Genomic DNA, 288358 nt, shown 5'->3' on the forward strand with positions numbered 1-288358 from the left:
GCAAACGTAGGCTAGTTCGAAATCCATGGACGTTCCGAGGTCAGAGCAGTACAATGAATAGATCAAACAAAGTTCAAACACCAAGGAGGCAGGAGACAGGCAATATCCAGGGACAGTCCGAAATCCGATACACAGGAAGGCAGTTGCAAGATGGGCTGGGAAAGGGAGGGAAGGTACACAAGATTCAATGATACAAAGTAACGCCACTGGAAACCAGGAAGTTCAGAAGCACTGAGTGATTCCCGGCGGCGCTATTTGAACAATCACGTGAGCGCATAGTGATCTCGTGAACATGCTAGCAGCACGCCGGAGGCGGGGCAATGAAGAAATGACAGGACGCCAGCGTTGCCAAGCCAACTTCCATGCGCCTGGTAATCCTCGTATTAAAGGGCCAGAACCTGTCGGAGCACGGCTTCTCTTGCGAACAACAAAGGGGGCCACAAATCTTCTTGAGCCTGAAGCTTTAATCATGACAGATTCCTCCCTCAAAGGGGCCCTCACCCTACGAGAAGCCCAGAACTGCGAAACCAGGGCCGGGGCATGGACGTTCACAGCGGGTTCCCAAGTGCGGTCTTCCGGACCGTATCCCTTCCAGTCTATGAGATAGAACCGCCTACCACCACGGACCTTGGTGTCCAACACTTTACTAACCACATACTCATCCGTGCCCCGAACCCGAACGGGTAATGGCCGAGAGGGCAGCCGGGCATCCGGATGACAAGGTTTCAGCAACGAAACGTGGAACACAGGATGTATTTTCCAAGCGGCCGGAAGGGTCAAGCGGACGGCCGCAGCATTAATAATCCGTTGCACTACATATGGCCCCACAAACCGCGGCAACAAGGGCTTCCGTCCAGGAAGACGCAGATTCCGGGTCGATAGCCACACCCGCATACCAGGACGGTAAACCGGAGCAGGCGTGCGCTTAGCATCAGCAAAGGCCTTGGTGCGCAGGCGCGCCTCTTGTAGATGTTTCAGCACCTGTGCTCGGATCTCTGACAGGTCTCTAATGCAGGCCTCTGCGGCCGGATTACGCACTGGTACCTCTGGAGATAGTGGCAAAGAACGGGGATGCTGGCCATACAATGCATAGAACGGAGACACTTGGGTAGTGGAATGTAATGAATTGTTGTAGGCGAATTCAGCAAAAGCCAACATAGAGACCCAGGTATCCTGGGAGAGGCAGGTCAGACAACGGAGGTATTGCTCCATGGCGGCATTTAGTCGCTCGGTCTGCCCATCCGTCTGAGGGTGGTAGGCACTGGAATACCTCGCGTCAATCCCGAGCGAAGAAGTCAAAGCCCTCCAAAAATGAGATGTAAATTGTGGGCCACGATCAGTGACCACAACAGAAGGTAAGCCGAATAACCTGAACACGTGTTTTAAAAACAGGTCGGCTAACGCAGGAGCACTAGGAATGCCACAACATGGTAGAAACAGAGCATATTTAGTGAAGTAGTCTATGACCACCCAAATAGTGTCAAAACCATCCACCAGCGGTAACTCTACAACAAAGTCCATCGAGATAGCTGCCCAAGGATGATCAGGGATGGGCATTGGTTGTAATAGGCCGATGGGCTTACCCGAAGTCTGTTTACACTGAGCACACACCGCACATGTTGCCAAATACGAGGCCACATCCTTATCTAGAGAAGGCCACCAGCACCACCTCTTTAAGAGATCCAGAGTCTTTCTAACACCCGGGTGGGCAGCCAAAGACGAATCGTGGCACCATTGCATAGCGGTATTCCGGGTGGATGAATCAGGTAAGTAGATCTTTCCGAGTTTATAGGGTATTGAATGCCCTATTTCGAATCCCAGCGTGTTTATTTCAGAAGGCGAATCCTTAACCCAGTTCTTCAGAGTTTCCCTCAAAGATGGCTGCAAGGTACATCCACACACCACCTGAGTGGGCAAAATCGGGACCCCATCAAGACTACCGGGACCAGAGGGACCGTGCAGGTGGGAAAGGGCATCCGCCTTAGAATTCTGGGAACCAGGTCGGTAAGTGATGGTAAAGTTAAATGCTGAAAAGAACTCATGCCATCGAGCATGACGTGCGGTCATGCATTTCACTGACTGGAGAGCCAGGAGGTTTCTATGATCCGTAAAAACCTGGACCGGCTCTGAAGTGCCTAATAGATGGTGCCGCCAAACCAAAAAAGCATCTCTGACCGCCAACAGCTCTCTCTCTGTTATAGTGTAATTACGCTCATAAGAGGTGAGCTTCCTGGAATGATAAGCCACAGGATGTAGACCACTAGAGTCTGAACAATACTGGGATAATACAGCCCCAATCGCCACCTCAGAAGCATCAGCTTCAACCACAAATGGTGAGGTCGGATCCGGATGTTGGAGTACAGGGGCGGTCGTGAAAGCAGTCTTCAAAGCCTCAAAGGCATTCTGTGCCTCCTCATTCCAAAGAAATGAGCGCTTCGAACTGGTGAGAGCAGTAAGAGGGCTGACAATTGCAGAGAAGTCCTGGACGAAGCGCCAATAACAATTGGCAAATCCAAGGAACGATTGCAAGGTCTTTAAGTTAACAGGTGTTGGCCAATCGAGCACCGCGGCTACTTTAGCTCGGCTCATTTCCACGCCCTTATTGGTGATGTTGTAGCCTAGGAACTCCACCTCGTTTACGTGGAAAACACACTTCTCCAACTTAGCATAAAGGTGGTTTTCCCGAAGCCGTTGCAGTACAGCCGAAACATGGTCAACATGCGTAGAATAAGACGGTGAATAGATCAGGATATCATCAAGATACACAATCAAGTATCGATCCATCATATTGTGGAATATTTCATTAACAAAGTACTGAAATGTGGATGGGGCATTGCAAAGGCCAAAGGGCATGACCCTATATTCAAAGAGACCATACTTGAAGGCGGTTTTCCACTCATCCCCCTCACATATTCTCACCAAATTATAGGCCCCTCTTAGATCAAGTTTGGTGAAAATCCTAGCTGAACCTAGTTGATCCATCATAACAGAAATCAGCGGAATGGGGTACTGATTCCTAATAGTGATGGAATTCAAAGCGCGATAATCGATACACGGGCGGAGATCTCCCTCCCGCTTGGGTACAAAGAACAAGGCGGAGGCCGCCGGGGATCGTGAGGGGCATGTGAAACCAGATGCTAGAGATCTGTCAATGTAGGACTTCAAAACCTGATCTTCCTTTGGAGTCAATGAATATATGCGCCCAGAGGGGATTTTAGCCCCCGGAATTAACTCAATAGGACAGTCATATGGTCTGTGTGGTGGCAAAACATCAGCACCCCCTTCATCAAAGACAACCTGGTAGTCCACATATTTGTCAGGAAGCTGTGTTTTACCTACCGCACCTACAACAGAAGCCGTGTCCAAAAGCGCATGACTTATTGTTACGGACTCCTGATTTATCACTTGGCAGTTCTTAGCACAGAATTCTGAAGGAAAGCACACCACCCCGGACTGCCAATCCACCACTGGGTTATGAAACTGTAACCAGGGAAGGCCAAGGATAAACCCGAACTGGGGGGCGGCTATCAGGTAGAATGTGATAGTTTTGGTATGCCCGTCTTCCGTCTTCATAATCAAGATGGCAGTGCTTTCCGTTACCATGCCAGACAATAGGGATGAACCATCGACCGCCTTCACGATCTCCGGACATGATTTCAGGACAACTGGTAACCCCAGTCTTCTAGCCAGCGCATCATCCACACCTGTCGCCCCGGAATCCAGAACCACCCTAACTAACCATTCCTCACCGTCCTCAGCGGAAAGAGCCACCGACACACCGTAGTGAACCTGACCGTTGGAGTCTCGAGAAACACCACCCGACAACTGGACTCCAATTATTGTCAGGCTTTCACGTTTCCCTGTTTCTTGTTGGGTTTCTTGGGGCATGAGCGGAGCAAGTGATCAGAAGCCCCACAGTAGAAACGGAGTCCATTCTTTCTCCGGTGTTCCCTTGTCTCAGGTGATATTGGCCCCCGAACGGCTCCAATCTGCATAGGTTCTACCATACTGGGAGCAGAGACATGAACAGAGAAGAGGTGGGTTGGACTAGTCTCTTCTCCCCTCTCCTTTCTGCCTGTAGGGAGTCAACCTGTAAGACAAGGTCCAATAACTCGGGAAAGGCCGTAGGTATCACTGGGACAGTAGCTAGCGTGTCCTTTAGGGGATCGGAAAGTTCCTTATAAAACAGAGAGGGTTTCTTGTCCTCTGGCCAACCAGTTTCTGCCATAAACTGGTTAAACCTAGCTACATAAGTCAGGAGGGGTGTATTCCCTTGTTGTAATCCAAGCAATTCCAAATCGGTAGCCTGTGTGGCATACCGCGTGTCAAATACACGACTCATTGCCTCTATTAATGCGTCACAATTGTATAACAAATGACTCCCTTCCTCAAGCAAGGGATTAGCCCAAGCTGCTGCAGTACCACCCAAGTGTGACAACAAAAAGGCCACTTTTGTTGTGGAGTCCGGAAATGAAGCAGGCCTGCAAAGAAAATGCAACCTACACTGGTTTAGGAAAGTCCTATAAGATTTAGGATCCCCCATAAACCGCTCCGGTGGAGCCAATAGAAATTGGGCCGTCATATATATCGGGCCCGCCTCCTGCTGCGGCGGCTGAGACAAACCAGAACCAGAGGGCACTGCAGGAGGGGGTATCAAAGCACCACCGGGTTGTAAACCAGCTTGAAGCTGATCAATACGCCTTTCAGTGGCGGATTGGGCAGCAGCCATATCAGTACGTATGTTACACCTTTCCAACGCTGGTCTGTGGTCTATAGGAGAAAGATGCTTCATTCTACAAGACAGAGGGCTGCAGAACCCGGCAGAATAAGCCTTAGCGCTCTAGTTGATTCACGCTGTCAGCGCACGCCGGCAGAGAGTCACGTGACCCTATTAAAGGATTGTCTATACTCGCCTCCAAGCGTCGCTACTGTTGCCAGAGACGCTCCGTAAGTTCGAATCTAGGGTTAAACTGATCCTGACCAACTTTCTGTCTTTCGTTGCTCACTCTCTCTCTTGTTTCCCTCTTCCCAGAGACTTTGTTCCAGGTTTTCTCACTATCAATTCTCCAACACGCCAGATTCTTCCGGCATCACCCGCGCTCCCCTATCCGTTACGCTCGTTCAAGTGTACGATGTTCAGTAGGACCCAGAGCCCCTCTCATACAGTGAGTGTCTCTTTCTTGGGTTTCGGGTTTCTCCTCACATTCCCATACTTACTCGTTGCGTCTTTTCAGGATCCCCCCCCCGGCGCTACGAGAACCAGGCTCACAAGCAGATCCTTACTCCACGCTCACCCTCTCCATCACTAACGACCGTTCAGGTCAGACTCCCGTAAGGATTCTCCTTTCCTCTCCTTCCATAGTTTTCTCACTCTCCATCATCCATCACTTACCTGTCCTATTTTCTCCCGTAGGGCTTGTGCCTCAACCCATTGAAGATGCACATGTGAAGGGATTCCATCCATCCGAGAAGCCTCCATCCGCTACATAAGGGTTTTTCCCCAGAGGGTTTCCCTGGGGTTCGTGCCTCCCCTCCGTGGGTATTCGAGCTGCGGTGGGGGTGCAGGCTCCTCCGGGAGATTCTTGCTTTCTGCAGTTGCTGCTCCCGTGTTGGCCGTCTGACCAGGTTAGTGTGATTGTGAGTTACTTAATACTAACAGTTAGCAACGCCAGTAAAAAAATCCTGGTTACGATCGCGAACATGGAACAGCAAATGCGACAGCTCATGGCAGCGATGCAAGCTTTGACTTTAGAAATGCAGACTCTCAAACATAATAATGCTCAGTTAAAACTACAAGTTGCCCGTGCGTTTTCTGAAACCCCCCCTAGTCGCCCTGCCTACTGGCAAATTCGACGGAGACCCACACAAACTGAAAGAATTTTTGGACAGCTATACAGTCCAATTTACATTTAAGTCCCGCTTTTTTCCAACTGATAAGAACAAAGAGGGGTTTCTGATTTCTCATCTTACAGGTCCGGCCCTTGCTTGGGCTACCCCTTTGGTTACTTCAGGAAATGCCATCTTAGACTCATACCAGGCTTTCTCTAATAGTCTCAGATCAATGTTTAGCTGTCAAGAGATCTCGGTATCCACACAGGAAAGACTCCTGGACCTTAAACAGGGAAATAAGGATCTCATTACATACATTACTCATTTCAAACAATTGTCCTCCGAAGTAGGCTGGCCTGATGACGGTTTACTGACTCTCTTTCGACGGGGGCTTAATGAGGAATTAAAAGATGAGGTGTCGAAGGTTCCACGACCAACTAACTTGGCCGAGATGATAACCCTAACTATGCAAATCGATTATCGTTTGCAAGAGCGCTCTCAAGAGAGGAGAAAGGGTAAAGGACATCGCTCGCATTTGGATCCGGTTTCAATCCCTAGTAAACCTTGCTCAGCTGAAGAACCTATGCAGATAGGCTCTGTCAGAGGACCATTATCTGCTACAGAAAGAGAGAGAAGAAGGTCCTTAGGGCTGTGTATGTACTGTGGGTCTTCCTCCCACGTGTTACAAGATTGTCCCATAGTTCCTCCCCGTAAGTCCAGACCTCCTCGGTCGGGAAACGACAAATCCCTGCCGTAAAGGGACCCATGGCAGGAGATCAACATCAAGGTTCCCCTATCAGAATCGAATCATCTCTTGAACCATCTTCTAGCCAACACCCCATGATTGTACTTTCCTTGACTCTTGTCTTGCATGATCAAACTATTCAAGGGGTTCCTGCTTTGCTTGATAGTGGAGCAGCAGGTAACTTCATCAATGATCAATGGGCAGCAAAAAATGGGTTGGCTAGAATCACTAAGACAGTTACCACCCCCATTCAAGGAGTTGATGGTTCTCCTTTGAGTTCAGGACCTCTTCGGGAACAAATCCAACCAGTTACTTGTGTGATTTCCTCCCACCAAGAAACATTAGTCTTTGATTTGATCACAGTGGCCAATTTTCCGGTCATCTTGGGCCTTCCATGGTTGCGCCTCCATAATCCTTGTATAAATTGGAAGGCTGGAACCCTTTTTTTGGGCTCTGAATATAGTGTTTCCCATTGCATGTCCCAACACACTGTAGGTCTTTATCTTCCCTCTGTGATTACAGATACTCCTGCTGTACCCTACATAGGTCAGTTAGGGAAGGTTCCAGAATGTCACCAATCATTTCATAGAGTCTTCTCAACACCACAGTATCCGACTCTTCCTCCCCATCGTAGAGACGACTGTCACATAGACCTTCTGCCTGACTAACCTATTCCGTTTGGACGCATGTACGTTCTTTCTCAACGAGAAAAGAGTGCGCTCAAGGAATATCTTCAAGCCAACCTCCAGAATGATCTCATCACTGAGTCCAAATCCCCGGCTGGAGCCTCTTTATTCTTTATCCCGAAGAAGGACACAGAGGAACTAAGACCATGCATAGACTACAGAGGACTCAATAAGATCACCATACCAGACAAATATCCTATGCTTTTAATAAAGGACATTCTAGAAGCTGTGTGGGGAGCTACGTTCTATACTAAATTGGATCTCAGAGGGGCGTATCACCTCATCAGAATTGCTCCCAAAGACGAATAGAAAACTGCCTTTCGCACCCCGTTTGGTCATTTCCAATACCGCGTAATGCCATTCGGTCTGGTTAATGCGCCTGCTGTGTTCCAGCGATTTATGGACCATCTATTTTCTGATCTCCTTCTTCATTTTGTCATTGTGTACTTAGATGATATTCTGATTTTCTCCACAACTTTAAAGGAACACATCGAGCATTTCAACCTTGTGTTAAGGCATCTGCAAGACAATCAGTTATACTGTAAGGCAGAAAAATGTGAATTCCATCAAACACAAATCACGTATCTAGGATTTGTCCTTTCCAAGAAGGGAATTTCCATGGACCCCCGAAAGGTGTCTGCACTCTTAGAGTGGCCATCCCCAACTACAATCAAAGAGGTACCAAGATTCCTTGGGTTTGCAAATTTATATTGTAAATTTATCCTGAGAAATTATACTCCCCATTACCCGTTTACTTAAAAAAGGAACAGTCTTTTCTTGGGCTCCACTAGCGCAACAAGCCTTTGAAACCTTAAAAGAGTTGTTTACCTCAGCCTCTATCCTGCTCAATCCAGACCAATCCAAACCCTTTATCTTAGAAACGGATGCCTCTCAACATGCATTGGGAGCCGTTCTTCTGCAAAGAACGGAACAAGGAGTAGAACGACCTGTGGCCTACCTATCGAAAACTTTCTCTTCCGCTGAAGAACACTATTCAGTTTTAGAGAAAGAACTGTTGGCTATTAAAAGGGCCCTTGAGGAATGGCAGCATCTGTTGCTTGGGTCCCTCTTCGCAATAGAAGTTCGCACGGATCATCAAAATCTTAAGGCCTTGCAACATGCACAAACTACTAATAGCAGGCAAGCAAGATGGGCCCATTTCTTTCTACCTTACCGGATTGAATTTACCTTCCTGCCAGGGAATCAAAATTTGAGGGCGGATGCTTTGTCTCGGAAGACACCTCACTCTTCCCGGTTTTGTTCTGAGAAGATGTTTCCCACAGCAACTTTTATCGCAGTCATTTCCGATTTCCTACAACTTCTCAAACAAGAAACAACCAGAAATCAATGCCTATGCGAGGATCTTGCTCTTACTCATCACCTTAGTAAAAATCAAGAATTATACTTTCACGCTGATCAAGTTCTGGTGCCTTCAACATTCCTTCAAACAGAAGTGCTTTGAATGTGCCATGACTCTAAGGCTGCCGGACATCGGGGTGTCCAGTCCACTCTAGAACTCGTGAAAAGACATTTTTGGTAGCCTACAGTTCAATCGGATGTTCAAGACTATGTTAAAGCATGCACTACTTGTATCCAGTCCAAAACCCCACGATCCTCTCCTTACGGGCTGCTCGCCCGAATGCCTATCCCAGAGAGACCTTGGCAAATGATTTCTACTGACTTCATAGTCGATCTTCTGCCTTCCTCTCAGTACACGGCCATTATGGTCACCATTGACTACTTGACAAAACTCGCGCACTTCACTCCTTTAGTTAAGATTCCCGCAGCGGTTCAGATGGCTTCAATATTTCTATCAGAAGTGTTTTCTCGTCACGGTTTACCCGAGGTCATAGTATCAGACAGAGGACCTCAATATACCTCCCGGTTTTGGAAGAGGGTATGTCACGTTCTCGGCATTAAGAGAGCCCTTACTTCAGGATACCATCCCCAGACCAACGGGTAGACTGAACGCCTCACTCAGACCTTGGAAGGCTACTTACGCTGTTTTGTGTCTGCAGCTCAAGATGATTGGAAGGAACTGTTACAGTTCGCTGAGTTTGCCTACAATAACGCTAAGCACTCTTCCCTCAAGACTAGTCCCTTCTTCTGCTCATATGGCTACCACCCATCCTTTGTGCCTACTGTCTCTTCAGCCTCATCTAGTTTCCCCAGTGTAGATGGTCTCGTAGCCGATATTCAGAAAGGACATAGTCTCGCCCGTCTAGCTCTCCAAAATGCCCAAGATCGGGCCAAACGGTATGCGGACAAACATCGCCGTGATATGCCAGAATTGAACGTAGGGAACTATGTCTGGTTGTCCTCTCGATTCCTCCCAAGACATTTGGTTCCTTCCAAATTATCTCCTCAGTTTTTCGGGCCCTTCAAAATATTAACCATGGTAGGATCTACTGCGGTTCGGTTGGCCCTACCACCCTCGTGGTCTAAGATTCATCCAGTTTTTCATTTTTCTCAAGTAAAACTAGCCATTAGGGACCGGTTTTTACGGTCCTCCAAACCATTTCCTCCCCCAGTGGTTACTAATACTGGGACTGAATACGAAGTGGCCAACATTTGCGACTCACGTTATTATAGAGGTCGCCTCCAATTCCTCATCGACTGGAAGGGTTATTCTCCAGCGGAAAGGACTTGGGAACCGGCCTCTGGGGTTCATGCTCCCCTCCTGGTGCGGCGGTTTTTTTGGTTGCATCCATGGAAGCCGGGTTCTCCACCCAGGAGGAGGGGGCATACTGTTACACCTTTCCAACGCTGGTCCGTGGTCTATAGGAGAAAGATGCTTCATTCTACAAGACGGAGGGCTGCAGAACCCGGCAGAATGAGCCTTAGCGCTCTAGTTGATTCATGCTGTCAGCGCACGCCGGCAGAGAGTCACGTGACCCTATTAAAGGATCGTCTATACTCGCCTCTAAGCGTCGCTACTGTTGCCAGAGACGCTCCTTAAGTTCGAATCTAGGGTTAAACCGTTCCTGTCTTTCGTTGCTCACTCTCTCTCTTGTTTCCCTCTTCCCAGAGACTTTGTTCCAGGTTTTCTCACTATCAATTCTCCAACACGCCAGACTCTTCCGGCATCACCCGCGCTCCCCTATCCGTTACGCTCGTTCAAGTGTACGATGTTCAGTAGGACCCAGAGCCCCTCTCATACAGTGAGTGTCTCTTTCTTGGGTTTCGGGTTTCTCCTCACATTCCCATACTTACTCGTTCTGTCTTTTCAGGATCCCCCCCCGGCGCTTCGAGAACCAGGCTCTCGAGCAGATCCATACTCCACGCTCACCCTCTCCATCACTAACAACCGTTCAGGTCAGACTCCGGTAAGGATTCTCCTTTCCTCTCCTTTCATAGTTTTCTCACTCTCCGTCATCCATCACTTACCTGACCTATTTTCTCCCGTAGGGCTTGTGCCTCAACCCATTGAAGATGCACATGTGAAGGGATTCCATCCATCCGAGAAGCCTCCATCCGCTTCATCAGGGTTTTTTCCCCCAGAGGGTTTCCCTGGGGTTCATGCCTCCCCTCCGTGGGTATTCGAGCTGCAGTGGGGGTGCAGGCTCCTCCGGGAGATTCTTGCTTTCTGCAGTTGCTGCTCCTGTGTTGGCCGTCTGACCAGGTTAGTGTGATTGTTAGTTACTTAATACTAACAACGTAATTCAGCCACAAGCTGGAGAATAGCTGTCAAGGAATCGTTGGCATCCATTATTAATGGCTTCTGAATCTGTCAGGGGAATATTGCCCTTATAGTGTAGCCGAAGAATTCTTCTGACTATTATACCCCGCTGGTTGAAAGTGAACAAATAGTGCGTTCTAGTAGCCAAAAGATAGGATGCCAAACGAAGACCAGGATGGCTGCAGTACTCAGGATAAGGTGCACCGACACAGGAGTATAGGTAGACTGGAAGCGACTGTAAGGAAAGTGACGTAAGTTATCCACAATCCGTAACAGTAATACAGTGTGAACAAAGAATAACGGAACACTGACCTTTGTGTTAAACACTGTCAAACCCAAAGAAATGAACCAGCCAATCTACCAGTTTACCCCTGTGGATATGAAAATGAAACAATAAATGCTAGCTACTGGAATTGACAGGCTAATGATTCCAAAAAGGGAAACTCAAAAGACACCCTTACCGTGAAGGAAGCTGTACTGGACCAGTTGAGGCAATGATGATTCGAGGGTTCGTAGAGGAATGCAGAGAATCCAAACAGAAACTACCCCGACGGAACGAGGATGCCTAAGCAGGACTCACTGGCAGTCTTAAGTTCAAAGTATACACAAAGTTTCAAATCCATAAGGAAGATCCAGAACCAAAATCCAAAGTATCCGTAAACCAAGGCAGTTCAAAGACAGTACGTAGCAATCCAGAAGGCAAACAAACGTAGGCTAGTTCGAAATCCGTGGACGTTCCGAGGTCAGAGCAGTACAATGAATAGATCAAACAAAGTTCAAGCACCAAGGAGGCAGGAGACAGGCAATATCCAGGGACAGTCCGAAATCCGATACACAGGAAGGCAGTTCCAAGATGGGCGGGGAAAGGGAGGGAAGGTACACAAGATTCAATGATACAAAGTAACGCCACTGGAAACCAGGAAGTTCAGAAGCACCGAGTGATTCCCGTCGGTGCTATTTAAACAATCACGTGAGCGCATAGTGATCACGTGAACACGCTAGCAGCACGCCGGAGGCGGGGCAATGAAGAAATGACAGTACGCCAGCGTTGCCAAGCCAACTTCCATGCGCCTGATAATCCTCGTCTTAAAGGGCCAGAACCTGTCGGAGCACAGCTTCTCTTGCGAACAACAAATGGGGCCACAAATCTTCTTAAGCCTGAAGCTTTATTCATGACAGTCATCCCCAAATGTCCTTAATGTCCCACCTCTAATAGTTTTGTCCACCCCAACTTGGAGGCACCACCGTACCTCCTACACATAAGTATCCATTTTCCACACTCAATTTCCCTTTGACTTTGTAGAATTGTCCTAATGGCCCCCCAGCTACTGCCAACCTACTTCAACATGTCTTACTACATCTTAACAGACCATCGCCCCCTCCATGGCCCTCTCCCAGTCCTCCCGCACAGATTAAAGACTTGTTCATTGTCTTCTTGGCACTCTTCTTCTTCTCCTTCACCGGTACATGTTCTATAGGGAAAATCATGACTCTGCAAAGAACGGACCCACAGCATAATCCTATATGAGATTCCTTCCAACTCCTTGGTCTTCACCCAGCAAGGGTTTGTGATCTGAGTATATATGAAACCTTCTTCCCCACAAAAATTTTCAGAACTTATTCAGCCCCTACATGACACTTAGGGCTTCCTTTTCTATTACTGAGTGCCTAACTTCCTCCCTCATCACAGTTTGTAATGCAAAATTCACCATTCTGTCTACACCATTTTGCTTCTAAAGCAGTACAGCTCCCAGATCCCTCTTGCTGGTATCTGTCATAATCCATGTCTCACACTGAGTGTCAAACTTGGTGAGGGTAGAAGCAGTCGGGGGTTGCCTTATTGATGTCTTTAAATTCTCACTGGAAATCCACTCTTTTCTTACAAAGATTACTGATATCTTTGCAGCTGCCCACAAAGTGTATGACAAATTTGGCATAGTACTTGACCAATCCCAAAAATAACATTACCTCTTGTCTGTCCATTCGCCTGCTCGATTGGGAAATGGCTGAGAACAATTCTCCTTTTGGTACCACCCCTTTCTTACTCAAGTAACCAATGGATGACATCCGGAACCTGCAATTCTCCCTCTGCTAGGTAAGTCCTGCCTAACAAATGTTCTTTAAAACTCTCCCCAATCTCAGGTCGTGTTCCTTTTTCAACTCGCCGGTAACCAAAATATCATCTTGATAACAAGCTACTCCTTCTACAACCTTGAACAATGCATGCATAACCCTTTGGAAAACGCTGCTCCTACAATCAGACTACAATCAGACTGAATGGCATTGTCCTGAAACGATATGTCTACGCCAGTGTTATGAACATGTTATACTCAAGTGAGCTAAGATGCAGCTTGACCTGATGATAGGCTGAGGTCACGTCCAATGTAATGCATACCCTCGCACCCCAACCAAGCACTCCACCTTCCTTATATTGTGCAGAGGAAATCTGTCTACCACCACATTCCAATTGACCCACCTCAAATCCACACATTGGGCCTCATCACGAGTAGCCCAGTAAAAACAGGTTCATTACCGGCATGCCGGTAAGAGCGGGTCCGTGCTCGTATGAACCCGCTAATAGCGGGTGATTATGAGTGCGCGAGCACGCACGAAACCCCATGCCGTAATGGAAATACTGGCATGCCGCTAAAGGCCCTCCAACCCCCCCGATAGCGGCATCGCGGGACCCGCCGATACCAGCACCACCTAGGAGCAACCCCTAAATACAGGCCCGGTAATACCACCATGCTAATACCGGGTCCGCAAAACCAGACCCGGAAATAACGTCATCGTGCAGGAATGGGAAATGGGCTGGCGGCCATCTTTAAAAACACAATCCATTGCAATCCTCCCGAACCACCAGTCGATATTTTGAGAGCACAGTGGAAATCCATAGAGAATGTCAAAGGCCACCCCCCGGCTGCGGAAACAGCATTACTCAGACGCAGAGCTGACCATGTTAGCAGACACTCTAGCTGCACATGCAGACATAATCCAATCCCACGACAAGAAGCGGGAGGTGCAGCAACAAAAGAGGCAAATCTGGCAAGAGGTAGTCTGCAAGGTATCAGCCGTAGGTACCACCCAGCGCAGTTTGAGGGACTGCAGGAAGCGGTGGGATGACCTCCAGTTGAGGGTACGCAATATCATGGCCAGCAATCGGAGGGAGGCCATGTCCACAGGCGGGGGTGCCCACCTCCATGCCAAATTGATGCCCTGGGAGGAGACGGCTAGCAGATTCATCAGTCCTGAGTCCATCGAGGGATTATGCGAGATGGAGACGGGTGCAGCATCAACCGCGGAAGGATGTGAGTAACCCTGCAGATCCCTGTAGGGGAGACCATGACGTAGCACAAGTGAAGTGGTAGAGAGTCTAGGCAAGGCAATGCATGTCCCAACACCCACATGACCATATCCAAGTCCAGATGGCGGGCCAAACGCTGCCACACTGAAATGCATGCTGAGTGCCAATCCCATAACCTACACACAGCCAACACACCTGGACCTTGCCCATGTGATACATCACAAAAACCCCAAATCAACAGAATGCCACCTGCCATGCAGTGAATGCTAACATGCCCCCACTGAATACTCTGCGTGACACACCTGTAAGACATGAATGCATGATCAAATGAATAATGAACAGCACCATTTTATGCCTCTGCCATGTCACACAATCACTGATGCCCTGCATCTCTTCTATCCCCCCAGGCACCGATGAGGAAGAAGCAACCCAGGAGACCACCGTGAGGGCATTCACCTCACACCCTAAGAAGAGGGCAACCACCACCACCACCTCCGCTGGAGGCAAGCAGGCCACAGCCACTGCCAGTGTGCCTGTGCGAGCTGGGACACAGCCAGCAACACCTGCTGCCAGTGTGCCTGACACACTACTGACCCAGCAGGCCACACCCACACCTGTCCAAGGGGAGTCCCTGGAAGCACCCGCCTCCACTGGGGAAGAACTTGATGCCAGTGTAGAGCCTGGGGGAGACACTGAGGTGACATGCCCACCCATCCCGAGCCCCGTGCCCACCCCCTCGCCCCAACACCTGCAGTCACCCACCTGCAGTTAAGCTGATCCCTGCCTCCGTGACTGTGACCTACCCACCTCTGAGGAGTACAGTCCCGAAAATGCTGTCCACGTGACTGCACAACCCACCACTCCAGCCCCCTCAAAAACCCTTGAGACACGATTGTCAATGGTGGAGGCCCAACAGGAGGACATGTTAGACCTACTCCGCCAGTACATAGCGGACGGGGAGGAAACCAGGCGGGGTATTGCCACAGCAATTGCGGGTACCACAGCGGCCATCGAAGCCAACACAGCCGCTGTTAATGCATCGGCTCAGCTAATAAGGGACTGCCTGGGGGCGGTGACACAGGTGCTGACTTCAATGCTGCTCCATATGCAGCGGCCACGGCTTGCAGGAGGTGTGGAACCTGCCAGCGACTCACCTACTACCTCCACACCAGCTTCATCTGTCCCCACCAGCCCAGTACGCCAGACACGCAGGAGTGCAAGGCACACTGAAATGCTGCCTCCGGACAGGAAGAAGTCCCAGAAGTAGTGTGGGCGGACAATGGGAGTGGGGCACAAGGTTGGGGGTAAAGGGGTGCATCTTGTGGAGTCTATTGGGGGTATTGGTGTTGGTTGGGGGGGTTTGGAGTTTGTTGGTGGGGTCTAGGAGTTTGTTGGGGGGTCTAGGAGTTTGTTGGGGGGGGGTCTGGGAGTTTGTTGTGGGGATTAGGGAGTGGGGAGTGGGCACATTATTGCTGTTGTAAATAATACACACATTGTGATAAGAAAAATCCATGGCTGGACATTGTTATTTTCGTGTGCATCCATTTAATGTGTTACGGTGTTCAGTGCCCAACTCCCAACATTCCCTGTGTGCATGTCCACATTGGCCCATTGTCTGACTGACACATGTCTTTCATAGTCCCTGTGGGTCAGGAGTATTCGTGAATCTGTGCGTGGCGTACTGCATGGCCATCCCATGCATCATGTACTAGCAGGGGGGCTACTTCACCTCCGCCTCCATCGTCATCATCTTCACCCAGGCCATGCATGTCAATGTCAGGTGTCAGTGGTACATTTCTATGGACGCACATGTTGTGCAGCATGACACAGGGCATGGTGATCTTTGCCACCTTCTCAGGCCTATATAGGAGTGCCCCACCAGACATGCTTAGGCAGCGGAACCGCGCCTTCAACAGGCCAAAGGTCTGCTCAATCACAACACGGGTACGGGTGTGCACATGATTGTACTCCTCTTCATGGCTGTTCTGCGGGTTCCGCACAGGGGTAAGTAGCCACGGCCTCAAGGGATATCCTCCGTCACCTGCAAGCAGATACAAATAGGTGTGTGTCACTCTGAAATGCCAATTTCAGGGAGCACAGTCATGGCGGTAGCTATTTGGTGTGGGCATGCACATGTCCCTGTACGCATGCAAAAATGTCACCTAGATGCAATCTATACTGTCATGAGGTGTGGTAGTCTGGATGGTGTTCAATAGATGATGCAGTGTGTAATCATGCATGCTGAGGCAGATGTGCTGTGGTAGTGCAACAATGTTTAGCCTACAATTCATGCCGTTCATTCCTCACTATGCATGGTCACACTGACCACATTGCCACAGTTGCCATCCTATTCATTCATGCATTGCTTGCCATCACCATGGTGGCCTGGTTGTCCTCTTACTTGTTGTCATCGATATGCATTATTTGTGATATGTGGCCCAGTGATGTGTTATGTTCTGTTTGGCCGGTTCAGGTCAAGAGTGTTTAGCTCTGCATGCAGTACCATGGCATCATGTGTTGATCCGGGAAATCGGGCGCAGCAATGTGTGATAATCTTGCTGGAGTCACATACCATTTGCACATTGATGGAGTGGTATTGCTTGCGATTGCGGTACACCGCCTCTATGGCATGGGGGACTACCAATTCCACATGGGTGCAGTCGAGGGCACCAACACAATTGGGCATGCCTGCCAGTGCGCTGGAAGCCTACTTTGGTGTCGGCTATCTCCTGGGCAGACCAAGGTAGGGATATGTGGCTGCTTGCGTGCTTCAGGAGGGTATGCAGCACTTAGTTCAACATGCGTGAAAATAGTGGCTGTGAAATGCCATGCAGCTGGCCCACTGTGTGTTGGTAGGTGCCTGTGGCCAGGAAGTGTAGCACAGACACCACCTTTAGTAGCGGGGGGATGGCAGTGCGTATTTCTATGAGGCTGGCAATGTCGTTCTGTATCATGTCCACTATGGTGGTGATGGTGTCATGGTCCAACCGGTACAGGGTGTGGATCTGCTCAGGGGTTAGGTTAAAAGGGCTAGGTCTGGTGCGAGGGATTGGTGGTTGCCTACGAGGCACTGCTGGCTGCGCTGGTGGTAATTGCTGGGCCTGTCTCACCCTCCTTCTTCTCCTGCCTCTCCTCTGTGCTGCCAGTTGTTGCTGCTGTAGTTGTTGTTGCTGCTGTAGTTGTTGTTGTTGCTGTAGTAGTAGCTGAATGGGCATGTCCTCCAGCACCATGATTGCAACAGCTAGTGGTAGCATTTTGGTGTTGGAAGGGGTGTGTTGTGTGGGTGTGCTCATTTTATACTGGGCCAGCCTCCATTGACTCCACCTGTGGGGATTGTGTGCACCTGTGGCAGTTGCCTTATATCCTGATTGCTGTTTGCGGGTGGTCCGCGATACCAGTATGGCCGGCTTCGTGCAGCCCGTGATTACCGGCTTCGTGATGCCGGTATTTGCATGTCCGCGTGGGTTGGGATGTCCCCCTATTACCGGCATACCGGTATTAGCTCCCCGAAGGGGCCCATGTACGCGCCCATGCCGCTATTAGCAGCACCGTTATTTAGGGTGGTGCTAATACCGGGTTGCCGGGTCAGAATACACCGGAGCGGTAAACGATGCCAGTATTACCATACCAGCATCGATTTTGCCTTACCGTCAACCTTGTAATGAGGCCCATCTGCTTATTTTCCTTCCTCACTACCACAAATGGCAATATCCACTCTGACATCTCCCATGGTTCTATAATACCTTGCTCTTCTAACCTCTTGAGCTGTGCTGCCACATCTTCCTAAAGCCATATAGGGACATGTATAACCCACAAAACCATTGGAACTGGCTTGGTCTAAGTCAAATTCAGTGTTGGTATACCTTGAGACACCCCACTTCCACCATGAACACTTTACCAAACCTATCCTTATTCCTTCCTGAACCCTGCTTTTCTACAAGTGTCACAGGACCCGGTTCCTTGAGATCCAATATGATCCCATTTCATTCTGTTCATACCATCCCAGGAAACATTCACCATTCTTGGATACATACACCTTAGCTGAACGTCGCTTACACTCCAAAGCTGCTTAGAATTCCCCCACAATCTCTTTTTGCACACCGCTGTGAGATTTAGCTACGACATGGGACCAACAGAGTTTTTTTTCCATAACATTAAATCAAGATTCCCACTTTTCCCAATACACAATGATGTTCGGATAGCGAATCTTTTAGCAGATATGCATCAATCCCGATGATACAGACTTCAGAATGGGGTATCCCTCCTATCATCGATCTACTTCCAACTTTACTCACTGAGAAACTCAGTCCTTCATCATCATCTTCCATGCTTCCACCACCTCCCACATCACTTACCATGATCTCTGTAACTGCTTCTTTGCAGAAATGTTCACAGCAGAGGGAAAAGAGAGAGCCCCCTTTTTAACATTTCCTGCAATCAGTATTTAAACCTGGGCAGTTTCTGGAGTTGGCAAAGTGGAAAGTGCTCCCACACCTAAATCTCCTTTTCACTTGCATTCCCCATTCTCTTTCGGATCTCTTCCTACCCTCATTCTTATTCTTTGTCTCTTGTGTCTTCTAGTTGAGCCTTTCTCGCCTTACGCCTTCTCCTTGCTTCTCTTCTCCCCTCACCACGGCACAATAACTTGTCTCCAATTTTATCACAAAGCACATCATGTTCTCCATCCTCTTGGCAATATACCTCATCCAGAGTAGGATCTCTTTTACTCCAAATGTATTCCCTTATCCTATGCTCCCTAACTCCGAATATGAATTGATCCCTCACATGTTCATTATATGAGTCCCCAAACTCCCCCTAGTTGGCAAGTTCCTTTATTCTGGTAACAAAATCCTTGATCGACTCTCCTTTGGCCTGCTCTCACATTGCAAAATAGTACCTCTCCAAAATCAGGCTAGATTTCTTCTCAAAGTGAAGATCTAATTTCCTTAGAATGGTCTCATATGGATTAAGGAACTCCCCATTACCTGGTTCCTGGCGTTCATGAAACCCCCTTTGCTGGGTTCAGGATGATTCTTGAGAATTCTGCATCCTTCAAGTCCCACGCAGTGCATCAGAAGCACCCTTTTTCTTTCATTACTGTAGGATGGCTCATGAATGGCCAAAATATACTCTTAGACCACCCTTTACTGTCACCACCGTACCCTTGGAACGATCTGCTTCCGAACCCACTCGTCTCGTGCCCTGCCAGTTGTAATGCTTCTTCCTCACACGTCCAACTCACGTCCAACTCACAATCACCACTGGCTCGGGGGCTGGTTCTGGAGCCCGGTCCTCAATTGTTCTTCTGCCCGGTCCCTGCTTCTCCTCTAGGTAGACCCCCTTCACCTTACCTAGACAAACAGAAAGGCATCTGGCACATGCAGAACTGTCTGCATCTCTGGAGATGGAGAAGGGACAAAATGCCCACCCCACTTGCTCTGACTCATCGCCGGTATATGAACCTGGTCCACAGCAGATGGCCTGTGTTTTCAGTTCCTCTATTTGAAGATAAACATGAGCAAATGGCCCCCAGGAGCGCTTTCCCTCAAGCTCACTCCAGTCTTAACCTATCTCCTCATAACTCACTAGCCTTGTAGAAGCTGATACTCCTGGGCATTCTTTGACTGCCCTTACAAAGAATGCCATGACCCACTTTCATGAATAAAAACAGCATTTTATAACATAATATAACAAAGGTCTAGCTCAACCCATCTGTCTCACCACATTTGCCATGTTTTCACTGTATATTTCATGGGGGTCGGGGTCAGGGTACAGTTTGAATCTATTTTCATTTAGTGGTTGTATTGTATGCTGTTTTGTATTGTATGCTAGATTTATAAAGCACGGCTGGACCCGAAGGCATCAAGGCTCTAGGCAGCAAGCTGCTAGAGAGGGAGGCAGGGAAAGCAAGCTAAAACGAGAGTCTTTTCAACTGCCTGCGAAAGGCAGATAGAGTCTGAATACTCCTAACATACGGTGGGAGCGCATCCAACAGTGTGGGAGCCAGCACTGAAAAGGATCTGCCACCCAACGGGGAGCGCCAAAAGCAGGGGACAGTCAGCAAGTGCTGGTCAGTCAACCGAAGATTTCTCTGGGGTTGATAAAGGGCCAGCCTTGACTGAAGAAACGAAGGCCCTGTGGAATTGATGGCCCGATAGACCATGCACAAAATGTTGAACTCTACCCGAAACTTAACTGGGAGGCAATGAAGGTGACACAGAAGGTCTTGAGAGTGTGCAAGTCCGGGGGCGTTCAGACCCAGCCTTGCTGCCGCGTTTTGTAAGATTTAGAGTCGCTGGAGTAACGCCAGTGGTTGCCCCAAATAGATGTCATTACAGTAGTCAATGGCACCCATAATTGCGGCAGTAACAATTGTTGGGACTGGAACGGGTGGCAGGGAGTAAAGTAAAAATGGACGGGTTGCCCACCCTCCCCTATTTAAAATGCTACAAAACATGCAGTTTAACAGTCAGAGCTGTGCGTTCTACTAGATCCCTGATATCGGAAATCCACCCTTTGAAAGTTGGTAGTAAACACACAGGAATCTGTTTTAAAATACAACGGTTTACCCTTCCCCTTACAGACTTCTAGGACCAGGAATCTGTTCTTTCTCTGGACACGGGGTATTGAAGATAATCTCTTTTATAATCTCTGTTTACGTGCTCTTCTAAACGTTATGTTATTGGGATGAATACCACGCACAGCTGACATTTGTATGGTCTCTAGACGCTCTGAAAATCAAAAAAAAAAACCCAGGGGTTAGCGTGTAAGTGGGAGGAGAGGGAAAGTGCATAGATGCTTTTGCTGTGATATTGGTTGTTCCTGTTAACCAAAAAGTCAGAGTAACTTTAACGAGACAAAACAACCGAGGTAAAAAAAATGGTATGATGGTCGGCTTACTTGTGTGCAAATCTAGTTCTCTTGTGTCAATGTCCTGTGCGTCGCAGAGTGTCTGTCAGGCTATTTGCACAACAGGGACTGGACTTAGGGCAGATACATGCTTGGCCTTGTCACTGTGTTAAGGGCCAGCGCACCACTGGAGTGGATGTCTTCATTCTCTCCCTACAGGCATGACTCCCCAAAGAACTCTCCTTGCTGCCTGGTTCCTCACCGACCAGCATGCCACTAGTGAGCTTCCACTGCGATCTGAGATGCCCACATACCGGTCCTGGTCACTAGCTAGTGCACAGGTTTCACTGGCAAGGACTAAAACAAGTATACGAACAACAATGAGCTGAGGGAATCTCCATATTGGCAAAGATTGACTCTCTAGAAGAAGAGCAGAACCTCGGGGGAATCCTGGTCCAGCAGAAGGTGCCATAACTGTTAACGGTCCCTTTTCTGCTCAAAATGGCCACATTTATCCCCTGTGTGAGGATGCTTGTCCTAATGTTAGAGGATGGAAAGATTGATCTACTTATAATAAAAGGCCAGATGTATGTTTGGCTGATGCGCAGTATAGGCTTCCTGAACGCACAGAATGATCCACTAGAGGGAGCTGCTGCCTTAGGCTATACAGTGTTTCAATTCTCATAGATATGCCTGTTACAGTAGTCCAATTTGTATAGCTTCACCTGTTGTCAATGCTAGAGGGAGCTGTAGGTTTAGGATATATAGTTGTCCTACTGTGTCAATGAAAACCTTTTTTTTGCCCGTGTATACGGGCCTGTACACTAGTTGAATTATAAAAGAACAGCCCATTTTCTGGAAGACCGCTAATAGCATTGCTTTCTATTTAATTTTTTCTTATATGTGTCATAACCAAAATTATGACTTTACATTAAACATGCCATTGTGTGCTATTTGCCTAACGTTATTTTGCTTCTCCCACATTCTGTAATACTTTCTCAAGCCAGGGAATTGTAGCTAGATGGGAATCAGAACTCTTACGCAATGTGTGGAAAAGAATGTATTGATTTTATTGTATTTATTGGGTATTTATAATGTGCCTATAAGGCAAAGGGTGTTTCAAGGTGCAACAAGACGGGGGTGAGGCTGGGATGAAATAACAAAAACGATCCTACTAGGTATTGTGTCATTCGGAGCGTGCAAGTGTGGTAACAAGAAGTGCAGTGGAGTGGGCAGGAGGGGGGGCAAGTGCCGTCAGTGCAGAATGCGCTGATGCCCGGGGGGGGGAGGAAGTGCAAGTCGGGGTGGAGAGCGCGCAAGTGCTGTGGGGAGGTAGACAGGGGGATGGCCCCTGGGCTAGGTGAGTGATAAGGGGAGGCCAGGTGGACAAGTGCCAGGGGAACGCAGAGAGTGCAGGGGAAAGAAGGTCCACATGCTAAGTGTGAGGATGGCACTGGATGGGCTCAAAGGGTGCACGCTGAGCTAGACTAGTGCAGGGGGAGGGAGCCCAGAAGGGCAAGTGCAGGCTGGGGGAGTCAGGGGAGACCAAAGTGCAGGGAGAGACTGGGCAGGGGAATGTAGACCCTGTAAGCATCAGAGGGAACAGGGAGCCAGTCAATGCAGCAGAGGGGGACATTAGCAAGGGAGGCGGAGAGGGAAAGAAGAAGAGAAAAAGAGGGTCTTGAGACACTGCAGGACTTTAAGGAGATCTGGCTCTAGTCTGAGAGGGCCAGAGAAGCCATTCCAGAGGGAGGCGCCTGTGGAACAGAGTGATCTACCACCACTCTCTGCTTGGAGAAACATCTGATCTGCAGAGAGTTGGAGATAGAGGATGGAAGGGCTCTAGCAGGGAGGTATTTAGGGAGAGAGAGTTGGATGTAGCAGGGTCCCGGGCACCAGAAATCCTTGTGGATTATGTAGAGGGTCTTGAACTTTATCTTCGCATCAACCAGAGCCAATGGAGAGATTTTAGGGCTGGAGAGATGTGGTAACTGGGCTTGAGGCCAAGGATAAATCTTGCAGTCCTATTCTGGATTAGTTGAAGGGGTTAAAGGGAGGATTTAGGTAACTGGTGATGAGGTTGTTGCAGTAGTCCAGCCTAGAGAAGACCAGAGCTCTGGAGACATTGAGTTTCTGTGGGAATGTGAGGAAAGGGAGAATGCCTCTGAGGAGGTGCAGTTGAAAGTGGGCCTTCTTGGCAGGGCCTGTGGTGTGATGAGAGAAGGAGAGAGAGGAGTGGAAGATGACACCAAGGTTTGTTGCCTTACAAGAGGGTGAGGGGAGGGGGGCCATGGTGGGTGGCCAGAGAGTAGGAGGGAAGGAGGGGGTGGGGTCCCATTGAGAAGGATCTCAGTCTTACTGGCATTAAGGCAGAGTTTGTTAGCAGCACACCATGCCTGAATGGCAGTCAGACAGTCAAGAATGAGGGATTGAGAGAGAACGAAGAGGAGGCAGTGGAAGGAAGCTTAAAGGAGAGCTGCGTGTTGTCCGCCTAACACTGAAAGTGAGGAGAGAAGGCAAATGGGCTGGCGGGGCAAGGTAGATCTTGAAGAGCCACAGCAAGAGGGCAGAGCCCTAAGGGACGCCGCAGGTGGAGAGTGAGATGGAGGAGAGAAAAGGGACTAGTTGAACCTGTAATAGTCGGTCAGAGGGAAAAGAGGTCAAACAGTCCATTGCCCGGTCTGTGATGCGAAAGGTGTCACAGAGCCGATTTATTACGGGTGACATGATAGACCGTATCAAAGGCAGAGGGAAGGTCAAGAAGGATGAGAACCGAAGTGGAGTTGGAATTGAGATTAGAGGGTAAGTCTTAACGGGTGTTCAGGAGAGCAGTTTCCACGCCTCTGGCATCTCTGAAGCCAGACTGGTGGTTGTGGAGACAACCAACAGATTCAGTGTGGTGGATCAGCTGGGAGATGTTCAGCTTCTCCAAGAGTTTTCCCAGGAAGGGGGTAATGGAGATAGGATGGGAGTTAGTCAGGCAGGAGCGGTCGGCATCAGGTGATATGGGTGAGAAAGAGGAGAGTTATGAAGTGAGAGGCAAGACGAGTGCAGAGGGTTAGGGATGGCAGTGGAGAAGTAAAGACTGCAGTAGGGTTGGCAAGTACCTTGCAGATTTTGAACAGCCCAGCCGTGCTGTTCATGCTCCCAGAGAGCCAGGCTTGGATATAGGCCTTCTTCTTTGAGCGTATGGAGAGTCTGTATTGCCTTTGGAGCAGGCGGCAGGTCAGTCTGTCAGAGGATTTTATCGAAGCCTGCCACTTCCGCTCAGCAGCTCTTCACTGTGTTTCAGAGAGGCTAGGTCGGAATCTTACCAGGTGTTGTGCTTGGAGGCAGGCTTCACGAGGATCCTCATAATAGGGGCAAGGATGTCCAGAGTGTTGGAGATGGAGATGTAGAAGTGAAGGTTAGCAAGTGTGACAGTCAGCGGCCAGAGTGGGAGGGGGAATGAAAGTGGTAGCAAAAGCAACAACTGCCACTCGCTTCATCAGTCGAATGACAGAGAAGGAGGCTGGCAGTGCGGGCAGAGGCTTAGCCAGGGGAACCAAGAGATCCAGGTGAGAGGGGCAGAAGAGCATGATCAGATTAACATGCATTTAAAGAATCACATTTTGACAAATACATCATAGTTTTGGTAACCACTTCCCATAAACACAGCTATGATTTAGGGTTCCCTAGATTAAGGGGCTTCCAGAAATCCTTTTAAATGAGAAAAATAATCTGACTCGGATCACTCATTGTGTTTGAATAAATCACATGAAATTAGAAGTCAAATATCACCGGAATGGCACTGATTATCATGGGTGAAGGGACTTGGAAGCACTGAAGCGCCACAACAAATGATCCAAAACGGCAAGTTTTATGAGGGAGGTTAGCGCCATATGGAAGATTGCAGTCACTGTCGCATGGAAGCAAAATCTCGGGGAAAAATCAAGCTCGACTTCAAAATGGGTAATTTATCAACATTTTAATTTTGATAAACCTGGGTTGTGTTTTTTGCAAATCAAACTTCATTTGTTGGCTTTAAAGGCGTAAACTATGTCAGATACTTCGATGTCAAAAGGTATGCACAAATTAAACCATGAAGAATTGTACAAGTCAAGACTAACAAATTGCCCATAAAGTTTCCAAACCATGTCTTCCCATCCTCTTGGCTCTCTTGGGACTGGCTAGTTCTCTGACCTCAATTGACATTTTTAATTTGGGCTATTAGGTGGCGCTAAAAGTGCTACCTTTAAGCCAAAACTATTGTCATTAAAATAAGAGCTATTACATAAGAGCTTCAAATATGGGCTTTGAATGAGGGTCTGCAATGCTTTTCAATGTGGATGACATTTGAGGAGGGATACACAGTGTATTTGGTGTTGTTAGGTTATTTAATCCCTCCCATTCCCTGTCTCTATCCCTATGGCTAATCCCACCCATTACTGCCCATCTCGGAACTCTTTGAGCTCTGAGTTCTTGCATGGAGGCAGCCATCTTGGATGACTGTCTCTAAGGAAGTTCTTTGTAAACAAGCCAAAACTAGCAGCCATCTTTGAATGGGAAAGATACCATGCATCTTTCAAAAAAATGACTCATTAAATCATGTGAGTATAATCTTTTTTATTTAAAAAACCCCAAAAGCATACTGACTCTCAGTATATATATGTTTACTCTAAGCCCTTCGGAAAGTTCACCAGCTCGAGTCAATGCTATAATCTCTGCGGCCTGCGCGGAGTTATGCGTGATTCTTTTGGTTTCCACAACCGTGCTCAATGTGGTGATTGCATAAGCAGCCATGGATGCACCATCCGGAGGTTTGAAACAGGAGCCATCACAAAACAGCTCCCCTTGTGGTTTGTTCAAAGGAGTATCTTTCAGGTCGATTCTGCCTTTAGTCTCTTGCTCTGTGGTGTAAAGGCAGTCACGTGACGCTTCGTCACTGCAAGCAGTACCTTGCGGGAAAGGTAAAAGTTCAGCCGGATTCAAGACGCAAAACCTCTGAATTTTAATGTGTGGAGCAAACAAGATCAATTCGTATCTCGTTAATCGTGCGGAGGTGCGGTGTTGCGTTTGTGTTCTGTTTAATAGAACATCTACAGAGTGAGGTACCATCAGGGTTAATGCATGGCCTAGGACCATACTCTCGCTCTGTTTTACAGACACAGCAGCAGCGATAGCTCTCAAACATCTTGGCAAAGCGCATGCAACAGGATCAAGGGCGGAAGAAAGGTAGCCGCACGGCCTATTCTTCCCTCCATGTTCCTGTGTTAATACAGCTAAAGAACATCCATCACGTTCATGCACATACAACACGAAAGCCTTTTCATAATTTGGTGTGCCCAAAACTGGTGCTGACCACTGTGCAGTCTGGAGCAGATCAAACGCTTGCTGGTGTTCCAAGTTCCACGGCAATGGCGAAGAAATGCCCTTCTTCATCAAAGCCAACATTGGTTTAATCGTTAACGAGAAGTTCGGGATCCACTGCCTACAGTAAGAAGCCATTCCTATCAAGGCTCTGACTTCCTTCTGTGTATTGGGGACAGACATGCTAGAAATTATTTTTATCCGCTCAGGCGTCAATCTTCTTCCCTCCTTTGACAGGAGATAGCCTAAATAGGTGAGCTCCTGTCGACAATACTGAAACTTTTTGAGTGAAGCTTTGTGTCCATGTTTTGCTAGGTGTATAAGCAACAACACAGTGCCCTACTTACACGCACTCTCTGAGTCAGCAGCTAAAAGTAGATCATCTACATATTGGAGCAGTGTACAAGTGATAGACAACTCTAGTGTATCGAGCTGCTCTTTCAAAGCCCTACTATAGATGCTAGGACTCTCCGTGTAACCTTGCGGCGCACAGGTGAAGGTAAACGAGCGTCCCCCTAGGGTAGGGGTGTACAACTGATTTTGACAGAAGGCCGACAGTACCTTAGGTGAAGTCTATAGTGGGCCGAAAGGTAAATGTGGGTGGGGTGGTAGGAGCGGCGGGTCGTGGCGTGGCAGGCGGCTTTTTCAACCCCCCTTTTCATTAAGCACATGGAAAAAGAATACGTTTTTGAGGTGTAACTATTTGTATTTCAAACTTACATTTTATTCAGTAAAACAACTTTGTTAACGGGACGTTATGGTTAAGTTGCGTAAATAAAAACCTATGAAATTCAGTGAAAAAACGTTGTTAAAGGGACAATATGGTTCCAAGTTATGGTTACTTGGAACCATAACGCCCCTTTAACAAAGTTTTTTCACTGAATTTCATAGGTTTTTAGTTGCGCAACTTAACCATAACGTCCCGTTAACAAAGTTTTTTTACTGAATTACATAGGTTTGTGTTAAAAAGTACCTTCTGTAGTCTTCTTTAGGTTTCTTCAGCACTGACGGCACACAGCGCTTCTCCAAACATTGCCCACAAGCAGGAGACTGTACATGTGCACCACACAAATACTCTGCTGGCATCTCAACCTCCAGCAGAAATTCCCTTTTTTTTTTTTTACTTCCACGGGCAGCCTTAAATCCGCCCGATAACAGGTACTTCCACTTTCCAAAACCCCTCATTAGGCCATGGATGGCTGCCTCATTCAGCGTTGGGCACTTCACTTCTCCTGACCTTTGGGCAGCCTCTAATGACCCGGACTGAGCTCCAGCTAGTCACTCTTCCTTCTCCCCTGGAGTCCCCTGGGATAGGCTGCCGCTTCCAGCCCTGGGTGGTGGGCACTACACAATCCATGGGGGGCAGTGGGCTCCCCCTCTTTTAACCGTCACTTTTGTCCTCTTGCCTGCACCCCCCGCAGCAGTCTCTTTTCATCCCTCTCACACAGGTACCTGCTTCTCTTTGCTTTGCTTCTTTGCTCTCTGAAGGGACCATCCCATCCTCGTCGCCAGTGTTAAAAAGTACCTTCTGTAGTCTTCTTTAGGTTTCTCCAGACATCTTTATTATAGGTTACATCAAGACTTCATGAACTGAACCACTGGGTCCCATCACACGCAATTTCTCAGGGATGGCTTTACACAGAATGTTGCAAAGTAAGAATTTATGCTCGTTCACAGTGAAGGTCAGCTGCTTCCATTTTTGGCTCGCGGGCCGGAGTAGCCCACGACTCGCACTATTAGGTTCTATTGTTTTTTTACCTTGACAGACAGGGATTGTGCCAAAAGACTTCTTTTGAAGGAGGGCTGCAAAAACATAAAAGACGATAAGGATGAAATTTCTGAAACTAAACCGCTTTTATATATTATATCACTATGAGAAAGATTGTTGGCACAGACGGAGTCGTATTTAGGGACTGCATTACGCGTAGACAATGGAAAATGCCAATATAATGTAAGTAACCCTTTAGATTATTTTATACCGGAATATAATAACAATAGCGTGGCGTTAAAGCCCGGTTAAGTTGTACTTGTTCGTTCAATGTGGCATATTGTTTTGTACCGCGCACTATCACAGCCGAAGTGGTCCCCTGGCGCTCAGACGGCTCTGAAAAAGGGAGAGGAGAGAGGATGGGTTAGTGGGAATAAGTTAACATACTCCGTTGCACTATCCTCACTAGCAAATAGTTTCACGCCCTAATAAATAAAATGAATATTTTTAATGAAGATCAGCTCGTGAGACTAATTTGTTTTTAAAACAGGTACATCCTTCCCTACTGTCAATGCCACGATTTTCAGACCCCGGCCGACGGATTTTTTAACTGCCAGGTGCAGCTGTTTCTAAACAACTTCATGACCCTCACCATTTTATGGGACAATCGCCAAAGACCAATATGCCCTTATGCGGTACTAGCGGCTAGAAGCAACATACCAACCATTATGGTGCTCTAATGCCTCGTTGTTGGAACAGCCTTCCGATTATCAGTGCGACCATAGTGCTTCTTTTATCATAAACCAACACCCTGTGTACCGCAAAGGAACAGCGCGTGACTCAAGATGAACTTTTGCGGATCGACAGCCAAGACAAATGCAAATCGCTGAATATTCTCTAAACATTTGATGTCAAATAAAAGTACTTTATGAAATGTACAATCTTGCTGTTTGCTTTTAAAATCACAGTTTCATATTCCGAATTGTGACGCGCTGTGTTGTGAGATGATCTGTGTTGTTTTCCGGGTTCTGTGTAAAGTCGCGTAGGACTGGAGACGACTGGGCCTTACACGGTACTAGCGGCTAGAAGCAACATACAAACCATTATGGTGGTCTAATGCCTCGTTGGTGGAACAGACTTCCGATTATCAGTGCGACCATAGTGCTTCTTTTATCATAAACCAACACCCTGTGTACCGCAAAGGAACAGCAAGATGAACTTTTGCGGATCGACAGCAAAGACAAATGCAAATCGCTGAATATTCTCTAAACATTTGATGTCAAATAAAAGTACTTTATGAAATGTACAATCTTGCTGTTTGCTTTTAAAATCACAGTTTCATATTCCGAATTGTGACGCGCTGTGTTGTGAGATGATCTGTGTTGTTTTCCGGGTTCTGTGTAAAGTCGCGTAGGACTGGAGACGACTGGGCGCGTTTGGCTACGCACCCTGTAACATCACGGAGAGAGACGGGGAATATGAATGCTTTGATAATGTCAGGCTTAGGGGCGGGAGATATGATTCAGTGTCGCAAAAGCAGGTCAGCCAGGTCGATGGGGCAAGTGATAGGATTATCACATAATGTCGGCGCACAGCAGCCTGATTTATCGTTTGTTTAGTGGACAAAAAGTCAGGTAAGGCCCATAGGAAATTGTAATGTCAACGGACATAAGGAGGGTTCTTAGAACACTTTCAACCTGACAATGAACAATACAAACAGCATTCTCAGAACACCCCTATTTTGTTTAATTGCAAACATTACCTCCACGTCCACTCTTCCTCGTCCCAGTACTTACTTCATGGGGCCCCTGCCTCCGACACAGAACCTTCTTCTATTTCTTTAAATTCCTATAACTCCTCCCCCAAATCCACATCACTCAGTTTCATATTACCAAGCCGGAGCATGGGACATTCCCCGCAGGGAGGGTGAGGAGGGTCGTCAGTACTGCGATTACCGTTAAGTAATCAGAGCATTTCAGGACACCGCAAGTGTTTTTAGAACACATTCAACTTGCCAGAGTACAATAGGGACAGCGTCCTCAGGACACCCCCATTTTGTTTATGTATGAACATTTAAGGACACCGCAAGTGTTCTTAGCTCAATTTTAGCTTGCTTGCCAACAAAACGGACACATACTCCGTCCTCAGAACACCCCACCATTTAGTTTATATAGAAAATTTCAGAACAGCCGTGTTGTCCGCAGACAAATTGAACACAACAAAAGTGTCTAGCACATAAAAAACAGAACATTGAACCTATCTCATACTCCCCCACCCTCCCCAAACACTCTTACACACCAACACACTCCACTAAATACAATTTTTAATCCAAGTTTCACCTCGTCTGCGAATGCAAGATGGTGGGCGCCACAGAAAATCTGACGCGCTTCACGCACCATGCCGTCCAATCAGCGAACACGTTGCATGTCCGCAGACATCACGCAAGCCGCTCGGCCAATCAGGGCACTGTCCGCGGAGCGAACCGGGAAGTCCGTCCGCGGAGCGAACGGAGATATCACTATTTTTTTTGCCTTACATTTTGCTCATTTTAAAAAATAACTACTGGACGGATTTACACCAAATTTGCAAAAGCACGCTTTCTGGACCAAGCCCCCGCTCCTGCCGCAAATTTGGTGTAAATACGTCCAGCGGTTTGGGCTATAGGCGTGCGCAAAGTTTTTTTCCCATTATGTCTATGGGAAAAAACAAATGTTTTGGGACCCCCCATATAACTTTGCCCCCCTGGACCAAACCTCTCCAAACTTTGCGAAAGAATTCAGAGTGGGCCATATACTTTTTTTTGCAAAGTTTGGTGAGGATTCGTCCAGAGGGAGCGAAGTTATAAGCCACCCAAAAAATGCTCTTTCTATGGAAACACCAACTTAACCATATCTACATGGACGCTAACGCGTCCATGTAATACTACACATTTTCTATTGTTGTTTATTTCTATTTAGTTATAGCATATCGTCTTTAATTAAAGTATATATATTTTATTGACCCTTGATTGGACATTCCGTTATTTTGGACTGCTATACTTTGCTGTTTGGGTTGGCAAAGAGGAGTTTGGCCTTCGTTGAGTCAGGTTTCCACAAAAAGCAAAGGATGTTCATCTCCTAATTGTGCCTGTTTTAGCTTTATTATTGGGTTCACTCTTGGAGTGTGACACTATGCTCCATTGCCTCCAACCAAACATTATGCCCCATGGCCACCACCCCTCAACCAAACACTATGCCCCATGGGCCCACCCAAACACTAAGCCCCATGTCCCTACCCCCAACCAAACACTGTGCCCCATGTCCCCCCACCAAACACTATGCCCCATGGCTCCCACCCCCCAACCAAACCCTGTGCCCCATTGCCCCCACTCCCCAACCAAACACTATGCCCTATGGCCCCCACTCCTCAACCAAACACTGTGCCCCATGGACCCCACCCCCCACCCAAACACTATGCCCCATGGCCCCCACCTCTCAAACAAACCCTATGCCCCATGGCCCCCAACCAAACACTATGCCCCATGGCCCCCAGTCCCCAGCCAAACACTATGCTGCATGGCCCCCAGTCCCCCACAAAACACCATGCCCCCCACTCCCCAACCAAACACAATGCCCCCACCCCCAACCAAACACTATGCCCTGTGGCCCCCACTTCCCAACCAAACCTATACAGACTACCAAGCATACACCATGCATAAATACTCATACAGACCAAAACCCCTACCATACAAACTACCAAGCAAACACCATGCATACATACCCATACAGACCCGAACCGCTGGTTGTGACGGGGTTTGGATGCATTGGGCACCTCTGCACGTGGGTAGCACTGTATGCAATGCCTGCTGCCAATGCGCAGGATCTTACTGAGCTAGGGCATGACGTGTGACCAACTGCGCGCACCTCTGCCAGCCTCGGCCACAGCACTGGTTGTGATGGGGGTTGGACGCATCAGAAAGGCTGGCACCCGCAGAAGCTGGATTCAAATCGCAATTCTTGCAATGATTGTTTTTTTAATGGCCTTGTTTTTATCAAATGTATTGCTTTTGTTTACCCGTTAAGAAGGGTAAAAACGTACACACTGCATATAACATGGGGGCAAAGCTCAAATAGGCTTGGGGCAGAGATGTAGCCCACTGCACAATGGGCAATAATTACTGATCATTTGAGACAAGCCCTCCATGGACCAAAGTGCCAAGCACGCGGACGCCTGGCACCCAATAGTTCATGCGGCACAAACAGTTCTACTTTTGAATTACTACGTAGTAAACAAATACGCTTCTTACTCACTTCTGTTTTAAAACAGGTGCTATTGCTTTGCGCTGTGTCCTATTTATTTTTTGGGTTGCTGTGGGGTCACGGCAACCCCCTTACAGCGCGCCTAGCAGTGCCCCTTGGCATGTGATTGTGAAGGGATGCCCCAAGGCGTGTTCTCGACCCCCCACCCCCTCCCAGCCCTCTGTCTTTTAGTTCCCGTTCGCTTCTGAAGATTCTAATGTTGCCTCTCTATTGAGAACTCAGCGAACTGGACTGCATAGGTTAAATGCCCTACATTGGCGCACAATAAATAATACACAAGGGAGATTGCTGTCTCCCCGTCTTTTGATAATTAGCGACTATTAACCATATCTTTATCTCCATTATCATGTATGCACCCCCTGCCCCTTGTAAAGGAGATAAAGATCATGTTAATACCCGCTTTGGGTAGAGGTGCAGACAGTCCCTCTCATCAGTTTACTTATGTAATGAAATGCGGCCAACTGCTTGAAGTGGTCCGTATCTCATTACAAAAGTAAACACTGTTGGCGGGCCGCATTTCGCGGGATGGAGGGCCGCATTTGGCCCGCGGGCCGTATGTTGTGCACCCCAGCCCTAGGGTGAACGTGAACAGGTATCTACTATGTTTGTGTATAGGAATGCTAAAGAAAGCCTTCTTAAGATCTACAACACTAAAGAAAGTAACAGAAGCCGGAATCATGGTTAATATTTTCTTCACATCAGGCACAATAGGAAATTGTGGAGCAACAATCTTATTGATGGCACGTAAATCAATAATGAAACGAAAAGGAATTGCATTATCGCCTTTTTTGTACACGGGCAAAATCGGACTATTGCACAAACTACCTGCAATTTCCTCAATTACCCCACGATGCACAAAATCGGAGACTATGCATTTCAAAGCCTGCTCACCATCGACCGAAATCTTATACTGGGGAATACGTGGCAACTGTACTCCATGTTTCAAAATGATCTTAACAGGCTCAGAGACCGATTCATGGAATAATTAGCGCGGCGCAAGTGGGCAAAAACGTGGAATGGCAGTGGAATTGCGAAAATCGCAGTGCAAGTGCGAAAATCGCACGAAAAGCAGCGCACATCGATTCATAGAAGGGCGTGCGCGAAAAAACCATCTGATGTGCGCTAAAAAAGTGCGCGGCGCACGTTGGCGCACAGGCCATCTAACGGCGTGGGCCAGGTCACTGCTTGAAGTGGTCCGTATCTCATTACAAAAGTAAACACTGTTGGCGGGCCGCATTTCGCGGGATGGAGGGCCGCATTTGGCCCGCGGGCCGTATGTTGTGCACCCCAGCCCTAGGGTGAACGTGAACAGGTATCTACTATGTTTGTGTATAGGAATGCTAAAGAAAGCCTTCTTAAGATCTACAACACTAAAGAAAGTAACAGAAGCCGGAATCATGGTTAATATTTTCTTCACATCAGGCACAATAGGAAATTGTGGAGCAACAATCTTATTGATGGCACGTAAATCAATAATGAAACGAAAAGGAATTGCATTATCGCCTTTTTTGTACACGGGCAAAATCGGACTATTGCACAAACTACCTGCAATTTCCTCAATTACCCCACGATGCACAAAATCGGAGACTATGCATTTCAAAGCCTGCTCACCATCGACCGAAATCTTATACTGGGGAATACGTGGCAACTGTACTCCATGTTTCAAAATGATCTTAACAGGCTCAGAGACCGATTCATGGAATAATTAGCGCGGCGCAAGTGGGCAAAAACGTGGAATGGCAGTGGAATTGCGAAAATCGCAGTGCAAGTGCGAAAATCGCACGAAAAGCAGCGCACATCGATTCATAGAAGGGCGTGCGCGAAAAAACCATCTGATGTGCGCTAAAAAAGTGCGCGGCGCACGTTGGCGCACAGGCCATCTAACGGCGTGGGCCAGGTCACAGCGAAAATCGCACAGACCACAGCGAAAATCGCACATAGCGCGGCGCACACAACAAAAGTAGGCGGAACACGGGGCGTAACACTCAGAATGGGGAACAACTTGCCAAAATGTGGGCGTCACAGGGGAAGTACAGGGTGCAAGTGCGCGGAACGCCCACACGCTCGCCTACAACACGTATTCATGGAATGGAATAGGGCAAAACAGCGCACGGTCAAACCAGCGCACAGGCACAAACACGACCGCCACAATAAAGCAGGCGGTAGCGTCCCTGCGCCTGTAAAAAATGTGCGCCAAAAGGTGCGCCAACAAATAGCACCTATATACAGCTATGATGAATGTCCTATACTATGGCCCTCCAGGACAAATGACGTGCAAAGGGGTACCCACAAACACGGACACTCGCTGACTGAAAAATAACGTGTGCGTGTATTTCGGGGTGTGCGGGAAATTTCACACGCGAATTGGCTGGTACGTGGATTCCAGGGGTGTGCGGGAAGTTTCACACGCGATTTGGCTGGGTACGTGGATTTCAGGGGTGCGCGGGAAGTTCCACACGTGATTTGGCCGGGTATGTGGATTTCAGGGGTGCGCGGGAAGTTCAACACGCGATTTGGCTGGGTACATGGATTTCAGTGGTGCGCGGGAAGTTCCACACGCGATTTGGCCGGGTACGTGGATTTCAGGGGTGCACGGGAAGTTCAACACGCGATTTGGCTGGTTACGTGGATTCCAGGGGTGCGCGGGAAGTTTCACACGTGATTTGGCTGGGTACGTGTATTTCGGTGGTGCGGGGGAATGCTACACGTGATTTGGCCATGTGGGTCCCCCCAGGTGTTCCCTCTACACCCTCCACGGCCCCTGCAGGCAGCCCACACCACAGGGTACTACCCTGCACCCCTGCTCATGTCCCACAGGCAACCCATCCACCATGGCCATGCCCACCAGCCAACCCACATGTCACCTTGCACCACTGATCGCCAACACATGTCTCCCACCACCCCCACCCCCCAGCAGTGCAGGGGCAGCCTCCACCAGGCCCCCACTCATGTCACCCACCCCCCCACGCCCCAGCAGTGCAGGGGCAGCCTCCACCAGGCCCCCACTCATGTCTAACCCAGCCACCAGGGGCAGCCTCCACCAGGCCCCCACTCATGTCCCCTATTACCCCCACCCCCCCGCAGTGCAGGGGCAGCCTCCACCAGGCCCCCACTCATGTCTCCCACCACCCGCACCCCCCAGCCACCAGGGGCACCCTCCACCAGGCCCCCACCCATGTCTCCCACCACCCCCTACCCCCCAGCAGTCAGAGGCAGCCTCCACCAGGTCCCCACTCATGTCTCCCACCACCCCCACCCCCCAGCCACCAGGGGCACCCTCCACCAGGCCCCCACCCATGTCTCCCACCACCCCCTACCCCCCAGCAGTCAGGGGCAGCCTCCACCAGGCCCCCACTCATGTCTCCCACCACCCCCACCTCCCAGCAGTGTAGGGGCAGCGTCCACCAGGCCCCCACTCATGTCACCCACCACCCCCACTCCCCAGCCACCAGGGGCAGCCTCCACCAGGCCCCCACTCATGTCTCCCACCACCCTCAGCCACCAGGGGCAGCCTCCACCAGGCCCCCACCCATGTCTCCCACCACCCCCGACCCCCCAGCAGTCAGGGGCAGCCTCAACCAGGCCCCCACTCATGTCTCCCACCACCCCCACCCCCCAGCCACCAGGGGCAGCCTCCACCAGGCCCCCACTCATGTCCCCTACTACCCCCAACCCCCGCAGTGCAGGGGCAGCCTCCACCAGGCCCCCACTCATGTTTCCCACCACCCCCACCCCCCAGCAGTGCAGGGGCAGCCTCCACCAGGCCCCCACTCATGTCACCCACCACCCCCACCCCCCAGCCACCAGGGCAGCCTCCACCAGGCCCCCACTCATGTCTCCCACCACCCCCACCCCCCAGCCACCAGGGGCACCCTCCACCAGGCCCCCACCCATGTCTCCCACCACCCCCACCCCCCAGCTACCAGGGGCACCCTCCACCAGGCCCCCACCCATGTCTCCCACCACCCCCTACCCCCCAGCAGTCAGGGGCAGCCTCCACCAGGCCCCCACTCATGTCTCCCACCATCCCCACCCCCCAGCCACCAGGGGCAGCCTCCACCAGGCCCCCACTCATGTCTCCCACCACCCCCACCCCCCAGCCACCAGGGGCTGCCTCCACCAGGCCCCCACTCATGTCTCCCACCACCCCCACCCCCCAGCCACCAGGGGCAGCCTACACCAGGCCCCCACTCATGTCCCCTATTACCCCCACCCCCCCGCAGTGCAGGGGCAGCCTCCACCAGGCCCCCACTCATTTCTCCCACCACCCCCACCCCCCAGCCACCAGGGGCACCCTTCACCAGGCCCCCACCCATGTCTCCCACCACCCCCTACCCCCCAGCAGTCAGGGGCAGCCTCCACCAGACCCCCACTCAGGTCTCCCACCACCCCCACCTCCCAGCAGTGCAGGGGCAGTCTCCACCAGGCCCCCACTCATGTCACCCACCACCCCCACCCCCCAGCCACCAGGGGCAGCCTCCACCAAGCCCCCACTCATGTCTCCCACCACCCCCACCCCCCAGCCACCAGGGGCTGCCTCCACCAGGCCCCCACTCATGTCCCCTATTACCCCCACCCCCCTGCAGTGCAGGGACAGCCTCCACCAGGCCCCCACTCATGTCTCCCACCACCCCCACCCCCCACCCCCCAGGGGCACCCTCCACCCGGCCCCCACCCATGTCTCCCACCACCCCCTACCCCCCAGCAGTCAGGGGCAGCCTCAACCAGGCCCCGACTCATGTCTCCCACCACCCCCACCCCCCAGCCACCAGGGGCAGCCTCCACCAGGCCCCCACTCATGTCTCCCACCACCCCCACCCCCCAGCCACCAGGGGCAGCCTCCACCAGGCCCCCACTCATGTCTCCCACCACCCCCACCCCCCAGCCACCAGGGGCAGCCTCCACCAGGCCCCCACTCATGTCCCCTATTACCCCCACCCCCCCGCAGTGCAGGGGCAGCCTCCACCAGGCCCCCATTCATGTCTCCCACCACCTCCACCCCCCAACCACCAGGGGCACCCTCCACCAGGCCCCCACCCATGTCTCCCACCACCCCCTACCCCCCAGCAGTCAGGGGCAGCCTCCACCAGGCCCCCACTCATGTCTCCCACCACCCCCACCCCCCAGCAGTGCAGGGGCAGCCTCCACCAGGCCCCCACTCATGTCACCCACCACCCCCACCCCCCAGCCACCAGGGGCAGCCTCCACCAGGCCTCCACTCATGTCCCCCACCACCCCCACCCCCCAGCCACCAGGGGCACCCTCCACCAGGCCCCCACCCATGTCTCCCACCACCCCCACCCCCCAGCCACCAGGGGCACCCTCCGCCAGGCCCCCACCCATGTCTCGCACCACCCCCTACCCCCCAGCAGTCAGGGGCAGCCTCCACCAGGCCCCCACTCATGTCTCCCACCACCCCCACCCCCCCTGCAGTGCAGGGGCAGCCTCCACCAGGTCCCCACTCATGTCACCCACCACCCCACCCACCAGCTACCAGGGGCAGCCTCCACCAGGCCCCCACTCATGTCTCCCACCACCCCCATCCCCCAGCCACCAGGGGCAGCCTCCATCAGGCACCCACTCATGTCTCCCACCGCCCCCACCCCCCAGCCACCAGGGGCAGCCTCCACCAGGCCCCCACTCATGTCCCCTATTACCCCCACCCCCCGCAGTGCAGGGGCAGCCTCCACCAGGCCCCCACTCATGTCTCCCACCACCCCCACCCCCCAGCCACCAGGGGCACCCTCCACCAGGCCCCCACCCATGTCTCCCACCACCCCCTACCCCCCAGCAGTCAGGGGCAGCCTCCACCAGGCCCCCACTCATGTCTCCCACCACCCCCACCCCCCAGCAGTGCAGGGGCAGCCTCCACCAGGCCCCCACTCATGTCACCTACCACCCCCACCCCCCAGCCACCAGGGGCAGCCTCCACCAGGCCCCACTCATGTCTCCCACCACCCCCACCCCCCAGCCACCAGGGGCAACCTCCACCAGGCCCCCACTCATGTCCCCTATTACCCCCACCCCCCCCGTAGTGCAGGGGCAGCCTCCACCAGGTCCCCACTCATGTCTCCCACCACCCCCACCCCCCAGCCACCAGGGGCACCCTCCACCAGGCCCCCACCCATGTCTCCCATCACCCCCTACCCCCCAGCAGTCAGAGGCAGCCTCCACCAGGCCCCCACTCATGTCTCCCACCACCCCCACCCCCCAGCCACCAGGGGCACCCTCCACCAGGCCCCCACACATGTCTCCCACCACCCCCTACCCCCCAGCATTCAGGGGCAGCTTCAACCAGGCCCCCACTCATGTCTACCACCACCCCCACCCCCCAGCCACCAGGGGCAGCCTCCACCAGGCCCCCACTCATGTCCCCTATTACCCCCCCCCCCGCAGTGCAGGGGCAGCCTCCACCAGGCCCCCACCCATGTCTCCCACCGCCCCCACCCCCCAGCAGTGCAGTGGCAGCCTCCACCAGGCCCCCACTCATGTCACCCACCACCCCCACCCCCCAGCCACCAGGGGCAGCCTCCACCAGGCCCCCACTCATGTCTCCCACCACCCCCACCCCCCAGCCACCAGGGGCACCCTCCACCAGGCCCCCACCCATGTATCCCACCACCCCCACCCCCCAGCCCCCAGCCACCAGGGGCAGTCTCCACCAGGCCCCCACCCATGTCTCCCACCACCCCCTACCCCCCAGCAGTCAGGGGCAGCCTCCACCAGGCCCCCACTCATGTCTCCCACCACCCCCACCCCCCAGCAGTGCAGGGGCAGCCTCCACCAGGCCCCCACTCATGTCACCCACCACTCCCACCCCCCAGCCACCAGGGGCAGCCTCCACCAGGCCCCCACTCATGTCTCCCACCACCCCCACCCCCCAGCCACCAGGGGCACCCTCCACCAGGCCCCCACCCATGTCTCCCACCACCCGCACCCCCCAGCCACCAGGGGCACCCTCCACCAGGCCACCACCCATGTCTCCCACCACCCCCTACCCCCCCAGAAGTCAGGGGCAGCCTCCACCAGGCCCCCACTCATGTCTCCCACCACCCCCACCCCCCAGCCACCAGGGGCAGCCTCCACCAGGCCCCCACGCATGTCTCCCACCACCCCCAGCCACCAGGGGCACCCTCCACCAGGCCCCCACCCATGTCTCCAACCACCCCCACCCCCCAGCCACCAGGGGCAGCCTCCACCAGGCCCCCACTCATGTCCCCTATTACCCCCACCCCCCCGCAGTGCTGGGGCAGCCTCCACCAGGCCCCCACTCATGTCTCCCACCACCCCCAACCCCCAGCCGTGCAATTTGCCTGGGTACGTGTACTTCGGGGTGCGCGTGAACTTCCACACGCGATTTGCCTGGGTACGTGTACTACGGGGTGTGCGTGAAGTTCCACACGCGATTGTACGTGTACTTCGGGGTGCGCGTGAACTTCCACACGCGATTTGCCTGGGTACGTGTACTACGGGGTGCGCGTGAAGTTCCACACGCGATTGTACGTGTACTTCGGGGTCGCGTGAACTTCCACACGCGATTTGCCTGGGTACGTGTACTTCGGGGTGCGCGTGAAGTTCCACACGCGATTGTACGTGTACTTCGGGGTGCACGTGAACTTCCACACGCGATTTGCCTGGGTACGTGTACTTCGGGGTGCGCGTGAACTTCCACACGCGATTGGGCCTGTGAGAGTGGGTCACATGTATTCCAGGGGTGGGCGGGAAAATTTACCCGCGACTGTGCCTGTGAGAGCGTGCTACGTGTATTCCTGGGGTGGGCGGGAAGATTCACACGTTCGCCTGCGACGTGCCGAAAAAGGGTCCAATCCTGACACACGTACGCCAGCATGAAGCAGGCGTACGTCGACCCGCACAGCATAAAAGTGCGCGCAAACAACAAACAAGCTCATACGCCAGGATGAATATACCATTCCTAGCAGCAGTGGCCGTGGGTTACCAAAGGAGGAGGAGGAGGAGGATAGTGAGGGCCCGAATTTTCACTCCCAGAACCAGCCTTTTTGGGATGCCTGATGACCAGGTGTATGGCAGGTACAGGTTTCCCCCACACATAATACTGGACCTGGTCAGTGAGTGGGAGGATGACCTCATATCACCCACCCTGTGCTCCCAAGCACTCAGCCCCCTGGAGAAGGTCCTCAATGTACTGCACTTCTTGGCCACAGGATCATTTCAGCGGACAAGTGCCATAGTGGGTGGGGTGTCACAGGCCACGCAGTCACGCTGCCTACACCAGGTCTTGAACATCATCACTGCACGCCCATCAGTCCGTAGGCACATATACCTGCCCAGGACACCTGCAGAAAGGCAGGCTGCCACCCTCGATTTCTACTGTGTGGCACAATTTCCAAAAGTGCTAGGTGCCATTGACTGCACCTATGTGGCACTACGTCCCCCCAGGGCATCTGAGCACATCTATAGGAACCACAAGCACTGGCATTCCATCAACATGCAGGTAGTATGTAATGCTAAGGGAATCATCACCTCAGTATATGCCAACTATACAGGGTCCACCCACGACAGCTTCATTTACCGAATGCCTACCCTAAGCCGGGACCCAGAAGCTGGCCGGCATGGTGATACATGGCTGCTTGGTGAGTATGAATGCCACTGCACATGCATGCATGTCAGATGCAGAGTTATGTCACTACCCCACTAATGATACCCATCACCTCCTCACCTGGGGACAGTGCCTACCCTCTGAGCACCCACATGATGACGCCAATTCGGAACCCCATCACGCCTCCAGAGGTAAGATACAACACAGCCCATATTGCAACCCGGGGCATAGTGGAGGGCACATTCGGAGTGCTCAAGTCACGCTTTCGCTCCCTTGACCGGTCTGGCGGGCAGCTGTTATATGCGCCCCCAGTAGTGTGCAGGATCATAGTGGCAGCATGTGTCCTGCACAATGTTGCAACATGCCGGGGCCTGGCCGTGGACATGGTGGTGCCCTCACATCCCCAACCACATGCACGCCCGCTGCGCATGGGAGGGGAGAGGGCACGGGGTGAGGCAGCCCGTACGCAGCTGGTGGCTAATTACTTCACATAGAAATCACACCCCAGTGGAGTGCACACAGGCCTGGCACATACCATCCGATAAGCAATGATGACTCGACCTGACAATTAAGACGAACAAAGGGACTGTCAACTGTCAGAACCATAGCAGCCTGAGATTGTTCATGTGGAAGTGTCACAATGTGTGCATCCCTACCTACACAAACACCACCAATGCAGTGTCATGAAAAGACACTTCCATGCTGCAGAGATGAATACCCACTTGCAAAATACTACATGAAAACAGTGCCATGTCACCCACCCCCTCCACGGCACGGCCACACAACACACCATGGCATGTCATGCAATTTGAGAGGAAAGAAATAAATCCCCACAACATGCCCCAAGTGTCAAAAGCTACAGTGTCCCTAATGGAAACCTGTCCACACATGAAATGCTCACAGTAATGCAGTACCTACAGCCCACATTACCAAATACTTACCAAGAATACCAATCACCTACACAACCTCCAACCTACCTTAAACATGACATTACAGACTTAAAAATTAGCTAGCCTCACCACCTGTTGATGACAGCCCTCCGAACACTTGCAAGTATACAGTGTTAGCGCCACGCAAGAATGTAGGTGCACTGCTTACAACATGTACTCCAGTTCCAAGGTGGACTGCATTGTGAAGACATGAGGAATGGACCTGCAAATATGGAGGATGAGATGGATGCAGAGGCACATATCAATACACCACGCAGTGTACAATACAACAACAATATGCACTATGAATGTATACACAGTATTGACTACAGACTGCCCACTCAGCTCATGGGAGTCCAATGTCACCATGTACGTCAATGTCAATTGGGCACACCCTTTGCAAGCCCATGGAAACGGGAAGCAGGAGGGGTGTGTGTGACAAAAACCCAAGCATCTGAACCAAATCCATGACAAGCCTGCATGTGCCCAGCCACAATGCAGCGTATGCCCACGGGAGCCACACAAGGCAACACACTGTCCCAAAAAAAAAAACAAAAAAAAAAAACAAAAAAAAAAAATCAAAAATGGCCATTAATGGGCCCGGGGGGTTGGGGAAGCCACCCAGGAGGTCCGAGGACAGGGTGCACACCAAAACCCACCTATGTGGATCTTGCGGAAAAAAAAACACCTCCATGGGCTCATGGCCTACACGGCTACCCTATTGTGGGAGTAGCACTGCTGTCGCTATTCTCACCCTGTGCAGCTGCATCCGGAGGTGGTGGCACTATGGGAGGCAGCTCACGCAAAGCCCTAGTCTGTTCCTCCATGGCTGCAAGCATGCGGGTGCGGTAGGTCTCGTTCTGGAGGATGAGTGTGCGGAACTCCCCATGCAACAACTCACGGGATGCCCGGACCTCCGCCCTAGTTGCCTGCATCTCAGCTGAGAGCGTACGGGTGAGACGCTCCAGCTGCTGTTCTGTCCTTGTCAGACTTCGGCTCCACCTCCCCCTTCTCCTCACCTGAATCTTCTGATACTGAGTCCTTTACCGTAGTCCGGATTCGGGGACGTTCCTTCTTCTTGGTAGAGATAAGATCCTTAGGTGTTCTAACCTTCTTATCGTGCAAGTAAGGTCTGGCCCCTCCGGAGGCCACCTTGGCGGTAGTGGAAACCTGCCGTAGGGGGCTCCCAGTGGGCCAGCCTCGGTGCCCAAGGGAAAAAGCCGGAACGGCAGAAAAAACCCTTGAATGAAGATCTGCAGGCAAGGTAAGGAGTGGTTCCTAGGGCAAGGTATAAGGCAGGTACTCCCAGGCTGAAATGATGAAGATTCAGGAATGATGGATCGAAACGCAAATGCTTTCTCCAAAGTCAGGACACTGTAGAATGTCAGGAGTGCCAGATGCCTCAGACACAGAAACTGATAGGAGCCGCAAGCGGTATGAGGCACAGGAAGGTATCAACGAGAAGTAGAGTGCGAAAGGTTTCGCTGGCAGAGAACCGGTTAACTGGAAGGCTAAGAGAGGAGCGGAACGCGAAAGGGATCGCGAGCAAAGAAAGATTTCAGGAAGGCAGAGCGAGGAGCAGAGTGCGAAGGGTTTCGCAAGCGGAGAAAAAGTAAACAGAGAGGTAAGCAAGGAGCGGAGCGCGAAAGGGATCGCGAGCAAAGAAAGGTTTCAGGAAGGCAGAGCGAGGAGCAGAGTGCGAAGGGTTTCGCAAGCGGAGAAAAAGTAAACAAAGAGGTAAGCAAGGAGCGGAGCCCGAAAAGGATCGCGAGCAGAGAAAGGCAGAACTCAGATAGTCGGTTACGAAAACCACATAGACAAAAACACAGAGCGGACAGAAGGGGAAAACACAAGCTCATGCCGAAAACGAGAGCGAGAAGGAAAACTCGGAAAGAAAGTTACGAGCACCTCTGAGCGCTGGTAGAAGTGTAAGCAATACACAGATACAACGCACCGAGCTGGAGGCGGGGCCTAGATTTATAGTGGAGGCAGCCATGATGGGTGAGGACTAGAGCGTCCATCGATCCCACAGCTTCCACCCTCGATTCCTGACAGTCCTTCGGTTTGTTGAAGCCTCAAGCTCAACAAGAGTCGTCCTGAGGTGAAGGAGTTCCAGCCTCAGGGCTTCCCTGTGGCCGTGGGACTCTATGGAGATGGCTTCCTGCAGAGTCGCCAGTGCCGCCCGCCTGTCCCTGTCGGACGCCAACATGTCCTCCCTGTGTGACTGGCAGATGGAGTCGGTTGCCTGCTGTAGTCGCTCCATCAGCCTTTCGGGGGGGACAATGGAAGTGGCCACCCTATCCATGGCCTCAGCCATCATCTCTGATGATGCTGCCTGTTGGGCTGCCATACCGTAAATGGATTGCTCCCATGCGGTATTGCCAGGTGGCGTACGGCCACCACGTCGGCGGGCACCACACCTGTCTGGGGCAAGGCGAACTGCGCCTTGCTGTGCCGGCACTGCCTGAGGCTGCAGGACTGCATTCCCCCTCTGATCTGCTGGCCCAGGAACAGGATCAGATGTCACGGAGTGTGACCCTGTATCCGTAACCACTAAAGGCGTACCTGCCAACACTGACATCCCCATTGAGGGTTCTAACCCTGGTGCAGGTGGGTCAGACAGAACAGAATCCCTCCCAGGAACACTCACCTGCGACGGCACGTAAGTCTCATCATCTGAATCAACACCTGAGTACAGCTCGGGGGAGGTGCAGCCAGAGACACCCCTTGAGAGCACGACCTGCAGCAGTTGTGGGTTCTCACCCACCACCACACCACGTCCCTCACTGGTGGTCGGTCGGCCCTCAGACCCCTCCTGGGTCTGCACCATCTCCACAACCCCAGCAGTATCAGGTGCGTCTTCCCCTGCAAAGACATAAAAGAAAACAAATGGAAACAGGCATTAGCACTATGGCACACAATGAGGGCTGAGAGGCTACAGAAACAGTACTTGATTGACACATGTCCCACATGACTAAAACACTCCCATGCATGCACCGTCACTGCGTGTGATGGGGAGGCAGATGCCACACATTGATGACACCAAGATGGAAGATGAACACATTTGCTGCATGCTGCCTAGCAGTGCTATCACACATTGGTCAGTGATTGGCAGGTCAAATACACATGCCATCACACAGATGGCATGTACCCTAGCCATGAAGTGAAAAGGGAGAGGTCGTCACCAATTGTTCATTCAGACCAGTTTGTTCATATGATTGATTATTTTCATTGTAATGGTTCTAATGTTTGACATGCAGCTGCCAGTCAAAAATGGTCCTATTGCACAGGGACATGTCCAAACTAATCATGTCCACGAAACTGAGCCAGTCCACTGTACCATAGCCATGTCAAACATGTGACAATAGGACTGAGAAATCCCGAGTAAAAGTGGTGGTATGCAAACAATCTGCCTGAATAAACAGAGGTAAATAAGCAACAGTCTAGTGGCAAGATGACACTCCAAGGGCAACTGGCGTGGTGTTGGGCTGGATGTCTAATGTTGGCCGAAGGGATGCTGCTATACCCAAATGCTGGTGCCAAGAATGTTTAGGAAGAGGCACATGGGTGAGCCGAACCACTCAGGCACACACACCCTCCCCTGGCACACAAACAGAAGCCCTCCCACACACAACATGCAAATGGATGACACACATGCATGTGCACTCACCGGACAATGCCTCGTAATCTGCCACTACTCCCACGCCTAGGATCTGTTCCTCCGTGACGTAGGTCCCAGCAACCTGCTCATGTGGAGTGAGTTCTATGTCGTCTGCTGGAGACCCACCTCAAGTCACTAGAGTTGCGGCATGACTTGAGGCCAGCTTATTCTTTGCCCTGCGCTTCAGGTCATTCCAGCGGTTGTAGCAATCATTAGCTGTGCGCCTCACGATTCCAAGGGCACTTATGATGTCCGCAATGGTCTGCCAGTGTGCCTGACGTTGTGCAGGTGTGGTCTTGGATCCTGCAACAATCACCATTTCGCGGTCATGTGCGGACACATACTCTACAAGTGCATTCAGTTCGGCCTCATTGAAGCTGGGCTTCCTTGACGGGCCAGACTGTGTAGCTGTGTCTGGGGCATCAGCCTCTACTGGACGAGCACTCTTCCTCTTCCGCTTGGAAGGTGGTGGGGATCCGGAGTGTCCTGCGCCGCTCTGGACACTAGGAGCAGGAGCGTGGGATTGCACACTCAGCATGGGAGTTGGTGCAGGCATTATCTCAAGTGTGATGGTGTCAGGGGGAATGTCAGCATGATGGACTTGGACCGACACTGTCCTGGCTGGGTGTGTGAGAGGTGGGGTGGATGGAGCCGCAGCTGCCCCTGCAGCCTCCCCAGCCTGCCTACGCGGGACAGCAGATGACCTAGCTGCCCCTGATCCACGTGGCCTGATGACACCAACGTTCACCGGCACACGTGGCCTAGACCTGCTGACCTGGAAGTCAGCCATGGAGTCACCCTGTGCCAGGTCTGGTTCCACAGTGGGCTGGTCCAACAAGGGCTGAGCATGGATGGTGTCAGCCACGGTAACCTCAACCGGGGGGGGGGGCATGGGTGTCCCTGACTGCTCCTCCACACATGGGGGGCTAGGGGCACCCTGCAAGTCACGGCCACGTCCCCTACCGGATCCACCACGGCCACCACTTGGGGCTCGGCCACCTTTGCCACCCTTACGGCTTGTTCGCCTCCCAGCCATGGCACTGATGTTATTGTGCGTATGGGAGTTGATGTGAACTATTGTCCTGGGCAATTGGGGGTCAAAGGGCTTGGGTACCAGATGGTAATCGTACCCTAGTGCTCTAGCAAGGCTGTATGTCACCCCTGGGGAAAGATGACGGGTCACGCAACGCACAGGCACCCCAAAAAAGGGAAGTAAGGTGCACGCAACCCCTCCTAGACCACGTGCGTGGAAAAATAAACCTGCACTACGCTGTGGCACCCAGGAACACAAGAATGAACGTATGTGTGTCACACGCAGCCTAGAATGACCTCTGAAGGGGTGCGACACACGGGGCAAGCACAGATGTTAGATACGTGCGCGACTCACCGTCTGCCAGGAACAAAAGCGTGAAAAATATGCGCGTGTGCGCGTTGGCAACACCCCCGCCAAAAGAAGAATTGTACGCTGTCTGAGGAGACATGACAACAGTAGTAGGGAAGCTGTTTGAGGAAACAGGCTCAGGAAAAAGAGGAAAAGAGAAAAAACTGTCAGAGGTAACAGGGAGTACGAACTGGAAATACTGTGAAGTAAATCACGTGTGAACTGACAAGAAGTACAGATTTCACCCACTCGCTCTCCACGAAAAGCATGTACAAGGAAATGGCGTTCTACACGTACCTTTTATACACACGTCACAGACGCGCATATGCAATGAGGCCATTTCCACTAATTACGCGCTTTGACACTCGGACGTGTATCTCTTCATTTTTACACGCGCCATTCTCTACGGCCATGCGCGTGACTTCACAGCTGCGCATGGTGGCCTTTGGGCCAATGAAATCGCAAATGCGAGCACATGTGGTAAAACTGCACGTCCGAGTGTCATCGCGTGTAATCGGAGGGAAGTGAGCGTACACGCGATTGGCCTGGGTACATGTATTACTGGGGGTGCGCAGGAAGTTCCACACGCGATTGGTGGAAATCCACGTGTGCTCTGTCATCACGTGTAATGAGGGAAACACCCGCGCGCCTCACGTCACAGACGCGCTCACGCGCTAAGGGCCTTTGGTCCAATGAAATCACATATGCGTGCTGACGTGCATACGCGCTTAGGGCCTTTCCTCGATTTACACGCAGACGTGCAGGATTTTCACGTGCCAAATCACTCCATATCAAGCTGGCCACGCGTAAGCACACGGAAGACCACGCTCCTGCCCAGAAGGCCGAACTACTGCCCCCCAGAGCCCCGAGCACGCTCCCACCTGCCATCTGCTGCTGCCTGACTGCCTGCTGCCCACGTGCCCTGCCATTTGCTGCCTGCACATCAGCCAGGGGTGCTGTTGCTGTGACCACCCCTGCTGGAACCGAAGACTCCCGACTGGGATTCCATCGCTCCACAGCCCAGCCCCAGGACCCAGTTGCCCACCCACTCCTGCCTCTGGGGTTGTCATGTCGGGGCAAACACCATCTGAGACCACTGACAACCCCCTGCCAGAGAGGCAGAGGGGCACCAGCTTCAGTGCCACCGAAGTTGGTGTCCTGGTGGAACAAGTCCTGGGGCAGTATGATGCCCTCTTTGGAAGTTCCCGCGCCGACAAGGAAGGACAGACTCGGATCTGGACTGACATCGTGACTGCCATCAAAGCGGAGGGGGTGGCAGTCCGCGACTTCCAACATGTCAAGAAGCGCTGGGAGGACTTCAGGTCCAGGACCCTGAACAAGGCCCGGCGCCTCTTGAAGGCAGCGGATGCCAAGGGGCGCCGGGGCCACTTGTCGGAAGAACAGATGAGGGTCCTGGAACGCATATCCCCAGCGCTCCACGTCCAGGTCCTTGAGAGGCTGACCCGTCTGGAGTCGAGCGGTAAGTGTACATGCATCCTGATTGTGAGCTGTGCGTGTGGTGATTTTTCAGTAGTGTGCAGGTTGCACATCTGTTTGTATGGGGTCGAGTATGGGTGGGGGTGTACAGGGCCGTGGGGCTAACACATGTGAGGGCTGGAATGTGTGAGACATGGGTGGTGCTTGTGTGTGTAGGCTTGCATGCCAAATGCAGTTGTGTGGGCACACATGTTTGGATGAATGTGTATGTAAGTAGACATGTCCGTGATGTCACGCATGTATGTTGTTTTCAGCTGCATGTATCAGCACTGTGTACATGTGCGTGTATTTGACAAGGGTGCAAGAATGATGCAACATGGATGCATGTGACAGCGGTATGTGGAAGCCTGATGGGCAGATGTGACATGGATGCCCATCTGAACACTGCGACACTTGGCAGATGTGTACACATGCATGCAAGTGTGGTGGTGTGTGTACATGTGTGGTGCACTTCCTGTGTTGCATGTGATGTCTGGCTCACCTTTGCCTGCTCATGCTGTTGTATGTGTATGGATGGTGCTGGCAGTTGCGATATGGCTGTGGTATGGCTCATGTGTGCGAGTTGAAATGACATGTGTGTTGGGGATTGTGATGGCATGTCTGAGGTTTGACAATGCTACTCATGTACAACTGTCATGTGTGTATGTGTCCATTGTGCAGTGCCCTGATGCCTGTGTTTTATTTCTCCCTGTCTGCAGCGTCAACTGATGAAGAGGGCGGAGAAGGTGCTGTGGAGCACAGCGGCGGGGATCCCACCGCTAGCCGGAGACGCAAGGCCCGGCTCCCCTCCCATGTTGTCATCTCGTCGGGGAGTGAGGAGTCTGGTGCCGCGTCCCAGGCCGCAGCTGCCGGGGGCAGGTCCAAGAGGCGGAGGTTGGAGTTGGACTCCTCGGCAGCAGAAGGGGCGGCTGGGACCCCACAGGGCCCAACGGGGGAAGATGGCACGGAGTCATCCAGGTTGGTGGGGGGTTTGGTGGAGGAGGAGGCCGTGCAAGCAACAGAGACGGGGTCTGGAGGTGGGGATCCCACTGGTGCTAGTGGTGCAGTGCAGGACCAGGGACAGGAGGCAGCACAGGCCGCCGCAGAGGTGCCTGTGTGCAATCCTGTCCCTGATCCTGTCCCTGCATCATCTTGCACCAGCAGGGATGCCTTCGTTCAGACCCGTTTTCAGGCAGGGGATGAGCTCACGACAACTGGCCTTCCTCTGCCTGCGGACGTGGCTATCCGGGTCCGGGTTGAGCCTGTTCTGAGTGGTGTGGCGTTGCGTCAACGGGCCATGCAAGGTGACCTGCAGTCTTTTCATGAGGAGACTGCACGTCATCTCGAATGGCTCGTTGGCCACGTCAGCCTGCTGGGACAGGTCACCCAGGCCGGATTCCTCCGTATGATGGGGCTTGCTACGACCCCCCTCCTCAACTGAACCCCCTACGCGCCAGTCGTCCTCCGTGCCATCTTCCCACCCATCAGTCACCTGGGTGCCCTGTGGAGCTGCCTCTGACGGTGCGGCCAGGCTGGTGGAGGAGACATCCCTGCCACAGTCGGGAGTCGGACGTCCAGCAGGGGTGGCCACGTCAACGACTGCACCCCCGCCGGTGGAGGATGTGCAGGCAGCAGGTGGCAGTGCACGGGCAGAGGCACAGCAGCAGCAGCAACCTGGTGGGAGTCATGAAGGCTCGGGGCCTTCAACATCGGAGGGGCAGGCATCGGCCGGAGGGCAGGAGGACCCAGGACAGAGAGTGTCTTCCGTGTGGAAGCGGTTGGGCCACGCCATAGATGCGGAGCGGCAGCGGGCGGAAGAGGCACGGCTCACAATGGTCAGGGCGGAGAACTCCATGCGGAGGGCCCTGAGGCGGGCCGAGTGCCTCGAGGCAATCCGCAGGGGTTTGGAGGTGGACACGTTGACGGCCCTGCGGACCCTCGGGGCCATGGAGGAGGACCGCCTCCGAGACATTGATCAGGAGTTCGATGATGCCCTGGCCCGGGACATCCACAAGTGAGCCGTCAAACTAGCCCGCTGCCCTTGTACATAGTTATGTAGGTAGTGTTAGGTTTCATTTTTTTTTGGATTTATTTTGGACCTTTCGGACATTGGCCACATTTTTGTATATAGTTTATTTTATTAGTCAGTGTAGTTAGATAGGTTTCCTTTCTTTTGTTGGGATTATGGACCCTGGCTTGTTCGTATGTACATAGTTCACTGTTGGATTGTATTTTTCTTTCGCATTTTCACCATGGAGCAATGGCTTTCTATTTTATTTCCCATTGGATTTTGTTTTCTGGACAGTGACTTTGGACACCATTACTTTGGATTTTTATTTTTGGTTTTGCTTTTTTTCACGGACATGCTTCTTTTCATTTTTGTACATTCCCATTTCTGTTTCTTTATTTTTGATTCTATTTATGTTTCCTTCAATACATATTTTTTTATCACACTTCAATGTGTAGTATCATCTAATTGGTTTAATGCATATCATGATATGGCTTTTGAGACTCACTGACACCCATTGGGTGTATGTGAGGGAAATGTGTTTGTTTCGGAACTTGCAATTGGTGTTCTGTCATGTAATTGCCAATTATGAGTGGGTGGATGCAATACTCGGGTGGGTGTTTTGCATTTGGAGGCTGACCATAGGGACCAGGGATCTAGATTGTGATGACATGTTGGCTGGGGAACATGAGTTGGACATGGGTGGGGGCCTGCTGGCAGGTGCCCCACAGTGCTGGGGGGTGGGTGTGCAGGGGTACATGAGTTGGACATGAGTGGGGGCCTGCTGGCAGGTGCCCCACAGTGCTGGGGGGTGGGGGTAATAGGGGACATGAGTGGGGGCCTGGTGGAGGCTGCCCCTGGTGGCTGGGGGGTGGTGGTAATAGGGGACATGAGTGGGGGCTTGGTGGAGGCTGCCCCTGACTGCTGTGGGGTAGGGGGTGGTGGGAGACATGGGTGGGGGCCTGGTGGAGGGTGCCCCTGGTGGCTGGGGTGTGGGGGTAATAGGGGACATGAGTGGGGGCCTGCTGGCAGGTGCCCCACAGTGCTGGGGGGTGGGGGTGCAGGGGCACATGAGTTGGACATGAGTGGGGGCCTGCTGGCAGGTGCCCCACAGTGCTGGGGGGTGGGGGTACATGAGTTGGACATGGTGGGGGCCTGCTGGCAGGTGCCCCACAGTGCTGGGGGGTGGGGGTGCATGGGTACATGAGTTGGACATGAGTGGGGGCCTGCTGGCAGGTGCCCCACAGTGCTGGGGGGTGGGGGTGCAGGGGTACATGAGTTGGACATGGTGGGGGCCTGCTGGCAGGTGCCCCACAGTGCTGGGGGGTGGGGGTGCAGGGGTACATGAGTTGGACATGAGTGGGGGCCTGCTGGCAGGTGCCCCACAGTGCTGGGGGGTGGGGGAGACATGAGTGGGGGCCTGGTGGAGGCTGCCCCTGACTGCTGTGGGGTAGGGGGTGGTGGGAGACATGGGTGGGGGCCTGGTGGAGAGTGCCCCTGGTGGCTGGGGGGTGGGGGTAATAGGGGACATGAGTGGGGGCCTGGTGGCGGCTGCCCCTGGTGGCTGGGGGGTGGGGGTAATAGGGGACATGAGTGGGGGCTTGGTGGAGGCTGCCCCTGGTGGCTGGGGGGTGGGGGTGGTGGGAGACATGAGTGGGGGCCTGGTGGAGGGTGCCCCTGGTGGCTGTGGGATGGGGGTGGTGGGAGACATGAGTGGGGCCTGCTGGCAGGTGCCCCACAGTGCTGGGGGGTGGGGGTGCAGGGGTACATGAGTTGGACATGAGTGGGGGCCTGCTGGCAGGTGCCCCACAGTGCTGGGGGGTGGGGGTGCAGGGGTACATGAGTTGGACATGAGTGGGGGCCTGCTGGCAGGTGCCCCACAGTGGTGGGGGTGGAGGGGTACATGAGTTAGACATGGTGGGGGCCTGCTGGCAGGTGTCCCACAGTGCTGGGGGGTGGGGGTGCAGGGGTACATGAGTTGGACATGGTGGGGGCCTGCTGGCAGGTGCCCCACAGTGCTGGGGGGTGGGGGTGCAGGGATACATGAGTTGGACATGAGTGGGGGCCTGCTGGCAGGTGCCCCACAGTGCTGGGGGGTAGGGGTGGTGGGAGACATGAGTGGGGGCCTGGTGGAGGCTGCCCCTGACTGCTGTGGGGTAGGGGGTGGTGGGAGACATGGGTGGGGGCCTGGTGGAGGGTGCCCCTGGTGGCTGGGGGTAATAGGGGACATGAGTGGGGGCCTGGTGGAGGCTGCCCCTGGTGGCTGGGGGGTGGGGGTAATAGGGGACATGAGTGGGGCTTGGTGGAGGCTGCCCCTGGTGGCTGTGGGCGGTGGGAGACATGAGTGGGGGCCTGGTGGAGGCTGCCCCTGACTGCTGGGGGGTAGGGAGTGGTGGGAGACATGAGTTGGACATGGTGGGGGCCTGCTGGCAGGTGCCCCACAGTGCTGGGGGGTGGGGGTGCAGGGGTACATGAGTTGGACATGAGTGGGGGCCTGCTGGCAGGTGCCCCACAGTGCTGGGGGGTGGGGGTGGTGGGAGACATGAGTGGGGGCCTGGTGGAGGCTGCCCCTGACTGCTGTGGGGTAGGGGGTGGTGGGAGACATGAGTGGGGGCCTGGTGGAGGGTGCCCCTGGGGGCTGTGGGATGGGGTGGTGGGAGACATGAGTGGGGGCCTGCTGGCAGGTGCCCCACAGTGGTGGGGTTGCAGGGGTACATGAGTTGGACATGGTGGGGGCCTGCTGGCAGGTGCCCCACAGTGCTGGGGGGTGGGGGGGTGGGAGACATGAGTGGGGGCCTGGTGGAGGCTGCCCCTGACTGCTGTGGGGTAGGGGGTGGTGGGAGACATGGGTGGGGGTCTGGTGGAGGGTACCCCTGGTGGCTGAGGGGTGGGGGTAATAGGGGAAATGAGTGGGGCCTGGTGGAGGCTGCCCCTGCACAGCGGGGGGGGGGTAATAGGGGACATGAGTGGGGGCTTGGTGGAGGCTGCCCCTGGTGGCTGGGGGTAATAGGGGACATGAGTGGGGGCATGGTGGAGGCTGCCCCTGACTGCTGGGGGGTGGGGGTGGTGGGAGACATGGGTGGGGGCCTGGTGGAGGGTGCCCCTGACTGCTGGGGGCTAGGGGGTGGTGGGAGACATGAGTGGGGGCCTGGTGGAGGCTGCCCCTGGTGGCTGGGGGGGTGGGGGTGCAGGGGGACATGGGTGGGGGCCTGGTGGAGGGTGCCCCTGCACTGCTGGGGGGTGGGGGTGCAGTGGGACATGAGTGGGGGCCTGGTGGAGGCTGCCCCTGACTGCTGGGGGGTGGGGGTGGTGGGAGACATGAGTGGGGGCCTGGTGGAGGCTGCCCCTGCACTGCGGGGGGGTGGGGGTAATAGGGGACATGAGTGGGGGCTTGGTGGAGGCTGCCCCTGGTGGCTGGGGGTGGTGGGAGACATGAGTGGGGGCCTGGTGGAGGCTGCCCCTGATTGCTGGGGGGTAGGGGGTGGTGGGAGACATGGGTGGGGGCCTGGTGGAGGGTGCCCCTGGTGGCTGGGGGGTGGGGTTGGTGGGAGACATGAGTGGGGGCCTGGTGAAGGCTGCCCCTGCACTGTGGGTGGTGGGGGTAATAGGGGACATGAGTGGGGGCTTGGTGGAGGCTGCCCCTGGTGGCTGGGGGTGGTTGGAGACATGAGTGGGGGCCTGGTGGAGGCTGCCCCTGCACTGCTGGGGGTGGGGGTGGTGGAGACATGCATTGTTGATCAGTGGTGTAAGGTGACATGTGGGTTGGCTGGGGGGCATGCCCATGGTGGATGGGCTTCCTGCGGGACATGGCAGGGGTGCAGGGTAGCCCCCCGTGGTGTGGGCTGCCTGCAGGGGCCGTGGAGGTTGTAAAGCGAACACCTGGGAGGACCCACACGGCCAATTCACATGTAGTACTCCCCAGAACCCCTGAAATACACGTACCCTGCTGAAATCGCGTGTGGAACTTCCCGCGCACCCCTGCAATACACGTACCTTGCTGAATCGCATGTGGAACTTCCCGCGCACCCCTGCAATACACGTACCCTGCTGAAATTGCGTGTGGAACTTCCCGCGCACCCCTGGAATACACTACCCTGCTCGCACGGGGCCAATCGCGTGTGGAACTTCCCGCGTACCCCTGAAATACACGTACCCTGATGGAATCGCGTGTGGAACTTCCTGCGCAACTCTGGAATACACGTACCCTGCTCGCACGGGGCCAATCACGTGTGGAACTTCCCGCGCACCCCTGAAATACACGTACCCAGCTGAATTTGCGTGTGATACTTCCCGCGCACCCCTGATGCACACTTACCAGGACAATCGCGTGTGGAACTTCCCGCGAACCACTGAAATACACGGTCCCCGCTTGGCGTTTGCGGTTTGCCAGCCCTGTGAACTGGTCCAGGGTTAGCGCAGCCCTTTGCGATTATTTGGGGATTTTGAGGGCTTTTCCTTGCGCGAGGGCGTTCTTGGGGGCGTAACTGGCGCTGCTGCAGGGTCGCTGCGCCACGCTGCGCCACGGCTGGTTTTGGATGCGAAAATCCATGAATACGTTGTGCGCGGAAATCGATTTTAGCGCACGCAGCTGGCGCAGACATTCGCACGGGCATGCTGTGCGCCAGTCGCGTGCGCCACTTTTGTGCGATTTTCTATGAATTACCCAGTCAATTTGTACAACATCGACATCATTATCATTGATTGCCCACAAACACTCCGGAACATCACTAAATTCCGGTGGCAAAGTTCTGGTCAAGAACTGAGAGACAGAAAGTCGCTGTGGTGAAATCGTCAAACGCACTCCATCCGAAGAACAATGAATTACTGCATTTAATTCCTTCAACAGATTCAACCCGAACAAATTCTCTCCACAGTTCGTAGTCAAAAGAAATGGACAGTGGTCTGTGAATGGACCCAATGTAATCGGTACCAGCGAAGAAACCGGACAGAGTACTGGTTTACCAGAAAACCCTACAGAAACATTAGTTTGCCCTGACAGTGGAATGTTTGGAACCCGTGAATGGTAAATGGAACACTTCTGTGCCCCTGTATTTATCAAGAATCGATGTTTCCTATTGACCACTATCATCTCAACGTAGGGGCCTTTCTGATTAACGGGAATAGGCATTGGTTCCAAACCCTGCTTCGGGCAATCCTAGCAAAACAGAATGTCGTGAAAAGTTCTTCAGAGAGATATGCGGCAGAAGGATGATCAAAAATGTTTCTGTTATCCACACTCAGTGCCTGATTATCCTGTGAAAAAGGTTGCGAATCTTGAGAAAACTGACTTCTACCAGGACCCCCCGCCCCAGGGCGGCCTCTGGATTGTCTACCCATGTTTCCAAATGCGTTATTCGACCTCTGTTGGAGGATCGGGCATTGTGCACGCCAATGACCCTCTTGTCTGCAATAAGCACATTTGTTCACGTTTACCGGACCCAACGTCACGTTTCCCTGTGGAGCATATTGTCCCCTATATTGTGAAGTACCCCCTCTAGGGCCTCTAACAATTTGCTGTAATAGTACTTTAGTTTTCAAGTCTCCCTTTCTTTTTTCGATTCTCTCTTTTTCGTTATTGACTGGGTTTTCATAGTACTGAGCCATATGCAACACTTCAGACTGAGACTTAGCTCGCCAAGCACTCTCCGAAGACATAATTTGCGACTGGATGTCAGGCAACAATCCACGCACAAACTTGTCTATGAATAGTCGTTTCCCAGACTCTGTGCTCAAAGCTTATACACTGAAATCTGAAAACACTTGTTCGAACCGATTGAAGAATTTGGTAGCACCCTCAGATTTCCCTTGGACACAAGCAGTAAGTTTGTCCCAAATAATCCTTCTTTCAGGAATTATAGTTTTTAGTTTCGTGACTATTCTATCAGGCAAAGTCAGTATTACCTTTGGCGGTCTCTCGCCAGCTGGCCTTTCTCTATATAATCTAACTTTATTAACCCATGTGTCTCCTAAACCTGCTGCATCATCTACAGACCTAATCTGTTTCCATAAATCAATAGGTAGGATCACAGGAAATAACAAATCAATATCACTCAGAGTAAATACTGACGACTGCAAAACAGATCTCTTTATAGAACCCTGTCGGATTCTTCCTTATATCGGGAATGGATTGTTTAATGGTGTTCACTTCCTGTGTTGAGAACGGGACGTGAACAAACTGCGACACATAATGTGCAGGAATATCATAGGCAGCTGTACCTGTTCTGGCATCAGCTGGAACCTCGACTTTTTCGACAAATGTCGGAGGAACTTCTCTCATAGGCAACTGAGAGATAGGAAACTCTGAACGCTTACTGAGCAACAGAGCCAAATCGAGCGCCAAAGCAGCTGAAGGAGTGTCAGACGAAAAAGCTCTCTTGTAGATATTCAATAATTCTGCGGGATAACAAATCTTTCTTTATATACATTCATCATGCAGGTATTCTACCATTACCTGTATCACTTTCCTCTGCATCTCTGGCGTATACTGACTATACGTGTATATACTTCTATGGGAGATATCGACATATCTGAAACCCACCTAATCGCATCCTTTGTGAAAATTCGTGTTTTCTCACTTATCGACTTACAACAAGGAAGAAACCGTTTCTGTACAAACATAGCGTCCAAACTATCACCATCAATTTCTTCATTCCGTAACCTTTCTCTCTTCTATACTCTTCTATACTCAAAAACCCTCTCGATGTGCTCATGTACTTTCTCCGCAGTATCTCTTGAATATGCTAAAACATTCAGATCTCTCAACCCTTCTGGGAGATCTATATCATCTAATCTGTTCCACATTATACGTAAATGAATTCCCAACGCTTCAATAAAAACGTTTTTCTCAGGAAAATTGTCTAAATTAGAGAGTGTGGCAAAAACATCAGCTTGTTCACCTCTAGCCCATGCAGTCAATTTGCGCTTTCTCTCTTGAGACACAGTATTACGAGTTACAATCTTTGATCCCGCTCCCTTATCAACTACAAGTGGTACAGAACCACTTGGAAGAGAAAGAGTAAACAAATCTTGTACATTCGGTAACAAAGGTGCTATTTCTGGTGTAGTAGGCAAGTCTACCAAACCTGTAACAGCAGGCAAAGGCGGAGGAGCAAGTAGAGGAGCAACGATAAGAGGAGGAACAACAGCCGGAGCAAGAGGAACATTAGGAGGAACAACAGCAGGAGGAGGTAAAGCAGCAGGAATAGGAACATACGGAGGTGGCGCAGTGGCACCAGGCCTTCGTTCATTAAGAGGTTTATCAATTAGTTCTTCAGATACATGAAAGTCTTTAGACGGATACATTTTCTGAATACCAAGTGAAAAAGCCCTGTCCATTTTCCTAATTGACTCGGACTGTTTATTTTGATCGTATAACAATGCTTTTTTGGCGTTGGTCATATGAGGGCGCGCATGTTTTTCCCTACTTTTAAGTTGCTGCATAGCTTCTTTCTTCCAATTCTGTAATACATCAAATGCTGCAGGTCTAGCCTTTTTCTTTAATAATATAGACTCTAAATATTCTATATGAGGGATTTCAAAACTACCATTGATTGGCCACTGAAGTTGGAAGCATGTCTAGTTTGTCTGTGCCAAATATCATTAAACACTATACTACCAATGCCATGCTTACAGTACATAGTACACGCCGGCGACCCCTCCATTGGTGCCGGTCGGCCAAATTCCAAAGATTGTTTGTCACTGCGGAAAAACGCCCTGAAGCAGGCAGACAATTTCACAGGCATTTCAGATTACTGGTGTTACCTGGTCAATAATTGTACTTGCAAGTGCAATGCGCCAAAACAAATTATCAGGATACTTAAGAATCGGGTCACGGCTCACCTGATCAAAGTACTAAAGGAGGTCCGATCGGATTTCTAAGGACACAAAGGACCCACGTGGTTGGTGATTCCGGCAAAACTGCCCGCCTTGATATATGGACCCTCGTCAAGATGCCGTCTCGGACCGCGGGCTCACCGTCCAGTACTGTTGAGGTATCGCTTCTCATCCAAGAAAGGGGCCCCCTTTTTCACCGTCCGATCCCGGTCCGATAGCCACGTCAACCTTCAACGAGGTGGCATCAATCTTGAGGGTCCCTATTCGGGTGCCATCTGTAAAAGCAAGGAAATATTGAGGCTGAGTACCACAAAAGGATATACACCAAACACAGGCTTATAAAGATTCACAGATATTTATTTTATTACTGTGGAGTTACAAAGAAACAAAACAGATAGCCATTTCACCCTCAGTACATCACAGCGAATATCAGCCCTTCAGTGGGAGAAGTGAGAGGTACTGGACATCTAGACATTCGTGCATTTTATACATTTTCGGTAATAATGTCCAGCCCCTCTGTAGGTTAATAATCCATGGTCTAGAGTTCATGCTGAATTCACTTATGGCTCATACACTAATATGCACACGGATAATCTTCAGTTTACGTACAAACAAGTTACAATGGCAACAGTGTATTCTTGGATTTAACAGTAAGCCTTAGCACATGTCCCTCACAATGCAGTTCAGCCAGTGTCCACGTTCGACATTTGTTCCACATTGTTTCAATGTATGTTCGCGGATCAGACTTATTGGTGCAGACAATCCTTAGAACACAAGTCAGGCATGAGACAAGGTCTCTTTACTAAACATTCGGCCAACGGACAGTCTAACCATTAACTACAGTGCAAGGTTCAGGACAGCTAGGTTACACGTTGGAAACACAGTCCACCATTTTAGAACACAGAGTTACATTTAAACAGAAATCAAAATGGCGGATGAACCTAAAATGGCGGCGAAGTCGATCCAAAATCAGAACATTTGAAACGCGTTTTTCTTCGCAGAGCGACTGGGCTTAGGCCAATATATACAAGAAAGGAGGCACAATATGATTTCCCGTTTAACAGCTTGGATGAGGAGACCTGGCGGGCTGCTGAGGCCAAAGCTTGTGTGCGGCGGGATCGTCGGTGGCTCTAGGAGGAGGAGGAGGCGTGATGGATGTCAGTGGCCAAGGATCCTGGCGGATTTCCAGCAAGGAGGACTCAGTTGTGTGCGGGATGGTCCTCGTCGCCAATGTTGTCGGTTACTCGGCAAAGGAAACGCACATACGCACGGAGGGATTGCTGAGGAACTTCTTTATTCAATCTTCCAACGGTTACTGATGTGTATCGCGCCTTTTCCCAGAACCCCAACGTGCCCATCATCGAATCCCGCACCTTTGTGGACGGGGCAACTTGTTAACACTGCGGTGGCCGGTAACATGAGCCTTCAGCAATCGAAAGGCTGCAGGGATGCAAAGCGTGCTCAGAGCCGCTGCCAACACCGTGCCAGCCAACCCACCGCCAGCAGACCCCGACAGATTGCTCGGCTTGTAGAATATGGTATTTTGTTGCATCTTGTGTCACAGCCTTCTGGTGGCAGTTGGTTATGGTAAGATTAATTAGCACCCACTGTTTTGTCTTTTTCCTATTTTAGGTAAGAGTTGTGTACTCCCCGTTTTGAGCTGTTGTAAGATCAAGGATTTAAGGATTTTTGGGGGGGGAGCAAAAAGTGGTACTTATTCCTAGCTGGCATATTTTCAACAAGTAAAGATATGTTTTAATGTGAAAACCCACACTATTGGCATTGTCAATGCATACATGCCAACACTGCCGATTTAGGTGGGAAGGTCCGGATTTTTCATTTGAAAATATTGCAACATTTTCCTTTCTCCCTCCTAAAATAATGGTAACCCCAATGCAATCCAATTGGAGAATTAGGTTCTCCCGATTTCGGTGAGACAATCTCCCTCCAAAGCATTGTAGAATGTTGGCATGTATGTTACTGCTTGTTTGCCATAGCAGTTGTGTCCCTTGCACAATTCCATACATGCCAACCATCCCGATTAAGGCGTGAAACTCGCTATTTTTTAAACAAAAATTGTGCAATTTTTGCCTTTCTCCCTCCTGAAAGAACTCCTATACTAATGCAATCCAATGGGGTAAATCTCCCGCTTACAATTAGAAAAGCTCACTCCTAGAAGATGCAACATGTTGGCATGTATGCAGCTCGAATGATGCACCATCTTTTGAATTAGGGTTTCTGTCGTCTCCATTTCTGTTTTCTGTTGTTGCCTTCGGCGGGTTCAGAACTCCAGCGCTCATTCCCCTGCATGTTAACGCCGCCGCCACGTTGAAGTTGAGCCGACCCGTCTCACGTGACAATAACAGCCGGCACTTCTGTCTGGTGTCATGTGTGGTTGCCTATGCAACAGCCTGGCGTCCAACGTCGCCTGGTAACGGGAGGGGAGACGGGGAAGCAAACGGGAGTCTGCGGTCAGCGGGAGCGACTGGCCGAGAAGTACCGGGATTAAGGGAGAGAGGAGAGGTAAGAAAAAAGTCAATATGGACTGAGAGGAGGAACCGAGCAGGAGGGCGAGGCGACGAACTGGCGGGAAGCGAGCAGGGAGGGGAGCAGATAAAGCAACAAAGGAGGGAGGAGGCAGTGAGAAGTCGTAAGTGGCCAGGCACAGAACAACAGGGGGCGCGGAGGGGGCAAGCGGAAGGGAGAAGGCGTGAACAGAGCAGAAATGGCCAGATCAAAGGGGAAAGGTCAGAGTAACAAAGACAACGAGAGGGCGGCTACTCGGGTAATAGTGTGGGAGTCGGACTGAGACATGGGAGGGAAGGCCCTGGCATGGACTAAGAGGCGGGAGGGTTTAGAATGATGAAGAGCGAAAGGGAGAACATAGACGAATTCCTAGTAGAAGTTGATAAAGAACCAGCAAAGAATGAAGGGACGAAATGAATGGTTCAATGCAGAGGGGATATCAGAGAGTTTGGTGGAAGAGGGGTGTAGAAAGGGCAGAAATTAGTGGCGAAAAGAGTTACGGGGAGAAGAGTAAAGGAGGGAAAGGGCAAAAAAGTGTGCAGGAATGAAAGGGAACAGAGGCCGTGGCAGCGGTGTCGCCAGGAATCAAATTTAGGAGGGGCACAGAGGGGGCCAAAGATAGAAGTAGGGGGTGGGCCACCTATGAAAGGTATTGTGTGACGTCACAAGCACTCCTGCAGAGAGGCGTTTGTGCTCACCAACTACCCACACCCCACTGCACCCCATCAGAATGCAGGCACGAAGTTTAGTGAATAATGTCCCATCATTAGCACTTTTGTGCGCTACATTCTAATGGGAGGGGCTGCAAGCTGCTCTGCACACTATGGAGGTCGTTGTGCAGAAGCCAGGCAGGAACACCAGAGAAGTGGCTCGTGCTCATGTTCATATCGATGCCAGAATGCATACCAAGATCACTGCTAGCTTTGAGACAAAGGGAGAGTATTTTTCCGTGTGAAATGCAAACATTTGCCTTAGTGAGTGTCACAAATAGCACCACGAACAGAGAACACAGTCACTGCTCACCTTAGGGAGGGAGCGAGGCGGGAACCAGGATTTCAGAGGGGGGCCTGGGTCCCCCCAGAACTCCCTAGCGACGCCACTGGGCATAGGTAGGACTCGGAAGAGGATGATGGGTGATGAGGAGTGCATGGTGATGGGCAGTGCTGCTGGAAACAAACTACTTGGCAATTCCACCTGGGTTATGGAGCAATGGAGGCCAGTATAGGAGTGCAGTCGTGACAAATAAATGATAAGACCACAAAGAGTAAAAAAGATAGGACTCTGTTTAATAAATGCAACTTTAAAATGTGAACACATCACATAATAAACCAACCTGACAATTGTCATAGTAAAGTGTTGAGCAAAAGGAGTTTCATTGTAGGTTTATTTTCCACTTCTGAATGGGGGTCTGGTTTTACCAGCATTAAAAAAAAGTAATTTGAGCCTAAAAAAACTTGGATTTTCCAACTGTAGTACCAAGACTGAAAGAAAGAGTATCATATGTTCGGTCGGGTTGTGGCCATTGTTCTCCCGCACCCAACCGCATTATGCAACTTTATGCACTCCTTTCTAATCATCTATCATTTCATCCTCTTAGGGGACCTGCCACAGCTCTTAGTCACCCCAACTATCCACTCGCTGTTGTGCATGCCACAATATAATATTAATCATCATTAAGTGCCAAAACTAACAAAACCCTCTGAGCTAAAACGTGAAGACTTTGTACACTGGGGACAACTAATCATATAGCCTGGGACATGGATTCTGGTTTTCTCACTTTCAGGAAACAGTTTTTCCTGGTTTCTGAATTCAGGGAAATCTAACTCCATTCCAGCACTGGGGCAGAGTCACACTTGGTCAAAAATAGTCCCAGGAACCAAACAAGTTAGCTAATCGTACAGTGTTTAATGTTTCACTTCAAATTGTTTGGCGGGTATTTTCTAACAAAATGTGGGAAATGGAGCGTTTAAACCACATTGGTCTGTTAACATAGTTTAAAACTAACAGCTGCACAATGCAGCAGCTCTTTTTATAGTGGCTCACAATGTCCTAGAAAGCTGGACCAGTTCAAGCCTGCATTAAAGGGCAATGAAGGGATTAGTAGAGAAAGAGAGGCAGGACGAGGACAGAGCAGTAAATGGTTTTGGGAAGGAGGCGAAGGAAGGATATGAAGACCAATGAAGGACAAGGACAAGAAAGTGGGCGAGCAAGTAACAATGGGAGGGAATCGCTGATGCAAATCCAGGGTTTCAACTGTGCAGTTAGGAATGCTAAATTGTGAGGAATTTACAGGAATAGAGCTTCAACAGGAGCAAAGTTGCAGATCCCCCCCAGCAATTCAAAACTGTGTGCCCTTACCGTATGTAACCTGTGTCCCGTACCTCTAATCCCTTGCATCCCCTCTCTCCATGTCCTCAGCATCCCCTCTCTCCACGTCCCCTGTATGCCCTGCCTCACAATCTCTGTATCCCATTTCTCTATGTGCTTCTGAGTGCACCCTTAATAGTCTACCCTTGTAATCGGATACATACTATTGTTGTATAGCGCTCAATTGCTTCACATCTAGACTGAGCACTATACAAACCCAACACATTGAGATAGGGGAGGCAACACTAGCTGTGTCGCATCAATGATACTTCCTTTCTAAATGGGCATGAACAGCAGGGATTCTAACAGGTTTCTAACAAGGTATCTGATCATTTAAAAAACTGCTCTTTAAAATGCATAATAGTACACCATCTGCTACATTGCATATCAAGACAGGATATAGGGCTATTCCTTTGGAAATGCAACATAGGCCAATATTACATTGGCTGCGTTTGGAGGAAACGTGTACATTCTCAGAATATTCAGAGGAACAGCGTTCTCACGTCTAATTGCTAACCTCTGGAACACCATGCCCAAATAAAGTAGCACCACAGAAGACCATATCACCTTCAGGAAACTACTCAAAACCTGGTTATTCAACAGACAATGACAACCGCAAAGGGACATCAGCAGCAATAACATTGCGACCCAAGAAAGAAATACACTAAGGGACATGGTCACAGATAACAGCAGCAATATCTTAGAGGACCAGAACACTGCACAACCTTCCGCCCGCACCCAACCATGCCCAACAACTATAGTGATCAACGGAGAGAAGGCCACCAAACCGACGGACAGATTTCAGGACAACACCATGTGCTATTACGCACCAAGGAAACGCAGACAGGTAAACCACTAAAACTCAAGCATTACCCCAACCTGATCACCCACAACTAGGGCCTCCCTCACCTGCCGACCCATAACTATGACACCCGGCTGAGCACCTCCTCCCTATCTTTATAACTCCTGCACACCGTTTTGGCAACTGTCCAGACATCAGGTCCACGCCCAACGACCATGACTAACCTGGACGCGTGACCAGGAACACACTAAGGTACAACCATTCAACCGCGACAATAACACGCAGGGAAATCGGCACCCTGACCTAGAGAGGGGGTGAAATGGGCCAATGAACCGCAGCCAAGAACGTTGGTAGATACCATTAAGTAGCAACAGAAGACTCATACCAGAGGCTTCACCTAACCGACCGACTTACCAACCCATTTCTGCTTCCTGCTCCTCCAACATAACCAACGCCACTACACTTGACTAGGGGCTAGCAGTACTACACATAAACACACCGAGAATCAATATAATGCTTGCACCCTGCCAGCTCTCTGAGATTCTGGAAGAAAACCTAGGAGGAACTCCCCGACACACAGTCCATAAATACATCAACTATAGACATACACCAAAGCCATCCGTGACTCTGGACCCCTTATGATATAACTAACCAGTGCGCACAACCAAAATCCACCCTAACATCACACGACACAAACACTAGCACACATCCGAGGCACTGATTCCTACCCACACGGTTACAACACACAGAGCCTCTCGAACCAACTCCCACATGCAAAACAATGCTCACAGTTGCCAGTTCCTCCTGGTTCTGAACTTATCCTATCATCCTATTGTCACGGTTTTGTTACATGGCACACTCCAACCATAGACTCCTTCCCCGACAATGAATGTGGTGCACAATAAAGTGCTTTTTATTTTTAATATACCAAAGGTTCTTTTTTTTAGTAGGCCTTCAACCCGTCTCGTACCCAACCTCCACAAACACCCTGTGTCACAATGTACTAGGAACCAGGCTGTTGTGTATCAATAAGTTATTTATTATTTAATGAGAAAAGAAAATAATCAATAAACATCAGCTACGAAAATGGTGGCAACATAAATACAATATCCTATCTAAAGCGACCAAGTGGAATTGGGCTGCTACACTCACTTTTGTTATAATGACAAAAAGGAAAATGCAATCAGGTTGAAATGGACCGTAACACTCTGTAGAAATCAGGACAGTAGCCGATGTGGAGTTTTGTAGACCTTTATTACACACTGGTTAAATGTAATGTCTTAACCACGGTAGTTGGACTCCAGGTTGACCCCACAGTTACTTCACTGTGAGTAAACGGCACCAGGAGTTCCTCTTCTCTTGAAGTGTCTCCTACTCTCACGGACCCGGATAGGTCCACCAGTTGCTCTCACTCTCCTCTCCTTCTCCCTGCAAAAAGCAACCAAAATGCCATTAGGCCAGTCCCTTTTATACCTGGTGCTTGGAGGGAAAAAGGGCCAATCAGGGACAACTGCCCTCCGCCCCTTTCCGATTGGTGGGGACTCTAGGCACCCACCCTCTATGAATAGAGGTGCCTCCTCCCCTCCTCCTCCTTTGTTCTGGCTGCCTGGTTCCGGCTCGCCCTCCCTGTTGTCAGCCACGCCCTCTCCATCGGCCCCGCCCCCCCAACATGGCGTCTCCCCTGAGGCATGCCTCCCGGAGGCCCGTCCTGCTCGAGGCCCCATGCTGCTGCTAGGGGTCTGCCCTGCTTGAGGTAAGGAGGGGGCTCTGCTCTGTTCCCCCTGTCGGGCTCCTGCCCAGCTGTCTGGCGCACCTCCGATGCCGAGCGGTCGGCACGAGCCGGGCTCTCCAATTCCCGAGCCTCGCCGCCGCTCGCCGCCGAGGCATGCTGTGGTCGCGGGTCTCCCAGCCGCAGCGCCAGTGGACCGGGTCCTCGTGGGCACACGCGGCGCCGCGGCTGCAACGCCGGCACTGTCGCGGGACGCCGACAAGGCTCTCCCTTTAACAGGGACGCCTCCCCGGCGGCCGCCCCCAGCGTCGCACACGCCCGCGGCACAGCAGGCTCCTCTGGCCGTGCGGCCCGCTCTCCGTCCACCCTCACATCCTCACATACCCCCACCACGGATCCAGGCCGGTCGGGCCAGATCGAACTCCTGGACAAGTAATCCGCCACCAGCTGAAAGCTGGCAGGTCTATGTAGGGTAGCGAAGTCGAAGGGCTGGAGGGACAGGAACCATCGCAGAACTCTTTGGTTGGAGTCCTTGTGTCTCGCCAACCACTGCAGTGGTGCATGGTCAGTATATAACGTAAACTTCCTCCCCAGTAGGTAGTATCGCAAAGAGTCCACCGCCCATTTAATGGCGAGACATTCCTTTTCGATAGTGGAATACGCTAACTCATGCGGAAGGAGCTTCCGACTCACAAAACAGATCGGACGAAGGAACCCGTCTACCTCCTGCGTCAGGACCGCCCCCAACCCCATGCCAGAGGCATCCGTCTGCAGGAAGAAATGCTTCCGGAAGTCCGGGCATACCAACACCGGGTGGGATGATATACTGCGCTTCAGCCCCTCGACGGCCAGTATGGCTGCGTGATTGGTTGACAGGTCCGGGGAACCCCCGATTTTCAACGCCTCGGTCAGTGGCGCAGCCAGGGAAGAAAAACCGGGAATAAAGCGCCTATAGTACCCTATAAACCCCAAGAAGGCCCTAATTTGTTTTCTATTAGTTGGTACTGGGATCCCCTGAATAGCCTCGATTTTGGACACCTGTGGCCGAATCACTCCGCCACCGACTATATGTCCGAGGTACTTGGTTTCCTGGGTCCCTAGTACCGATTTCGCTGGGTTGATGTGGAGTCCGGCCTGGGTCAGGGTGCCGACCACCTCGCATAGATGGGTTAGGTGGTCATTCCATGATGCGCTGTATATCACAATGTCGTCCAGGTAGGCTGCAGCGTACTGGTCGTGGGGCTGTAGGAGGACGTCCATCAGCCTCTGAAAGGTGGCCGGAGCCCCATGCAACCCGAATGGTAGTACTTTATACTGAAAGAGCCCCTGGGGTGTAGCAAATGCGTTTTTTTCTTTGTCAGATTCCCGTAGGGGGATCTGCCAGTATCCCTTGGTGAGGTCCAAGGTACTGAGGCAACGGGCAGCACCCAGCCTTTCCATTAGTTCATCCATCCTGGCCATGGGATAGGCTTCGTAGTGGGATATCATGTTGAGTTGCCTGAAGTCCATACAAAATCGTACAGCCCCATCTGGCTTGGGTACGAGTACGATCGGAGAACACCACGCACTGGTTGTTGGTTCAATAATATCCAACCTAATCATTTCTTCGATCTCCTTCTTAATGATCAACCTTCGGGCCTCTGGGATCCTGTAGGGTCTCAGCCGGACTGTCTGTCCGTTTAGGGTTTCGATACGATGCTCCATTAGGCCGGTCCTTCCAGGTAAATGGGAGAAGGTGTTGCGGTGTGGTTTGAGCGTCTCCAGGATCTCGTTCTTCATGTGTTCCGTGAGTGTTTCACCCCACTGCACCGCATCCAATTGGCCGGTTGCGTGGAACACCCCCGTATCCTGGGTGGCTAGGATATCGACCGGGGCAGGCTCGGTCCATTTCTTCAGCAGGTTTATATGGTAGACCTTATGTGATGGGCTTCGGTCAGGTTGGTATATCCGGTAATTCACTGGCCCCACCACGTCCTTCACCACATAAGGACCTCCCCACCGAGCCAACATTTTGTTCGTACTGGTGGGAAGTAACACCAGTACCTTATCCCCTGGTTCTAGCTTTCTTAGGCGACAGCCCTTGTTGTATGTCTTCTCCTGCCGGTCTTGGGCTATACTTAGATGGGATTCTGCTAGTCCCCTCAAAGTAGACAGATGATTCTTAAGGTCCTCAGCGTACTCGGTGAGGGACGTTTCCTTAGTGTTTTCCCAGTCCTCCTTAACCAGATCTAGGATTGTTCTGGGCTGTCTTCCAAACAGCAGCTCGAATGGGGAGAATCCTGTCGAGGACTGGGGGTGTCCCTTAATACCATTAGGATCAGGGGTATGACTCTGTCCCAGTCCTTCCCCTCCGGGCCTGTTACCCTCTTCATCATTTTCTTTATCGTTTGGTTGTACCTCTCCACCAACCCATCCATTTGGGGGTGGTAGACTGAGGTACGCAGCCGTCTGATCTGTAGTCTTTCACAGACTTGTCGCATGACAGCCGACATGAAGTTTATACCCTGATCGGTGAGGATTTCGGTGGGTAGGCCTACCCGTGCGAAGTAGGGGATGAGTTGGTCACATATTTGGTTAGCCGACGTCCCCTTTAGGGGAAAGGCCTCGGGGTACCGGTTGGCATAATCCACAATGACCAGCAGGTATCGATATCCACGATTGACTGGCTCGAGCGGGCCTACCAGATCTATACCTATCCTTTGAAAGGGTATGGTGATCAAGGGCATCCGCTGAAGAGGCGCCTTGGCTGGCTTTTCCCCACTCGTCAACTGGCAGATTTTGCATTCCTTACAGAATTTCGCCACCTCCCCATAGACCCCTGGCCAGTAGAAACGTTTTAGGATCTTTTGCTGTGTCTTTAGGGAGGCCATGTGGCCGCCACACGGGTGATTATGTGCCAACTGGAGGACAATGCCCCTGTGTGTTTTGGGCAGGAGTAGTTGTTCCCTCCGTGCTCCTCCCTCCTCTTGGTAAACCCGATAGAGCAGGCCCTGTCTAGATGTAAAACCGGCTCCCTTGGTCAGGTCTGGGTCCCCATTTGTGATGGCCCTTTCGCGGGCCAATGTTAAGGTAGGGTCCGTCAAGGTTTCTCCCCGGATGGAATCCTCGTGGTCCTCCGGGTTCCAGGCTATCCGTTGGGTGGCATACATGGATGCGCATTGAGCAAGGCGAGCTTCCCTTATTTTCCTAGCGGGTTTCTCTCGTCCCTGGGTGTTCGGGGGGATGGGCTCCCTGGCAAAGGGTGCTTCTTCCCACCATCGCTGGTCTAGGGCTTTGATAGTCTGGTGGAAGTGGGGCAGATCGGTCCCAATCACCACTGGGGCGGGTAAGGAGGGGAGGACGGCAGCTCTCATCTCTGCAATGTTAGGGCCCACCTCTACTGTTATGGATTTCATGGAGTAGGTCCTCGCATCCCCATGTATACATCGAATTGGGATACTAACATTGGTGAGGTAAGGGGAATCACTTACGGTTGGTAGTACCGCCGTCCGCCTACTTCCACTGTCGAGTAGGGCCCTGGCTTGGTTCCCGTCTACCCGGACGTCCATCTCGTAGAGTCCTTGGCATCGTGGTCCTTGCTCGGTCCTCATAAATCCGATCTCCATCGGCTCGGTGCCTCTCTTCCGGGGACAAAACCGGGCTATATGGCCCCACTCGCCACAGTCATAACATTGCGGTTGCCGGTATCCCGTGGACAACGGGGTGGACCGCGGGTCGGGGCCGCTCCTCTTCTCCTCGGATCCAGAAGGGCGTCCTTCCATTGCTCTCCATTTGGGAGGCCCTACTCGCAGGCTCTTGGTTGTGAGGGGTTCCAACGGTGGCATCGGGTTGCGAATGGGAGATCCGACTCCAAAGGGTTTACCCGCTCCCCCTGCCTTTTGGTAGGCCGAAGCGATGTCCACAGCCTCAGATAAGGTGGGCCTGTGATGTTGTCGGACCCATCTTTGCATCGGAGGCGGTAGGGCCTCAATGAACTGCTCGAGGGTGACCTTATCTAAGACATATGGGAGGCCTGTTCCCGGTACTTGTAACCACTTCTCGGTGAGATCTTTAACCCGGTAGAAGAGTTGTCGGGGGTTCTCCCCTGGTTTGAGTTTAGTGTCGCGCAGCCTCATTCTGTAGGCCTCTTCGTCAAGTCCCAACCGGTCCAATACGGCCTTTTTGATTTCAGCGTAAGGCGTGGTTCCGTTTGGGTTAACGGCCTCGTAGGCACCTTGCATGATGCCAGACAAAAGGGGAGCAACATACTGGCCCCAGCGGTCCACCAGCCACTGAGCGTTTCGGGCGATCCTCTCGAATGTGGTAAAAAAGAAAGCCGGGTCTTCGCCTTCCTTGAATTTCTGCAACACTGCGGAAGGGACCATGGGCTGGTTTCGGGTGCTGGTGACAGCATCCGTCAGGTGTTTTATCGTCTCTTGATGTTGGTCCTGAGAGGTGGACTGCAGGGTACCCTGCAATTGTATTGCCTGCTGAAAGGCTTGGCGATCAGCGGCCGCCTGCTGGGCCTGAAGTTGGAAGAGCTGTTGTAACTGTTGTTGCCCCTCTGACAGTGTCTGTATTATTTTCTCCATCGCGTTCTCTTAATCCTGCCGACTACGCCACTTGTAGAAATCAGGACAGTAGCCGATGTGGAGTTTTGTAGACCTTTATTACACACTGGTTAAATGTAATGTCTTAACCACGGTAGTTGGACTCCAGGTTGACCCCACAGTTACTTCACTGTGAGTAAACGGCACCAGGAGTTCCTCTTCTCTTGAAGTGTCTCCTACTCTCACGGACCCGGATAGGCCCACCAGTTGCTCTCACTCTCCTCTCCTTCTCCCTGCAAAAAGCAACCAAAATGCCATTAGGCCAGTCCCTTTTATACCTGGTGCTTGGAGGGAAAAAGGGCCAATCAGGGACAACTGCCCTCCCCCCCTTTCCGATTGGTGGGGACTCTAGGCACCCACCCTCTATGAATAGAGGTGCCTCCTCTCCTCCTCCTCCTTTGTTCTGGCTGCCTGGTTCCGGCTCCCCCTCCCTGTTGTCAGCCACGCCCTCTCCATCGGCCCGCCCCCCCAACATGGCGTCTCCCCTGAGGCATGCCTCCCGGAGGCCCGTCCTGCTCGAGGCCCCATGCTGCTGCTAGGGTTCTGCCCTGCTTGAGGTAAGGAGGGGGCTCTGCTCTGTTCCCCCTGTCGGGCTCCTGCTCAGCTGTCTGGCGCACCTCCGACGCCGAGCGGTCGGCACGAGCCGGGCTCTCCAATTCCCGAGCCTCGCCGCCGCTCCCTGTGGTCGCGGGTCTCCCAGCCGCAGCGCCAGTGGACCGGGTCCTCGTGGGCACACGCGGCGCTGCGGCTGTGGGCACCCGCGGCGCCGCGGCTGCAACGCCGGCACTGTCGCGGGACGCCGACAAGGCTCTCCCTTTAACAGGGACGCCTCCCCGGCGGCCGCCCCCAGCGTCGCACACGCTCGCGGCACAGCGGGCTCCTCTGGCCGTGCGGCCCGCTCTCCGTCCACCCTCACATCCTCACACACTCACTTTTGTTTTAATGACAAAACAGGAAAATACCATCAGTTTGAAAATGATAGCGCCACGGATTTAGCACTCCCCCTGCAACACTCACCCGAAAACATCAAATAAACTTGATTCCTTTTAATGGAAGGAAGTGGCAAGGAGTAGGAATAGAGAGAGAAAATCGGATTTGGAGTAAAGCCCACCACCCCTAGATGGGAAGCTAGCAAAGAAAGTGAAAACGCGTTTTTGGAGCAAAATGGCAGAATGGGATTTTGATTATTACTCACAAGACTTGCTGCATTTTTTATTCTGCCTGGGTTATATTAGGATCCAGAGAGCAACGATAATTCCAGTTCTTAGGGAGACCAAGATCTGTCATCATAAAGCGGCTTTCTAATTTCTTCACAGTGCAGACTCTGTTCTGGGTGCATGGGCACTGCTGCTCTCCTTCCTGAAGAGAGCAATGTATTTTAGAAAGGGGATATTGAGGGCACAGGGTGAGGGATGATGAAATTTACCCGGCAGACCTGTAATGTGAAAAGGCACATCGTTTTTAGACGTGTTTTAAACTTTGTCGCTACATTGCTGGTATTGTATTGTATTACATATGTTATTTTATTATTGGACTGTTGTTTGAAGTTGTATAATGGGGTTTCGGTGTATACTTTCAAGTGAATGGACTTTATTTCTTGTAATAGTTTGGTCTTATTTTTTGTAATTGTTTGGTCTTATTTGTTTTATGGATTTTGAATCCGAAATAAACCTTTTTTGACTATTACTCACAACTGCTAGGGGACAGAATGAAGGAAATTCTTATTGCTTACACTTTAGGATTTAGGGAAAGTTTAGAGAATACTAATCAACACACCAGGGCAAAAATAGAAATGAACTTGGAAAATCGGTTTTGGGAGAGAAAGCAAATGCCAAAGGGAAAAATGCAGTGGCAAATGAAAATTCGTTTACACTGGATTTACTATGACAGGCAGCTCAGTGAAGGGGTTTAACTTAAATAGGGACATCGGTTTTCAATGACAAGGACAAAGGCACATAACAGGTAGACTTCTAGGTAAAGGGATTGCTCTCAATGGAACAATGGTTTGGGTTTTAAAAGGACAGATGCAAATGAGAATGCGAGTAATGCACACAATACACTGACAAAATCGGTTTTCAGTTACAAGGAGATTCATTCTATTGAGGAAACACTTTTAATGACTATGATGATTAAATAAAAACACGTGGGACAAGGGGGTTGATTTCGAATGTCAACACTCTTGAACAGTGAATTTAAAATAGGGGCATTCATTCATTTACTTAATGAAAAAATACTAAGGATTTACACAGACAACTGAGAGGTTTGCCAAAGGAGATATGCTAACATACACAGGCTACTAATAGAATCTTCTATGGGAAGGTGACTGAATTACACTGACAATTTGGGGTTTTCAATGGGGGAAATATTGGATGCAATGCTACAAAAAGGAAGGGCTTATGCAATTTAGGGCTGGGGTTATTTGTTACTTACAAAGTAAGCTTTGGTTTGGGATTTCTCGAAAGCCAACTGGATCTCAGGACACTCTGGACAGCTAGGGCAAGGGGTCTGGTCACTGCACTCTTCAAGATGGTAAAGTTCCGTCCTCAAACTCCTGTCTCCCGTTTTTTGTCTGTCTGTTCTCTGACCTAGTACAATCCCCCTTAAATAGCATAAATGACACCACTACTTTACAATCTCGGGGGAGTACCCTGTAATTATTTCTACCGCTCGAATAGGACAGTTTACCATTTCTCTCTCTGCCCTCTGGCATGTTTGTTTCAAGGGATGAGAACACCATCTGTCTATTTGCATTTATTGCAATTCTTTGTTCTCTGTTACCACTTTTTGACAAATACTAGTTATGTCTCCTAACTTCGTAATTCTACCAGCCCCTTCCACATGAACTGGATATGTGGTGTTAGTTGGTCATAGTGAATTGGGTAAGCCAATAGCCAACTCTGTAAGATGTAGCATGGCCCAGTGGCACATTTTTGTCCTTTTCATAAAATGTATAACATTTATAACTCTGCAAATGATCAAGCATGTTCCTAATTTCATTTTCAATCTTTCCACCAACTGTCATATTTTTATGATTTTTAGATCAGCCAGAAACTAGTCTTAACTGGCCATTTCAGTCCCCGAAGTCCTAGGAAAATGCCATTAATACCTTTAAAACCGCCTGGAAACGACATGAAAAAATATCAAAAAACAAAATGAATTCTTACTCTGAGTGCTGCGAAAAATGCCTAAAATGAAATCCGTCTTTTAATGTCAATTGAGAGGATTTTGTTCCACCTGTGGGAAGGGCACTTCATCCACCACAGCCATCTGTTGCCCTGGGTCAACTTGTGACCTAAGGTTTTTATTAGTCCCTTTGAACTTTGCAGTTTGCTCTTTGAGGTGGGTGCAGGAAGGCCTCACACCACCCGGTTAAGCTTTAGCCACACTTTGCCTCCTTTGAAATGTCTGGGCTCCTGCCTTCATGTCTGGCAGAGCAGGGAATTATGACGCCCTCAGCAGCATCACATCTTATTGCGGGATGTTTCACTGGTAGGTGCTACTTTCAGTTAGAAGCAGGGCTTTTAATTGTGAAGTTTATGCCGTCAGCCAGAAACTGTTTTTTCCGGTAGTACGTGTCTCTTCAAGGTGACTGGAGTCTTGTGGGGGAAACATAATATACATTGCTTTGGTCCACAGCCTCAGATAAGGTGGGCCTGTGATGTTGTCGGACCCATCTTTGCATCGGAGGCGGTAGGGCCTCAATGAACTGCTCGAGGGTGACCTTATCTAAGACATATGGGAGGCCTGTTCCCGGTACTTGTAACCACTTCTCGGTGAGATCTTTAACCCGGTAGAAGAGTTGTCGGGGGTTCTCCCCTGGTTTGAGTTTAGTGTCGCGCAGCCTCATTCTGTAGGCCTCTTCGTCAAGTCCCAACCGGTCCAATACGGCCTTTTTGATTTCAGCGTAAGGCGTGGTTCCGTTTGGGTTAACGGCCTCGTAGGCACCTTGCATGATGCCAGACAAAAGGGGAGCAACATACTGGCCCCAGCGGTCCACCAGCCACTGAGCGTTTCAGGCGATCCTCTCGAATGTGGTAAAAAAGAAAGCCGGGTCTTCGCCTTCCTTGAATTTCTGCAACACTGCGGAAGGGACCATGGGCTGGTTTCGGGTGCTGGTGACAGCATCCGTCAGGTGTTTTATCGTCTCTTGATGTTGGTCCTGAGAGGTGGACTGCAGGGTACCCTGCAATTGTATTGCCTGCTGAAAGGCTTGGCGAGCAGCGGCCGCCTGCTGGGCCTGAAGTTGGAAGAGCTGTTGTAACTGTTGTTGCCCCTCTGACAGTGTCTGTATTATTTTCTCCATCGCGTTCTCTTAATCCTGCCGACTACGCCACTTGTAGAAATCAGGACAGTAGCCGATGTGGAGTTTTGTAGACCTTTATTACACACTGGTTAAATGTAATGTCTTAACCACGGTAGTTGGACTCCAGGTTGACCCCACAGTTACTTCACTGTGAGTAAACGGCACCAGGAGTTCCTCTTCTCTTGAAGTGTCTCCTACTCTCACGGACCCGGATAGGCCCACCAGTTGCTCTCACTCTCCTCTCCTTCTCCCTGCAAAAAGCAACCAAAATGCCATTAGGCCAGTCCCTTTTATACCTGGTGCTTGGAGGGAAAAAGGGCCAATCAGGGACAACTGCCCTCCCCCCCTTTCCGATTGGTGGGGACTCTAGGCACCCACCCTCTATGAATAGAGGTGCCTCCTCCCCTCCTCCTCCTTTGTTCTGGCTGCCTGGTTCCGGCTCCCCCTCCCTGTTGTCAGCCACGCCCTCTCCATCGGCCCGCCCCCCCAACATGGCGTCTCCCCTGAGGCATGCCTCCCGGAGGCCCGTCCTGCTCGAGGCCCCATGCTGCTGCTAGGGTTCTGCCCTGCTTGAGGTAAGGAGGGGGCTCTGCTCTGTTCCCCCTGTCGGGCTCCTGCTCAGCTGTCTGGCGCACCTCCGACGCCGAGCGGTCGGCACGAGCCGGGCTCTCCAATTCCCGAGCCTCGCCGCCGCTCCCTGTGGTCGCGGGTCTCCCAGCCGCAGCGCCAGTGGACCGGGTCCTCGTGGGCACACGCGGCGCTGCGGCTGTGGGCACCCGCGGCGCCGCGGCTGCAACGCCGGCACTGTCGCGGGACGCCGACAAGGCTCTCCCTTTAACAGGGACGCCTCCCCGGCGGCCGCCCCCAGCGTCGCACACGCTCGCGGCACAGCGGGCTCCTCTGGCCGTGCGGCCCGCTCTCCGTCCACCCTCACATCCTCACACACTCACTTTTGTTTTAATGACAAAACAGGAAAATACCATCAGTTTGAAAATGATAGCGCCACGGATTTAGCACTCCCCCTGCAACACTCACCCGAAAACATCAAATAAACTTGATTCCTTTTAATGGAAGGAAGTGGCAAGGAGTAGGAATAGAGAGAGAAAATCGGATTTGGAGTAAAGCCCACCACCCCTAGATGGGAAGCTAGCAAAGAAAGTGAAAACGCGTTTTTGGAGCAAAATGGCAGAATGGGATTTTGATTATTACTCACAAGACTTGCTGCATTTTTTATTCTGCCTGGGTTATATTAGGATCCAGAGAGCAACGATAATTCCAGTTCTTAGGGAGACCAAGATCTGTCATCATAAAGCGGCTTTCTAATTTCTTCACAGTGCAGACTCTGTTCTGGGTGCATGGGCACTGCTGCTCTCCTTCCTGAAGAGAGCAATGTATTTTAGAAAGGGGATATTGAGGGCACAGGGTGAGGGATGATGAAATTTACCCGGCAGACCTGTAATGTGAAAAGGCACATCGTTTTTAGACGTGTTTTAAACTTTGTCGCTACATTGCTGGTATTGTATTGTATTACATATGTTATTTTATTATTGGACTGTTGTTTGAAGTTGTATAATGGGGTTTCGGTGTATACTTTCAAGTGAATGGACTTTATTTCTTGTAATAGTTTGGTCTTATTTTTTGTAATTGTTTGGTCTTATTTGTTTTATGGATTTTGAATCCGAAATAAACCTTTTTTGACTATTACTCACAACTGCTAGGGGACAGAATGAAGGAAATTCTTATTGCTTACACTTTAGGATTTAGGGAAAGTTTAGAGAATACTAATCAACACACCAGGGCAAAAATAGAAATGAACTTGGAAAATCGGTTTTGGGAGAGAAAGCAAATGCCAAAGGGAAAAATGCAGTGGCAAATGAAAATTCGTTTACACTGGATTTACTATGACAGGCAGCTCAGTGAAGGGGTTTAACTTAAATAGGGACATCGGTTTTCAATGACAAGGACAAAGGCACATAACAGGTAGACTTCTAGGTAAAGGGATTGCTCTCAATGGAACAATGGTTTGGGTTTTAAAAGGACAGATGCAAATGAGAATGCGAGTAATGCACACAATACACTGACAAAATCGGTTTTCAGTTACAAGGAGATTCATTCTATTGAGGAAACACTTTTAATGACTATGATGATTAAATAAAAACACGTGGGACAAGGGGGTTGATTTCGAATGTCAACACTCTTGAACAGTGAATTTAAAATAGGGGCATTCATTCATTTACTTAAGGAAAAAATACTAAGGATTTACACAGACAACTGAGAGGTTTGCCAAAGGAGATATGCTAACATACACAGGCTACTAATAGAATCTTCTATGGGAAGGTGACTGAATTACACTGACAATTTGGGGTTTTCAATGGGGGAAATATTGGATGCAATGCTACAAAAAGGAAGGGCTTATGCAATTTAGGGCTGGGGTTATTTGTTACTTACAAAGTAAGCTTTGGTTTGGGATTTCTCGAAAGCCAACTGGATCTCAGGACACTCTGGACAGCTAGGGCAAGGGGTCTGGTCACTGCACTCTTCAAGATGGTAAAGTTCCGTCCTCAAACTCCTGTCTCCCGTTTTTTGTCTGTCTGTTCTCTGACCTAGTACAGTCCCCCTTAAATAGCATAAATGACACCACTACTTTACAATCTCGGGGGAGTACCCTGTAATTATTTCTACCGCTCGAATAGGACAGTTTACCATTTCTCTCTCTGCCCTCTGGCATGTTTGTTTCAAGGGATGAGAACACCATCTGTCTATTTGCATTTATTGCAATTCTTTGTTCTCTGTTACCACTTTTTGACAAATACTAGTTATGTCTCCTAACTTCGTAATTCTACCAGCCCCTTCCACATGAACTGGATATGTGGTGTTAGTTGGTCATAGTGAATTGGGTAAGCCAATAGCCAACTCTGTAAGATGTAGCATGGCCCAGTGGCACATTTTTGTCCTTTTCATAAAATGTATAACATTTATAACTCTGCAAATGATCAAGCATGTTCCTAATTTCATTTTCAATCTTTCCACCAACTGTCATATTTTTATGATTTTTAGATCAGCCAGAAACTAGTCTTAACTGGCCATTTCAGTCCCCGAAGTCCTAGGAAAATGCCATTAATACCTTTAAAACCGCCTGGAAACGACATGAAAAAATATCAAAAAACAAAATGAATTCTTACTCTGAGTGCTGCGAAAAATGCCTAAAATGAAATCCGTCTTTTAATGTCAATTGAGAGGATTTTGTTCCACCTGTGGGAAGGGCACTTCATCCACCACAGCCATCTGTTGCCCTGGGTCAACTTGTGACCTAAGGTTTTTATTAGTCCCTTTGAACTTTGCAGTTTGCTCTTTGAGGTGGGTGCAGGAAGGCCTCACACCACCCGGTTAAGCTTTAGCCACACTTTGCCTCCTTTGAAATGTCTGGGCTCCTGCCTTCATGTCTGGCAGAGCAGGGAATTATGACGCCCTCAGCAGCATCACATCTTATTGCGGGATGTTTCACTGGTAGGTGCTACTTTCAGTTAGAAGCAGGGCTTTTAATTGTGAAGTTTCTGCCGTCAGCCAGAAACTGTTTTTTCCGGTAGTACGTGTCTCTTCAAGGTGACTGGAGTCTTGTGGGGGAAACATAATATACATTGCTTTGGTCAACCCCCCCAAAGCATATTTTCCCTGACATTTTCTGTGAGACCAGTGCTATCATTTCACTGTGGCTTTTTAAAGCCGTTTTTGTTTTCACACATGTGCAAGCCATTTTTGCGTCTAATTTTTAAAATTCTGTCTTGCAGGTCAAAGGATTCTTTGGTTTCTGCTTTTTGAGCAAGTTTGCATTTGCTGTTGGTCCATTGATAATGAGGGATAGGCCCCCTTCCACATGGTTCTTTAATTTGACGTGAAAAAAAATAAAAAAAGCCAAACCGTTTTCCATTTGCAGTGTTAAAAGGGCTGCTGTTCAAGTGAAAGGGAAAGCAAAAGCTGTTTCTGATTCTAGTGTTGAAATTCTTGCCCCTCATGTGAATTAAAAGTAAATCAGGACCGTTTCTGGATGCAGTGTATAACTTCTTGTCATTCAGGTGAAATAAAACAAAGCAGGGCCGTTGTTGGGTTGCAGTGTTCAAAGTGTTTACATGCAGCGTTTCAGGTGAAAGGGATTTCTGTTTAGGGCCTTTAAATGCACCCCACACTATCCCCACTAACACACCCAGCCCTCCTCTCTTGCAGAGCCACGTGAGCGCCTAGAGACTGCCCTTGAGTGGTAGCAGTGTGCAGTATAAATCAACATAACATAAATGAGGAATGGAAACAGTTTAGGACCACTCTCTGGGACATAATAAGAACTGGCGAAGCCAAATCTTGGATGTGATTTAGCTATTTGATTTACACCTTAGAAACGCTAGGTTTTGCCCACCTGCTTCAAACATCCCTTCAGACCAGGATATTACGGAGGTCAAAGATGCCCATGATGCCTGATGGACAGAAGCTGTAATTCTATTGGGTCGATAGAATATATAGAACAGGATATTACAGAGGTCAAAGATGCCCATGATGCCTGATGGACAGAAGCTGTAATTCTATCGGGTTGATAGAATACATAGACCAGGATATTACTGCGGTCAAAGATGCCCATGATGCCTGATGGGCAGAAGCTGTAATTCTATCTGGTCGATAGAATATCTGGCACTAAAAGATTCTTTTAACCCAGAAGTTTATTTGAGCCTACTTTTACGTGACCTTTACCAAATGTAGGTTAAATACACTCCCTTTGGTGGAGATTATTTCAGGCTGGAAGTTGTCAAATACCTCAAAACTCTGTTCATATTGCTCACTCGAAATGTTATTTGAAATTCATTTTTTCTTTAAGTGTCCACTGTATTAGGCGCAAAGAAGAAAGTGGTTGTTTCCGATGAAATGTTAGAAACATGGGTCAATCACTTCAAGTATGTCAGAGAGCAACACTACCGTCTGATATTTACGCAGTTTTTAATGTTTTTAGTAGTGCATGGAAACTCAGATCCAGGTTCTTAACTAATTGAACTGGTGCCATTTTGCACTTTTATGAAATTGCGTCTGTTTTAAAGGATGTAAATACATTATGAACTGTTTCCTACTGACTTGTAACTTTCTAATAGTGTGATTTTATCCAACTTCTTTTAATCACCTTTTAGGGTTACATTCTTCACTCAGTTTTTCAGTCATGAATTTCTTTCTTCTAGAGAATGTACTTTGTATTATGGTTTTGTAGTGACTTTTACAATATTAAATCTGCATTGTCTTTTTGAATGTTTTTATATGGAGCTTTAATGGCCTAGAGCCGAAATAAAGCTTCAGCCGACTTCCTCTCTCCTTGATCTCCCTCTATCTGAAGTTAGAGCAGGGGTTTGCAAACTGTGGCTCTCCAGAAGTTTTGGACCAAGACTCCCATATCCCCCTGCAATGTATTATTTGGTCTACAGTTGTTGGTATTTTTCATCCAAAATATTTGGAAAGCCAAACGTTGTAGAGCCCTGAGTTTTACAGTGTACAAATTAGGGATGTGCATGAAGCGAGAAATGCATGAAAAACCCAGCAGTCGTAGTACAACTTGCCGTCTGATGTAACACCATGTTCTGTTTCTTGCTGTGACAGGTCGAACGTCTAGCAGGTGCTGTGCTGGTCTCTGCTTTTAGCACTCACGTGATGAATTGACTCTTGTCTGCTACTGGAATCCCACCTGTGAAGCCTGATGAGCGTGGCACAGTGCTGTTGGCGTGTGGCATCCTCATGGCCTCTGCCCACCTTTCCCTTTCCTTGGAGAGCAGATTGGACTTCCTCTCTCGGCCAAAAATCGATTTCTTGAAGTTTAGAGACAGGTGAGTTTGTGCTTTGTCTTAGGACTTCTGAAGGTGCGAGTGTGATTATATTATATACCAGGGAGCACATACGCTCCTCGTTGCCTTAATGTTTTTGAAGCAAGCTTGGATATTTTCATGAATATTGTTTATTTCAAACGTAAGTGTTTTTATACAAGCCAGTTGCTATTTATTTTGTGTGTATTATTAACCTTGAAACAATTGTATGCGCAAAGGCAGAAAACAAGCATTTGACAAAGCCAACCGTTTTAACTTTTGTGTTTAGTGAAAATCTTTCTTTGTTGCTATTGTAGGCATTGAGAGCACATGCCAATGTACCCTTATGATTTGCCTAGTGTTACAACTGCATCTCCAAGTTACCATCCTTTGCAATGTTTTGTCAGGGTATGCTCATATACTCACAACATATTATATTGCCATCAAACAGTAAGGTGCTTGCATCATTCCCAGGCACTCCAACAAGTTGCTAGCATTTGCCAGCAGACAACAGCAAGTCACACAATGTATTGGGTATTTAAATATATTTGCCTAATACCAGCATCATATAATAATAATTTGGTTCTTTTTTAGAGCTTTGTCTGTAATGATCAGTGTTATTACCCACTGATGGTACTTGATTCATCGCCCGCAGAAGGATGAAGGATCAAGTTGGCCCAACCATGGTTTTAAACTTGTTGATTGGTATTGTCCTATTCCTGAAAGGAGCATTTTGCACATGATCTATCCGTCTGGCGTGCAACTATTTGCCAAAAGTTGTCATTGTATGTCAAGGTTCTCATACCATTAGGCAGCTATTGCCATCACATGCCAAGGTAGCCATGCCATTTTCTAGATATTGTATCCTATACTCAGGCACTCTCACTATATTTCATGCATTTCTTTTGTGTGAATTAGTTTAAGGAAAATCTTACACAAATAACTTCCTTGTAAGGTAGCTTTTGGCATTAAATGCTAATGCACTCAGACCATTAGGCAGGTATTGTTCTAATAGGTGCTGTGAACTGACATTATATGGTGTGAGAGGTTAGAAATGAGGAGACAGACACCAAGTTGTTCCGTTTTCAACATCAGACACCTTTATTAAAATAAAAGGGTTGAATAAAGGCCTTTTCGGTCCCTATCCTAAAGAGAGCTTCCCTGCCTAGGAAACTAAAACTAAAGATCAGTCTGTGTCTCGTCGTTAAAATTATACTAATCGTCCTAGATTCCAAAAGGTATCTGACCCTCACACTATAAAAGGTGTGTTGTAAGTGTAAGTGTTTCTGTTTTGATTAAATAAAAATGTGGAAAAATCGAATAGTAAAATCCAACAAATAGTCTCTGAATCCAGGGTCTGGTTCCCCTTCCCCAAGATTATTTCAGGTTGAATAGCAAGAGTGTTTCTCTCGTACCATGTGCCTTTGAGAGTAGATGAAATGTCTCTTTCGTACAATATTTTTTTCAGGATGGCAATACATGTCTTTTCTCGTTTCATAAAGTTTTAGATCTCCTGCTGTACTCTCTAGCCTGGTATCACTTCCATAAAGTATTTTCCTTTCATATGATATGTTGGATTTGCCTGGTGTACTCCTCTGCCAAGAATCCCCCTTCTGGGTCTTGCAGATTTCCTGGTGTACTCTCCTGTCAGGTATCTTTTCCAAAAAATGACAAAACTGCCTGATGTTTTCCCAAAAGGACTTCTTACAATGTTCTCTGTACTGTCTGGGTCTTGCAGATCCCCTGGTATACTCTCTAGCCAGGGATCTTTCTCGCCAAAAATTACTGCCTGATGGTTTCTTTCACCAGAACCTTACCCAATGTTCTTTTTCCTTATTAGTATATTGGAATTGATATTAATATTTCATAAGCAGAGGCTCTCTGTGTTGTGAGGGCAGCATCGGAAGTTGGTACGAACGTGCAACACGCCCCCCCAATTTTTTTGCAAACACCACCGTCCATCGCTGTGATAAGATCTAAGACATATCTGTTTTGCATCGTCATCAGGCGCAATGCTCGGAGCTCTATTTTTATGATGTTGAATCCTTCTTCAGTTTCGTTGGCCAGCTGGATAAGCTCCCAGCGTGTTCTCTGCAGCCATTTTGCGTTTGCCGTTGCTTGAACGCCTGGTGCTAGAAATGATGCGAAGAATGTTTCTGCAGATGAGAAAAGCTTATACTGTTGTGCGATTTTAGCAAGGAGTTCTGACGATTTGGACGAAATATAATTGGATCTTTTGCTGCGTGACAACATGGTTTTCAAGGTTTCTTCTGACAATAGTTTGTATGCTGGGGGCTCCGTGATTGTCTCATCGGGCGCTGTCGATGGTTCAGCCGATTGCCCTACTGCCGATGTGTCAGTCGATTGGCCTGCTGTCGATGTGTCAGCCGAAGGCCTTGCTGTAAACTGGACGTGGCTCTCTGGTATCACCATTAGTGCTGAGTGAAGTGTGGCTAGGGCACAAGTGCCCCTCCAGGATGCTGGGAGATGCAGGTAAGCTTGTTTGCCACAGATCCAGTATATGTCCATTAATGCAGCAGTGCCTTTTTTCATAACTGGCATGATTACAGTCTTATTGCACTGCCGCACGGTTCCCATGTTCACCTTCCCTTCTCCATGGAAGCAAAGTTTGTGCGGTATTTCCTTTTGAATCTTTATGGGCCTCTCCACGGGTGTGACCCATGTCAGCTTGGTGATATGCTGTGACCAGATGGGGATGCACGTTTCTTTTGCCCATTCGTATGTTTCATCTGGCAGTCCTCGAAGCCCCTCAGCTTTGCATTCAATCGTTTCATCATGCCACTTGTCATCTGCATATCTTGTCCCTTTTATAATGAAAAATGGCTCCTGGAGGCAGATTACTCCTTGTCGTCTGCTGGTGCAAGTTTGTTCGTTCTCCAATTTTTCCATAGTGACTGTGTGTGATTGGAATGTCTTTTTTATTCTACACAGCATCAGATGAATCAAACATTGGGCCTCAGACAAGGGTACTTCCTGTGGGATTAACATTTTTGGGGTTCCAGTTGCGTGAGGAATAAGTGAGCACACGTAACAACTTTTATTACTTGCTTGCTTTGCTGCGGCGCTCATGTCTGAATACCATTTGTTTGATTGGTCAGGGTGTCGGGGGTCCTCTATTTCATCTAACCCCAGGTTATGATAAATATCGTATCTGTTTTTTCCCACCCCCCTTTTTCTCCTTCTGTTTTTTAATTGGGTACCAACTCGTGGATATTGCAGCGGGAATATTCTAGACCATGCTTCATCTATGTTGTTCATGGTGACGTGTGTATTCAGTAGTGGTTTCTGGTGCAGTGTGTGTACGCATGCTTGTATTTCTGAAGTTAGTCAACCAATAGTAATCATCATTTATATTCCATCCAAGCTCTATTTCCTTGGCCACAGTATTATTCAACAATGGAATAGCAGTTTTGTTTACGTGCAATTGTTCAAGGGGCAACGTTATATTTTTATTATTCAATTCAATGTTATAAGTGTCCTTCAAAATAGCCGTTGCTTCAATCCATATTAGTTTAGACCCTGGTTTTGTCATACCAGTTCCGCTCCCCCCTTTGTTCATTTCATTTGTCACATATAAAACAACATTATACCAAATAAGATAAAACATCATTATTGCAAATAGTATGGCAGCATATTTTATAACACATTCCAAATTATTTAATCTACTGGCCCTAGTGGCACCCCTATTTCTATCTAACATTTCAGCTTGCTCAGCCATTTCGTCGCATTGCCTCATGTTGACCCTATGTGGGCGAGACAAATTCGTTAAGTCATATGAAAAGAAACATAATTGCAATTGTTCATTCTTTTTCATTTCTTTACTCAGTTAGGCATTTAACAATTCCTTTTCATTTCATCATGGAAATAATGAGGAAAAATAGAAAAAACAACACGATTTATATGAAAAGAAAAGAAAGAGAGAGAGAGACAAAATATGTAAAAACCTTTGCTTTTCCCCTATACTTTCCCTGTCTAAGTTGCAATTTTCATCATGTCAACCTGTGCCAGTGATGGCATCCACACAGTCGGTTTCATTTTGGGGAGGTGCAACACTGTGTGCCCTTTTCACGTCTGAGAGGTGCACCCAGTACTTTAACCCCTTAACTTTAACTGCAGTTGGGGTGCCGTACACCACTGTGTACGGACCTTGGAATCTTGGTGAATTCCACCTTCTTACAAAATTTCTGACAAGAATCTGCTCCCCTGGCATTAAAGCCCCCTCCGGGCTGTCTGCTGTCGGCATGGAGGTGTCTGTTGCTACATCTTCAGTAAATGGTGAAACAATTTGTTTTGCTATGCTGCGTACTGTGCGCGTTAACTGTGTTAGGTATTCCTTAAACTCTTCTCCCAGCACTGTGGCAGCACTGTGGCAGCCCTGTGCGCATCAGACGCCCTCCTAACAGGGGAGAGCGGTGTGTGCATTCTCCTTCCGGTCACGATTTCGTGCGGGCTTAAATGATGATCCTTGCATGGTTGATTTCTGAGTTGGAACAGTGCTAGGGGCAGACAATATACCCAATTTCTTTTCAACGTGCTGCATCATTTCGATAAATTGCTTTTGAGCAGCCCGTTGATCCTCTCCAAAACTCCATTGGCCATTGGATGATAAATCGAACATAGTTTGTGTTTCACCACCAGAAGGGAGGTCACTTCCTTGAAGAGGTCATTCGCAAAGTACTTGCTGTTGTCTGAACGGATCACGTCACAGATTCCCCACGCGAGAATACTTCTCGCACAAGGAACTTGGCAGCACATTTTGCATCAGGATGGGGACAGGGGCCCGCTTCTACCCACTGTGAAAAAGGGCATACCACCACAATCAAGTATCTTGCTCCATTACATCTTTCTCCCATATCGGCGTAATCGATATGTAGTTCTCTAAATGGACCTGTAGGGCGTGGCAAAGCGCCATGCAGAGTTCGTAATGTCATTCCTGAATTGTAAGTTTGGCATGTAGTACATTCAATCACAAATTTAGACAAGTGTTCGTGTAGATTAGGAACAAACCAATCCTCTTGAATATCTGAGGCAATGTGTTGTTTTGCAACGTGAGCTGGGAAATGCAGTTGTTGGAATGCTACTTCTAATAATTCTACGGGCATCACTACCTTGCCTGTCGTTTCCTGTCTCCAAATGAGATCTGTGGCTGATTGCTTACACCCTCGTTTGCCCCACAACTCCTGCTCTTCCGGTGGGGCCCTTCTCTGGAGTTCTATCAACTGTGTTATGGGCGTGTTATTGTATGCTTCTGCTGGTTGTTCTGCTATGGTTGTTTTTACAATGTACTCTGATGTTGGTGTCTTATTGAAATACGAGGCCTCCTTCGCTGCCGCGTCGGCTGCCGCGTTCCCCAATGAGACGGCGTCTGTGTTATTGGTATGGGCTTGGCATTTAACCACCGCTACTACCGATGGTTCTGCTAAAGCTTCTATTAGTTCATTAAGCAATGTGGCATGTTGTACATGGGACCCGTCTGCTCTTCTGAACCCTCTTCTTCGCCAACGTGCTAGCCCTGAGTGAACTGTGGTGGTGACATAAGATGAGTCTGAATATATTGTCACGACACAATCTTTGGCTGTGTGTAACACGCTGATTAGTGCAGTCAGTTCGGCTGCTTGTGCAGAGTAGTGTGAGGGGAGGCGTTTTTGAACAATCACTTCGTATGTGTCTTCTTCCATGCGCAATACCGCCATCCCCACATGTTTCTCTCCTGTCTCTGAGTTTATGGATGCTGACCCGTCTATAAAATTAATTTCTCATTCTGTAAGGGCGTTTTCGCTTGCTTTGGGAATGTCCTCGCCCACTCCCTCATATGTGCTACAGTCGTGTTCCTGTAAATCCTCAGTTGTGCATGGCTCTGTAAAGAATGTGGCTGGGTTCACTGTCTTGCATCTGACCACATGTACATTTGGACTTGATATTATTATTTCATAAGCAGAGGCTCTCTGTGTTGTGAGGGTAGATGTTGATCTTTCCAAGATAGCAAATAACGAGTGTTCCGCATACAGCGCCACTGAACATCCCATTACGATTGTGGCACTTTTCTCAATCGTGAAGGCCGCTGCCATGAGGGCCTGTTCGCAAGCGAAATGTCCCTGCATTACTGGGTCTATTAGCGATGTCTTTTGTGTCAATACTGCTGTCATTAATGTTCCATTGCTGTGTGAAAACAGGAAAAATTCCCTTTCATAATCTGGATTTGCAAGGACTGGGGCGTCTGAAATAAGGTATTTTAATCGAGAGAATTGGGCAATTGTCTCCTGTGTCCATTTTATTGGGGCTCTGTTCTTTTGTGCTTCTTTCAGTGCTTGTAGCATTGGCCGTGTGTATGCTTCGTAATCGAGGATCCACGCTCGGCAATAGTTACATATGCCAAGAAATTTCTGCATGTCCTTCACCGTTTTTGGTAAAATAATGTGTCGAATGGCCGCTGCTCTGTCTGGTAGTATTCTTTTTCCATCTTTAGATATTTGCTGGCCAAGATACACAACGTCAGCAAGGCAGTATTGTAACTTTCCTTTGTCCACGTTGTATCCCTTGGCAGCCAATACGTTAAGCAGTGTTATCGAGTCTTCTCTACAATCTTCTTCTGTTTTGCTGCAGACGGGTAAATCGTCTATGTACTGAATAATGGTGCTCCCTACATCTATGTTGCCAATGTCTTCTCGTAGTACTCTGTTAAAAATGCTTGGGCTCTCGCAATACCCCTGTGGGAGTCTGCAATGTTCATATCTGCTGTGTCTTAATGTAAAAGCTGTAAGGTACTGCGACTCTGGTGCGAGTGGCACAGAGAAAAAGGCATTTTTCAGATCAATGACAGTGAAGCAAGTTGCCTCTTTTGGTATACTACACAATATTGATGATGGGTTAGGCACTAAAGGGAACTCTTTTTGAATGACGTCATTGAGTGGGCGGAGGTCCTGGACCATTCTCCACGCCCCTACTTTCGCTTTTTTAATCGGAAAAATCGCTGTTACATGGAGAAGTTGATGGCACTAAGATACCTTGGCTTAGGAGTGCATTCACTGTTTCTCTAATACCTTCCTCTGCTTCTTTAGGTATTGGGTATTGTTTCACTCTGGGTGGGAGAGCACCTGGTTTCAGTTTTATCTTCATGGGAGTCACCTCATGCAACAATCCAACATCGTGTGGCCCTGTAGTCCAAATTTCAGGTGCTACCCTGCCATGTCTTCCTCAAATATTGTCAGTGGGGCCTTTATGTTAGCCATGAGTGGGTTGTGTATTTCGCTGTATTGGATCATAATGTCACATGGTATGCTTATCTCCATTATTATTTCTCCATCCCCCTCGTAATCAGTAAACAATTCTTCATCAGTTATATCTTTTAGCATTATGTTTGGCTCTATGCATAGCACACTTCTCCACTCGCGTCCCTGCGCGTCCAGGCCTATGACCACAATGAGTTTTTAGAAACTTGAACTGCCTCAATGTCTATAGATATAATTGTGCCTTGCACTACATCTGTTGGTGTGATTGGGCTGAATATGAAGTCTGATGGTATTCTCCACTCTTTTTGTGTTATTTCAGGCACTACTCGGGCTAATACCTGTATTCCATAGACGAACATGTCCATGTCAATGGGGATCCCTCTTACTGCAACTTCCTTTGTAACCGTGCTTATTATCAAGAGTGCTTGTACGGGGCATACCCCTGGCGTCGAGCACACTATCCCTCTTTCAGTAAAGGCTATGGTCATGTTTAACTTACTGAGCAAGTCTCGTCCCATCAAATTGATTGGCGCGTCTTCGTAATACAATAAGGGTGCGCGCACTGTTTTCCCCCCCTACTGTTACATCAAGATCTTTTGTATAAGGAACTTTTAAAATAGCCCCAGAAAACCCCTGCGTCTCCAAATTTCTTCCCGAGAGCTGAAACCGCCCTTCTGTGAGACATGATTTTTCTGCTCCAGAGTCTACCATAAAGATAAACTGCTTGTTTCCTATCTCTGCCGCCACTAGTGGTTCCTCATTTGCACTATGTGTGGTGGCAAGGACTGGACACGCAAGTGCTCCCTGCGGGCTGTCCTAGTCTTAGTTTCTTTGCTGACCTGGCACTGAAAAAACATTGTCACCTACGACCGTTACGCCACGGAATGGGGCAGGAGCACCGTTTGCGGCCACTGCAAAAGGGTTATTGTTTATGTTCCCTACTGGGTTTTGTCTCGCCATGGGCTGTAGTGCGTTTTGCTGTTGTGGCTGCTGCTGCTGTTGCTGCTGTTGTGGGGCTGGCTGTCTTTGTTGCATTTGGGGGTCATAGCAGTACTGATCTTGTTGTCCTGTTGTCGTCCCCCACCCCATTGGAGCTCCACAAGGACTACCTGGGTGTGGGCAGCCCCACCCGTGTTCATTGTTCATGGGCTGCTGCTGTTGTTGCTGAAAATACCCTAATGGTCGCATTCTACAATAATCTCGTGAATAATGTCCCCCATCTTCCACAATTCCAACACGACCCCTGTTGTCCTCCCCCTGGTCCTTGCCCACCATACCCTCTGTTTCCTATTCCTCCGTATCCTCCCCTCTGCCCGCGGTACCCACCTCTTCCTTGGGCCGGCCTGTTCTGCCACTGATCCTGGGCATGGCTGTTCTTCTCCGTTCCACTGTCCTTGGTCCTCTCCAACCCACTGTGCTGCAATCCCAACAGGCCTTCCTCCCGCGTTTTCCTCTCCTTCTTTTCCTCTGTCTGCGGTTACATTGGCAGCCATGGCAGCGACCTTCACTAATTTCGTCTGTACTAATTTTGCTTCGTCGGCCAGCCTCTTTTGCGTGACCTCCTTTTCCTTCTCTTTGATCCTCCTCCAGTGGCGTACAATTATGCTCTGAATTTCAGGCCACCCTTTGGAAACAGGCTTCGATCCCAGCTATTTTGTCCAAGGCGTTCTGCACCTCTTTCGGCAACCCCTTTTTAATGATAAAATAAAATAAAGCTGTTGATTGATTCCATGCCGTACCAGTTTCGCTTCTCCATAAGTCTTGCACTCGCAAAATGAATTGCGCAGGATCCTCGTTCTGCTCCATCGTGCACTGCATCACTGCATGTAAATCCAGAACGTCCGGAAATGCACGCCTCAGTGCATCCCACACTTGTGCTCGAACATTGTTGAATGGTGATCCGTTGTGGCGATCACAGCTCATTGTTACTCCCGGGAACCCTGCTCTTTCCCAGTTTGTATCTGCTTGGTCCCCGATTGCTGATACTAATAAACATTTTACATCACCTATAGCTAACGGCACGCCTGCCGTGTTCTTCTCAAATACATGTTTCCACTTACCTGCTCCTCCCGTCACCAGGGGGAGGAGTTTTAACAGGTTGGTTTTGTCCATTTGGGCCCACGGAATATAGTTTGGCCTACCTGCTCCTTTATGTATCAGTGGCATTTGTAGTTTCTGTTTCTTTCCTGTTTTGCTCGTTCTCCCTTTTTTCGGTTTACTTACCAGTATGTTTCCTGTCCTCCCTGTTCGTTGTCTTAATCTACCTTGCCATAATGGTGGCGATGGTGCGTCTGGGTAACAACAATTTGGCAGTGGGGAACCTTCTGCGGCAGCTGCCTCTTCGTATTCATCTAAATTATCCCATACTTCTTCTATCTCTGACTCAAGCTCGTTATTATCCTCCCAGTTTTCCTTGGGTTCACTTCCTCGTCTTTCACCCTGATCTCCACTTTGTTGACTCTCCGGTGTATCTGGGTGTATAATTCTCACTGGTTTGTTACTCAATTGGAACAGGAACTGTCCTGACTGCCACTCTTGTTCTTGTCTTTGCTGCGATGACGTCCCTTGCAATGCTATAGATTGCCCTGATACCGAGGCTGCTGGGGTTGCATTGTTTGCTGCCCCTATCGGGGGCGTGAGATCTGCCAGTGACAGCGGGGGTACCTCCCCTCCCCCTGGCAGCATTTGCCCTTTGTCACATAGAGCTCTTAACCGCGTTATTTCCATTTGTGCGTGTGCTAACTGGCGGTTCAAATCACCTGTTAGATGGGCTATGTCCACAGGAGGCGCACTCGTGAGCCCATACAGGCCTCCTTTGTCATATGGTGGAGGTTCAGAGGCTGTTGCCCCGCCCTGAGCAGTGGCGGTGGGTGGTATATACATGGGTTCACTAAACCCTACCGCTGGCCTAGTCATTAAGGGATAGATTTTTGTTACTTCGTTTTTGGTTGTCGTTGCCCCTTTGGTGTTCCGCCTACTTCTTCAGGTTTTTTCTGCTTTTCTATCATTCGGCTTGTACCTACCTCTGCCGTGGGGGTAACTTCTTCAAACATTCGCCATAAATCTAATACTTCTCTCCCGTTCCCTTTGTAACCGTTTCCCTTTGTATCGTGCTAGTAAATGTGTTGATACTAGTTCCAACACTCTTTTGTCAAATGACCCTCCTTCTGGCCAAATTGGTGCAACCCAGTCTCCTTTTATCTCAGTGATCCATTGATCGTGATACTTCTGTATCCTGTCGCTATATAGTGGAAGGTGCTGGCAAATATGTGCCAGTGGTGTTACTCCCCCAATGGCAATGTTTCTTTTCCTTTCTTGTGTGTTCTGGTACCCTTGAGTCCCTTCCCACCTCTCACTTGGTATGTCAGTTACAATATGTGAAAATACGTTCTTTATCAAAGCTTGCAATTATGGTATGTCACATTAGCTGTTCTTTCTGAGAGGGTCACCTGGTCACCTCTCACAATTTATTTCTTTGCCTATTATTCATTAATCACAAGTTACTTGTACTGAAATACTTTGGCGTGTTCAACAAGACATATACACAAAGCAGACCGGCAAACATATAATCATGCAACATACACATGCACTATCTGCGCGTGTTTGTTCTTTCCCTATTCCCGTTACTGTCCCTGGTTTTTCTTCTTTCCTATCCTATCTACTATTTCACATTCACTCCCCACCCCTTTCACCTTTATTATATCTCAAGATTTCTTACCTTCACGGAAAAAGAATATTCTAAAAAACTACTCGAGATCCCTACTATTTTTCTCTTTATCTTTATTCTGCACTTGGTCGGACAAATGCTATGCGGCGCCGCCTTCTACCCCGTAGGGGCTAGGATACCACTTCTCTTCTTCTCACTTCTTACAACACCTAATGGCCATATAAAGGATAGATCAGAAAAGCCTCACCGTCACTCACGCAGACCCTATTCTTAACTACCTTCTCTTTGTTGCTCGTTCCCTTCTTCCTGTATTTCCCCTTACCTTTCTTTGGGGTCTTTGCAACCGGGACTCCACTGTTCAGTCAGGTACTCCGAGGGTCGCCGCTCACGGCCGGACCTCGCTCAGGTCCGTCCCCCAACCAAGCCGTGGCGTGCCTTGTCGAGCAGCTTTTTTGATCGGGTATTTGTCAACCGGGAACCCTTGACCCTTTCTTCCTGGTTTGCAGAGTCTGGTCAACCGCCGAGGCGATGGTTTTGCTGGGGGCGCCCTGGATCTCGCTGCTGGGCGATGCAGGCCTCGAGGCAACTCTCTAAATCACGTCGCGGGGGTCACCAAAAATGTAGGTGCCTTTCCCTGTCTTACTAGGTGTGAGAGAAAATAAAATAACCGACACTACCCCTTGTCGGGGAAGGAGGCACTGAGACCCGGCTGCAAGAGTTCAAAGGATGGTTTATTTCTCCAGCTAGGAAATAACCCAAAAAAAAACCCGTACCTCTTCATTTACATCACACTTTTTTATATATCAATTAAAGTAGCTCTAACAAAAAATGCTAAATGGACCCGATTGGACAGGCGGTGTGGTGCTGTAGGTGTGGGTGGCATCTCTTCCTTCTGGTTGGCTGAGTGGCTGATGAGATGATGGACGTCAAATATCTTGTGCTCCACGCAGGTCAGGGTCCGGTCACTGTGGTCACTACCTAAGCTAATATGTTACACACTAAATAACAAATTATCTAAAGCATTTTGTGCTACTTTTCACATTTCTACATAAATCACACACAATGATTGTTGTCAGTACAATTGGGTCATTCGTGGCTTTAATTGGAGGCCTTGACCTTATTGTGCATGTAAAAGAATCAAGCTATGTTTCACATCTCTCCTAAGTTTCAAACCTATTATTAAAAACATATATTGTAATAAAAATGCTTAAGGTTAGTAGTGAGTGTGTTGGGTGGGTTTTGCACCACAGGCAGGGGTCTGGTACTTGAAAGAAATACCTTACTGGGAGCGCAGGGTCAGGATGGCAATACGTTGTTCTAATGGGCGTGGGTGGCTTGCACGTTTATGAGGACGGATCGAACAGAAGTGCTTAGCTCATCCTGGTTCACATGCCTGTTCTCAGGCGAGCAGTGATCTCAGAGGAAGAAAACTGTATCATCTTGGTTGCTGCAACTTTCTCTGGTTTCTGCATGAGAATGGAAGCGCAGAGCTTTCCTTCGCAGGGGGAGTGCAAGGGTGGGGGCCAGCCAGCTGCCTGCGCGCCTTGTGTGTGTCTCTGTCCTTGGCTGCTGCGGTGGAAGGGGAGCTGAGCATTGATGTACTATCGCAGTGAGGCCCGTTTATCCAAGATGGAGTCGAAAGGGGGCACAAAAGATGGATGCCCCGTGTCCTGCTCAGTAGTCCCATCTATGTAGCAGTCAACCGTGGTTAACTTTACATAAGGGCAAGGGGTAATTCCACTACCGGAGGCACGTGGTCCAAGCCTTGTACTGAGGAGCATACGACGCGAGGGGGCCTGAGGACCCCTCGCTCCCATACAGGGGTAACAGGAGAGACACACGGGGCATGAGCAGGGGGTGGGGGGCAAAAGCAGGGAGACACGGGGCATGACCGGTGGGTGTGGGGTAACAGGAGATAGATACAGGGCATGAGAGGGTGGTGGGGGCAACAGCTTGGAGACACGGGGCATGAGCGGGAGTGGGGGGAACACGAGGGGGACATGGGGCATGAGAGGGTGGTGGGGGGCAACAGCAGGGAGACACGGGGCATGAGCGGGGGTGGGGGGAGCACGAGGGAGACACAGGGCATGACCGGCGGGTGGGGGGTAACAGGAGAGAGACATGGGGCATGAGTGGGGGTGAGGGGCAACAGCAGGGAGACACAGGGCATGAGAGGGTGGTGGGGGGTAAGGGTAACAGGAGATAGATACTGGGCATGAGAGGGAGGTGGGGGGCAACAGCAGGGAGACACGGGGCATGAGCGGGGGTGGGGGGAACACGAGGGAGACACGGGGCATGAGAGGGGGTGGGGGGTAACAGGTGAGAGACACGGGGCATGAGCAGGGGGTCGGGGGCAACAGCAGGGAGACACGGGGCATGAGCGGGGGGTGGGGGCAACAGCAGGGAGACACGGGGCATGACCGGGGTGTGGGGGGGCAACAGCAGGGAGACACGGGGCATGAGCGGGGGGGTGGGGGGTACACGAGGGAGACAAGGGGAATGAATGGGGGGTGGGGGTAACAGGAGAGAGACACGGGGCATGAGCGGGGGGTGAGGGGCAACAGCAGGGAGACACGGGACATGAGCGGGGGGCAACAGGAGAAAGACGGGGCATGAGCGCGGGGGTGGGAGGTAACAGGAGAGACACGAGGCATGAGCAGGGAGTGGGGGGCAACAGCAGGGAGAAACGGGGCATGACCGGGGGGTGGGGGCAACAGGAGAGAGACACGGAGCATGAGCGGGGGGGCAACAGCATGGAGACACGGGGCAAGAGCGGGGGGTGGGGGGCAACAGCAGGGAGATACGGGGCATGACCAGGGGGTGGGGGTAACAGGAGAGAGACACGGGTCATGAGCGGAGGGTGGGGGTCAACAGGAGGGAGACACAGGGCATGAGAGGGGGTGGGGGGTAACAGGAGAGAGACACAGGGCATGAGCGGGGTGTGGGGGGCAACAGCAGGGAGACACATGGCATGAGCGGGGGTTGTAGGGGAACAGGGGAGACACACAGGGGGTGGGGGGCAAGAGGAGAGAGACACGGGCCATGAGAGGGGGTGGGGGTAACAGGAGAGAGACACGGGGCATGAACGGGGGGTGGGGGGCAACAGCAGGGAGACTCTGGGCCTGACTGGGGGGGTAACAGGAGAGAGACATGGAGCATGAGCGGGGTGGGGGGCAACAGCAGGGAGACACGGGGCATGACCGGGGGATGGGGGGCAACAGGAGAGAGACAGGGGGCATGAGAGGGGGTGGGGGTAACAGGAGAGAGACACGGGGCAATAGAGGGGGGTGGGGGCAACAGCAGGGAGACACGGGGCATGAGCGGGGGGTGGGGGGAACAGAAGGGAGGCAGGGGGCATGAGAGGGGGGTGGGGATAACAGGAGAGATACATGGGGCATGAGCAGGGGGTCGGGGGCAACAGCAGGGAGACACGGGGCATGAGCAGGGGGTGGGGGGTAACAGGGGAGAGACACGGGGCATGAGCAGCGGGTGGGGTGCAACAGCAGGGAGACAGGGGGCATGACTGGGGGGTGGGGGGGCAACAGCAGGGAGACACGGGGCATGACCGGGGAGTGGGGGGCAACATGAGAGAGACAAGGGGCATGAGCGGGGGTTGGGGGGCAACAGCAGGGAGACAGGGGGCATGACCGGGGGGTGGGGGGGTAACAGGAGAGAGACACAGGGCATGAGCGGGGGGTGGGGGGCAACAGCAGGGAGACACAGGGCATGAGCAGGGGGTGGGGGCAACAGGAGAGAGACACTGGGCATGAGCGGGGGGTGGGGGGAACAGGAGAGAGACACGGGGAATGAATGGGGGGTGGGGGTAACAGGAGAGAGACACGGGGCATGAGCGGGGGGTGAGGGGCAACAGCAGGGAGACACGGGACATGAGCGGGGGGCAACAGGAGAAAGACGGGGCATGAGCGCGGGGGTGGGAGGTAACAGGAGAGACACGAGGCATGAGCAGGGAGTGGGGGGCAACAGCAGGGAGAAACGGGGCATGACCGGGGGGTGGGGGCAACAGGAGAGAGACACGGAGCATGAGCGGGGGGGCAACAGCATGGAGACACGGGGCAAGAGCGGGGGGTGGGGGGCAACAGCAGGGAGATACGGGGCATGACCAGGGGGTGGGGGTAACAGGAGAGAGACACGGGTCATGAGCGGAGGGTGGGGGTCAACAGGAGGGAGACACAGGGCATGAGAGGGGGTGGGGGGTAACAGGAGAGAGACACAGGGCATCAGCGGGGTGTGGGGGGCAACAGCAGGGAGACACATGGCATGAGCGGGGGTTGTAGGGGAACAGGGGAGACACACAGGGGGTGGGGGGCAAGAGGAGAGAGACACGGGGCATGAGAGGGGGTGGGGGTAACAGGAGAGAGACACGGGGCATGAACGGGGGGTGGGGGGCAACAGCAGGGAGACTCTGGGCCTGACTGGGGGGGTAACAGGAGAGAGACATGGAGCATGAGCGGGGTGGGGGGCAACAGCAGGGAGACACGGGGCATGACCGGGGGATGGGGGGCAACAGGAGAGAGACAGGGGGCATGAGAGGGGGGTGGGGGTAACAGGAGAGAGACACGGGGCAATAGAGGGGGGTGGGGGCAACAGCAGGGAGACACGGGGCATGAGCGGGGGGTGGGGGGAACAGAAGGGAGGCAGGGGGCATGAGAGGGGGGTGGGGATAACAGGAGAGATACATGGGGCATGAGCAGGGGGTCGGGGGCAACAGCAGGGAGACACGGGGCATGACCGGGGGGTGGGGGCAACAGCAGGGAGACACGGGGCATGACCGGGGGGTGGGGGCAAAAGCAGGGAGACACGGGGCATGAGCAGGGGGTGGGGGGTAACAGGGGAGAGACACGGGGCATGAGCAGCGGGTGGGGTGCAACAGCAGGGAGACAGGGGGCATGACTGGGGGGTGGGGGGGCAACAGCAGGGAGACACGGGGCATGACCGGGGAGTGGGGGGCAACATGAGAGAGACAAGGGGCATGAGCGGGGGTTGGGGGGCAACAGCAGGGAGACAGGGGGCATGACCGGGGGGTGGGGGGGTAACAGGAGAGAGACACAGGGCATGAGCGGGGGGTGGGGGGCAACAGCAGGGAGACACAGGGCATGAGCAGGGGGTGGGGGCAACAGGAGAGAGACACTGGGCATGAGCGGGGGGTGGGGGGAACAGGAGAGAGACACGGGACATGAATGTGGGGTGGGGGGCAACAGCAGGGTGACACGGGGCATGACCGTGCGTGGGGGGTAACAGGAGAGACACACGGGGCAAGAGCGGGGGGTGGGGGAGCAACAGGAGAGAGACACGGGGGATGAGAGGGGGGTTGGGGGTAACAGGAGAGAGACACAGGGCATGAGCGGGGGGTGGGGGGCAACAGCAGGGAGACATGGGGCATGACTGGGGGTGGGGGGTAACAGGAGAGAGACACGGGGCATGAGCGGGTGTGAGGGGGCAACAGCAGGGAGACACGGGGCACGAACGGGGGGTGGGGGGAAACAGGAGAGAGACATGGGGCATGAGAGGGGGGTGGGGGGGTAACAGGAGAGAGACACGGGGCATGAGAGGGGGTTGGGGGGCAACAGCAGGGAGACACGGAGCATGAGCGGGGGGTGGGGGGAACACAAGGGAGACACGGGGCATGAGAGGGTGGTGGGGGATAACAGGAGAGAGACACGGGCATGAGCGGGGGTGGGGGGCAACAGCAGGGAGACACGGGGCATGAGAGGGAGGTGGGGGGTAACAGGAGAGAGACAGAGGGCATGAGAGGGGGGTGGGTGGGTAACAGGAGAGAGACACGGGGCATGAGACAGGGTTTGGGGGCAACAGCAGGGAGACACGGGGCATGAGCGGGGGGTGGGGGGAACAGGGGAGACACGAGGCATGAGCGGGGGTGGGGGGAACAGGAGAGAGACACGGGGCATGAGCGGGAGGTGGGGGGGTAACAGCAGGGAGAAACGGGGCATGACTGGGGGCAGGGGGCAACAGGAGAGAGACACAGGGCATGAGAGGGGGTGGGGGTAACAGGAGAGAGACACGGGGCATGAGCGGGGGTGTGGGGGGCAACAGCAGGGAGACACGGGGCATGACCGGGGGGTGGGGTGTAACAGGAGAGAGAGAAACAGGGCATAAGCGGGGGGTGGGGGGCAACAGGAGAGAGACACGGGGCATGAGCGGGGGGTGGGGGGAACAGGAGAGAGACACGGGGCATGAGCGGGGGGTGGGGGGCAACAGCAGGGAGACACGGGGCATGAGCGGGGGGCAACAGCAGGAAGACACGGGCATGAGCAGGGGGTGGGGGGTAACAGGGGTGAGACACAGGGAATGAGCGGGGGTGGGGGGCAACAGCATGGAGACACGGGCATGACCGGGGGGTGGGGGGCAACAGGAGAGAGACTGTCAGGGTCCGGCTTGACTGAATTCCACAGGAGCTGATGCTGGCCCCACAGACCCTCACCAGGAGTTCACCTCTCAACCCTTAAGTATAATCTGAGCTGAAAACCCCAAGAAAGGGAAAGGGGAATTTGGAGAAAATAACAACGGAGACACTGCAGCCCTGCAACCTTCTGGTAGGCTCTGGTATCTGTAGTAAACAAATACACCTGGTTACTTATATGATAATATAAACTTCTTTTCTAAAATTATTCTAAACAAACTCTAAACTCTTTACCTCTTAAACCTCAGTAAAAGACTTAGAGGCTAATTATCTGTGTGGAATATCTTGTAAATAATATCTTGCTTAGTGCATATAGTTCAAGCCACTCAAGTCTCTTTAGAATCCTAAAGTGATGACCCTTGCAAACACCTTACAGACTTAGATATTCTTCTTGCTTTAAAGTTCCTTTCACTCTATGTAGTTTTTAATGCTTTTATAAAATGCAGTCTTTCTCTGAAGTATTGAATTCCATTTGCATAAGTTACATTAAATAGATACTCTTTAACTTTCTGGAATGCTGCTTTCCTTCTGCTTGTGAATTGTTTCCTTATTTACACATAAAAACGTATAGTTTCTTTCTTGATAAGCGTATGCGTTAAACACGTGAAATCAGAAGACGTGAAGAATTGTCCTCGCGTTTAAAATACACACGCGCATCTTAACAAAACACGCACGTGTGAAAAAATACGTAAACGGGATAAAAATAACACGCTAGTTAAAATGGACTCGCGCTCTATCGCTACCAAACACACGCAGAGAAACGAAACGTTATTCATGTAAAATAGTTCACGTGTTAAAAACAACTCGCGCTTAATTAAAATGGACTTGCGCTCTATCGCAACCCAACACGCGCTTTCTTATGAAACGTCTCTCACGTTAAAAATGTACACGCGCTAAAATTCACTCGCGCAATTCATCTGGGCACGTGCTCTATCGCTCTGAATACTCGCACGCTTCCAAAAACACGTAAACGACGACACGCGAGCTTGCGCACACATTAAACAGTCTTGAAGTACATTACACGCAGTTAATAAACTTTTGTCAGGGTCCGGCTTGACTGAATTCCACAGGAGCTGATGCTGGCCCCACAGACCCTCACCAGGAGTTCACCTCTCAACCCTTAAATATAAGCTGAGCTGAAAACCCCAAGAAAGGGAAAGGGGAATTTGGAGAAAATAACAACAGAGACACTGCAGCCCTGCAACCGTCTGGTAGGCTCTGGTATCTGTGGTAAACAAATAGACCTGGTTACTTATATGATAAGATAAACTTCTTTTCTAAAATTATTCTAAATAAACTCTGAACTCTTTACCTCTTAAACCTCAGTAAAAGACTTAGAGGCTAGTAAACTGTGTGGAATATCTTGTAAATAATTTCTTGTGTAGTGCATATAGTTCAAGCCACTCAAGTCTCTTTAGAATCCTAAAGTGGTGGCCCTTGCAAACACCTTTCAGAACTATATATTCTTCTTGCTTCAAATTTCTTTTAACTCTATGTAGTTTATAATGCTTTTATAAAATGCAGTCTTTCTCTGAAGTATTGAATTCCATTTGCATAAATTACATTAAATAAATATTCTTTAACTTTCTGGAATGCTGTTTTTCCTTCTGCGTGTGACTTGTTTCCTTATTTACACAAAGAACGTATAGTTTCTTCCTTGATAAGCGTGTGCGTTAAACACGTGAAATCAGAAGACGTGAAGAATTGTCCTCGCGTTTAAAATACACACGCGATTCTTTTCCAAAACCGCGTGTGTGAAAAAATACGTAAACGCGATAAAAATAACATGCGCTAGTTAAAATGGACTCGCGCTCTATCGCTACCGCACTCACGCGGAGAAACGAAACGCAATTCACGTAAAATTGTTCACGCGTTAAAAACAACTCGTGCTTAATCAAAATGGACTTGCGCTCTATCGCAAACCAACACGCGCTTTCTCATGAAACGTCTTTCACGTTAAAAATGTACACGCGCCAAAATTCACTCGCGCATTTCATTTTGGCACGCGCTCTACCGCAAACCAACACGCGCTTTCTCATGAAACGTCTTTCACGTTAAAAATGTACATGCGCTAAAATTCACTCACGCATTTCATTTGGGCACGCGATCTATCGCAAACCAACATGCGCTTTCTCATGAAACGTCTTTCACGTTAAAAATGTACACGCGCACTCGCGCAATTCATTTGGGCACGCGCTCTATCGCAAACCAACACGCGCTTTAAAAAAAAACACGTAAACGACGACTTGCGAGCTTGCGCACACATTAAACAGTCTTGAAGAACATTACACGCAGTTAATTAACTTTAAACTTCTACGCACAATCTTCAAGCTTGTTTTCCTTATAACTTTAACTGTAAATGTCTCTTTTCTCAAATAATTTTGAAACTTGTTAACTCTTTAAGTTTTCTTATAAAGGAAAATGAAAGTTCACTGTGACAATCTTAAAATCTTTAAAAGAACGATCCCACCTGATGTCTTCTTGTTCAAACTGGATCAGCTAACGATATTCTTACTTCTTTGGTAGATTTTCTGAGCTCTGAAAAGGCCTTACTTAAGGAGCTTAACTAATGTACAACCAGCCACTGAATTTCTATGGATGAAAGGCAGTTTAGAATCTTGCTCACCTCCCAAGAATCAAACCCATTGTCCTTTCCACCAATCAGGCAAACCAAACATATCATTGTTCCTTTAACCAATCCGATTAAGTTTCTTTCTCTCCATCTTGACTTGGGCAAGCACAATGTTAATTCTATGTACAAACTCTTCCTGTTACTAACCCTGTTACTAACCCAGCCAGTCCTGACAGAGACACGGGGCATGAGAGGGGGGTGGTGGGTAACAGGAGAGAGACACGGGGCATGAGAGGAGGTTTGGGGGTAACAGGAGAGAGACACGGGGCATGAGCAGGGGGTGGGGGGCAACAGCAGGGAGACACAGGGCATGAGTGGGGGTGGGGGGCAACAGCAGGGAGACACTGGGCATGAGCGGGAGGTGGGGGGGAACGCGAGGGAGACACAGGGCTTGAGCGGGGGGTGAGGGCGTGGGGGGTAACAGGCGAGAGACACGGGGCATGAGTGGGGGGTGGGGAGGGCAACAGGAGGGAGACACAGGGCAAGAGCGGGGGGTGGACGGGACACAAGTGTGACACGGGGCATGAGAGGGGGCTGGTGGGGGAACAGGAGAGAGACACGGGGCATGAGCGGGGGGTGGGGGGCAACAGCAGGGAGACACGGGCATGACCGGGGGATGGAGGGCAACAGCAGGGAGACACGGGGCATGACCGGGGGGTGGGGGGCAACAGGAGAGAGACACAAGGCATGAGCGGGGGGTGGGGGGCAACAGCAGGGAGACACGAGGCATGAGCGGGGGTGGGGGAACAGGAGAGACACGGGGCATGAGCGGGGGGTGGGGGGCAAAAGCAGGGAGACACGGTGCATGACCGGGGGGTGTGGGGCAACAGCAGGGAGACACAGGGCATGAGCGGGGTGTGTGGGGCAACAGCAGGGAGATGGGGGGCATGAGCGGGGGTGTGGGGCAACAGCAGGGAGACACGGGGCATGAGCGGGGGTTGTGGGGCAACAGGAGAGAGACACAGGGCATGAGAGGGGGTGGGGGTAACAGGAGAGAGGCACGGGGCATGAGCGGGCGGTGGGGGGCAACAGCAGGGAGACACGGGGCATGAGCGGGCGTGGGGGGAACAAGAGGGAGACACGGGGGGTGAGGGGCAACAGCAGGGAGACATAGGGCATGAGCGGGGGGGTGGGGGCAACAGCAGGGAGACACGGGGCATGAGCGGGGGGGGTGGGGGTAACAAGAGGGAGACACGGGGCATGAGCGGGGGTGGGGGGAACAAGAGGGAGACACGGAGCATGAGCAGGGGGTGGGGGGAACACGAGGGAGACACAGGGCATGAGCAGGGGATGGGGGCAACAAGAGGGAGACACGGGGCATGAGCGGGGGGTGGGGGTAACAGGAGAGAGACATGGGGCATGAGCGGGGGTGGGGGGCAACAGGAGGGAGACACGGGGCATGAGCGGGGGTGGGGGGAACATGAGGGAGACACGGGGCATGACGGGGGGTGGGGGGCAACAGCAGGGAGACACAGGGCATGAGCCGGGGTGGGGGGAACACGAGGGAGATACGGGGCATGAGTGGGGGTGGGGGGCAACAGGAGGGAGACACGGGGCATGAGCGGGGGGGTGGGGGGAACACGAGGGAGACACAGGGCATGAGCAGGGGGTGTGGGGTAACAGCAGGGAGACACGGGGCATGAGCGGGAGTGGGGGGAACACGAGGGAGACACGGGGCATGAGAGTGGGTGGGGGGTAACAGGAGAGAGGCACGGGGCATGAGCAGGGGGTGGGGGCCACAGCAGGGAGACACGGGGCATGAGCGGGGGTGGGGGGAACATGAGGGAGACACGGGGCATGACGGGGGGTGGGGGCAACAGCAGGGAGACACAGGGCATGAGCCGGGGTGGGGGGAACACGAGGGAGATACGGGGCATGAGTGGGGGTGGGGGGGCAACAGGAGGGAGACACGGGGCATGAGCGGGGGGGGTGGGGTAACAGCAGGGAGACACGGGGCATGAGCGGGAGTGGGGGGAACACGAGGGAGACACGGGGCATGAGAGTGGGTGGGGGGTAACAGGAGAGAGGCACGGGGCATGAGCAGGGGGTGGGGGGCAACAGCAGGGAGACACGGGGCATGAGCGGGGGTTGGGAGAACACGAGGGAGACACCGGGCATGAAGGGCAACAAGAGGGATACACGGGGCATGAGCGGGGGGTGGGGGTAACAGGAGAGGGACACAGGGCATGAGCGGGGAGTGGGGGCAACAGGAGGGAGACGCCGGGCATGAGCGGGGGGTGGGGGGGGTACAGGAGGGAGACTCGGGTAATGCGCGGTGGTTGGGGGATACAGGAGGGAGACACAGGGCATGAGAGGGGGTGGGGGTAACAGGAGAGAGGCACGGGGCATGAGCGGGCGGTGGGGGGCAACAGCAGGGAGACACGGGGCATGATCAGACGTGGGGGGAACAAGAGGGAGACACGGGGCATGAGCGGGGGGTGAGGGGCAACAGCAGGGAGACATAGGGCATGAGCGGGGGTTGGGGGGCAACAGCAGGGAGACACGGGGCATGAGCGGGGGGTGGGGGGAACAAGAGGGAGACACGGGGCATGAGCGGGGGGTGGGGGAACGAGAGGGAGACACGGGGCATGAGCAGGGGGTGGGGGGAACATGAGGGAGACACGGGGCATGAGCGGGGGATGGGGGCAACAAGAGGGAGGCACGGGGCATGAGCGGGGGGTGGGGGTAACAGGAGAGAGACACGGGGCATGAGCGGGGGGCAACAGGAGGGAGACACGGGGCATGAGCGGGGGTGGGGGGAACATGAGGGAGACACGGGGCATGAGCGGGGGGTGGGGGGCAACAGCAGGGAGACACACGACATGAGCCGGGGTGGGGGGAACACGAGGGAGATACTGGGCATGAGCGGGGGTGGGGGGCAACAGGAGGGAGACACGGGGCATGAGCGGGGGGGTGGGGGGAACACGAGGGAGACACGGGGCATGAGCAGGGGGTGGGGGGTAACAGCAGGGAGACACGGGGCATGAGCGGGGGTGGGGGGAACACGAGGGAGACACGGGGCATGAGAGTGGGTGGGGGTAACAGGAGAGAGGCACGGGGCATGAGCAGGGGTGTGGGGGGCAACAGCAGGCAGACACGGGACATGAGCGGGGGGTTGGGGGAACACGAGGGAGACACGGGGCATGAGCGGGGGGTAGGGGGAACACGAGGGAGACACCGGGCATGAAGGGCAACAAGAGGGAGACACGGGGCATGAGCGGGGGGTGGGGGTAACAGGAGAGAGACACGGGGCATGAGCGGGGAGTGGGGGCAACAGGAGGGAGACACTGGGCATGAGCAGGGGGTGGTGGGGTATAGGAGGGAGACTCGGGTAATGCGCGGGGGTTGGGGGATACAGGAGGGAGACACGGGTAATGAGCGGGGGTGGGGGGAACGGGATATCTGCTCCTCGGTCCTCCGCAGGCCACCATGTACCGATGGCGATGGCGTGTCTCCTGCAAGTCTGCAGCAGCCTGGGACGTTCAGGAAGTGTAATCCACATGAGCCTCACACAGCCCCATTGGGGGCCCCGCTGTCCTCTGATCTTATCGCATCAGAATTTTCGCTTGTTACGTTGTGATCATCACTTGTGAAGTCTGAAGTCACCGCAGAGCTTGCCACAGATGCCAATATACGAACAATAAACTAAGATGGCGGGCGTCTCTGAAAATAAGACGCACTGCACGCTTTACTACAGCCAATGGGAGAACACGTCAGATGTCCACGGACTTCATGCAAGTCGCTTGCCCAATCCCTGTCCTGTCCGCGGAGCGAACAGGGAAATGTGTCCGTGAAGCGGACACAGATATCACTAATTTTTTTCACTTACATTTTTGTCTTTTTTTTTTTTTAAACTACTGGACGGATTTACACCAAATAAAATTAAGCACGCTTTCGGGACCAAGCCGCCGCTCCTGCTGCAAATTTGGTGTAAATCCGTCCAGCGGTTTGGGCTGTAGGCGTGAGCAAAGTTTTTTCCCATTATGTCTATGGGAAAAAAAAAAAACGTTTTGGGACCCCCCTATAACTTTCCCACCCCTGGACCAAACCTCACCAAACTATGCAAAGAAATTCAGAGTGGGCCATATACTTTTTCTGCAAAGTTTGGTGAGGATTCGTCCAGGTGGGGGCGAAGTTATACGCCGCCCCAAAAGTGCTCTTCCTATGGAAACAGCAACTTAACCATAACTACATGGCCACTACCGTGGCCATGTAATATATACGATTTGTGAATGGTATCCTTGCTAGATTGATTGAGCAGAAGGGCTTTCAAGGTTTTACAACTGGAGGGATCTGTATAATGACACCATGCCATTGGTAACTCTGGAATTATAGGGTCTTTTTCACCTGAGAGGGAAGTCACTCCATATCCCCAACATCCATCTCCTCCCATGTGATCCTCCCCCTGAATATCACCCCCTGATCCCCTGTAAGTGATTTCAACCCGGCACTCCACCTAAGTCAATACCTAGCGTGTGATGCACAGCTGGAACTCTTAATTATTTATTTATGTCTATTCTATAAGTTCTTTTATTTCTGAATGATGTACCCTTATATCACGCCCCTCTCTTTGAAGCCCCCCGGTCACACTGAACCAGGAAGTAGGCTGTTTGCAAAGTTAAAATATTTATTTATAGATTTCACAATATATATATATATCACACTATTTTTAATGGTTATACAATGATCACCAAGGGGATGATGTCACACTAACAATCTCTTTAATCAGACGGAGGAATAATGATGGAAAAATAATGCAGCACAGAATAATACTTTGGTGTGGGTTCAATCAAAATGCAATGTGATTACTCTTTCCCCCTTCACACTACTAAAACCCCCCAATATGCACTATAAAGAGATGGAAGGAGAGAAAACAGGTTTCAGGAATACAGAATTCAACAAAATAGTATCAATCCCAATTTCCCCCAGCAAACATAGAGAAAAACAGGAATGATTGCAAACTTGTCAAAATGGTTTTAAAGTTGGCTTTGCATGAATGGTAAAAACACTTAAAATTGATTTATTTCACTAAAATGGTTTCTATACTAGTGGGAGCCACTTTGTATAGTTTCAGACAAACCCTAGCAATGATTATCGAGTAACTAGCAGGTTGAGTACTTAATTCTGAGGTCAGATGCAATGAACAGCTATTTCACACGTGATAGATTTGAGCTAAACGAAAAATTTGCGGAAAACTTTTCTGTGTGCGTTAAGCACAAATGCGGAATAACTATAAGGAATTGGGATGCTGTTTTAGGTTTGTTGGAAAGGTGAGGATGTTGGCTTCACGTAGACACTTACATTTTGTTTCTAGCATACACAGTGACGAAGTTATGAAGGCTTTTGTGGAGGTCGTTTTTTCAGAAAGAGTCAAAATGTTCAAAATAAGGATGCGCTTTTTAAAATTACAAACAAGATTTCTTTACACTAGGGGTAGACTATGAAGCCGCAAACTACACGACCGCGCAGCCACCAGCCCAGGATATCACTGGTTGATTTGGCCTGCCGAGACGCTCCGCTTTCTTCAGAAAATATATTAGCGATGATTTTTAACACTACTATTACAAAGGGACTATAGGGGAAGAGAAAGAGTTCAGGTAAGACAAAGAGATTTTCTACATTGCAGTTCTAGATATAATAGAATGGGTTTGGGTAGGGCTGACTTATGGGCAATACATATGCCAGTGACAATCCTATACTATGGATACTCACTACCAATGTTGGAATGGACCCGTCAGGGATCTGGTCAAAGATTTCTGGACAGGAATTCTGCTAGCACACCGGACTGGACTCAAGGTGCTCTGGTTCTGCAATCAGCAAGACACTCTGGACACTGCACGGCAGGACTGGACTGGATCTAACGGGTTATGACAATAATTTGGAGCAAGAAAGCAGCACAGCACAGCCAGGCTGTTCTTTCTGTTCCCATTAGAGGTCTGGGGTAAAATCTGGTTTCAGGATTTTAAAGGCCAAGCTGGGAAGGGTTCAGCTTTGGAAATGTGCCTTTCTACTTTCAAAGTTCTGGAGTCTCGAGTCTGGAATATGGATTTTTCTTGCAAAGTGCTCCGCCACCAATCGGATGGTGGGTGAATGTGTTTGTCTAGGTCCTAAGCTATCTCTATTTATGTATTTTCTAAAGGGGTGGGTATGCTGAATTCTACTAGGCACACCCCTGGTATTCTATATTTGAGAAGGAAACAGGGTGTCATCATGACGCTGTGTTTTGTGGTCCAGGGAAAACCTCCCCTTTGTTTCTGCACAGGAAATCTATTTTTCATACAAGACATATTTACAATTTAGTAAACTTGATACCAATAGCATATTTATATCAGATATTTGTTGGAGCAAGTATTCATCCAAGCCCCGTCACGGTGAGAGCTTGGGTCTAGATTTGGAAATTTTTCACAATTTTGGTCTGGTACCCAATGTTGGATTTGTCCCCAATTTTACACATATGTGTGCATGATATCTGGACATAATCATATGAAATTTCATGTTTCTGACATCACTGCAATTGCTACAAAACCACAAATTCTGTAGTCACGTCCCTGAACATAGCACAGAGTTCTGAGTACTTTTAAAACGTGATCAGAAATTTCACATTAACAATACTGTAATTTTACAATTTTTACAATTTCACACAGTTCTGTATCAGTCCTTTTCAAAAATATACTTTTCTGTGCTTTAAGAATAAACAAAACTGTCTGCCCCTCCCCCCCAAAGTTTTGGTGGCTCAAGAGCAATCCCCGCCTCTTTCCTCTGGCAGGGGTTTCTGTTGACACTTGCATCTGCATATTCTTTTCAGCCAAGGAGTCTTTTGTCTCTTCCAGGAGCAGCAGAGCAAAATCCCCTCTCCTCTTCATTAACACCTGAATGGGAGTTACTGGGCCAGATGAGAAGCAGAAGAGATGCCTTTTGTTGGGGCAAGCTGTGGAATTCGCTTTGTAGTTTTGGCTGGCATCAGATTTACTTTAAAGTCAATTGTTACATTTTTCTTAGTTGAAAAATAAACTTACATTTTCACAACAGGCAAACAAATCTCTAATTCCAGTCTTTTAAAACATAGAGATTAAATAGTTGCAACCTATATTGCTTTTGAGGGCAAGTCACTTAACTCCAACCATTTGATTTTAACTGCACAAGTTTAAGCTTCCAGTGTAATTAAATGACAGCTTTCATACAGGCGGCCGACGGTACTGCGCCCACGTTTTACAGATTTTCACAGACAAGCACACTTTTTAATGTGGATGTTCTTATGATGGATTCTGCTTCTCCTGACATTGAGTGCTTATGTGGATTCCTTAAATAAGGTGATGGGTAACACCCAGCAAGGATGTTGGATATTTCCTGATGTTTTGAACCATTATTTTGCAATTTCAGCAGCCAAGGAAAAAGGATTTCAGAGCACTTTTGGGTTTCCTTGCCATGAAGCACTGCCTTTCATGAAGTTTCCATTTGCACTCTGTGGGCAGGCCAATGGCAGGTTTCAGCAGTGTGGGCTCCTGTTCCATCACTGACACAGGCAAAGTAGATTGGCAGCCAACTTTCTGGTTTCACAGCACAATTTCCATAGGTTTAGCGCGCATAGGGCTTTTTGCGGCTATTTTGCTGGTTCTGGTGCCACCAGCACACAGTGATGTCGCAGGGCAGAGCCTAGTGGGTCAGTACATCCCACACCCCAGGTCAGGATCAGGTAGCGGCTGCCTCCCCCTCGCCAGATGGCAGGAGACTTTAGGCAGGGGATCAGTAATGGCTCCACAGGATTCTTCACAAAGGCAACATGACTGCTTCACCTCATAGCCTACCTACTTCTCTTGTCTTCCCCAATAGTTCCCTGAAGCAGCATCAAGGCACTTTCCGTCACATATTACTTAATATAGCTGGGAACTGCCCCTTTTCCCCACTGCCTTTATCTTTCATTCATCCCTTGGGCATTATATATGACTTCTGTGCACTGTGTTCACCAACTGAAGGGAGATATTGGCTCTTGATGCACTTTTATTTGAGAGAAACAGTGTTGGAATAGTTATGCAGCACCTCGAGTGCCCTTCATTTAGATGATCACTAGGAATTCACGGAGAGACAAGTGCTATGGTATGCCTACTGTGAAGGTGGTGACCTTTGAAACCGGAACTAATATACACCCTGTACATGAGAACTGGATTATATAGTTGCAAGCCGCTGGACGTAGCACAAGGAGACTAGTTTGGCCAGGAAATGAGCAGTGACCCTGCAGCATCTTAAACATCAGGTGCAAAGTGGAATTTGTAACCACATTAACGGTGTAACAGGTCTTATTAACCAAATCAATAACAAACCATCAACCTGGAAGGCCAAAAGGCAGGATCAGTCCTGCCTGTGCTGAACACGCAAACTGCATGCTCAACACAGATGCTCAGAGGCAAGGCTCACCACGCTGAGCTATCCTGCTAGTTCTACCAGTGTGTTATCATGTGTCCCTGTTACCTAAAGAAGCAGGGTACCTGAAATCGGTATAAATGGTAATACTGGTAGTTGTTTATTAACACTGTGAGGCTCAACGGTGTGGCCGAAGCAGGCACATTCAATGATTGACCCGTGAAAATGAAAGGCGTTATGTTTGAGGCACAAGCATTTAGCCCAAACAATGTACTCATTGACTAGTAATTGCCACCTATAGGCATCAGTATAATGGGAGAGACCTAACCCCACCCACAAGAAACTGTTTGCAGCAGCACAGTATGGGTGCGAAGAGAAAAAATAGTGCCCTGCCTGTTTGGCTGTGGGCAAATATATCTAGATAATACAACCCTAAATGAGATTGTGCTGTCATAATACTTTGAAGCCACCCATCATAATTCTACTTTCTATTATTAATGACATTAAAGAAAAGTGAAAGCCGCAAATGAAAATACGATGTTACACATTTCAGTAATGTTGCCTAAAGGGAAAGCTTAACTAAATAGAACTATTTCTTCTACCTGTCCCGAGGCTTAAATTCATCAAAGCTCTTTCTTTGGTACCATCATGGTTCCCTGTTGTTGAGCTGTACAGAAGGCCTCCTTCTCTGTTTGCAGTATTCTGATGGAGGGGAGTGCCTCTCGTGGTACAGACTTGTGCCTGTGCATTAATAAGACACCATTACCAGGTCTAGACCCAGAGACTTGAATGGCTGGTGCCAGGTTGTTGCTAGCATCAGCACAAGAGCCCAAGAAGGACAATCAGCTGTTGTGGATGCTACAGACCCTACCCCATTACAATGCTATTGCCGGCCTGGGGGTCTTTCTTACTCATTCCAAACATCTTATATGTTGGCGCTTCTGCAGTTTTACAGTTCTTTACGTGGAATTTGAAATTGGAGGGAAACACTAACAAAGGGATGTAGCCAAAAGAGGGGCTGCATGTCCCCAAACACAACATCGCGAGACCCTGAAAATATGTATGTTAGGTGACTCATCATGGTCTCATGTGATCTTATATTCATCTATCTATTCTATATATATAAAATACTTAGGCATGTTTCCGTACTCAGCTGATGCAATTTCTCAATGTTAGGTTGCCCTCTGCTGTCCAAATGGGAAAGTGCACCCACTTCAACAATAGCAACCATTTCAACAAACGGAATGAGCACAGGTCTACGCGGCCACCTTCACCTTCCACTATCGCAAATATTCGGAAGTTACATCTTTGCACTTCCACTTCTCTTCACATAGGGCACAGTGGTTTCAGTGTCAATGAACAGTTAATCGCCGGCTCAAAGATTCAGTCTCTAAAGAGCAAAACACTGTTAATTCCGATATTTAAGAAGGGGGACAGAAGTGACCTTATGAATTACCGACTGATATTGACATTTAAGATATGTTAGAACGGCATATGTTACGCCGTGAACAGCTAGTATTATAAATAATTCTCTCTCTGGCCCAGTTGTAAATAAATGGCAAATCACTCTCTCACTCAATATATAAATAATTCAGTCAGTCTGTAAATCGCTCTCATTCTGTAAATAAATCACTTATGAAAAAGGGAAGGGGACAAATAGCAGCATTGTGGGTTCTTGGATCATTTGCATCAAGTTAAAGAGCCTCTGAGGAACAAAAGACGTTTTTCTATTTGACAAATATCTCTGTGATAGTGATTCACACATGCAACTCTTCTGAGCCCGTATTGCATTTGGGCTTTTTCCTTGTTTCATTTATCATAGTAAAATGTCTCTGACAGCAAACCATACATTCACCGTTGGCCAGACTCAACTTTCAGGTATGAAGCTCCAGCTCTCCTGCTTAAGTTAAGGAGGACTTTTCATTTCCCTAAACACATTCCTTTCACAGGTTGTAAATTGATTGCTCGGTACTGACAATTCTTAACTAATGCCTTCAGACTCCTGACGCATGCACAGGAGAAATCGCATCGGGTGCTTATTAGTGGGGGACAAAGGGAATCCAGCTTAGGTGCAGTTTTTGAACATGGCCGGCATCCCTCCCCGTCCCTTTTAAGACCTTGCATGTGAATGTAAGCGTCCCCCATAAACGCACCCCCTTAGTGAGAGGCAATAAAGGACACAGCCCTGGAGGGGAATGAGACCAGGACCAAGTGCGGGTGAGATCAAAAGGTTTTTATCTAAATCAATATAGGGCATGCAAAGGACTCTGCAAACTCCGAGAGCGCTCTGTCTGACAATAGCAAAGACAGTCCTATTTATTACAAAATTTCATCATAGAAAACTACACACTATAGGGGGCACATGATCTGGGGATCGGGTGGCGTCGACTAACTATAGGTGCAGTTGTGACGAGCCGCTCCGTGGTTGGTGGACATCAGCGTGGTGCCAACGTTTGGTGGATAGATCAGCTGGGCTCATCGGGATGTGGCTGCCAGGCGCGGTCAGTGTCGTTGATGGGCGGGTGCCCTGACTTTCTGCCCTTGTGGCCACACACACACACCATTCATTCATTTAGATAATTCCGGTTGTCCTGTAAATCCTACAATAGGTTACTCTAAGGGTTAATAAGACACAGGAGGAATGCATATAATGCAAAGCTCTACCAATACATCAAGACACTGTTACGTCTGACCTGTTGACGTAAACCTGGGGGTCTGGTCTGTGGGCATGGGGTGAGCTGCACTGTCATTCTGGTCTCGTTAGATGTAGTGAAGAATTACTTTATGATGTGTTAGTACAGGGTTGAATATCTGTTTTCCAAGGCCCATTAACTTAGGGTGAACCGGAGTACCACAGGATCAATGAAGGTGTACCTCTGGCCCCTTGTGGCAGTGGGGTTTTAGGACCGGGTTGTAAATAATTCATTTGGCCGACCATGGCGGTCTGGGACATGGGGAAAGTGACTACTTGAAGCGGGTCCAGCAGAATGGGTGGAGGTGAGGCTGTGCTGCTCGCACACCAGCTTGTCCTGGCGTGCCGTGGTGGGAGGGGAGGGGAGGGGAGATGGCCTTGGGTGTGTATGTGTGTGTGTGAGCAAGTCTCTGTGCTTAGGCTATACACTGTAAAACAAGGAGATGATTAATAAAGTTGGTAATATAAAAAGCAATCACACCTTTCTACCGTCTATACATTCGTATATTATTTTATATCGGTCTACGATGATTTGGCAGTGTTACATACATCTTTAAACATTGGACTATTATATTTTAGTAATGTCACACAGTAGTAGCTGAATAACACATGAGGTAGCATTGGGTTTGTTGGTGTACTCAGAAGCATGGAACCAATACATTCAGAGACGATAACACATTTTCATTCTGGCTTATACATTTAAACGTGTCCCTCTATGCACATACACACACACACACACATGCTTGCAGTAATGCTCCATTTGCCTTCCTTTGTACTTAGCAGCATTCGTTAGTTAACCCTAGGCGGTCAGTATCACTTTCTTTCCATTACACATGGTACCGTATATGAGCTAAGACCATGCTTGTTTTACCAAAACGTATGAATTAGTTCTTTCTTAACCATAAGTGTTTACATTTGATATAGCAACCTTTGTAAACCGTCAGGTATTTGGAGTGTGTTTAAACATCCACAAGGGTTCATACAAAGCGGGTATTGACATCATATATTTTCACGTGTTATGGGTTAGATGCAGGGTCGATGCCTGTTCTGTTAGGATGGTTTTCTGTTATTTTCCAGACTTGATCCGCGAGTCAGGTAACTTCGGGGACAGTGATGTACTGCGGAAGGTAAATGATAGTGTTTGTTCTGATACTTGTTCGTGTCTGGTTGCTCGTGAGAACGGGCCTTCAGCGGATCTGCCATGGAGCGGAGGTGCCAGGGGAAGGGCACGGTTGTCTGAGTGGGGGCCAAGCTGCAGCATGCGCAGGCAGGCTGTCTCACTGGGTTTCAGGTGGTCAGTATCTAAAATGGAGTCCTGATGCTTTTCAAAATGGTGTCCATGGTACAGCATGATCAGTCCTGTGTGTCGATCAGTAGTCATCACGTCACCTGGGCCCTGGTAACAGGGGGGCCCCTGACGAGCCACGAACCTCACAAGGTGGGGTCATGCAGGGGAGGGGGGTCTCCTGGACCTATCCTCCCATACATTTCCCCCTTTTCGTTACTTAAGTAACGAATACTGTAACTCACCCAACCTTTAGCGCTCATTTTCATCCGCAACAGCCTCATCCCATGCTGGTGTACCTTTTATTGGCATCCAGGCTCTACATATTCCTCTCAGGCTTCCCCCTCTCCTAGCATACTCGTTGGGTGTGCAAGTCATATATATATACATCCCCCCACCCCCCTCCAGGTTTACCCATATCTCTGTGTACCATTCTAGTTCCAAGGGCTCTTTAATTGTAGTATGATATAACCTATCCACTATATCCCTATCATAGTATATGGGCACCATTCTAAACTTTGGCTCAGAGTTCTCACTAGTCTGCACGGGTACCTCCTGTTGCATTCGTGCCACTCCTCTGGCGTTGGCCACTGTCACCATCATCATTGGTCCATTGGGGACTACGTTTGCGCAGCAGTGAAGACCCAGCTGGCACACATAAAAAATTAAGAGAAAAAACACGATGAGGGGCATCAGTATTTTGACGGTGAGTCCCATCCAGGAAGGCACCCATGAAAAAATGTTGTCGAACCATGTGCTTGATTCCGCACCGCCTTCCTTCTTCATGCGTTCCGCCAGGTTGTGCACTGCAGTGATGACGTGTGATAGTGTCCCATTCTCTGCGTCTTCAGAAGACACGAATGTGCAACACGCGCTACCGATTTTTCGGCAAACACCTCCATCCATCGCCATCAACAGGACTAGGACATACCTGTTCTGCATTGTCATCAGCCTTAGAGACCTGAGCTCCACCTTGATTACGTTGAACCCTTCTTCAGTGTTGTTGGCCAGTTGGATCAGCTCCCAGCGTGTTATTTGCAACCATTTCATGTTCGCTCGTGCCTGGATGCTCGGGACAAGGGGAGCCAAAGAAATTCTCGGCTGAGCTGAACAACCTGTATTGGTCTGGGATTTGCACCAGTAGTTCTGAAGAGGCCTTGGATATATAGTTTGATGATCTTCATTTCCTGGATATGACCCCTTGAATGTTGTCCTTCGACAGGGCATATAGCGGTGGCTCCTCAGTGGGTGGTGCATTCTCTGTGTTTCGAGCTGCTGGTATCCGTCCTTCTTCAATGTGGCTCTCCGGGATTACCATTAGAGCAGAGTGCAGCGTCGCCAGAGAACATGTGCCCCTCCAAGATGGCGGAAGGTGCAGGTATGCCCGTTTGCCACACACCCAGTAAGTGTCCATGAGGGCTGCCGTCCCTTTTCTCATGTCAGGAATCGTGAGTGTTTTGTTACAGTTCTTGTTTTTCCCCATGTCCGTCTTTCCTTCCCCTTGGAAGCATAGTTCAGAATCTATTTCTTTTTGTAGTTTGAATGGCTTTTCGATGGCGCTCACCCATGTTAGCTTGGAGATATGTTCTGCCCAGACCGGGGTGCAGTTTTTCTCGATCCACTGCAATTTCTCTGCTAGCAACCCTCGCAGTGCCTCTGCTTTGCATGTTATCACATCATCCTTCCATTTGTTTTTGGAGAACAAAGTTCCTTTTATGATGTAAAAAGGTTCTTTCAAGCACACCACTCCTTTGGCTCTCGAGTAACATGTTTTCTCATTCTGCATCATTTCGAAGGATACTGTGTGTACCTGGAAGGTGTTCTTAATTCTGCACAGGGTAAGATGAAGGAGACATTGGGCATCTGCAAGAGGCAGTTCTTGTGGCAGCAAGACCTTAGGTGTGCCTGAGGCATGGGGAATTAACGAGCACACATAGCAACTTTCGTTAGTTGTTTGTTTTGCTGTGGAGCTCATGTCTGCATACCATTTATTCGATTGGTGTGGGTGTCTGGCGTCTTCTATTGTGTCTAGGCCCAGACCATAGTACTCATCATATTTCCTCCTCCCCATCTCCCTCTTCCTCCTATTGCTTCTAAGGTAGCCCCTTGCTTCTCGGGCTATGTGTGATATTGGCCCCCCTTCCCCTGCACCCCTCTTTTCCCACTCATCATATGGGGACAGAAATTTCTCTGACATGTCTTCATTCTCTTCCTTTCCTCCTATAGGTACTGTAATGTCTGTTGTGGGAGCGGCTTCTAATGAGGGCGGTGTGGCAGTAGTATCATATAGCCATGACATGAGAGAGGGGTTGCGGTCATTTAGACTATACACATTATATTCTGAGACATTTGGGAGTGAGGTAGTGTTTATATTATTTGAGGGCTGCGCTTTGGGTGGGATTGTACCATAGCCCCATACAAGCTGAAATCCATCCCATATTAAGTAATCACCCTCTTTGACCACTTTGGTCACATTGTTCATGTTGGTTTCGTCCCCCCCCCTCATTCATCTCAATAGAGATGAATGAAATGAACCAGTACGTAATGAGACCAAACATCATTGTAAAGAATAAAACAGCACACGCAGACAGGCCGCATTCATACGAATATCTATACCACTTAAATACATTATTTACATTTCTAACTGCTCTTATACTATTTGTTGCGGGCTGCCCGTTCGTAGCCATGGTCACTCCTATATGTTAAAACATAAAAACGCATTAAGCATACTTAAACTGTTGACATTTTAATTCTGAGAGAGAGAGAGAGAGATTTGCTTTATATTTACAATCCAACATTATTTTCATTTACATTTTTGGCTTTTACTTATCACCACAAAACATTTTTGCATTTTTAATTTATTCCATATTTTCAACCTTTTACTCGGTATACATATTCTATGTGCATTATTTTGCTTTTCTCTTTATTTTTCATTATCTGCTGTTGTCTGTGCTTCCTCTTCTCGTTCCTCTTGGACGCTATCATATGCTCTACGTACATCTGTTAAATGTATCCAATATCTCAGGCCCTTCACTTTTACTGCTGTGGGCGTGCAATACACCACCTCGTATGGGCCATGAAGTCTTGGAGCATTCCACCGACGTACAAAACTCCTGACATAAACCATGTCTCCTGGCTCTAGCTGACCTCTTGGGTGTTCCTTTTCTGTATCTGATGTTTCCGCCTCTCCCTCGTCTGTGAATGGTGGTGCGAGCTGTCTTGCTATCATGCGGGCTGATTTAGTAAGTTTTGTCAGATACTCATTGAATTCTTCTCCTAGTACCGATGCACTCCTGTGGGCATCAGAGTGTCTGCGGAGGGATGAGTTTGCTGTGTGCATTCGTCTTCCTGACACAGTCTCATGTGGTGACAGATGGTGGTCCTTGCTGGGCTGATTTCTCAGCTCGAACAAGGCCAAGGGGAGACGGTGCACCCAGTTTATTTTGAGAGTGAAGCAAAGTTTTGAGAGTCTCCCCTTCAGCAGGCTGTTTATTTTTTCCACCATGCCGTTTGCGGGTGTTAAATCGAACACAATTTGGGTTTTATGCCCAACATTGATGTTACTTCCTTAAAGAGATCATTAACAAAGTGCGTGCAATTGTCTGAGCGAATTACGTCACAAATTCCCCAGCGGGGGAATACCTCCCTCACCAAGAACTTTGCAGCGCATTTTGCATCTGGACGTGCACATGGTCCCGCCTTGACCCACCTGGAAAAGGGGCAAACTACCACTATCAAGTAGCTTGCTCCGTTGCACCTTTCCCCCCATATCTGTATAGTCTATATGTAACTCCCTGAATGGGCCTATTGATTTGGGTATCGTTCCTCTCAATGTTCTTAGTCACGCCTGAATTGTATATCTGGCACGTTGTACATTCCATCGCCAATTTTGAAAGTTGTTCCTGCAACCCAGGGATGAACCAGTGTTCTTGTATTTCTGCAGCAATGTGTGCTCGGAAATGCAACTGCTGGAATGCTATTCTAATAATTCAGTTGGCATGACCACCTTTTCTGTGTTGTTTTGTCGCCACAACAAATCCGTTGCTGACTGGCTGCATCCCCTCTTCTCCCACAGTTCCTTTTCCTCTGAGGTTGCCCCTTCTTGCAGCTCTAATATTTGTGACACAGGCATAGTGTTGTAACCATCAGGGAGGTCCTCCTCTGTTTGCTTCCTCACCAAGTACCCACCTGTTCTTTCTTTTACCAAATAGGAGGCTTCTTTTGCGGCAGCGTCCGCTGCCGCGTTTCCCAAAGAGATGAAATCTGTATTAGTGGTATGGGCCTAGCATTTCACTATTGCTACTACAGTGGGATTTTCCAATGCTTCGATGAGTTCTTTCAAGAGTTCTGCATGTGGCACGGGTGACCCGTCAGCTCTGTTGAATCCCCTTCTTCCCCACCTGGCAAGTCCTCCATGTACTGTTGTGGTCATGTATGCTGAATCTGTATAAATAGTGACTGCGCACCCCTTTGCAGCACGCAGGGCTTCAATCAGTGCTATAAGTTCTGCCGCTTGTGCTGAAAAGTGGGCGGGCAGGCGCTGTTGTATTGGCACTTCGTACTCACCTTCTTCTAACTGCACAACAGCTACCCCACATGCTTTTCTCCTGTTTCTGAATTTATGGAGGCTGACCCATCTATGAAAAATATTTCACCTTCAGCTAGTGCGTTCTCACTCAGTCACTGCCCCACTCTCTTCTCCTTGATATGTTGCACAATCATGTGCTTGCATATCTTCCATAGTGCAAGGCTCTGAAATAAATCTAGCAGGGTTGACCACCTTACATCTCACTACGTGTATGTTGGTGCTGGATAATATTACATCATACGCTATGGCTCTTTGTGTAGTCAGTGTGCTTTTTGATCTTTCTAATATGGCGAACAAGGAATGCTCCATGTATAGTGTTACTGAACAGGTAGAACCCGTGTTCATAGTCTGGGTTTGCGAGTACTGGTGTGCTTGAAATGAGCTCTTTGAGTGAGGTGAATGCATCACATAAGTCCCACTGTATCTCTGTATTTTCCTTCTGCGCTTCTTTGAGCGCCTGAAGCAATGGGCGTGTGTATGCAGCATAGTCTAATATCCATGCACGGCAGTAGGTGCACATGCCTAGGAATTTTTGCATATCCTTCACTGTTTTTGGTCTTCCTGCAGCTGAAATGGCTGCCACTCTGTCTGGTATTATTTTCTTGCCGTCTTTTGAAATCAATTGCCCTAGGTAGAGCACTTTACGTTGACAGTATTGCAACTTTTCCCTGTCAACCTTGTACCTTTTTTGGGCTAACAATGTCAAGAGGGCAATGGAGTCTTTTCTACATTCTGCTTCGTTTTTACTGCAGATCAGGAGATCATCCATGTACTGAATTATCGTGCTGTCTGACGTCATGCAAGGGTCTTTTAAGGGCCTAACCATAGAAAACGGAAATTATGACATGTGACTCCCTATTGTGGAACAGGGCAATGATGTACACAATATTCAAATTTATGCATAGCAGCTCACTTCTGCTGTTCTAACAAGTGTACAATGTCCTCCACAACCATTGTGTAGAAGTCATCAACTTCAAATACATGCATAGTGACAACTGCATGCCTGCATTATGTTGTGGCGGCTGTGATGAAGGCTAGGCTGTTGGGTGCATGGCTTACGGCCTACGGCCTTTGGCCATACATCCAACAATCTAGGCCTTGCCCACACCCACCACAACATAACATCCCCATTCAGGCGAACATGTAGGCATGTGCCAGAATTCAGGAAGGCAACATAGGCACCAGCACTTCTACCCAACCGCTGCACCATAAAGTAGGGATGCAAGCACACTTATTCCACTTACCATAATGCACCAACATACCGCAGTGTTTGGCACCGCTACCCACTTCCATTCACAAAGCATTGTAATAATGCCAATCAAACAAAACAATCTTCACAACATTGGTCCTGCTCCCAACACTCTAGTACGTGCATAGAAGCAATACTGCATAGTGCACTGCAACACTTACTAACCTGCATAATGCAGACTACCCAAGCACATATAAGTACCAGTTCAACCGTAACCTCTTCTATATGTACACTATTCCAATAGTACACCCAGTGGATATGCTGCACGACTGCTCACTGCGTGTATCACCACCCATACACCGACAACTGTAGGATGTACTAACAATCACCACACCCATGCAACCAACAATGAGTGCAATGCAGCCTAACCACACACACAAAGCAACAATGTGGCACCTACTTGCAACCAGTGGACATACTTTTTCAACCAGTGGACATATTTTTCCATGCAAGGGCTGCAGTCATGCATCGAAGGGGCTACGGACTTACCACACACCATACACCATAGTACACACTATGTTTAAATGGTCATGTCATGTGGAATGTACTCCACTTCTGCAATTCAGCCTGCCACCACTCATCACAGAAAGAGATTGCCGCTGGAGCTGTCATGCTATAACAAAGGCTGCCTGCAGTCGCCACACAAGGGTGTTGCCTGACGAGGTAATCGCAAATTGGCATAGTATGCACGGATACCGCTGGCACACTACTGTCTCCTTCTAATGAGATATATCACATGAAGCACTTCTCACTCCCCCCACCCTTTCCATCCCTTCTTCCTACCAAAGGTGCTGTAAACTATGTTTTCCAGGACCTTTCGCTGCTGCATTTTCCTCGGATACAACATGCCGGCGTTATCGAAAACTATTGACGCACATCACGTCACTGCACACTGCAGTGCAATCAAAATTTTGACCGCGCAACGGACAGGGAAATGGGATGCCGGAGTGGAGCCAGAAATTACTAATTTTAGTGGCCACACTGTTACTTTCAAAAGGCCCAGCCATGCACACAATGCCTTAGGGGCTTGGCACACACACCACAACACTATCCTCCGATACACCGTGGCAGCATTCCCCAAAAACGTACAGCACAGCACGCTTCCCTCCAGCCTACCACCGACCGCATCCGATGTTCGCCGACATCACGGCCGACATCACGGCTTACTGCAAGCCAGTGAGATTTCTGTCGGCACAGCGAACAGAGAATGGGTCAGCAGAGCGGATCCAGATATCGCACATTTTTTGAGACGTACATTTCAGTTCTTTGCAACAAAAGTATTGGTCGGATTTCCACCAAACACACATAAGCACGCTTTCTGACCCAATCCCCCACTCATGCCGCAAATTTGTTGAAAATCCATCCAGCTGTTCGCCCTGTAACCGTGTGCAAAATATTTCCCCATTCAGTATATGGAAAAAAAAATATGTTGGGGACCCCCCCCCTATATCTTTTCTCCCCCTGCACGAAACCTCACCACACTTGCCGAAAGGATTCAGAGCAGGCCATATACTTTTTTTGCAAAGTTTATGAGGATTCCTCAAGGGGGAGCAAAGTTATAAGCTGCCGAAAAGGTGGTCTTCCTATGAGTTTAGCAACTTAACCATAACTATACTCCTGCTACCGCGGGCCGTGTAATGGAAAGCTGATGAATTTCTTTCTTTTTATGCTACTAAACGTCCTAAGCAGTCTAGTAGTTTACTGCTTGTAGCAATAAGCCCTGGGTGAAAATGGCTGGGGACAAAATAACAAACACAGTTGCCTTTTGGTTCTACATTTGAACAAGCACTTGACAACTTGAAAATCTTGCATTCATTCCCTGATTTGACTTCAGAAAATGTGCTTAAATGCTCCTCCTCTAGTTTGCCCAGACTTCTTATTTGTAGTAACATTATAGGTTCTCCTGAGTGGGTAATTCTTCCTGAAATGGGATATCTCTTCCTAAAATGTACGCGCATCCTGCCTTGACTTTAACCTATTGTGATAAAGTCCCCTGCCTTTGATATGATATGACAGGTTATTTATTACACGCCTAATACCCAGAGGTTTCTAAGCACGGACCCGGGGATCAAACCTGTGTTTTCTGACTCGTGACCTGATACAGTGACCGGAGGCAGTATGGGGTGGGGGACCATGGAACCACACACCTATACCCCATTCGTCCTGGGAGGATAGCTCAGCTGCAACATTCTCGCCTTGGAAGCAAGATGACACGAAGCAACACAGGTTCGATCCCCGGGTCCGCGCTTAGAAACCTCTGGGTATTTAAGTGTGTTATAAATACGCAACTAAGACAAACAAAAAAAAAACAATTCCTGTAACAGCGCCTCGATGGCCGCAGGCTGCCTGAGTGCTTTAAAAATGCAAAATAATAATAATAATCTCTGTGGCAGATGACTGTCGCTTGAGACGTGCGAAAGATAAGCTGCCCTCGTACACTTTGCAGAGCTGATCCAATGCTTGCTATGTAATCTGTTTATAAGCCTTGGGGCAAAGGAACAGTGAGAGACCCATTTGTGCTAAGGATTTGGTTTCTTCCCTGAGCAGTGCAGAGCAGACACCAGAGCAGTCCCACGGCTCAGCGTTGCAAAGGGCCGGCAGCACTTAAACCCCACATATCCAATTCAAGATGGTGACAAGTGTTATAAGAGCTTGGTTTGCATTCCCCTCTGAGGCCCAGGCCTAAATTGCCACCAAGTGTTCACAACCAAGAAATGATATTTGATATGTTAAGGCCGAGCAATGATGCATGTGATACAAAGCTAGTGTGGTTCAAATGATCAATTTTATTTGTAGTAACATTTTCTTCATGGAAGCAATTGTAAAAAATGCCTATTGGACGTAAGGAAATGTCTACAAACAATAAGGATGTTTCTAAAGCAACCAGTGTAGTCCGTGCAAAGGTGGGGTTTATCCAGGTTTCTGAACACTTTCGTAGACTAATGTCAAAAATAATAAAGTTCTCAACCTATCCTTACAGGTCATTTTGTCTCCCCTTGGAACACTCTAATGTGCAAAATAGTTTCCAAACAGTGTAGCCAAGATGAAAGTTCCAAACCCATATCTCAATAAGCATTTTAGCCCTGTTGCTACCCTAAGCTTTTAACACAAATGTTCAAATGTTTAAACAACAAAAGAATTCAGATCTTTGTCAAATGTCTACCCCTAAGCAAAACAGATTAGTAATCCTGGGAAGGTTTTTCCAGGGTTTACTCGCAGTCTGGACCCCTCTACAGCCTTCCTGCTTTTACAGTGTCTTTGAAGTTTTTTTTGGTTCCTTTTATTAGAATCCTTCTCTTTTTCTCAGGCCTCTGGTTTCAACAATATGCACTTTGTTTCCCACAATATCCCTTGTGGACCTTGGATTTTCATCGGCTTTCACATTAGGTCTTGCTCAGACTGGTTTCTCAGAATTCACTGAGATCTCTCTCGTGACCTTGGGATTCACCTTGTTCACTTGAGGTGTCTCTTCAGCCCTTGTGTTTCTCGGCATGCACTTAAGGTCTCTTCTGGTCCTTGGGTTTCTCAGAATTCACATTTGGTCCCTCCCAGACCTTTGGTTTCTCAACACTCACCTTCTATCTTGCCCGGCCCTTGGGGATTTTAACATTCACTTTAGATCTCCTACACATGAGGCCTCATTATAAGTATTCTGGTCCAGAAACAATGGTGCCAGTAAGGTTACCAACACTGTTGTCTGGACCGGCACACAACAACTCAGCCGGGCGGGTGCGGGCCAAAATCCGCCTGCAGAGTTTTCACGGGAGTACCAGCGCCACTATCAACAGTGCCGGTTCTCCTGTGTCCCCATTCCCATAGAGTCCTGCTGGACTGTATGGGAGTGGGGACTAACGAAATTGCCAGCACCTGACTTCCCGGCCGCCAGACCTTGAATAACCTGGTGGTACTGGGAAGTCAGGTGCCAGTAATTTTTTACGAGTCCAGTGGCAATCCGCCGGTAGCACCAGCAGGGTTACACCGTAATGAGGCCCATTGTGTTTTGAAGCATTCAATTTGGGTCTCTCCCAGAGCTTAGGTTTTTCACTATTCACATTAGGTCTCTCCCAGATCTTGTGTTCACCCCCCTTCTGAAGCAGACAGTATTGGGCCACCCTCTTGCCACAGGTTCCTGTTAGGAAGTGATTCCCCTTCAGGCCTTCTCCTGCTTGGATCTTGACCACTCTCTAGGTATGCCTCATTACCAATAGTTTGCACTCCTGTGCGTTGGTGCTCTGGGTCAGCTAATTCCAGAGCAACCGCTTCAGACTGGCCATGACTTGGGTCACCTCCTTTCCTGTACCCGGTTCTCGGTGTATACAGTTTCGGTGTTCACATGAATTCTAGTGGGAATCCTCTTGTAATTTGCCACTGTATTTGCTTTGCTTAGTCTAAGATAAATGTTTTGTGTATTTCCTTTGCTTAGTCTAATCTAAATATTGTGTTTATTTGCTTTTACTTAGGCTATTCTAATTGCCTTTATTTGTATTGGCTTAGTCTAAACTTAACTAAATGTTCCATGTATTTGTGTTGCTTGTTCTAATCTAAATAGCATTTCTGTTCTGTGTATTTTCTTTGCTTCATCTAAATTCAATGTCATGCGTATTTGCTTAGTCTTAATTAAATATTCATTGTATTTGCTTTGCTTAGTCTAAACCCAATGTTCTGTGTGTTTCTTTTACTTAGTCTAAACTGCCTTTGCTGTCATATTAACATTGGGGCTCACCTTGTTCACTTGAGGTCTCTCTCCAGACCGTGGGGTTTACAGGCCCCACTTGAGGTAGCTCTCCAGACCCTGGTTTTCTCAGCATTCACCTGAGGTCTCTTCTCGTCCTTGAGTTTCTTCTGAGGCAGAAACTATTATGTAACCCTCTTGCCACAGGTCTCCTTTAGGAAGCAATTTCCCCTTCAGGCCTTCTCCTGCTTGACTCTTGACCACTCTCTAGGAATGCCTCTTTACCAGTGGTCTGCCCTCCTGTGTGTCCGTGCTTTGGGTTAGCCAATTCCAGAGCAACTGCTCCAGGCTGGCCAAGCCTTGGGTCACTTCTTTTTTTGTACCAGGTTCTCGGTGTATTCAGATTCAGTGTTGACATGAATTCCAGTGGGAATCCCCTTGTAATTTGCCACGGTCTGCTCTATGTATTTGCTTCGCTTAGTCTAAATTAACTGTTTTGTGCATTTGCTTGGCTTAGTCTGAACTAAATGGCGTTTCTGTTCTGTGCATTTGCTTTGCTTAGTATAAGCTCAATGGCATTATTAATTGTATTTACTTTGCTTAGTGTAAACAAAATTTCTGTGTATTTGCGTGGCTTGGTCTGAACTAAATGGCATTACTCTTCTGAGACGTCAGAGCATTCTTAGGGTTAATCGGTTATTACTGTAGGTGTATCCCTGATTTCTCGGAAAGAACAGCTAGGTTGACAGACAAATTAAAGAAAGCTGAACCCCAGAAAATTCACTGGACTGACAAGGACAATGTATGTTACAACAGCTTAAAACAAACCCTGTGCCAGAACCCGATCCTAAAGGTAGTAGATTTCTTGAAGTTTACAAACGAATGCCTCCCTTACAGGGTTAGGAGCAGTTTTGTCACAAGTTTGGGATGGACACCCTATCCTATTTACTAGTCGAAAACTCTTCCCATGTGAAAAAAACGACTCTGTGTTAGAATTAATTAATCTCCTCACAGATCATTATCCATTAGTGCGGATCAGCCAGCGAAAGGACTCTAACTCTCAAGTCATGTGATGGTTCCTAGACCTGCAACCCTACTGTTTCACTGTGGAGCATGGGGGAGGGACATGTGAGAAACCAGAATTTGTCTCACCCACTAGTCCCTGGGGATCTGTCATCCAGGTGACCAGGAAACGCCCATCGCTTTTGGATGCAGTTCCTGGGGGTTGACCAGTATGGGAGGATCACCTAGGTTGAGGGGTCTTGTGGGAGTGGGACACTGGATGGAGAGACCCGGTATCCCCTTCCCTGTAACACCTTGACCCTATCCTACCAAGTAGGATATTTAGAAAATCTACTCCCCCCCCCCCTTCCCCCTTTACAACACAAACACTTTCACATGGCCATCCCGCGATGGAAAACAGACCAACACCCGAGCCGTATACCTGACGTGTCCCAATACAATGGTCAGGCGAGGTCAGGCAATTACTGACCATCACACACACACCTGACTTCAGTTAAACTTCCCCACACGGATAAAAGACGGAGCACGTGAGCACACTTTGAACAAGGCAAGGCACACAAGGAAACATCAGTTCCAAGATGGCAGTTTAACGAGAGAAGAAAGATGGCAAAACAGAAGAGGAATGCAAGGAGGGCTGTTCACTTGACCTTTTCGATAAGAAACCGGTACTTTCATGAAACGTTGAGAATAGAAAGTGTAAGACCAGGAAACCAGGCTGAAGAATCCTGCATTGTGTGTCGGAGGTATCGGTGGCCCTCCCGCATCAATAATGAAGGCGGGGAGAAGTGCCAGCCGCCTTGGTACTGCTCTTGGCTCCAACAACAAAGCAACATCAGTGAAATCAACCCAGCTGGTGAGTTGGGGAGACCGATACAAGACCGGCCTGTTTTGAAGATAATGTTGCGAGCAGCAACATTGTATAGCGAGCGCTGGAACGAACATTGTTAAAACGCGTGTGATTAAAGAACGCAAGTAAAGTTGAACTGCTGATGAATGATTGAACTTTTAAAGCAAGATACAATACCCCTGACAGAGTGGTCCGGCACCGCGTGGGTGCTCAGTCGATTGTCTCTGTAAGGTACCCAGCTGAGAATTGGCAAAGTGAAAGTGAAAAAAGAGAGCATATCAAGAAGAGAGCGAGTAATTGTAAATCGAAGTGGTCCTGCGACAGGTTGAGCAAAATCCCATGCACCGTCAAAGGTTTTCGATTTCTGAAGTAAAGAAAGCTTGCAACAGTAGAGAAAGTTGGTCTGAGACCGGCGCAGGGAGGTCAATTGAAAACTTAGCATTAAAGCGTGTCTGAGCCCGGCAGAGGGGCACACGGGGTAAACATTATATCATAGAGAAGATTTCGTGTTAAAGTGGGTCTGAGCCTGGCTGAGGGGACCCAGGGTGAAGAAAGTGGGTGTGAGCCCGGCGGAAAGGGACCCGGGCTAAACAGTAAATCACCCAAGAAGTTGTACATGAGAATCCTGAGGAGAAAGGAACTTTTGAATGTTTGTCGCATCACACCCTCTGAAGTAAGAGAATTTAAATGGTAAAAAGACTTGGGCACAGAAGGCCCTGATACTGAGATTTTAACTGCATCCTTGTGCCAGAGAAGCCAGATACTGTGCTAAGCTCGAGTGTGCCGCCTGTCCCGTGCTAAAAATGTTGGGAAGAGAAGCCAATGGCTTGAATATCCTGACATATCATTTCTTGAACACTTTTCTTTTGCATAACATTGTCTCCCACACTATTTGTATTTAGAAGTAAGGATTGGCAATAGGTTTATTAGTATAGGCCCTTTTATTTTGGCAGACTCGACTAGGACTCTGCATTATTATTATTTGGTGGTCGTAGCTTGCTCACATCTTTAGATTTAATATTAGATAGGCGTTTTTCAAACCCAATTGAAGTTCAATAAACACCCTTGAACTGTGATCACTTGTGTCTGTCTTACTGTTTGATATGCCTTCCTTACGTTAGTCTGAGCTAAATGTTCTGTGCATTTGATTTGCCCGGCCTATTCCAAATGACATTATTCGTTTTTGCTTTGGCTATGCTTAGTTGAAACTCAATGTTCTGTGTATTTGCTTTGCTTAGTCAAATGTAAATGCTCAATGTAGTTGCTTTGCTTAGACTATTCTAAATGTCATTATTTGTATTTGATTTGCTTAGTCTAAACTAAATGTTCCATGTATTTCTGTGGCTTGAGCTAAACTAAATAGCATTTCTGTTCTGTGTAGTTGCTTTGCTTTTTCTAAATAAAATGTCATACGTATTTGCATTTGTTTTGTTAAACTAAATGTTCTGTATGTTTGCATTGCATTGTCTAAACTAAATGTTCTGTGTATTTTCTTTGCTTAGTCTAAACTAAATTAAATTATTATTTGTGTTTGCATAGTCTAAGCTAAATGTTCTGTGTACTTGCTTTGATTAGTCTATTCTAAATGCCATTATTTGTATTTGGTTGCTTAGTGTACACTAAATGTTAACCTTGTATCACTCGTAGCCTTTGGGGTTTTCAGCATTCACTTTAGCTCTGTCCCGTTCTCTGGGTTTCACAGTATTCACTTTAGGTCTCTCCCACAGCTAAGGTTTTGATGTATTCACATGTCGTTTCTCCCAGGCATTGGGCATCTCAGCATTTGCTTTAAGTCTCTCTCAAACCTTTTTGTTACACCCTCCAACCCCCCTGCATACTGAGGCAGACAAATGAGTTCACCCTCTTGCTTTAGGAAGCAATTCCCATTCAGGCCTCCTTCTGCTTGGCTCTTGACCCTCTCGAGGTATGCCTCTCTTCCAATATTGTGCCTTCCTGTGGGTCAGTCCATTCCAGAGCATTTGCTGCAGGCTGACTATGGCTTGGCAACCACTTTTCTCTGCCACGTTCCCAGTGTATTCCAATTCGCTTTGGACATGAATTGCAGCGGGAATCCCTTTGTAATTGGCCATGGTCTTTTCTCTGTTCTGTGTATTAGCTTGGTATTGCATTGATTTGAAGAAAAACATTTTTTCGAAGTAATTTCTGGCGCCAGAAAACCTCACCAAAATATATAGCGCTTTAATGGGTTAAAAGGAGTGGGCAGGGGGGTTGGTGAAGTGATATAGCATAGGGAAAGGGGCGGTTTGGGGGGAGCCCCCCAATTTAAAAAAATAGATTTGTTTTTTCGAAGTAATTTCGGTATCGGAAATTACTTCAAAAAATGTTTGTTGGCAAATGGACATGGAGCCTTTTGCTTTGCTTAGTCTAAACTAAATGGTATTCCTTGTCTGTGTATTTGCTTTGCTTAGTCTAATCTAAATATTCTGTGTATTTACTTTGCGTAGTTGAAACTGCATGGCACTTCTGTTCTGTGTATTTGTTTTCCTTGGTCTATTCTAAATGACATTATTTGTATTTGCTTTGCTTAGTCTGAACTAAATGATTTATGTACTTTCTTTGCTTAGTCTAAACTAAATATTTTGTATATTTTCTTTTCCTTGTCTTAACTAACTGGCATTTCTTTGTGTGTTGTTTTGCTTAGTCTAAACCAAATGTCGTGTGTATTTGCTTTGCTTAGTCTAAACTAAATTGCATTTCTTGCCTGTGTATTCGCTTTGCTTAGTCTAAAATACCTTTGAATAGTGTATTTGAAATGCCATTATTTGTATTTGCTTTGCTTACTCTAAACTAAATGTTCTCTGTATTTGCTTTGCTAATGGCATTTCGTGTCTCTGTATTTGCTTTGCTTAGTCTAAACTATATTTTCGGTGTATTTGCTTTGCTTATTCTAAACTAAATGGCGTTGTTTGCATTTGCTTTGCTTTGTCTATTTCTAAATTATCTGTGATTTTGCTTAGCTTAGTCCAAACTAAATCTTTGTGTATTTGATTAAACTAAATGCCACTTCTGCTCTGTGTATTTGCTTTACTTAAACTAAACTAAACATTCTGTGTATTCCCTTTGCTTAGTCTAATATAAATATTCTGGGTATTTGCTTAGTCTAAACTCAATGTTCTGTGTATTTGCTTTGCTTAATCTAAACCGAATGCTATGTGTATTTTCTTTGCTTAGTTCAAGCTAAATTTGATTATTATTTCTATTTACTTTTCCTTTGCCTAGTCTAAACTAGATGGTATGTGTTTGCTTTGCTTAGTCTTAACTAAATGTTCTCTGTATTTGCTCTGCTTAGTCTGAAGTAAATATCAAGTGTTTCTGCTTTGCTTTGCCTAGTCTAATCTAAATGTTCTGTGTATTTGCTTTGCCTAGTCTAAACTCAATGTTATGTGTATTTGCTTTGCTTAGTCTAAACTGAATGCTATGTGTATTTTCCTTTCCTTAGTTTAAACTAAAATGCATTTCTGCTCTGTGTATTTGCTTTGCTTACTCTAAACTAAATAGTGTATTTACTTTGCTTGCTCTAAATGTAATATTTTCTGTATTTACTTTTCTTACATTAATCTAAATGTTCTAGGTATTTTATTTGCATTATGTAATCGAAATGTTCTTTGGGTTTGTGTTGCTTGGTTTAAAGTAAATGTTTATTGGCTTTGCTTAGTCTAAACTAAATGTTATGTGTATTTGCTTTGCTTAGTGTAAACTAAATGGAATTCAATTTAAATACGCAGGACATGATGTGTTTTGTAGTTAGTTTCATGGGTTATTTGTTTCCCCCCGAAACCCTTAGTTATTGTAAAACATGTTACTCACAGCTAGCTTTTTTAGACACACATTCAATGTCACTTCTAAATCTCACTTATTCATTGGCTATTTGTGATTTTTGCAAATTCAGTTATTTTCAAAACATGTTGTTTATAGCAAACCTTTTAAAACAATTATTTCAGAAAACTCATATATTTTCTCCAGATCATGCATACACCTCTCCTTGTTTTGCTGAACAAATAAAAAGTACAATTCTTTTTATGGGGTGTATTTCAGCCTTATATATACCAAATAGTTTTCCCTGCCACACGTCTTGTCTATGCCAGCTCTTTCCTTCAAAGTCCCATACTAACAGCAGGTATCATCCAAACAGCAGCACTGACGATTTCTCTCTATCGCTCTAGTAGTGGTCTAGTGTTCTCTCAAAAATAAAATATCCTGATCTATTCATCGTGGCTATATTTATAAGAAAACCCTAGAATTGTGTTGCAAGATTCAGACCTCAGCGGTATCTTACATAGATTACCAGGTAACATTTTACTCTATACCTGTGGTTTATAAATAGGTCCACATGTGAATCAAGGTCTGACATAACCAAGTGGCCCACTGCCTAATCATTTAGAATTCAAACTTAGCTAACATAGATAGTTAGAAAAAAGTTGTAAAATGGGAATCTGAGGGATTCCCCTTCTTAAATGCATCTTCCATAGCAACTTGCTTTTCTCTGTGACCATTATTCCTATATGATGACTTCTGTTTTTTTCTGATCATGCATTCTATGCAAGCGTGGCTTCAATTTTACTTGGCTTCTTTGCAAAAACGATTGTCCCCTTTATATGATTTTCTAAGATAAACGTAACCGCTTTGCACAGCTCAATTTAAGCAGACAATGCTTTTGATCACAGTTACAAATTGGCATAGTGTTCTCCGTGACTGTTATGCTGAACATTCGATGCAGCATGTTTATGTTCAGGACATTCTCTACGGTTCATGTGCAAATCTTTGAATAGCATTCAGCTACTTCTGGGCACTACTCTGAGGATGAATGCTGCGTTATGCTGATCGCATAAGATAATTGTGGGGATCAGTGTTCCTATTGTTGCTCAGTGATATGAAATTAAGATTAGTGTGAAAGCATAGCAGCTGCCTCCCAGGCTTTTCACCAAGAATAGCAACCTCTTTCATGCCGATTCCTCCCCTTTTTGCAGTTCCATTTGGGTTTTAGTATTTGGTTCATCCTTCAGGATATTGTGGGTTTGTTTCAGGGATTGAGATTGGTTTGTAGGAGTGCGTCACCCCGTGGATATTGAAATCCCTCTTTCTGGACCACCACCTGTTTGTTTTGTGTCAATAAGTATGGCTCATAGTGTAGCCACCATCTTGGAATGAACTTGGTGGGCTTTCAGGCGTGTGTGGAGTTCCACATTCTCAATCTGATACTCCGCAATGTCTCTGCCTACCTTCTCAATCATGAGAACCGCCGTCGTCTAAACCTTTTATTCAGTAAGTTAGGGAACTGCTTTGTGTATCTTGTGCGTACTTCGCGCTTTGTCTCTCAAATGCTGTGCCGGTCGAATCTGACCACACTTTCTCCTTGCCAGTAAGACTTCTTATATATGGCCAAGTACTACATTCTGCATTTATTTCGTATACTAGTAAAATATCTTGTAACATTTCTTGAGAGTCTGGTCTCAGGGTTTGATTAGTATTATGTACAATCATTTTCCCTCCATACCCCTGGAACGCTACACAAAGCATGAACAGACCCCAAGCTTGTTGCAAAGCAGCATTCAGATATAACTTTACAACAAGCACTAGGATTGCCATGTCTCCAAATGGCATCTTCTCCACGTGCCCACCCAACCACCAGTTCTTTTCTCTGTGTCCGATAGGACAGACCGTTGCACCTGCAGCTCTACCTTTCTGCTCCCATCCCACGACCGGTGTAGCCTTTCCATGGAACCGTGACATGTGCAGCACTTGTGCTGTTCATGTAGTTAATTTTAAGGTTTTTCATTTCTTTGCAGATGTGGCAGGGGAAGCCTTCGGGGAGCCTCACCACAGGTCATTGAAGACTTTCTTGCATCGAGTGTCAAGTCAAAGGTGCGTCGACCATTGTTCACAAGAGTACCTTGTGCATGGTGGACTTCCTCACCAGTCCCCCCCTTCAACACACGAGGGGTCACATGGACCCTAACTCACCTGCTCAAGTAGTGCTCAACAGACCCAACTGGGAGGTCCATCAGGGGACTTGCACCGCACCAGTGCAGCGATCGCTCACTGAGCCAGGAGGGAGTTTACTTCTCTCTGTGAAAGTAATTCACCTGTACCCCGTGCCCATTCCAAAAAACACCAGCACGGGAGGGAGTTCTCTCCTCCATGTGGATGTTCCTCACCAGAAACCGTGCACGTACTACTGAACACTGGGCCAGAAGGCCGGCCATTCCTCACAACAGAAGCATTCTCCCATACCACAAATCCATGCTCGCCTTGCAGTGAAGCATTTTCTGTACCCAGCTCCTATACAGCTCAGTTCCTTCAGTCCATGAGGAGTAGCAGTCCTGAACCGCATAAAAATAAAGAGAAACACAAGAAGCATAGCTATACCCTATGCTGACATGGAAGAGGTACCACTGAGGCTGTAGCCCGCACCACTATCTCCAGCCATCGTACAGGTTTGCACACATATTCATCAGCCTTCTTCCTTTGGCCAAGCAGCCGCAGTGATACCCAACAGGCATAGATTTACATGAACAAATGGTGTGCATGGGGGAACCATGCCACTCGGGACAGGATCCTGAGGCGGGCAGGAAAATGGTCATCCACCCCCTCCTCAGAGCTAGAAACAAAGGTTATGGCTAACACTGACTGCAGTACCGGCTCCAGTCCAGGCACCACTCACACCCTCCTTTGTGCCCCACGCGCGACGGGCTGATCCACTCTGAGTGCCCTTTCTGAGCTAGCCCTTCTGGCCACCCACTCAGGCCCATTTCCTTTCAGCAGGCCAGAGGTGTGAGTCAGATAACTCTAGCAGGTCAAGGGGATGAGTCATTGATGAACACATTCAGGTTCATCAAGGACTCATCCCTCATATCGGGCCTAACTAGGCCCGATATGAGGACCTTCTTTAAGGATCTCCTGCTGGAGATCTTCTCCACATAGTTTGCTACACATGCATCCACATATGCTGAGGGCCTGCCCACACATGAGTATACAGTCACAAGCCCACTCACTTCAGAAGCATACAGGCCCTGGCCCTTCCTCAGGTCCAATTGCACAGCATCCAGGACCTGCAGTGCAAGATCTGCTACAGATTATCAGATTCTTTAGGAGCAGAGGGGCTCCTAGGAGGGGCAATACAAGGTGGGCGGTGGTTGGGCATGTGAAAAGGTGTTTTGCACTCTTGAGATATTCGTAGCGTGAACAGCCTAAGGTAATTAGGTTTGAGGGGGATTTTGTTAGTATTAGTGGTGAGTATGCTGTACGCTTACTAATTTTCCCTAATGAGTCTGCATTTCAGGTGGACGCCTCTGTCCCATGCCAAGATGGAGGGAACATCAGAGATCCCGATTAGTTAGTACCCTTTAGCTTGCTGAGGTTTCTATTGCTGCCTTTCATTAGAAGCCCTCAAGGGAATAGCTCAATTTTCAGATGAACTCATACCTGGGATTTTCTGAAGGTCTTCTTGATCAGAAAACTGGTCTGGCTGTTCTGAGAATATCTATGGACCCGGTCATGAGACCTGGTGGAAAAAGAATAACTGATGTGGAACTGCATTTCCCATTACAGAGACAGTTTAGTTATTGAATCTACTGGAAATGCTTAGTCTGAACTAAAACCTCTTCTTGAATTGTCAATTTTTTATTTATGATCCCTGCTTAAAATCAAAAAAACACAGTGATTAGTAGCTGTTAAGGAAACTCCTGAATAGGTTACAACTGTGGATGACAAACAGCTTTCTTCTGGTCCAATCATGCATACAACTCACCAGCTCGGGTTAAGGATTGCTGGGGGCATTGGGAGGCGATAGTGTTTGAGCTAATTGATTTGCCCGAGTTGCAAATCATTTTGTGAATGCCCTAACTAACTCTACACAATCCTCTGATTGACTGGGCTAAGAGAACAGTAGAATTTAGATCAGAATTCTGTTTGGAACAGTGTAGGGAGGAAGATTTGAGGGTGGAAAAGTTGAGAGGGAAGGATGTCAGGGGGTGTGCTTTGCTGATGGAGTGGTGGAGAAGCAGGGGGTGGGAGCGATTGTGGGAGTCTTTCCTGAGTGTTATCGTGGCTTTGAAGATTTCTTCAGTGAGCAGAAAGCTAGTGAGTTACGACTGCATCACCACATGACTGCAAGTTAGACCTGGAAGAAGGGGCACCAATTCCCTGCAGAAGAATGCATGCATAACAGAAAAGGAGAATGAGCATCTGAAGGATTAGTTGCAAGAAGACTTAGCCAAGGGCTCTATTCGTCATTCGCAGTCTCCAGCTGCATCGCATTTATTTTTCGTGCCGAAGGAGGACACGAACTTGAACACATGCATCAACTATATAACGTTAAACAAGATGACAGTGAAGAATTTGTATCCTCTTCTGCTGATTTCGGTGATGCTGGACAGAATACAAGGCGCAAAGGTTTTCACAAAATGGGATCTCGGCTGGACTTATCGTGTTTAGATTTCGAGAGGGAGATGAATGGAAGACTGTGTTTAGAACTTACTTCGGACTTTTTGAAGATCTGTTGATGCCATTCGGCCTATGCAATGCGCCAGTTTTTTATTAACTAAGTGCTCTGGGAATTTTAAGACTTCTTCGTGGTAGGTTACATTGACGGCATCTTAATTTTCTCAAAGGATGTGTATCTAAACGAAGAGCATGTACGGAAGGTCTTGATGAAACTGCAAGAGATTCATTTATTTGCAAAGCTGGAGAAGAGCCAGTTTCACACGTTGAGAGTGGAGTTTTCTTGGGTTTTGTCATTTCTCCAGCTGGCTTGGAGATGGATTGCAGTAAAATTAAGGTGGTTCAGGAGTGACCAACACCAACTAATGTAAAAGTCATTAAAAATTGAATTCGATTTGCACATTTTTATTGCAGGTTTCTCCGTAATTATTCTCAGGTGGTATCACCAATTACTAGACTGTTAAAGGGAATAAAGTTTGTGTGCAGTGGTGAAACTAAGGACGCTTTTCATTTTTTGAGGAGTAGTTCACCACAGGACCTGTTTTGCTGCATCCGGATGTAGAGCAACCGTTCTTTATGAAGGCTGATGCTTCTGATGTTGCCTTGGGAGCAGAGTTGTCCCAGAGACATCCGGTTACAGGTCAACTTCATTGGGTACCTTTGTACTCCAAGAAACGTTCTGCTGTGGAAAAGAACTGTACAATTTCTGACAGAGAACTTTTGTCAAGAAAGGCAGCATTCGAGGGGTGGAGACACTGTCTTCTTGGAGCTAGACACTGTGTAACTCTATTAACGGACCACAGAAATTTAACATTCCTGCATTCAGCCAAGACTTTAACACCTTGACAATTGCACTGGTCATTATTTTTTGGAGAGTACGATTTTGTGATGATTTTTATGCCGTGGCGTTAAAATGGAAAAGCTGACGCATTGTCAAGGTGTTGCCCAGGAAGTTCAAAAGAAGATCTTTTATCTCCAGTCCCTTTGTTGCCGGAAAGACATTTGTGGTTGGTGATGTGCAAAAGATTAAGAATATTGGTGAGCAAATTTGTCAGTTGATGTCTGAGGAGCAAATACTTGAGTGGGGAGAAGGGGATCAACACCACTGATTTTAGGTTACTCACCCGTGCTCAGGGTCCGACCAAGCCAGAGTGCCATCCCAGAAGCAAGGAAAAGACAGAGGACAGGCAAAGGCTTCTTGAGGTTTGGTTAGTTTATTTGTAGAGCGCGCTTAACCCTCAGGAATCTAGGCACTTAAACTTGAGAACAAAGTTCCAGAGGCAGGGAGAAAACAGTACAAGAGTTACAGAGGCAGGCAGATAATAAAAGACTTTGCTTGCATATAATTACAGGTAAATGATTAACTAGTAGTTAAAAGTGCGGATCATGTTACAAATACAGGCAATGGCAGTGAGCATAATTTGCGTACAAATACAGTTGCTAAAAAGTAAGGCAAATGAGTTAAAGTACATAACAAGTCTGATGGAGGTTACATACTGGGGCACTATGGTACAGTAAGATGGACCATCTGGCGGAAGTTTGTTGTGCTGAGCAAGAAGCCAAGATTTAACACTGTTTCTAAAGGACCAGAAGGCTGGTTCAGCTCTGATCAAGTTGGGCAAGCAGTTCCACAGCTTGGACACCAGTACAGGGAAGCTGGATCCACCTGATTTTTGAAGTTTATATGTTGGAATATTCCGGCGGTGTAGGTAGTTAGCTCTAGTGTGTCTGGTGGTGGGGCACCTGGTGAATTTGTCTGCCTGGTATTTAGGAGCCATATTGGACAGGCATTTATGTGTGATTACCATTGTGCGTACTGAGATTCTGTCACGCACTGGCAGCCAGTGAATTTCGCACTTGATTGCTGAGATATGGTTGGAGAGGGGGAAATTGAGAGCTGCTCTAAGTGCATTGTTCTGCAGAACTTGAAGTTTGTTTAGATTCCGTTTGTTGGTGCCTAGAAGTAGAGTGTTGCAGTAGTCGATCTTGGATAGTCATCAAGGCTCTAGCAAGCGTGATGCAACTGTTGGTGGATAAGTAGGGTTTGCAGGCATTGATTAGCTTGGTGGTGTAAGCTGTTTGGAGGCTGTTGCCTGACTTGCCTGGACAGGGAGAGGGTGGAGTCTAAATAGATGCTTAATGTTTTGGCCTCACTAGATACCTTGATGACGTTCCCATCAATATTGAATGACTTGTAGAATGCGTCTAACTTGTTAAGTCGTGCATGAGAGCCTATGATGACAACCTCAGTCTTGTCATCATTTAGGAACAGGCCATGAGTGGCCATCTAAGCTTGGATCTGCAGATAGATATCGTTTACTATTTTAGAGTCTTTGTCATGGCAGCCCGTCAAGGTGATAAGGACTTGGGTGTCATCCGCGTAGTTGGTTTAGGTGACACCCAAGCCATCAAGGTGGTTTAACAGGAGCTTTGTGAAAATATTATATGAGGTGGGCGAGATGCAGGAGACCTAAGGGACTCCACAAGTGATTGCCACTGGGTCGGCCGAAGAGGTTGGAGAGAAGACTCTCATGGTCCTGTTGGCTAGCAAATCCAGGTAGCGGCTTTGGTAGAGAAAGCAGCAGCTGTGGTCTGGTGTTTGGTGAGGATGTGGTGGTCAACCAGATCAAAGGCTTCTGATAGATCCAGCAGCAGCAGGATGGCAATGTTGCCTTTATCCCTTAGCTCATCTAATTGGATTTTTAAATCTAGGAGAGCTGTTTCTGTGCCATGTCTTTGTCTGAAACCGGATTGACGTAGTCCTAGGAGGTTGTTGTCCTCTAAGTTATTTTGAATCTGGAGGTACACCGCTCTATCAATGATTTTCAGGAGGAACGGTACCTTGGTTATGGGTCTATAGTTAGTCTGGATATTTGGGTCTAATTTAGGCTTTTTGAGTAGGGGCATAACCCAAGCTTCCTTGAGATTGTCTGGGACTATGCCTGATTCAAATAAAGCATTAATCTGGGAGGTGATGAATGGGGCGAGGTCCAATGCTCCTTCTTTTATAGCCGTTGCTGGGCAAATGTCGCATTGACATCTAGAAAGTTTTAGACTGGCTATAATGTCTACTTCCTCTAGCGTGGTGACTGGTGTGAATTGGAAGGCAGTAAGGTAAGGGTTGTAAGTCAATAGATTTGTTGAAATTAGTGCTCATCGTCAGACTGCACTTTTTACCCTCTATTTTAGTTTGTGGCAAAGTAATTTTGTCCAGAAGTGCTTTTTGGATCTTGGCACACCACAAGGTGTCTTTAGTACACAGGTCGAAAGGTTGGATTGGTGTCTCCAATTCCCTAAGGATAGTGAAGAGCTCTTTTGTGCTTGAGCTAGCATTTTTAATTTTTGCACCGTAAGTCTCTCTTTTAGTATTTAAAATGGCTGTTTTATAGATGGCAGCCGCTGATGTGAGTTTTTCTTTGTTGACGGACAATGGTTTTTTTTTCCAGTTAATTTCGGTACTGCATTTTCATTTGCGCAAGTCATTTAGGTCTGCGGAAAACCATTTGTTTAGATGTGCTATAAGTTTTGCCTTTCTTATTTTTAGAGGGGCAATTTTGTTTTATGGCCTGCAGTTGTGTATGGTTGTACAACTTCACAATTATTGAGCGTTTCTGGGTAGGTTGGTGATTGGCTGTAGTAGAGGTCGAAGATTATCCACAGTAATGTTGCAGTCGTTCTGGTGGGGACCATAGGTGCAAGGGTGGCCCTTGGAATAGGGTAGAGGCTGTCCTGAATAGTGAAGGAAAGGCAATGGGGGTCTGACCACAGGCAGGGAGAGTTGGAGAGCAGAGTGGTCGAACAATTCAAGTCTGCTACCCAATCCAAGGTTCTAACTTTGTTGTGGGTTGGGCCGCTGATACAGTGTTTGAATCCTAGTTGAGAGATCGTATTCTGTACTGCAATAGCATTAGTGTCGTTAACATCGTGAAGGGGTAGGTTGAAGTCTCCTTGCACAATATTTTGGGAGCACAGTCTGGTGGTACGCGAGAAGAGGAATGTAATGTTTTCCTCGAAGGTTAAAATTGGTCCTGGGGGCAGTAGGTGAGATGTACCAGAACAAGTCCGAGAGGCTGACAATGGGATTTTAGCTGAGAGAAGTTCGCCGGAAGGGAAACATTCTTTGTTGATTTCTCTGAAGCCCAGTTGGTTTATAGCAATGAATGCTAGTCCACCGCCTCTACCAGATTCTCTATCACCTCTAATAATGGTATAGTCTTGTAGGATAGCTAATGACAGGGATGGCCCTGATGCTGACTGTAACCAGGTTTCGGTTATTGCCAGAAAGTCAAGGTAGTTGGTGGATATGAGATCAGAGATGTACAATGCATGAGTGTAGAGAGATCTAGAATTAATGAGTGCTCTTTTGATGATAGGTGCATTAGGAGGTTTTGCAGAAACTATGGTGTTGGTTACAGCCACAGTCAGATTATTGGAAGGGTTGGGGAGAGCAGCTGCACTAGAACGGGTGGTAGGGAGAGGTTTGCCCTTGGTAGGTTTGCACTTATTGGGTAAATAGATAAAAAGGCTAAGATTATTTGGCTGCTTGATGTGGGAACTTAGTCTGGCATTCCTGACATGGATTGGGCAAGGTAGATTAGGCATGGGTGGAGAAGCATGTAGAGAGATCCATTGTTCTGATGTCAATGGACAGAGGTCAGCTTGCTTGGCACTGAATCGTAATTGGGGGGGCAGTGTAGAGCGTGAGTGGGGGCAGGAACCAGTTAGGTATTATTGTGCTGATGAGGGGCAGGAGAGTAGCCATGGTAAGGGTTACTTTCTGCAGGAACGACATGATTGGCCGCCTCAAAGAAGCAAGGGTCAGCAGGTATAAGCTTGATTGTGCGAACAGGGTATAGTAGTTAAGCTTGGGGTCACAGGCTAGATGCAACAATTCACTTAAACCCAAAGCTAGATGCAGAAATCCAAGTGAACACAGTTAGGGAACAGTAGTTCAAATTGGGACATGGTGTAGATACAACCATACACTAGCGCAAATTGGAAGCAGTTTTTCAGTTTAGGGCGCATGCTAGATACAACAATGTTTGGGGTCACAGGCTAGATGCAACCATTGACTTAAACACAAAGTTAGGATATGGGTTGTCTACTCACGAACGCTTTGTTCGCCGATGGACTGCCCGCAGTGTAACTGCTCGGGCCCCTGTTTTGACAGTTCATTCAAAACGGGGACCAAGCAATTTTAGTCTACAGCCGCCAATGTTAAGGGTGCGTGGGACACCCTCTTAACTCCTGAATCCGAAGATATTGACCATGGAGAGCGGGGGCCACCCCTCCACCCTGCGCTCTTCATGTTCAGTATTTTCAGATTGAAATTGATCGCAAAAATTCGAACTGATGGTAGTGACCGAATTCGGTCAAATTGTCAGGCTGAGAGGTCCTGTGTCCGCGGAAGCTGCTGAACCCCCGACAATCCCCCTGAAATGTAATTCCCAGAACTAGATTTCAATTCAGCTCTGCAAACAACACCCCAAAGGGAAAGGGGGAAGTGGATAACAAAACAACACCAGGCTGACTGTGTCAAGGCTAACCAAAGCTAAACCTGCAGAGGATATAAGAAAAGCAGATACAAATCCTTTTATTACTTACTTAATCTTAAGAGTGGGAAAGACTTTAAATCCGTAACTAATAATTAAGAATCATACCTGGTTCTTCTCTTGAAATTTCTTAGAGAAGCGTGTAAAGAAGCTGAAAATCTCTCTTACTTGAGACTCTTGAAATTCACAGCAACTTCTTAATTTGGGCAAACCTGGAAAGTTTTGTTCTTTGCCTTTTTTCCAAAATTCACTAGTTGTCCAGTTAAATAGTCTTTATTTTTTCTTTCTTTTTCTTTCAAACTTTTCTTTTGTTTTCAAACTTTTTACAATTCAATAAAGTTTGTGATGTCTTGAAGAAACACGTGCTAAACACACACGTGGATAATCTCAATACAGAAGATTTGCACGTTGAAAACTTCCTGCGTTGAAGAACACGCGCACTGTAAGAAAAGTCCACGCGCAGAAAACACACACGCTTGTAAAAACACGCAAAGCAGAATTCACGCGCAAACGGAATCACGCGCAGATAACACACGCGCTAGTAAACTCCCGCGCTGATGAATTTCCGTGCCTATTCACACGCGCCTTATAACCCACACGCAAAAGAGTTCACACGCGGTCGAGTACACGCGTTAAAAGCACACGCGCAGATAACCACACGCGCAATTGAGTTCTCGCTCTGAAACACACGCGCTTGATAACACACGCGCAATAGAGTTCTCACGCGGCGAGCCGATTCTCGCGCTAGGAATCACATGCGCTGGAAAACACATGCGCTATAGAGTTCTCACGTGACGAACAGATTCACGCGCTAGGAAGCACACGCGCTGGAAAACACACGCGCAGTTGAATACTCGCGCACGCGCACAGGTTCAACAGTTAGTTTCAGATTACACGTTGTACGCGTTTTACAAATAGCATTCAAGCGCACTCGGAAAGTTCAAAAATATAAATTCAAAGGTAACATTTTGACGAGTTCTCACTTAAATGTCAATAAGATAAACAGCGCTGCAGTTAAAACAAAGTCACTTATCACCAGTACGATTTCTTAAAGATCCTCAGAGTTTCCTGTCTTCAAAACGAATTCCTGACAGCTGATAGCTTCTCCTGAAACCCCCAAGAAAGTAGCCGCTCAACTGCTAACGCCTGAAGGATAGAATCCACCAAGCCCAAGTCTAAAGCAGGAGCAGCCACTAAACACGTCCTCTCAGCTGGGGTTTAGATGATGAAAGGCAAAGAGTGACAGTTTAGAATATTCATTGTTGTTCAGCAGTGTTTTCTAACCAATCAGAGCTGTCACTGTGAAACTCCATTTTGCCTTGGGTCAGAACCAAGATTCTGAATCAGCAAGTTAAGGCCAAACCAACTACAATAGAAAACTTCCCACCCACACAAGGCTAATCTAAAAAGGATAATAAAAGAGAAATAATGGGAAAGAAACTTGAATAAGGGAAAATAGCCTGAATAGGGGAAGGAAACCTGACAGTACCCCCCTCCTAATGCCCAGTCTCTGGGCCTACCTTATGTGGATTTTTAGCATGAAACTTAGCAACTAAACGGGGGGCATATACATCAACCGAATCTTCCCATGATCGTTCTTCAGGTCCATATCCCTCCCAATCAATTAAATACTGCAACTTTCCTCTCACTTTCCTGGAATCCAAAATTTGTTTAACCACAAATTCCTCAGATGAATCCTCCAAAATCACAGGGGAAGGTGGTGTTCTAAATCTAGTTCCTGACCAAACTGGTTTTAAAAGGCTAACATGGAAAGTAGGATCTACCTTCAAATGCTTGGGTAATTTCAATCGTACTGCCACAGGGTTGATGATTCTCTCTACCTCGAATGGGCCTACAAAAATCGTGGACTGAATTTATTCTTCCCCTTAATTTTTAGGTACCGGGTAGAAAGCCAAACTAAGTCTCCCACCTTATATTCAGGGCCAGCCTTCCTTCTCAAATCAGCACACCTTTTATATTTCAACTTGTTTTCTCCCAGCCCCTTTTTTGCTCTATCCAAGTTATTCTTCATTACCAACAAACGATCTTCCACTCTAGGATTCCCGGAATCCTCCAACACCTCAAAACTCAGAAAGCGAGGATGAAACCCACGACCCAAAAAGAAAGGGGACATAGAAGTAGCATCTTTACCACAATTGTTGTAAGAGAATTCTGCCAACCATACCAAATCCACCCATTCCTCTCCAGCTTGTAAATAACACCGTAAAAACTTCTCCAATTCCTGATTTACTCTCTCCACTTGTCCATTACTCTCCGGATGATACCCAGAAGTCAAACTAACGTCTACCCCAAGTTTCCTACAGAAGGCCCTCCAAAATTTTGAAATAAATTGAGATCCCCTATCAGAAATAACTTGACTTGGGAGTCCATGTAGTCGAACCACACCTTGCAAAAAACTATGAGCCAGTTTTTCCGCGGTAACCTCTCCCTCCATTGGTAAAAAATGCGCTTCTTTAGTAAGAAGATCCAGCACAACAAGAATGGTAGTACAACCCTTATCTTGAGGGAGATCAACAATGAAATCCATAGAAATAGTGTGCCAAGGACGAGGAGGAACAGGTAATGGCTCCAATAAACCATGCGGCTTCCCAACTTGACTTTTTGCTTGTGCACAGACTACACAAGTTTTAACAAAGTTCAATGTGTCTTGGCAAATTTTTTCCCACCAAAAGATCCTTCGAACCAATTCCAGAGTTTTTCTGAAACCAGGATGTCCTGATAAAATGGATTCATGACAATTTCTCAAAACCTTTTCTCTTAACTCTTCAGTAGGTAAATAAAGCTTGTTATCAAAAAATGGAAGATCGTCTTTCAAACTTCTGGCTGGATCCAGTCTCACCCACTCCTCCATCTTCTGCAAGGACATATTCTGGCGAACTTCGTTCAAAAAATCCATTTCTTTAATAGCTCCGGCTAACAAAAAACGTTCTGGAGCAATTAGAGGTTCTGGCTCCAGAATCTCTCTCCCCTCACTACCAGGAAATTGGCGGGATAAGGCATCAGCTTTTTTGTTCTGACTTCCGGGTTTAAAAGTCACAACGAAATCATAATCGGCAAAGAATAAGGACCAACGAAGTTGTCGTGGAGACAAGGTTCTTGCAGATTTTAAAAACAATAAATTTCGATGATCAGTAAGAACCGTTACCGTATGTCTTGCCCCTTTCAGAAAATGCCTCCATTCTTCAAAAGCGGACTTTATTGCTAATAGTTCACGATCTGCAATTGTATAGTTCACTTCAGCAGCAGAAAACTTCCTAGAAAAGAATGCAACTGGATGTAGTTGACCAGTAGTTTCATTCCTTTGAGAAAGCACCGCCCCCAACGCTAAATTTGAAGCGTCCGCCTCCACAAAAAAAGGTTTAGAGAGATCAGGATGAATTAGAATCGGACTAAAAGTAATTTTTTGTTTTAACTCTTGAAAAGCTTTTTCTGCTTCAATGTCCCAGTCAAATTTCACTCCTTTTTTCAAAAGTCTCGTTATAGGAGCAACCAGCCGAGGAAAACCTTCGATAAATCTCCTATAAAAATTGGCAAACCCTAAGAAACTTTGTATTTCCTTAACCTTAGTAGGAGAGGGCCATTCAAGAACTGCTTGAACTTTTTTAGGATTCATTTCTAAACCCTTAGGTGAAATTATAAAACCTAAAAACTCCACAGAATCTGTATGGAATTGACTCTTTTCCATTTTGGCAAACAAACGGTTTTCTCGCAGCTTTTGTAAGACTAAGCGAACATGTTTCTGATGTTGATCCAGGTCAGAAGAGAAAATCAAAATATCATCGATATACACGACAACAAAAATATCCAGGTATTCTCTAAAAACCTCATCAATAAAAAATTGGAAAGCCGCTGGAGCATTACATAAACCGAATGGCATAACTTGGTATTCAAACAGCCCAAACCTGGTCTTAAACGCTGTCTTCCATTCGTCCCCTTCCTGCACACGCACAAGATGGTAAGCTCCTCTCAAATCTAATTTAGAGAAAATATTTACTCCTTGTATTTGATTAAGCATTTCCGAGATGAGAGGAAGAGGATACCGGTTCTTAACAGTGACTTTGTTAACTGCTCGATAATCTATGCAAGTTCGAAGCGTTCCATCCGGTTTTGGTACAAAAAATAAAGGAGAGGCCGCCGGTGACTTAGAGTGATGAATAAACCCTTTGGCCAAGTTTTCCGTCAAATATTCTTTTAAATAATCATTCTTTCTCTGTAAGAGCATATACTCTACTACTAGGCAAAATTGTTCCTGGCTCCAGCTCAATTTTACAATCAAAGGGCCTATGGGGTGGTAATTCTCCTGCCACTTTCTCATCAAATACGTCCCAAAAATCTTTGTAACACTGGGGAAGTTGACCCACTACAGCTCCCACATCATGACATCCAATTCCAGTCTCAGCCAGAAAACTAGACACTGAATTACTTTGTTTGACATCTTCCTCAAAGAGACTTCCTGAAAAGCAATTCTCTTTACAGAAATCTGACTGCATGTCAATTGTCCTAGCACTCCAATCAATCAGAGGATTATGGAGAGTAAGCCAAGGCATACCCAAAATAATCTTTAACAAAGGAGCATCAATTAACTCAAACAAAATTATCTCTCTGTGACCTCCTGATAACTCCAAAGTTAAAGAACCAGTTCTGTGAGTAATAGGACCAGAAGATAGAGACGTACCATCAACAGCCCTAGCCTGCTCTACAACCTCTTTCTGAAGAATTGGAATTCCCAAAGATTTTGCCAGACCTCAATCCATGAAATTCCCGGTGGCACCTGAGTCAAGCATAACGGGACCATTTCCCTTACACTCCAACTCAAAGAACAAGGATACATTTACGGTTATATGGGGAACCGCTGTCTGCACAGTATTGGCGATCTGTTGTACCTTGACCGCTGAAGTAGAAGTCTTCTTGGGAGTGTAAGGACAGTTCCCTAAAAAGTGCCCACCTCTTCCACAATATAAACACAGATTGTTATCTCTCCTCCTAGCCTTTTCTTCCACAGTTAAAGGACCTCAGACCCTGGGAGGTGGATTATTCCCTTTGGATCTACTCTCTACTTTAGATCCATCCACTCTAACTAGAGACTTTACGTCACTCTGACAATGACGCCTCTCTGCCTTCCTTTCACTCAAACGAAAGTCCAATTGAATAACCAAATCCATCAGACCTTCACAAGTAGAAGGGCGTTTAACCACTCCAGACAATGCATCCTTTAACTCATCTCTAAGGCCCCAATAAAACAACGAGGCCTGTTTATCCTCGGGCCACTTGCTTTCTAACACAAGGGACTTAAATTGTGTTATATAAGCAATCAAGTCTCTAGTACCTTGTTTGAGTTCTAAAAGTTCACCATCCACTTCCAGAGATAACTGTCTTCTATCAAACATCTTTCGAAATATCTCTAAAAAACTGGTGTAATTTCCTAAAACCGTACTCTTTTGACTCACCAACAACCCAGCCCAAGCAGATGCCTCGCCAGAAAGATAGGACAACATAAAAGTTATCTTAGATGCATCCGAGGGAAATAATTCTGGTCTACTCATAAAATGTAATTCACATTGCGTCAAAAACACCCTAAACCTCTTGGGATCCCCATGATAACGTTCTGGAGGCGCCAAAGGAACTGGCATAATTAAACTCCTTACCCCTTCTGCCACTGGAGGCGCCCGTTGTATTTGTGGTAATTGATCTCCACCTTCCCTTTCTAACTCAGGTGGAGAACCAGCACCCCCTGAAACCTCATCCTCTCTCCTTTCTCCCCTCTGTTGAATTTGTGTTACTTTAACACTCAAGTCATCCACCTTTTGACTAAGTAAGGCATTTTCATCCCGAGATATTTTCAACTCCTCCCGTAACTCCCTGATCAAAGATCCTAACGCCTCCATAGATTCTTCGGGGTTCATGACAGCTCGGGCGGACAAAATTATTGGCCTTTCATTCTGTCAGGCTGAGAGGTCCTGTGTCCGCGGAAGCTGCTGAACCCCCGACAATCCCCCTGAAATATAATTCCCAGAACTAGATTTCAATTCAGCTCTGCAAACTACACCCCAAAGGGAAAGGGGGAAGTGGATAACAAAACAACACCAGGCTGACTGCGTCAAGGCTAACCAAAGCTGAACCTGCAGAGGATATAAGAAAAGCAGATACAAATCCTTTTATTACTTACTTAATCTTAAGAGTGGGAAAGACTTTAAATCCGTAACTAATAATTAAGAATCATACCTGGTTCTTCTCTTGAAATTTCTTAGAGAAGCGTGTAAAGAAGCTGAAAATCTCTCTTACTTGAGACTCTTGAAATTCACAGCAACTTCTTAATTTGGGCAAACCTGGAAAGTTTTGTTCTTTGCCTTTTTTCCAAAATTCACTAGTTGTCCAGTTAAATAGTCTTTATTTTTTCTTTTTTTCTTTCAAACTTTTCTTTTGTTTTCAAACTTTTTACAATTCAATAAAGTTTGTGAATTGTTGAAGAAACACGTGCTAAACACACACTCGGATAATCTCAATACAGAAGATTTGCACGTTGAAAACTTCCTGCGTTGAAGAACACGCGCACTGTAAGAAAAGTCCACGCACAGAAAACACACGTGCTTGTAAAAACACGCAAAGCAGAATTCACGCGCAAACGGAATCACGCGCAGATAACACACGCGCTAGTAAACTCCCGCGCTGATGAATTTCCGCGCCTATTCACGCGCGCCTTATAACCCACACGCAAAAGAGTTCACACGCGGTCGAGTACACGCGTTTAAAAGCACACGCGCAGGTAACCACACGCGCAATTGAGTTCTCGCACTGAAACACACGCGCTTGATAACACACGCGCAATAGAGTCCTCACGCGACGAACGATTCTCGCGCTAAGAAGAACCCGCGCTGGAAAACACACGCGCTATAGAGTTCTCACATGGCGAGCCGATTCTCGCGCTAGGAATCACACGCGCTGGAAAACACACGCGCTATAGAGTTCTCATGCGACGAACAGATTCACGCGCTAGGAAGCACACGCGCTGGAAAACACACGCGCAGTTGAATACTCTCGCACGTGCAAAGGTTCAACAGTTAGTTTCAGATTACACGTTGTACGCGTTTTACAAATAGCGTTCAAGCGCACTCGGAAAGTTCAAAAATATAAATTCAAAGGTAACATTTTGACGAGTTCTCACTTAAATGTCAATAAGATAAACAGAGCTGCAGTTAAAACAAAGTCACTTATCTCCAGTACGATTTCTTAAAGATCTTCAGAGTTTCCTGTCTTCAAAACGAATTCCTGACAGCTGATAGCTTCTCCTGAAACCCCCAAGAAAGTAGCCGCTCAACTGCTAACGCCTGAAGGATAGAATCCACCAGGCCCAAGTCTAAAGCAGGAGCAGCCACTAAACACGTCCTCTCAGCTGGGGTTTAGATGATGAAAGGCAAAGAGTGACAGTTTAGAATGTTCATTGTTGTTCAGCAGTGTTTTCTAACCAATCAGAGCTGTCCCTGTGAAACTCCATTTTGCCTTGGGTCAGAACCAGGATTCTGAATCAGCAAGTTAAGGCCAAACCAACTACAATAGAAAACTTCCCACCCACACAAGGCTAATCTAAAAAGGATAATAAAAGAGAAATAATGGGAAAGAAACTTGAATAAGGGAAAATAGCCTGAATAGGGGAAGGAAACCTGACACAAATCTACCATTCGTTAAAATGTTTGTGATCAATTTTGGTAACACCCTTCTTGAGTACCATGTCAATTTAGGCTAACTAGCCTAAGGTTCGACGTTCCAAAGACCCAGCTGCATTTTTTACCATTTGGCAGACGGGTGTGCCTCCACTTTTCAACTTTGAAGAATACAGATACGTACTTATACCTACTTTTTCAGGCTTCCCCACCCCACCTTCTCCACTAACCACCCTCCTGCCCCAACTTGTCATCAAATCATTTGGAGGACCTTCATGTGTTGTTGAAACTGGATGCAATGGAGCAGATTCCCTTGGAGCCTCTGTGGCAGGGCTACTTTTCCTGTTAGCTTTCCCTCCACAAATATGACCATGCAAGTTAGAGAACTCTCCTGAACCTCTATAGCTTCAATGAATTCCTCCCTCCATTGAAGTTCAAGATTGTCACCTTGGGGTAGATCATATTAGTCCTCATTGAGGTCGATTGGTTGTGTGCTCTTGATAATAATAATAATATTAATTTGATTTATATAGTGCTTTAATCTAAAGTGCTTTACATAGGACATATTTACAAACATTACTATTATTACCCAATCGAAATTGGTATTTTGTATTTGTATTTAGTTTATTTATAAAGCGCCGCCAGGTCCGAGGCCAACCGGGCGTGTAGTCTTGCATACACAGTTACAGTACATTACAGTAATTGTCAGTGACAGGAAATTCGGACTCAAACTCCCCCATTTTACAATCAGAAGTGAGGGAACAGAGTTCACGTATCGGGCTCATGAATACAGAAGTGTACAGACAAAGTCAAAAGATAAGCATGAAAGTATACATAATATATAGACATAATCCGAGGGTGGGCAGGTAAATAGACGGAACATATAAGAATGCAAAGCGACCCTGGGGTTAGGTAGGCCTTGTATGAAGTGCTTCATGATTTCTGCGTGTGGAGCCAAGATTTGGCTTTATTCTTGAAAGTTTGAAAAGAAGGTTCTGTTCTGATGGAAACAGGAAGGGAGTTCCAGAGCTTTGAGGCTAGGACAGGGGAACTCACTCCACCGGCTTTTGGAGTTTAAATCTGGGCAAAATGGCAAAATGGCAAAATGAGGCTTTGAATTTGTGGCGTTCTAGTAGGTCGTGTGGAGCTATGGAGAGTGAGACAAGTGGAGAGGTAGGGTGGGGCCTTATTGTCCAGGCATTTATGATTAAAGGCTAGTGGTTTTAAGGCGATTCTTTGTTTTACTGGGAGCCAGTGTAGATCAGATCTGACATTGGAAATGTGGGAGTGCCTAGGGATATTGAGAGCCGCCCTGATGGCATTATTCTGGGTTGTTTGCAGCTTGTTGAGGTTGGACTGGCTAGTCCCCAGGTAGAGGGCACTGCAGTAGTCGATCTTGCACATAATGAGAGTTCTTGCCAAGGTGATGCAGTTTTGGGTGTTCAGAAAAGGTCTGCAGGCAGTGATAAGTTTGCAGGTATAGGCAGATGCCGACCTCACTGCATTTGTTTGTCTGTTCAGTGAGAGAGCAGAGTCCAGATAGACGCCAAGAGTTTTAGTGTCCTTGGATACCTTAATGTCATTGCCATTGATGATGGAAGACTTGAAGGCTTGGTCAAGTTTATTAAGGCGTTGAGTTGAACCTAGTAATAGGAGCTCCGTCTTATCGTCATTGAGGCATAGTTCATGTTGTGCCATCCAGACCTGAATAACCAAATAGACGTCATTCAAGGATTTGGTATCGGCTGTGTGATCACCCATGATGAGGATGAGTATCTGGGTGTCATCCGCATAGTTTGTGTAGGAGACACACAGATAATCAAGCACATCGAAAAGGGGTTTGGTGAACACGTTATAGAGAGTAGGCGATACACAAGAACCTTGTGGTACACCGCAGTGTATTGGAGAGGGGTCCGCAGAGGCTGTGGGAGAGAAGACCCGCATGGATCTGTTACTTAGGAAAGAGTGGATCCACGCATTGGCGGAGTCCGAGAAATGGGCCGCGGATTTAAGATGATGACAGAGTATTTGGTGGTTGACCAAATCGAATGCCGCGGAGTGGTCGAGAAGTAAAAGTAGCGCTAATTTCCCATTATCTTTTAAAATCTCCATTTGCGTTTTCAAATCGATCAAGGCTGTTTCAGGTCCATGTTTAGGGCGGAAGCCGGATTGTCTTAGCCCAAGGAGGTTGTTGGATTCAAGATATTCTTGAATCTGCAGGTAAGCTGCGCGATCTAGAATCTTGAGCAAGAATGGGACCGTGGTGATAGGTCTGAAATTGGTGCCGTATGTTGGGGTCAAGGGATGGTTTTTTGAGTAATGGGATCACCCAGCCGTCCTTGAGGTTGTCAGGGACTATGCCCGTTTTGAAAGAAGCATTTATGAATGCCGTGATGAAGGGGGCTAGATCGTGAGAGGCTTCCTTGATCATAGGAGCCGGGCAAGGGTCACCTTGACAATTGGAAGGCTTAAGGTTGTTTGTAATCACTTCTACTTCAGGAATAGTAAGGGGGGAGAAGGTGAACGGTTTGCAGTTCAGGTTGGCCTGACAAGTGCCAGACGTGGGAATGGTCAGAGGATTATTAGGCTGTAGAGAGTTTTGTTTACTTCTAATTTTGGTTTGAAGGGATGCAATTTTGTCAAGAAGTGCTGTCTGAATATTGCTACACCAATTGCTGTCTTTGGTGCAGGAGTCAGGAGGTACTGCAGGAGTCTCAAGTTCTTTGAGAATTTTTAATAATTCCTTAGTATTAGTTTGTGCTGACAAGATGTGATTGTTGTATGACTCTTTTTTGGCCTGGAATATGGCTTCTTTGTAGTTAAGAGTAGCTAGGAAGAGACCGCCCTTATGTGCATCAGATTGGTTACTTTTCCAGCGTGTTTCTGCGCTGCGTTTCTCTTTGCACAGCACTCTTGGCTGTGGTGTGAACCAAGAATTATTGACCGGTTTACCCTTTCAATCATACCATTCCCCTGTGGATAATATAGAGCAGACCTTTTGTGCTTTATACCACACTTTGCCAAATAGTCTTCAAACAATTTCCCGGCAAATTGTGGGCCATTATCCGTAAGTATGCTCCTAGGCAATCCTTCCCTCTCAAATATCTCAGACAGAAACTCCACAACATGCTGACATGTAACATCTCTCAGTATTTTGAATTCTGTCCATCTCGAGAGCGTGTCTACTAAAGCAAGGATAAATCTTCCTCGCCCCATTCCCATATCGACCGGTCCCAAAATATCAATCGCAACATCTTGCCACACTCCCATGGGTGCTTGAACCTTTCTAATTGGCTGTGACACAGCCATCAAATTCTTCCCCGATTTGATACAATCAGCACAACCTCCCACCATTTTCACAATATCACGCTCCAAACCTGGCCACCAGTAATCAGCTTTGATTATTTCTTTAGTTTGTAAATACCTATATGTCCTTGATGTGCAGTTTTTGCAAGTCTTTCCCTCAGACAATGTGGAACAATTAATTTATCCCACCGATAGACCAGACCCTCCTTCACAGACAACTCATACCTTACTTCCCATAAGGCTCTTTCCTCACCAGACAACAGTTTTTTTCCGGCCACTCCTCCCTGACAAAACTCACTATCCGTTTCCACATCTCGTCCGACTCCATTATTCGTGTCCATTCATCCTTTTGTATGATTGCGTCTACAGTCGCAAAAACCATATTTCCCATCTCAAAAAATTTCTCTCTCTCCTCTTCATCACCATCTTCTGTTCTTACTCTAGACACATGATCAGCCTGTACATTGTCTTTGCCTGAAACAACTTCAATGGTAAATTTGTGACATTGTAGTCTAGTCACCCAACAGGCAACTCTCCTTGACACCTTATCAAGACCCTTTGTTTCAAATATGGCCTTCAATGGTTTATGGTCAGTTCTTAGAGTAAATTCTTGTCCCCACACAAAGTTTTTGAGTTTTTCTATGCCCCAATGAGATGCCAGGGCTTCTTTCTACAAAACAGAATAGTTAAAGGATAGTTCTGGGACTTTTTTTTTATTGTTCCTACGGTTCGGCCATGTGTTTTTAAGCATAAATCGGTAGATCGTAGAAAACTTTCCTATGGACCTTACCCGACTTTTCGTCCATTAACGCACTCGAAATCAGCCGCCATTTTGTGATAATCCTATCATTTCCCCACATCGACCTGGCTCACCTGCGTTTGCGGCACTAAATCATATCCCCCGCCCCTGAAACAGACTTTATCAAAACATTCATATTCCCCGCCTCTATCCGTGACGTGACTGTGCTGCGTAGGCAAACGCGCCCAGGCGTCTTCTACGCGACTCCACACAGAACCCGGAAACCAACACAGATCAGCTCACAACAAAGCGCGCCACAATTCGGAATATGAAACTGTACTTTTAAATCAAACCGCAAGATTGTAAATTTGGTAAAGTACATTTATTTGACATCAAATGTTTAGAGAATATTCAGCGATTTGCATTTTTCTTTGCTCTCGATCCAAAATAGTTCGTCTTGAGGCAAGCGATGTTCGTGTGCAGTACACAGGGTGTTAGTTAACGATAAAATAAGCTCTTCGGTCGCACTGATAATCGCATGGCTGTTCCAACAACGAGGCACTAGGCCACCACAACGGTATGTATGTTGCATCTAGCCATTAGTACCGCGTAAGGGCATACTTGTACTTGGCGATCGTCCCATAAAATGGTCAGGGTGGTAACGTTGTTCACGCGGAGAAGCAACTGGCGGTTGTAAAAGCCATCCGCCGGTGTCTGGTACTGGTGACACATACAATAATGAAGGATGTACCTGTTTTAAAAACATAAAAAATGAAATTAGTCTCACCATCAGATCTTTATTAAAATTATTCATTTTATATATTAGGTCGGGAAATTATTTCATAGCTAGGACAGTGCAACTGGGTATTATACGTCATTTCCAGTAACCCACCCCCTCTCCTCCGCCTTTTTCAGAGCCGCCTGAGCGCCAGTGGACCACTTCGTCACTGATATGATATAATATGGCATTTGCAACGCGCCTATACACAAGTGTTTCAAGGCGTGGCGAGGCAGGGATGGGGGGGGAACAAGGAGAAGACAGACAACGATCCTACTAGGCCAGGTGTCATTCAGATCGCGCAAGTGCAGGGGTAGGGGGAAGGTAAAAGTGCAAGGGGAAGGGGAGGGGGGAAGTGGAGTACAAGGTAAGTAGCATAAAATAATAAATACATAGGGCCAGCTGGTGGCGAGTGCAAGGTAAGTGCAGAACAAGTGCTGGGAAGGGGGGGCTGTAGGATACTGAGACAGTCCCCCAGTGCAGGGGTTGACAGGGAGGCAGTGCAGGTGGAGGGTGGAAGGGCCCAGGACCGAGGTCGCAGACAGTGGACCAGTTGTAACAGGGGAGAGGGAGAGAGAAAGCAGAAGCAAAGAGGAAGGTTTTGAGGTGCTTCTGTAAAAGCAGATGGTTCTCCTCAAGATAGTGCGCGGTACAAAACAATATGCCACATAGAACGAACAAGTACAACTTAACCCGTCTTTAAAGCTACTGTATAGTAATTAAATTGCGGTATAAACTCATCTAAACAGTTACTTACATTATATTTGCATTTTCCATTGTGTCTGTGCGTAGGGCAGCCCCAAAATACCACTCCTTCTATGCCGACGTTATTTCTTCTAATGAACGAACATTAAATGGCTTTCGTTTCTGAAATTATATTCATTATCGTTTACGTTATTGCACCACACCCCCAAAAAGCAGTCTTTCGGGATGGTCCCGGCCTGTCAAGGTCAAATAACAATAGAACCTTATACTGAGTCGTGGGCCATTCCGGCACCCGAGCAAAAAATCAAAGCAGCTGACCTTCACTTTGAACGAGCACACATTCCTTGTTAGCTACATTCAGTGTAAGGCCATCTCACAGGACTTGAAATTTACACTCCATCTTTGCATTTTGTCTGCGTGCATTTGCAGCCCCAGAGAACCATAAATACGGAGACATTCTATATTTTTTGAAAAATGATTTATATTACTGTTTGGTTTAATTTAATGCGCAAATGAACAAGGTTGGATAGACACATTGCATGTACACTGAGGAATCACTTTTATTTACACAATACATAGCTACACATATTCAATGGGCCTACGACATGAGGAGACTCCAGAGCAAAGTCACAGGTGACACCCGGGTGGTTCGCACAACTGCACGGTGAAGGGAGGGGCAACGGTGGAGAGACACATTGCATGTACACTGAGCAATCACTTTTATTTACACATTACATAGATACACATATTCAATGGGCCTGCAACATGAGGAGACTCGAGAGAACAGACAATCAAATTACAATCATTTAAACCGTGATGTGTATTTCTCAATGAGCTCTGCTTTAGGTGGACATGGAACAGAGGCAATGTTGGGTGGCAATGCAGTTGTCCCCTGCACAGGTTCGTTCACAACTCCATGTATGTGCCTATCTAGGACATCAACAATAAGTCTCTCAATAAACTCATATTGCATATCCTGAAACACTGGTTTGATCACCCATTGTTTACTTCTTTTAGTGAAGGCCTTATTGTAGCGAAGCGTCCCTAAAGTTCCGGTCGTCCTACTTTGTTGACGGCCAACATTATGGTTATGTGCCAAGACTGCTAGAAGAGTCCGATTTATCATGCCCTCCATGCCAAAATGCAATCGTTTTGGCCTGTACTTTAGGCACATATTGTGGAACACCTCCAAATCTCCTGTGTGGCAGAATTCCGTGAGTCCCCTCAAATCTCTTGTTATAGTTTTATCAAATACAATCTTTTCAATGGCTTTGTGAGTGGGTGATGAAGGAATCAACCACTTCTTCTTCCGTGCCTCCTCTGTGGACAAATGGCCATGTTCACAATTGTGGAAATGTTGGTTTGTGGTCCAGCGGTGAACGTTGCTACAGTGTAGCATTACTGACCGCCATTTTTCCAGTAGAATTTCCAACGACCCTCCACATGTCTTTGAGCTCCACCAAAGATGGTTGCTGATTGACTTGGACCACTGTGAAATACCTTGCATATCTTTTTTTTTTTACCTGCAGCCGACATTTTTTTATTGATTGTTTTTGCAAGATGCCATACGTCAAATTGGTGATTTATATTTTTGTACTCTTCTCTCATTGTCTTGGCAATTGAAATGTGTCTGTCCGTGGCTATCAGGTCGATCACCATTCCCCGCGATTGTAGTTCTTGCAATGATGCTACAAAGCCAACTTTCTCCATGGCCACTGAGGATGTACTTTGTGACACCTGCACGACCACCGAACTCACAATTTTCTTACTTTCCATGTCCTGAAAGTGGTAGGTGCAGTACTTGGCTGAAAATCCTGGGCTGTCGCACTGTCCATCACCGGCTAGCCTGAACCGTTTGCCCGCGAATGTACTATCAATAGACATTTTTTCCATTCTCCAAGCTTCGCTAATGGCTGGAAATAGATAATCGATTTGGTATTTGTAGAACTGAGTTTTCGCAATGAAATGGATTCCCACAAACTGAAAGAAATACTCTAACTTTTTAAAACTTGAACCACTAAAAAGTGCGGCCGCTGCACAAAGTAGATTGCCTGCTGGCAGTTGCCCCAGCATGGGTTGTGCAGACCATGAGAAAAGATGATATTTTGTACAGGTGGCATGTATTTTAAGGTTAGTGCCTCAAATTGCACGAGTCACATTAATCAATGGCTCCCCACATACTTCCCCACCAACCGAATGCCCACATTTCATCCTAATAATAATATCAATCAAACAACTATCGAATACAATGAATTTGGCCTCTTTCCTTATACTGTCACTCTGCATCCCAGCTGGTTCGGCCTGTAACGTTGAGGACATGTCACTCACATGAAAGGTAGAATCTCTGATATCGTCTTCCGCTATGTTCAGTGATATTGATGGTGTTTCATTGTCGTCCACTTCATTCTCTTCCATTGCAACATCTGTTCCTTCTCCGGCAATGGGTGAATAAAACAATTTCTTCAACTTTCTCGCGGTCTTAGTTTTTGCGGGTGTGGATTCTGTGAATTGATCTCCGACTGCATCCGAACTACCAGGAGGACATTCACTATCAATGGCTGGTGGTGGTATAGCTCCGTTGTCAATCACTTCATATTCTTCCCATTGGCACGATGCATCTCCAGTCTCAAGTCCCTGCCAAAAGGTTTGACAAGCAACATCTCTCGTTCGCTTCACTGTCTGTGTAGATCTAGTTCGTACACCCACTCGCAACTAGAGGACAGATTGGAAAAGGGATGTTCAGTTTAAACACAACTTACAGTATTGAACTATTAACAGTGAAAAACAACATAATATAGTGACCAGGACACTAACCTTCTTTTGCTTTCTTTTCTTTGAAACTTTCTTGCCTCGAACTTCAACATCATGACGCTGTTGCTCCGACTCGTGTGTGCATGTCTCCACTTCCTCTTGAGCTGCAACGACTATATTTTCATGATAAGCACATCCATCACGCACTGACGCTCCATCGACTCCCTGAAACATAGAACTTTCATTAGTATGTATAATAATATTGAAAACACAAAATGTACTTGGGGACCAATACCCACGTACATCTCAATAGCAAAACATGAATGAACGCATTGTGTAGAACATTCAAACGACAATTATTCACGCATTGTTGATCTAGTTAGATGGAACTGTCAAGATCCATACCTCGGGCTCAGCATAGACTTCCATTGATGATATTATTGAAGATGACGCTTCAGAAACTCCCTGAAACACAGTAATTGCATTAGTATGGTTTTCTATTTTGTTAAAAAGAACATAAACTTTGTGCAGGCGTCAACGGCTCATCTAAATAGACCTGCACAAATGATCAGTTGTCTAAAATAAGTAATGGATATCTAAATATGATTCGATTTGCTCGATCGTTGGAAGTGTCACCACCCAGAGATCTGCATCAACTACTAGGGGTGATGTTCTTGTAGAACATTGCGCCGACCCGTAACTGCATGCTCCCCCTTCTTCTTGGACTAATGCTCCATCGACTCCCTGAAACATAGGACTTTCATTAGTAATGAACACAATATTGAAAAAAGAAGACACATAGGAGGGCATGACAGAAGGACATATCAATATCTAAAAACGAAAGAAACATTGTGTGTAACAATCACGCTACAAGAATGCAAGATCTGATGATCTCCATCGATGGAACTGTCCGGAAACGTACCTCGAGCATCTGAGTGACATCAACGGTTGTATTCAATGCGTTGGACTCCTCAGCATCTCCCTGAAAGACAGTACTTGCATTATTTTGGATAACAATAATTATAACTGAAAACAAAGACTAGAGGACGAGTACTAGGGTGTACCATTAGGTAAAATAATTACACGATAAATTAAAACTATTGATTTACATGCCTAAAACAAGTCAGTGGCAGAATAGCTAACTAAGATTACCCGATAGGCGCTTGAAGTGGCTGATGACTGCAATAACGACACGGATGGAGAATCTTCCGCCTTCATATTGAGTGGATACATAAATGGGGAAATTATTGTTAGCTAATGCTACACACTACCGCAAGGCAGAGAGCTAAATCCGTAAACTTGACTCACCAGTGGAGGGATGTGGACGAATAGAGTGGGAATAGCGGTTGAGAGCAATTTTCGCTTCGCTCGCGGTGTGTTCTTCTTTATTAGCAATGATGTGGAGTACATGTCTGAGCTAAAGTGCCTGCTGCAGATGCGGTATCGATCACCCCTCTTGTCCGCAAAGACTTCTAGGACTCTACTTTCAAGCTCAGACGGTGGATATCCGCAATATCGGACCGATTCTCTTATCTGATCTATTGTCTTAGGGAAAACATGCATTATAGTACCTTCAGATTTTTTATGGGTCTTCGAAGGGCAACCGCCAATGGAACAGGCAGGCATTGTGGAAAGTTCTGAAAAGTAAAGATCAACAATTCTCTATGAATACCAATGTGTTAAAAAATTAAATGACACATAAAAGGTTCAATGCAAGGTTCGTTTTGGTTCTTGGAACTATACACGTTATTCACATGTGGATAAGTATTTGAATAACTTTAAAAAAAATAGAAAAATAATTTGACTAAACTCAGAACATGTGACTAGTTCCTTGCATGTACTGTCTTGAACGAAAAGAAAACATGGATGCAATTTGATGACTACTAGCAAATAGATATAAATTAAAAAATTGGACGCAAAATGATTGTTACATGGCCTTACCTTGACGAACAAACAGTTAGATGCAGGGATCAGAGTAGTTTCTTGTCGTAGAACAGGGAGCAGTTCACAGGTTGCAAACTGACGAGTTTGCTCGAAGTGGTCACGGAAGTTCACAGAGACGAAGAGCAGATAACCAGCACCTTCACGGGTTGACTAGCAAAGCGCAAAGAAGTTCTCATTAGAAATATGAAGTGGGTTATAAAGAATTCGAAACAGGGGTGTGTTTGTGAATGAATGACGTGAATATGTCGTGGCATTATGCGGTTTGCAGGGGGGCGTGCAGCGTGAGGGGGGATGCTTGGCAGGAGACACAGGGTCTGGAGGTAGACATGGGAACAACAACCCATGCTCTATAGACCACTTTGAAGTGTACATGGTCTTTGGCACCTCTTGGCCTTTATCGCTCCCTGACAGCTCCACTTGCCAGCGCAAGTACCCCGGTGCGAACTGCCTTTGATAGGGCGGGGGGTGGATTGGGGCGGTGGTCGTGCAGACAAGACACAGGAAGACTCGTGAATGGAGACACACTTATGTGGATTGCAGGGGGGCGTCCAGCGTGAGGGGGGATGCTTGGCAGGAGACACGGGGTCTGGAGGTAGACATGGGAACAACAACCCATGCTCTATAGACCACTTTGAAGTGTACATGGTCTTTGGCACCTCTTGGCCTTTATCGCTCCCTGACAGCTCCACTTGCCAGCGTAAGTACCCCGGTGCGAACTGCCTTTGATAGGGCGGGGGGGTGGATTGGGGCGGTGGTCGTGCAGACAAGACACAGGAAGACTCATGAATGGAGACACACTTATGTGGATTGCGGGGGGGCGTCCAGCGTGAGGGGGGATGCTTGGCAGGAGACACGGGGTCTGGAGGTAGACATGGGAACAACAACCCATGCTCTATAGACCACTTTGAAGTGTACATAGTCTTTGGCACCTCTTGGCCTTTATCGCTCCCTGACAGCTCCACTTGCCAGCGCAAGTACCCCAGTGCGAACTGCCTTTGATAGGGCGGGGGGTGGATTGGGGCGGTGGTCGTGCAGACAAGACTCGTTTGCCGCAAGGCCTCACCAAGGAGAGGCCATCTAACTGCATGTAAGAGGCAGGCTGCAGGATCTAGTACATGGAAGGCAGGGGGGTGAGTTTATAAATACCTCACCCTCCCAGGAGAATATATGGGTGCAGTTCACCCTGGAGACCCTGGATGCCTAGGCAGTTAGTCAGCAGCAGGCTGGCCTGTGGTGGCAAGGCGGCACGGGCCAGAGGGGGTCATCTCTGTACCCGGTGCCCAAAAGGATGATTTATTATGATCAACCATATTGATTATTTACCTATAACCATGTTTTGTATCAATAAAATCCAACGGCCTTTATTGCCAACGCTTGAACAAAGTGGTGTGGTAAGTATTTTTGGGGGAGGAGGCAAGGCCGGGAGGCTTGATGCCAACCCGCAAAATAACATATGTATGTCTGCTGCATATGGGTTCAACGGTTATGTGGATTGAAGGTGGGCGGCCAGCGTGAGGGAGGATGCTGGCCGGAGACATGTGGTGTGACAAGACAAGGCACAGGAAGACTATTCAATGGAGACACACTAGATTCATTTAAAAAATCAAAACAACCATTGTTAAAATATATGTTGGGTTTTATTTTAGATCTTAATTTCAATTGAACATAAATAATAAACATTACACATTGTAAAGTTCTGGTTGCAGCACATCCAGGGAAAATCCGCGGTATTGTCCACTGTCGCTGGGGAAATGTTGTCTAATGGCAAGTACCGCACAGGCAGGTATTACTCTCCGAACGCGGTGTCCGAGCCTCCCGTGAAGCCACCAAGTGAAGCAACGATAGGCCACCAGCCTGTACCACCGGTGAAAAAGAAAGATGCAAACGGTATTAAAATGACAAAACTTTCTTATCAATGTCGATGAAGGTAAAAAATGTCATTCTGCTTTGAAAAAAATTCTATCTAGAAAATGCACAATATGGAACCAATTTACATGCGTTCGAATGATATGTAGATGTAATTTTATATGTGGGAGACGACCATGAAATAGTAGTGGCATCACTGACATCACAACCAGAGTATACTTACTCGTTACTCGGATTACGCGGACGAACAGTGCCGCGAAGTTCGTGCATAAGCACCATCATCATCCTCAACACGGTCCGTGAGAGGCAGGCTTCCCTGAACTCTGGCAGCTCGGTGATGCATTGCGGACTTGGCTCGCCTTCCGAAATGTAGGCCAAGCACCCGGAATTTTCACGGCAGCAGCAGTTCTCCTCCTCAGTTGGCATTAGCTCGCACCGATTGCACGTGCACCAGGTGGAGACGCCGTCCATGCGACATGGTCCAGGCTCTTCATCCGTTGACTGGTCCTCCCAACTGCCGTCCGAATCCCCATCGTTTTCGCGTGCTTGCCTTTCCAGTAGTTCCTCCTCGGTGTACTCGGGCTCGTACATATACGGCATTATTGTAGCCATTGTGTGGTAAAGAAAGTAAAATAATTTACAGAGATGGTACAGGTGTTCACAAGGCCTAGAAACGGCGAAGGTAGCTGACCAGAGCACAGAAACGAGTCACAGAATACTCAAAGTAACACAGAGAGAGTAATGGAATCGAAAATCTGCTGCTGTGTGTTGTGAAACGGTGTGTTTATACTTATTGAGGAAAGAGGCGTCCTGCCATTTCCATGGCGACACTTCATTAGCTGAGGCACAGCGATTGTTGACACGAAACGTGCTTTGGCGTTGGGAAATGGGCGGTACGCGTCTGCTGATGTCAGGCTCAGGGGCGGGGGATTTGATTTAGTGCCGCAAACGCAGGTGAGCCAGGTCGATGGGGGGAAATGATAGGATTATCACAAAATGGCGGCTGATTTCGAGTGCGTTAATGGACGAAAAGTCGGGTAAGGTCCATAGGAAAGTTTTCTACGATCTACCGATTTATGCTTAAAAACACATGGCCGAACCGTAGGAACAATAAAAAAAAAGTCCCGGAACTATCCTTTAAGTTCCGCACCTTTCAACATGCGGGAAGCGTGTAACACTATTTCCTCATTTCCATTTGCTACCAATTGTGACATCACTACCCCTATGCCAGTATCACTGGCGTCTACAGCTAAAATAGTTCTCCTTCTAGTGTCATACATGCCCAATAGCTTTGCCATGTCAATCTTTTGTTTAATAACATTGAACTCTCGCTCGCATTCCTCGCTCCACAAGAACTCCACTCCCTTCTTCAAAATGGCTCTCAAAGAAGTTACACTATCAGCATAATTTTCCACAAACCTATGGTAAAATTCAATTGTTCCCAGGAACCATCTCAATTCCGCTTTACTTTTGGGTGGTTGTATTCTCACAATACCATCCACAAGATCTCTTTTCGAACCTTCCTCTGAAATCTAATGGCCTAGATACTCTACCACCCGGGTTGAGAAAACACATTTTTCTCCTTTCAATGTTATGCCCCTCGCTCTAAAGATTACCAGAACAATTTCCACTCTCTTTTTCAATTCCTCCTCGCTGTTTCCACAAATCAGGACATCGTCCTGGAAACACCACACTCCATTTACGTCCTTTAATAACTTATCCATTACCTTTTGGAACACCGAGGACGCAGAGATTAATCCAAAGGGCATGCGGCGAAACTGGTAAACTCCCTCATATGTAATCAAGGCAGTGAGCTTTCTAGACTCCACATCCAAATTTATCTGGTGGTATGCACTCGCCATATCTAATTTGGCGAAAAACTTTGCATTCCCTATGCGACTCAAAAGCTCTCCCATATTGGGAAGCGGATGTCGGTCAGCAACCACACAACGATTAAGTTCTCTTAAGTCCACACATACCCTGAGATCCACTACCACCACTGGAGAAATCCATTCAACGGCTTTGGCAGGTTCAATTATTCCCTCTTTTTCTAATTTGTTCAGTTCTTCGCGCACAGCAGCGCGCATCGATAATGGCAAAGGCCTAAGCTTAGCCGGCACCAGTACACTACCCTCTTTTACCACTATCTTATGTAACATACCTTTGAGACAACCTACTCCCTTGTCAAAGACTTCAGGGTATTTAGCTATGGTATCTTGACCTTTGTAGGCAATTTTGTCTAAAATATAATTGTTGGCCACATTAAGAACTTGTTCCTTGCTGTTGGGATCTAGTTTGATACTCAGCCCCCTCTGCTCCCTGCACCCAAGCAAAGTCTCACCCTTCTCAGTAACATATATATTTCCATAGGCTATCCTATCCTTGAACTTAAATTGAGCTTTGCAACAACCTAGTATCTCAATCCTACTTCCATTGTATCCACCTGGATTTTTATCTGAGGGACTTAAATCTCTTATAGATCCTCCAATAACATTTTCATAAACCATCCTGGACATCAGGGTGATTTTTGAGCAAGAATCAGCTAACATCTTCACCTGATGACCATTTACCTCAACCCAGGCAGAAGGATGTTCACAATCATCATGATCCGAACAATGAATCATATGTACTGTAACAATCTCATACTCTGAAATATCTCCTTCTTCCGACGAAATTGCATCATTTTCATCAATCAACATTATGCTTTTCCCACCACCTATACAGTAATTTTTGCAGCAGTTTTCAAAATGCCCCCACCTCTTGCAGATGCTACAATTGGTCCTTCTCCCACGACATATGGGAGAAGTGGACAAATGGCGTGCACTACCGCACCGGAAACACAATCTATCATCTTTCTTGGTTCCTCCTTGCATGTCTCCTTGCATACTATCTTTCTGAGACCGTTTATTTCCCAGATCACTCACACCCACTTTGCTTTGACCATACTGCTTAGATGATCTGACTTTATTTTTCTTTTTCTCCCTCATGCCATCCTTTTTCTTATCACTCTGTCAGAACTTCTGTGCCTTGGGCTACCTTAGTTACATTTACAGCCATCTTGGCAACACACTGCAAAGTATGTTCAATTCTCTTGGCCATCCCAATTACTTCCTCTAAACTGGGATCGTCTTTGGCCACACCTCCTCACGGATTTTGTCATTAGAACAATGTAACATGAATTGGTCTCTTATGTGTTCGTCTAATGTCCCACCAAATTTACAATTTAAAGACAAATGTCTCAATGCAGTAATATAATCTTCCACCGACTCTCCTTCATGTTGGCACCTCATACCAAAATGATACCTTTCAAGCACAGTGCTTATTTTGGCTTCAAAGTGCTTATCTAATTTAGCCAGTGTCAAATCAAAATCAGTTGCTCCATCCTCCAATTCTAACTCTGAGGCATCTGGAAGCGTATCATAAATCCTCTGGCCTTCATATCCAAGAAAATGCATCAACATGGCAACTTTGCGCTCCACAGACATACCATTCCCACAGGTAGCCTTAACATAATGCAAAAATCCCTTTTTCCAGGGAGCCCACTTGATCCTTGGTGCTCCTGGTGTGGGCATGAACACCTGTGGGCCAGGTACTCCTGACAAAGCCATCTCCCTAGCTTTCCTGTGTTCGCTGGTTTATGCTAGTCTTCTGACCACCTGGATGCAATATCCAGATATGAGGATGTTGCCAACCACACCCAACCTTCTCCCTTCACACCAGTGAGTTCTTGCACTGCTCTCACCTGTGGTCCTGAAGCTTAATGTCCTGGCGCTGAGCGTTAATTGAGAATCAACTGGAGTTACAATTCCAGACTGCCTTCCCGTTAGGGCCCTGGGCAGCTGTGTGACTCCGTTACTTCAGGGGGTTTAAAATAAGGAAACTGCGAGTATGCAGCGTCGCATAGTGTTTACAGGAGCGCTGGTCTCAGCGCAACAGCAATCACGTGACACATCACGTGACGTTCGGGAGGAGGAGCAGGGAGAGGCGAAGCCTTTCACCTGATCCGAACTCTCCCCCCTCCTCTATATGCACGAACAGCTCCGCTTCCTCCATAACGGGATCAGAGGGACGGGGGCGGGATCCACTCAGCCACAGGAGCGGGCGAGGTGGGGTCCGAACAGGAGTTGATGACCTTGTTGAGGGTGGGACCTTGCATTGACCAGAGCGGCCTTGATCTGAGTGGCTTTGCTTGGTGAGGCTGAGGGAGCTTAGGTGTAGGTGAGGTGCGAGTCTGGGGGGGGAGGGCTAGACTTCGTGCATTTCAACCAAGCGCTAGGATGCCCTATCATGCCCAGAAATCTAGATCCTAATCTCTTGTTTCTTAGGAGAGTAGGACAAGGTTGGTTAGGTGTGGGTTTTTTGGTGAAGTGGTCAAGCCATAAGGCAGGGGCATTGAGGTAGATGTTGGTAGGCTTGACGCACAAGTGAGACAGGTTATTAGGCAGAGCCGGTGCCGTATTGAGTCTTAAGTCGTTATGCAAAGCTACGATTCCTATGGGTTGGGAAATGGCTGATGGCCTGCAGGTGGGAGCCATATTTCCAGGGCGCAGAATGCTAGATGCAACTAGGCTGGCTGATGGTGAATGGATCACAAAGGTTAATGCCCACAGCAAGAGTGTGCAAGATGCCTGTCGGAAGTACTAGCCGCACCCCCAACCTAACCACAGAAGCAGCATGTACACGACTCTCCCACCTTGGTTGGCATGAGATGCCTACTTGATATACACAGGCCACCTCAAAGCAACCAAAGGGTGAAGACGGTTAGGAAGAGGTTGTTGTTAGGCATGGGGAATTAGGAACACTGAAAAGAGTTTGAGGAAGAGGTAATGGATAGGAAGGAAGACAAAGGGAAAAAATTCACAGTGTTCCTGGAACTTCCCACACTTTTCCAGAATCTCACTCTATCTTCATGTACTATCTTGTACCCTGTAGTTCAAAACTCTGGTCCTGTCGGCTGCATACACAAAATACTCTGTTGCCTCAAGCTATAATTGTTACAAGCGTAAACACATTTGCTTATCGATTGCTCATGTGTTTAATGCATAGTCCAACCTAGCACTTGGCATACCCCTAACACTGAACATACATAAGCTCGGTACATAACTTGTGTTTCTGTTCCTGACTCAAACATTTATGTAGTCAATCTGCTCATTCCAAAAGATAAACATAGCAAAGTCTTTAAAAGTACAGGTTGTACTCATTGCCACACTGCAAAGACTAACAAGAGGCTGTCAACTAGTGCTCAGATGACAAAACAAACACTACTCAGTACATGAGGTGGGACTTATCTGATGCTCCTGAACCTACCTGTGTGTGAGTTCAGAGGCAGTGGGTCAAATGGCATCTTAATTAGCTGAGTTTCCAGCGCTCACTGCTTAGCCAGGGGGGTGCGTCACCCGCAGGAAGGCCTTGTTGGCCCACCTCCTAGTGGGAGTCCCCCGACTCAGCAAGGGAAAAGGACTGATTAGAACATACAAGGAGAGGGGAGGGCAAGAGAAGGGGGTGGGGCATGAGAACAGTCAAGGGTAGGGGGAGAGTAATAATAATAGAAAAAGAAATAATTAATACATAAATAAATCAAAAACACATGTAATGTCTGACACATTGTTTTACTGTCTTGTAGAAGCCGCAGCGGAGCTAAATCCAATAAAGAAAGGGTCTGAAATGAGGAAGAAGCGCACGCAGGAAACATGTGCTTCCTGATGCGAGCTTCCTGGTCCGATTCACAAGTACCTGTGAAAGCACGCCGCCTGAATTCAACCTCTCCCATGCGTGACGCTCACCCTGGGCCCCTGGGAAATGGAGTCCCACGTTGGAGCTGCAACCTCCCTTTGCTCCACACTACGTCAACACAGGCTCTAATTCCCACATTCCTGACAATGCCTATATCATATACCAATTTGGAAGCCTCACAGAGAGGTCCACCATTTTTCTATCCAGAATTCTCTCTACCACTACAAAGTCCTACACTTCATATTAATATCCGCTCTGAGGCTTTTCGCTAAGGTGATTTCATTTTGTCAGGTATCACCTGTGTCTTCAAGGGATCTGTATCTACATGTGTGGACGACTGGCTGATCTGTGATTGCAAGGCCTTGAAGGGTAGCTGTCTCTGCCAGTCAAGCATTGATCTGGTGTATGCGCTGGACCTATCAATTTGGACAACAGTGATTCCTACCCAGAGACTTCAATATATCTGCATGGTTTGGGAATGTGTGCATGTGGGGGGGGGGAGAATGCACCTCCCGACCCCAGCAGAAAGGATAATGAGTCTCCACTAAGGTGAGTGGGGTTGAGCTCTTGATCTGTGTCTCCTGGCTTTGGAAATGTCGGGCCGGTGTCTGCAGCTCTCCATCTTTCAAACATCCTGGTAGTGGAGGACATCAGGGCAGACTCCTTGAAGAGGCAGTCTCGTAAATGAGAACTTCATGCGGATGTGCTTAACCAGATCTATTTTTTGTGCTTGCGTCAACCCAATTCTCAATTTATTTGTAACACAACAGGAAAGGCTTTCTGTATTCCTCGTGGATGGGGCAGAGCAAGGATTCTCAGAAAGATGCCTTTCTCCTTCCTTGAGATGGCCTGATGCTATACACATTCCCAACCCTTTTGCTGATAACTAAAAAAGTGAAGGGTGCAGTTAACTGCCACCTCATTCTGATAGCACCAAATTGGCCAAAGAGGATTTGGTATTTTGACCTTCAGGAGCTGAAGTGCCAATCTTCTTGGGTCCTCCCAAATCTCCTGGGTCTTCTACACCAGCTGGGACGGGTTGTTCTGCATTGCTACTCAGTCCCGTTCCTTGCAGACCTAGTTTACAGAGACTAGGGTCTCTCAGAAAAGAACATGGAGCGACTTAGGGTGGCAAGAAAGGGGTCAACCAAGTCTCCGTGCTCCAGGAAATGTAGTCATTTCTTCTAGTGGTGCATAGAAAACTACACAAATACACTGAAGGTGAGCTTAAATACTGTACGCTTCCACATTTCTTGTTTACTGTAGACGGGTGTCTCACTTGACTCCTGTAAGACGTGCCTAGTGCCAATTGGTGCACGCTTGAATAGAAGGCTATGGACAGTTTCATTGGCAACCCCTGTGGTTAAGAGACATTTCAATGGCCTCACCAAACTCTTTCCTCCCGAAAGGAGACCCTTAAGTCCCTGGGGCCTCAATTTGTTGATTTCATCGCTCATGCCAAAGATGTTGGAGCCTATGGCTGTGGCAAGCCTACAGTGGGTAACCTTGCAAATATTCTCTGTAGAGACTAGAAACGTTAAGTGACTTGCAGGCACTGTGGAACAAGCAGCCTTACCGCCTCTTTCCTAGGCATAAGGTGGTTCTAAGGACCCACCACAATTTCTTGACAAAAATTGTCTCTAGCTTTCATCTCAATGTGGACATTTCACTCCTGGTATTTCTTCTTAATGCATCGTCGGAAGCGGAAAGAGCATTGCACTCTCTTAATTTTGCAAGTACCATAACAAGCAATTTCAGGAAAGCAAGTCAATTTTGTGACCTCTGGTGGGTCGTCACTGGGCAACTAAGGCAACCCTGTCTCGGTGACTGGTCTATACTATTTTGGAGGCATACAGGCTAAAAGACAAAACCCCTCTGGGAATCCTGGCACTCTTATTCAGGGGGAAGTCGGCTTTGTGTACTTTCTAGAGACATGTCCTCCTATACAACATGTGCAAGGCTTCCACCTGGGCCACCGTTCACTTTTTGCAAATACTATTCACTCGATTTGAACTGTGGAAACAATGCATCTCTATTACAGGCTGTTTTAAGGAATTTTGTTACACAGTGACCAGCCAGCCACCCTTTTTTTCAGGGATGCTTTAGAGTCTGGCAAGAATATGTAGGAAAGAGGTCTGGGTGTAAGAGTATGAAAGGCTTACTGACCGTAGAGACAAAGGTTTTCTCGTTCCATAAGCTCCTTTTTTCCATACGCGCTCCTGCCTTCCTCGCAAAAAAATGGCCAAGACCAACATGATAAAGGGTCTGATTCTTGGGGGTTCATGAGGGAGATGCCATGTACGGTGTGGATGAGGTGCACCTGCACTGTGGCTTGCAGGAAAGCTATATCAGAATGCTGTTTTGAAAGAGGCTACGGTCCGTCCCCATTCTGTAGGACATCCCAGGAGTATGTAGGAAAGAGGATTATGACCTAAGGGTACTATTGTCACCTCTTTGAGTAACCTTTCAGAAATCCCTGATGTTACCCGTGTGAGCATTTTATAGGCAGGAATCATCAACACCTCTGTGGGTCTTATACTGTGCTGTGTTGCAAGCCTGCAGGATTCCACTCCTTCCACTCTCTGGGAGGCACATTGTGTTGCTGCCGGAGAACTAATTCCTTAGTGGCCCGACCCCCACACCTTCATATATTAATAAGGGGCGTTCGCTCAACTTACCACATAAACTACTTCATATTATCTGCAGGTGCACTGGCACACAGTAAGCAAGGCCTAGAGGGAAAGACAGTGGCTTAATACATCCACAAATACCTTATATGTAATGTGGGTGTTAGGAATTGGTAGGAGAGGCACAGAGACCGCAGAAGAAAATAAGTTGTAATGAAAGAGAAAGAGGTGTAAGGACTGTGGAGATTAAAGTAAGAGTAAGGAGGAGAGAGGTTAGACAGGAAGGTTGGAGAGAACACTCAGTGCATGGTGGAAGGTGTGAGGATGAGACTGGGAGGGATTGTGAGGCAGTTGCTTTAAGAAATTGTGTGGAGTGTGAAGGAGTTATCAGAGAGAATACTAGCAGGAGATGTGTGGCAAGAAGGCAAGTAGAACTTGTAGGGAAGAGGCTGACAGAAATTGTGTGTATGAGGTTGGCAGGAGCCGTGAGAAGCAAGTCAGGAGAAGCAAGTTTGAGGGAGTTGTGAGGTGGAAGGAGGAGAGTACATCAAGGTAGGAACATCATACCAGTGGTTGGTGGTGGAACAAAGGAAGTAAGGGAAGAGAGACAGGAAAGTAGGATCAAGACCCCTGCGAATCGTCGAGGACAAAGTGCTAGGACCAGGGGACAGGGAGGGGGCTAACAAGATAAAAGGAGGTGAGGAAGCCAAAACACAGAAGCCGATAAGGCCGTGCAAATGTTACATCAGGCTCTGACCAAGGCTCAGGAACACCCACTTTCCAGCTCAGTGCCATTGCAAATATGAAAGTCCAACGTCCTCAACGTGTGTACAAGTATAAGATAAGAAAACTCTTTTTGCAAGGTATTAGGATCATGGTGATGGCACAGTGAACATGTGCTTTTCGTGGGGTGACATTGTATTTAAGGTAGACATAGTTTTGTCACACTTTTAGGGAGTTTTCAGGCTGTCTGAGCACAGTAAAACACACATGTAGCCAAGTATTTCTTTTTATTCTTTTCACCACACCTATATTATTCGATAAGGTTATGTACCTTGGATTTATTTTGAATATGTAGATGGGGCTTTATTAAGTATAGTTGTTGTAATGAGCAAAAGATCTGCCATGTTAGAATAGGCCGTTGTTAAAGGCTGCAGATGTGGCCATTTAGTGTGCTAGGGAGCATTTCTGAGTTATGGTCATTTAATTGAATTGTATTTCTGCATTCGGGTAGAAGGCCCGAAAGCAGCCAAGGTCAGGGTGGAAAGGTATGTAGAACAGTACCTCTTCCCCATCCTACCACGTAGGACATTATAAAACACTGTCCCCACCCCTTTTCTAACACAAACACTTTCGCACAACGGACTAACACCATAGCCGTTTACCTGACCTGTCCCAATACAAGGCAAAGTCAGGCAATTGACAAGACTCGCACACACCTGATGGCCCTTTTCCATTCTCCAAAAGGTGGAGCAAAAGAGCACAGTACGAGCAAGGCAGACCACTCGTTGAGACAGCTATCCAGACCCAGCAGTGCAAGAGGAGAAGCAAGGCGTCAAATATCGAGAGGCTGACGAGGAGAGACGCGACCTTGCCCTTTTTGACAAAACTCTGCGATCCCTCCACCGAAAGAAACTTAAGACCGAGGACAATAGTGCAAGTGTGCTGCAACAGATGTCAACAATACTCAGAGGATATTGACGACGATAAAACCGGAGCGAGGGAGACTCCTGCTTCCATGGTACCGGCCTTGACCCCAGTAAAGAGGAATCCCAAGCGGTTCATCACACCTGGTGAGTCGAGGGGAGAGCCGAAAAGAATCGCGCTGTGGTGAATGAAAGTCGCTAAGTGGCAAAGTGAGAACTGTAACATTGCAAAAGGGGAGACCAGCTGCAAAAGGGGATCAGTACCACGTATGTACTGCTCTGAGAAACCCTGGTCAATCCCCGTCTGAGTGAAATTACAGATACCAGAAGGCTGTAGGAGAGCCGCCTGTACAGTAAAAAGCCTTTGACCTAAGAACTATAAAGAAAGACGGGGAAGTGAATCCAGCAAACATTGCAAGTAAATGTGAATGTGAAGTTGGCAAGAGTCAACCCGGAAGAGGGATGTCCACGGGAACTGTTTAAAAAGACATTACGATTTGTGAAGGAAAGAAAAGCCATAGTGAACCCTGTGGAGGGAGGGTGGAAGTTAAGAAGGGTCTTATCCGGAAGAGGGGGACCCAGGGGTGAAGAACCCTCACCCTAGTGAAACCAAGAAACAAACTTTCATTTTGTTGAAGTAACTTTTTTGTTTTGTTATTCGAACACGTAAGGCCCTCGAAGGTAAGCGAAGTTCAAGGAAACGAGACCATCGAGGCTTCTGATAAACTGGAACAGAACCGTCGACTCGTGCTGAGGAAGCTCAAGTGTGTGTGCTGTGCTCCACGATCCCATCTTACCCCATGCTCAAAACGTGTGGAAGGGAGACCCAAGCTACCGCATCTGACATATTATTTGTGAACACTTATTTCTTTTCTTGAAAACTATCCCACATCTCTTTTTGTATTAGTTGTAAGTTTGGTAATAAGTTTCTTAGTATAGGCCTTTTTATTTGACACAATGCCACTAGGACTACCTTATTTTCATTTGACGGTCGATGTTTAGATCTTAGATTTAGGTTTAGTTTAGGCGTTTTTCCACCCTGAAATCATTGTTCAATAAACACTTATAAACGGTGATCCCTTGTGTCTGTCTTTACTATTGCCACCATGAGTTCCTTACAGCATACCTAGTGAGATATATTTCGAAAAGACACAAACGGCATCATTGCCAAAATGAAGAACTAGGTTGTGAGCACAGCGCCACCACTGAAAGTTAAGACACTCGGTCCAGTGATAAAGTGCCTTGGTAAAACGAATAAATAGGAGAAATGAATTTCTTGGAGCAGGGCCTCTGTCACATTTTTTCATGCAGCTATTCATTTTGAGAAGATAACTAGGAGGTTGATTCTAGGGTTGGCAACATTTTATTTATTTATCACAGCGCTAGTACATAAGCAAGTTGAAGAGCAGGGTCCAAAAACAGGGTATGCAGATAGTGGCAATCAGAGTCCCAATCACTTTACACGTTTCGAGTTGGGAGTTGCATAGTGAGCAGGTGCAAGGGGTGGTAGGCCAAGAGGGCCAAAAACGGAGAACGGATCGAGTTGTTCCGTGAGTTGCAAGAAAGTTCACACAACACAGAACTCCACTCACTGCATGATTGATTTGCCTCAGTGGGGTGCTACAGCCCGAGCTGTCTCTGGTGTCGCTGTGATTAGGGTAGAGCTTTATTTTATCAATTACACCATGAAGACTGCCAACCAATTAAAATGATGGATTTTGTGCGACCATGAAATTATATTGTATTCAAAGGGTAGTTTTTTGATTGTCCCGAGAAAAGAAACTTCCAATTATATTGTTTAATGTATAATGTTCTTTAGGGGCTCAATGACGAATAGCCCATGGAAATGTTAGAATTAAAACTGATGTTGCTTTTGTAGACCATGTCAATTTTGAAGTTTCTTGCTTTAAATATTGTAGCCCCGAGTGGGCGTTTTGTTCCACAGAGCTGTCTGATTCTCCCACCCATATTTTACAAATGAAAAGCTGTTTTTTTTTTTTTTACTTTTATATGACTTCTGGATTATTTTGGACAACTTTACCTACATCTACACCATCATTGAAAGTAGTCCACACTTCCAGAGCAGCAGACTGAGAGTCACATGAGCACTAGATGGCAGATCAAGTCTTATTACGTAATGGAAAGATCCACTAGAGGCGGTGGTCAGTATCACATGGGTTGGCTGAGTGGAATTGTACACGTCCCAAACATTGCTGTAACGCCATGTCCCTGAAGCCCAGAGGATGTACGATTAGAAAGTTCATTGTTAATATCAGGCATAGCTGTACTGACTTTTCTGTATGAGGCTCATTATTCAAAACCCTTTTAAAAACCGTGTGGTTTCTGTGATCTGGGGCCACATTTTTCAGGTGGTGATACTATGCCAGTTTCTCTGTCCATTTCTGCAAAGCTTTATGGAAATAAACATTGTCTTTGCTGTCTGGTTTTCTAAAATATTATTTGGTCTGTGGGATTCTACACCATAATTTCCTTGGTGAACACGCTGGGATTTTACAGCCTTGCCAAACTCCATCGTCAGCCCTTTTGTGACATGGCATGTGAATGCACATGGACTTGGAGGTCCTTGGGATGGATCATCGCTATAGGCGGGATGATATGCACTACCATATCCTGCAAAAACTAGCGACCAGAAAGAAGTCTCAGTGACACTTAAAACCCCACTGTGAGTGACTGAAATAATTACCCTCTCCGTGAACCAGGAAATGGGCCCTTATTGCGATTAGAAAGAGAGAGCTTTAATGTGCTGTTTGCAGCTTCGGAGAAACCGGTCATTAAGCGTTGTTGCATTTTCGGTTAGTATTAGAATAGCAAGAGAAAGTTCCAGAAGGTGAAACTATGCACTTCCCATTTTGTATATCTGTTTGCGTGGTGCTTACTGTTGAAAGATCACCCATCTATTAGCAGAGAGTAGCAAGAAACGCTTTGTTAGTGAAAACATCAATTGTTAATCAGGGTCTTGTTATCTGTTGCAGAGAATACTGCACCTGAGCTGAAGTCACTGGTGTTTCTTTTTTACCCACTCCCTTTTTCTCCCCAGGACTAAATGCATATAACAGTTCACTAAAACAGTGGAGAACAAAGGGTTTATGTGGACCTATGAGGCGTGCAAAACCACAAATGATAATAGAGTAGTGGCTGGTGTGAAAGTAAGAGAAACTAATAAAAGACAAGTAGAAACATAATGCAGAATCTGGTGGGACTGGCAAGCCCACAAGGAAACAAGTAACATGTGGTCCAATATCCCACTCCAAAAGGAACAGTGGAAATGTTAACCATAAATGCTCCAGGAGAAGTCAAAACATGAAGAAATATAGAAGGATTAAGCATGCAAGGCCCCTTAAGACTGTCGACCTGAATACTCCATGTGAACCTCATCCAGGGGGATTCCTGGGGATGTTGAGCTGAGCCTGTGGTAGACTCAGACAAGATCAAGGGCCCTAAAAAAATAGAACTGAAATTGATCTGAGCCAGTGACCAGCACAGCCTTTGAGACATTGCCCATGGCAGGGCACTATAATGGTGGCTTGAAAATGTATCCAGGACAGATGGGGAACAAATAGACTCTCATTGGCAATCCAGCAACCACAGCTCCATATCGACAGGTTTTGCCAAGACGGGTGAAAAGCCAGAGGGCGGGTGTTCGCCTCTGAGAGTTGAGAAAGGACGATCTTAGCCCCATGAAACTGTAAGAGGCTTTGTTTTACTTTCAAGAAATATCCATCCTCACTATAACCATTTGTGAAAGTTTGGAATTCAGGTCAACACAAGCTTTAGAGGCTGACACTAACCCATATGAACATTCCTTGTACTTATTCACTTCTACTTGTATCCTCACTCTAGTTTACAGAGTAACCATGTTTGATTCATCTTTGTTCCAACCCCATAACCGTATTCACATAACACCTAGTTTGTTTAGTGTTAAACACTCATTTCTGCTACAAATTGTCTGCTGGTCTCACACTGTGTGATAGCTCTTCAAAGGGCATTGGCCTGCTTGAACAGGGTGTGTTAATCAGTAAGAAAAAAGGGTTAATGTTTTCTATGTTAATGTTTTCAAACAAAAGATTGCAGGGGTTACCAGCCTAAGAGTTGGGAATAGTCTAATGTTTGAATCTATTAAAGACACCTATACTGTAGATCTACACCTGCAATTAAGTAACGTTAGCTTTCTCTGGGATCAACTCAGCCCGGTTCTTCTAAAATGGACACATCTAAGTCAATACAAAGATTGCAGCAGCAGAATGATTTTAAAGTCAAATTACTTTGCCTGAATGTCCATGTTTTGGGCTTGATGGTATTCCCCATGCTGTGAGTTCTATTTCTTATGAGACAAGTAGTTAGGAATTTGGCCAAACCCCCTTTGCTTTTGTCTTGGTAACATGCAACACTGGACTCTGAGGTAAGACTCCAATGTCACTGATGTAATTGTTGTTTCAGGAGATCTGTATATTGGTTGGATAAGGTGCCTTCAAAAACCCAGCAGCCTACGGTCCCTGGTAAGAACACTAAACTGGTTTTTCCATGAGGAAAGTTGACATTGTATTCATGGGTGGAGGTGGGGAAGGCAATTTTGGGTGGAGGTCATTGAGTTGTCACACTGAGGTAGGTCAATTGTGGCCCTGGGGTTGGGTCTGGAACTTTTGGCCCATTGCTTTTGACTCGGGTTCTGACCCGTTGACTGAGGCGCTGATGCGTATCATCACTTTGAAACCTTAGGTTTGTGTTTAGTGAGTTGTTGTAACATTTCGTTGTTAGTTAATTTTGAGTCCTCAATTTGAGAACCTAGCTTTCTCGTCACTGGGTTGAGCTTGGGGATTTTTCTGATAAAGTTCCCGACTGAGCTGTGTTATTGCAGCCCTATGTTTGGGGTTCAGTAATTTCCTCAATCTTTGAGCCCTTCAATTGAGGATCTTAGTAATGTGGTATAGGCATGTCTATGGTGCAAAACCGAGTGTTGTAAAAAGGCGGAAGAACAATGTGTGATTCTGCACAATGTAGTAGATTGATTCTGGGTTGTGTCAGGAATCTTAGGGTTAAAATGTGGAGTTGGCTGAAAACAATCTGCAAGGGGATTTCACATAGGCCTGGGATCGAGTTTTCTCTGTAGTGTTGGATGAGGTGTCCATTGGAAAACGTGTTTTCAATTCTTTTCTGAGTGTTAATGAAAGTCTGGCCTGATGTGAAATGGGGAGATGAAGCTCCAGATCTTGTTTCAGTATAATTGTCATAGGCAGGTTTGGTTGCCAGGCATGAGTCCTTGTGATGCAGCATTCAGTACTGTTTTACCACTTTCGGGTGGGTGTATCAGGATCTGAAGAAAGACCCAGCCCGTTCCCTACCTTTATTACTGTTCCACTGCTAGAGGAGGCTTTCGGTTTGGTCTAGCTTTGCACATGCCTTGGTTATTTGCACTGTAGGGAGGTTCTTTCGTTGACATGCCTTTGCAGGTTATGAATCATGCATCGAAAATGATACAAAGTTGGGGGCAAGCCATTGTGAATTTCTTAGTGTTGAGGTGATTACCTTCTTCATTCATTTGAGTCTAACAGCGTCTATGTTAGTCCCAAATTCCCATAAGGAATCATTGTAGGCTACACCCACTCATGCAGTTAAGTGTGAAGTACTGTATTGGCGTGTTTAGTCTTGAGGGCAGACCTTTTTATTCGCACAGCATCCATATTTTCAGCTGGTATATATAATTGCATTAACTGAATGCATCAACCATGGATGTTTTTGCAAACCAAACACATTAACAAAAATAATACCAAGAAATAGCATTAGCAGGGTCCTCTCTCACAAACAACCCTCCAATACGGTAATTGGATCGTAGCTGAGTATCTTAGGCTCTTTAGTTGTAGTTCTGTGTTTGTAATGTGTGGGTTGTGACTCTGGGTTTTGGATTGATAAGCCCTAGTCACAACTCATGCCACAAACCCGATGGTACAGCATAGCGAACACTCACGCAGGATCACTGGGTTGGACCTCTGTTATGCAGCCTTGAGATTTGAGTGATAGATATTGGTTGTGTTTCTAGGTTAGCGGCCATTGAGTTGCAACTCTGAGAAATGCCCATTGGATTGAGGTCCTGCATGTTTGGTGTCTTAATTAGACCCTTTTGTGAAGCATTTTGATTGTAGTTCAGGGCTTACTGTTATTGGTTTATAGGTATATTGGTTTGGCATCCTTGGGTTCTGGCTCCTCGTGCCGAGGGATTGAATCCTATTGATCTTGACTGTTGGTCTGTAGCTCTATGCTTGATTCTTGTGAGGTGGCACGGTTCCTGCTGTTAATGCTCTTTGAGGTATGACCATTTGGTTCTTTCTTTGGAATGTTGAAGTCCCGAGTTGTGTTTAAATGGGCTGTGTCACTGGATGTGTGGTATTTGGTTTATGGTTCTTGCGTTAATGCACAGAGATTGGCCCAGGGTTTGTAGTCCTGTCTCTGAAACGTTGCCATGAAGTTAGTTTTATTTATTTTATTTATATAGTTGTATTTATACAGGTAAGACTATTCTACAGTGCAAAGTAGGTGGGACATGGTTGTCTGTGCTATGACAAGTTGATGGAACAGGATTTGTTGGTACCATGACAGCCCAAGATTACATTATTAAATTAAAACAGTACTCACATTTCTACTTTTATATTCCAGCTGTGACGATGAGGCAAGAGGAGCTTGCTCAGCCTAAAAAGATCCACAAGAACGATAGGTGAGACAACATTTGTAGCATGAATTTACCTCAGCAGTGAGTACCATTGTGCTGTGTAGCAATACGTATCTGATGTAGGTCTATAGTGCCAGGATATCCCCTATGGGGGCGGTGAGGGAGAGGGTGAATGTGTGCTTTACAAGAGGGAGAGGGTGAATGCCTGCTTTACAAATTTGCCTCTTATGTGAATGTTACGAGTACTACTGCATTCTTTGCCTTTGGTGTCCTTTTAATATTTTGCAATCTGCAGTCTTATACTCCTGCACTAGGCCTCAATGTACTGTCCCTTTCTAGCAGTGTGTGCTCCTTCCCTATTCTCTGCAATTCTGTGTAGCCTCTGCATTTGCTGCCCCTGCTTCATGCTTCTGGTGTTAACTTCTGTCATGCCATTCCGTGCTTTGTGGGTCAATCCCTACAAGCAGTACGTGTTCCTGACCTGTTGCCTTCACCAGAGCTGCCAGTACAGTTTAGCAATATTCACTACTATTTATTTGCATTCCTTTGAAATTGCCTCTCCTTTATTTTTTTTAGATTGTCACCCACGTGGCCAGTGAGCCAGTCTGCTCTGCTTGCAGTTCCCTCACCCAGGCTGGAGAATTTAGCAAAGGCAAAAACACCAAGCAAGGAATGGAAGCAAGACCGTCCTGTACAAAGCATTGTATGTACTCGAACAGCAGGTTCCGTTGTGCCGGTCCTCACTCCCCCTTTGCCCAACGTTTTGTCGTTTCCAGTGATAATCCCACGGCAGAAAAAGCAGCAGTTTAAAAATCCACTTTTAAACCACATTTATAAGTGGGGGTGGGTTGGGGTAGTATTTATGGTAAGGAGGAGTATGAGGGGGCTGCAGGTGGCTTTTTCTGCACCGGTTTTTGTGTGGCGCGATTATCACATAGCACTCCATTTGTCTTAAAACTAAGATTTTAGATTCGCACAATATCCTTGATTTAACAAACCATACACACCTGGTATCAGTATGTTGTCAATTTGTTGTTACCGCTGATGATTAATTTGATTACCGTCTTCAACACAGTTTAATCCCTGCAACATGATATTCAGGCCATTGAGGATTTAGTGTAGTAAATGCAATGCCCATCAGTAAAACAGGTAGTGGGAAAAAATAATGTATTGTTTGATGTCTGACTTTTTCCATCCTGACCCCTGATGCTTACAGATACAACCCTCCATCTTTGACTTTGTAAGTGACCCTAGCACCGATGATGAGAACAGAAGTACCTGCTCAGTACCAGTTGCCCTTGGGTCAGGCGATGAATGTCCTTAGCTCCAGGCGGCATTACAGAAACCCATTACAGTTTAGAGGGTCAAAGCTAGCCGCTGTGCACTGTTGAAATAGGCAGTAGATGAGCATAGCACACTTAACTGCCAACACTCACCTTTCCCTGCCCCTGTTACATGTTTTATGTGTGTGCCATGGAAGGGCAATCCTTGCATCAAGTTGGCTTCATGGCAGGAGGAAGAGGTAAGGTTAGAAAGTATGGAAAGGCACACATCCTTTCTTATAGCTGGGCAGCACCATTGCATGAACCTGTAAAATAAATATATTTGAGAGAAATCCCTGCTGGTAGGATGGTGTTAAAAAATAGGTTGCAGGATACGACAAATGTGAACTGTTTATTTTGCATTTTTGATAGATTTCTGGTTGTTTATGGTTGTTGATTTGCTAATAATTTGTTGATAAACTAAGAAAGGATTAAGTAAGGATGTCTGCTACCTGGGTTTGCTAATGCAATTGAAAGAATTAGGTAGCCTGAGTCTTTATTTCTCCTCAAAACTCTTATTAATCATTCCAGTGACCTTTTTTGTCTGTAAGCCCTTGCCACATATTGCTCACAGTCACTGCTGCTCTAAAGTATGTGTATTGTTTCCAGGTGAGCAAAGGGGCCATGGCAGCTTCTCCTAGCCCTCGGATAGTTCAGTTAGCAAGGCCTAAGACACGCAGCTTGACTTTGGTGAACGAACTCTGGGATACAGACCAGAGCACCGGTGACAACAACTCCATCACTGGGTCCACCGGCTCCTCCAGCTCCACCCGAGCACAGAACAACAAGACTGAACTTTTGGCAGGTAAGTCGTGTTTATTGTTTGAAATCGGATCTGGCTTGTGCTGTTAATTGCCTGCCTATTTTCCCTCTCGTTAGTAAGGTAGTGATGTGGTAATGGGTTGTCCCAAGAGTCCCCATGAAAGGGTCACGATTCAATCAGTAGTAGCATTGTAATGGCAGAAGGATCAACAGATGACTCAAAACCAATTTGAATGTCTCAGATTCCTTTATTTTCATCACACAAAGGGATTAGAGTTGACTGAAGCACCAGTGATGAGGAGGGAAGTGGTAGATGAGTCTGGTACCCCACCAGAACCTTGGCTTCTTTTAGGAATGTGGTCCTTGGTTCTTTCCTCTCTGACTTGATTCAAGGCAATCTCCCAGGCTGTTCAAAACATCACTCATAGTCATTGTGAATTTATAATGCCCCAAATATTTGGTTTTGGTTCTGTATCTTTGTTGGCTGGTGCAGATATCATCTGGTTCTCACATTGGCTTTCTGGTACTTGCCACCACCACCCAGCACTTTCAGGTTGTCTGAAGAGGTCAAGCGTTAGTCACTGTATAAACTACTGGACACCCCTCCTACTTGGTCTCAGCAAACTACCTTCCAACTTTGGACTATCTTAGAGATCTTCTCGCTTAGACTCTTGCCCCTGGGACAAATCTGGCCCTCAATCCGACCGTTCTCGTGGTTTGTGTGCCTTCCTGATCGGGTCTTAAGCAGCTGAAGTCCCTTGACCATCCCTCAAAAACCATCCATTTCTCTTCCCCAAGAACGTTTCCGCCATCATGTGTGGGATTTTTTCCATTTACCTCTGTCTCTCCTGTTCTCCTCTCATTCCTCATCTCTTCTTTGATGTTCTTCCTCAACTGTTCTTGACTGATGCCACTCATTCACGCTCTCCCTCTTGACATCCTTCCTCTACTTCGTCAATGTCAATAGAGGCTTGTTTTTCACCTCGTCATTCACTCACTTTCTTTGTCTCTCCTCTTCAGTTTCTCTCTCTACCTCTCTCGCTGTAATTCATACCTTACCCAACTTTCTTCAGACCTCTCTTTTCTGATCTTTCTCCTCCACCTCTTTCATTATTTCTGTGTGTTTCACCTCCTTCCCTTCTTTATCCTTCACTATCCTTCTTCTCTCCACACCTTCTCTTCCTCATCCACTCAGCTGTCTCTCCTTTGCTTGTCTCCAACCTTACTCCTCTGCCTTACACGCCACTTGTATTTTGTGTTAACAACTCTTCTCCTAACTCCCACAGTTATCCTCTCACTAGCCATTCTTGTATAGCCTAATGCAGGATTTGGAATTGTCCCTGTCAGTATAAAATAGGCAGCATCTGTGCACAGGTTCAGGAACAGGGTTTCTGATTGATTTGGAGCTTTACAAACTCCAATTTCTCCATGTCAGTTGGTGTGCACAGCCAACCACCCTGATGTTATGCAATGGCTCACCATCATCTTGGAATAAGGTGACTGTGGTTACTCTGTGACTGTCCTATTGGGGGCAACTGGCCATTAATAACTTGTGCATTATGGTTGCTTGGCTTTCCTACATAACTGCAAGCTTCCAAGGTTTGGTACAGGCCTTGCTTGCAGCATAGCCTGTAAACTGTGCTTGCATACTTGTCCTTTGCTAGCTGACATTTTCTAATAACACTCCACTTCAGGAGCCCCCGCAGCTGGGGAGCCTGTGAGAAACCACTTTTTAATTCCCTGGGTTTCTATTCTGAATACAGCTGATATTCCTAAGCCACTCTGCAGGTCTTCAAGCATTTTGAGAACTATAACCACTGGACCATGCTAGGGTTCTCTTGGTAGTTTAAGTGACCTGAAATACACTAGGGACTGATGCCCTGGGGGATCCCACATATACTGCCAGCAAAACGGAGTGACCAGTGGTCTCCAGCCCTCGGTATCTCCCAGTCCCATTCCCCAGCCTCGCCCATGTGGCCATGTAACAGGCATGGGAGGTGAAATATGGTGACCAGTGAACATTTTATAGAAATCTTCCTCAACAGTGCTCTGCATCTGCACCAAGCAAATTTGGTGCCATCCTAGCGGCATGCAACAACATTTGGACACAAACTGGAGACCCTTTCTGGACACATGTCCAGTTCCAGAAAGGACAATTCCAAGCTGGCTTGCAAGAAGCAAAGTTGACGGCTCACAACATGCTGGAATCCGCAGCCAGATATGTGGACACAGCCGCAAGAGGAATGTGTTTAGGACTAGACCTCCAGAGGGTGTACCAGAGGTACAAGAGAAAGTCAGGGTTCTGCCTTTCAATTGCCTCACCCTCTTTCGCTCCAGCACAGACATAGAAATGACAAAAGGAAAGACTCACTCATCGCCCAAAGTCTATCAACATTATCCGGCCTGTTACCAAATCAGCATCTTCATCATCACAACAGACAGGCCAGCACTCATCTGCAGGTTTCAGAGGTTTTCTATCTCATACCCATATTAGGGATAGATGGAACCAGAGCTCTGGAACACAGGCAAGAAAATGACCTAGAATTAGCAAAGGTTTCTTGACTGCCATAGCACGGGAGGCTGACAAACAAGGGTTGACAGTCCCAAGGCACATGAGCACTCAACACCAGTCAGCGGATGGGTATCTCTCAAACTTTCGTTTTGAACTAAAATTATGCCAGACTCCTGGACATTGTCAGTAGTGAGGAGAGGATCCAGGCTTCCTCTCTCCTCTTCCCCCAGCAATTCCCATCAAACGTTTAGAGCAGATCCATTTGGAGAGTTCACATTGGGGCACTCTTACCACTTCTTTGCCTTTTCCCAAGAAGGACAAAATGGGTTGCAGGACTATCCTTGATCTGTCCTGCTTCAATGAGTAACTCCCAAGGAGAGAATCAAAATGGTCACTCCAGGCAGATTCTGTGCACCATAATGGGCAAGGATTGTTTGTGTGCATTATATCTACATATCTAGATGCCCATTATCAACATTGAAGCCACACAAAAGATAACTCACTTTCTCAATTCAGAATTCTCACTACCAGTACAATGTCCTTCCAATTAGTGTAAGCTCAGCACAGAGATCCTTTAACAAGGTAATGGACGCATTCATGGTTTCATCTGCGTCTACAGGACATCCACATAATCTGGTACCTGGACGTCTTGCTGATACAAAGTGTCACGCCCTTGCGGGTGTTGAACTCAGTTCATTATGTCATCTGGCTTATGTGCTGGACCTCACCATCACAGCCTTTACTACACCGATGTACTACAATATATTCAGCCTGGGACTTTGAATAAGGGAGGGTTGCCCCCCTCCAGAAAGGATATTGAGCCTATACTTTATCTTCACAGAATTTCTAAAAAGTCAGTGCATCATGGCAGTAAAGTTTCAGCTTCTGCTGAGCCTCGTGGCTTTGTGCATTTTGGTCATCCCGCATATCAGGCTGCACATAATATTATCACAACTTCACCTGATTCACAGGATTCACAGTCTCAGACAGAGTTGACCCAAATTCCAACCCAGATATGCTTTGTTGGATAGAAAAGAGCAACCTCAAGATGTGGGTGTGTGGGTGCCCTTCTCAACCCCCACGCCCCACCCCACCAGGATCCTCTCCACATACTTGTTCCTTTTTGGGTTTGGTGTGGTAGTCCTGGATCACTCAGAAATCCATGACCTCTGAAATCTGGAAGAGCGTCTTTGTCACACACATTTCTTGGAACTAAAAGGCATTATTTTTTTTTTTGGGAACAAAGGCCTTTTGGCCCCTTCTGTAGGGTTATTGCATCTTAATCTATACGTACCACACGGTCACAGTGTGGAGAGAGCATGAGCTCAAAGGGAGACACTTTCTTCTTTCGTTGGGATCAACACATACCCATCCCGCTAATGTCAAAAGTGCTGTACAAGATGAAATGGATATGCAATTGTCCCCTCATCCTGATAGTGCCAAACTTGGCAAAGAGTATCTGGTATTCAGATCAAGAGGCAAACGGGAGCAAAGCCCCTTGAATATTGCCAAAAAGACCACACTTACTGTCGAAACTCTGCACCCCAACCCACATTCGCTTTCCTTATCAGCTTGGTCTGTGATGATCTAGTGTATGGTCACCTGGACCTCTGGGTAAAGAACATGAAAATCATCAGAGCTGCAAGGAAAGGATCTACCAGATCTCAGTATGCCAACAAATGGACATGATTATATTACTGGTGCCTAGAGAAAAAATAAAACCCACTGGAGACAGGTTTAGATGATGTCCTCTCCTTCGTAACGTATCTGGCAGAGAAAAGTGTTTCAATGCATTCATGCAGGTCTTACCTCATGGTAATCATGGCCTACCTAAACACTAGATTGAAAAGGCAAATCCTATTGTGAAAAGATATTTCCATAGTCTATTGTGGCTTTATCAATCCAAGAGGAGGCACCCCACTAACTGTGAACTTAATGGGATGCTATGTGCACTAATGCCATGGGCCCTTGAATCCTTGGGTTCTGCAGCTCTCCACTGTTTAACCTTAAAGACAATTTTCCTGGTTGCCATTATCTCTGGTCACAGGATCAGAGAGTTGCAGGGTTAAGCACCAAGGACCCATACATTATTTTACATAAGGATGAGATGGTTCCTAGTATGCAACCTAGTTTCCTACATGGAAATGTTTCTAGCTTTCACATAAATGAGGACATTTCACTACCCCTTTTCTTCCCGGCACCTGGCATGGAAGCAGAAAGAACTTTGGATATCTAGGACTAAGCAAGGTTGCTTGAATTCTATCTTGAAAGGACTCAGTGAACTTTGATCAGCAGCCTCAAAAGGCATTCTAACTAGATGACTGGTGTTCACGATCTTGGAGGCCTAAATGGGGAAGGGCAAACTTCCACCTCAGGGCATCCATGCTCACCTCTTATCTGAAAGTCTGCTGCAATTGATTTCCAGAGTCATGTGCCCATGCAGGATATATGCAAGGCATCCTCTTGGGCCACTCATCATTCCTTCTGCAGGAACTATTCACTTAAGTACCACTTAAGAAATAAGGCTGATTTTGGGCAAGCTATTTTAAAGAATCTTTTCACGCAGTAAAACTCCAAACACCACTTTCTCAATTGAGGAATGCTTTAGAATCTTTTAGAAAGGCTATGAAGGAAAAGCGATGGGATGTAAGCATATGTAAACGCTATTTACTATTGTGATAACAGTACTCTTAATCCATAGTTCACATCCCTCCATATGCCCTCCCACCTAACCCACTAATACATCTCCATGTCTGATGTGATAAAGGGGCTGAGGGTTGGGCAAAGCGCATGGGGGAGGTACCGCATAGGGACGTGGCTAGGGCGTGCCCATGCTTACTAGTAAGTTCTAATTAATGCTGCTTTACCCGCATTCCGTGGGGTTCCAAGAGTATGAAGGAAAGGGGACTATGTGTTAAGAGTACAGTTGTCGTTATGGTGATAAGCTTTTTTCAGTAATATCCTGACATATCATAGGATGTCATATGATGGTATCCCTATCATGTCTGGGCTAAGGAGGTATTCTCAGAAAAGATTGGTTTACAAAGTAGGGAGAGGTGTGGTGTTCAGGACAAAGTGAGGAGTGTGTTTGTTATGAATGAAAGGGCAAGAGTGGGAAATGAACAGCCATCTTTTCCTTTCTTCCATAACTAAATCCTATAGGGGAATGCGTCCGTCCCATTCCAAGATGGTGGAGGCTCATCTCAAGACTGATTGATAGCGGGGCAACTGGGAGGTGGAATGGAACCTCCAAAATAATTGTAAACTGCCTTTAATTCAAGACTTTGACTAGGAAGGTCACAGTTTTTAAGAGCTGAGGAAACTTAGAGCGAACACAGAAGATAAGGAACAGAAGAGAGATGTAGTGAAAACTTGGAATCACGGAAGTAACTTTAAGCCATCTAGGAGATAAGTGAATGGTTGAACAATACTTCATAATATTTATTATTATGTATATAGTTGTTAAAAGGCAAAAAAAGTTATCGCAATACTGTAGTCCTTAGAAGCATATTTAAATATTCAGTAATTACAACTTCACATCATGTTAATATTTTTTCATTGATCACAAAAACGGGGCATACAGGTCATTGGGCCTCATTACAAGTATGGTGGTGCCAGAAAGAATGGGGGTTATAACATAAAATAATAAGTGTATTTGCAGAGCGCACATTCCCTCCAGAGGGGTATCCTGGCGCTATTGACAGATAACAGATGTTTTATTGCTACCCAACTTAATGGTACTGTTTTTTTTATCAAACTCGGAAGGATGAACGGCTGAGTGGACCTGCCGGGATTCAAACCTGTGACCATTAAGTTAAGCACAGGCCCCTGTAGTGGATGTATTAGCCCACTGAACCACAGACCAGACACTGATACCACTGAATTACCACCACATTACCGCACTGCTGTACTACAACTTGTTGGTGAAGCAGAGGGGAAAAATGGTAATTCTGCTGTATTACTACAAAAACATCCAAATTGGCGGAATTACGGCTGATGGTAAATCCATTGAAATCTCCATAAATGGGGACTAATACAACCACTTGCCATACAGCGGTAAGTCCGTCAGACCAAGTGCTTGTAACAGTAATTCTTTTTGGTGGTATTCCAGCATATTTACCACTGGAATGGCACCAAACCTGTAATCTGGTCCATAGTCTTGGCACAGCGGTCTGGGTATGTTCAGATTCCAACAAAGCAGGACACACTTTTGCAGATAATGAGAAGTCAAGTTGCCTGTACATCTTTCATCACAGGTAGCATTGCTTGAGGAAATTTGGGCAGGTGTAACGAATTATGGGAACACGTCACTTCTCCCCATAAGGGAGCCCTTCCCTGTGAGGGTAGGGAGGTGAGGCCGCTGCCGATATTCCCCCTAGGAGTGTTAAAAAGCAGGAGGAACTCACAGGGAGAGGCTTCCTCCATGGAGATGGTGACTCCCGTTCTGTGGTGGAACTCCCTAATCTTCTTACCTTTGAGTACCACTGTATGTTATTGTGACACTCCTCATTTTTCCCTATAAAACCTAATTCATTGTCCTATGGAAATACTGTGACGAAGAAGATTTATATATTTATTCATTTATAAAGTGCACTAACACCAAGGGTATCGAGGTGCCGTTACAAAACTAGTTACTCACTAATCGTGTTTAAGCGTCACAGGAAGAGTTAATTAATTCATTCATTTGTACTTTATTTTGATAAAAACGTTTACCATAAACCTCAATACAATAATATAAACAAGCAATACAAACACATTAAACCATCTCTCCATTGATAAAATTCAGGGCTAATCGTGAAAAATAAGTGTAAAAGTAAATATGATAGAATGGAAGGAAATTACAAAGCAAATACATATATATATATTACTTTCAATGATTAAGACGGCTGGGGGAATTAAATTCCATCATACATGTGGTCAAAATGAATCTGCCATCTTGTCCTTTTAACTACTGAAAGGAAGCGCCCCCAATTCAGCACGATCCTCCCCGCAATGAGAGACAATAAGGGACTCTCCCGTAGTGGGAATAAGACCAAGACAGAGTGCGGGTGAGCGTAAGTGGGAGTTTATCCAAGGATAAGGCATGCAAAGAACTCTGCAACCTACGAGAGCGCTCTGTCTGACAATAGCAAAGACAGGCGTATTTCTAATACAGAAAACGTCATCAACACCTAAACACTATAGGGGGCACAAGTTAATTGGGATTGGGTATCGTCGACTAACTATAGGTGTTGCTGCAGCATGGTTGGTCTTGGCAAGACGACGTCACTGGTCAGCCTCGTGGGTTGGGTTGGGCCTGGCAGGCCGGCTTGAGGTCATCCGTGCGGTGTTGGTGCGCTGGGGCAGCCTGTGACAATGATGAATACCTTTCCTGTTTTAGTTGCCCTAGGCCATGCACACTGCAGTTATTCAGAAAATGACATTTACGTTCACTAATAAATTGTTCCGTAGCTTATCTTATAAAATAAACGCAACACATGAGGAATGCACCTCGTGAGAGGTCTGGTGGTTGTTGGTTGGGGTGAGATTTACCTGAGTCTTATTGACCGGTATTTTAGGTCGCGGGACGGGGCTCTGGGACCTGGGCCGAGTGATACATGTCTGTCTGCTGCGTTAGAAGTTATTATATAGATGGGTCTCTGTGTCTTGTCCCAATGATGGGGGTCGTCCTTACACGGGGTCAGGATTCTTGGGGGGGTTCGTGGGGATTTATGAGAGGGTGCTGGTAGATCAGTGGGTTCATCCGTGGGTTTATTACCGTGCTGTAAATAACACAGGTGGCGGGCTGTGGCCTTGGTTGCGGCGCCGGGGCCTCTGACTCTCTGAAGTAACGCCAGCTTGGTTGGGGGAGGTGAGGGAGCGCAGCACAAGTCTTAGCTTTTTTATCTGGCAGGCTTGGTGGGGTGGGAGAGGGAATGACCTTGCATATACTCACAAAGGTATTTTCCTCGTGCGTTGCTGATCAGTGAATGCAGAAGTTTTATACTGTTCTGCCTCATTTTAACGTTATTCAGACACACATATACATATATATATATTTCATTTTCGTTACACATTTCTTTAATACAGTCGGTTCCAGTACCTTTTCATTACCTAACATTATGTTCACTACATTGTGTGCGTATTGTATGTACATTAGACGTTATACGAGGGATATCTAGGTTATGGCCTACAGAGATTGATGCTCGCCGCTTTGGGTGATTCAGAAAACATATATGAGTTCAAGTTTCTACATACTATTGAAAAACACTTTTACAGATAGAGGTTACACGTTTGGTCAACATCTTTCTCCGTGGTTATAGCAGCATTAGTCCAGACCTGGAGGGATATCATATAACGTTACATTTTTATGGTTCGTTCACATTTTAAACAGAGGTAGTTCATTAACACCAATACTTGAACTATTTTCTACCTTCTTCAGATAGTGATGCTTCAGCTTTTTTCCCCGTTGCCCCGGCCTTGCGGTCTGGGTCATACGGGGTGCAATATCACATTGTTACTAATATAATGTTGCCGTGTTGGCATCTCGGGTTTAGCTCATCTCCGACTTTCTCATGGGAGCGCGCTCGCAGCGGATCTGCCAGGGCTGCTGAGGCGGCAGAGATGCATGAAAGGCCCTCCAAAGGTGGGGGCCTCGTTACAGTGTGCTGAACTCACACCATGTTTGCTGTGCACGATGGCGTCTAGGCCTAACTTAAGTTTCGGTAAATGCAAAGACAGGGTGCGTGTGGGCAATGTCGTCGGCGGGTGAACCCCCCTCCACCTGGGCCCGGGTGGCATGAGGGTGCTCCCACCGAGCCATGGTCCTCACCTGGGGAGGGAGCTGTAGGTGAGGAGGGCCTCGTGGCCATTCCTCCCCTACATTTCCCCCCTTTCGTTACTTAAAGTAACGAATTTCTTTAGCTCTTCTAATCTTCTACATTCTTGTTCTTCTAACACTGCACCATCCCATGCAGGGGTTCCTTTTATAGGCATCCATGCTCTGCACACCCCCCTTAAGCTCTCACCTCTCCTAGCATACTCGTCTGGTGTACATGTCAAATATATACAGTCGCCGGTCTCTTCCAGATCTACCCAGACCTCCTCATACCATTCCAGTTCTACGTCTCGTGGTTCTTTAATCGTGGTGTGCCATAGCTTATCTACTATGTACTTGTCACGGCACATAGGCACTAACTGGTACCTGGGGGTGTTGTCTGTTCCTGTCTGCACGTGTACTTCTTGTGTTGCTTTAATTGTACCACCGGAGTTGCCCATTGTAACCATCATCATTGCACCGTTAGGGACTGCATTAGCACAACATCGGAGGCCCACCTGGCACAGGCAGAACATCACAAGGATGATCACCACTATTGGTATCAGGAACTTCATTGTCACTCCAAGCCATGAGGGAACCCAGGAGAAGATATTGTCGAACCACGAGCTATCCTCAGCTCCACCTTCCATTTTCATCTTCTCGCCCAGGTTATGTACTGCTTCAATAACGTGGGACAGGGACCCATTTTCTGCGTCTTCAGAAGGTACGAACGTGCAGCACGCACTTCCTATTTTTCGGCAAACACCTCCATCGATAGCTGTCAACAGGTCTAGAACATACCTGTTCTGCATGGTCATTAGTCGCAGAGCTCGTAGTTCCACCTTTATTATGTTGAACCCTTCTTCAGTGTCATTGGCCAACTGGATCAGTTCCCACCGTGTGATCTGGAGCCATTTTGCATTTGCTCTTGCTTGGACACTGGACACTAGTGAAGCAAAGAATGTTTCCACGGAGCTGAACAGGCGATACTTGTCTGGGATCTGTGCCAATAAATCAGATGATGCTTGTGATATGTAGTTCGAGGCTCGCTTGTTTCTTGAGAGCTTTTCTTCCTTCCCCCCGGAGGACAGGACATAAAGGTGCGCTTGTGTAGTTGGAGAAGCTGCATTCTGGTTCAAGCCTCCTTTCATCATGTTACTTCTGTCAATATGGCTTTCTGGAATCACCATTAGTGTCGAGTGCAAGGTGGCCATTGAGCAGCTACCACTCCATGATTGGGGAAGGTGCAGGTACGCCTGGTTTCCGCATACCCAGTAGGTGTCCATTAATGCTGCTGTCCCTTTTTTCATATCCGGGATGGTGAGAGTTTTGTTACAGTTCGTGTTCGTTCCCATTGCCATTTTTCCTTCTCCCTTGAAACATAGTTCGTTTTGTATTTCACTTTGTAGCTTGAAGGGTTTCTCCATCGCTGTTACCCATGTTAGTTTAGGGATGTGTTCTTTCCATATTGGCAAGCACGTTCTTTCCATCCACCGCAACTTGTCCGGTTGGACACCTTTCAGCGCTTCTGCCTTGCACAGCACTTCTTCGTCTTTCCATTTGTTTTCGGAAAACAGTGTCCCTTGTATTGCAAAGAAAGGTTCTTTAAGGCAGATCACTCCAGACGCTTGCGAATAGCACGTTTTGTTGTTCTGTACCATTCTGAAAGAGACATCGTGTGCTTGGAAAGTGTTCTTTATTCTACACAGCGTGAGATGAAGGAGACATTGGGCATCCACAATGGGCAATTCTCGTGGCAACAATACTTTAGGTGTGCCTGATGCATGGGGGATAAGTGAGCAGACATAACAGCTCTCATTGGTTGTTTGTTTAGCTGTTGTGCTCATATCTGCATACCATTTATTTGCTTGGTGAGGGTGTCGTGGGTCTTCCATTTTGTCTAACCCTAGCCCATAATACTCATCATACCCTTTTCCACCAGTCTCTCTTCTCCGCCTACTTTTCTCCCTTCTTCTGTACCTTCTCGTTATAGGAGGTGAAGAACCAGGCCCCCCTTCCTCCCTCCCACCCCCCTTTTCTAATTCTTCATATAGGGGCGTGTGTTCTGCCATCATAATCACTTTTCCATCCTCATTAATAAACAAGAGATCGTTGTTTGAAATTGGGGCGGGAGGGATCGTGTGGTTGTTGTATGTTCCAGGTTGGGACATTGTGTCATTATCTACATTTTTGGTTCTCCATTGTGAGAGGACAGCAGTGGGTGGTGTAGTATAGTATCCCCACACAAAGTGTGCTCCATCCCAGATCAAGAAATCACCTTCTTTGATACCTACAGTCGGAATTGTTTTCGTTCCAGGAGCAAGGGTGGTGTTGTTCCCCCCTCCCCCCTCGTTCATCTCGGTAGAGATGAACGCTATAATCCAGTGTAACACCAGACAAAACATTGAGATGAAGAACACGATAGCACACATTGATAAACCACATTCAAATGAATATGTTAATCTAGCCACTAACATTTCTCTAAATCTAACATATCTATTAGTTGCAGGCTGCCCATTCGATGCCATGATAAATCCTGTTTGAGACACAAAAGTTCATTAAATACAAACATGTAAGCATTTCCACATTGTAACGTTTCGGTGATAAAATATAGGGTTGGGTGAGGAAGGGGGTTTGTTGACAGACAAGGTAGCTTTCAGTCAATATTATTTGTAACTTACTATATATATATATGAATAATAAAAAAAAACATGACATTTCTAAAAACAACAATAATAAAAAACATCTTAAATAGTACAGGAAGGGGAAAAAAAAAGAACCCCACGCAAAACTTTCAAAAATTGTAAAAAGAAAATTTACATATACATGTGTACATGTTTTAGTCCAGGACATTTGTTGCGCGCTAATTGTGTTCACTGTTCATCTCATGAAGCACACGAAATTCAAATCATTCATTCCGCACAACTTCATCGTCCGCTGTTGCCTGTGCCTCATCCTGCACCTCACTCTCCGCAGCGCTGTAAGCTTTACGTACATCTGTCAAATGCACCCAATATCGCAGGCCCTTAACCTTTACTGCTGTAGGCGTGCAAAACACTACCTCATAGGGGCCATGGAAGCGTGGTGCGTTCCACCTCCGCACAAAACTTCTAACATATATAAGGTCCCCAGGCATTAGCTGTAGTGGTTTTTCAGGCAAACCGTTTGGTTCAGTCGCGTTCCCCTCCTCTCTTGTCGAGGGGGGGGCTAGTTGCTTTGAAATTACGCGCGCTGCCCTTGTCAATTTTCGCAGGTATTCTGTGAACTCCTCCCCCAATATGGCTGTGCTTCTGTGTGCATCAGAACGCTCACGGAGAGGCGAATGCGCTGTGTGCATTCTTCTTCCCGTGACGATCTCGTGCGGGGACAAATGGTGATCCTTACTTGGCTGGTTTCGTAACTCAAACAAGGCCAAAGGCAGGCAGTACATCCAAGTCTTTTTAAGGGAAAAACAAAGTTTTGATAATCTGCTTTTTAACAGGCCGTTTATCTTTTCTACGACGCCATTACTTTGAGGATGATAAATCGAACATAATTTGTGCTTTATTCCCAATAATGTAGTCACTTCTTTAAAGAGTTCATTAACAAAATGCGTCCCGTTATCTGAGCGAATAACGTCGCAAATTCCCCAGCGCGGAAACACTTCCCGCACTAGGAACTTCGCGGCGCCCTTCGCGTCAGGGCGGGCACAAGGGCCTGCCTCCACCCACCTCGAAAATGGACATACAACCACAATCATGTATCGAGCCCCGTTACACCTTTCTCCCATGTCTACATAATCAATGTGGAGCTCTCTGAATGGGCCACTTGGTTTTGGTATCGTACCCCTTAGTGTACGCAATGTCATACCTGAGTTGTAAATTTGACATGTCGTGCATTCTAGAGCTAACCTTGTGACATGTTCCTGGAGGCAAGGTGTAAACCAATCTTCTTGTATCTCTGCCATTATGTGTTTCTTTGTGTTGTGTGCAGGAAAGTGTAGTTGTTGAAATGCTATTTCTAACAGCGTGATTGGCATTACCACTTTTCCTGAACTCTCTTGTCGCCACAATAAATCAGTCGGTGATTTGCTGCATCCTCTCTTAGTCCACAGCAATTTTTCCTCTGCACTAGCTCCCTCTTGCAGCTCTATTATCTCCTGTGTGGACATCATGTTGTATCCTGTGGGGACTTCTTGGCTTGCTGTGTGGTGCAACATGTACTCTCCTATTTCACCTTTTTGTAGATATGAAGCTGCTTTGGCAGCGGCGTCTGCTGCCGCGTTCCCCAAAGATACAAAATCTGTATTGGTGGTATGAGCTTGACATTTTACGATGGCCACTGCCGTGGGGTCTTGCAGGGCCTCAATCAGTTCTTTCAATAATTCTGCATGCTGTACTGGCGTTCCGTCTGCTCGTCGGAACCCTCTCCGCCCCCACCGGGCCAACCCACCGTGAACTGTTGTTGTCATGTATGCTGAGTCTGTATATATGGTCACTGCGCACCCCTTGGCGGCATGCAATGCTTCTATTAGCGCTATTAGTTCTGCTGCTTGCGCTGAATAGTGTGATGGGAGGCGGTGTTGTACTAGTATCTCATATTCATCTTCCTCTAATCGTACCACTGCCATACCCACATGCTTTTCTCCTGTCTCCATGTCTATTGATGCTGACCCGTCCACAAAATACACCTCACCCTCGGTCAGGGCATTTTCAAAAATCACTTGATCCTTACTTTCGTCACCTATGTACGTGGCGCAGTTGTGGTTTTGCATGTCCTCTATGGTGCATGCCTCTGTGATGAATGTGGCTGGGTTCACTGTTTTACATCTTACTATATGGATGTTAGCGCTGGACAGTATTATCTCATATGCTGTGGCGCGTTGTGTTGTCAATGTGCTCTTTGTTCGCTCTAATATTGCAAAAAGTGAGTGTTCCACGAACAGTGTCACCGGGCAGCCCATTACTATCGTGGCACTTTTTTCAATTGCGAACGCGGCTGCAGCTAGGGATTGCTCGCACGCGAAATGACCTTGCATTACTGCGTCTAGGGTGCCGCTATAGTAAGCGAGTGGTTTGTGCCCTAAAGATGTTTTCTGTGTCAGTACTGCTGTCATCAATGTTCCTTTGCAGTGTGAAAATAAGAAGAATTCGCGCCCATAATCTGGGTTTGCTAGTACTGGAGCGCTTGATATCAGCTCTTTTAGTGAGTTAAATGCTGTGTTCATCACCTCTGTCCATTCTATGTGTTTGTGTTCCTGTTGTGCTTCTTTCAGTGCCTGTAGCAAGGGCCTTGTGTACGCTGCATAGTCCAATATCCATGCTCGGCAATAGTTACACATACCCAGAAATTTCTGCATCTCTTTTACTGTTTTGGGCTCCCCAATTGTTCTAATCGCCTGTGCCCTGTCTGGTATAATTCGCTTGCCATCCTTTGATATCAACTGACCCAAGTATAGGACCTCCGTCAGACAGTATTGTAACTTCCCCTTGTCCACCTTGTACCCCTTATTTGCCAATAATGTCAATAGTGTTATCGAGTCCTGTCTGCATTCTTCCTCAGCCTGTGCACAAACCAATAAATCATCAACGTACTGAATCACTGTGCTTTCTACAGACAAATTCCCCAGATCTTCATGTAGTACCCTGTTAAATATGCTTGGGCTTTCGCAATATCCTTGTGGTAGTCTGCAGTGTTCGAACCTCCTTCCTCCCAATGTAAATGCTGTCAAGTACCTGCTCTCTTCTGCCAAGGGAATCGAAAAGAATGCATTTTTTAAGTCAATTACTGTGAAGTGTGATGCTATTTTTGGAATGTTGCACAGTATTGTCGCCGGGTTCGGGACTAAAGGGAACTCCTTCATTACCACATCGTTCAATGGGCGTAAATCTTGTATCATCCTCCATGAACCCCCCTTCGCTTTTTTGATTGGGTAAATGCATGTGTTGCATGGGGAGTTTGAGGGCACTATTATACCCTGTGCTAGCAGTGCTTCTATTGTCTCTCTGATCCCTTCTTCTGCTTCTCGCGACAGTGGATATTGTTTCACCCGGGGCAGTATTGCTCCTTGTTTTACTTTTATCACCACAGGCTGAACTTCATGTAGCAACCCTACATCGTGGGGGCCGTTAGTCCATAAGTTAGCGGGTACTGAACTCATGTCTTCATCAAAAAATGTATGCGGTGCTCCTACTACCGCCATTAGTTCAACTTTAGTTTGTCTGGCTGTAACTACGATGTCGCAGGGCATTGCCAGTTCCATCACTACTTCACCATCTCCCTCAGTGTCAGAAAATAGCTCCTCGTCCGAGAGCTCTCTCAGGGGGATATTTGCATTTGTACACAATACTGTCCGCCACTCACACCCTTCCATGTCAATACCAATCACGCATATTCTGTTTGCTGATACATGTATTGCATGCAAATCCAATGATAGTACTTCCCCAAGAGCAGTGTCAGGGCTTGCTATGGGACGAAAAAGGAATTCTGCTGGTATTCTCCACTCCACCCTTTTTAGTTCTGGTACTATGAGAGCCAATGTTCTCATGCCTTCAACAAACATCTCCTCATTTCTTGGTACCCCTCTGATCTCTTTTATTGTTGTGTGGCCGTGTATTACTGCTAATATACGGAGGGGGCATATGCCTGGCGTTGAACATACGATGCCGCTCCCTGTGAATGATATGGTCATGTTTAGTTTGCTCAAGAGATCTCTCCCCAGTAAGTTGATGGGAGAGTTTTCATAGTACAGTAAGGGTGCTTTCACTGTTTTACCCCCCACTGTCACATCCAATACCTCTGTGTAAGGAACTTCAATTACAGCCCCAGAGAACCCCTGCGTCTCTAACGTTCTATTAGATAACGGGAACCGGCCCTCTCTAATGCATGATTTCTCCGCTCCCGAATCCACCATGAATATGAATTGCTTGTCTCCTATCTGCGCTCCTATCAATGGTTCCTCTGATGCATTGTGGGTCGTAGACAGTACTGGACACGCAAGTGCTCTCTGTGGGCTGTCCTATGCGGGGTGTCTCATTGCCCCCCCTTGATCGAAAATATTCCCCGAAACTACTGACACTCCACTGTAAGGTGCGGGGGCTGGTGCCCCATTAGCTCCTGTGGCGAAAGTATTACCAGGCGTGTAGTGCACATTGTCATTATTCTGTGGGCTGGTTTGTGTTCGGTATTGATGTCCGTGTAGTTGTGCGTTACTCCTTTGTACTACATTGTCTGGTTGCTGGTATTGTCCCATGGGGAGGCCGTAGGGGCTTCCTGGATGGGGGTGTCCGTACTGTTCTATCTCTTGGAAACCGTTGTTTTGTCTGCTCCTACATTCCCTTGAGTAATGCCCCCATCTCCCACAATTCCAACAGCTCCCCTGTGGACCTCTGGGACCCTGCCACCCATTTCCTCCCATTCCTCCATACCCTTGTCCTCCTCTTCGCCCCCTGTACCCACCTCTTCCTCCTCTTGGGGCCCACTCTTGCCACGTTGGACCTCCGTTCTGCTCCTGCTCTGTCCACTGTCGTTGCCCTTGTCCTGCCCAATTCGCTGCTATTCTTCCTTGTATTGCTATTTGCCCCTCCTCTCCTTCCTCTCCCTCCCGTATGAGTGGGAGTCCCGCTACCGCTGCTGCGACCTTCACCAATTTTGATTGCACCAACTTCGCCTCGTCCGCCAACCTTTTCTGTGCTATTTCCCTCTCTCTTTCTTTGATCCTTTTACAATGGTGTACTATTATGCTTTGGATCTCCGGCCAGCCTTTTGCCTCAACACCTGCTATTTTATCTAGTGCCTTTTGCACTTCCTTTGGGAGCCCTCTTTTAATGATGAAGTAAAATAGAGACGTGGATTGGTGCCAGGGCGTACCCGTTTCCGCTCTCCACATCTCCTGCACCCGGAGAATGTAATCCATAGCGTCCTCCCCATCATTCATGGTACATTGCATTACTGACTGCAGATCAGGGGTATCTGGGAAAGTTTCCCGCAGTGCGTCCCACACCCTTGCTCGCACGGTGTTAAAAGAAGCCCCATCATGGCGATCACACTCCAAAGTTACAGCTGGAAAACCCGCTTTAGCCCACACTCTGTCTGCCTGATCCCCTACTGAGGACACTAGTAGGCTTTTCACATCGCCTACTGCCAGCGGTATACCCGCGGTATGTTTTTCAAATGCATATATCCACTTGCTTGCCCCTCCTGACAGCTGTGGTAGTAATTTCATTAAGTTAGCCTTGTCCATCTGAGCCCACGGTATATAGTTCGGCCTCCCACCTCCCCTGTGGAGTAATGGTAGTTGTAATTTCCCTTTTGCCGTTGCAGCTTCCTTTTCCTTGGTCACTGCTGACTCTAATGACGCCATCTTCCCCACCCTATTTCTTAGTCGTCCTATCCATTCATCCTCTATAGTCCCCAGTGAACATGCCCCATCTAGCTCCTCGCCTTCTCCGCCTACTGCCATGCTCAATCTATCACTCTCATCCCCCCCTCCTCTGACATCACATAACAAATCCTCTCTGATCCCTCTCTCTCTCGAGACATCACCAATGCTTCCTTCTGCTGTCCCTACTTCTATTATCCTGGTCGGTTCTTCCTCAATTCTGAACAGTATTTCCCCCTTTTTCCATCCTTCCTCAATTTGTCTACTTTCGCTCGACGCTCTAGACGTGCGTCCAGATTGTGTGGGGGCGCACGCTGTGCGTTCACATATGTCTTTTATTCTTGAGAGCTCATCTCGTGCCACTGTAAGCCTCCACTCTAAGTCACTCGTTAACTTCTCTATGTCCACTCTCTGTGTGCCTCCCTGGGTGTGCTCTCTAGTGTTTTCGTATGGTGGGGGTGCAGTTGGTCTTTGTGGCGTGCTGGTTGAAGGGGGAGGCACATAAATCGGGTCGCTATATCCTGTTGCAGGGGCTGGTTTAGGTAATATTGGGTACAACATAACCACTTCCGCAGGCTGTTCTGTACTTAACTGTTCCTTTTCCTCTCGCGGGATCATTAGTGGATTGTCTGTGGTGGAGGGTAAATCAATATTTGGTGCTGGGGCTTTGGGTGGGGGTACTTCCTCAAACAATCTCCAGAGATCTAATATCTCCTTCCTAGTCTGCCATTTTTTCCCCTTATACTTGAGGCGAATACAGGTACATACCATATCGAGAACGCTTTTGTCAAAAGACCCTCCTTCTGGCCAAATCTGGGGCAACCCCTCCCCTTTCAATTCTGTTAACCATTGATCATGATATTTATTTATGCGTTCAGCATATCCCGGCAAGCTCTTACAAATGTGTGACAAGGGAGTTTCAGCCCCCATCCTCTAAATCGTCAGCGCTACCGCGTTCGCCTTCGTAACTTTTAAATAGGTGTAAATATGCGTACGTATACCTTTATGGCACAGACAAGAGCGGACCTCTCAAAATTGTCACCCACTGTAATTCAGTGCACAAATCTCTTCTCACTCACCATATCTCATCTCTTTCTCATTCTCAGGCACACTTATGTGATTTCACTGGCAATCGATCTAGTACTGGTTATGTCCACACTCTTTGGCACCACCTCACGGCCACCTGTTCGTCTCTAACACTCGTACGGTGCGCGCACCCTTCACAATGCTTTCCACTCACACTCTTTGTCTTTCTCCTCCCTTTCCTCCCTAGCCAGCTGTCCCTGTTTCCCTACTAAGGTTACTGTGTTCACGTCTGTACGTGCCACTACTGAGTCCCCACTTTTTAAGATGTTCTAACTACTTCATACCCTTCTCATTTTCACCCCCTACCCCGTGGAAATGGAAAAAAAAAAGAAATAGAGAGAGAGAGAGCACAATCACTAAAAAATATTCCCGGTGTCTCCTTTTGCTAGACACCAATAACTTATTTCTCACTTCTTCATATATTCCCAGTACTAATTTAGATAGTACTATGCGGCGCCGCCTTCCACCCCCTCTCGGAGCTAGGTTTCCGTCACTTCTACCACGTCACTTATTTCTTACTCCTAATGGCCATATGCAAAAGAAAGAATAAAGAAAATTTCAAGACCCGTCTGTAGTAGACCCCCGATATTCTTCTCCTCTACCTGTCCCCGTTCTGTTATTCCCAATTCCCTTTCTTTTCCCCTTGACGATCACTCGCACTCGGTACTCACGTGCCCGTCTTGAACCGATACTCTCCGAAACTGGGTCCGTCCAGGCGGCGTCACCGGTAACTCAACGGTCAGCCCCTGGCTCCGGCGAGCGGCACTCAAAGGGGATTTTTTTCCAATCGGGATCCCGTACCCTTTCTCATTGAGTGCGCACTTCTTATTGTGCCGGTCGCCGTTGGCGGGCGGCCTCCCGGAGACGGCTCACCGTGCGTATCCCTTCTCGACCGGAGATTCTCGTGCCACAAGGGGGTCGTTTAAGAAGGAGTTAGGAAAAATAGTTTGGAGATATCACGCTATCGGGGTCACCACTGAAAGGAAGCGCCCCCAATTCAGCACGATCCTCCCCGCAATGAGAGACAATAAGGGACTCTCCCGTAGTGGGAATAAGACCAAGACAGAGTGTGGGTGAGCGTAAGTGGGAGTTTATCCAAGGATAAGGCATGCAAAGAACTCTGCAACCTACGAGAGCGCTCTGTCTGACAATAGCAAAGACAGGCGTATTTCTAATACAGAAAACGTCATCAACACCTAAACACTATAGGGGGCACAAGTTAATTGGGATTGGGTATCGTCGACTAACTATAGGTGTTGCTGCAGCATGGTTGGTCTTGGCAAGACGACGTCACTGGTCAGCCTCGTGGGTTGGGTTGGGCCTGGCAGGCCGGCTTGAGGTCATCCGTGCGGTGTTGGTGCGCTGGGGCAGCCTGTGACAATGATGAATACCTTTCCTGTTTTAGTTGCCCTAGGCCATGCACACTGCAGTTATTCAGAAAATGACATTTACGTTCACTAATAAATTGTTCCGTAGCTTATCTTATAAAATAAACGCAACACATGAGGAATGCACCTCGTGAGAGGTCTGGTGGTTGTTGGTTGGGGTGAGATTTACCTGAGTCTTATTGACCGGTATTTTAGGTCGCGGGACGGGGCTCTGGGACCTGGGCCGAGTGATACATGTCTGTCTGCTGCGTTAGAAGTTATTATATAGATGGGTCTCTGTGTCTTGTCCCAATGATGGGGGTCGTCCTTACACGGGGTCAGGATTCTTGGGGGGGTTCGTGGGGATTTATGAGAGGGTGCTGGTAGATCAGTGGGTTCATCCGTGGGTTTATTACCGTGCTGTAAATAACACAGGTGGCGGGCTGTGGCCTTGGTTGCGGCGCCGGGGCCTCTGACTCTCTGAAGTAACGCCAGCTTGGTTGGGGGAGGTGAGGGAGCGCAGCACAAGTCTTAGCTTTTTTATCTGGCAGGCTTGGTGGGGTGGGAGAGGGAATGACCTTGCATATACTCACAAAGGTATTTTCCTCGTGCGTTGCTGATCAGTGAATGCAGAAGTTTTATACTGTTCTGCCTCATTTTAACGTTATTCAGACACACATATACATATATATATATTTCATTTTCGTTACACATTTCTTTAATACAGTCGGTTCCAGTACCTTTTCATTACCTAACATTATGTTCACTACATTGTGTGCGTATTGTATGTACATTAGACGTTATACGAGGGATATCTAGGTTATGGCCTACAGAGATTGATGCTCGCCGCTTTGGGTGATTCAGAAAACATATATGAGTTCAAGTTTCTACATACTATTGAAAAACACTTTTACAGATAGAGGTTACACGTTTGGTCAACATCTTTCTCCGTGGTTATAGCAGCATTAGTCCAGACCTGGAGGGATATCATATAACGTTACATTTTTATGGTTCGTTCACATTTTAAACAGAGGTAGTTCATTAACACCAATACTTGAACTATTTTCTACCTTCTTCAGATAGTGATGCTTCAGCTTTTTTCCCCGTTGCCCCGGCCTTGCGGTCTGGGTCATACGGGGTGCAATATCACATTGTTACTAATATAATGTTGCCGTGTTGGCATCTCGGGTTTAGCTCATCTCCGACTTTCTCATGGGAGCGCGCTCGCAGCGGATCTGCCAGGGCTGCTGAGGCGGCAGAGATGCATGAAAGGCCCTCCAAAGGTGGGGGCCTCGTTACAGTGTGCTGAACTCACACCATGTTTGCTGTGCACGATGGCGTCTAGGCCTAACTTAAGTTTCGGTAAATGCAAAGACAGGGTGCGTGTGGGCAATGTCGTCGGCGGGTGAACCCCCCTCCACCTGGGCCCGGGTGGCATGAGGGTGCTCCCACCGAGCCATGGTCCTCACCTGGGGAGGGAGCTGTAGGTGAGGAGGGCCTCGTGGCCATTCCTCCCCTACACTACTATGCATTCATTTAATACAAATTATTGAATGAGCTATGCCAAAGAGTGGGATAGGTGAGAAATAGGCAAAGGAAGGCCTCCCCAATTGATCCAATGAGTTTATTCTTCTTCTCCAGGCCCTCAATAAAAACCAGCCCGTGGCAAATATTGTGATGGGGTCCTTAGCTGATATGCATAGGGACAGAGCCACAGCCATAATATGTATATCTCGGGCAATTATGAAAGGTTTTAAAGAACTTTTCCTTAGGTCACCATAGCATTGACAGAAGAGTAGAAAAAGTGCCTTATTTTCTATTGCTGTCTTACACAGAGGACATATTGGAGCAACGTCATGGATCCATTTGTTCCTTAAGGCAGCCAGGGGCAATGCCCATGCAACACTTAATGAAGAATGTACGCATCTGCTTTGGTTGCATCTGGTCCAGATCATCCTCATTCCCCAAGAAGGACTTCAGTGACCAATATCTAGTGAGCTGCGCTGATACAACCAGTGTGCCGCAAATGTCCACCTCCCTTGATGTAATAAGGGCATTTGCAATAGGAGTTTTGAAATCTCTGTTAATAGTACCTGGATAGGTCCAGTAGTCAGTTAAATCAATGGTGTGGATGTGTGGATTTCCTTTTTCACAAATGAGAACCATGGTATGGACCCGTCCCCTTCCTGGGAGAGCACATCAGCAAGCACCAGCCTCTATTTCACCAGATAATCAATAGTCCACAGCCTGCCCCAATATAATATTGGGCTGGCCCTACAGACATTTGCAATTGTCCATAGATCTAAATTCTAGGCTGACAGGCAACTTCGGTGCACAAGTCGGTAGGCCCAAAAAGTTCTTTATGAACTGGTTTTCAGTTGTAGCCAGGGTAAACTTATTCAACCAGCCTCACAACTCTGCACCAAAAAGTGCTGCTTGCCTGGCCTGGGCTTTATATGCCCATAAGGCTACTCCCACATTCCCCCCCACCACCATATGCTCCCTGGTGAATTTAGCTAGGGCACTACTATACCTAGCAAAGCACATGTGCATCCTTATCCAGTTGCTAAGACAATGTGCAGTCTTCTTTAATTATAATACCCAAATAGTCGTACACATGGACTTGTTTGATTGGAACAACCCCAACTGAGAGTTTGTTAGGCTTGTTTCCTCATCCTACTCCCCTTGAGCACCATGTGTGTTAATAGAGAGACCATTTTCATTACAGAAGCTCTCAAAAATACTTAACTGGCGGCGCAGTCTCACTGGTGTTAAGGAAAGGAGTACTGCGTTGTCTGCAAACATAAGAACGGGGCTCCTGTAATTTCCCAGTAAAGACACATCTGTAGGTACCCTCAGGAGATCATTAATCACACCATTTATAAAAAGACAAAACGACAAGGGAGCCAGGACGCAACCCTGCCGGACCCCTATTTCAATGTTCACTGGTGCAGTTTGAAGGCATCATGAAGTAAGACACAGACATCAGATTCAGTCATCAGATTCAATTTTCTAAAGAAATGGTTTATTTTTCTTAAATGTCAGGGTGGAGTAAGGCCTAAATAAATACAATGTCTATGGATGTCAGCAACGTAAAGAAACAGTGTTCCAAATAAAGTTCTGAAAAAGGCCTCCGGGTTCCCTTCCCCATGAATTTAACACAGTTCACGAAAAGACCTCTGGGTTCGCTTCCCCAGGAGTTCAACACAGTTCCAAAGTCTTGGGGTTCCCTTCCCCAAGACGTCATCTCTAAAAGTGTCAAAACTGCAATCATTTCAAATCTCTTAACTCTCAAAATATTTCCAGTTCACCTTCTTAATCATTCAGACTTTTCCATAGTTCACATAGATTGCTCTCTTTCTCATTCCCTTCATCAATTGTTATGCAATACAGCTTCTTTATGTTTGCTTGCCTTGGCTCTTTTCAAGCAGGGGTCACTTGGTCTCGGCGCAGTTGTCAGACTGTATGGTCCACCCATTACATGTTACGCAACCCATAACCTTTGGCACTTTGTTATACTTTTGTGTTTCGCCAACACAGGGTTTCTCCCTCTGAACCTGTGTCATTGGTCAACATTCAGTTCTGATTCTCCTTGGCAGTCTTTTAGCTTTGCCACAGCGTATATCTCGCACAACTCACTCCATGGTGTTCTGCCACCATGTTGCTTTCATATTATTTATAAGTGCTCATCACTTGCTTTTGCACTTTATTCATAAGTGCCCATTACTTGCTCTTGTCTTGTGCCCTATTAAAATGTTTATCATATCTTTCCTTTAATTCGGTATTCAAAATTGCTTGTTGCACTTTCAATAATACATGTTACACTTTGCAGTTTGTTAGGCATTAAAAAAGAAAACCTTAATTGGGTCTTCCAAAGTCACTGTAATATTTTTCAGTTTGTTCAGCATTTAAGTATGCCGCTTCCAGCCCCTGGAGCACCCCGGTATGAGTGTTCCCTTCCTTATACTCATCTGTATTCTGCGATTTTGCGCCTCCACCGGGTGCCCAATTCCTCTTCTCCGGTTTCCTTTCGCTCCACTTCTGCCATGTGGGCGCTCCAGTGAGTACCGCTTGCTGTCCTCGAATCTCGCTACACGTAGCTCTGCTCTTCCTAAGTGGATGCTACCAGTGAACTGCGGTGATTGGGAGACTTCAGTGTCCCACAGCTCCTGCTATACACACAGGGCACTGAGAACTACAGGCTTCCAGACCCTCTCACGTCCCGCTCTGGCCCTGGTGTCTCTTTTACCCTTCTGCTTAGCACAGAGTCCTTCCAACCAGTTCCTCTCCAGCCCACTCCATTTCTGCTAGCCGTGTCCTTCTCTACAGACTGGTTTCTCCTCTCGGCTGGACTCTTTCTCATTTTATACACCTGTGATCTGTTAAATGGTTGCAGGTGCAAGGCCTTTACTTCAGTTGCCTGACCATAGTTAAGCCTATTAGCTGTACATGCCTGGTCATTACACTGGTATGTCATCCACAGCCCTCTTCATCGTCTCAGTACAAAAGTGGTGTGAATGAATGGAAGTGTGCATAACTCCCAGTTGTCTCCTCCTCGTTCCATTCTTAACATGAAATGGCTGTGGGGTATTTTGTGTGTAAGAAAGAGGCACAGACTGATCATAAACTACGAAGGCAGGGGGTGGTAGGGTACCTTTTGACAAGTGAAAGGGGAAACCATGTCTCACCCAAAGACATCCTCTCTCTACTCCCCAGGTTCCCTCCACCCAGGTGATCCTCCCTCGCATATCCACCCACATGGTTGGCATCCAAGAGTGATGGGCTTTCCCTGACAAAACTGAGAGAAGGACCACGGGGAAGAAGAGGTGAGGATGATTTCAGATTCCTCACAGCGGACAATGCTCCGCCCAACCCCTGTGAATCCTTGCCCTGTTATCCACATGCAGGGCCCTGATGGCATTCAGCAGTTCAATCGGGATACCCCTATCTGCCAGAATAGCCCACAGCACTGATCTTGGGACTGTGTCTACTGCTGTCCTTATATCAATAAAGACTGCATAAATGGGCATACTCCTTAGCACTACATATTTAGCTCATAGGTGATGTAATCTTAGGCACTGGTCCACAATACTCACTTCTGTCTGGAAGACTGCCTGAATATGGGTTAAGACTCAGCTTATCCTGCCCAGGCCTCAAGATGTCCCAGAAGTGCTCTGGCAAAGATATTACCACCAGAATGGGCGCTATGACTGCCTGGGTCCAGGTCCCAGGGACCCTATTCATGGTTAAAGCAGCATTAAAGTTCTTGTCATGTAGGGGACCCAAATTAATGGCTCATTGCCAAAGAAATCCACCGGAATCCTGTCCGGGCCTTGCTGATCTTCATTGACTCTAAGGCAATCCCTACTTCTCGCTCCGTAAGACCCAAAGTAGGCATATCCAGACCAATACTAATATCACCAACACGTCCTTTATGAAAGACTTGTTGGTCCTTGCATACGTTCGTAAAAATTGGTTCTTGCATACGTTCGTAAAATGATTAAATCGCGTTGTTTCAGGGATAGGCCCTAGTAGGTGAATGTGCTCAATAGGACGCGCGCCACTCATGCGTTCCCAGTACCTTTTTGAACCCCCACTTTTCATTGCCTGCAGCAGTGAGTTCCACAGATCATTCTGGTATTCTTCTTTCTTCCTTTTGATGGTCAAATTGTAAGCCTTCCTTGCAGCGTGCAATTGGACCCCCCTTCAGTTCTCACCTCTTTGGCCTGTCTAATCGGTGTTCCTTTGGCCTACCGGCACTCAGCATCATACCATGGGTTAGTGCGCAAGGCCACATTTCTCACAGTTTTCATTGATTTTGAGAAAAACACTCCCATGGTTCTCGCCAGTTTTTCATATGCCAGTGCGATGTCAGCTTTTGCATCAAGGTGCAAGATAAAGTAACTCTCGAGAGTCTGACGGATTTGACTATACATTTCAGGTAATAATAAATCTGTGTAGTACTTTGCCCACTTCAAAGCTCGTCTGAAGTGCCCAGTAATAGGAATTGGGATTGCAGTACCAGCATCCCGTCCCTCAACTATTCCAAAAAGCTTTGGGGAGGCTGTTAAAATTAACGGGTGGTGGTCACTCTCGACCCTTGGTCAAACTTCAAAGTCAATAATAAGTGCCCACACCTCCAGATTAAGCAGCACATAGTCCATCGAGCTTGAACGATTAACACAGTGGAATGTATATCCAGCGTTTGAGTCTCCTGGAAACCTACCATTACAAGCTCTGAGGCTACAGACCATCAATATCCAGGTTACTGCCTCCAAGTTGTTCCATTTCCTTTTTGGTGCTGCTGCCATCAACTCCCCTATACCCCAAGCTCTGTCCTCTTCCTCAGTAATGTCAACCATGATCTCAACTGATTCATACTGCATATTTAAATCACCCATTACTAAGATTTTCGAAAGATCCCCATGTTTAGACCTCCAGATATCCACTCACTCTTGAAGGTGGGCAAAGAAATATGTTCCACCAGAAGCAGCCTCCCGTTTATACTTATTGATCAATAAGAGACTTGTGCCATCGGGGAACGTTAAGTGGAGTTACATTATGTCCGGTGGTTGGTCTCAACCACTTGGATTGATCTAAATATTAGTGGGTCAAGCCAGAAGAGTAGCCCTCCACTAGGCCGGCCCCCTTTTCCCTGAACTGCCAGAATGGAATAAGTTGCAAATCCCTGGGTACTTGGGGCTACAAGGGCCCATGTCTCCTGTAGGCCAATGATTGGGTCCTCACAAATAAGGGACAACAAGGATTCATCTAGTAGATGTCTAAAGAGGCCAGCTACATTCCATGATAATGCCTTCACCCCATGTCCTGGAGTGACCATGACACCACCAGTCCTCAGATCAACTGTAATGGAAACAGGATAACTTTGATCTGTTGGTATTACATCATCCAGGATGAGGTGGCACATCTCGTCAAGCGATTCTCCCTTAGCATAGAATCATTACCTTCCACATTGATGGCCATCATATGCCTTAATGGGGTCTCTTTCATGCGGACTGATCCCTCAATGATTTTACAGGGACAGGATGGACACATTGAGTTCACAGGAGCCCATCCTTAATAATCATTCCATGAGCTGGAATCCCAACCTTGGTAATCGATATAAAGTGGAAGTAACAGGGCCAGCCGAAACAATCATGCTCTGGTCCTGCTGCGGTATTCGGCTGGTTCCAGGCACCCTCTACTTCTGGATTGTGTGCTCCCTCTCCTCCGACTCCCTCCCATCTCATTACTGGAGCACATGGTTGGACCATTTGTCGGACGACCCAGATTGATTGCGATCTCCAAGCCTGAGGGGGGTAATGCCCACTGCTCCATGCCCGGAATACAACAGGTTGGCCGAGGCTAAATAAACCATGATAAAATCCCTAGTTGGGGAAAATGAAACCGGCTGACAGCCAAAGAGTTCAAAGGTCAATACATTTGGGAGACCAAGCTCAAAGATTATACAAACTGTCAAGTTTTCAGGGCTCTCTGGCAGGCCCAGTAGGAAGCCTCCAGCTTTTGTACGTTTGAAGTTCGGCTGGGCGAGACGGTGTGCGTAGAGTGATCTGTTGTGCATGGAAGAATGTACTTAGATCACTTTCTGTGAGAGGTAAGGTGGAGCGAAATTGGTGAGGCATCGGTGTGTGATTGACAGGATTTTGAACTTGATCCTTTCCCAAATTAGGAGCCAGTGGAGATCTCTTCTTGCTGCTGAGATATGTTTTGCGTTGGGGAGTATTGACTGCTGCTCGAAGGGTGTTTTTCTGGATAACCTGTATCTTCCGGATGTTGTGCGCTCAGGTGCCAGTAAATAGAGTGTTACAGTAATCGAGCCTTGAACCAATGATTGCTCGAGAATCTGTTAGGCAACTGTCCTATGATAGGAATGGTCTTGATGCATTGATCAATTTTGTTTGGTAGGCAGTGGAAGAAGCAATGGCATTTCCTTGGCGGGTAAGCGAAGGGTGGAGTAGAGGTAAACTCCCAGTGTCTTCACTGAGGAGGAAACCGGACTCTGAAGGCCGTCAATGTTGAAAGAGGCATATTGGGTAAGTCGCCCGTCTGAGTCTCACGTGTCTTTAAAATCATACATTACAGTTAGTATCCGGCCCTTTCCCATGTAGCAGTTTGTATTTACATTTTAGGAATTCAAAGCAGCTAAAAGTATTACCAGATCAGACATCTACCAATACTGTGATGTCCGCAGAGATCCAGCTCAATCAGTGCAGTTTTTAATTATTAATGGTCAGAGTGGGGTTGCCCCACAAGGAGTGTCTAGGGTGGAGTAGGTAGTTATATTCAAGCAATGTCATCTAGTCGTGCGAGCTCCGTACCAAGAGGATTACCAGGGGTGGTGCACTGCTAAGGTCGAGCAAGCGTCCAATTTTCAAGAGTGCTTACAAAGTGTAGGGTTTCACAGATTCCTGTTCCTACTTTATCCACTCTCAGGTTTTCATCATGTCGGGAAAGTGGGTAGCATGTAGCGCAATGGCTTGTGGCAATTCCTTCATGTTGGTAAACAAAAGATACCCTTTTCTATGCTCTTCTGAAGTGTGTGTGTGTGTGTGTGTGTGTGCGTGTGCGTGTGCGTGTGCGTGTGCCTGTGCCTGTGCGTGTGCGTGTGCCTGTGCCTGTGCCTGTGCCTGTGCCTGTGCCTGTGCCTGTGCCTGTGCCTGCCAGTCACATTCACCACCAATATACGTGAGATGTCTCTATGCCCAAATGTGGAACGCTGCGCCTTGCCCGCTTCAGGCCACTGTGCTGAAGTATCCACCAATTATTTAAGATAAATGGGTGTTTCACAAACAACCTTTTACCAGTTCACTCATTCACTGATCTGCAGATGTGTCTGTGTACCAGGGGACAATTATATGGCATGGTATATGTCATTGCATATCATGAAATGACACATCATGAACTATCATGACCTAAGATACTTTTTGTAATACCATAAGGCACGTCATGTAATTGTGTCATGAGACTGGCTATTGTCACTTCCCTGGTGTCTCTACTGGCTTCCATTTTCTTCTCCATTGACCACCCCTCTTTTAGCTAAACATGTCTTCCTTAGCTTATCATAGCCTTCTTCTCATGACTGTTCTCATCCATGGGACTGCACTTAACTTTTCTTGATAGCAACATATCTCAATCCATACTCTCTCTTCTTGTCCGTGGAAGTTAGTGCCTCACTCTTTCCCCTGCAGACACATTCAATTTACCTTTACTACACGGGCCCGGTGACCATAGTGAACATCTCATGTCCCTTCCTGTTTTAAGTCCTTTCTCCCTTCCTCCTTTCTTGCCCCTATCAATCTTGCGCCTACATCACTCTTCAGCAATCTTTGAGATTTCACCAATCTCATCGTCTGTGCCAGTATGTCCTATTGCGTGTAAATCCAGCTGTGTTATGCACTATATGTGATGTATTTATTATGTGGGCCAGGAGGATAGCTGACAGGCAATGTGTTTGTCTTGGAAAGTGAGAATATATGTCCTCTGCCCCCTTTTTTTTTTCTAGACTCAGAGCTGAAGTATGTTAAGTATGCTACTAGAATAAAGAACCTGAGCTGTATATGGCAGAGCAATCAGGCGTGCAAAGGTCAAATTGGAGCCAAAGTACAAGCGGTTTTTCTATAACCTGCGGCTACCTCGGCAGGCGCTTCATTATGTCCCCAAGAAGGATCATGCAGCAGTGGTAGGAGCTCTGGACAATTAAAATCTGGACTATTGCAACAGTTTATTGGCGGGGGCTCCTGCCAAACAAATATACCGGCTGCAGAAAGCTCAAAATGCAGCAGTTGGACTGGTGTTTGGAGTTAAGAAGTCCTCGCCAATCTCAGGGCTACAGTGGTCGATCTATTGGTTGGCTGTTGGGGACAGGATAAAATTCTAAATTTTGTGTATTCTTTTTAAATACCTACAATTCAAAATTGGGTGAATTATTTTTCTTGGTTAGAATATTTTTATTTCCATATAACCGGAAATGAACAATAAAGAATTAACCAATAAAATCCAACTAATGAAGTCAAGGGAAAGAAGAGAAAGATAAGAGGAAAAAGAAAGGAAAGAAAGTCAGAAAGAAATCATGAATACCGAATCCAAATACAAATTATTTCAACAATAAAACACAGGGATTTATAAAAAGTATAACGATAATAATTTGGCAAAAACATAAAGCAATGGCAATGAAAAGTTCCAGAAACAGGACTGTTCAAATTTAACTCATACATCACCCATACACATCGAGGAAACCTCCCCATATGTCCCAAAACTTGTCATTGTCTCCCACGTTCTTGTGGATAACTTTCTCATAGGTGGAGATAGTGAGTAGCTCTTCCACCCAGTCGTCGATACAGAAGGACACGCTCGACTTCCATGATCGTAATATCATCTTATTAGCGACCATGCAAGCGCGGAGAAGCCAAATCTTTTTGCTGAATGAAACCTCCTCCATCAGAGACACATCTCCCAAGGCCAACAGAGGGCAGTCATGGGGACTGCACAGCAAAACCAAATCTAGTCTCTCGCATACCCCCTCCCAAAACGTTTTAGTCTTTGGGCAAACCCAGATTAAATGACTGAGGGTGCCTCTCGCCTTTTCACATTTCCAGCAAAGTTTGTTCTCCAAAAGGTGTCTTTTTAATAACCTCACAGGTGTCCAGTAAGATCTAAAGAGTAGCTTTTTCTGCAAGGCTCTAAGGACCCAATCCAGACTCACTAGGCACGGATTTCCACAGCACCGTTGCCAGCATTTCATCTAGGTGGAGAATGAACTCTAACATTGTGGAACAGTCCACCGTTAGAGATTAGGACAGTAGAGCCCCTGCCCAAGTGCCAAAAGAAATGTAAAAGCTTCTTGTTTAAATAAGGCTCAGGTTTTGGGTTTAGACACTGTATAGTAATTTCACTTTGGGGGCAATAGCACTGCGGATAAAGTTTTAACATCTGCATCTCGATACGATTGGCTTCGTGATAGTAGCGCATTACAAATTCCTTAATTAATCAATCAAGACAAGGCTGAGCAACACAGGGTCGAATCCCGGTCCCCGCTTACAGCCTGGTCTCGGTATTAAGCGTGTCATAAAAGATTAATGTATTATGTGCTCTTCATGCTACGTGTGTTTATAATATACTGATCATAGCATTAAGAGTACTTTTCTAATTATCATTTATTAATAGTATTCTTCATTGCACTGGGCTCATATCTTAGTCCTGTAATAAAGGGCCTTCACCAGAGCCCCATAAAGAGGGTAACACTTTCTATTGAACAGGTGCCCAGCTAGAGGGCCATCCATTATGGAATATTTACTGTTGCTAAACTTACCTTTCATTTACTCTCTCACTTTACAAAGAAATGAGCTCTATTCATGATTCTGGGAAATTGCACCAGCTTTAAGCATCTCATTCTATAGACCCCACTGGGTATCAGTGAGCCATTTAATGTAACAATGAGGGTTTCTGCTACTTATCTCTACTGTTTATTCAGCACCAAATGTTATCCCATCACAATCACACCCAGACCGCAGCATGTGGTCATGCAGGTGAGGGACGGTACACACCTTTATCTCTTCCCGTATGTGGCATCTGCATTCCCCTTGCACGCAGTCCTCTCTAGGTTCTGTCCCCTCTGACAGATGGCTAAATAATCCTATAATGGGGTCTGGTAGATTATGGTAACAACTATCGCACACGACTTGATACTTTCAAAGTACTCTGGCGCACAACTCTGCACCAGTGCCCGCAAACCGTTGAGAGTTTTGGTATGCTATATAAGTGTAATGATCGAATCAATTCCTGACATATGAAATGACCTAGAAAGCGTACTTGCCAAAGCTAGACATGGCATATCATGTCCTACCATGCCCTCACATATCATGTTGTATGGTATGTGTAACTGTTCCCCGAAACTGGCTTAAAAACAAACTTGTTCAAGATTTATTAAAGGAACATACATTGCACAGGATTGGGCCAGTGTTCTTAGTTCTTGTTTTAACTTTGTGACACCTTTCTGTTTCTTCTTGTTCTGGATCTTATGCCCTTTCTCCATCTCTGGGTTTTTTCATTTCCTTTTACAGGTTCTGTCTCTTTATCTCAGGACTCTTTTACTCATACGTGTGCACTCCATCATCAGTGCCTCTCTAATTTTGGACGCTAGGGCTTTTCATCAGTCTCCCGCAGTATCTTCTGCTCTCTCGCTGCAACTCTCCAACTGAGTCATTTCTCTCAACCACAGAACATGGATTTGTGTGCAATGTTCTACTTTTACAATACTTATGTATGTGTCTCTGTGCTAGGATGCAGAATCTTTTAGTTCTTTCAACTGGCCGCATCAGTAGCGCAGTGGTTGGTCTGTAGTTCCTGACAGGTCAGCCATTCCACAGAGCAAGGTTTCTCACTCCTCTGGTTTGATCATGGATGTTTGTTCAAGCCCTTTTCCTGGCTTGGGTTTGTGAGCCGACACAGTATCACTTTCGTGACCATATCACCTATTCCTGACTATGGTCGCATCCCTTGCCACTCTATCCTTATGTTTACAAATTCTTTGCGGGTGTCAGACCTTATTCACTCAGTCATTGCCAATAGGTCTTTATGTGTTGTCCTGCTCCCTGTAAACTGGCTCAGTGTCTACAGCGCCTCCATGCTCTGAGTGTTCTTCAAACCTCTCTCTCTACCTCTATCTCTCTTTTTCTTTTACTCTATTTCGATCTCCCTTTCTCTTTCTTATCCCGCTCTTACTTTCTCTGACTCGCTTTCAGTCTCTGGCTCCAACCCATGTGATTCTCTCATTGACTCAGTGCCTGAAATATTTAAGCGGGACTCTCAGCACTTCTTTCGTCATCCTCTCTTTCAGTCTCTGGTCTCTTCCCATTGGCCACCACACAGCAGATCTATGGCAGACTGCATCATGACCCACACTCCGACCCCACTCAACTCACTGTTGGGTCTCAAAGTTGCAGCGACTTAGGCCTGCTTTCTTGACTGCAATGCTGGACAGCTCATGTGATGGGCAGGACAGAGACTGTCTATGTCTGTGGTCTCTTCTTTCCCGTCTTCTTCTCGGTACAGTGTGGGACTTTTTACATATGTCATGAAAAAGCACGATGTGTCATATGTCACATTCAATATGTGAGTACTGGAATTCTGCAAACTTGAGTTTACGGGGTGGTCAGATGTTTGCATGTGGCATTATTTTAATGGCAGAAATAGCATGATGACTAGATTTATACTGGCCTTAGCACTGGCAGAACTGAAGGATTTGTGCAAATAATAGGTTTGATGCAATTACCACATTCACACTTGTGTTTGTTCCAGTGCTATCACAGATGCAAATGTTGTCATTGGACGAGGGCTAAGAGCATTCATATTTGGTCATTGACCTAGGGCTACAATGAATATTACCCAAGCTTACAGCGTAGGGAGTCATGATTCTATTCATGACATGACATGGAAGTGAGCATTATGCTTCACTTATTTTATTAGCTACTTTCCAGCAGCCCTTCAAAACTTTAAAAAAATGTTTTTCAAAACATCAGCAATAAACTGCAGAAAAAATAAGCAAACAAAAAGAGAACTACTATCTTCCATAATTCCTTTGTTTCTGGTAGTTCTGAGTGCCCTGCTCTTGTCCAATCAGGGAGCACTCCAGCCCAGCACCACATGTCCCGCCCTGCCTGGGTCCCTTCCTCTTCTTTTGGATGCTGCGAAACTGAAATTTCGTCCGAACAATTGGATCAACAAAACAAAACCATTCCATCAACACAGAACGCCGCTTGAAGCTGCGCTCCTGGTGAACACCATTGCGAACTGGCTAAGACACTCATTACGTTACCGACGTCACTGTAATCCCCGATCACACTCAGCCGTTCTTCTGCTCTTCCTGTGCAACAGGAGAGAATCGGTAATTAGGGAGAAGAATATGCTTAACATCCGCACATCACTGAACATACAATTCATTGTATAACGCATATTCACTGGGAGGGATAATGCTCACCTCCGTGTCTTAATAGAATCAAGACTGCTTGTGCTGCAAGCTTGGGTAATCTTTATTCTTTGTCCACTGCTGCTGCTGCAATTGCTGATACCGGCTTGAAATAGAAGGTCTTGTGGAGTTGCTAGACCAGTTTGCAGCACTCATGAGATCCTGCAATGATACACCTGCTGCAAAGGCCTTGGAAGCCATGGCTCCCTGTACAGAATGCACCCCGAAAATCAACACATGGTCCATGATAGAGCCATTACTTCTCTAACCCATCTTGCTATGGTGGAAGACACAACGACATGGAATGGCTTCCTGCACACAATCTGTAGCTGCGTTACAGTGCGAGCCCTGAAATCCGCAGTATCGACTTCATACTACTTAATGCACTGCGCTTTACATAACTTGGCGTTATTGGCAAAGTACAGGTAAGAGATTGTCGAATTACTCTTGGTGCGCCGGGTTATATTACAGGGGATCCCCTCAGGGTTGAAAACCTGTCTATCTCTAGGGCTGACACGTGTCTACAAGAAACTAAGCTTAGCAAGGTGGCTAGCTTGCCAGATAACTGTTGCACTGACAAGAACTCGTTGCACTGCCACTGATTGAATATTATCACATTGACGTCCCACAAAGAGGAATACTTTGGTAAAGGGGGCTTGCTAACCTTCACCCCTTTGATCATGCAAATGACTGCTGGATGCTCACCCACAGGTGCGCCGTCCACCAGTTTGTGTCCCGCTGAAATGGCAGATCTGTACACCCCTACTATCCTAAAATCTCTCCCCTGTCCTGGCAAAGCCGTCAAAAAATGTATCGCCCACCTGCACTTGAGGGATAGAAACAAGATGAATACCTCTTTTGCTTGTACCATCTCTCCCATGTGTGCCATGCAGCACCATAGCTCCTGGCTGTGGATGGGGCCCAAGATACCTTGATGAACTCGACAGCTTTCTCTGAAAGTCTTGGCATATTCCATCTGTGCCTGAAACCCTGCACGCTATCAGAGCAAGGCTCTGCTCTTGTAGTAGGGGGTGTACTGCTCCAAAGGGTCCGTCGGCAGGTCTGTCCGATAGGAAATCCTCTGCGGGAAATCCAAGGAACTGGAAACCATACTTGTGACCTCCATTCTGGCATAACTACCACTACTTCTGCTCTGTCTCTCTGAATCTTTTCTAGCGCCCTCTCCAGCATTGCGAAGGGCGGAAACGCGTAATGAACCTTCCCTGCCCAGTGATGTTCTAGCGCCTCAGGATCTAGTCTCCAGCTGAAGTATTTTGGTTGATTGCGTTCTCTGTCTGAAAGCGAAGAGGTCCTGCCAAACACTGCTCTGTGTAATCTCCAGTCACTTGAATCCCGTAAATAGCGGGAGTTCCAATATTGTATTATGTTCTGTGATCCCGGCAGGTATTCTGCCGTGACTGAGATCTTCCGGGCCAGGCAAAAGTGCCAGAAATCTTTTGCTAGCCCCACTAGCATTCTGGACTTCGTTTCACCCAGCTTGTTGATATACCTTACTGTGAATATATGCACAGTAGCACGTAGCAATGGACCTTCCCCCTGACAAAAGCTTTTCCTGCATATGAGCCCGTTAGCAGCTCCAGGCAGTTGATGTGTAATTATTTTCTGCCGGGGACCACTTTCCTTCTGTTTGCATCTACCCGCATCTTGCACCCCATCCTGACCTGCTGGCATCGAATTCTATGATGAGCTCTGGAACGTCTCCGGATATGGTTCGGCCGTTCCATGCCTCCATATTGTGCAGCCACCACTGAAGCTCTGTTTTGCTTTCCTCGTCAAGCAGGACCAGCTGCTGGTAATGCATGCCAACCCACCCCCCCTGGAGATGTCTGATCTTCAGCCTCTGAAGGGCCCTGTAGTGTTGCAGCCCCAGAATATCTCTTAAATGGAATCTGCTACCGGACCCACTATTCTGGGTAGACTCCGTAGCAAAATAACCGATCTTCTGAGGACAACCCTCAACTCCTTCTTTATCGCCCTCATCTTGTGAGTCGGAAGTTCCAAAGTCGCCTTCCTGGTATCTACCACAAAGCCCAGGAACTCAGTCCTCTTGCGTGGGGTGAGTGCTGATTTCTCCTCGTTTACTATGAACCATAAGTCGATCAAGACAGAGGTTGCTCACTGCACTTGAACCTGCAGGTGCTCTCTGTCCTCTGCCATCAAAAGGATATCGTCCAGATATATGATCATCCTCATTCATTTACAAAAAGGCAATTAAGAAAATGCCATATTTCATTCTATATTCAATTCTAATTAGAGAAGCAATCTGAAGTACTTATTGGCTAGAGAGCAGCAAAAAGAAGAGGAAGGAGCTCAGGGGCAGGGCGGGACATGTGGTGCTGGAGTGCTCCCTGATTGGACAATAGCAGGGCACTCAGAACTACCAGAAAGCAAGTATGGGAGATAGTAGTTTTCTTTTCGTGTTCTTGTTTTTTTCTGCAGTTTGTTGCAAATGTTTTGAAAAAGGAGAAAAGGGACCTTTAAAATGTTGAAGGGCTGCTGGGGAGTAGCTAATAAAAGAAGTGAAACATAATGCTTGCCTCCGGTCTTGACATAGAGTTTGGTGTTGGCACAAAGACCATAAATGTGCTGATACATACATAAAGTGCTTTCATGGGCCTGACCATGGTATATGTTCTCGCTGGGGTCGGTTGGGAGTGGCAGTCCGCCCACACCAGCCAGCCTGCAAGCCAATAACAGATAGCTGATACTTCCTCCGGAGGCACAGTCTTTCCACTTATGTCCACCACTGTACCTATCCTCACTGACCTTTGGCCCTATACCACTGTGGGGAGCACTGGACTCCCATCTTTCTGCCACTTGCAACCGTAAGTCAAACCTGCTGGGACCTGGCAGTTAAGGTTATACAATAAGTTAAGTGAACATAATAGAATCAGTGGAAGGTTGGGGCCTAACAGACACTGCATGTTATCTGGAAAGTGTCCCTGCTGTCAATCAGCAATGATGTGCTGAGTGACAATACCGGAAACCTGGCATGATGTATTAAATTGGCGTAATAGCACTTGGCAATGATCTAGCGATTTGGGAAGGAGTTTGTTTGATAACATGCCATAATAATAACGTGCTCTCTAAGCTCAAACATTAAACATTTTTGTTAAAAGGCCTAAACAAAAGGCAAAATAGAATTCTATTTATCTCCTTACATAACTACTCACTTATATTGTCTTTGTAGGGGGTGCCTTTTACTGTCAAAATGGTATGCCTGTAAGCATTTTGACTTCCAAAAAACTGGATTTACTTTGACATTTTTAGTCTTAGAATGTTATGATTTCCACTCCAAACTAGTTAACTTAAGCACTGTGTGCTGTTGCCATGGTGGGCACAGTGCGATGGTGCTTGTGGTATGGGATGTGGTCAGACCCCTTAGGTGGCATTCAGTAGCCCAGTAGCCACAACAGTCGAACACTTGGTCAGTGGCTGTGTCATTATTTCTATGAAGCAACATTTAGAACCTAATCCCATTTAAAAATAAATAATGCAGGCACTGCCATTCAGTGTACCTTTATAATTAGCCATCCCATCTAGTCCTACGAATGGGTCCTAAGCACCCAGCCCGGACGTGACATGACTGGATCAGGCTTTAAGAGAAGCCAAGCATGCAAAAACACATAAGCCTGGGAGGAGATCCTCTGCCCATTCCCATCATCCGCTCCATTCTCCCACCTCTTAACTCCTGTCACGTCAATTCTTCTTCAGTCATAGGGAAAAGACATGAACTAATCCTACGGAGACCTATTATTCTTGTTGGTATCGTAATGTTTGGAAGCACTTTATTTTTTTGATTCTCAATATCTTAAGATGTTTAAGGTCATGTTTGCTTAGTTCAGCTCCTTTTTAAAGCATGGTTGAAAATCCTCTTTATATGGGATTGCCCTTTTGAATACAGACTCCCAAAATGTATGTCCTAAGTGTGCAGGATATTGACATCAAATGGGTGTATCAATTTCTTGTAAGACTATGGGAATCAAAATTTTAATCTAGAGTAGCAACCTTGTTAGACCTTTTGATAAGAAAACTCCATAAGTGTTCTTGAAATGCATTGTTGGAAGAAATAACTGTGATAAAGTATCACCATTGACCGGTCTAAGTCCAGGAAAAAACAAAAATTACTTCAATGTCTTATTAAACGAACTGGAGAGCAGAGCTGCAGGGCCAAAAAATGGAAGACGGCCAGAGGAGCGGCAGATCAGTTTTGGCGGAGAGCATCCGTGAGGAGGAAGATGCTCTACAAAGAGCCCTGCAGCAAAACGTTGGCAGTGCATAGCAGATAAAGTAAGCCAAAGCTGATACACCGAGGACAAACTGTATCGCTCATGTAACAAGAAGCTGAGACCCTGGCAAAACGCTGATAGAGTTTTGGTTACTCTAAAAAGAGTGTCTTTAGTAACCATTATATAAGCTAGGCCGATAACTGATTTGCATGCTTTTTTGGCGGAAGTTCCTTACATGGTGTTTATAGGAGGAACTGTAGGTTTGAGTATTCTTGTGTCCCGTCCCCTTTCCTTCATACTGAAGGGGACACCTGTTTCCTTTCTCCATAATGAAGGCATATACCATTGTGCGCACTCTCCAGAGTAACTACATTCTGCTAGGGAATAAAGCCAAGATATAATTTTGCAAGGATAACAAGGTTTACTCACATAAAATATAAGTGTCAGCAAAGAACTCTGGTGCTCGAGAGTGCTCTGCCAAAAATTACACAGGCAGCACATTAAGAAGGCAAAAGGTATCATTAGTGACATCATTATATACATAGAAATCCACATAGCCGGTTGCTGCGAATGTATGCACAGGCCTGCTCCATAGAGAATGCCAGGCACTAATTGGCTGGTTCTTCTTCGTCGATCTGGCTCCACGTGGGTCAACTGGGCTCATCTTCGCGTTGAAGGTCAGGGCATACATACAATACAACTAACCTAAACAACTGAAACCGGCTATTTATTCATTATGACGGCCATCTGGGCAACACAGGAAAGGGGTGATCAGCTGAGGAGAGGATAAAATAGTTGTGCTGATCCCCACATTCAGGGCTTCGTTAATACTGCACCCAAGGTCTCCCTATGTAGGTTGATCTGTGATTTACCTTCCCTGGTGCTTCATGATACGAAAAGATATGTGTTGCTATTGTAGAGATATATGGTTGTGCAGGCTTTAAGTCTGTGGTGGGCACCTCAGGGAGGTCAGGGCCTGGAGGTCGGTACTTATCGGTATGTAAAGGGGTAGGGGGTTGGGTCTATGAATTGTGGCCGGCTGCGGTCTGGCTGGGTGGGGGTCAGGGGGTCATTGGCCCAGTGGCAGTTTAGTGGAGATGGATGGACCCCGTGCTGGTACCTCGTACTGTCTCACGCTCTTCGCAGGGCGCATTCTTGGAAGTGATACTAGATTATTTGCAACACTGAGAGGACAGGAGGGAAATGGACTTCCGTTGGAACAGCAGCTTGGTGTGCCGATGTTGGGCTGGGAATCTCTGAGTGAACTTGGGACATGCACATCGCAGGCCATCAGCATGTCTGGTCTTTGCCTAGTAAAAAATGGAGTTGCGGAGCAGGAGCATGGCTAGCGCTACTTTTATATGTGCCCTGTGGGTGGGGGCTATTCCCCCCCCTTGTAGGTTATATCACCTTGTATGTGTTCCGCCTAACTCGGAAGCGCTTGGGGGGTAGGATAGGCTAATTTCCATCCCAATATTCCCCCCTTTCGTTACTTCTACAATAACAAATTCACCCCCTCCATTTCTTCGTTCATTTGCTCGTCTTTCTGCTTCTTCCTATGCTGGGGTACCCTTTATGGGCATCTATGCTCTGCATACGCTTCTCAAACTTTCCCCGCACTGTGCATACTGTTCAGGGGTACAGGTCATTTATATGCATCCCCCATCTCTGGCTAAATCTACCCACACTTCTTTGTAATTCTCAGGGTCTGGCGGAGTGCAATATTTGTAATATATAGTGTGTCCACTTCATCCCCATAACCATGATATATTGCGACCATACGATATTTGGGGTCATCATTTTGCTCTGTCTGTATTTCTACTTCCTTTGTATCATGAAGCAACCTTTTATTATTATTCCCAATTGTCACCATCATCATTGCACTATTAGGTACTGCTTTGGCACAACAACGGAGACCTAACTGGCACACGCAAAATATCACCAGGTTGAACACGACGATAGGGATCAGCATGTTTACAGTAGTGCCAGGCCATGGTGGTACCCAGCCGAATGCCATTTTCACCCAGTCATCTTGTATTCCTGCTTCCTTTTTCATTTTTATACCAAGTTCATGCACCGCTGCTGACACATGCGATAGTGTCCTGTTTTCAGCGTCTGTAGAAGGTACAAAGGTACAAAACATGAACTCCCGATCTTTTTGCAGACCCCGCCCTCCATGGGCGTGAGGAGGTCGAGGATGTACCGGTTCTGCATTGTCATTAACCGGAATGCTCTCATTTCTACCTTGATGACATCGAACCCTTCTTCAGTCTCATTTGCCAACTGGATCAGCTCCCAGCTGACTATTTGAAGCCACTTGCCATTGGCTCTGGTTTGAATGCTGGGCACAAGGGATGCAAAAAATGTTTCTGCTGAACTGAAAAGTTTATATTCGTTGGGTATTTATGCAAGTAGATCAGAGGAAACTTGGGACAGATAATTGGAGGATCGTTTTTTCCTGAACAGCTGATCATGGCGCTCCTCTTCTGAAGGATACGGAAGCTTGGGGGTAAAACAGTAGGCATTACTTCTGTCTTGTCCGATGTTGCTTGTCCGTCGCCAGGCAATGGTCCCCCATTTAGGAGTTTATCAGGTACTATCAACTGGGCTGAATGTAGCATTGCAAGCAAACAATAGCCTCTCCATGACGACGGGAGGTGCAAGTATGCCTTTTTGCTACAAACCCAGTAGTAGTCCATCAGCACCGCGGATCCTTTTCAGAGATCTGGAATGATCACTGTTCTGTTGCAGTGTTTGTTGGACCCCACAGAAACCGCTCCTTCCCATAGAAACAAAGTTCACAATGTTCTTCTTGTTGTACTTTCACTGGCTTCTCAATGGCTGTAACAATTGTCAGTTTTATAATATATTCTGTCCATACTTGCGCACAGGTTTTCTCTGCAAAGGCAAATGTTTCTTCGGAATAAACACAGTGTCCTTCTGCTTTGCACATGAAAGTTGTTTCTCACTGTGAAGCTTGTTCCTTCTTTGGCCAGGAAGGGTTCCTTGAAGCATTTGGGATTTGTCGAGCCCACCTTACATTTGTGACTGTCCGGATCAAGGAGTTTTAGCTTGACGCTGCATGCCTGAAAGGTGCTCTTTATCCTACATAGTGCAAGGTGGATGAGACATTGGGCCTCAAAATGAGGTTGCAGGTCCGGAAACAACGTTACCGGTAAGCTTTACGGTACCATTGTTTCCTGACCAGCAAACCACGAGTTCTGTGAGCGGGTGCCTTTCAGCCGGCCAGGCGGAACAGCACCCGCCCACAGACCTTGATGGATGCGCTGGTACTGTTACACAAAGTGTTGGTGCATCCGTCCTCCCCATTTCCATCGAGTCCAGTGGGACTCAATGAGAATGGGGATTTACCGACACAGCTACCACCAGAGTCATAATGAGGTCCACTGTTTCTTCTAATGGTACCTCTTGTGGTACTAAAACCTTGAGTGCCCCAGATGCGTACAGTATTAAGGAACAAACATAGCAACTCCCATTAGTCGTTCGTCTTCCCATTGCACTCTTGTCAGAGTACCAACAGTGTGAGTGACCGGCATGGCAAAGGTCTTCAACTTTACCCAACCCTAAGCCATGATACACATCATATTTGTACTGGCGTGTCTGCCGTTTTCGCCTGTCACTGCGCAGGGGAAATGTCTTTCCACCTAACAATGTTCTATGTGATCTGCTCCTGTTGCATAGGGACCTTTATACACGTGGTACTCATAATTGAAACATCATACTGGTTTGGGAGTTGCTACAAGTAGTATCTGTGGTATTGGGCATTGTGTGGTTTCCTCTCAGTACAGAATGTTTGATACTCATTACTGAGACATTATTATTTACATTCATGTGTTCATTCGGAGTTGGCGGGTAGGAGGAACCTATGACTATATTAGGGGCTGGGGTAAGCAACATGTTAAATACGGAGGTCGTTGGTTTTACATTTAAAACTTTAGAGAGTATATAAATTGCATTTGGGGCATCAAGTGACACATTAGTTTCATTTTCACTGGATACAAGAATACCTGGATCTCTTTTCGTTGTATTTTTATGCAAACTAGTGAGGAGTGCCACTCCAGGTCCACTTTTGGCCGTCATATCCCCATTTGCCCCCCACTCGCCTTCTTTTAGATGGATCCCCCAGATAAAAGACCCACTATAAACATTAAGAAAACAAATAATACAACTGACAATTTAATTCCGCAATTGAAGCTATATCTTCTTGTAAAATTGATCTTATTACTACTGCTATCTACATTTGCAATTTCATTCAATGGTGTTAGTTCCATTATTGGTGTACCTGCGAAAAGGTGGAGAATGGGATGGGTAACCGTATGAGGGAGAGAGAGAGAGAGAAAGAGCGAGAGAGATCATTACTTAACGTAGCTCATGCTCTAGCAGCAATGCATATTCTTTCTTGCATTTGTCATATGCAATATGCAATAATAAAAATGGACATAGCGCTACTAATTAGGGTGTAGTGGCAGTTGTCTGATCCCCCGTTTGGGTACTTTGGGGTACATTACCTTGTGCTTTCCGGACATCTGAGAGGTGAATCCAGTACCGCAACCCTTTCACTTTTACAACCACGGGGAGTTCCACTTCCGAACGAAGCTTTGCACATAGATCCATTCTCATGGCGATAAGGGCTGGATGGGGGTACTTTCTGCTACAGTCCCTGTGCTTGTCTCACTCTCTGTTGTGAATGGGGGTACAATTTGTTTTGATATACATCTTATTGCACATGTGAGTTGTGTGACATACTCTTTGAATTCCTCTTCTAGGACAGTGGCTTTTCTGCGAGCATCAGAGGCCCTTCTTTCTGGCGACGGTGGCATTTGCATTCGTCTGCCAGTTACAATTTCATGGGGGGACAGGTGGTGGTCCTTGCTAGGCTGTGTGTGTAATTGGAACAGTACCAGGGGTAAGCAGTACACACAGTTTTTCTTTAGAGTGTTGCACTATTTGGATAATCTACTCTTGAGGAGGTTGTTTATTTTCTCAACCCCTCCATTCGCTTGCAGGTGGTAAATCGAGCACATATTGTGTTTTATCCCTAGGAGGGATGTTACTTCTCTGAATAATTCATTGAAGAAGTGTGTTCCGTTGTCTGACCGAATGACTTCACACACTCCCCATCGGGGGAATACCTCTCTAACTAAAAATGTAGACGCACACTTCACATCTGGGTGGGCACAAGGCCTTGCTTCCACCCACCGAGAGAATGGACACACCACCACAATCAAGTATCGGGCCGCATTGCACCTTTCTCCCATGTCCGCGTAATCAATGTGCAGCTCACGGAAGGGGCCCACAGGGCGGGTCAAGGTACCCCGCAACGTTCTCAGTCATCCCTGTGCTGAATATTTGACAGGTGGTACATTGGACCACCATTTGGGTCAGGTACTCCTGTAAATTGGAATGAACCAATCTTTCTGGAGGTTGGCAGCTAAATGTTGCTTTGTGCTGGGAAATGTAGTTGTTATAATGCTATGTATAGTAGTTCAACCCGCGTGACAACTTTTCCTATTGCTTGTTGTCTCCAGAGCAAATCATTTGGTGATTGGGTACAGCCACCTTTAAGCCATAGCTCTTGCTCAGCAATATGTGCTCTGCGCTGAAGTTCTATTATTTGAGCTATGGGGAGCGCTGTGTATGAGTCTGTTTTGTGTGCTGCATCTTTGTTTGCCAAAATAAGTTCTGCACCCATATGTACCGGGAGATACGCTGCTTGCTTGGCTGCAGTCCCCCAAAGATATTTTATCTGTGTTCTGTGTGTGTGTGTGTGTGTGTGTGTGAGGCATTTGACGACGGCCACCACATAAGGTTCTGTGAGGGCCGAAATCAATTTGTTCAGTAATTAAGCATGTTATACTGGGGAGCCGTCTGCTCTCCTGAACCCTCTCCTTCTCCATCTGGACAGTCCTGCATACACCGTCGTGATGACGTATGTGGAATTGGAATACATTTTCACACAGCATCCTTTGGATGCATGAAGGGTTTCAATTAGTGCTACAAATTCTGCGGCCAGTGCGGAATAATGCATTGGCAATCATTTCATGATCATTGTTTCATACTCCCCTTCTTCCATCCTCACCACGGCAACCCCCACATGTTTTTCTCCTGTCTCCTGGTCGATGGATGCTGATCCATCGAGGAAAAACACTTCCCCTTCCTCTAGGGCGTACTCTTTTGCCTTGGGAATGTCATCATCTTCTCCCTCATATGTTGCACAGTCGTGCTGTTGCATGTCTTCGACAGTGCATGGTTCTGTGAGGAATATGGCTGTATTTCAGATCTGCTCTCCAACCTTGACTCTAACATTAACTCTGTCCTCATCCTACTAGATCTCTCCTCTGCCTCTGGCACGGTCAACCATACCACCCGGCTCAACTGCCTCTGTGACAATCTGTGTATTACCGATCAGGCTCTGGCCTGGCTGACCTCTTTCCTCTATGATCGACCCCCCCAGTTGCAACTTGGGTCCTACCTATCATCTATCTCCCTTTCTACCTGTAGTGTTCCCCATGGGTCTAATCTCTTGCCCTGGTTTTTCAACCAATACCTGGCAACTCTTGCCTACTGCATTTCCATTTTCTGCTCAAATTTCCACTGCAATGCTGATGACACTCAACTCATTTTCAGGCTTCCCTCGGCCACCTCCTCTCCTTCCCTCCTCTCCGATTGCCTAATCGCCATTCAAAATTGGTGTGCCGCCAACGATCTTTGTCTAAATGCCAACATGACTGAGATCCTCGTCATCAGAACACCTTCACCTTCCTTTCCCCTCACTCTCTGGCCGGCCTCCCTTGCCCCTCCTCCTACCCCTACCTGCGAGGCTAAGAACCTCTGGGTCATCTTTGACTCCACACTTTCCTTCTCCGCCCACATCTCTGACGTCTCTAAAAAGTCAAACCTCCTACTGCACCTCCTTGGAGGTACTCTGCCTATCCTTTCCTTCCCTCATAAGTTCACTGTCTCCAAACTCTGGTTCTCTCTAGGTTGGATTACTGTAACAGCCTCTTTCTATATCTACCTGCCTCCAATCTCCGCCCTTTACAACTAATCCACAACAGGACTGCAAGACTTGTCTTTGGCCTCAAGCTCTGGGATCGTACCTCTCCAGCTCTGAAATCCCTTCATTGGCTCCCAGTGGATGCTAGGATTAAATTTAAAACCCTCTGCATAGCCCACAAGGCTGTCTGGGGCCTTCAACTATCCCTCTGTAAATACCTCCCCTCCAGAGCCCTTCGCTCCTCTACTTCAAACTCCCTCAGGGTCAGTCGTTTTTCAAAGAAACGAGCTGGGGCTAGATCTCTGTCTTCGGCTGGGGCCTCCCTTTGGAACAGCCTTCCTGCCACCTTGAAACTTGAGGAGAAGCATCTCCGGTTCCGGAAGCACCTCTTCGCTTCTGCCTTTGCCACTCTTTTCCCCAGCTGATCTATTTTCTCTCTCGGCACTGTGCACCTGGTCACCCTCTGTCCTTCGGACCCAGGTACCTGCTCACCATGCCACCCTGCTGCACTGACTCTGGGCCAACCCTTTTTGCACTGGGGTCTGTATCTGTACCCATACACTCCCCCACCCACTTTTCGTCTGCACTTATCAGATATACCCTGTCTGCTTAACCTAGCACTTGCCACTTGCTGACTGCACTACTACTGTTTATTGCCTTTTATTTATTTTACTTTTTTTTATTCTGTCTCTCCTCTGTTCCGCACTTTCCACTTCTCCCCCCTTCCATGCACTTTCCCCCTCTTCCCTTTCCCATGCACTTGCGCGTTCTCGATATCGCTAGGCCTAGTAAGATTGTTGTTTTTGTTCTCCCCTGTTCCCTTCCCTTTGCCTGGTCGCACTCTGAAACACTTGTGTACGAGCGCAACATAAATAAAATATCATACCATATCATATTTACTGTCTTACCACATGGATATTTGCACTGGACAGGATAATTTCATATGCTAATGCCTCTGCATTGTCAGGGTGGATTTTGATAATTCTAATATTGCAAACAGTGAGTCCTCGACATATAGAGTGATGGAGCACCCCATTACGATTGAGGAGCTTTTTTCAATAACGAAGACTGCGGCTGTGAGAGCTTGTTCGCAAGCGAACTGACCTTGCATCACTGAATCAAGTGTGCCGCTATAATATGGCAGTGCTTTGTGCCCCATCAAACCTGTCTGTGTCAACACTGCGGTCATGAGGGTACCATTTGAACGTGAGAATAAATATAATTCTTGGTCGTAATCACGGGTCGCTAGAACTGGAGCTGTTGAGATCAGTTCTTTAGGTCATTAAACCCTGTTATCATTTCTGCTGTCCACTTAATAGGCGTTTTTGTCTTTTTATGCTTCCTTAAGCCCCTGCAGGACCGGCCTGGTGTAAGCTACATAGTCTAAGATCCAGACCCTACAGTAATTGCAGAGCCCCAGGGACAACTTCATCTCTTTCACTGTGTTTGGTTTGACAGTGGCACATACTGTTGCTGCTCTGTCTGGAATTATCCTTTTACCATCTTTTGAAATGAGATGCTCAAAGTACAGGACCTCTGCCAAACAGTACGTGAGTTGTTTCTTGCCTACTTTGTACCCCTTGTGTGCTAGCAGTAGGAGTAGAGTAATGGAGTCTCTGTGACAGCTCTGCTTGCTGTTGCTACAGACCAGTAGGTTGTCTATGTACTGAATGATCGTACTGGGGTCCTGAATGTTACAAAGGTCTTTGTGCAATATCCTATTGAAGATACTAGGGCTTTCGCAGTACCCCTGAGGTAAACGACGGTGCTCGTATCATTTACCCCCCAGAGTGAATTCTGTAAGGTATTGTGATTCTGGATCGAGAGGCACTGAGAAAAAGGCATTTTTCAGATGCACTACAGTGAAATGGGTGGCCTGTTTTGGGATACTGCACAGGATGGAGGCAGGATTTGGAACTAGAGGAAATTGTTTCTGTACAATTTCGATAAGGGGGCTACGGTCCTGGGTCATCATCCAACTGCCCCCTGTGGATAAATAGCAGTATTGCATGGGGAAGTTGAGGGGCCAATTATTCCCTGCTGTAAAAGGGATGTAATGTTTCCTGTATCCCTTCCTCCGCTTCCCTCGACAGGGGTTTTGTTTCACTCTTGGTAGCATAGCTCCTGGCTTGAGCGTTATTTTCACAGGGGTCACTTCTCTTAGCATTCCCACATAATGTGGGTTGGTGGTCCATAAGTGGGGTGGCACCTGTTGCATATCTGTTTCATTAAAGGATGTGGGTCCACTGACAACAGCCATGAGAGGGCTCGGACCTTTCCTAAACTGGACCATAATGTCGCAGGGAATACAGATCTCTAACACAACCTCTCCATCATTGTTATTGTCCTCAAACAGCTCTTCATCAGTCAATTCTTGCAGTGGTATATTGGGGTCAGTGTATAGCACTGTACGCCACTCGCACCCGTGGATGTCAGTACCTAGTACAACAATTCTTTTTGCAGACACTTGCAGCCCTTCCAGATCTAGAGACAAAATGGTGCCAGCTACCACTTCGGGTATTGCTACAGGGTGGAAGACAAAATCTGCGAGCACTCTCCAGTCTTTCCTGGTAAGCTGGGATACTGCTCTTGCTAACCCTCGAATTCCGTATATGAAAATATCGGGGTTTACTGGTATCCCCCTCACCATTATTTCATTTACCACTGCATGGATCACCAACATTGCTCTGAAGGAGCACATGCCAGGGGTGGAGAAAAAACGACCCCTCTCTCTGTGAAGTATATGGCCATATTTAATTTACTAAGCAGGTCCCTACCCAGTAGGTTTACAGGTGAGATTTCATAGTAAAGGAGGGGGGCTCGTACTACTCCCACCCCCTATCTTGACATCGAAATCTTCTGTGTATGTAACCGGTACCACAGCCCCAGAGAATCCCTGCGTGTCGCGAGTTTGTGCTGATAACGAGAAGTCACCTTCGCAAATGCATGACTTTTCTGCCCCCGAGTCCACCATGAAAATTAACTGTTGATTTCCCATCTCTGCCCCCACCAGTGGTTCCTCTTCTGGATGCTAGGTCATTGATAGTACTGGACACGCAAGTGCTATCTGTGGGATATCCTAGTTAGGATAGGTGTCTGTTCCTGGGCAAGCAAAAGGGTCCCCTCACATTACACAGGCACCTTGGAAAGGTGCTGCTGCGCCATTCAGGGCAGCGGCAAAGGGGTGTCTGTTTACACCTACCTGATGATTGGGGCAGCTTTGCTGGATCTGCATTGCGTGGGGGGGTGACGATAGGTGCTCGGGCCAGGCATCTGGGGAGGTAACTGGGTTTATGGTAGGGGTATTTCATATGAGCGTTGGGCTAGTCCCTGCAGACTACCGGGTGGGGGTTGCCGTACTGTTGTTGATTGTACTATGGGTGGTTATATTGATAGTTCCCTCCTGGCCTGCTGCAGCATTCTCTGGAAAAGTGGCCCCACCTCCCGCATGACCAACACTGCCCTTGCCCACCTCCTCTTTGCCTTGTCCTCTGAATCCCCCTCCTCGGTGCCCTTGGGACCCACCTCGTCCTCTTGGGGGTCTCCCTTGCCATTGGGGTCTCGTGTATTGTTGATTATCTCCCTACTGTTCTTGCCCGTTGACTGCCCACACAGCAGCCATCCTTGCCTGTGTGGCGAGGGAGACACCTCCCTCTTCCCCCATTTGTTCTGTGGGTGGCACTGCTGCTACTGTAGCTTCTTCCACTAGTTTTGTTTCCACTAGTTTTGCTTCCTCAGCCTTCCTTGTCTGAATAGTTTCCTTTTCCTTCTCTTTGCTCCTCCTACAATGATTTTCTGAGATGCTTTGAATTTCAGGCCAACCTTTCGCTTCTATCACCACTATCTTATCCAGAGGCCTTCTGTACTTCATTCGGGAGTTCCCGCTTTATAATGAAATAAAACAAGAATGTAGATTGGTCCCACGCGGTGCCCGTCTCTGCTCTCCACATCTCTTGGACCCAGAGAATGTACTGCGCAGCATCTTCCTCATCTCCCATAGCGCATTGCATTATGGAGTGTAAGTCGGGATTATCTGGGAAGGCTCTTCGCAGTGCATCCCACACATGCGCTTGTATATTGTTAAATGAAGCCCTGTCATGGGTGTCATTACGTATGGTTACTCCCGGGTACCACACTTCCACCCACATTGATTCTGCTTGGCGTTCTACCGCAGACATTACCAAGCTCTTAATATCTCCTATAGCTAGGGATACCACTGCAGTGTGCTTTTCCAAGGCGTAAATCCATTTTCCCGCGCTGACTGTGAGTGGGGGAGGGATTTGAGGAGGTTGTTTTTATCCATCTGGTCCCATGGAACATAAGGAGGCAGTCCTGCTCTTTTGTGGGACAGGTGCATTTGCAATTTTGATTGTACCTTTCTGCATTTTGCTCCATTCCCTTTCTTTTTTGCTAAGGCCATTCCCCAAAATCTTTCCCTCAACCTCCCTTCCCATGCCCCTTCCACCCTTGGTGTGGTCACTTGTAGTTGCTGTACCCCTCCCACTGCTTCCTCTTCCTCATCATCGAAGTAACTCCAGTACTCCTCATCCCACACTGACCCCACGTTTCATATCCCAAACTGTCTGTCTCCCCTTCCCTTTCTACACGCAAGGCCCATATGGGGGCGCTATCAATCCTTAACAGAAAATCTCCTGACTTCCACTCATCTTCCTGTGGGGGAGGAGGGGTACTCGGGAGACTCACATTCTGCATGTAATCTAGCCAACTCCGTAAAGGTGGAGATCAAAGCTACTTCAATGTCCCTTGCTGTGTGGGCGGGAGTTGCGGTTGGTGGATCGGAAAGTGGGGGCGGCTCTGTATTTGCATTTGCCAGGGCACTTCCCCCAGACACATAGGTCGGATTTGAGTACCCTTCTGTTGGTCGTGTTAGCCGATGCTATCTCTTTTTTTCTAGGACAGGTGTTTCTTCAGACATTCGCCACAAATCCAATAGTTCTTGTCTATTTTGCAGTGGCTTCCCCTTGTATTTAGAAGTCAACTATGTGTTCTAAAACACCCTTATCGAAGGACCCTTCCTCTGAGAAGGAGTAGGGCATTCCTTCCCCTTTGCTTTCTGTCACCCATTGTCCGTGGTATTTTTTAATCTTGTCACTGTACATGTAAATGGGATAGTGAGGTGTCTATCCCCATGTTCACCCTCTAGCTAGAACTGCGTTTCACAACAAACTGTTTATGTGGTATCCTTCCCGTCCGTCTATATAGTAAGGGGCCAAAGGGTTAGTCAATATACAATCGTCACATGCATGTTAGAACTGTCTTTGGGTTGTAGGTCAACTGGTCGAATCTAAACGGTCGACAGGACAATTGGTTGACACCAAAAGGTCGACAGGTCAAATGATCACATTTTTTTTTTGTTTTTTCACATTTTTTTTTTTTTGGGGGGATCCCCCCAGCTCCCTTTTTTCTGCTAAAAACCACTTTTTTTCCCTAAAGAAAACCTAAAAAAATATATATAACTAAAAAAAAATTTGATCATTTGTCCTGTCGACCAAATTGTGTCGACCATTTGTCTGTCGAACATTTGACTAGACACCCTGTCTTTGTGTGGTCAAGAAGGTAGACACAGGCACTTTTTTAGACCATAAAAACATGACACATAAAAACAAAACATATACCCAATAAGCATGTTTCTTCCCCTTACAGCATCCCGCCGCCTCACTTACTCACTTCTCATTCACACCATAGAGGCCCCTCCTGGACCTCCTCCATACATATATAAAAAGACACAAAAAATGACAAGCTAAAACAATAAAACAACAACCACTACCTATTCCCGAGCCCTCTAATTATACAGGGCTCCTAATTGTCTCTTGGTTCGTATTTTCCTGCACTAGTCGGGACAGTGCGCTGTGGCTGCCACCTTCTACCCCCTCTCGGGGATAGGCTCCCTTTCCTTCCTCTTTTATATTCTCTGTATACCTTAAACTCTAATAATTAAAAAAATAATTAAAAGAATTGCCATAAAATATCTCCACACTCATAGAATCGGTCCGTTCATTCACTTCCAGTCACTGCATGTTTCCCCTCAATCATACTGCCCCATACCCAAACAAACCTGAGATGTTGTTATACCTTGCAGTCTATACTCAACGTGTCCGTGCTCTTCCGAAAGCCACCCTTCACTGTAAATTAATAACGCATCGAGGCCTCACCCGGCTCCAACGAGCAGGTGGGGTTTTCGCAAAGCCGGAACCCCCAAGAACCTCTTCTGCTGTGTACGCGTTTTAAGGGACTGGCCAGCTGTAGGTGGGCACGGCCTTTCCGGAGAGGCCCCTGGATATAGCCCTAAGTACAGGGTGCAGGAATCATGCCACAGGGGTCACCAAATGAAGGCATATACCCTTGTGCGCACATTCCAGAGTAAATACAATCTGCTAGGGAATAAAGCCAAGAGATCGTTTTGCAAGGATAACAAGGGTTACTTATATAAAATATAAATGTCAGCAAAGAACTCTGCTGCCCGAGAGCGCTAGCCCAATAATTGCACGAGCAGCACATTAAAAAGGCAAAAGGCATCATCAGTAACATCATTATATATAGTAGAAATCCACATAGTTGGTTAGTGCGAATGTATGCATGGGATGCGCCATAGGGGATGCCAGGCGCTAATTGGCTGGTTCTTCCTCGTCGATCTGGCTCCACTAGGGTCAACTGGGCTCATCTTCGCGCGTGAATGTCAGGGGATACATATGATACAATATATCTAGTCTAACCTAAACAACTGTAATTGGCTATTCATTCATCTTGACGGCCATCTGGGCAACACAGGAAAGGAGTGCTCAGCCGAGGGGAGGATAAAATACAGTCGTGCTGACCCCCACATTCAGGGCTTCGTTAATACCACAGTTCCTGCACCCAAGAGCTCCCCCTGGGATGTGATCTATGATTTACCTTCCCCGGTGCCTCATGATATGAAAAGACACATGTTGCTATTGTAGAGATAAACGGTTGCGGAGGCTTTAGATCTGTGGTGGGCAGCTTAGGGAGGCCAGGCAGGGCCTTAGGGTCGGATACTTATCGGTATGTAAAGGGATAGGGGGTCGGGTCGATGAAGTGTGGCCGGCTCCGGCCTGGCTGGGTGGGGTTCAGGGCCCCAGTGGCAGTTTAGAGGAGATGGATGGACACCATGCTGGTGCCTGATACTGTCTCACGCTCTTCACAGGGCTTCTCTTGTTGGTTCTTGGCCCCACCGGGCTTCTCTGACCAGCTCTCAGCTTCTCTGGTCTTCTCTTGCCCCCTCAAAGTTGTGCATTGGCGCCACAGCTCTGGGTCCCTCACAGGTACAGCAGTACCTTCTCTCACTCGCCAGCTCGCTGCCAGATAACTGCTTCTCCAGCTGTGGTTTTCTTGTGACAGGGATGTGCTCAGCTGGCACGCTTAGTTTGGCTGGTCCCGGTCTCGTTCAGTCTCTGTTCTCCACACAGCAGCCCCCTCCAACTTACGGTTCCTCCAGGGAGGCTCAGCCAGCCACAAAAGTCATTCCTCTCTTTATATCTTTGGCTGGCTCTTGTGAGAGCAGGTCTGCTTGCTTTGGTTCCACAAGGGGCTCATTATTCCTCCTTTCTTCTTCCTCTTGTCAGTATTTAAAAGACACTAATTTTCCTTACTCTTACTCATCACAGTGTGGTTTTACACAGACTCATAAACAGGACTACACTGCATAAAGTAACCATGAGTATAAAGCAGGGGCACAGAGGATGTGAATGTAGTGGCTTTAACAGTGTGTACAGATGTGGGTTTAGGGGTAGCGGGGTAATTGTCATATTGCGTTCTCCCTCGATAGTCTTCATCTCTCCCACGCAGGGGGTACCCTCCCATGGGATCCTCCCGCTGAGTACCACCCCCAGGGGGACTATCAGGTAGCTGCCTCACCTCCCTGGTTCCATGGGAAGGGTGCCCCGTTGGGGGAGAAGTGACGAGAAAGATGGATTTGTCACAACATTACAATCTTCTTCAACCAAAAGGTGTACATGCTATAAGGGCTAAAGCAGACCCCATGGTTTTTGAAAGGCACAATCCAATTATAATGATCTGTAAGGCTGCTGCTTGGGCTAATTCTCATGCCTACAGTAAATATTATGCATTGGATGGTAGTTACAGGGCAGATGCTTTGCTCAGTCAGTCCATGTTAACAAATAGTTTTGATAAATGTTTTATTTTCTGGAATGTTATTCTTCCACCTATCTTTTATATAGTTGGGTACTCACAACTACTGTCTTATAAGTCCCACAGCCCCTTCAGCCATACGACCCATTCTTCATCATCTCATCTCAGTCTGCTAAAATGATAATCTCCTTTAATGGGGAGAGTCAAAGGGTCACCCTGACAAGATTTGGAGGTAGGGGAAGGGGTGCAGCTTAGGAGTCAGGGGAGCTTGAAGTCAAGATTTTAATATTTACTTTCTAAACTTATTTTAACTTGGTACATGCTGCGGTACCGTCCTATGGCAGGGCATCCATTTCGTATGACTGAAGGGGCTGTAGAACTTTGAATACTGTAGTTCGTATGGGAGTAACATTTTCTTACGATTCTCAAAAACAAGAAGTGGAAGACGTGTTAAACTGTGGGAAACGTGCTGGTGTGTTGTGAGAATTCTGTGTTGTCATGTCGGCTAGTGCCAACAGGAGCCTTGGGCCTGAAGGACTTGTAGGTGGCAGCAGGTCCCGCCTCACTCTATGGCGATAGGAAGATCTGAGTGCATCTGCTGATATTGTCAGCTAAACTACCCTCTTATATTACATGGGTTTTTGTAAGTTGCAAAATCAGTCAATCGCTTAGCCTGCCTTTTCCTTAATGAACCATTGTCAATGTAAACTTTTCAAGTGACTTGTTTGATTGCATTCAAATATTATTTGCATGTTTTAAGTTACTCTTTGCTGACTGTGTTGTCAATGCAATATCTTTCTGTTTAGACATCAGATTTGAAATGCTTAACATGGCATCTTGGTTTTCCTCTACTTCTCTTCCATGTGGTCCAACAGTGCCGAAGACCGAACACCCACATTACCTCCATCAGAAGCCAGTGCAGTGGATGGTGCCAGAATCTGCCAAGACCCACATGGCTTCTGACAGAGTCTGCCAGCTGGCCAAGCACAAGATGCGAAAAGCTATTTTTGAAGGCTACGATCCCTACCGAATCCCTGAGGGAGCCAAGCTCGCTGAGGCGTCACCCCGGGTCCTGGAGCTCTGCACCCCACTCCCTCGCAAAATACGGCAAAAAAAGATTTAAACACTAACACAAAATGAGAGCGGGCCACAAGGTTCTATTAATACTGTATTTGTGTGGTAGTCTGTGAGCACTTCTCAATCTTAGTTCATCCACCCTTATGTCATGCTAATTAAACCTCCCTGAAACACATTATGTACAAGGTATGACTTTGCAAACCTGTCTTTTAATATCCGGTCTTAAAAAGCCACTCCTTGTAAGTTAGGTTATACGTTCTTTACTCCATGAATCACTCAGAGTTAATAGTTTGTAATGTTTTCAGCCCTTATGCCGTCATAGGGAATCATTGAAATTAAGAGGTTAAGCAACATGGCTCAGTCGACCGGAGATGCAGCTTAATAGTCTGTTTAGAAACCTGGCTCAGGAACTCACAGACTAAATCTCACCACTTTCGACACATAACTTACTGTTCCCCAGCACCCCACATAGGAACCATGACAACTCTTGCATCCAACCTCCTCTCATTACCCTATTTTAAGTAAACTCTAGTAACATGTCCACACAAGGTTGCAACTTCAACCCAAGAACCTGTAAACCTCAAAATCTCTTTCCAAAGGTTGGCGATGATTACGGTCTGTGACTTCTTCTTTTATCTCTTCCTGTTCTGACCCCTGCCTGTCTTCCCTGGAATATTGTGTCCACCCAGCAGCACTAACCAATCCTTCAGTAGTTGTACCCAATTTAAGGTGTTAATCCAACTTGTGCCAAACCTGCAAACAAACCTGTGCGTTTTGGCACCCAGGAACAACTCACTTCCACACTCTTGCCCCCACTACCCAAATGAGTTCTACTAGTTTGTACTCATTTACAATGTTTGATAAGTGCACCCCGTTTAGCCTAAACAACATAACCGCCTCATTCTGCATTTCACAATTAACTGAAAGCTTGATCTCCTTCTGTCTCCAAAAATCCCAAATTTACATAGTTAGCATTTGTATTTTAACTACTGCGTCAGAGTCTGCATACTATCGCAATACTCATCCAGGTAACACAACTGTCCATACTTCTGTTTCAGACTAAGTATCCCTTAGTCACTCTTATCATCATACCTGTAACCAAATGGCAATAACTGACCTCATCACACTGCCCTGCTGTGGCCAGCTTCGCCATACTTGACTAAAAGTGTGCCTTAGCTGCCTGCTGTGAACTCGCCACTCTGCTTATTTATCAGCTCACTCAACAATGGAATGTCTGCATCCCACTCAACGCCCTGCGCACGTCTGTAAAGAAAGAAGAGGGGTGAGAGTGAGGAAAACCACAAAGTAAACATTCTCATCAAAAGTGGCCTTTTAGCAAGTCTTTCTAACCTCTGTATCTCCCTAATTTCCATCTCCCCAAACTTCATCAACCAATCCTAGACTGCATGGCCACTTCCCACCCCATTGCCACCTTAATTCCAAAGTATTGAGTCTGGAACTTAGTTCCATACATACCCCAAAACTGCCATGCCAGACACAGTGCAGACAAAACAGGAAATACTATTACCTTAAAACAATCTGTATGACACAATAATTTCTCCATTCAAGTACCCATGTCACCATTGCTTGAAAAGCTCTCCAGCAACACCTCTTCCCATGGCAACCCAGGTCCCACACCCGGCTGATTTGCCTGGGCTTTCCTTAAAAATACATCCACTGCTCCTGCTAACTCCTCATCACTCACTCCTATAGCATATCCCCCCACTATCTCTCACTACTTCTGAAACCTTAAATGCCCCAGAGAATAACCAAGAAAAAATCAAAATCAAACAAATACACTTCCCATTTTAAACACAAATGCTTCCTTGAGTGAACACAGCATCTCTCTCAAAAGTGTCAGGGTTATAGACCCCTCGCCCCCAATTCCTAATACCCTCTGTAGGCTTATACCCAACTATAGTTGCCAGTGAAAGGTCCCTGCCAATAAAGTCCAATAAAAATGTGATGTCACCAAGACATGGGGAGTCACCACCAATGTCTCCTGCATCTGACACCCCAATGGATGTCATTGCTCCCAACAATTTTCTCTGGATCCTTACATTATCAGTTAATTCCACAATTAAGTTCTCAGTTAGTGTCACATGTCCCCCTCCCCAATCCTCTTGAACTATGGGGTTCTTTTGCTCACCATCCGGGGTTTCCATTTCCTGCTTCTAGTTTGTCTGCAGGAGTCCCTGGGTAAGTCAAGTTTTACCAGTTGTCCGATTTGATTTTCCAAAGTACAATATCTAGAGTCACTAGTCTCTGGAAGCGGACTGTGAGTAACACTGGAGAGAGACCCAGACAAACAACAAGTATCACAGTCCCTTGTAAAACAGTGCACCAATAGTTGAGGTCCTAATCAGTTGCTTTCCTGGTGCTGGCTGGATAGCAGCACCAAGGTGTCTCAAGCACTACTTATGTAGCATTAGGCTTCTCTTGAGCAGGTTCCTCAAGAGGATGCTCAGGTGCTTGTTGGGGTTCTAGTTCACCTCCATTCATTGAGGCCTGGAACTCCACTCTTGCTCTTCTCCTCACAGTCATCACTCGCACATTCTTGTGGGTCTCATTGTGTTGTCGTGTGCTTATTCTTCCTCCCACTTTACCCCTACAACAAATAGGCTTATTTTGTCTCATTTATTTGTTGGTACTCTCCCTGTTTCTACAAAGGACTTCCCACTGTCACCTTCTTGTTCCTTCTGTTTTCACTCCTCCATCTGCTTTTCCTTCCTCCCTCCAACTTCTTCACCTTCCTCTGTTCTGACCACATTCCACTATCATCCTCCCTCGCTACCTCCTGCAAAGCTAGCTCTTTCTTCACCTCCTCCTTTTCTATCTCATCATACACACCTCCTTGTGCACTTCCACCTCCTCCTGCCCCTCCAAGTCCTCTTGCACCGCGAACTCATCAACTCCATTTTCTGTTGCTCCTCTACTACAAACTCCCACACCCAACTGTTCTCTGTGCAGGTTTTTATGTTTCTTCCCTCTCCATGGCCAACTTTAAGGCAAGGAACTGCAGCTGAGTGTAGTAATCCTAATGGCTTTGGAATTATCACTGCATTGGGCGTGCTGCACTCGGGTATATCAGTACTCACTTCCTCTGCCTCTTTTTTCCAGTATACCGAGACTTTGAAAGGCTAGTCAGCCATCTTGGATTTGCCGGTTTACCCTGTGCGACAAGAGTCTCTTGTGCGGTCTGTGGCTCATGCCACCCGGGAATGTCCAACTTGTTCTACAGACATTGGGCCTCATTACGACCCAGGCGGTAAGTTACCGCCTGGGTCGTACCTTTACCACCATGGCGTAAACTACGTTTACGCCATGGTGGTTGGGGGACTTACCGCCCCATTCCGAGGTGAGTGGGGCGGTAAGTCCCCATTAACCCATTTACCCGTCCCCATTCCCATTTTTGCCCCATAGGGCATAATGGGAGTGGGGAAGGCGTTAATTACGCGACCGTAAATTACGGTGGCGTAATTAACAACAAGGTCCCTTAGCGCCATTTAAAAGCAGGTGTTAAAACCTCCATGGCGCTAAGGGACCTCGGAATCAGGCGGTAAGGGTCGGCGCTGTTTACGCCGCCGTAAACCCCTTACCGCCTGGGTCCTAATGAGGCCCATTGTATCTGGATAAGCTGTCGAAGTGTCTCCACATGGCCCAACTACTACAGGTGCCGCTGGACTGGGCCCACAGATGTTGTTTAAAGGGCCAGCATCAGTTGCATATGCCATGTGGTGGTCTCCTACTCCAGGCCCCAGTATCGGCGGGAAGAGAAGGAGATTCTCCCGATATCACTCTCAGGCCTCACATCTCATACCGTTTTATGGTATCTGGCCCCCTGAAACACCCACACACATACCTTTTTATACGAAGAAGGACATTGTCACAATTACCATGTCCTGTCTCCAAAGCCCACTGTTACTTTGATGTCCCCTCCAATGGTGTGCTCACTGCTTACATATTGCACTCATGTTTTATTATAATAGACAACTGATAAGATGACACTAGCAACTTCTCTACAAGTGCTAATGCCTTTGTTTTGCTAGGTCCCACAAATCTTCTTCCATCGTCATCTGTAGCATCTTTGGAGTAAGACCTAACCCACGAAATATAGAATCTGCTGTGACATTGTGCGAGCATCTGACTTTCCAGAACCAACTAAAAACCTGGCTATTCAATCTTACAATGCCCAGCCAGTCAGAGGCATTTCAATCAGATGCACATATGATAGAAAATGGAAAGAACCTGTAAAGTGTTAATAGGTCTAAAGCTATACCCCAGTGAGTCAAGACAAATACATGGCTAAAAACAGACATGAGCATCCCAAACAATACCTCTGCAACATAAATCGTTCCGCCTCCTGCTCCTCTATGCCCAGACTAGTCTGACCTTACCACTCCATGCTTCAGAATCTATGCACTCCTCACGCCAGTGTGAAGATGGAAGCCCCAAGAAAGATGAATTGCTGGACTGCACTGCGCCCCGTGGCTATCTACAACTAGATACCCAAGGCTACTAACAATCACCTACTCAACAACCCTCGCTCACCACACACTGACCACACGCCTCAGACGGCTATAGAAAACCATCTTCAAAAAATTATCCAATACCACAAATCTCTCAAATAAATTCACAAACCCTCAAACAACTCAAACAGCCGACAAATCAAACACTGGATGTCTCCCATCTAGCAACAATATGCTTCCGTTGTACATAACAAAGCACACCTAGAAAACACACGTGCACAGACACCAGTTACTCCTTGGTTCTCTACACATCAAAGGCTGAGCACACCAGCTGTCTTTTCCTTCTTTCTCCTCTACCCAACCCATCTCACTTTCTATTACAGAACCACAAGAGCGCCCGGAGACTGTAAAAATGGCAGAGGTGCACGGTATAAATAAACTTAATATGGCGAAACATTGTCCAACTCAGACGCATATTTATCCCTGAAAACAATGTTATTCACAGGACAGAAAATAATTTTTTAACAGTTTTTACACCCAAAAATGCCACCCAAAAAGAGAAAAAGAAGGCACTGAAATGCTCAACATACTAGCCCACTTAAATCTTGCCCCTGGACAGAACCCTAGCAGTATAAATCGAATGGGAGACCCAGCAATAACTCAATAGCCTAGTTAATATCAATCTTTGCCATCCTAGCCTCCCCTCCACATTCCCTAATGATGGGTACCGCCTGATCCACTCTCGCGTTCAATCTTTCTTATGAAAGCAGTCATTTACCAACCTTTCCTCTGGCCATCAAAAGTGATGAGAAGTGAGCTGTAATCACCCAGTGCTTTCCTAGATCCGCTCCCAATGTATGAATAATCAAAGGTTCAAGCTGCCATCCTCAAAAAGGACCTTCTAATCTACCTTCTATCTGTTTTTACCTCAGTTTGTCTTTAATCACCTCAGGCATACCATTAACACAACTTAGATTGTCTGCCCAGCCTCTCAAACTACTCCACTTTTATTTATTTATTCGTATTTGTAGAGCGCGCAACAGCCCGCAGGCATCATGGTGCTTGTTACAGTGAGTGAGAAGAGCTTAGTTACATATAACAAAAAACAGGCATACTTAATGTACAGATTGTGTAGCACAGTTTGTAAATCAGAAGGATGATTGTAGGCTGAAAGGGTGGGAAAAAGAGAGGGTTAGTTGAAGATGGCAGTTTTAAGGGCAGTTTTAACCCACCATTGAACAAACCCAAGGCCAAAGGCATCTATCTATAACAGAGCCATCTTATTGTGCAAGTTAAATTCCTGCTCTTCCTGCAGCACATGTATCCGAACCGGAGTAGATCATTTACTTGTTGTCCCAAAACTCCCACTGAACTGATTAAGGGGAGAAATCCCTCCCTGCTGCCCCAAAACACTATTTAATGAGTTGCCTTTCTTCACACATACTACTCTTATGCCTGAATCCAATCGCTGGCTCATTACGCTCTTCTTTTTTACATTCTCAACACACCACTACTTTCAGAATTAAATATCTGAAAACCAAAGGAAAATAAAGGAAAGTGGCAATAAAGAAAAATAAGGGAAAGGGGGAACATTTGCATGGATGCTGCTAGGCTCATCAGGCCATCCCCTATAACTACAAATCCATTTCCAATTCACTGCACACTGCGCTTGAATCGTTACCAATCTTGCCCTTAAACAGCTCATCATAGGAAACCTATCCCGACCCCTCAAAAGTCAAGGATGTATTTCTAATAACATCCATATATATATAAAATGATCAACACTTTTTTCAAGATAGTATTCACAGTAAAGGCTGACATGTATTGTAAATGCCATTGCACAATCTCTTTCATCCCCTGATCCATTTAGAGCTCTTCTTGAATCTCACTTATGTAACTATATGAATATCTCCACATATTTGCAGATCTTTTCTTTTGTGGATCATTAAGTGTGCTCCAATTGGCATTTTAAGGCCAATACAAGACAACCTTTTGTCTTCACCTCACCATTCCCTTCATCCACATCCTTCTCTTTCTTCTTCTTTTGCCCTTTTGCTTACTTCTTCTCCATATTGAACGCATTACATTTTTCTTCTCAGCAGGTGACACTATTAGGATCTCTGTGACCACCATCTTGCAACTCACCAACTTCACTTTCCTTGTACATGCCCTTTGTCTTCCTTCCCCCGCATTCCTCCCTCTCCTCCTCTCAGACCTCCTCCTGGTATCCTCATGTCCAAACTACTAACTCTCCCTCCTAATATCCTACTTCCTGTCCAATTTCCTATCCTAGGCTGAGAACCATTCTTCAGCTGTCCAATTGTCCACACCCACTCACCCGTACTTATTTCTGTAAGGGCTCCATTGGCACCCCTATTTTTCCAACCTGTACCAAGCTCCTGCCTCAGAAGACAAAAAATCCCTCTTCTCTGTGTTCGTTTTCTTTCCTACTCCAGCCTCATTTCCTTCTCTTGATCAACTCTGGATGATTGATACGCCTCCCTGCAGCAGGAACATTCTTCTCACCAATCCAAACACCCATCTCCTGTGCCCTTCACATTCCCCACTTCCTTCCCTCCTTTGCCACTAGCCTAACAGTTTTGCTCACCCCTGCACTGCACCACTGCTTTTTCATTCTGTTGTATTGCCCTCATCGCATACAACGCCCTTTTTCCAAATTTTTTCCAAGTCACCCAGACACGCATGCGTGCTCATGACTCAGTAGTGCCATCGACATTAGCAAACAACGCATGCGCACACATGATGACTCGGCACTCCCCCTGTCCTTCTTTACTGAGCGGAGACACTGCACACCGCGAACGCACAGCTCCATTCAACTCTAGCCTGCTACCCGACAAGGTAAGAGATCGAGCACGGCCCGCTTGCCACTATTCACGATCACAGCAACTACGCTCCTGGACTCGCCTTCGAGCACGCAATTCAGTGTGTTTCGATTGAGCTGATCTTTGTTCCGTTCTAACACAATTTATGAGCGCTTTTATAGGCACCATAAAGCGCACTGGAATCCACCATTTATAATTTGTATTTTTCTACTCCCCCTCCTCCAGCCAGAATATTATGAAGAAATATACCACGTTTTCAACCAACATAGGCACTACCACGCAAAGATGGTTAATATCCACAATAGAAGCAATCAACTCGGTAATCACCACCATTGCTGTTAATATCCACAATAGAAGCAGTCAACTTGGTAATCACCACCTTTGCTGTCTTCACACAAGAGACAAACGTCATCCTACTTTCTCCCTCATTTAGTGACCATGGATAACCTCCTGTCGCCATAAATCGAGTTCTACTCATGATCTCTCCAGCCTCAACGCTGGACTAAATATACCAGCATCTGAAGATATGTTTCCTTTCTTTGCAATCTAGCTTCCCTATGAATCAACATAGTATCTAGGTAACTGACAGTTACCCCTTTATTCTGTAGATTTTGCTACGGACCCCCTGCTAAGGCGCTGTGCAGATAACTAATAACCTCAAGTTCAACCGTTGATACCTGTAAGGTAGGCTTCTAGCATGCAGTTTTCACACAGAACCCTCTCTGTTAGGTCACCCCTTTCCCTGACACTCTCTCCCATGTGTCATCTGTCTATTTTAGGCGTTCACCTTCTGAATAACGTCCTGATGACAGTTCGGACCCTTCATCTGCGACCAGCCTACTCCCAGTGAAGGCTTACTCCATCCCGAACCAGAAACACAAACATAATTTTGTGTCGACAACAGTAACATACTACCAGTTTAGAAGTAGTATGAAAATTGTCACCATATATTTGTTACTAACCCTCACTCACTCAACTATGGTGAACAAAACAATTTGCAACTCTACTTGCAAGCCCCATAAGGCTTAAAAGTGATTTTTAAGGTTCATTTGTTTTTGTTTGTGTGAACCTACAGATTTTAGATATGTGTCCAAATTTATAAATAAATTGTACTATCATACAACCACTTTGGAAACTAGTCTGTGACCTTCTATAGCCAGTATTTGTATAAACTCGCTATCTGCTTTCTACAGGCCCACTTTCTCTACACGGTTGAAAGCCCTTTGTATTTGACATCATAGCAGTGCTAATCCAACCACCTTCAAAAATCAAACACCTAAAACATTGCCTCTTTGATATTTATATTTTTTGCAACGAGTTTTCATTTTTTAATATGCTCAAGTTCTCTTACCTGATGCTAAGCGTTTGAGCCTCATCCCTACAGGAAGTCTTCAGATCCTTCCTCATCTCCCCTAACATTTTTCCAAGGGCAGACGGGGTAAACTCCATGTACACCATTGCAGGAAGTTAACGTGGGCCTTTCCTCCTGGCCGGTCCCAGCTGTAATTCTGCAGAGATTGCTGAATCCCACAAACCCCCTAGAAGTGTATTTATGTTATTTATTTATTTATTTATTACATGCCTAAAGCCTGCAGGCATCGGGGCACGACCCAGACACAAAAGGACAAACAAAAGGAACAGAACAAGATCACAGGGCAGTAGAATGGGGCAGTTGTATAATCTGTAACTGACTATCCCGAGTAGTCTCCCCACCTACCACGGGAAAGGGGAGGTGGATAAAATAATAAATGGGCAGACTGCTTCAGTCACTCCGAACTTCTGGTTTTAAGGTGCAATTCAGAAGTCTGCAACACAAAATGAGGGTGAACATTCAACAATACCTGTCCTCCTTATGTCTCTCTGTGCTTACCCATTACACATGGCAGCCTTTACTGTGTGCTGAAAGGCTTTTGTAAATGTATCATGAAACATTGTTACTTATAAAAACCATTGAAATTCAGTGAAAAAAAAACATTGTTAAAGGGACATTATGGTTAAGTTTCAGTGACAAAAACCAATGAAATTCACTGAAAAAACTTTGTTAATGGGACATTGGGCCACATTACAAGTTTGCCGATCTGAGAACTACGGTACCAGTAAACTTGCCGGTACCGTAGATCCCAGACCGGCAAACTACGAGTTGTGCTTGCGGGTGCCTTTCTGCCTGCCCGGTCGGTACTGGCAGGCAGAGCAGCAACCGCAAGCACAGCATGTCGGATGCACCGGCACCATTCTGAATGGTGCCGGTGCATCCGACCTCCCCATTCCCGGGCTCAATGGGAATGGGTAGTAATGGATTCCGGCCCCTGCAAATGAGGACAGACAGGGTCCGGCAAGGTTGTAATTGTCCTGTTTGTCCCCATTGCCAGAGGCCGAGAAAAAAATGCAAGTTCGGCAGCAGCCTGCCGGTTTTACCGGCAAGGCTACCACCGAACTTGTAATGAGACCCATTATGGTTAAGTTTCACTAATAAAAACCTTTGAAAATTCATTGAAAATAACGATGTTAAAGGGACGTTATGATTAAGTTGCACTAAGTAAAACCTTATGAAATTAATTGAAAATGATCACTGCTAAGACTAACACCCAGGACATCAAAGATGACATCACAAATGGCATCATCGTGTCCTGGGTGTAAAGCTTAGCAGTACATGGCGATGGTGTGAGTTATGGTTGCATAGCTTACCATAACTGGTGAATTTCTTTGGTTTTTCGATTTTACCTTGCAACAATAACACCCCATTAACAAAGATCATTTTCAATTCATTTCATAGGTTTTACTTACTGCAACTTAACCATAACGTCCCTTTACAACATTTTCACTGAATTTCAATGGATATGATAAATGAAAAAGTTTCATGAAATTACAACTCTGTACATATTAATATTATTAATATTTCCTCTTTTAACATGTGAAAGGACTATAAACGTCCTTTAACAACCTTTTTTTTTTTTTTGCAGCATAAACTCATGTGAGTCATTTTCAGCTGCGCATGCTAGGGATGCAAGTCATATTTTTGGCGTGTCAAGGGAAGGGGTAGGAATGCAGTCACCAGAGGATTACCTGTCCCTGCTAGCAAATTACTTTTCGGTTCAGGTCCCCTCCCGTGCTTCCCTAGTTGGTTGGATTACATGCTTCACCCACGCATGAGAGGGGATCACTTCAGACAAGTGGGTGCTCAAGACTGTAGGCTAAGGTTATTGAGTTTCTTCAAACACCTCATTCATTCACAAAAGAACAGACAACTGTTTCCAGACCATCTCCTTATACTTGAGGCAGTAGTGGAGGCGCTGCTGCAAAAGAGAGCGAAAGAACTCGTCCCATATCATCAGGTAAATGAGGCTATCAATTCAATATCCTTCCTGACCATGTTCCCTGTATTAGAACTGCACCCTGCAAACAAGTATGTCAAGCCTCAAAGGTTTAGGATGACCACTCTGCAGGAGGTAATTCCACTGCTGAAGCACGGGATTGCATGGCCACCTTGAATATGAAAGATGCATACTTTCATATTTCAATGTTGCCAAAGCACAGGAAGCATCTAAGCTTCATGATTGAGAACACTCAGTACCACAAAATATCGCCCTAGCTGCACACATACTGAGTGCACACACGCACTACTTACCACCCTATTTTCCACTCATCTGGACTACGGTCCCCAAGGGCGTTCAACCCACAGAGATTATACCAATGGTGAAAGGCGCTATACAAATGCCCCATAACATAGCTATCAATTCAAAGTACTCCCCTTCTACATTACCTCAGCCCCAGGGGTTTCTACCAAGGTTGTGGCAGTGGTGGCAGCCCACCTGCACAGACATTCCCTTCTGGTGACCCTTATCTATATTGACTCATAACTGGAGACACACAATCGTGTCATGAGAACACCGAAAAGACTATAGACATGTTTTAACTGGGGTTCTCAATCAATGAAAGAAATCCAGTCTTGTCCCTAGCCAAGTGAAACAATTTCTGGGGGCCCTAATTCGAGCTTAAGACCGGCTTGTCTTCCCCTCCAACAAAAGGGTCCAAAATATGTTCCAGATCCATCAGTATGTAGCCGGTCATCAGATAACCATTTGGAAAGCCAAGCGGCTATTAGGAATTATGGCATCCTGCATTTTCCTGGTGCCACATGCCTGTCTGCGCATGCGTCTTCTGCAAGAGTGGCTCTCATGCCAATGGTGTCAGGCAAGTGGGACAATCTGGTTGTTGTTTCAAAACCTCTTGTTCTATCACTGCAGTGGTGGACGAAGGACAACCTTCTGAAGCGGAAACCATTCACCACCCCTGCAGTAGAAGCCACGCTCACCACAGACAATTCCCTGTCAGGGTAGGGGAGGGGTGGTGTGGGGCCGGGGGCTCACCTTCTACACCAGACAGCACTTGGCACATTGTCACAATCAGTAGCGAACAAACACTTCAATCTGTTAGCGCTACTAGCAGTTTTTAAAGCCCTGAAAACCTTTCAGACACAACTGGAAGGGAAAACCATTCTAGTCCTTACAGACAGCACCACAGCAATGTTTCACTTAAACAGGGAGGTACTCACTTTCCAGGGCTGTCCAAACTGTCACAGAGCATTTGGAAATGGGCACTCAAACGCATGTTCCTCCTGTCGCAACACGTTCCAGGGGAACACAATCTTCTTGCAGATGTGCTCACCAGAGATGTTCAGCTACCCGTAGAACACGAGTGGGGCTTGCACAAACACATTTTACAACAATTCTTTTCAGAATGAGGACATCCAGACATCGACCTCTTTGCAACACTGGAGAGTGCACAATGCCCAGTCTATGCCTCCAGGTATCCACAAAAGATGTCCAAGGTGAACGGTCTCTGGATCAAGACATCTCTTTGCTGCTGTTCCTTCTCACATCCCACCACCATCTCGTGGTACGTCCTGCTAGTCAGTGCACAGCATGTGATTTCAGGCTGGTTCACAAGCATCAGAAGACATACCTTACTCACCGTAATCGTATTTCTGGTGCTTGTATCTGCTTAGATTAACATGCACCCACCCTTGCTCCCCTCTTTAAGTTGAAGGAACATCGATATCTTACACCTTTTCTTCTGAACTTGCGCATTCGCTTCAGACTTCGCCATGGCTGAACAGGGACAACCGGGTGGGCCCTCTACGCGTTATGGATCATGGGTGCACGGTATGTCACGGTATGGATGGTGTTACGGAGTCGCCCAGGTCGGCGTCCCTTTTTCAACCTTCGCAAGAAGGATGCAGTGCTCCACAGTTACCACCAGGGATCAGACTGTGTGCGCAGCATCTGAGTCAAGGCAAATGCAAGCACCAGAAATACGATTAGTGAGCAATGTATGTCATTTTTTGTCAAAATCTGATGATGAGAACTTATTGGTGAATTTCATTGGTATTGTGACGAATCGAGGCAATTCTTCCCTTCTCCCCAAGGGGTGGGAGCCTCGCCCTTTGAGGCTAGGGAGGTGAGCCCGCTTTGCAATATCCTCCCTCTGTGTCTGAGTGAGTGGGACCTCACTAGGTGACTCTCCCGTTCCTGTGAGGACCTTCCTAAGCCATTTCCCATAGTGGCATATATGGGACTATCGGATATGAAGAACACTATAGAAGACAGGGACTTGGCAGACGATAAAACAAAAATATACATTTGGGAACAAGAAAGCAGATCTCTCACTTTGAGGTGAGACCTCCATATAACTGAGACGAGTAAACTGCATACAAAATGCAAGCCGAGTAGCATTCCAGCGATGGAGCTCAGCATGTAAGCAGGGGATGCCCTCCTCCCCTTTAGACTCAAAGGTAACAGGGAGAGTGGGAGAACCGGGGGGCAATTGGAGCATCGTTATGAAGTAGAAGAAACTCATCCCAGGAAAATTGATGATGTTGAATTTAAAGTTGATAAAGTGGAACTGTATTAATGTGAGAAAGATAATCCCAAATAAACCTGAAATAGATCTCTAGGACTGGGGCACAAATACCCTGGATAGAGGGGCAAGCACCCCATAAATCAAAAAGTTAAGCGTGTAGAATATTGGAGAGCGAGAATTAGGGAAAAAAAGACAAGTGAACCACTTAAGGTAACAAATGCTAAGAGTAAAACACCAGAGGAGATGGGGAACTCTAAGACCCAAGAAGGCATTTCACAGCTAAGAAGGAATGTTGCTAAACTGAAAAGGGTATAGCAACCTGAATCTGAGAATAGAGAGACCAAAAAGGGGATATTGGAAAACCATCCCTAAAGAGTAAAATAGCCCCAAAGACATTGTGACAGAGTGGCAAGAACTGATATAAAAAGTGACAAGAGACTATTTAAATATAGCCTACTATAATAATTGTGAAGCGAAGGAAAAATTGCCATATTACAATTAGGAGAATGGAGACCTTCTCCTGTCATTAATTTAGTTGGTTAGAATAGTGGAAGGGTCATTAAGAACTAGTTTACACAGCGGACTGATTCATTTGAGACTTTCACTGCTGCGCACCTTAGTTATTTACAAACGCAAGCAACACCCACATAACCATAAGGAAAGATAGCCCTTATACTTATAACATAGTGACCAAGTCGTTCTGACCCGCCACAGTATGTTGTCATGTCTTCACTTCATGCGGCATGTGAAATACTAGCGCAGTGGCACAATGCTTCCAAGCGTGGGGAAACTGGGACGAAGCTAGTAATGGGAACAACTGCTAAATGTGTTAGGAAGGCATGGTATCAAACAGTGAAAACAGACATGAGTGATCACAGTTCAAGGGTGTTTACTGAACTTCAATGGGTTGGTTGAACGCCTATGTAACGCTAAATCTAAGGATGGGAGCAAGCTACGACCATCAAATAATAATAACGCAGTCCTAGTGGAGTCCCTGTCAATACAAAAGGGCCTATACTAATAACCCTATTGCCAATCCTTACTTCTAAATCCAAATGGTGTGGGATAGCAATGTATGACAAAGAAAAGTGTTCAAGAAAGAATATGTCAGGATAGTTGAGCAGTTGGCTTCCCTTCGCCACGTTTTCAGCATGGGACAAGGTGGCACGTTCGAGCTTCGCACACACTCTGACTTTTCTTCCATGAGGATACAATTCAAAGAATAGGTATCAGGGTCTTCTGTGCCAAAGTCTCTTTACCACTCAAAGTCTCTTTATTGCATAGGCCCTGACGTAACAAACAAGCACTTTGTTCCCTGGTTTTCCACATTCACAAGTTCTCGGGTTCACTATTCACCATGGGACTCTCTCCTTCAGGTTCAGACCCCTTTAGCACAATATTCACAATTGGTCTCCCTCAATCATACTCAGAGCATGGATCTCCCTCATTCGGGCTCGAAACTCTTTAGCACAATTGGTCTCCCTTAATCGCGCTCTGACCATGGATCGCTCTCATTCGGGCTCGGGCCCCTTAACTCAATGTTCTCAATTGGTCTCCCTTATTCAAGTTCGGACTGTGTAAAAAATTGAAGACTTTCGATTGTGCAATGGATTTTGCTTAAACCGTTGCAGGACCACTTCGATTCACTTAATTTCTCATCCTCATCTCTTTCTTTTCCTTTTGATCCCTTTTAGCTGGACACCTTAGAGAGAGATTCGATTGAGCACACTCGCAGCGCCGGACCACTCTGTCACAGGTGTTGTATCTTCCTTTTCTTAGTTCAAACATCCATCAGCAATTCAGCTTTCCTCACTTCTTTCATCACAGGCATTACAAAACTTTCTTCTTGTGCTCTTTGTACAATGTTGCCGCTTGCCACCTTGGCTTCAACATAGACCGGTCTTGCATCAGTCTCCCAAACTCCCCAGCTGTGTTAATCTTACTGGCGCTGCTTTAATATTGGAGCCAAGGACGGTACCACGGCCGCTACTGCTCCTCCCCGACTCGATCAGACATGCAGGAGAGCCCCAGGTATCTCTGACACACCCAGGTTTCTCACAAATGGTACTACAATGTAAACCCAATGAAGGAACAACCTCTTGTGACTTCTAAACCGTAGGTAACATTGATCACTGATGTATCACCAACATGGTGATACATCATTGGTTGGACATAGGAGCAAGAAGCCGTTACACGTTTGTGTTAGAGATGCTAGCACTGCATGGTGTTCTCAAGCATGTTCTTTGGAAAGTGATAGTCCAGACCAATCCTTGAATATGGGGCACACAATTGGAAAGTGGTTTTCAAATTGGCCAAAATAAACTGGTGAATCATTACAAGGTGCAAACATTTAAAATGTTTAAAAAAATCTAACTGCAGTTTTCACAAGTCTTGAAACAAACAATAGTTGGATTGTTTCTTGGTTTTTCACATGGTGCATTAACCAGGATTCACAGGGCCCTGAGTAACCCTTTGAGTTTCTTAGTATGTATATAGGTATTCACACACTATAAAGCTGTTTTATTTTTCCTTACGGTGTGGCCTAATCTGGAGCAAAACAAAGACAATTAAGCTAAAAAGGGCTGTCTCCACAGGCTACACAATATTAAAACAGAAATTACTTAATCTTGCTATTGTAATGGTTTTAAAACTGAGCATGACAACTGATGAAAGAAGTCTCGTGCAGATATAAAGGCTATTGAAACAGAAAAGATACCCCTACATAAACTACTTGACTTTAATATTTGAACTATACACCATGACGAGAACCCTATAGGAGGGGCCTGTGTAATGGATGAGCAGTCAGAAAACAATATCGCCTTTTACATAGGTTTACAAATTGAAAAAACTGCAGAAGCCCTTGAGTGACTCTTTGCTTCAGAGACAGGAGTGCAATCTCCATTCACCGGTTTTAATACCGATATTGCCACCTCGCCTTTCCTCATTAAGAGGTTAGTAAGTTGAGCAGCTAAGAGAAATAAGTTGAGTGTAGTTTGGAGGCCGGGGGAGGGTCGAGTGGGGGTATTCGTTGGTGGAATAGCATTAAATGTATGCATGTTAGTACTTCACACTGTGCCGAATCCTCACCATTTTAGGTCTAAGGCTTGTCACAAAGTATGCATATTGTCCCATCCTGGGGTATCAAGATTATAGTCTGCAGTGGAACAGACATGGTATGTCACTTGCATAGCTCATACTGCCTTTATGTCCTCAAAGTGTTGTGGGGTGGAACGCTCTTTGGACGACAGTTATCAGAGATGTAAAAGGTGACAAAAGGATTTCTAAAATGCGTGTGTGCATTTTTAGCCAGCACAAAGGTGGGTAGGTAAGGTAGTGGCTAGGTCCCTAGCTGTAACCGATGGTTATCAGGTGGAAGAATGGGTTCCATGACAAATTATCAGGGAGAGGAAGAGTCAGAAGGGTCATATTATGTGAATGACGTCCAAATTTTGGGTGGGTCTCAGCTGTATTTGACTGGAGGAGGTGATGCGTGTTTCGGGGAGTTGGGGGGTGGGTGTAATCCAGTAGCGTTTGAGAGGTATGCAGGTGAGTGGGCTGTGCCTGTGCCAGATACGGTTGTTTTGTTGTGTTGGCGAGCTTGAAGTTCCATTGAAGAGAGACTGACACGTGGTTGGAAAGTATCTTGCGGAGCTCAACATAAAGACTTGACTGGGATATATTCAATGGAGGTGGTGAAATGGCCTCACTTGTTGACTAGCAAAATACAGGTGGGAAACCCATACCATGGACCCTAAGAGAAGAAGAACAAGTATGGCTGTAGCTAAACAGTAGCATAATACAGTTTGGGAAACCCACAACCTGGACCCTGAGGGAGGCATGCAAGTATGGCAGTGGAGCACAGTAGCAAAAGCAGGTCGGACTGTAGAAAACGGTAGCAAAATACAGTTGGGAAGCAACTGGAACAAAATGCAATGTCGTGGAACACAACAGCGATATTCAAAAAGCAAACCCAACCCAGAAGCACTGTTGTAAGAAAATGCAGTGTGGTGGAGCAACACAACAGCGCGTTCCAAAAATGCAAACCCAGCGAGAAGAGTAGCAGCAAAATACAAACCATGGCGATATTACAGAGAAGCAAAACCCACATTAGGAAAAAAGTGGGGGAAAATGCAATTAGTGACAAAACACAAGCCGTGGCGAGATCAGCAAAGCCCACATTTGGAACACACTGTGGGCAAAATGTAAGTGTGCCAAAACACAATTAATTATGGTGACGGTGCGCGATATAAATACATTTTACATTTAACAACAAAATGCCAAAATCTACATCTCTATGTACAATACAAATTTGGTGTCCCTTACCTGAGTAGCTCTAGCTCTTGGTGTCTTGTAGGGCTGGGCGCCTGTAGGACCAGGCAAACAAGGATTGTGTTCACCAACAGGAAGGCGCCCCTTGCCTGTGCCCTTCGCCAACTTCCCTGGGGGAGAGCTTTAAATGTGGTGTTCCGAGTCTTATGGCCCTGGAGCACCACTCAGATGGAGTGAGGGCAGGGAGTTAGGGGAAGCAGAGTGGAGCTGCCACCAAGATGCCGGAGAGCACAGAGATTGCACCTGGAGCCGCAAGAGGCCCAATTTCCCCCAGAAAACTGCAATAAGGGCTACTCATGCTCTGGATCCTCGCAACAGGGTAATGAGTGAGACTGCTCTCCGTCGCGCGTCCTTTTGGTGTTCCAGGTCTAGTGACCCTGTGAACACCAGCCAGATGCAGCTAGGGTGGGCAGGGGGAGGTGGAGCTGGCAGAGGTAACGGAGAGCGCAGAGATGGTGCTTCGAGATGCAAGAGGCCCAACTTACACACCCAAAAAACAAGGGCTGCTCATGCCCTGGATCCTCGCCACAGGCAGCAGGGAAATGTCAGCTTTTATTGCGTGGGAGTATATTAGATTTCACCAGAAAAAACTCAATTATAATTCTGAATAATCGCTGAAAAGTGAATATGATCAAACCCAGAGAGGGATAGGCCAAGGTGGCTCGCCTTCTGTATGCAGTGAAATTCTGGCAAGCCTTTTGTGTTAATGTTGGAGCAATGTGAGCTTCTTTGGGTCTGTTTGCTCAGGCATTGAAGCCTTCTACAACACCTTCATGTCTTCTTTTGTGTGGGTATGCCGACACCACGCACAAGGTAACAGAAGATCAAGCTCTTTTCTACCTAGTGGCTAGGGATGCACAGGGAGTTTCTATGTACCTGAAAGCTGGAGGCATGGCACTATGGACACTCTTAAATGATGGTGTGCTTGAAACTGGTAATTCTGAAAGCAATGCCCTGGGCTTTCTTAAGGTTCTCGAGACCTAATTTTTCTGTATGTGTTTAGTGGTGTTGGAGGCCTGGTTCTACTTGAGCAAACTCCTGCCCCTTCTGGGAGTGTGTCTGAATAACCAGCCTTCACAATCTAGGCTGCACTTAACTTGTCTTGTTGAGAGGGCAGCTATGGGATCCTGGGTTCAGCAATGTTGTAGTTCGCCTTCCAGACTAATCTGAAAAACACATCAAATGTTTGCAGAACATTTCCTTTGCACGTTTTAGACAAAAAGCAACAAGACATTTCATTTGACTTTTGACAAATGTTTCCATATTAAAGTGCATTCAGTAAGGAGGAAGGAGGAATCCTAGACTCTACAGAATGCCAACAAAACTTGCCAAAAGCTGATCACTAAAAGACTTCTGAATCAGTAATCACTGATTAAATTCCAAGAAGAACAAAACTCAGATCGTACAATATCAAACTTAAACAATGTACCCCATTGAGCTCTATTGGTCAAAAGAGAAGAGGCTGCCTGTAGCCCTTTTCAGTGGGCCGAAAGCTTGTTTGCTACAAACTGAAGTCCTTTAATTGGAACCACCAACCAAAATACTGGTCATACCAAGCTGGACTCAATGGTGCCATCCCTGATATTCCCAAACACTTATGATCATTGCATTGATACTTTCAATATTGAGCCATACCATCAGTCTACACTCTGGTTTTGGAGACTCCCTTTTAAGCTCCCTCCATTTAGCACAAATGTCAGCAGCAAGACTACTGCAAAACAATGATACAAAAAAGGTAGCAGGCGCCCCTCTCTCGAAAAAACAAGGCATGATAACCTGCTCAGTGGTTATTACCCACATTGAGAGTTCGCAGCCATTGCTTTTTGCTCACTGTACCTTCACAGATGGGAAATATCCATTTGCATATCAGTCTTTGTCCCACCCACAAGGGCAGTCCAGCGCCGAAATGCTATGGCAATTCCTCTCTGAACAAGAGTACCATCAGCAACCCCATACACATGTTTCAGCCTTGTTCGGCATCATCAGTGAGGTGACGCTGAGCCTCTCTAAGCACAGTGAGCAGGGAGTCCACGTCTGGTTGCCCCCAGGTAACCTAGGGTGACCAACCCCAAGTTCCTTTCAAAAATACAAAAAAGGTAGCAGGCGCCCCTCTCTCGAAAAAACAAGGCATGATAACCTGTTCAGTGGTTATTAACCACATTGAGAGTTCGCAGCCATTGCTTTTTGCTCACTGTACCTTCACAGATGGGAAATATCCATTTGCATATCAGTCTTTGTCCCACCCACAAGGGCAGTCCAGTACTGCAAAACAATGCTCTTCGAGCAGCTCATGGCATGCGAAGTAGAGAACACATCTCGCACCTGAGAAGACAGTCCAAATGGCTCTCGACTAAAGACAGAATTATGCTCAAAACTCTATCACTTATGCATAAATGCCTTAACCAAGTAGCCCCCATCTACCTCTATGAGAGAATCACTAAAAAATCTACTACACGCCCTACAAGGACAGCCAATTCAGAATGTCTGGTTGTGCCCAGATTTAAGCTAAAGAAAGCCGGGGGAAGCAGTTTCCCTGTTTTGGCAGTGCACGCATGGAACACCTTACCTCCCCCACTGAGAGCCAACGAACCTTTCTTCTTGTTCAGGCGCAATACCATAAAATGGCTTGTTATGAATGACATAAACGGTCAGCACTAGCCCTACACCTTTGAGGATATCTGACCTCTCCGACTGCACCAAGTAACTTCTTCTTGACTACCAATTTATGACGATAAATTTTTAACCAGTACTCTGTATATTTTCCTCACCTAGTCTGCAAATGGAAATAGTAATTTCCATCACCTTCGTCTTTCAGCAATAGATAATTCTGCATAAGTCACTGGAGTGGGAACAATCAAAGGGACTTCTACCTTACTTGGACCAATGAAATAGACAGTATTGAGCGTGCATATATTATGTACCAATACATGAGACCCCACCACTTTCGATTCGCCACACGTCGTTGAGTTTGCTCATTTTTCGGGGCTGCTTTATTGTCGACAGTCCATATTGTACCTGTGTACCACTTTAAGGAAGGAAAAAAACATTTTAATCAGGCAGCCTTGTTAAATGCTCAGATAGCTGCAGGATCTGTTCAATTATTGCCATAAATAACTCCTAATTGCAGGGCCATTTTTAGGATCTTGCAAAAACAAACTCATATTAGTACTATGCCAAACAAGAGCAGGAAAGGCTTGGAGTATGTATACAAAGACAGTGAGAAGTAGTCTATGGGAATTGACATCTGACAGAACCATGAGATTAACCATAGAGAAACTCAGTGAGGAATGAATCGTGAAATTGCTCCCTTTTCTAGTCGTCAAACTCAGTCTAGATTTGGCATATTTAGCACACCAACACTTTGTAAAGTCCAATTCAAAGATTCCTGTGGCTCGAGAACTTTTGCTTAGTACTCCTGCTAAAATATCTATAAAGAGTGTCCGGGGTAAGCCACAGTCCAAATGCACACTTGCATTTATTTAATCAGCAATCTAGCGTCCTTCTTCCTCGTCATCGATCTAGTCTGCACGTGCTGAACTTCTTCTTGTCTTGCTTCCAAATCAATGGTTGGGGGTGCATCAGTCTCACCAGCCTACAGCTTCACGTCACCCAGGTGTATCCAGCTGCACCTTTCTTGGACGTTTACTGTTGAAGGGGTAATATTTTCGACAATATAGGATCCACTAAAACAGGGCTTGTGCCACTTCCTTGTGAAGTTGTGCACTAGGACTGGAACTTCAATAAATCATTTAGGTACAGATAATAGTTCTTTAAGTCTCTTTCCTGAATGGTCTTTATCTGTATCCTGAGACTGACACCCCTTGCGCTTAGGTTGATCAGAAATGACAGAGTCATACATGGCTAATACGCACGTAACTAATTTCCTAACATTTCTGCAGTCATCTGGGCATTACTTCTGCTCGTCGATGGAGGAGACAAGGTGTTTTCATTCACCTCCCTGTCAATAGATCATGGGGTGTGAGGTGGTGGTCCGACTCAGGCTGATTCCTTAATGCATCTAATGCAAGGGGCAGGCAATACAGCCACCCCTTCTTTAATGTCAATTTCAACTTGGCAATTCTCTCTTTGAGAAGACTGTTGAGTCTTTCACATACTCCCGTTCGGTTGCAGGTGATAAGCAGAAGAAAACCTGTGCTTTATCCAAAGCAATATGCTAATCTGTTCAAATACTTCATTAACAAAATGGGGCACATTGTCGGATCTGGGCACCTCACATATTACCCATCTGGGAAAAAGTTCCAGACTAAAAACTTTGCTGTGCAGGTGGCATCAGGGTGTGTACATGGACCTGCTTCAATCCATCTCGAAAATGGAAACACCACCACTATCATATACCTATATCCACTACATACTTGCAGCATATCAACATAGTCAATATGTAAATGCTGAAAAGGACCGTTCGGTCGAGGAATCACTCCTCTGATTATTTGAAGTGTGTTCCCAGCTGTAAACCTTTGACATGCGATGCATTTTACTACATAAAATACAACGTGTTCCATCAGGTTCGGTACGAACCATTCCTCCGCAATAGCTGCTGTGAGGCTTTCCCTAGTTACATGCGCATGGTAGTGCAGCTGTTCAAGCGCTACCCTTAACAAGGCTACAGGCATCACCGGCTTTCTAATGCTGTCCTGTCGACACAATGCTCCAGAGGAGGATAAAGTACACCCCCTCTGTTTCCACAATTCTTGCTCTTCCAGCGGTGCACTACCTTTCACTTCCATCAACTGTGTTCTTGACAAATGATTAAACCATTAATTTACAATCATGATTGTGACTACTACATCTGGAGTGTCAAAACGTGAAATATCTGGCGAATATGCAACCCTTTTGGCCTCTCCCTCTGCGGCTTCGTTCCCGCGAGAGATAAAGTCAGTTCGCTTAGTATGTGCTGCACATTTAACTATTGCAATGGCTACTGGGAGTTGTAGTGCCTTGATAAGCCTGTCCAATAATGCTGCGTGTTGCACTGGAGTACCGTCCGTTCTGAGGTAGCCCCTCCTTTTCCAACATGCTAGCCTTGCGTGCACGGTTGACGTCACATAGGCAGAGTCACTGCACACCGTCACATCTTACACTGCATGTTTCTCGAGCATGACAATAAGTGCCACCAATGCTGCTGCTTGGGCTGAAAAGTGAGACAGTACCACTTCAAATTCCCCATTAGCTCTGTGCCTTACCACAGCTGAACCTGAATGCCTTTCCCCATCAGTTTTATGAATTTTTGAAGATCCTCAATAGAGAGAATCTCCCCCCGCTAGTGCATTATCCTTTACTCTTCAGATATCATTGTAGAACTCTTCATAATTAGAGCAATCGTGCACCGGCTCACCCTCTGCCACAGGCTCGGCTACAAACGTGGCAGAGTTCACCATTTTACACCTGACTATTTTAATCGCTGGATTCGATATAACTACTTCATATGCGGAAGCACTCTGAGATGTCAGTGTACCCTTAGGTTTCTCCAAAATGGCAAACAAAGCATGCTCAACAAACAGTCATAGAACATCCCATCACAATAGTAGTAGACTTCTGTATTGTGAATGCGGCTGCCGTGCAGCGATTGTTCGCAAGGAAAGTGCCTTCTCGTAACTGGATCTAAAATCCCACTGTAATATGCAATGGGTTTGTACCCCAATGTAGTCCTCTGTGTAAGCATTGCTGTCATAACTGTCCCATTTGTGTGTGAAAATAAGAACTTCTCATCATAGTTGGGAATTCCTAAAACTGGAGCTGTACAAATTGCTTTCTTTACTTCTTCAAACCCTCCCTCCATTTCCTCAGTCCATTCTATTCTTTCCTTAGTCCCTTGTGCTTTCTTCAGAGCCTGCAAAAGGGGTCTTGTGTATGAACTATAATCAAATACCCATTCTCTAACATAGTTACATAATCTTAAAAACTGCTACATTTGTTTACCGTGTGTTAAAACATTGCTGTTTTCATTGCTGTTTTCATAATCGCCTCAGCTTTTTTAGGTGTGACTCTCTTCCCCTCATGAGAGATTAACTGACCTATATACAACACTTCTTCATGACAATATGCAATTTCTCCTTGTCTACGTTATATCCCTTGTCTGTTAAAATAGTCATTTACTGAATCGAATCTTGACTGCACTCATCTTCTGTCGTGCTACAAACCAAAATATCATCTACGTACTGCAGCACAACACTTTGCAAATCGATGTTGCTTAGGTCCATCTGTGATTAAAGATCGATGGAGACTCACAGTACCCTTGGGGCAAACGAGTGCTCTTCAGCTTAGTTTAACAAAACGTAAATGAGGTAAGGTCTTGGGAGTCTGTATGCAACGGGATTGAGAAAAACACATTTATCAAGTCAATCACCATGAAATATCATGCATCTGCTGGGATACTACATAAAATTGCCGCAGTACTCGGAACTAAAGGAAACTCTTCCTCTACAATCTGGTTAATTGGTCTCATACCTTGCATAAAACTCCACGACCCCCCCCCCCCCCCCCTTCGATTTCTTCACAGGGTACACTGCGGAATTACACTGTGATTGTGACGTTACTAAGATACGCTGTTCCATCAGGGCAGATATAGTCTTGAAAATACCCTCAACCGCCTCTCGAGGCATTGGGTACTGCCTTGCTCAAGGTAAAATTGCTCCTGGCTTCAGCTTAATCTTAACCTCCCCTATCCCCTTTAATAGGCCTACGTTATAGGGGCCTGTAGACCATAAAGAGTTTGGCACTTTTTCCAAATCTTCATCAAAAAATGCTGGGTGCTGCAGCATTATCACCATTCGCTGTGGGATTTCTCTCTTCTCTATTCTGATCCAATATGTAATGCTCATCTGGAATATTACTTCATCAGCTGATGGATAATCTCTAAACATGTGTTCGTTTGTGACGTCAGTCAATATATACCCTTCCCCAATGGCAATTACTGTTCTCCATGGCCTGCCCTCGTCATCTGTTCCTTCAAGCATGGCCAATACCCCTCGCACTATGGCTGCATTTAACTCTAGGGGAATAGTCTGTCCCCCCACTTCGTCTATAGGTATCTATGGCCTGAACAGAAACTCATCAGGTATTCTCATAATTTTTCACACTAAGCCGGGTAGCAACGTTAACAAAATGCCCCCATAAAGAAAGACTTCTGGCTCTAGTGGCATTGCTTGCAGAGCCATTTGCCCTGTAAACGCCAATATAAATTCACCACGTTCATATAATGTATCCCTGGAGTAGAACACACTATGCTTTCATCAGTGAAAGAAATCGCCATATTTAGCTTTGTCATTAAATCTCAGCTCAGAATATTAACCAGTATCTGCCTTGAATACAATAATGGAACAGACATTTCACACTCTCCTATGGGGACTGATAATTCATCATTAAAAGGAACTCTGTGTTACGCTCACCTGGTATCCACGGGGATGCCACCCAGCTGACGGGACTCTGGTACCCCTCTCGGTCGCTCCCTGGATTTATCAGCGGGTAAGTTCTGCCTGGAAAACAGGTTGCAAAGTTCAAGTCTGGGCAACAGGGGTAAGAGCCTCTCAACACCCGGTATATCCGCGGCCCCTCCCGGACCTTACCTCACCTTGTTTTGGGTTTTGGCATGCTCTCCGTCCTGCCTTCTTGGCAGGGGCGCGTTGTCCTCTGTGGACGAATGCGATCTAGTTACTTCACTGATGCTGCCCTTTTAGAGTCTCTCAGGTAGGTCTTATTCTGTATACTGTAAGCCTTTCCTTGATTTACTAATGTCTTTTTTCTCTCTTTAGGTGCGCTGAAGTCCGCTGTGACGTTGGCTGGATTTGGACTCACCGGCGAGTGATGGTGTTTCGAGAGTGCCTTGAGGCGGTAGGTGAGTGCTTGCGCAGTGCTATGATGATGTCTTGCCTTGCTAACCTGTTGTCTTTTGCTCCTGCAGGTTGTGGTGTTCCCCGGAGCAAGGAGTTCCAGAGCGGTGCTGATCGAGGGGTGACTTGAGGTAAGCTGCCGGCTCAAATGTATTGTCTAATGTCTATTTTCTCTCTTGCAGGTTTGACGATCCAGGAGTTCCTTAGAGGCTGCTCGCAGGAGCAGTGGATAGCTTACGGTGTAATCTTAGGTAAGCTGCTGCTAATAACGATGTCCTTTTTGTCCTTTCAGGTGCGGTTCATCTGAGGTTTGCTGATACTGCAGAACACGGTGAGCGTCACGTTGCTGGATCGCAAAGTAACGCGAAGCGTGTTCTTCCAATCGGGTGTGGTTTAAATAGCCTCAAGAAAAATAGTCCAGGAAAAGTAGTCCCTAGGCTACCACACCCAAACACTATACCGCATAGCTTGGTTCCCAGGAGCCAAGCTATGTGGATGCCTCCATGTTGACTGGCATAGAAAAAGTAGTCCCCAGCACCAAGCACAAGTCTCATTAAGTAAAAAGGCACCAGGACTTGCCCCAAGAGGGCCTTGGCCAAGGATGCCTAAACTTGTTGGGGGCCCGAACCGAGACCCCTCCTGACCATTGGGCCTGCCCGCGGGGTTCAAGGAGATGGGTCGTGACAGCACACCCCCCTCCCCCAAGGCCCCTCTCAAGGCGTTCCTTCTGTCCGGCCCTGGTTTAGTTGGGAAGCTGCGATGGAATTTTCTGAGCAAACGTGGTGCATGAATGTTTTCACAGGGTTCCCAGGATCTGTCTTGGGGTCCGAATCCTTTCCAATCAACTAGGTAATATAACCTTCCCCTTGAATACTTGGAATCCAAGATGCTTCTGACTTCAAATTCTGGTTCCCCGTCAATAAGTATGGGTTTTGGTGGCGTCTCAACCCGTGTACCGGGTTGCATTGGTTTTCGTAGGGATACATGAAATACCGGGTGAATCTGTAGGTTAGGTGGTAAATCTAGTTTGACGGCCGCTGGATTGATAATTGCCTTGATGGTGTAAGGTCCTAAGTAGCTGAGTTGAAAAGTCTGGGTTCCCTTGATGGGTACAAACTTGGCAGCTAACCAAACCTTGTCTCCTATTTGATAGTCTGGGGCCTTTTTTCGGTGTTGGTCGACAAATTGCTTTTGTTTTTCTTTGGCGAGGTTAAGGTGTTCTTGGGCCTTTTTAAAAGCCTGAGTGATGTTGGTGTGAAGAGTTTTTACTGCTGGCATTTCCAAGCTTGTTGGGACATCCAATTCTGAGGTGCGTGGGTGTCTGCCATAAAGGATATAAAAGGGTGTTTGCCCGGTACTGGAGTGCAAGGAGTTGTTGTATGCGTACTCGGCTATCCATAGCAAATCTTTCCACTCTCTTAGTTCATGGTGTAACATGCACTGTAGGTATTGTTCGAGGGTCTGGTTGGTCCTCTCGGTCTGACCGTCCGTTTGGGGGTGATGGCTAGTGGATAGCCTGACGTCAATTTGTGCCATAGTACAACATTTCTTCCAGAAGTTGGAGATGAATTGGCTACCTCGATCGGAGATCAGGACTGAAGGGAAGCCATGTAGTTTTACAATACTGTCCAGGAATACCTTGGCTAAAGTGGGTGCGTCAGGAAGGCCTTTGAGTGGGAAAAAATGCGCCATCTTAGAGAATAAGTCCACTACCACCAGGATGGGTTTAACCCTTGACTAGGAGGCAGGTCAGTAATGAAGTCGAGGGAAAAAGTGTGCCAGGGAGTGGGTGGAATGTCTAAAGGTTGTAAAAGACCGGATGGTTTTTGTTTCTGCGACTTGTTTTGCGCACAGACTCCGCAGGACAGAACATACTGAATGACATCTTTGCGCCAGGCTGGCCACCAGAAGTTTTGTTTTACCTTGGCCAAAGTCTTGGTGATTACTGGGTGCCCTTCGATCAGGGAATCATGGTAACTAGCAACAATCTGTTGTTGTAAGTCTTTGGCGGGTACGTACAACCGATCCTTAAAATAAGGGAAATGATCTTTAATGGAATATTGCTCCCCTTGTGCTTGCCAGTCGAGGAGGGTGTCTGGGTTCATAGTTTGTTAAATCTTTTTCTTAAGTTCAGCTTGGGTTAAGGCCGTAGTGAGACCCAAGATCTTGTCTTCCAGTATGTTGGGGACTGGATCTGGAGTAGTATATACCAGGTCATCAGTGCCTGTGCGAGAGAGTGTGTCAGCTTTTCAATTCTTGACCCCTGGTCGAAAAGTGATGACATAGTCATATTCGGCAAAGAAAAGGGCCCACCGCAATTAGCGTGATGACTGGGCTTTGGCTGATTTAAGATATTGCAGGTTTCGGTGATCTATGATAACTGTGATGGTGTGTCTGGCCCCCAAAAGGTAATACCGCCAGGCCTTAAAGGCGGACTTGATCGCCAAAAGTTCCTTATCCGTGATGGCATAATTCATCTCCGAGGGAGAGAATTTTTCCACCAAAAGGCCACTGGATGTAGCTTCCCTGTTACTTGGTCTCTCTGCGAGAGGACACCTCCCATTGCTATGCTGGAAGCGTCTGTCTTCACGATATAGAGGAGATCGGTGCGAGGATGTCGCAGGATTGGCGCAGAGGTAAATCTTTTCTTGAGGTTCTGAAAGGCTCTTTCTGCTTCTTCGGTCCAGGAAAATTTTGTATTATTTTTTCTTAACAAGGTGGTGATCGGGTGTACAACCTGTGAGAAATCTGGTATGAACCGGCGGTAGACATTCTCAAAGCCCAACATGTTTGTACCCCTTTTACGGATGGTGGTGATGGCCATTTCAAAACGGCGTCCAGCTTATGCAGGTCAATTCTGATGCCTCCCGGTGTAAGAATAAAACCCAGAAACTCAACTTCGGTGACGTGGAAAAGAGACTTTTCCAGTTTTGCATATAAATGATGTTCCCGGAGCTTGGAGAGGACTGAACGGAAGTGCTTGATGTGATCCTGTTTTGAAGTTGAGTACACTAAGATATCGTCGATGTACACTAGGACACAGACATCTATTAACTCTCTCAAAACGTCATTCATAAAATACTGAAACGCTGCAGGGGCGTTGCATAACCCAAAGGGCATGACTTGATATTCGAACAACCCATATTTGGTGCGGAAAGCTGTTTTCCATTCGTCTCCGCTTCTGACCCGCACCAGGTGGTATGCTCCTCGAAGGGCCAGTTTGGTGTAAATCTGGGCATCTTTGACCTGGTCCAGCATCTCAGGGATGAGGGGCAAGGGGTAACGGTTCTTTAAAGTGATCTGGTTTAAGGCGCGATAGTCAATACAGGTTCTTAGGTCCCCTTCTTTTTTCGGTACGAAGAACAAAGGACTGGCTGCAGGGGACTTAGATGGGCGGATGAATCCGTTTGCGAGGTACTGGTCTAAATAAGCCTTCAGATGAAGGTTTTCGGGTTCCGTGAGAGCGTAAATCCTGCCACAAGGAACCTGAGCACCGGGAACAAGGTCGATCTGGCAGTCATAGGGCCTGTGCGGGGGTAGTGTGTTTTCTTGGTCCTTCTGGAATACATCCTGGAAGTCTTGGTATTCTTCAGGCAAGGAACTAGTCACTCCCAAAGTTGCCACTTCTGGAGTCGTAGAGATACTGAAAGCGGGATTTGGTCCTTGGTAATAACAGGCTGGAGAGCAGTTGCTGGTAAAGGTTAATTTTCTTGCCCGCCAGTCAATCAAAGGGTTGTGAGCGATTAACCATGGCATCCCTAGTATAAGCCGGAATTGAGGTGCCTTGATGAGATCAAACGAAATAAGCTCTCGGTGTCCATCCTGGCACAGCAAGGTTATTTCAGCTGTGCGCTGGGTTACGGGTCCGGAAGCGATTTCAGTTCCATCCACTGTGGTTACCTTGTTTGTAGTCAGGTTGGAACATAGGGGAAGCCCCATCTCTGCAGCTAAGTCCTGATCTATATAGTTCCCAACTGCTCCGCTGTCGATGTATGCTTCAATGGCATGCATTCTTGACGACCGTTGGTTATTAATTAAGAACACCGGAATTGCAAAGTGTGAGGTCGGTGGCTCATTTCCCTTACTCGATAAAACTGACCTCTACGTTTGCCGAGCTAGGCAGTTTCCCGACTGACACTCCTTCTCTTCATCCTTTTCGGTGGCTCCAACGACCTTCTTCAGAGGTTTTACTGGGCAGTCCTTCAGGAAATTCCCTGACTTTCCGCAGTACAGCCATAGTTGTAGTTGCCTCCTTTTATCTCGTTCTAGTTTTGTTAGAGGGGGCCTTACCCCTCCGATTTGCATGGGTTCCACAGTATTCTCTTGTAGTCGAGGTGCATTGTCTCTAGGCCTAGCATACTCTGGCCGTAGGTACATTTTCAAACGGTCTGCCTTTCGATCTTGCAACCGGTGGTCCAGTTGCACTACCAAGTCTATGAATTCTGAACAATCCCTGGGAGGGTCAACCACTTCAACTAGGATGTCTTTTAGTTCGTCTCGTAGGCCTCGGTGAAACAGCGTGGTTCTTTTGTTTTAGGAGGGGGGTACTGTCAGGTACTGTCAGGTTGGAGTGACATATTCTTTTACATACAGTAATATATACTCATTTACATTGGGTCAGGGGAGACATTGGGTCAGGGGAGACACATATTTAGTATAGCAAGGTTTTGGGAAGTTATTATGGGTTATATTTTTAAACAGCCAATTTTGCCCTTAACCTTCATTGCAGTCTATGGAAAATGCCCAAACCCAAGATGGAGGGTCTCAGTCTAAATTCTAATTGGCTGGAGATTGTTTATAGGGAGGACAGTGAACATTCTAAACTGCCTTTCATCGTCTTTGCCCAGCAGAGAGGTTGTGTGCTAAGCTGCTCCTGCTTAACCTGTTCAGGGGCTTCAAGTTTCAAGCAGTCGAGCGGCATCTTTGAAAATATAACAGGAGTTGTGTATGGAGTTTCGTGGAGACACAGGACAGGAGTGAGAAATTTCCAATTTTCTGAGAAAAGAAGTTTTCAAGACTCTATCATGAGATAAGTGACTTTCCATGTTTTGATGAACTTTGTGAAAAGGTTTATATGAATTTAAAAGGATTGAAATCGCAAACTCGTATCTAAAAACTGTAGCACGTACTTTTGTTTTCTTTCCTACGTAGCATTTCAAACTAGCGCGTTGTTTTTCCGTTACCTTGAGCCTGCGCGAGTGACTCTGCGCATGAGAGTGAAGCGCGGGCGTGAACTTTTGACTCGCGTTTTCTGTTCATATACGCGAGGGTTTTGCTACGTGAGTTTGCGTGTGTATTTTGTTACGCGTTTCGAATCTGCGCGTGCACAAGAACAAATCTATGTGGAGCTTCCGCGCGAGCTCTCAGAACTGTCACGTGATAGACTAAAAGCGCGTGTGCTTTTTTCCCGCGATTTGGTTTTTGCGCGTGTGCGTATTTTTTCGTGGGTTGGACTTTAGCGCGAGTGTGTGTAACTCGCATCTTGGACTTTAACGCGTGTGCGTTTTACCCGCAATTTGGATTTCAGCGCGTGTGCGTATTTCCCGCGATTTGGAGTAAAGCGCGTGTGCTTTTTCCCGCGGTTTGGATTTTCGGCGCAAGTGCGTATTTCCCGCGACTTGGATTAAAGCGCGTGTGTTTTATCCCGCGGTTTGGATTTTCAGCACGTATGCGTTTTACCCGCGGTTTCGATTTTTAGCGCGTGTGCAGGATTTTTCCACGTGAAGATTTCATTGCAAGTTTCAAAACTGTTCAAGGGTAAAAGACACTCTACAAAGAAATTATAAAAAGAAATACAAGAACTTAAAAGAACTTCCTTTAACTTATTTAAAGAACTTAAGACTTTGTTCACGAATCTTGAGGTTAAAAAGATGAACTACAAAGTTAAATATTACATTCATGGACCTACTGAGAAGGCTGAATGATCTTTAAGATTCTAGTCAACAAGTAAGGAAGTCTTGTCTGCTTATCACTTCTCTGGGCATTCTGAAGAGAAGTACCAGGTAAAGAACCAGCTAGTCGATGCTTCCAGCCTGGTGTTTGTTAATTTGTCCCTTCCCCCTGGAAGTGAGGTAAACTGAGCGGTTATATATATATTGTCAGCTCAGAGTGCCACATTTTGGGTGGATTGTCGGGGGTTCAGCAGCTTCCGCAGACACCAGGATCTCAGCCTGACAGATGTCTTTTACCCTTGAACAGTTTTGAAACTTGCGATGAAATCTTCACGTGGAAAAATCCTGCACACGCGCTAAAAATCCAAACCGCGGGTAAAACGCATACGCGCTGAAAATCCAAACCGCGGGATAAAACACATGCGCTTTAATCCAAGTCGCGGGAAATACGCACACGTGCTGAAATCCAAATTGCGGGTAAAACGCACACGCGCTAAAGTCCAAGACGCGAGTTACGCACACTCGCGCTAAAGTCCAACCCACGAAAAAATACGCACACGCGCAAAAAACAAATCGCGGGAAAAAAGCACACGCGCTTTTAGTTTATCACGTGACACTTCTGAGAGCTCGCGTGGAAGCTCCACATAGATTTGTTCTTGTGCACGCGCAGATTCGAAACGCGGAACAAAATACACACGCGAACTCACGTAGCAAAGCCCTCCCGTATATGAACAGAAAACGCAAGTCAAAAGTTCACGCTCGCGCTTCACTCTCACGCGCAGAGTCACTCGCGCAGGCTCAAGGTAACGGAAAAACCACGTGCTAGTTTGAAATGATACGTAGGAAAGAAAACAAACGTACGCGCTACAGTTTTTAGATACGAGTTTGCGATTTCAATCCTTTTAAATTAATATAACCTTTTTACAAAGTTCATCAAAACATGGAAAGTCACTTATCTCGTGATAGAGTCTTGAAAACTTCTTTTCTCAGAAAATTGGAAATTTCTCACTCCTGTCCTGTGTCTCCACAAAACTCCATACACGACTCCTGTTATATTTTCAAAGATGCCGCTCGACTGCTTGAAACTTGAAGCCCCTGAACAAGTTAAGCAGGAGCAGCTTAGCACACGACCTCTCAGCTGGGCAAAGACGATGAAAGGCAGTTTAGAATGTTCACTGTCCTCCCTATAAACAATCTCCAGCCAATTAGAATTTAGACTGAGAACCTCCATCTTGGCTTGGGGCATTTTCCATAGACTGCAATGAAGGTTAAGGGCAAAATTGGCTGTTTAACAATATAACCCATAATAACTTCCCAAAACCTTTCTATACTAAATATGTGCCTCCCCTGACCCAATGTCTCCCCTGATCCAATGTAAATGAGTATTTATTACTGTATGTAAAAGAATGTCACTCCAACCTGACAGTACCCGACATCCAGTTGCACTACCAAGTCTGTGAATTCTGAACAATCCCTGGGAGGGTCAACCACTTGAACTAGGACGTCTTTTAGTTTGTCTCGTAGGCCTCGGTGAAACAGCGTGGTTCTTTTGTTTTCAGGCCACCTCGCTTCAGCAACCAATCGGTTGAAAGTGGCGATATACGTTAGTAGGTCCTGATTCCCCTGTCTGAGGGAAAGCAGTTAATTATCCACAGCTTGTTCTCGGGTATGGCGAGCAAAGAGTTTTTCCATCTCCCTCTGGAAGTTCCCAAAGTTATGTAATAAAGGGTCATCATGGGATACCAACGGTACCGACCAATCTGCGGCACTGCCACTTAGGTATGATAAAACAAAAGCTACCCGGGCTTGATCATTTGGGAATGCTCCTGGCCTGCAAAGAAAATGGAGGCGACATTAATTCATGATAGTTGCGTATTTTCGTGGATCTCCAGCAAACCTCTCCGGTGGTGCCAAAGGAACTGTACCTGGTAACACGATTTGTACCGGAGGTGAGGCTGTGGTTGACATGCTAGGATTTTACATCGGTGGGTTGCTCCCAGGTAGAGGCGTCTGACCCGCTTGGGATTGCAAGACTTGCCTGCTAATGTCTTCGGTACTCTCTTTAGTCACCAATAAGTCTCTCCGAAGAGCGTTAGTCATGTCGAGTGAACCTCAGCACGAAGCTCTCCCAACAATTGGGCCAATTGGTCTAATTCTAATGTTTCCATGGCGCACAGCTGGATAGGTTCGGTAGGCTTTGCGTTCTGTTACGCTCGCCTGGTATCCACGGGGACGCCACCCAGCTGCCGGGACTCTGGTACCCCTCTCAGTCGCTCCCTGGATTTATCAGCAGGGATGTTCTGCCTGGAAAACAGGTGGGCAAAGTTCAAGTCTGGGCAACAGGGGTAAGAGCCTCCCAACAACCGGCATGCCCGCGACCCGTCCCGGACCTTCCCTCACCAAGTTCTGGGTTTTGGCGTGCTCTCCGTCCTGCCTTCTTGGCAGGGGCGCGTTGTCCTCTGTGGGCGAATGCGATCTAGTTACTTCACTGATGCTGCCCTTTTAGAGTCTCTCAGGTAGGTCTTATTCTGTATACTGTAAACCTTTCCTTGATTTACTAATGTCTTTTTTCTCTCTTTAGGTGCGCTGAAGTCTGCTGTGGAACGTTGGCTGGATTTGGACTCACCATAGAGTGATGGTGTTTCGAGAGCGCCTTGATGCGGTAGGTGAGTGCTTGCGCAGCGCTATGATGATGTCTTGCCTTGCTAACCTGTTGTATTTTGCTCCCGCAGGTTGTGGTGTTCCCCGGAGCAAGGAGTTCCAGAGCGGTGCTGATCGAGGGGTGACTTGAGGTTAGCTGCCGGCTCAAATGTATTGTCTAATGTCTCTTTTCTCTCTTGCAGGTTCGACGATCCAGGAGGCACGCTGCTCCTTAGATGCTGCTCGCAGGAGCAGTGGACAGCTAACGGTGGAATCTCAGGTAAGCTGCTGCTAATAACGATGTCCTTTTTGTCCTTTCAGGTGCGGTTCATCCAAGGTTTGCAGATGCTGCAGAACACGGTGAGCGTCACGTTGCTGGATTGCAAAGTAACGCGAAGCGTGTTCTTCCAATCGGGTGTGGTTTAAATAGCCTCAAGAAAAATAGACCAGGAAAAGTAGTCCCTAGGCTACCACATTCAAAACACTATACCGCATAGCTTGGTTCCCGGGAGCCAAGCTATGTGGATGCCTCCATGTTGACTGGCATAGAAAAAGTAGTCCCCAGCACCAAGCACAAGTCTCACTAAGTATGAGCCTGGTGCCAAAGGCGCCAGGACTTGCCCCAAGAGGGCCTTGGCCAAGGATGCCTAAATTTGTTGGGGGCCCGAACCGAGACCCCTCCTGGCCCATGGGCCTGCCGGGGGGGGTTCAAGGAGATGGGTTGTGATACTCTGCTTGTAACGCCAGAGAAAACCTGTGCATTAATGGCATTTCCCAACATTGGATATTTGCCCTCTCGTATACATGAACGAGTAGACCCAGTGTCTACTAAAAAAGAAAAAGATTTGCCTCCTACGGTCACATCAACCCTGGGTTCCTCTTGCGGGTCTGGTGTAACCGATAGTACTGAACACATTAAGTCTTACTGTGAATTGTCCTATTGTGGGTACATGCTTATCCTCGTACCCGTAAAAGGACTTCCCCCCACCACAGTGACACCCCAATAACGTGTTCGCATTCTGCTAAATCTGCATCAGTGCGTGCTGTGACTGCATTTGCGTCAGAGTCAATGGTGGTTGCTGTGGTTGCAATGCCTGTTGCATTTGCGGCTCTTGTGCTTGATACACTGTCTGATCTTGGGCAAACCCGTCCCGATTTTGTGAGCGATATGCTGGAGGATAAGCTGTCCCCCTCTTGAGAATTGCCCATTCTGTACATGCCCTTGGCTTCCAAATGTTCACGCGATGTGCCCTGTCATCCCACATGTCCAACATACAAGAGGAGCTCTTCTGACTAGCTTGCCTTGATTAAATCCTCCTTACACATTTTGATTATCATTCTGCATAATCTGAAAAACGCCTTGGTTATTTTGAAAACCACCCCTTCCTGTGTAGCCCATTCCTCTGCCTTGCAGCATAAACCCATTCCCTGCTTGGTCCATCTGCCGTTGATTATTCGCCTGCGATGCACCCACTGCTTGTTGCATTCCAAGTCCCACTCTGCTTGTCAATACCACCAAAGTATGGTGTACTTTGACAATTTCTTCTGAACTAACTTGGCTTCCTCAAGTCTTTTAGCATCTACCTTCTTCTTATTTTTCTCTTGTAATAGCTAGCAGTGATGCGCTATAGTCAACTGTATCCCTGCCCATGGCTTTGCTTCCATTCCCACTAATTTCTTGAGCTGTCTCTGTACCTCCCCCATGGCTCCCTCCTTTCTAGCGTTCCTGAATACTTTGAATGTAAGCAAGCAGGTCTTTGTCATCTTTCATCTCACGTGCCATAATTGCACCCATATCTGACGTATCAGGATACTGTACCCTGAGCGCTCTGCTGACATCTGCTATACAATTGTTATATGGCGCTTCATCGTGCGCAGTGTTCTGTGCCGTGACACTTGAGTAACCTGCTCTTGTCCAAATGTCATCCGCCCTCTCCCCAAGAATGGCTGCTCAGAGACCCTTAATGTCCCCTATTGCTAGAGTATAGATTCATTTTCCCACACCCACCGTTAAGCTGGGAAGCTTGCATCTTAAATTATCCTTGTTCATTTGTGGCCAGGGGATATACTGCGGTCTGGCCCCTCCTTTCCGCAATAAAGGGAACTGCGTGAACCTAAATCTGCACTCGGCTCCCATCCATAGTGGGGCCAATGGCTCCTGATCGCCTTCTACCTGGCAATGACCTCACCCTGTTCACATATGGTGATGTCTCTCCCTTCTCAATATGCGATCATCCTTTAGGGTGCTCTGGATATGCTATAGTATCTGGCATCCTATCCTTAGGCTGCTCTAGATCAGACCATCTCACTTCCTAGTCTGTCTGCAGACATCCCTCAGGACCGCATGCACTCTCTCCCTCCTCCTCACGGAAAGTTTCTCTGTCTTCGCCTGACATATCTAGTCCCCAACTAGTATGGCTTTCAACCCCATCACCCTTGTTTAATGTCAGCCTGTCTAAGGACAAGGCTCTATGCTCGAGACTAAATGGGTCTGTTTCTTCACCTCATGATTGGACGACCAGGGATTGCTCTCCCTTCCTTCAGCTTCCCAATCTGCTGCTTTCTCTTAAGTCTTGATAAGCTTTATCGATTCTCTCCCCGATGCTCCCTATATCAAAATTCTCCTCTAGGGTTATACTAGTGGATCCTGCCATTGCTCCTTGCGACACGAGGTACTTCTCTATATGGCTCCTGATATTAATGGACACAACCCCATTAACTCTTTCTGAATGCGATCAATGTTGCATTCCGTTGTCTTCTTTTTTGCTCCATTTCTCTTTCCTCTTCTTGTCTTTTCTCTTCCCTCCTTTCCTTCTCTCTATGCTTTTCTTCCCTTCATCTTTGCATTCTTTTATCCCGTAATTTCTGTGCTTCCTCCTCCTCTCTTCTTTTCTTGCCTATCTCATTCTTTGATTGCTCTCTGCCTGTTGTCATACTTCCTTTGCTCCTCTGCCATTTCTTTTTTTCTCTGCTGTTCTTCCTGATACATCCGTTCTCATCTCTGCCTATTCTTTATCTTGTGCTCATCTTTTTTCAGTCTTTTCTCTTGTTCCCTGTCTCTTCTATCCCTTTCATCTTGATCTTACTTTTGCCTAACTTCCTCAATACTTTTCCCATCGAGCTTGAGCAATATCTGTCCACCCATCCATTCGTTCTGTATGTGCGTTACCTCATCTGCTTTATCCTTTTCTCCTTTCCATCTCTTAATATCTTGTTCTATATCTGCTGATATATTCATTTGTTTACTTTTCTCCTCCTTGTCCTGTGAGACCTTAAAGATCTCCTCCTTCCCTTTTTTCTTTTATGGACTATCGTCAATGCTGTAAGCAGGCGGTTCATATATTGGATTACTATATCCTGTCGTTGCTTTTAGTCCCTTAACAGATACAATCCATCATCTTTTGTACTATCGCCATTTACTTTGGGTGAGATAAGGGGAGCAGAAGACTCGGCACCTTCCTCCCTACACTGATTAAGCATCCATTCCTCAGGAGGTGGGTCTTCCTGTTCCTCTTGGTAACATTTCCAGAGCTTTAAAATAGCTAACCTCTTTTCCAATTTCTTCCCTGTGTACGCAGCGTGTAAGTATGTGGTCATGTGTTGCAAAACCGCTTTTGACAGCGATCCCCCTTGTGGCCATGGCATGAACATCTTGTATGCGGTGCCCTTTACCCACTCTGCACTATACTGTTTAGGGTTAAGCACATAATTTGGCAGCGTCTTGCACAAGTGCATCAGTGGAGTAACATCCCCCATTGTGACAAGTCTCAATCGACTGTCAATACTTACACAAATAGGTTTCAGAAAAATAACAATTATGAGCGCACTCCAACCTCGCCAGTCAAAGCCTCAACTTCTCAATTATCTCAACCTATCTGTTCAGTCGGTGCCGACAATGACTAAAAATACAATTTTTATCTCTTCTTTAACCTCACAATTTTTATTCTCCTCGCTCTTCGACACTTCTTTTCAAATTTCAAAATACACAAACAGACAGACTAGTCTAGTTTACATATATTTCACCATGGTACTCCTTTTCTCCTAGCCCCTAAAATACCCCGATTGGAGTTTGAGTCATTCCCTATCATAAACCTGTTTATGTGCTGCCTAATTATCCCCTTGGGATTTCGAAATGAATCCTTCTAGACCTGCCTTGAGGTAGGAAACCAGGCTCTACAGAACGCTCCTTGTTCACACACTTCTCATCATTTACTAATCAAACCCCCTGTTACTTTTCTTCATTAACACAATCCACATTCCCTTATTTTGCCAGTCCCCTCAATCTACTAACCATTCGCTTTTCAGCTCAAGGCCCTCAGTATCGACCCCTCCTCCAATTGGCCAACGTCGCCTTCAGTCCGCTCAGTGCCTGTGGAAACCAGGAGGGATTTAGTGAAAGAGGGACCCTTCCCACCTGTATCAATTTTCTCGCAAGAATTCTCTATCTGCCGCTCTCCACACAAAACCTTGCAATCCTTTGGCTAAATGGCAGAGGGTGTCCGACTATCCGAAAACACTAGAGTCCTATTGATCGATGGACCTAGAACCATCCTCCCTCTGCTATCAAGTGAACCCGTAGGCCCTTTTAAGCACTGTAGCACTATCTGGGATGGATGGGGATGCAGATTTTACTCTCGCACCAATAATCAGATCGACTCAGGTAGTTGGCAAATCTGTAGCTGTTTTATTAACAAGTATCTAAAACAGAGAGTACAACGAGCATCAACGGACACCGCACAAGCATTCTCAATGTTTCATATGAAAAAACACAATTAAATAGCAAAAACTCATCATACGTGGCATCATACTACATGGCAAAATAAGAATACCTATCGAGGGGTGGTTTGGCTTAAGGGGAACATCTAAGTATACTTTCTATGGGGGACTAGACAGTGATTGGGTCTCTAAGGTCAGGTGGACATCTATGCCCACCCATAGTGCAAGTCATCTTCCGTGTCATAAAATACAAAATGTTTTATTGGCTTTCAAACTATAGGGCTCTTCACTTCGTGGCCTTCTATAATTGGCTGGCACGCTTGTATCCTTCTGGAATATTGCACTCGCTAGTAGCACGCAAGCTGTTAGCCCAGGTGCTGGAGGGTTGGACTCGGCCATGCCCCCCACCAAATTAACTCATCATCCATCATCACACCGGCTGTCTGCCATTCAATTAGTCCTTTGAAAACGGCCTTGCGAATATCACTGTGCCTGAGAATAAAAGGGAATGTGAGCATGGCCCTATCTTCTGGTCTCAGTGTAGGTCAAGTCTATTTTCATCAACCATGTGACAGGAGACCATGTTTTGAGCTTCTTCTTCGCATCTAACATTATTAAATAAATAAAACCTGGCACTTCTAGTGTTTTTCCATTACACCTCAAACAGTAGCTCGTCTTGCTTCTCACGTTCATTGGATCTTCGCGAATAGATAATCAAGTTCTTTGCAGCCCCAACTCTTGACGCTGGGCCAGACAAGCCTTCTCGAAGTTTCCTTCAGCATCAGCTGTTTTCTTGTACGGCGCCACACTTTCAGCCCTTCTATTCACAAGGTCCTAGTTTGCTAAAATGCGTCGTGGAACATCCAGTTTCTATATACTCTTACATATATATTGGTGCCACCGCCTGCTGTCCATTCACTACGTATAACCAGCCTCATGATTACTTAGTCTACTTGCATTTCAGCATCTGTACAATTATAAAACGGCTTGCATTTTCTTCAGTGCTTTCCGCACGTGCAATCTTCATTTTACTCACGAAATGTTGCTCAATTCTTTACTTTGCCATAAGGATCTATAAGATTTATCTACTCTCTTCATTGGCATCTCTTCTGGGTGTGTCATTTCTGCTTCATATGATGTCACCAGTCTTCATTTTCACATTTTTTCCGGAACTTCCATCAGACTGTCATTTCTCTCAGGGTACATCATATAGGGTTTTCTCAATGGATACCTTGTTTCAAGGACTTTTTTCGCGGCATAGGTAACGTCACTGGCGTTGCACATGTCGCAATTTCTGGTTTCCAACATATAGGCAAAATAGGGGTGGGACTTTCGGTAGAGGCACTTGGCGGCTCCTCCACAGATCTGTGCCCAATGTTTAAAGACATATCGTACATTAGGCCCTTATTTCATGAAATGGAGAATATAAAAGTATAGCCCCTTTAAGATTGCTGACATCTGCAAATGTGCACCTGTCGTTTTCACTGCCAACATGGGGTTGCTCCTTCTCACTCCTGGCTTTGACACTTTGGAATTCACCAAGCAACATCTGCTTGATAGATGGTCACCGTTTTTCGTAAGGCAGTGAAAACAGTCCATTGTTCATACTTCTTTGCAGTATTCTCCTCCCTGATGAAGTTGGTATTTTAGCGCCAGGATGCATTTGGGCGTGTGCTGCTCGTTATAAATGTGAACACAGCATAACAACATAACTGATGTCAGGAACTTGGAAGAAAGCATGGATGAGAATGGCCATTCCACATCCATGACAAGCAAGCGTACAGTAGGAATTTGAGTCTTTGAAACTTGTAAAACAGATTGCAAAGCAAATAGGCGTGAGAAATAAAATGACATCACTCCGTCACCCCCAAAGAGAGGCATGAGCAGATAGTCTTATCAGACAGTTTTGGACATATCACTCTGACCAGACAAAATGCTAAGATGGCGCCAGAAAATGTCTGCTTTTGACCATGCAGACAACTGCAGCAAACATGACTTCATTTGGCATTCCCCATGATACCTTATGTTTGGGAGGGATGCCACACAACCTGTCGACCTGTGTTTTAGAGTTATCCCAGATAAAAGGGGCCATGTTACCTAACTCGAATATATAAATCAAACTTACTTCTTGTGTCACCAGGAGATTACAACTCTGGCGGCCTGGGAAGTCGGGCGCCGGTAAAATGTAAGTCCCCATTCCCAGAGAGTCGCAGAGGACTCTAAGGGAGTGGGGACATGGAAGCACCGGCACTGTTGCTCACAGTGCCGTTGCTTCTGTGATCGGTCTGCCTACCGTGGCCGGTTCAGACCTGTCGGGCACAGCCCCCATGGCAGGCAGATTCAGAGTTTGCCCATCCGGAAACATGGGTGGCAGTGAGCTTAACGACACCCTTGTTTGCGGACCGACAAACTCCTAATGAGGCCCAAGGTCTTTCTCAAGGCAACGTTGTCTGCAGGACATTGGCCATGTGCTGAATCTGATTCTTCAAATAGTCACATTCATTAATGCTTGTTTACCGTTTGGTTGTCAATGGCTATTGGTTCCTGGTCTTTCAACATAGATGGCAAGTATAATGCGGGTGGGCTCTGTATTAATATATAGTCCTGCTGATGGATAGGAAACCTGGTTTGGGGTGCTCCTCATAGGCGACCTGTGTGTGATATCATATATGGACAAGATATTTGTATGCTGTCTACTTATTAATTTAAGGGCGAGCGCGAGTAACAAGTATAATTGGTTAGATTGTATATTGTATGAGGTTAAGGGTAGGACCTTACTATACTAGTGGCACAGCATGCAAAACTATGGACAGTAAGGACCAGGGTGCACCAGAAGGCGGTCATACCCAATCCAGTTACTTAGAAACTGAATCAAACTTGCAAATTGCATAGGAACAGAACGATGACAACAAAAATGTAGTCTGGAAAAGCAGTAGACTGACAACTGCTTCCAATCTTATGTTAATAAGGCCACACAAGCCAGGAGAAAAATGCGAGTCAGCACACTCTTATGGAGCACTATGTACCCAACATCACTGTCTACCAGACCACCAGATCAGAGAGAAACATGGAAAGAGACCATTGCTACGTCCCTTAGCATAGGATATTCAACTAGCCCCTTTCACCCTGGGTGAAGCTGCGGTATTGCAAAAGCCTCCCAGTCAGAGATTGAAAGACAAGCAGCAATACTCACCCAGAAGCCTCTGGCAGGCAACACCCCACAGGGCAACCATGTCAGGTGTGATCAGAATGTCAGCCTCCCAAGGCCGGCCAGATATGAAACAGCCTCTGGCTCTGGTGTTGGTGATGCCAGTTATGAATTAGGAGTCACCTCATGGTTCAAGTGGCCTGGCAGTCCCATCAGTATCCCACCTAACAATGCGTGTGAGGATTATCCCCGACTGGACAAGAGTGGGCCTGGACACAGACTCACCCAGCATGCTGGATACCGACTCCACATACTGAAGACCTCCAGTAGGGTTTGACTGAGCCCCTAGCGTAAGCCCATTCTCCACTCTGCAGGTTTGGCAGGGAGAGTGGACCTGTATCTAGGACTACCTACAATTCACCTTGGGTGCATATTGATATGCCCAGGAGGGCTCTATGCGGACCGGTATCTGCCACAACTGCTGAATTGAGTATGTGCGACACATTATGGACTCCATAAAGATACCGCAATCTACATGGACTCCTCTAAGAATGCTATCTAGTCTTTTTACTGTGTATTTTTTACTGCAATCATTTTTGACCACATATATTTTACAGATTGAGTTTTTACCAAATAAGTTTGCCGCAGAATGCAGGGGTGTATTTGGGTAATGGAATATGAAGTGGGGGAAGGCAGTGGTGAAATGAGGGGGGGGCTAAACAAAAATGTAAAAAAATCAGCTGTAAAATGTCTGCAGTGAAAAGATGTGTGTTATAAACACATAGAACCCTAAGAAGCCCAGTGTGCATGACATGTGTAATAAGGAGAGCCAAATCACAATATGATATTCAAAATTCAGGATGGTGTAACAAATACGTAGAATGTCATGAAATACAAAGAGACATTAAATAAAAAAAAATACTTTTACACACTAAGGGTCCAGTGTTACTTATGTCTAAAAAAAATTACTTTTACCCACTCAGGGTCAAGGGTTACTAGTGGTTGTGCAAAACCTGAAATGTACGATATCCCAAACTCCTTACACGTATCTATATACTTATTTAATTACTAATTGAATTGGAATGGCTGTCAGTATGCCAGGCTTCGGATTTAATCGGGGTCAGCAAGAGTCCTCCACTTCTTGCACTGCCTGTGTGGATGATGCAACCTCCACCCACATGGGACTTGGACCATTCCAGGAAGGGGGAAGAATAGTCAAGAACAGGAGTTCATGTCTGAAATGTTAGGCTTTGTAATGAGCTCAGCCATGCTGACGGAAGTTATCAAGAGGTCTACTGCCAGGTGTCAGCTATCACCTGGCTGAAAATTGTTCGAATTGAAGGGACTTTCTCTGAGATGCCCTCTCAGCAGAACCCCCATGGCCAACCTGCACGATCGCTGACTGTGGTACTAAGCTTCTCCCCGAGGGGCCTGGTACCAAAAAGATCCAGCCCGTGCTGACCAGACTATGCACCCCTTTGCACTTTAGCAGGCCCTCATTGGATTTCCGGTGCCTGGTGACTGCCAGGTTGAGGAGCCATGGAGCAGATCATCTTGCATGTCCAAAGGCCCCTATAAACAGTGCGTGCTTGTTGGTTAATGTCCTTTTTTAGTTTTGCCTATTAGTTGGCACAAAAAAGCCCCACCTATGAGTCCAAACTTTTTGCATTAGAATACAGCTAGGGAGAAATTATATATGAAGAGGGATGCAAAGCTTGATGGTGTTGTTTGACTATTTACCCACTAATTGATGGCCCATGGCCATGTTACTCCCTATCGCCATTCCTGCCCACTTCCTGCCACTCCCTGCCCAACATACATCCTCCTAGGATCTCTTTAAGCTAGTGTTATCAAGGCTATTGATCAAACTTTGAGCTCGAAGTGCCTGCAATGTTAATGACTTATTTGGAACTGTAAATAAACTAGTGGTATAATAAAAATGTCTTAACCAGGTCTACTTCATGCAGTATTTATAAGCAATATGCATGTCCTTCTCTGAAGACCTGTTAAAAGCAACCATTGGCAACCCAACAGTTGTGGTTTGTGTGTAATTATTAGACATTTGCCAGGCACTGCTATAATATGCCCAGGAACCTGCACCATTTTGCAGCTGTTACCATCAATTGTCCGTTATACCACTACAGCAGGGCTTTCCAATGCCTACACGAAAGCCAAAACATGTTGCCATTTCCAATGCTTCTTTATGCAACGTTCTAAACGCCAATCACGCAAAGCAGTCGCACAACTGCAGGTGTATTTTTTTCGTTCCTGCTTGTTGCGCAGCGTAACAGGAAATGTTCCCCTCGCTCTCTATGGTTGCTTGTCAGGGTACAATTGCATTCTGGGGAATGTAGTCTGGTGCACAGAACTAGAAACTGAATTCTGAGATTCAGCCGGTGCTGCGTGTGAGATGCTTCTCAGTGACAGGCACTCGTGCTTATGTTGACCTGTTCTTTTAGGTACTCTGACAAGTTCAATAAAGAGTCTTGTCATCACTACCAGGTTTTTCATTTTAATTTCAGTTTTTGTACATGAAGTTTCTATTGCATCACATTTATAAATGGGAGTTCGCATGAATGTATGCGAAGTGTTTTTGTCCGCTAATGCAGGTGGGCGGCTGCATGCCATTTCATCTCATCCCAACACTCACATTTCTAAAGCCGAAGGCGCTATACTTCTCAGGGACACTGCGATCCAGCCCCTGTTAACATCATGTGTAGCCCCCAAACAGGCTACCACTCACTTCCTTGGAAATTAAAGATCGAACAAAATAAAAAGGCTTCAATGGATTCATATGTCGTTGTACAAGGGAACCTGTCTGCAACATCATCTGTAGTTGCTGCAGCTCTTGGGAAATCGAAGGTCTCTCCTACCCAAATTACATGGTGGCTCGTGTTGTGGCCTACCCAATAAACATGCGTGCACAGGTAGCTTCTAACAGGGCCTTTATTGCCAACTCGCACATTGTTGGGCTGTTGGTAGTATTCCAATGGTGTCTTGTTGTTTATGAGCTCTAATGTGACGTGCTCATCTGCTTTGATCCGTGCCCTCGTGTCTTGGCAGGGGCACGTTGAGCCTTCTAGGCTGGGGCACGCGTGGTGGTGTGTCGTTATGGCAGGTGAGTATTTCAGGCCCTACAGGTGCATGTCCAGTCGGGTATGTCGCACGTGATATCTTGTGACAAGGTACACGCTCCGGCATATTGATGCAGGTCTTCTTTTGTATGGTGCGGTGACAAGATATGCGCTCCGGCGTATTAATGCAGGGCTTCTTTTGTTTGGTGTGGTGCTGGCAGGTGAGCACTTGAATGTTTATTGGTTTGGGGTTTGCTGTGCGTGCACGTGTTCTTTGGGGCATTGTGTGGTGGTCAGTGATGCGATACGCGCACGGGTATATTTATTGCTGCAGGGCTTACTTGTATTGCGTAGGCTGCTGCCGGCCTTTCCACGTTTTGCCCTCTTCTGGCAGTTGGGAATCCGCGGCACTCCTTCCTGTTGTTGCGCCTCTCTCCCGGACTGGTGGCATTCTTCACTGCTGCCCCGTGCACGATCCCGCGACACACTTCACTCGCTGCAGTCTCGCTGTTGTTGGGCTCACGGTCAGGCGGCCTCTTCTACGTTCTGCTTGGCTCCGTTCTCGTGCTGCTGGCCTTTCGCTCCCTCAGTTACTGCTCACTCTGCTGGTCTGGGGGCGACCGCTCTCCAGTTTCGGATCTGTTGTTGGCAAGAGCCTCTTTTTCACGCTGGCTCCACCACTGCTGCAGGCGGCCCTTCCTGCTCCATATCGGCGTGTCTGCTGGGCATACAGCCCGCCCTGCTGGGCGTGTCTCACCCTTCTGCTGCTGCTGCACGACGCAGGTCCTCGTCGGCTTTCCGTCGCATCGTGCTGTGTGTTCCTGTAGCTTCTGAGCATGCCGCAGATGGCCTGTGATTGAGATACTTGCTCAGCTAGGGCCTTCTGTCTGGTTAGTTTTATAGTGGCCATGAACCGTTCCACCATTCCGTTGGCTTGGGGCCAGAGTGGAGTAACCTTCTGAAGATGGAAGCTGAGATGGTCTGCGAATTTTGCGAATTTGCGTCCTTGGAACTGGGATCCATTGTCTGTCTTGACGATGTTGGGAATGCCCAACTCACTCAATAGTTCATCTATGATGGGCGCCGTTTCAGAGAATGATGTCGACGGTGTTTGTTTGATGAAAGGAAATCTTGAGTGTTCATCGAAGATTACGAGCAGGTACCCGCCTTCTTCCAGGGGTACCTAGAAGTCCATTGAAACCTTTTGCCAGGGCCTCTCTGGAAATGTCGTTGATTGTAGGGGGGTTAGGGGTGATTTCTTCGCTGTTAGTTGGCAGGGTCTGCAGTGTGCCAGCATGTCTTCCACTACATTATCCATGTAGGGGAACCAAATGTGGTTTCTTAGGATCTTTTTTGTATTATCAATCCCTCTGTGGCCTTCATGGGCTAGCGCTACTAGTGTCTTCCGTAGGTCTTTTGGGGCCACTACCCTGTTTCCACATAGCAGTATGTCTTGATCAATAGCCACCAGTTCCATGTGTATTTTGGCTAGACGGTCTAGGTCCTTCTTGTCCGCCCCCTCCGCTCTGTTTCTTCTTTCTTGGCATTCTCTCCATTTGTTGGAGCGGGTGAGAAGTACAGCGGCTTTGATTGTCGGGTCGGCCTTGCTTCGCTATGCAAATATTGCCGTTGAGATTGTTGGTGGCATGGCACTGGAGGATAGGTATGAGATGTATTCTTCGGCCTCATGGGCTAGGGTGTCATCCCTTCTCATCAGTGGGTGTCTTGACAGGTAGCCTGCTGGGTTGGCCTCTCCTCTAGGCTTGTGGATGATCACATAGTCCTATTCTTGTAACCTTATCCCCCAGTGCTCTATTCAGGGAGGCATTTTTGTCTTAGGTTTCCCAAATATCGAAAGGAGCACTTGATGGTCCGTTACGAGGGTGAACTTTTGGTCAATTACGAAGTGGTGGAACTTTTTGCAGGCACATACAGCTGCAAGGCTTTCTCGTTCAGCTTGGGAGTAAGTCCTTTCGGTGTGAGATAGGGCACGGCTGGCATAGGCTACAACTTCATGCCTTGCATTGTCCTTGGTGTCTGTTTGGGCTAGGATGGCTCGTAGGCCAACTGGGCGGGCATCAACTGTGATGATGGTGTACCACTCCGAGTGGAAGTATGCTAGCTGCCAGTGGTTGGTGAGGTTCTCTTTGATGGTTGAGAATGCTGTCTGGCAGTGTAAATCCCAGAGGAATGGCTGGTCCTTTTTGAGGAGAGCTCGAAGTGGGTTGGTAATTGTGGAATAATTTGGGAGGTAGCGTGCACAGTATCCCGCCATCCCCAGGAACAAGCGTAGTTCCGCAGTTGTCGTGGGGGCTTGAAGGTCAGTGATTGCTTTTATCTTGTCCGGGTCAGCTTTTATGCCTTTGTCTGAGAATAAATGTCCAAAGAATCTGAGGCTAGTTTTGTTGATGTTGCACTCGGGTCCATTCAGCGTCAAGCCCGCCTCTTGGAAGATCTTGCAGACAGCTGTGAGTGCCCTGTTGTGGTGTTCTTGTTCCTTCCCGAAGATCAGGATATCATCGCTGTAGTTTAGGGCATTCACCTCGGATGATATTAGGCGTCTGATTGTCTCTTGAAAGATTTCTGCGGCTGAAGATATGCCAAAGTTGAGCCGTTTATATCTAAATAGCCCTTTGTGTGTCGCGAAGGTGGTGATTGCTCTTGAAGTAGGGTCTATGACAAGCTGGTGATAGCCCTGGTTGAGGTCTAGTTTTGAAAAATGCGTCGCTTAATTCAGCCTGATAAGCATTTCTTCTAGGCTTGGTCCTGGGTGCCTCTCCCGTTGAATGGCAGTGTTGGGGATGTGCATATCGACACATATGCGTAGGCGTCCATTGTCCTTGGGCACTATTACTATGGGGGATACCCATGGTGTTGGTCCCTCTGCTTTTTCGATGATGTCGTTGAGGAGGAGGAGGAGTTGGATTTCTTTTGAAACTTGGGCCTGGAGGTGGAAACCCACCTTGCGGAGTTGTTGTAGCACCGGCGTGACTTTGAGGTTGATGTGCAGTTTGACGACAGAGTCTTTGAGCATTCCTACTCCTTCAAACAATTTGGGGAACCGAGCCTTGAGGTCCTCTTTGATGAGGGTCCGCTTGTTATTGACATAATGGCAACGCATTCTGACGGGTGTCCCTTTATTATTTCAATTTGTTCGTATTGCAGGTTGATGAGCGCCAGGGCCCTGGCTGTTCTGTAGCTGAGAAGGCAGCGTCCTACAGAGGGACTCCTTATGACGTGAATTGTGGTGGTTGTTGTGAGGTTGCGGTGCGTCAGGTCGCATTGGAATTGTCCTTTGGAAGTCATGGGTAGGGCAGCTCCCCATTGAAAGATGTGCGTTTTTGACTTCCGCAGAGGGTATAGGGCTGCAATGTTATGTTACAGTTCTTCATTCATAACATTCAATGTCGCCCTGGTGTCAACGACAAATTGCTTTCTGGTGTCTCCCATTTGTATCGTGACCCTGGGGGCTGGCGTGTCCTCGATGTCAATGTTAAGAAGTCAGACATACTCCCTGTCATATCCGTCTTGTAGGTATTGGAATTGTTGCATTTCCTCATGATGATATCTTGGTGGAGAGTTATCGTATGGGTCGATATCCAGTTGGAAAGGCAGAACATGACTTTCCTGTTTGTGAGGTGGTAGGTGTTCTCTTGTATATGTTCTCTCTTGAGCAGGCAATTGTGCTGGTCACGGTGGCGGAAATCGTATAGTTCATTGACTTTGTCGGGTTCAATTTGTAGTCCTTCAAGTGCTCTCACTGTGTTCGGGCATTGGTGGGTGTTCGTGGGGTAGGTCACTCCTCTTTCGATGGGGCATTGGTCATGCTGTTCTCTGTGCGTCTCCAGCAGGCGACCAGCACACTGTTGGCGGATTGGGCCCGTCTCAGGGAGTTGTTCCTTGCACATGGCTTGAAAGTGGTTTTCTAGTCCACATCGCATTCACTGTTGGCCAATTGCGGGGCACGGTCCTCTGTGTGGGTACTCGAACCCACAGCGGTAGCATTCGCGATCACTTTGTGTACGCTGTGAGGAGTATCTGGGAGTTATTCTGCTCTGAGCATTTGGGTATCGGGTGTGGGGAGTCATGGCCGCGATGACATCACCCTTTTTGGGTTTCTATATGGCTGCGGCCTGCACGGCAATTCTTTCATACACCCTAGCCAGATCCAGTACTTCTTTGAGGGATAGAGGCTTTTTCAGAAGATGTTTCCTGAACATTGAAGATATGCATCCCTCTATTATGCGCGGCCTAATTGCTTCATCATCGTTGAAGTTGGCAAAGTCGCATTTTATGATCTTCCTTTGAAGGCGGATGACAAATTCCCCTATCGATTCTTGTGGGAGCTGGGCACATTGATTGAAGGTATAGCGTTCGTAATCACGATTAGGCTTTATGACAAGTTTCTCGTTAATGGCTTCCAGAAAGTGCGGATAAGTGGCGCGGTTTTGCGGGGGAATTGTACGTATTATGTTTTTGATTTCTTTCCCTGCCACATTAGTGAAGATGCTGATTTTATTAGGGGGGTCTTGGGTGCCAATGGCACCTACAAAGTCCTCAAATTCTTCGACCCATTCCTCCCATCGCTGGCCTTGGTCATGGTGTGGGTTGAGTGTGAATGGACTTGACCTCCTCATGAGGCTGGCATGAGAGGTTTGGCTGGCATTGGCAGTGGTGGGCGTCCCTGTATCTGCAGCTGCCTGTGCCTGGTCGGCCATGGTTGCACCTTGGGTGGTGTGGCCTTATTTCTGGAGACCCTGTAGTGGATTAGGGCTGTTGGTAGTATTCCAATGGCGTCTTGTTGTTTATGAGCTCTGATGTGACGTGCTCATCTGCTTTGTTCCATGCCCTTGTGTGTTGGCAGGGGCACGTTGAGCCTTCTAGTCTGGGGCATGCGTGGTGGTGTGTCATTATGGCAGGTGAGCATTTCAGGCCCTACACGTGCATGTCTAGTCGGGTATGTCGCATGTGGTATCTGGGGACAAGGCACGCGCTCTGGCGTATTAATGCAGGGCTTCTTTTGTATGGTGCGGTGACAAGATATGCGCTGTGGCGTATTAATGCAGGGCTTCTTTTGTTTGGTGTGGTGCTGGCGGGTGCGCACTTGAATGTTTATTGGTTTGGGGTTTGCTGTGCGCGCACTTGTTCTTTGGGGCGGTGTGTGGTGGTCAGTGATGCGATACACACACAGGTGTATTTATTGCTGCAGGGCTTACTTGTATTGCGTAGGCTGCTGCCGGCCTTTCCACGTTTTGTCCTCTTCTGGCAGTTGGGAATCCGCGGCACTCCTTCCCGTTGTTGTGCCTCTCTCCCGGACTGGTGGCGTCCTTCACCGCTGCCCAGTGCGCGATCCCGGTACGCACTTCACTCGCTGCAGTCTCTCTCTGTTGTCGGGCTCGCGGTCAGGCGGCCTCTTCTACGTTCTGCTGAGCTCCGTTCTCGTGCTGTTGGACTTTCGCTCCCTCAGTTACTGTTCACTCTGCTGGTCTGGGGGCGACCGCTCTCCAGATTCGGATCCGGTGTTGGCGAGCTTGTCTTTTTCTCGCTGGCTCCACCACTGCTGCAGGCGGCCCTTCCTGCTCCGTGTCACTGTGTCTGCTGGGCATACAGCCCGTCCTGCTGGGCGTGTCTCACCCTTCTGCGGCTGCTGCACGACGCAGGTCCTCGTCGGCTTTCTCGCCAGTTGTTGGGGGTAAACTCCCTCATTCACTCATCCGTAACCTCACCAATAACGCTAGGAGCCATGTCTCGTATCAACCATCTTTATTCTTCGACATATCTCAACTGTCTTCCCCATCCCGTGTCCCTCCCCTTCCGCCCTCTTCCCAAGCTGGTGTGTGCGTTTTCCCTTAAAGGGGCTGCATCCCTTTATTCAGATACAACATCCATGAATAAATATATTGGTTCTTACTGTCCTTTATTGAGGCAGGTAGTCTTCTGAGTGGGATAGGACTTGTAGTGTAGATGTGATGGCTGCAGGCTGGTGCCATAGCAATTTCAGGAGGAGCTCTGAGGCTGCGTGGCCTCCTACGTGCTCCCCGTGCTCAGAATGCGCTTTGCAGGAAGTCGCCGCCTCTCGCCCTGGAGCGTTATCTTGCGAGAGGTCGTGCGCGACTTCCCACGGGATGCGCAACTCTACACTTGTCAAACAAACGTGTGTGTGGAATACCATGTTCCTACATAGTCAAACAACCTACATGCAAATCATGTTAAGGATCTTTGGATTAAATGTCAAAAATCATTAACAAGCAAACTAACAAAGGAGACTTTTCATGAATAACATGGGATCCAATCCAATCCTCTAATTGGAAGATAGGTGGTTTGTTCAGATATATGCATTTATGGGTATTAGTGCAACATATTTGATATTAGTATAACACCTAATGCCATTGTTATGGCTTCGCAGCACTATGGGGTGGAAGGCCCTTTGGAAACCCGTAGTCTGTGTAAACATGAAAATAAAATAGCATTACAATGCAGCCAATAGTAATCAGAATTAGATGGCTATTCCCTTACTAGCAGAGTTGAAAACTTCATGAAAATCATGCAGAGCATTGTGCTCAGACACAAAAATTGTTGCGATGTCACTGACCATGTGTGGTTCACATTTTTTGTGGGTTTCAGCTGTATTCTATGAGTTGCAGATCAGGGGGGATAGGGGGGCGACTAGTATAAAAAAAGTCCATCATCCACTAGGGCAACTGTCTGCAGTTGCATTTTCTGCTATGCTTTACACGCAGAACACATGCACATGGAATAACATGCAGTCACATGCAATTTGCATGCACAATTGTCGGATATGTCAGAGATACATTCAAAGCATTTCCTCTTATCTGTACCATCGGACTATTGCAGAGCAAATGTTTTACATTGGGTATAAGCATGATGGCGGTAATACATAGCCATCTACAGAGAAAATACAGCCTCATCCTTCATGACATCACCAATCTCCAAGTCTTCCGGTGCTTTAGAGAAAAAACACTTGCGCCTCTTCCCTCCCTCCTACCTAAGTCCCTGAAGGTCCAATCGTCCCCCTCCACCCCCCAGAGGACTCTGGTGTGCCTGACCTTGGGCTAATGGAAATTCTAGTTATGTATTATGCTCCTGTTGGGACCATGCAACCCCCCTTGGATCCCAATAGGCCTAACACTAAAACACAAGCACACTGACAACATGAAATCACCATACACACTTCGCAAATCACATTTTCATATGAGGATATTTATACATGGCAATATATCAGCGGGAATGACAATGTAACAGTATCCTGAAATCTCATTATGAAACATATTGTAAGAAACCCATAGCTTACTTACAAATCAAAGTCTAACACATGAATTTGAATATATGGGTGAAGAGCTCATCAGTATAAAGCATAGCATATCACGTAGTAACATCAAAGTTTTTGCAGTACATGGCCTGCCAGTGTTATTTTTAAGCAGTCATATGCAGACCATAACACTCCTTGGCAGTACATGTTAGTAAAGGCTTGTTACATGAACATTACTTATTTCTTAGTCCTTTCTGGTATTATGACATAAGTTCAAAATGTATTTTACTATGTCAAAATGTTAAAATTTGATGTTTCAAAATCTATGAAATCCCCCTATCTGTCAAGGAAAGAAAGTTCCCCATCATGGAGCCTGTAGATTAAGCTATTTTCTACATTTCTTACAGCCAATCCTAAAATGTAGGAGTATCCGGTCTTAAGATGCACAACCAAAGATGCACAGTCTAGCTAATAATAGTGCTGTTTCCACCCATCTGATCCAGTGCTTTGTCATAGGTTCTGGTTTTGTTTGAACATGGAGCTTGTAGAACGTTTTGAGGCATATTCACAACCCGGCACTTTTTGAATAGTTGCTTGAATAGAAAGAGTTGAATAAACACAGCCCGTAGCCAAACATTCAAATTGAAATGGCAGAATGTGATATTTCCTTTCTTTGCGTTTTCATTGAATTTAATTGAATTGGTGTTCCGTGGGTCGTTGGGAGGGAGAGGTTGAGTGGTCCTGAACGCCCTTGACAGGATGAAATGGTTTGTTTTTGTGAAGAATACGACAGTGTTTCGCAAATGTGGAAGCTAAGAATATCACTGCCCCAATGGGAAGTGCTGCAACTATTGGGGTGGCGCAGGACAGCTGACAAGTATATTTTAACTTGTGTTGAAGTTGCCGCTCCCGGAGGTGTGAAGCCATTCCCTGGCGCCATGATTGAGGGAAAAGCCTGGAGACATCTCTCTGTCTAGACCCAGGTCCCTCAAGAGCTTCTGACAACAAATGAGTCTAGCGAGGGCTCCCGGCTTCACACCAGCAGCTGGGCATGGTGTTCTCCAGGGGGCGCTAATGAGTGGGAAGAATCAGGCGCAGCCGGAATAGACTCTGCCTGCGTAGGGACCAGGTGGCTCTTGCTACCAGGAAAGACTGCGCCAGAAGACGGATCTCGAACATCATAGACAACCGACAAAAAAAGGCAAAGGTGTTGAGTGAATCTAGTGGCAGCCCCACTGGGGGTCCTACTGCCTCCAAATAGTGCCCTGTCCTTTTGTGGCAAGTCAACAGAGTGCGGCAAAGATGCCTTGCTGGATGGTCTAGATAGTTGTGCGTTTGCCACTCACTCAATCATCATGTTGACATTTAGAAAGCAAGCGGAACATTTAATTGTATATCATCGTTTTATGTTGGCTATTTCAAAGTGCTAAATATGGGGTGTGCGTGTGTCTGCCAAGAAAGAGACTTGCATGATTGTCTCCTCTGAGGCAGTCTCCCAGGTGCCCTAATACTACGGTTCTCATTATTGAGGGATATTCATTTGTGTAAAGCTGTGCAACTGCATACCTGACTCTACACTCAAAACTCTGCCCTGTCCTTATGCAACCCTTTATATTCCGGTGCTCCAAAGAGATGGATGTAAAATCCCTAAAAAGGCTTAGTTCGCACCAAACTATGAAGGATGAAGGCGCTATGAGAGTGGGCAATCTAAAAGTACCTGAGAGCTTTGAAGTAAGGACAAAGCCAACTGAAGGGCGTGCACAGTGCATAAGGTAGTATAAGCAATGCCTTTGTCTTTGCTGGGTTACCCAGTGTGCCTCCACCTGTGTAATTTGAGTCCATGCACCTGAATTGAATACCTCTAGTATTGGAGGAGACATATACACTTTCCCACTCATAGTAACACAATTACTTCTAACAGAGTAAAGGTCAAAAGACTGCAGTCTATTGACCATTTGCACCCCGGGAGGGTGAGCCAGCCAATCAGGTGGCTAGGAACGTGGGCTTGAACCGTCGGTTTCAGCCAGCGTTCCGAGCCGCCTGATGGCCATGTCCCCGTCGCCATCTTCCCCCCACCCTCGGTACCTGTTTTTTTTTCTTTACTAAATCCCCCACTTACCTGATTTCTGCTGTGGCGACCATCTTCGCCGCAGCCGCACCTGCCTCTCAGCTTCTCGCTTCTCACAGCCGCCATGGAAAGGGACGATGGGCCCGCCTTCCCTTTCCATGGCAGCCATGTTGGTAAAGGAGCCGCATTGGTAACCCGGGGTACTAATGCTCTTATGTACCCATTTCACAGGCAACATCGTGGGGTAACAACACTTGCTTCACTCGCAACATTAATTGGGGCCATGGGCCGTTACCCCCGGTATTGCCTTTGTAGCGGGTACATAACACCACATCAGTGTGACTCTCAAAAGACTATCTAGCAGTGGCTAGTCAGTCACGACTTCCCAAAAGAGACACACCGACCAGAAACACCCTCAGATTCTTCTACACAGTGGCGTATTGAGCGGGGAGTGGGGTGGCGGTCAGCTGCCCAATGAAAGTGGCGAACGGGAAAGGTGTCCCACTGGCAGGACAATGAGGATGCTGAGCAGGAGCACTCTGATTCTCCTGTCAGCCAGGGCCCCGCAGGCTCCAACTGCCTGCTTTCAGCATATCAAGAAATATTTTTTTCAAAAGGGGCTTTTCTGCCTCCATGTACAAGGCTTGGCTCACTTTTTGTTAGTCCCATTGAGGCAACGTGTCACCTCTTAACCTCCTGCTGCGACACACTCGGGATAAATAACACCCTCCCAGAAGCCCACTAGACACTGCAGGCCTCGAAAGCACTGCTTATCACTTTCTTTCTTCAAGCAGAGCATTTAAAGTGTGAGCGATTTACAAGTTAATGGCCATTAAAGAGATTATTGTTTTGGGTGAGATATTGTTGCAAAGGGTAATTTCTATTTTAGAAAGCACACACAAAGCACCAGTTAGTGGCCTACAATCTCTGCTCTCCATCAGGACAATTAAGCATATCACACAGAAACAACTAATTGATTTTTTTTCACATTTTCATATTTAACATACTAAAAAGAATTTATTTTAGGTAGAATACATCATTTGCCTCACATTACATATGCAGCATGCCTTTGTCACACTTTGTAACACAAACAGGTAACCTTTTCACACATTACATTTTGTTGCGAGTCTTTAAGTCTTGAAAAGGACATTTTCAAAATGAACAGGCCATTTTTTGCCTGATACTGAATTGCATTCTGGTATTTGCAGTCTTTCATTCAAGGTGGGATGGGAGCGGATAATGCCACAATTGAAACCTTTTTGCCTACCATATTTCTATAAGGATGTACACATTTGTGCTTTACTATGGTTTGTGTACTTTCCAAATTATCTTTATAAAATAGAATATTGATGAAAGCCAAACATGGGGGTGAGTGGGGCAAGGACGAGAGGGCTTGTGAGTATTGACTATTTGCCCAGGATGTGGCATGAGAGGATGCAATCTTGCAGACTCTGGGGTTATTTTCACTGATTCTGGCCCTGTGTTGATTTTCAGGGCACAAGTCAAGGATACCTGTGGGTGGACAGTGTTGGAGATGTTGTTGAGGCCAGCATTAAAAAAACGTTTGCTTGCTCAAGTGTTTGGCTACTATGATTTCATGTTATCATGTTTCCAGAGCAGACACTTACCCACAAGCCCACATAAAAGTGTCATTAAAGCACACGTCTCCTGTTTGGAATTTGTTTTCATTTGAACATTTCTTTATGAATTGTTGGGTTTAAAAGGTGGGCACCTTTTATATTTGCCAGCATAGTTATTGGAAAATCGCCTCTCTCAAATTATTTTTTCTGCTTGATACATTTTGTTTAACAGGCAAATGCTAATTTGTCTTGTGCACTTTCTTCTAAAAGGAAAGAATAATTGAACTAATTGTGTATGTTTTACTTTAAGGTATGTTCACTTACAGTGCATATATTAATG

The 288358-nt window shown here is 47.2% G+C and overlaps 1 protein-coding gene across 1 annotated transcript; it reads left to right on the forward strand.

The window, feature by feature from the left end:
• Window positions 1-60707: 60707 nt before the first annotated feature.
• SPMAP2 (sperm microtubule associated protein 2) lies at window positions 60708-232459 on the forward strand. Its single transcript, XM_069648097.1, has 7 exons — window positions 60708-60836; window positions 80255-80478; window positions 173401-173459; window positions 175612-175669; window positions 176201-176327; window positions 177556-177751; window positions 232083-232459. The coding sequence occupies exons 2-7, from the start codon at window positions 80390-80392 to the stop codon at window positions 232328-232330; spliced, it is 777 nt and encodes a 258-aa protein (XP_069504198.1). The 5' UTR covers window positions 60708-60836; window positions 80255-80389; the 3' UTR covers window positions 232331-232459.
• The last annotated feature ends 55899 nt before the right edge of the window (window positions 232460-288358 follow it).

This window comes from Ambystoma mexicanum, chromosome 1p (genome assembly GCF_040938575.1).
Source record: "Ambystoma mexicanum isolate Mex_15411 chromosome 1p, UKY_AmexF1_1, whole genome shotgun sequence".
In the NCBI taxonomy this organism is placed as follows: Eukaryota; Metazoa; Chordata; class Amphibia; order Caudata; family Ambystomatidae; genus Ambystoma; species Ambystoma mexicanum.

What these genes read in the sequence shown, in the direction of transcription:
- SPMAP2 (XM_069648097.1), top strand. Translation starts at nt 80,390, where the DNA reads ATGGCCTCTGCCCACCTTTCCCTTTCCTTGGAGAGCAGATTGGACTTC. An exon ending in TTCTTGAAGTTTAGAGACAG is followed by an intron (nt 80,479 to 173,400) that starts GTGAGTTTGTGC and finishes TTGTTGTTTCAG; the next exon opens with GAGATCTGTATATTGGTTGG. An exon ending in CCAGCAGCCTACGGTCCCTG is followed by an intron (nt 173,460 to 175,611) that starts GTAAGAACACTA and finishes TTTATATTCCAG; the next exon opens with CTGTGACGATGAGGCAAGAG.